The following is a 288,358-nucleotide window of genomic DNA, read 5'->3' on the forward strand; positions in this document are numbered from 1 at the left end:
ATATGAACTTCAGGCATAGACCAGATGGCAACAACATATACAATATGGGGTAAAGATCTCTTCTAAAACATGAGAGAACGACGACAAAGGAATTCCCCGTTTGTTTGAACTGATCTCTCTGGAAGGCCAAAGCAATGGTGTCATCCTTTACATAAACCAGATCTCCGACACTTTAAGGATGCTCTCTTGCTCAAACATTGTACGTCTTCTTTTGACGTTCTTGTGCCATGCGGAGGTGCTCTCTCATTGTGCATTGTGCCTCCTCGAATCCCTCTGTCAGGTTACAGAGAAAATCTGCTACCTCCAGCAGATGTTCATCCCAGTTCTTTTGGTTCTGGTCCACATAGCACCGGATCATCTGCAGCAAGGTTCTCTTAAACCTCTCCACCTGTCCGTTGGAGGCAGTATGGTAAGGGGTGGTCTTTGTAATCTGCAGGAGTTTGCATACACTCTGAAATACAGAGATCTCAAAATTTCAACCCTGGTCAGTGCTTAACTCTAGGGGGGCTCCAAACCAGGAAATAAAGTCAGACACAGGTCCAACATAGGCACTTGAGGGTCTTTGCCTCTCCCAGGTGACCAGAGTGAGGGGGGTCATGGAAAGCTTCTTGTTGCATGGATGCTGGGACTAGTAGCAGCAGAGCTGGGCATTGGGCTCCTACTCTCTCCTAGGAGTAGTAGGGAGCACATGACCTGGGGCCAGCAGAGCCAGAATTTCCTCACTGCAGAACTCTCCAGCGCCACCTGATCTTTGGTAGGAAGTATCCCAGACTTTTTTGGCATGTGGAGAATGGAGAGGACAGGGTCAGCTTTCTGGAGTTTGGCGAGCTGTTCTGAGCTGACTGACTACTGGTGTCTACGGTGAAGGTGCAGGTGACTGACCTGTTTGACCTGACCTTGTCTGGATACACCTCACTGCTAGTGGTACACTGTCATCCTTGCACCTTGGTGAAGTCTTTGACAAGACTGGCACCCTTGACATGGCAGGTCGGACATTTTTTTCCCAGCTTGGTAGCAGTTACATTCATTTGAATGATCTGTGGTTCAGTAGACATGGCATCAGCATTCGAGTGTTGACGGTCTGCTTGATGCTCGATGTTGAAGTCATATCAGCTCAACTCTTCGAGCAAGTGAGTCAATTGGCCTTGGCCATTTGAACTGAAAAAGCTAGGTGTGGATGCCATCATCAGTTCTCAGCAAGAATTTCCTGCCTAGTAGGAACTGTTGGGTGAAACATACAACAGACATGGTTGCTACTTTTCTGGCCCTCAGTGATGGTGGGTTCGGGTTAGGGTTAGTCTTTCTCTATGCTGAGCCCTGCACTCTGCTCAGATGACCATGATGGCTCCTCAGGATAAGCTTCCACTAAGAGCCCAAGACATGCTCCTTTTGGCAGTGCTGCTTTGCTGTTAGAGAAGTTGCATAGCCTGACTGGCACCCACTTCTCCATGGCTACAGCTCCTGTGATGGTTAAAAGCTCTAGTACAGCTGGAACACCTGGCTGTGGGCTTTTCACCTCACCCTACACCAAGCACTCGGATGTAGGCGGTATGGTGATGGTCTTTCCTAGGGTCACCCTGGTGACACAATAGTCAGTTCCATCTGTTACCACCCTGAATGTCAGAAGTTCGTCACCAATAAAAACTTTGCCCTGGGTGTAGACAATAACATCGTGGGCCACATGCACATCCCAGTCAATTAATTTGGATGCAATTCTAAAGGTGACCTTCAGCCAGCATTTTGCCCTCATGCCATCTCCTACTCCTGCATTGAGAAGGTAAGTCCCATGTAGGGTGTCAAGCTCAGGTTGTCTCAGGTTGTCCTCCAAGAGATTCTGACACAGCTCCATAGAGATAACAATGGTCTGAGCCCCACTGTCCACAACAGCCTGTGTGGGGATGCCGTTTACAGTAACAGGAATCTGCAGTAGTCCCTGTAGTTGGTTATCTGGTTTTAATGACACTCTTGACTGCAACCACTGACCTATGTCTTTGTCACTGTGGTTGCATACGTTTGTCAGACTTGGTGACCTCACGCAGTCCCTCCTTAAGATCCTCCACAGACTGCAGCGTCTCTACTGTATGAACAACAGTCTATCAGTGCAGTGAACTGATCTATAGTCACATACTGTGGGGTCTTTGTCTCAGTGTCATGACACATAGTGGCTCTGAAGTTATGTTCCTGGGCCTCAACATGCTGTTGAGCCTGTACAAGGGAGCATGGATCTCTGGTCATGACTTCATAGGCCACCTTTTTTTTTGTTAAACTCTTTAGGAAAGCATCTGTTGCCAGTTGGTCTTGCAGTTGGAGATCCAGGCCTGTGTATGCAAACATAATAAGGCGCTGCACCTCTTCTGCAAATTCAGCAGATGTCTCTTTCCCTTGTTTGAGTTCCCCCAGCTTTCTCTTTACTGTGGTAGTGGGGTCATTTCTTCCAAAATGCTGAGTGAGCTGCTCCACCAAGAGAACATAATCCTCCCTGGTATGTTCTGGCAGTGAGCAGACATATCTTTTTGCAGCTCCTCTCAAACACTCATGCAGCCTGTCCACTCTTTCTGCAGCAGTCCATCCATACTTCCTGGCTTGGCACTCAAATGGCAGCAAGAAAGAGTCCCAGTCATCATTTCCATCAAATATGTTTAGGTTTAGGTCTAGGTCTTCTTCTTCAGTCATTTTAGAGTTTTCTTGGATGTTATTTTACTGTCTCTCCTGTCTTCTTTTTATTTCATTTATTTTCTTATTCACCTTTTTGTCTTCTTTTTAGCTCATCTCTTTTACGTGTCAGTCTTTGCTCTGGCTATATTATTGTTTTTACAGTACCTGGAGTTATGTGCTACCTCCGACAGGTGGTGGTGCTGTTCGCAGTTTGACTTGGTGATTTGGGCACATGAATTCCTCTATGATGGAATGCCACAGTGTCATGACAGTGGCTCCTGTTATCACTGGCTTTAGCATCCTTAACCCCTTAACATCCGTTAGCTCCCGCTAGCATCCGTCAGCTCCGTTTAGCTTCCCTTAGCTCCCGCTAGCCTTCGGTCAGCTTTAAGTGGCGTTTATTAGCTCCCTTCTCCGTCAGAGGGAGGTACTCGAGGTTGGAAAAGTTTGCAGAGATCGCACTTCTGACACCAGTTGTTGTGCTCAGATCTATCGATGAGTGGGTGGGAGTTCTTCACACAAGGAAGCTTTGTTTGCAGACTTTATTGAACTTCAGTCGGTAAGTGCAGAATAACAGTCTCGGGGAACACTTTTCTTTTCTGTCTGTTTAGCTTGCTGTTCTGTGCCCGAGCCAGAGGCAGACTGTCCATGTAGTGAGCCATGAGCGCCATTCAACAGCCAACCTTGTATGTTCTCATGCACGCTCACGTGGTTCTCACTAACCAATCAACGTGCTGTATTTAGCAACACATTGAATAACAGGATAACAGACGCTCAAACTATTGTGATCTGCCTTACACTGCTTCCAGTAAGTGAGATGACTCGGGAGTAACAAGTCATCTCAGTGAGTGATTAGTTCTTTTTTCCCCGGTCCGCGCATGCACGCCACAGGCTCAGATTCGTTTACGAATGGGTCTTTCTGCTACACCCTATGATGCTAAACTATGAGGACAAATGCAGACAATAAATAAATGTAATTCTAGTTAGTATTTTTTTCAATGCAATAGATATGATTCTGGAGAGCTATATATTTTTTTTTTTATATTTTGTTGATCAAAATATGCATCCCAAGTTGTATGCTTCACCTGTTGCTGATAGGCTTGTGATTTATTTTGAGCTCTCAATCCCTGGTAACCTGACCATGGATACATACAGGTGACTTTTTCAGAGGAAAATAGAATGTAGTTTTTTTCATTTCATAAATGCAACACTTCTTTTTATAGACAGCATAACTGTAATGAAACTTTCTTCAGTATAGCAGTCAAATAGGTTTTATTTGGTAAGAATCGCACCAAAATTGTTCTTTTAATGCTGAAGGTTGCCGACCCCTGTTCATGTGGAATGTGCACACTCACCACACACTCTCCAGGTGTGCTTTCAACATTCCCAGCCTGCCTTGTACATTACCAATTCTAACAGCTATCCACCTGTCAAGTATTAGTCCTGGATCCTCCTAGGCGAGTTATAAAACTTCACAGTATGTTCTTTTACTACTAAACTAAAAAGAAACTTAGATGAACCACTGCAATGTTGAGAAAGGCCAAACATGCTGAAAGAAGGGATTACAGAGTGGAGGGATAAGATTGAGCTGTGAAGCTGTTGATAATTGAGACATGAGGCATTTATTTAAGAAAATGCACTGTAGAGTTTTTGCACATTTAACACACTTAATAGAATATGAGGCTATGATCATTTATCTTGTGTCTTAGTGGTTCATTTTCCTAGATGTATTTATAATCAAATAAATGACCACGATGAAGAGAGACAATGGAGAGATTTCGTATTTCCTATTGAAAAGTTCCGTTATCAGTCATGCGGTCACAAGCCAACCTATTTTGTATAGTTGACTTTATATCTGCAAGAAGGACTGTAAAAAATTTCAAGCCAAAGAAACCTTAGCACAGTATAATTTAATATGTTATCAAATGTGGGTTATTTTATTCTAATGCCTACAGGTAATGAAGAGGAGCTGATAAAATGAGATTTTTAACAGCAACCAGCCGATCATTTCAGATGTTATCAAAGCTTTCATTGTTAATATGTATTTTGTAACCATACGATTTGCTTAGTGTAGCAAATAAATATTTGTCTGACGCTGTGACAAGAGGCAACCAGTTGTTTCTGTTCATGCATATGTGCGTGAGGCTGTTTTCCAGCCTGTTTATTTATATATATATATATATATATATATATACATATATATTTATTTATTAATATATTTTTTTTAAGCAGCTCAACTGCAATAAAGCTTCATTTAATCAAATCGATTTTTTTAAGTCAAAAGGCAACTGCATCAGCAAACCTGTTTTCCAGAAGCGTAGACTGCAGCTTTCTTTCCTATCTCTGCACCTGGTAGAAGTAGACTTTTTTTTTTTTTTTTTCAAACCTAGGTCCACAATATGAAGTCAGTTCCGTTTTGGTTGATTTACATTAGAGAATCATTTTAAAAACATTTTGAAGTTTCAGAGAGAGCATGGTATATTTTCAATTCAGCCAGCAGTAACTCTAGCTGGTTCAACTTTTCGGTTCAGGCTTAAGCCACATTATCACTCCACCTTGGTGGCTCAAATGTGTCGGGACATTATATCCAATCCTGTAGACATCCAGTTGCCATTGAGCCCACCTGCAGTGGAACTGTAATTCCACTCTCAGTAGTCTGTAGTGTAAAATGATGAGATGAAAGTGCTCAAGCAGCTATGAATAGCCCAGCAACAGATTTTCTCATTATACTTTCAATAAGCTGTCCTTTGGACATCTTTGCACTGTGCTTTATTCTATTAGAACCAAACAGACATTCAGTGTCTGTCTACTTCTCGACTGTGGATGTCCCTGGTCCATTTGATCATAGTCTCTGGAGATCTATAGAGGAAGATCAGTTTGGAGTAAAGTTCCTCTTCAAGTTCAAGTTCTCCTGTCTCACGCACCTTTAACACACAGAAATTTTTCTTTAAGTGGAGGGATTACAAACAAATTATTCTTTAGGACTGCATTGCATTGAGTTAAATGTGCTTCACGTATGAGGGAATGTTAATGTTTAAACCAATTGCAAATTTCTTGGCTCAAGGTGATGAGAAAGTGGTAGAGAGGCCAGCAGGAAACAGGAAGTGAGTGAGAGAATCATTCAAGCCAAGGTTGGAATCAAACCTGTGAGGCTGCGATAACATGGCATATGCATTTTACATGTATGCAAATGAATCAATGCTGCAAAGTATGTATAAACTAACCAGAAAAATATCAGTGCAGAGCTTCAAAATGCGGTCCACACAAGGGAGCTCCTCAAACATGATAGAGTGAGAGATCTCACTGAAGAAGCCACGCACAAACTTCCCAATGACCAAGACCACAGACACATACAGTCCCATGATCCTAGAAGGAGACATTTACATTCAAGAATGGTGGGGGGAAAAGCACAAACACAAGTATATCAAGAGATATGAATGTGTATGAAGCACATGTTGATTGTGAGTGAGAATTCCTTACCCATATCCAGCCAGAAAGCCCAGGCTTGGTGGACTGACTTTGTCATTGAAAATAATCATGGGTAAAACCCGACAAGGGGAGGGGGAACAGCCTGCAATGGCAATGTCCCACCACTCTTGGTTTCGACTGTCATTCAGTGACCTGTCACTCATCAGGGACAGGGTTATATTCAGGTACCCATCTTCATCATCTACAAGACAACCAAACAGGTGTGTTTAAACAAGTTGTGAATGGAAGCTACAACTGCTAATATCCATTCTGAGACTGACAGTTGAATGCAGCAAGTGTTCAGTCATTCATGCATTCATCTTCAACCGCTTATCCGTTTCCGGGTCACGGGGGTGCTAGAGCCAATCCCGGCTCACACTGGGGTACATCCTGGACAGGTCACCAGTCCATCGCAGGGCCAACACAGAGACAGGCAGAGACAAACAACCACTCAATCTCACACTCAGACCTATGGACAATTTAGAGTCACCAATTAACCCAAACATGCATGGCTTTGAACGGTGGGAGGAAAACGGAGTACCCAGACGAAACCCACTCAAGCAAGGGAAGAACATGCAAACTCATCACAGAAAGGCCCCTGTCTTGGGGACCGAACCCGCAACCTTCTTATTGTGGGGCAACAGCGCTAACCACTATGCCACTGCCCTGTAGCAAGTGTGATCTGTCCCAGGAGTATAAAGTAACAGAGAGGAGAAACTCAACATTATACATCAACATTTCGAAGAATGAGCATAACTGATACACCTAAAATTTCCTTCTGACTCAATCCTTGTTGTTCTACTGCTACACTGTCCTGTAGTATGGAGACCAAAGTGACATGACTTTATTTAACGAGACTAAAGTCACAAATTTGTGTGTTCACTTGGTGCGAGTGTGCAAGGATAATGCAAATATTCCACATGTACTTGTATAATAATTGCATTTAAAACATTTTTAATGAAACAAGCAATGACTTGACAGGTCTTTCACAACTTCTGGAAGATTGTGTTGTTTACATTTTAAGTAAGAAAAGTCATTCTGACCTTTATAAAGCTGACTGACTGGTTTGGCCTCAGCTCCATTGGGGGCACGGATGTAGTTTGGGAACATATTAGGAACATGTCTAAGGAGGGACAAAATACAATATTTAAGGTGCAAACTGCTAAATTAGTATTAAATAAAATGAAACACAAACATCTTTGGTGAGAGTAAACTTACACAGGTTCCGTACGATTGCCAACTAGTAGTGAGGCCAAGTCTGCTCTGACTGGGTTCCCAGGTTCTAAGTCTATAGAGTGTTTATCAAAGGTGTGTTCCACTGTCCCTCCTTTACCCAGGTCCCTGTAAAGCAAATGGTTTGAAATGAGACAGACACAATTTAAAATTCAATGTTCATTTATTTGGCCATTGTAATGTTGCGCTGTGCCAAAAGCAATTTATATCCTTTTCCCAGATTAGCTGCTCTTAAATATGCAGTTATGGAGCAGATCATAACATAACAGCTCACTTTTGCAGGTTTTTAAAGTAACTAGTATAGCAGGAGTAACTTTGTGGCTCGTCAGTTCTCCAGGTGAGCAGCAATCAAATGGCATGGCTAAATCTGCTAGGCCAAAAACACTGAAATCTGATTGTTCAGTGAAAGCAAGTCCACCTAAACCGATTATGGGAGAAAGACACCTATCATTGTATAATAACACATTTGGTTTTCTATTGCTGCTCTCAATATCATGTATGTGTAAGCTCAAAATACCTGAAAAAAGAATTGTGTTTCTCCCCTATGTCAACAAAAATCTCAAGATCTGTATTCATCACAGTTTCTTTGACTTTGTCAGTTTGTAGATAATAACGCATAATACATGATCGCATGATGTTATTTTGTAATAAGGAGAGAAAAGGTTTTACCTCTGAAAAGTCCAGGCCAGACGCAGTGTTAAGTCAACAGGACTTCCAAGTAATTCTTTAATGACTTCCTGTCTGCTGGGGGGGCTGATCCTCCATATTGATCCTGAACTACCTTCAATCATGGCGGTGACAATGTCCTCATAACTGTAGAGTGTGATGAACTGCATTGCTACCTAGATGCATGTAGACACAAAATTATGTTAAAATTATGAATTAAAGCACAGAGGCACTACTTCTACAGCTAGAATTGTTATTTAGTGCCACAGGCACTACTTAATCTTCTTCATACTTCATAACTAGGCCATCAAATTTTTGGGGTGCTACTCGTCCCGAAGCTTTGAGAAAAGCCCAACAATGTATACGTCAAAAAGTGCAGATCGATTGGGAATGGTGTGCTATTCGTATTAGTGCCGTGATTCCATATTAACCAAAGTTATTCCCAAAAAAACTGTAATTCAGACATGTCATTCAAACTTAAAAATGGAGGAAAACTTGTGCTTTTCCCAAAACACCAAACCGTTTTTACATAAAGAGCAAACTTTTCAAACTATGAGCGCTCAAAGTAGTAGTCCAAATCACTTTTTCGTCAAAGCTCGAGTTGAGCAGCTTGTTAACTTGAATGAAAGAAAAAATAAAAAATGAAATGAAAAAATAAGTATCTTTTTCAGAATGTAGACATAGGTGTTGGAATTCATAAAATGTAATTTTGAGAGGTGAGCTCTGAACAGATTTTTTACGGGGGGGCCCAGACTGCCAGCAATACCTGAGTTGGTCCCAATGTAATCCAACATTTTATTCAAAAGAATCTCACTCTGTTTCGTACTGAGCTTACTCAATTTAAGGAGTTTCTGATTCGAATAAAGACTGTCAGAATCTGCCACCTCTTCTGTCTCTCACAATGTTTTCGCTTATTGGACAGAAGCTATGGTTTGCAGTAGAGCGGGACCTTGTCAGAAGCCACTTTCAGTTTGGCCACTGAACAGAGCAAATTCTCAAATCACCGTGGCAACCACAGGTCCCTTAGCTCAGCTCTGTGTGAATCTGTTGGAAATGGATCAAACCCACACCTCTTTGGAGCCACACTGCTTTGTCATTCTTTGTCACAGAAATGCAGTTCAAAGTTTAAACGGGTCACAAGACTTTCAACTTTGTTGGTGACAACAGGCTTTATGATACCTACTAAGTTGATTACACAATCACATTTCATGCTTCTAAAAATGTTAGCCCTTCTCAGATTTAAGAATATTACAGGCTGTATGTGTGCGTGTGTGCTCCCTCTTCCCCCACCCCTCCTCAAAATTTCCCTGGAATTTTCTAGTTGAAGATTGCTTTTGAGTGTATGGATACCACAGTGATGAATATTTGGTGAAATTCCCTGGGGAGGTGTAAGGGTTGAAGAGAGATGTAAGGCAGCTAAATGTACCCATGGTTCATATGGCTCTAGCATGTCAGAGATGTACTTTGGTGCTGGACCATGAAGAGACTTGTACACAAGCAGAGCTGTTTTAAAGTCTATCCTCTGAGCAACAGGAAGCCAGTGCAGAGACCTGAGCACTGGGCTAATATGGTCGTATTTCCTGGTTCTTTTCAGGACTCGAGCAGCAGCATTCTGGATGTACTGCAGCTGTCTTACAGCTCGTTTAGAGAGTCCAGTGAGCAGGCTGTTACAGTAGTCTAACCTGCTGGAGACAAACGCATGGATTAGTCTCTCCAAGTCTGGTTTAGACACTATTCCTTTGATTCTGGCAATGTTTTTTAGATGATAAAAAGCTGCTGATGTTATTGATTTAATGTGGCTGTTAAGTTCAGGTCTGAGTGTAAAATTATCCCTTGATTTCTAACCTGATTATTAGGTTTTAGAGAGAGTCTCTAGGTGACTGATAACTCTTTTCTTTGTTTCTGTGGGCCACAGACAATGACTTCAGTTTTGTCTTGTTTAACTGGAGAAAATTGTTTTGCATCCACACACTGATCTGTTCAATGCCGTGACAGAGTGTATCTATAGGCCCATGTTCACCTGCCATCAGTGATGAGTAGATCTGAGTGTCATCTGCATAGTTGTGGTAGAACACATTATAACTGCGTATTAGCTGGCCTAATGGAAGCATGTACAGATTAAACAATAGGGGTCCTAGAATTGACCCTTGGGGAACCCCACAGATCATAGCCATTTGGTCTGAGACACAGTTGCCAATTTTGACAAAGTACGTCTTGTCCTCGAGATAAGAATTAAACCAGTTTGGAGCAGTACCACAGATTCCCACCCAATTTTCTAACCTCTGTAATAAGACCACATGGTCACTCAGGTCCAGCAGAACTAAGACTGAGACTTTGCCTGCGTCTGTGTTCAGGCGGATATTATTAGTCACCTTGATCAGAGCTGTCTCAGTGGTGTGGTGGGACCTAAAGCCTGATTGGAAGTAACATTATTAGACAGGAGAAAGTCAGCAAGTCGTTGGTATACAGCTTTTTCCAGAACTTTGCCTAAGAATGGTAGTTTGATATGGGCCGAGCCCATGCTTCTCTTCAGCACTGTAGCCAGGCTAACAGAGAGCCATGGATCAGTTGAACCAGTGATCCCCTTAGCTCTAAGTAGCGATGATTTTATGGACTTTTTTACAGATAAAATTCTCACAATCTGAGAAAGAATTCATCAGTTCTTACCTACATTAGACAATAATCTCCTACTGAATGCAGCAACTCCCGAATCAACTGCAACGCCTATTTTATATCTGGAATCATTCTCACCTCTGAATCTCTCAGAGCTAGATTCTATAGTTTCATCGTTCAGATCATCAACCTGTCTATTATACCCAGAACCAACCAGCCTCTTTAAAGAAATGTTTTACTTAATTGAGCCATTGATTCTGGATCTGATTAATTTGACCTTATCTTTGGGTTATGTACCCTTAAGAAAAAAAACCCCCAGCTTATAAAGCCTAATCTTGATCCAGATGTTTTGGCAAACTATAGACCCATATCGAACCTTCTGTTCATTTCTAAAGTCATTGAGAAAGCAACAGCAAACCAATTACACAACCATCTGCATAGGAACGGTTTGCTGAAGAGTTTCAGTCAGGCTTTAGAGTGCTGGAGAAAGTCTCAAATTATATTCTAATGGCTTCAGACAATGGATCAGCCTCCATACCTCTCCTCTTAGATCTCAGTGCTGCATTTGACACCATAGATCATAATATTTTATTACAGAGACTGGAACATGAAATTGGGATCAAAGGAACTGCACTAAGGTGGTTTAAATCCTATTTATCAGATAGACATCAGTTTGTTGCTAACAACAGCTCATCCTCATGTACTTCAGTTAGTTATGGAGTCCCGCAGGGTTCAGTACTTGGTCCAATCCTCTTTACGCTTTATCTTCTTCCTCTAGGCAACATTATCAGGAAACACAGCATCAACTTTCACTGCTATGCAGACGACACTCAGCTGTACTTATCAGTGAAGCCGAATGAAGTCAGCCAGATAGTCAAACTGCAGACATGGCTTGAAGACATAAAAGTCTGGATGAACCAATTTTTTTTTACTTCTCAATTCTGACAAAACTAAAGTTATTGTACTCAGCGCTAAGCACCTCAGAGAAATGCTAAATCTAATCATCTAATCAGTCTGGACGGCATTACTTTGGCTTCCAGCACCAGAAACCTTGGAGTAACCTTTGACCAGGACATGTCCTTTATCCCCCACATAGAGCAAGTCAATAGGGCAGCTTTTTTCCACCTGAGAAACATTAGGAAAATCAGAAACAATCTCTCTCAGGATCATGCAGAAAAACTAGTCCATGCATTTATAACTTCTAGGCTGGACTATTGTAACTCATTACTATCTGGATGTCCAAACAAATCTCTGAAAGACCTTCAGTTGATTCAGAATGCTGCTGCACGAATATTAACAGCAACTAGGAAATGAGATCACTTCTCTCCTGTGTTAGCTGCTCTTCATTGGCTGCCGGTAAAATACAGAGTAGAAGTTAAAATCCTTATGTTAACATATAAAGCTCTTAATGGCCAAGCTCCATCATATCTCAGAGAGCTCATAGTTTCCCTACTCTCCTAGCAGGCCACTCCGCTCTCTAGATGGAGGTTTACTTGTGGTTCCTAGAGTCTCCAAGGATAAATCTGGAGGGAGATCTTTCAGGCCCTTTCTTCTATGGAACCAACTTCCAGTATCAGTCCAGGGGGTGGACTCTTCAGCAATTTTCAAGCCCAGACTTAAAACTTTTCTGTATGACAGAGTTTATAGTTAAGAAGTTAAAGTCCATCTACTCTTTAGCTATGCTGCTATAGCCCTAGGCTGCTGGGGGAAGGACTGAGGATTTCTCTCCCTCCCCCCCTTTGCATGCGCTGATAATAACCACGCTTCTTAAAAATCACTTTCTCCCAGTTCTAAGCATTTATACTGCATTTACTAACCGTGTTTTCCCAAAGTCTCTGTCTCTCCCATCTCCTCTCCTCTCTCTCCCTGTCCTCAGCCTGCAGGTGGTGACTCATAGCCATCCCATATTCCTGCAACGCCTGCTGCTGCCATATCTTCATGAATTCCATACTACAGCTCATCTCCATGAACGTTATGGAGCATCATGTTCCTGCCTACACCTGTTTTGAATATCCCCCTCTCTTGCTCTCATTCTCACCCTATATTACACGCCTCCCTTTCTCCCTTTCTCTCTCTACCACTCTCAACCCAATCGGTCGAGGCAGATGGCCGCCCCCCCAAGCCTGGTTGTACCCAAGTTTTCTGCTTCCTAAAGTAAGTTTTTCCTTGCCACTGTTGCCAAGTGCTTCCTCATTGGGGGATTTTTTGGGTCTCTTTAAATAATTTCATAAAGAGCTTGCTCTAGACCTGCTCTATATGTCAAGTGCCTTGATGTAACTTTGTTATGATTTGGTGCTATACAAATGAATCTGATTTGATTTAATTTGACAGAGTTGTTACTGTAGTTTGTGATGAATTTTGAAAAATAACTATCCCTCGTTCTACAGAAGGTCTGGTTGAACACGTAGCGTTTCTTTATAAATCTCGTAATGAATCTGAAGCTTTGACTTGTACCATTTCCATTCGGCTGTCCAGCATTCTTTTTTCTGTGCCCTGACCGAGTCTTCTTTACTCCATGGCGCCTTGGGTGCAACAGACAAGTTGAAGAAAACACAAAAATGATCGGATAAAACAACATTAACGATGTTCACATTTGAGATAGAAACACCCTTGGTAATGAGCACATCCAGAGTGTGCGCTCTGCTGTGGGTGGGCTCAGTCACATGCTGAGTTAGACCAAACATTTCAAGGACCGCAGTGAGTTCTTTAGCGTGACCGTCATTGGCAACATCCACGTGCACACTCAAGTCAACTGTAATGACCAAACAGTCAAAATTAGTATACACAACTGAGAGTAGTTCAGTAATTCAATTCTGTGGTGGTTTGTAGAGGGTGATATATAAGTATGATTGTTGAAGATTGTTTTTGCTTAATTTTGAATGATACATAATCAAATTATGAAAAAAACCCAAATGACAATTTGTGGCGAAGTATGTTGTCTGAATATGGCACAATCACCTCCACCCCTCTGGTTTTGTTGTGTTTCAGACACAAAATTGAAGTGAGGACTGCATTAGCTGTGTTTTCATCGAGCCATGTCTCGGTTAAAAACATAAAATCATGCTTGTAAGAAAAAAAAAAAACTTGATTAAGAAAGATTAGTTTGATTTGTTATTTAAAGATCTGACATTGAGTACTGTGTGTTTAAAATTATCTGGAGTAGAACTGGATGGTGGGTTCTTGCAGAGGATATGGATTAGATTTCTCTGATCAGACAGTCTAACTGTCCCTCTCTTATCTAATCTTATCTGTGGTTTTACAGTAGTTGCTTTAGAGGAGAACTCTCCCTCCCTGGACCTCTGGTTGATGTGGGGCTTAGCAATGTAGGGGCCCTGGCCCTTGTTGCTGTTGGCGATAACAGCTGTGGGCACCAGTGGTGTGGGCTGAGCTTTGAGGGCCATGACGGATGGAGAAAGCTGATGAGGGAAAGGGTCGCAATTCTTTTTTGGGGATCAAATCCTTGATCTGGGTCTCTATGTCTGGCGTGAGGGGGATCATTTTCATCCCAGATTTCACCAGGCTTTCAAGGTGATCAGGAAATCTCATGGGTGACGGTGGAGACGAGTAAGTAAAGCTTCTCTGGAGGGTGTAGAGGCTGCAGGTGTGTGCCAGGCCTGTGCTGGAGGTGATGGAGGAGCTGCTGCATCTGAATCATGGGTTAGGGATGCTACAGGTGTCATTGTAGTTGCTGTGGAAGTTGGAGGAAGCATGGAGGTCACCCGTCAGTCGTCTCACTCCATGTCTGTTCAGGTGTGGGCTTTTTCCATTAAACAGATCCTCTATTTGGCAGACAGAATTTAAGTTCTCGATGAAATGCAGTCCTCTGGCCTCAAAGACTTTGGACAGCTATGTGTTCAGTTGAAGCAGCCGGCTGAATTTGATGATCCTCCCATCAGCATTTAGGAGAGGCCAACTAATGAACATGGGCATTACTACTTTCTCAAAGTCTTTTAAGATTTCAGACTGGTTCTTTCTTTTGTCCACCGTTGCCACGAGGATAACCAGCTGTTTCACTCCTTGGTGTTTTGCCAGGTCCACAGGCAGTCGTTCTGCGACATTAGCACTGGAATAGCTCCAAGTAACCATCCTGTTCATGTTTATGTTAGATATGGCTCCGTCTCCAAGCACATGAGTATCTTTGACCTTGAGTCTTGGCACAATTTTTCTGTTCATCTGCTGCTTTGTTCTGCCTTCATGATTCTCAGTGATTTTATAGTTTTCTCTCTGCTTGTTATTTTCAGTCAGATTTGTCTCTGACACTGGTAAAATTCAGTTTGTTAACTTTATTCCAAGTGATGTTACAAAACCTCCATTGGTCCCAGCATTTTGAGCACCAAGTCCATTAAAAGTGTCTTTACAGAGTCGTGGAAAATACACAGTATCATTTAGCTTTGAGTTGAAAGTAGCAATTTTTCACCCTTTCCTTTGAAAGTAAATGGACTTCTTACCACTGGATTCCACTGGAAGTGTTTCATGAAGTTCTTTTTCAGTTTCCAAGGCAAAAATCCTTCCTTGTGGAGCAAGAATTTCTTGTCGATATATCCAACAGTTTTCGCAAGGAGACTTTGTTTGGATTACTTCTTCGGGCATCTTGAGAAGATTATGGGCGTGGTCTCATCAGATCAGTTGTAAAAGGCAGAAAAATTATTTAGAAAGTCCTGGTTTACTTAAAAGAAAAAGAATAAAATCATATCCAGGACTTGTAGAAGAAGTAGATTAATTTAAAAGTGAATAAAGCAGCAAGCAGCAGGAGCAGGACGAAACACATCCCCACTTAATTTCATTGACCATTGTCTGACTTATTATGAAAATGTGTTGTGGTGATGGTTCATGGTTCAAGGTGTGACTTGAGAAGTTGGTTGCTTGTGGGAAAGGGGCCTTGAGAGAATTTTCCTGAAAGGTTTTTTGCTTCCATTCATCTCTTAAGTTGTGAATAGTCTCATGTACTCCAATTGCATCCAGATAAAAGTCATCATTATCACAGTAATGTACTTATGTGAATACCCAGAATATAATATCATTTTACTGTTTCAGTTTTGTAATGTCATGTATGTACGTTAATTTATCCAATCACTTATACTCAACACATTTAGCCAGGTCACCATGACCTGGACTGGCGCCGAAAGTAGAAAATATCTCAGGTGTATCAGGAAAGAGAAAAGTGCACCATACACACATTATGTTGCATAACCAACATGGTTGAAGGTCAAGATAAGGATGAAGGCTATCCACACAATACACACACAGCCTGTCAAAAAAAGCCACACTGTAAACTTGGATTTTGATTCTATGTAAATTTTTTTGTGCTCATTATTTATTCTATTATGTTTTTTAAAAAGCAGTGTCATCACTAAACTAAATTGGTTGATTGAATTAGAAAACTGAAAACATATTGTGCAGTGATCACGTTAAGCAGAGATTACTTAAAGTTTTGTTTCTGTGAGGGAGGGGAGGGGCCTATTTGAAGTTCAACGTGAGACGTGTGAGTGCAAGCCCTGTGTCTGAGAGTCTGACCTTCTCATCTTTTTGAGAGAGTGGAAGTTTGTCCGAAGCAAGTCACATCACGTCAGATTGTAAATATTAGTGGAAAGCTTTTGGAGGAAATTTTAGTACACAGTCCATTGTTAACAAGTCAGCTAAATAGAGAACTTTGTGCTAATATATGAATGTTTTTCTAGCAGTTCACTTTATAGCTGTTGCACTCAGCAGTGTAATGGTAAAATTACATTGAGAAAACTGAATTGTGTATGTAAAAATAAACTGGATTTTTTATAATAGTGTTAACTACATGGATAAATGAGTGTGTAAAGCAGTTATTGGTCTGGTTGCAACAAGTTAGCTTAACATGCACACGTACTTGTGGTTTCAAATTTCTGTGAGAATTCAAAATGGTCTTAGCTTTGCTAACTTCTACAATGACTATATCATTGTAGTTATTAGAACAGCAGCAGCTGAGACATTGAACCAACAGGTTTTACATTTTTTTTCCAGGTTCTTTAGAAGATGCTGTGAAAGTGTAAGTACTGTGAGTTCATATCTGATAAAAGTGGATACCTCTTAAAACATTACAAACCAAAACATGGTTTGGTTGGTTCACCTTTGTGTTTTTGATTTACTCCTCAAAAGACGACAGAGCCAAATGCCTTTGGACACCGGTGCCCAGTGGGCTTCCTCTTATACTTGGAGACGACTGTAATGAATTTTACAAATCAGTGTAAAAAAATGGATGGATGGAAGGAAGGAGGGAAAAGAAGACAAGTAGTAAGGCAAGAAATGGAGGGAGGGAGGGAGGAAGGAAAGAAGAAAGGACAGATGGATAGATGAAAAGAGGGGAGGAAAAGACACAAAGGAAGGACAAAAGCAAGAAAGAGGAAGGATGGACGGAAGGAAGAAAAGAATGAGGGAAGGAAAAAAGGGAAGGAAGGAAAGTGGGCTGGATTGGAGCCCTTGGCAGGCCGGTTTTGGAACACGGGCCACATGTTTGACACCCTTGATCACAATCTTTAATTTTCACCAGTATCAATCATTCTGCAACATTGACTTGGGGATTCTTCTCATTGAAAAGTTGATGCAACGTTATCCTCTATATCATTTAAAATCATCAATGAAGGAGAAGTTGTCAATTGTGACATAGAAGACTTGCTGCAAGCGATGTGTGTTCTATATGGGCTTAATTATGCTCTGCACCTCAACTAACAAAAGTCAATGAAGCTAACTTTCCAATTAATGCAGCAGTTTGTTTTTTTTTTAGTTGGGCCACTCTGAATTTAAAACCAAATTACAAACACTAAAAAAATCAGCTTTCAATGTAAAGGATACAGGTTTTATTTCAGGTTTTCTGAAATAAAATATCTTGAGCAATTTAACCGTAGTTTAATTTCTTCTTTCCATATAATATTCTTGAAACAATGTATTTAATACAATCTCTCAATCAAAACAGTATAATTAATTCATTTAGAAGAAAAGGCATTACTAACAAATGATTTTAAGCAGTGGTAAATAATGTTACATGGGTTATTGTACATATTTGTTTATGTGCATTTGACTTAAAATGGTTGGTTGGTTAGACCTCAGAAAAGAGATCATTTATGTGAACTAAGGATTTTGAGTAAAGACTACTAATGCAAACTTGAATCTATGTCGTTATCTATGTCAATACAACTTAAACAGTGATGTTTAATGTTTTGTAAAACCTAAAACGGTATAAGGCAATGGGTTTCCATGCGGTTTTCAAGTAAATTCAACTAGTTTTGGTTAAGAGTGCATTCCATGTGCTGTAAGGTTGGGTTTTCCTGTCTCTGACTACGTTGTTAGTAGGGCCACTGTGAATAAAGAGATTCCCCATCAAATACCTGTGTCTCGACCACCTGATTCCTCTTTTTCCATCTCTTTCTGCCATAACAAGAGTAACAGTAAAGTTAGACAGAAAAAATAAGTCAAATTAAAATCAGTACTTACAGCATTGTCTCCAAATTTTTGGGTGAGTCGGTCATATTGGGCCACTGTGAAGGGCTGGATGGACTGCTGCTGCACACTCATGGTGAACAAAGGCTTGGAAATACACAGAAACACAGTTGATCATCCTTTGACCACTATGCCAATACAATTTTACATTTAGACTAATTTTAATGCTTTTACAAGGCAACAACACAATGTTGTAAAATGTATTTATTTGAATAAAATAATTCTGTGCATACTGACGTACAACAACAGTTGTTCCCCAAATCTGAGCTCTAAGGTGCCACTAACATGGATAACGACACCTCTGAGGCTATATATCTGAGTTCATCACCAGCCAGTCAGACTAACTTAACCTTTTCAGAAGGCATGAGCTGATGAAGCCTCTTGGTTGAGAGGTGGAATGTCTGTGTAAAAACTATGTGTAACATTTGAACCTGCAACTTTTAAATCATCAAAACATCACAGATGTTGATCTGCTGCTGCTGGGCTCCAACTCCAACTCAAAACAGTTTTTTGTTCTCCTAGTCTTAAAATGAACAGTGGCTCTCTGAAACCTGAATGAGATATGTCAGCATCTTTGCAAAGGCAGCCTACAAAGTCTTTTTCCCTTGTGGTGAGATATGGTGGTCTCAGTGAAGACAAGCTTCATGCAGGTCCATGCTGAAAGCTGGGTTTGGATGCCCTTGTCATCAAGCTGGTAAAGCTATTATCACCACAGTGTCACTGTGGTCTTTCATTAGCCTAGTCTCATGCTCATTAAAATCAGATAGCAGGGTGATAAGTGAGTCCTATAGAAATTGTGCTTCCCTCTGTATCCGTCCCTGACTTCTGTGGTGTGGAATGGCAACCCCAATAATTGTCTGCCTTTGACAAACTAGCTTACTTGACAAAGATGCACATTGTTCATATTTAACTGCGGATGCTAATACTAACAATACTAAGTAAGTGGAGGAACTGAGGTATGACTGACAAAGCATATTTTAGTTTGAGAAGCCTGTGGTTAAGTGAAACATCTAGATGTGATTATCAGCAGTTAAAGAACCTTTAAATGGAACAGACCAAGCAAAGTAAAAAAATGTTTTACCAAAAAGCTGTTTTGCTTCTTGTATACATTCTATAATACATGTATACTGAAGGTATGTATAATAATTCAATAAACTATATAATCATTAAATTATTTATCAGTCCATTTCTACCAGTACCTAGAAACCTGTGCTTGACATTTGTTGTCAGATCATATGGAATTAATGTATTCTGACATACTTGTATTCGTAGCGTTTATGCATTAATTTGTCCGTCTTAACAGAACAGAAAAGTAAAAACATTATTTTGTATGAAATGTTAATTACCTCATATCCTCCCAGCTTGACAGTTACTGTGACATCAATGGGGTGGTTGACCACACCAACCACTGATCTGACCAGTGAAATGAAGAGCAGGGGAAACCAGATGATACATATTAAGAAGAAGATGATGAGTCCACCCATGCCATATTTTACTATCTTCTTCTTCTTCTGTCCTTTAGGCTGTGGGTAATTCTGAAGGAAGAAAATATTATTTTCTTGAGAAAGATTCATTCACTCATTCATCTTCTATTGCTTATATGTTTCTAGGTATCGGGGGGTCCTGGAGCCAGTCCTAGCTCACATTTGGTAAGGGCGTGGTATGCCCTGGAGAGGTCACCACATTGCAGTCTTGAAATAGATGTATTTTTAATTTTGGGGGGCATCCCAAGCACCTGAAAACAGGTGAGGGGCTGTGATTCACAGACCACTGATAAACTATTAATTTTGGTCTACATGTGTGCTGGTCAGGGCTTGACCCATTAGACCCAGAAGGGAAAACACATGAGGCAACCAAAGTATAGGCCACTGATGTGGAAAGCTAAGCCTTTGGGTGAAGTGTATTTTCATTTACGTAGTGGGCAGGAACAGAGGTGTAAGTCTAGCTCATTGTCAATGTAAGAGGTTTAGCAGTGCAAAGTAAACATAACTTAAATAAACATATTGAAACAGAAGGTCTTCATGTGCTTACAATAATGATGGCGTGTGGGGCCAAAGGATGGGATGGGGATGAAGTGCGATAGGACTGACTGGCCTTTTAGATAACAAAAAATTTTGTAGCAAAAGTAAGAGAGAGCAGTCATTGCTCCATAGACAATATGCTTCGCTAAATGATGTGGGAGTGTTCCAAAAGAGGGACAAGTTCCTTTGAGGCATGCTTTGTCAAAAAAAGTGTGATTCTTTTCACCAAAGTAAAACTTATGGCCCAAACAATCTATCAATTAGTATGTGGCATATATCCTTTTGGAAGGTAGGTTTAACATCTAGCCGGTAAAATTCTATAGGTTACCCGCACACCTACATAATTACATCAAATAATAGTAGTATAATAGTAATAGTGGATAAAAGTCTCTACTTTTGATACAGCTCCTGTCTGGTGCACAACTACATACCATGTAGTTGGGCGCCCAATGGGTGCACCAATCAGACAAGAGCTGATGTCCATGTGACATCTGACACTGAAGGTCACAAGGGCCAATCAGATATAGAATCAGATTCTGGTGCGGAAGCTGTAAAGATTTTTTAATTTTATTTAATTTGCTTATTTTTACTCTGTAACAGCAGTTATTTCAAATGTAGCAAAGTACAAATTACACAGAAATGCAACTCAATTACAGTAACGAGAGTAAATGTAATTTGTTACTTTCCACCCCTGCAGTTGACCAACCCAGACCTCCAGTTTTGTACTGGAGATGCAAAGGAAACAATCCCCCTGACTCTTGCCCACATTACAGTTCACCTGGGCCCTCCTCTAAACCCCCAGACAACAGGTACCCAAGTATCCTGCTACATCACAAAAATCAAAATGGCCCCCTGGCAATGCTTCTCTGTCACTGGTGAAAACTAAAACATTGGGCCACTCCAGACCACAACCAGCACAGGATACCACAGGGGAGCCAAACTCATCAACTACTTCTGACCCCCTTGATACCTCCTCCAGCCTCCAACAATTGATTGTGCCAGTTTCTATCGGTACATGATGTGGAAAAGCCATACTTGATACAGGTTCCAGTTACACACTCAATCATGAGTATCTTTGGAGGGAGGTGAAGTCATCAAATAATAACCTCAAATAATCAAATAATGGACACCTTACTTTGTCTCTTCAAGGACGCATGTTCTCCTCCCGTGGCAGTGTTGAGACCAAAATCTTTTTTTCTTGGTTGACTTCATTTCCAGTCTGGGAATGATCATCATTGTGGCTGAGAGAGAATATAGCTTCAAATCTAACTCCTCTTTACTATCCATTCCAGCCGTGAAATGCCTACTTCCCACAGCCATCCACCTCTGAATCTTTCCCTGATAACCTCTGCTCCACCTTCCATTCTCGTTAGAGCCTGTAGGAATGGAAGCAAAAGATTACATCTACACAGCTATGTGTGATGCTCATCTACCAGGTGAAGACAAAAATAAATTACATAACCTCCTTGAATCGAACCCACTTGTTTGTACCAGTCAGCCAGGTTAAACAGATGTTTTGCAACACAACATCTACACTACTAAATGTGTGCCAATCAATAAAAGGCTGTATAGATATCGCCTGTTAAGGAAGCAATTGTGGAAGAACTACAAGTGATGCTTGCTGCAGGAGTTGTTTAAGTTTCCCATTCAGGATGGGCTTCTCCTGTAGTTCTACCACCTAAGAAAGACGGCGGACATAGATTCTGTGTTGATTTCCATAATGCCTTTTGGGCTCAAGAATGTATCTGCCACTTTCCAAAGCCGGATGGAAAAATTCCTGATTGGCCTGCGAGGAGAAATCTGTCTAGTCTATCTTGATGACATAATTGTGTACTCTTCCACAGTATCTCAGCATTTTGAACATCATTTTGGATGGACTTCAAAAAGCTAGTCTGACGATCGACCTCAAGAAGTCAAGAAGAAGATTCTGCCTGCAAGAACTCTGATTTCCTGGGCGCATTGTCTCAGTAAAGGGAGTCAGTGCAGACCCTGAGAAAGTGATCTTAACCCATGCCAACAAACCTGAAAGAGGTCCAGCGGTTTATTGGGCTTGCTGGCTGGAACTGTAAATTTGTGCCTGATTTCGCCAAGATTTCTCAGCCCTTGAATGACCCCCCCCCAAAAAAAGGAAGACCTTTCATATAGAGCCAAGCATGCCAGCATGCCTTTGACCAACTCAAATCTTGTTTGAGCTCTCCACCTATCCTGGGTCACCCAAATCCAGAACTTCCTTTCTCAGTCTCTACGGATGCAAGCAATATAGGTCTGGGAGCTGTGTTTACCCAAAAATATTAATATCATGTCCTTGACCTTGTTCTATCATATGGCATTGAAATTGACAAGTGTTGTGCACTAGTAGGGGTATTTTGGACATTGGCAATTAATATCAATGTTTACGAAACTGATTGATATCTAGAATTATGTACTATAAGTATAACTATAAGTATATAAGTACTATAACTATGTCCAAATTAGCAAAATCAATATCAAGTCTTAAAAGGGTTTACAGAAGTAAATCCGAGCACTGACTGTTATAAATCCAGCAATTGTCACAATTATAGCCACAATAATCACAAACAACGGCGGTTTAACATAAGAGAATTTATTCACAGCAATAATTATTAAAATAATATCACTCTGGCTAAATGGCTGTTATAGTTTGATTATTCAATGACACAGCAGCTACTAATCTACAACAGATAGCACACATGTAATAAGAATGGGTTAATGATATATAATATATATATATAGATAGTCTTAGCAATGGTGATAGCTATAGAGGTAGCAATAGTAACATATGCAGCAACACTAATTAATAGCGATAGCAATGACAATCACAATAGTACAGCAACCGCAATAGCCCCAGTCTATCTATGGATCTTGAAGGTGTGTGTGTCTGTGCATGTAGGAAAGAGAAGGAATGTGTGAGTGTGTGAGTGCATGGGAGTGTGTGTGAGAAGTAAATATGGCTGAAGAGTCACGTGAGTGACATCTGCAATGGCCAAGATGGCGACGGGGTGACGTTGATTACGCACCTGTCGGAGCCAAGATGGTGCTTGGTCGCCCGTGTGAATTTGTGTGCGGGGAAGAAGAGGAAGGAGAAAGATCGCGGATGACGTCACCACAGTTGATTGTCACAATATCACTGCACAATAGCCGAGCCGGCTATTGTGCACAGTCGGGTTCACAGGTCGGGTATTGGTCCTTCAACTAGTGATACTACCGATCACGTGACGGCCGGCACGAGGTCTGTAGCACCAATCACTTTTGCAATTTATGGAATTTAGGGGAACAAAGCAATCAGATAAACTCAGTCCCCAAATAAACTAAAGACACGGTACAACAAAATGCAATGCACACTGTTCTAATTGTCTCTGCCCAGAGGAGCCTCTTACTTTGGTTGCTCTGGTCCTCCGGAGTGAGGGAGTTAAAGAGAGAGAGATCCGCTCCGGGTGTCCACAATGCATTCTTCAGCTCAGTCAAGCGGTCCATGCGAGCTGATGTATCCCTCGACAGTGGGGAAGATCAAGGAAGACTTTGTTAGCTTCAGGTAACAAGTTTGGTTTGCTGGTCTTCTCAGCACGTGGATCAGCTAATCGCGCGGCGGTCCACGATGAGTTTGAGGAGGAAAAAAAGGGAAAACTAACAGCAGTCTACGCTCGTCCCGCGAGTTGAAGACTGTGACCCAGGATTTTGTTTTGGCAGGATGCAAATGTTTGGTGTTGCTACCTTTGATCTGGTTGAGATAAAAGCTGGGACAGCTCTCTACTGCAACTGGGGCACGGGAAAAAGCGAACATGAAGAGCGCCGAAGTGTCTTTATCACCTGTATGACGTCACCGGGGACCCCTGTGGAGGGCGCTGGCGTCCAGCCAATGCCCTCCTGTTCTAACTCAGAACCACACCTTAGAGGTGGATCCTGGGGGTCGTGGCGCCATTTTCAAACAGGCACACAACTCTGGCCCAGGCTTCAGGAGGGACATGTAAGACTCTCTATTGGTTTTTTTTTTTTTTTTTCAGAGCACATGTGAGGCGATCCCAACCCAAGTGAACAATTTTTCCTCAAAATTCTCTTGACTGACCATTAGCTCATTACATTTGAGTTTACTTTAATTGACTGCACAGCATTGATGAATAAATTCAGCTATAGAAGATGTTTATCTGAAAATGCTGTGGCTAAATTTGAACAGAACATTCGGTCATTTCCAACAATGCCATATCTAAATTCAAATTAGGATTTGTCCCATACACAGGTTGATGACCTTGTGATTAGCACTATGGCCACACTGTGTTCAAATCTTGACGATGCTGCCCCTCTAAAAAGAAATAAAAGAAATAAAATAGAGGAGGATGGCTCCATGGTATGATTCTCAAATTCATGCCTTAGAGCAGACGTCACAGAAATAAGAAATTGGTGTTCCAGCAACTCAAGAGTCTCACCGAGCCTTTCAGATAGCTTAAAATTTTACAAAAAAGCTCTCTGCAGTGCTAGAAGCTCATATTACTCAGCACTAACAGAAGAAAACAAGAACAACCCCAGGTTTCTCTTCAACACTGTAGCCAGGCTGACAGAGAGTCAGAGAGTTTGACCTTATCTTTGGGTTATGTACCTCAGACTCTTCAGACCACAGTCATCAAACCCCAGCTTTAAAAGCCAAATCTTGATCCAGATGTTTTGGCCAATTATAAACCCATGGCAAACCTTCCGTTCATTTCTAAAATAAGTGAAAAAGTAGTAGCAAACAAATACATGACCATCTACATAGGAACGGTTTGCTTGAAGAGTTTCAGTCAGGATTTAGAGCCCATCACAGCACAGAAACAGTGCTGCTTTAAGTCTCCAATGATATTCTAATGGCTTCAGACAGTGGCTCAGCCTCCATACTTCTCTTAGATCTCAGTGCTGCATTCGACATCATTGATATTTTATTACGGAGACTGGAACATGAAATTGGGATTAAAGGAACTGCACTAAGGTGATTCAAATCCTATTTATCCTATATATCAGTTTGTTCATGCTAACAATAGCTCCTCCTCATGCACAGTAGTCAGTTATGGAGTCCCACAGGATTCAATACTTGGATCAGTCCTCTTCACTCTTTATCTGCTTCCTCTAGGCAACATTATCAGGAAACACAGCATCAATTTCCACTGTTATGCAGACGGAACTCAAATGTATTTATCAATGAAGCCAAATGAAGTTAGTCAGATAGTCAGACTGCAGACATATCTTGAAAACAAAAGTCTGGATGACCCAAATTTTTTTGTTCTAAATTCTGACAAAACTGAAGTTATTGTGCTCGGCCCTAAGCACCTCAGAGAAACCCTATCTAATCATCTAATCAGCCTGGACAGCATTACTTTGACTTCCAACTCCACTGTAAGAAACCTTGACCTTTCTCCCTCACATACAACAAGTCAGTAGGACTGTTTTCTTCCACCTGAGAAACATTAGGAAAATCAGAAACATCCTCTCTCAAGAGGATGCAGAAAAACTATCCACAATGCTGCTGCATGAATATTAACAGGAACTAGAAAGAGATCACATCTCTCCTGTGTTAGCTTCTCTTCATTGCTGGTAAATTTCAGAATCGAATTTAAAATCCTTTTTTTAACATATAAATCTCTTAATGGCCAAGCTCCATCATATCTCAGAGAGCTCATAGTTCCTTACTGTCCTAGCAGGCCACTTCGCTCTCTAGATGGAGGTTTACTTGTGGTTCCTAGAGTTTCCAAGAGTAAATCAAGAGGCAGATCTTTCAGTTATCAGGCTCCTCTTCCATGGAACCAACTTCCAGTATCAGTTCGAGGGGCGGACTCTTTATCAATTTACAAGACCAGACTTTTCTGTATGACAGAGCTAAAAGATAAGAAGTTGAAGTCCATCTACTCTTTAGCTATGCAGCCATAGGCCTAGACTGCTGGGGGTAAACATACCAATAACCATGCATTCTCCGAAATCCCTGTTCCTCCCAGTTCTATAAAAGTTCAATAAAGCATCATTTCTATGAACTTCATGCAGCATCATGTTCCTGCCTGCACCTGTTTTGAATATTTCCTCCTCCTGCTCTCATTCTCTCCCTACTCTAGCAAACTTTGCCTCACCCCCGTGCCTCTCTCTCTCGCTCCCTCTCTCAACCCAAGTGGTCGAGGCAGATAGCCCCCCCTCCCAGAGCCTGGTTCTGCCAGAGATTTTTGCCTTGTAAAAGACATTCTTCCTTGCCATTGTCGCCAAGTGTTTGCTCATTGGGGGGATTTGCTTGGTCTCTTGAAATCATTTTATAAAGAGTTTGATGTGGACCTGCTCCATATGTAGTGCCTTGGTATAAATTTGTAATGATTTGGTGCTAAACAAATAAATCTGATTTGATTTAATTTGAAGATGGTACTGAGGTTTCTGGTTATGCAAGTAGAACATTAAACCAAGCTAAAAGGAATTACTCCGTAACAGAAAGAGAATACCTTGCAATCATATGGGCACTAGAAAGACTGCAGCACTGCCTCACACCAAAGCTATTTACAGTCATCACTGATCATTCTGCCTTAAAGTGGATCCTGTCATCAACCGAAACCATGATGAGCAACAAAGACCAAAACACTGAGCAAATCATAAAACATCAAAAGATGACAAAACGAGTGAAACAGGATTTTGTTATCCTGGAGGATAAACTATACCACATAACCAATAAGGCAGAAAACCCCTCCCACTACAGTCTCTAGATACCCGGTAGTCTGGTGGAACAACTACTCAGGCGCTATCATGAAAATCCTCTCAGTGGCCACGCTGGGATCTTCAAAACTTGATGTAACACTGATGTAAAAGAGTTTATCAAGCAATGTACAGTTTGTCAAAGTCTAAAAGTGGATACTAAAAACCTGCTGGGAAGATGCAGCAAACCATTGTTAAAGGACCTAGTGAGATGCTTGGCACTGACATTATGGGACCCCTCCAGAAAGGAGTCCAGAGTCCAGAAAGGAGCAAATATCTGTTGGTGGCGGTGGACTATTTAACACACTGGGTTGAATTTACTCCCCTGAGAACTGCTACAGCACACATAGTGACCCGATTTCTGAGAAAGGACATCTTCACAAGATGAGGGATTACCTGACTACATCTTGATGAATCGAGGACCTCAGTTTGTGTCTTCTGTATTTCGTGAACTCTGGCAAATGGACTGTTACACCTAAACTGACCACTGTGTATCGTCCACAAACTAATATGACTGAAAGAGTAAATCCAAATGTGGGTGACAACCACGGTAAGTGGGATCAGTATCTTCCAGAGCTGATTTTCCATTAACTCAGCTGTTCAGGAAACCACAGGAGCAACCCCCCCAAAGTTACAAATTGGCAGGAAGCCACAAAGCCCAATGGACAAAGTGCTAAAAGGAAGGATCTGTCCTCCTCCTGACATACCTGCTTACGACCACCTAACCCAACGCAAAGCTAGATGTTGAAGAAAGCATAAAAAAGTCTCAGAAGAGGTAACTGAGAAACTATGACAAAAAACGCTGTACTGCGGGTTTTAAACCCACACAAAGAGCATGGGTGAGAAGTTTCCCACTCTCAAGAGCTTCTGAGAAATTCACAGCCAAGGAGGCCCAAAAAGTGGAAAGGCCCCTATCACAAAGTCAAATCACTTGGACTGCTAAACTAACCCCCGAATAGAGCTAAGTACTGACCATCCCTCTCCAGGCTTCACCTGTGTCCCCTCCCCTCAACCATTTTCCACACTGATCCACAACACACCCTAGTTCCCACCCCCTTACACGCACACATGCTTAACCACAGTGGACTGAAACTGAACTGGACCACAACACACCACATACATCCTAATACTTCCGTCACCAATACACTCACACACACTTTATCCAGGAGGAACTGAAACTGAACTGGTCTAACACACACATCGCTCTACCCCTTCATTCCTTTGGGGCTTTGAAGTGTTGTGTTGCCATGGTTTGTGTTCAAGGGGTGAACTGTGAACTGTGATATTCTTCATCTATTTTTTCTGGATTAACCTTACAAACAAATATTATCTTGAGAGATTTTGATTTGTAGTTTGTGTTGGGGTTACACATTACATATTGATTTTTTTGAAGTAGCATCAATCTGATTTATGTATTGAAAACCCCTTTGGTTTGTTCTTACGCTTGATACCTTCTCCATATATCCTTTTGTAGGTAGGATTAACAGCGAGCTGGTGAACTCCCACAGCTAAATAATTAAATCAAATTTGACAGAATAATAATTTCTACTTTTGATAGAGCTGCTGTCTCCTGTCTGGTGCCCAACTACATAGTTTGTAACTGTTTCTAGCCCCTATGCTACAAGTAGATAATAGGTAAAAATTAGCATATGCCCATCTATGTTCCATACTTTGATGGTAAGTAGTTCAGAAGAGTTATGATGTTCAAGCTGCACTCACGGCCATTGTGCGAATTCCCCACATGCTATGAAGAGGGGTTCAGTGAGGATGGAACAAGACTGAACAAACTTGATGAGAGATGAATTTATCACCAAAGCACATACACAATATTTGTATGACAAGCTCTTCTTGTCATACAAATATTTCTGACTGTCCAACCAAGTGGAGACTTCTCCTCTCTGGGTAACAAAATTATCCCCTTGAAAATTGTTGGATTTAATTAAAATCCAACAGCCTGCCTTCGGCATCCTAAATAGATTTTTCAGGAGCATTATTCCAGGTATTCCAGTTCGGCAGAGAAGTAACTAATTGCAACTAATGAATAATTTGCACCAACCTTTTCAAGCTTGTCTACTCCAGTCATGTCAATTGTTTCCTTTTTGGTTATTATAACTATATGTAGAGCTGTCGATCTGATATGTTCACTGTCTGTTGCTAACCACTGCTGCTTCTGGTTTTCATGTCACATAGACTGACATACCTTCTCTGTCTCCCGGCTGCATTTAATAATGAAGATGTTGGCATAAATGTCCTCCACACACATCCAGTTTGATAGAGACAGAGTTGTGTCTGTCCAAACCCAGTCCATTACTGCTCGCAGCTCCACTAGGAATGGTACAAGACGAAACCTACATGTACAACATATAGATAATTTTAATTTTATATATATACACACATATATATATACATATACACACATATACACATACACATATACATACACACACACACACACACACACACACACAATTCAAATTCATTCAACTTAACAGCACAAAGGACTGAGTTTGATAGTTTTGCTTACCCTTGGAAGAGAAACAAGTTAAGGTGGTTGTATTTTTTGGTGAGGAAGTTGCCGAGGATACGGGTGGGATAGCCACAGCGAATCTGATAGGCTGATAGCCCGAAGTAAATACACTTTACAAAGTACCAAAGCTGGGCCACAAAATTCTGATTGAACATCCTAAACAGAAAGAAGTAAATATGAATACAGTATATGAATGTAAAATCTTTTTCTCCACACTTTACAAAGAAAGTCCAAATTACATGAATTTAACTTCACCTTTCAGTGACAGCAGGGAGAATGAAGAACATCCATAGGTGGATCCCGAACACAAGGATCACCTAAAAACACAAGGAGTATAATATTGTAAGGAAAGAAAAACCCTTGATAATATCCTTAGAAATATTGCAGACTACATTGGGCCTTTTCAAAAGTTTATTTGTGTGCCATATTAAATTAAATGTGTTCATAAAAAAATTAAATTATTGGTTGTGTTGTGTTGGTAACTCAGTCATTTACGCCTTCCTAGTCAGTACTCTGAGCTCATTTGTAAAACTGAGAAACAGTTTTGGAAACCACACCACTTTTCCAAGTGTGTTACTATGTCTACTATAAGTGTATAATTATTATCACTATACATTTGGACAGTTCAACAAAAAGGCAAGCTTAATGTAGTGTGCATTAATGCTGACAGATACTGTCCTCCTTCTGACTTCATAAATACTTTAAGAACATGCAACCACACCGATTGATATATGAATGCTAACAATATTAACAGGTGGAATGAACCTGAAAGATGAGTTTTCCCAGGACAGCTTTGCGCAGGTACAAAGCTCTATCAATGATCATGGTGCTGAACTGGATGAGCAGCATCACCAGGAAGGCCTCAGGAACCTGGTCCTCTGACAGGGTGGAGGCGATATCAGCTGCTGCGCTATGTTTCTGAAGAGGATTGCAGATCATTGGGTTTATAAGGTTAACAAGACTCATTAAAATATTTAGTTATTAACGTGAAATGTTTTCTTATATTGTACTTTATGGGTGACCAAAGAGAATTACTTTGAAAAGATCGTCTTCCATTTTATAATATAAAGTAATGCATGTGAATTTCTCCATGACGGTGACAGTAAAAATGTCCCAGAAACCTAATATTTTTGTTGGAATTGTGCACCTGTGCAAAACGGTGAGAAATTATCTTACTTAAGTCATATCATTATTCTGAAACATTTGACGTGCAGTGAACAAAACAAAAGAGCGTACTATTTCCTTGATGGAAAAATTAATTCATTTAGCTTCTACAACTCTCCGTTTCTGGGTCGTGAGGGTGCTGGAGCCAATCCCAGCTCACATTGGGCAAGGGCAAGGTACACCCTTGACAGGTCACCAGTCCATCCCAGGGCCAACACAGGGCCATTTAGAGTTACCCATCAACCTAAACATGCATGTCTTTGGATGACGGGAGGAAACCTACCCAGAAGTAAGCACAGGCCCATGAACCAAACCCCTGACATTTCTCATACTGTAGTGGGGCAACAGTGCTAACCACTATGCTAAACGAAACAAGAGAATCCACAATACCAGACAAACAGTGTAGCTTTAAAAGTTGTATTTATGTTTCAGGATACCGAAACAGTGATCTGCATAGGCAATTTCAATAAGGTCAAGTTTTTTAAAGTGCCCTCATGCCAGTTTTGTTTTACTTCCATTTGAAATAATGGTTGAATAATTATAAAATCACAACCTCAATCCATTGCTCACCCCAAAAGCCCAAAAGCCAAAGATAACGATGATGAAGTCGATGACATCAGTCAGGAACATAAGCGCATAGACATCGGTGGCAGCTTGATACTCTGCATGGAGTATATCCCTGACGAAACCCTGAGCTGGTCTGTAAACACTCTGAACACTGTAGATCAAAACAACATGTATTAAACATCACAAGTGGATAAAAATATGGAATTTATGAGATGAAACACAATGGAAATGCGTATCCAAATTTTTATTCATAATCCTTTTTTCATCTTAGTTGTACAAATATATATATATTTTTTTTTTTTCATAAATGCTTGGTTGTCATTTGTAACCTTAGAAATATTTTGATAATTGTCTTTAGAAGGTGTCTGTGGTTACTTCTGCATGTCGTCATATCATAGCATCTACACCATGCTCACCCAGAGATGAAGATATGTTTTATTTTGTGTCCCACAACCAGCAGTCTCTGACTGGCTGCCTCTCTCCTCCTGTCTTTCTGCTTCTGCCTCACTGACTCTTTATTGAGATCTGTAATCTCAGCTGTGGGCGCCAATGGTGCAGCATGAACTAAAAATAAAAGGGGCGTGCAAACAGAAAAACAAATCGCTAATTCAAAACTGACATGATCAATAGTGTGGAAACTTTCATTTTGACCTCAATGACAAGGAAAACTTGCTTAATGTGGCACCTTGGAAAACAAGGTGCCACATTAATATTTGGAACAGAAGATTGTTCCCTCTAGCTACTGTAATGACAGCATGTATGTTGGGATAGTTAGTTCCAGGCATCCTGCAACATGAAACACAAATTCAGCTACCTGATTTCTGTCTCATTTCTTTTACTGGTCATTCAACACTCAGAAGATACTGAGATACTGACCGTGAAAAAATTTGTGAACAACTCCAATCAGTGACACATGAAGACTAAATAACGTAAAGGACAACAGAAACTGCAAAAAGCACCTACTTACTAAAGTTAATTTACAAAATAATAAAGAGGTGACATTCCAGTTGTACACACAGAGGACATAATATGGTGTATGTTTACAATTTAAAAATGGGCTATCCTTCTTGTATTGTATGAAAGAAACATCTCAGCTAGCCTCAAGACATGTACTAAAGTGTTGCTCAGAAATTTAAGTTGGAAAAGAAAACCATCAGCAAGCTGCCTTTGTTATTTGTTGTTTTTATGATTAACATTAGGCTTTTCCATCTAAAGGCTTGCAAACAGAGATGCAGATGAAGACATAATGTTTGAATAAAATTCATGAATTGGGTGTGATTGTCCAGTTGTTTAATAAATATTATAAAATGTGTCCTCACATCCCCTTGAACTTCGTTTGAAGACTACCAAGCCCTGAGAGGACCCAGTTGAAATGTTATTCTCATTTTTTTTATATATATATATCAAACAGGAATCTAATTCATTATTACCACTTTCATTGACATTTGAATGACTGGCCATCAATATCTCACTGTATTTCACTTTATACATGTTATTTTGGTTTGGTGTAATTCCATCAATCAGATGGTCTCTGAATTTAATTTGGCAATGAGAAAAACTGCATGATACCAAGTGATGGATGCAGTACACAAATAAATATTATCATTGGTAATTTTTTGACCATGACACAACACAAACCTTTGCTGCGCTGTTCTCTGGGTTGTTTTGGGTTCCTGCGGAAGCGGATGCTGCTTCTTTTCTGTGGGACTTCTTCTATTAGCTGCTCCTCCATTCTTTCCTCCAATGACAATGTGTCGCATCCATCTTGTGACCCAGTGAGTGCTGGTTCAGCTGTAGGGAATTGTGGTGTAGCACAGCTGGCACTTGGTTGAGCATAGTCCAAACTATCCTGTATTGATAAAATTGAATTTAAAAATAACGGGAAATACATTCTATGTGGTTCGGCAGAGAAGTAACTAATTGCAACTAATGAATAATTTGCACCAACCTTTTCAAGCTTGTCTACTCCAGTCATTTCAAGGTTATTGAGGGTGGCTGTTGAGCTGAGTCTTCTGCTCTCATCTACCCCTCCCTCTCCTTCCTTTTGCTTCTTTCCATCTTCATCTCCTCTGGTTCTTCCCTCTGTCTTACAGCCATCGGTTGAGGGACTCGGCTCCTTCAGGGGGCCCTCATGGTCCCACAGACCATAACGCTGAGCATAGATACAAATGCATAGATAAAAAAAAAATGTAAGCATTACTGTGAGCATTACTTAAGGCTAATTCCTTCATTTACTTCTAGACTTACTTTTTAGCTTTCATCTTCTTTTCCCATGGTAACTTACAAATTATTGTAATGGCAATTGGCAAAACAAATTTACTCTGAACTTTTACCACTAAGTAACTTGAGTGGAGTTCAGTTTCTAAGCCTTAACTTTTTCTTCTCCTCCTCCTGCCTCATCTTCTTTTCTTCTCTTGTTTTACCTTCTGTAATCCTTTCAATTCTTCATATTTCCTGCTACACTCTATTTGCTACTTTACTTTTTCTCTCTCTCTCTCATTCTCCTCTCACTATTACAATCTACAACCAAAATATATTTTTAAATAAAACAAATCCCTCTTCCTATCCAGTCATAGTACTGCTTGTAGACTGTTGTGAAAATAGAGTCAGCATTACTTTTTACCAGTATGGGACTGGGTTTCTTGGCATGATATCAACTTTAGAGCCACCAGATGAATAATCCAAATCATTGTATATCAATTTAATTCAGACGTTATTGAGAAAAACAAAAACAGTAGTTACAGGAAACCTTAAAAATGACATTTTTTTTCTTAATACATTTTTTTTCAGCTGAAATTGCAAAAGAGGATACATCTGCTAAATTTATAATTGAGTGAGTTTACTCAATTCAGATACTTCAAAAACCCAATCAAAACCAGGGCACTAAAAAAACCATGTAGACTCAATTATTGTCTGCATGGTGGAATTCAAAGAAGATGAGGCTAAACTATGAAGGTTCATTTAACAGTGCCAGTTAAATAAAAGTTGGCCAACTCTGCTTTCCTCCTTTAAGTTATACATATTCTTGCTTTCTGGTTGTAGACTGTGATAATTACAGTAATTAACTGACCATGAGCAAGGATCTGTGGAAGAACAGAGCCAGCAGCTGAAGGAGATCATATCGTATGTAGCTGTCAGTCTTCTCTAGGCCCAGGATGCGAGGTGGAAAGAAAGGTTTATCTTCATTTAGTGTCATCTCATAAGAACTGTTCCAGGGAAAGAATCCAAACTGAAAAAGATATTTCATCACCACCATCACCTGAAGAGAGACAAAGCAGCACAGCAGTACAATCAGTAAGAAAAGTGCCATTCAAAGAGTAGAATGGTAGTATGGCAGAGGTATGAAACCAACTAAGGGAAATGCAGAATGCAATAGTATGAAGCTATGAAGATAAAGAGTGGGAGGGGGAAAAAAAAAAAAAGAGTTAAAAAAAGAAGTACAATTCCTGGCTCGCTCTGGCAATGTCAGACTGATGTCAGATTGTCTTCATAGGTGCAAAAATAACACATCTACATCTGATTTTGTTTCCTATGAGGTTGCTCTGTTTCCGGCAATACCCAACCATACCCAAACTTTTGACTGGTACTGTATATACAGTATATTGTGTTTCTCAAATTATTTAAAGAGACCCAACAAATCCCTCAATTAACAACTACTTCCTACTAACAATTTCCTTAAAGAGGCAGAAACTTCACATGGAATGAAACTCATGGAGGGTAGACCAGATGCAAAATAAAGCAAATATTCATGAGGTTGTCTTTTTTTTTTGGTGCTAAATAAGTTTAAGATGCTGTCCTAATTCCTTACCTTTTAGCATTAATGCAGAAGAACTTGAAATAAGTTGAAAAAGGCTTAAAATTTAAATAGAACTGAATTTGGAATTTTGGTACGAGTACCATACGAGTGATACGAGTCAATATTCGTGCTTGGAAAATCCTCAGGGCGTCCTGTGATAGAGACAGAGTGCAACACATCACACTCTGAAAGCCACGCCCACCAGAGGGGAAAACTATCGCCGGCGCAATTTAAAAAACACTGTCCAGTTAGCTTAAAACATTTTTTCAATGTGTCAAATTAGCATTTTAACACGCTAGCTGTACTGGAGAAAGAAAAAAAAAACTCATGTGGGTCTGCCTTCATTTTCATGGAGAAATGATCCCACTGAATGCCTGGAGATGACATACATCGATATTTACAACTACCTGATCGAGTCAGCCGGTAAGATTTAACCTTATAGCAATAAGTTAGGCTCTATCCACACTACTACATCATTTTCAAATAGCTTTGTATGACTCAAATGTTTAAAATCTGCCCCACTTTATAGGGTCAAAAGTTGATTCGTAACAGAAGTGGTGTTTGTGTGACGAGCAGCCTGCATTGCATTTCTCATTCTCACTGTTTCTTCACCGGGTCCATTTCTTTTCCGGTGAGCTCGCTCTTTTTATCTATTTAGGCTTAAAAATACTACTTTTGTATCAACCACGCCCACTTTCAGTTTAAGCCCCACCCTTTCTGAATACTAACACGGATACAGATAATGTATATGATTGAACAGATACGGATAGTGGTGTACTCTCATCACTGTTAAGTGGTCCCTCACTATTGCAAGGTTTCAGTGTGCAGAACTCCCCACTTGAAAAGATAGCAAATTTCAGGAAGACTTAAGAGGATTCTACCCATTGACTACATGTTTTGCTCTCTTTTACTTCCTTTTATTTTAGAAGTTTGATGCAATGTAGAAGTCAATCAACCAGGTGAAAAACCTTTAAACACAAATACAAACACAATATTTTAAGTAAAATCACATACAATAAATTTTTTTTTGTGAAATTTGATCTGCTTTCATGATTTTAACTATGCAATGAATTAACAGTTGTTTAAGATAAAGCTTTTAAGTACATCACATTTGATTATTTTTTAATTATTTAAAGGCCATTGCATCATCTTAATACTATTTATCTAGCATGATTTTAACCTTAAGTATTCACAGACCTCAATTAACTAAACTGCTCTACAAACAATGGGCTATAAGGATGTGCAATCAATCCCAGTTACAACACAAAAAAAACCCCAAAAAAAAACAAAAAAAACACACACAACCCAGAAAAGAAAATGCATGGAAGCTCACTGGCTGCTTCGCCCTTGTTTGAAATAAGCTTTATTCTGCACAAAATAGTCTGGATGTTCCAGTCACTCCTCATGCTGGCTCCCACTGCTGCTCTGCAGTGATTCTGTGAGTGTGTGACTCCAAGGCCAGTTCATTAGCTGATCACCATCACCTGGTGCACTCAGCTGGAGAGCCAGTGTGGCCCATAGTTCAACTCAACAATCCCTACTGAATATCTTAGTTGTGAACACCAGGTGTGTGCAAAAGTAGCAAGCCCCCCCCCCCCCCAAAAGAACGTCTCTAGATGTTCTAGGACTGTCTGGATTCAGTCTGATATAGGACCTCTCCTCTGGACCATACCCCTCCCTATTGGTGAGGTACTGGCAGCGCCTGCCGCTACGGTTTTCCCACACATGTTCCTCAGCATGCACTCAGTACTTATTCCAGTCACCTGCCCCTACCTCACTCTGCCTGCTAAGTCACACCCCCCACTCCTGATTACCCAGTGTTTTTCCAGCAGCAGACAGTCAACAGTTTTTTTGCCTGAGTAAATGGGGCCACCTTCGATGTGACTGGGGACAGGAGGAGGATTGGTAGGAGGGACCAAATGGCCGGTCTTGACGGGCTTGATCTAAGAAACATGGAATGGGGGATGGACCCTCATGGCCTAAGGAAGACAAAGGCAAACAGCAACAGGACCAACCTTGGAGACCAGGAAAGGCCCAACAAACCTGGGAGCCAGCTTACGGCACGGAGTGAGCCTGGGACAAAGAGTTGACCAGGAGTGCAACCATTTGGAACCTGGGCCTCTGGGAGAGCACGCTGGACCTCCTCCTCAATGTCTAAAGTCACTGCCCCAACCATGCAGTCTAGGGGCAAGAAGGTAGCTGTATCCAAGGATAGTCTCCTGCCTCAAACTGCCGGGAGAGGGCATTTGGTTTGACCCGGGGGGCGATAAGGCAGGGTAAAATTTAATCTGGTGAAGAACAAGGCCCACCTAGCTTGAATGGAGTTGAGGATCTTGGCTCCACAGATGTACTCCAGGTTCATGTGCTCAGTCCAGACAAGAAATGGCTGCTCTGCCACCTCCAACCAGTGCCTCCATCTCCTCCAACACCAACTTCACTGCCAGAAGCTCTCGGTTTCCCACATTGTAGTTATATTCAGTAGGTAAAAGCTTGTGGGAGACAAAGGAGCAAGGGTCAACCTTGTTGTCATCTGCAAAGCCCTGGGAGAAGACAGCCCCAGCACCCATATTTGAGGCATCCACCTCAATAATGAACTGGAGCTTGTGGTTGGGCATCTGCAGGACAACTGATAAGGAGAACTTGGACAGTAGGGCATGGAAAGGCCAGGAGAACTTGGAGTTCAAGGAGGTGAGGGCATACAGAGGAGCAGTGATCTGGCTGTAGTTTCCAATTAAACAGCTTTAAAAGTTGGCAAAGGCTAAGAAGTGTTGGCGGTGATTCCAATTGGTGGGGACCACCATTACCACAGTGTTGACCTTTTCAGGATCCATCTTGCCCTAGTGAAATGATGAACCCCAGGAATGACACTGTCAGACAATGACTGGACTTCAGACCCAGGCTGGAAAGTGCCTGCTCCAGCCAGCGCATGGCAAAATAATACCTCCCTTTGCTGGGTCTGTCATGGCCAGATTGGACTGTGAATGCCAGGTGTGAGTGGACCCAAGTGCACAAGAGAAGCAAGGCTGAAGTACAATATCTGTAAAATGGGTTTTGTAATCCAGAAGGTAACCAATGGTCAGAATCCAAAAAGGCTGGCAGAATCAGGCCAGCAAATCGAACAAGGAACAAGTAAGATGCCAAAACCAGTCATGCACAGGAGACAAACAGATTAGAACGCACAAACACTAGTACATGGAGTTAACTAAGACAATCTGGCACAGGAAGGAATGGGAGGACAGTTTAAATACTCGAGGAGAGTTGAGACAATGAGACAGGTGTAACACATTGGGGCCAGGATGTAATCAAACAGGAGAGGGCAAAAACAGGAAGTAAAACTAACAGAACAACAGAACGCTACAAATATAACATGAAATATTTACAAATTAATATATGGATCCTGACATTAGCAGAGTTTCCAGAGAGGTGTGGCTGTCTGCTGCTCAATCTTCTTACCTCTGTGTAGACTATAGCAGTCATCCAAAATCTCTTTGTTGGTCTTGGAACAGCTAACATGGCCCATAGGAACACCAGTATGGGCAGGACCAGCGATATCACAGAGGCACTGACCACATTGTTTAACACTATGATGAAGTAGCAGACCAGCTCTGAGTTTGCTGCCAGCAGGTTGTACATGGCAAACAGCAGCTTCAGCAGACGGTTCTGGTTCATAAAGAACTCTCTGCTCTGTTCGAGCTCCTCAATGAAGAACTGCCTGCAGAGACAGACAGGTTAGTTAACTTTCCTTTAACACATTTATGACTCCTTTGATAGTGTCAATGCCGCATGTACAAAGCACACTCATGCAAGAAAAAGTAACAAGTAACAAGAAAAATACATTTCTGCTGCATATGCACACTTTCACAGAGATCAATATACTTTCTCATTTTTTTGTGCACTATAAGGTACAGGAAATGTTTTTCAGTTCAAAGTTGGAATTCAATATGAATCAGCTGATTTACTATGTAATGGGCATATGTATGTCCAGGATGGATGTTGTAGTTGTAGTAGTTTCATAATTGCACAGCATCTGGTACCATTTCACAGTGATGTACACTACACAGTAACCACATGCTAATGCATACCTGCTTTTAAGTTGATAGTTTTCTCTTAATAGGAGCACCATGGTGCATTGAAAATTTGAATGTAGAGATGGAGGCCAGAAATTAAATAGGAAAACATTTGCTGATCTAATAAATCAAAAGAGAAGTAGTGACAGTTCCACATAAAACAATCTGGCTTCTTTTTACAACCAGTGGAGTTGCCCCTGATGTTCATTAAACACATTTAGGGAACTTGGGAATTTACTTAACTTTACAGCTCCAGATTGTACATCCAATTTTATGATGTAGCATTTTATGCGTGAAGGTGAGTGTATTATCAATCAAATGGGACCGATGTTGACCGATGTTGGAGATGATTCCCCTTGGTCACTCATTGTTTCCATTGTGCCACTAACTATTTGAAATAAAGGCACAGGAGGATAAAAGATAACAATAAAACTAATTCAATCAATCCTTTACACAATTACTGGGCGTATCTGTTAGCTCTGTAGCCCTACATTAAGAAGGTTACAGGTTTGGTTCCTGGGCCTGGGTCCTTTCTGTGCAGAGTTTGCATGTTCTCCCCATGTCTGCGTGGGTTTCCTCCAGGTACTCTGGTTTCCTCCCACCATCCAAAGACATACATATTTGGGTTAATTGGTGATGGCATGCAATTATTACAAGGAAACTCTTTGTGGCATTTTCATCTTTTTCTAAAGTGGCATATCCTGTGCCTCTTTTCATTTAAAGTGGCGCTAATATTGAGTAAAATTTTTATTTTGTCTAATATCACTTTATTTTTCCTTGCCATACCACCTTGATATCTTGTTAGCAAAGTTTTTAGCTGTACTCATGTTAAGAGATTTTATTCTATCTATTTATGAAGTAAATATTAAATAACTTATATTATGTATCATAGAATAGTGAGAATATCTGAAGCTTCTTTATTTGTGAATACGTTCTGCTAAATTTTCTGGGCTAATGAGCTTATAATCTTTTTACATATATGCTGCATATGGGCCAGAGCACAAAAAAGGAATTGAAAAATGGAAAATGAAAAGGGGATTTTGAGCTGATATGATACAGTATGATATTGATTTTTGCAATATGGATAAAATTGAAAATGTTTAAGGTCATAAATAACCCATTGTTGGCTTGTTGGATGTATTTAGTCATTTTGCATTCAAAAAGTAATTAGACTTTAATATCTTAATATATGTAAGAGAATGCTGTTCTTTGTGCCATATATTTAGTTTTCCTTCAATTGTGTACAAATGTGTACAAAGCAACAGTTTTGCTCCAAACACATATAATCGTGCATAGAGTGCACATAAACATAACTGCTTTTTATTGGAGGTACTCTGTAAATAGCTTCAAAGGTGTATTTTTGGGGTTAACAGTGGTAATGCATTTTGGGTCCCAGGAAATATTTTACTACAATACCAGGGGTATACTGAGAAAACCTGAAGTGCAATGAACTGTCATGGTTTGGTAATGAGATGAAATGATACTGGATGCATACTAATCCATGGCAGTGTAAGTAGCACCATTGCAGCATTATAGCCATGGCCTATTATTGTGGTTAACTGGTCTGATCTTGGTCTAAATTAAACTCAATTTAGGTTCCTTACAGTGTCCCATTGTTCACATTTGGACACCCATCGTTCAAAACATGGCAAGAGGCACTGACAGAGGCCCTGAAAGCCTTTTGTCCTCTAAAATGGGGGCACCAAAAAGGGGGGGGGGGGGGGGGGAGGATTCTAGGGGCCCATGATTGAGAGGGGCCCAGAGAGCGCCACTAATAAAATTATATAAACTATAATTATAAATTATAAATTGAAAAGATTCTTTTCATGGAACCCAAAATCCCTGGCAGTGCCCCTGCCTCTAAGCACATTTTTTTACACCTAATTTAGTGTGTATAAAAACAGTATCTACCTGTCTCCCAGCAGTTCACTGGCTGTTCTGGAGTGTCTGTGTTTGAGTGGCTCTGGAAGCAGCTGCATGCTGCTAGATGATGGTGCAGGACTCAAAAGATTTCCAGAGCTATTAATCCTGGGGGTGCAGTGGCCTCTGCTATCAACCTCTAGGCAGCTGATAAAGTGATTCAAACACATGGAATGAGAAAGTGAAGGTGATTTGTGACTGAAGACTATTCCAAGACTTTCCAAATTCATTACATCCAATGCCAGTCTCTCAGGCAGGCCGAATGACTTTGCATGCAACATGTTAGTCCACACCAGAAGAAGTTTACCTAAGGCAAAGCATCTTAGAAAAATAGTAATTAAACTACTTCAATAAAAAAAAAAACATATTGGTTTATTATAAAAACGTAACTAAATAAAATTTTAAAAAAGAGTAGTGGCTATGGTAATTGCATCTACTATCAGCCAGTTGTGATGTTAGCACTGGCCTCACTATACAGCAACGGAAGGTCCACCGTACAAACACTATGTGGTTAATAGTCATGGGAAGGGCAGAGGGTTAGTCTTGGTTTTGTAAACAATACAGTATCTGCGTAAGTATGGCCATGGTGATTCTTCTGTTATATGTATCTATAACCACTACTGCTGACTCTTACAGCATAATTTGTTCTGGTTTTGGTCTCTCTCACTAACAAAGAGAAAACACAACTGGCAGATGCTTTTTCACCAAACTAACCTGTATCTTGTGTTTTCTGCCTGTGTCTCATCCAAACAAGTCTCCAGTGTGGGACTCTCACTGTCCTGAGATATCTGGTCTTCTGTAGATTCTGTAGTTTTGGGATACTGCAAATCGGACAGGAACAACACCGGTTAGTGTTTGTGTGTATGTTGTCAAGGAAAGTTCCTTCATCATTGGTGTTGGATGTCTTAAGCTGATGATGTTTCTTGACACCTGACTTCAAGGATAAAGGAAGATTCATCAGTACAGTGTTCAGGGACTGATGTAGTCTCATTTCTGAAGCATAAGCCCCTGAGGATAGTTTAATATACTGAGAGAGATAACTATGGCTTACACTTTTTAAATATCCTGAGAGGGAGAAGGGGTGTCATTGTTAATGTGTTGGCTTGTTGTTTTTATTGCCCGCCCTGTATTTGTGTTCTTGTTTCCCCTGCCCCTCCTCCCTTTGTTCTGTCCCAGTGGGCTTCTGCCACTGACAAGGCACATCTGTGTCAGGCAATCCCTTGGCTGACAAGGCACATCTGCTCTGCATCTACTTGTCTACCTGCCGTGTGTGTGTAAATTTTTGTCTGTGCTGAATGGCACAATTACGATATCGTTTTTACCTGCTGTATCTGGTGTATGATGAAGTAGCGTTCATTGCACAGAACAGTAGATGTCTCTCTGTACTGCTTAGTCAGCAAGTTGAGCCACTGAGTCAGTCCATCCACCATTGCCAAAACTATAGCCCACAGGAAATGCAGAATATCCAAGATCCTCTGAACCATCTCACCATGACCTGTAGCACACAGGTGGATGGGGGAGAGAGAGCAAATAATAGGAGGTACAATAAACAGGACAACTGGTTACAAAGTTAATTATCGCTTGTTACTAAATATTATTAAAAAAAAAAAAAAAAAAATATATATATATATATATATATATACATATATATATATGTAAATTAATTAATTAATTGTGTTTCTGAAAGTCTAATGTCAGCTGTCAGTTAAATAAAGTTCAATAAACAGCAGATAGGTGTACAAATGCAAATCAATACTAATACTAGGGCAATATATTTTCTTTGCATTTGTCAGTAACTCTAATGACCTGCAATCACAAGAGGAAGTGCTGCGCTGTATACTGGGCACATTCACAACACCTGACAGATTAGACACAGCAGAATGAACCTACCAGACTCTTCCTCCTCCTCCTGAATGACAGGGTCGTCAAACACATCATCGTCCCTACAACCTACAAACACATACACGACACAAAAGAACAGTATTACTTACACCTCAGGCAACATTTCATTGAACTTTGAAAAACTTTTGACAAACAATCATTACTTTAATTACCAAGGAAATAAGTTTGAAATAAAACTAATGCAGCCTGTGACAGAACAGAGAAAATAGTACTGTCCACCTGAACAAAATAGCCACATCTACTCCACTCTAGTTTGTCCCCTTAGCATCTGCACTGAGGAAAGAAAAAGATGAAGGAACAGCTAACCTATTTCAGAGGAAGCCCCCTGTTGTGAATCCACTCTTCCATCCCTCTCTTTCTCTCTTCTCTCAAGGCCCCTTAACTGCCTCTGGTGTCTCTGACGTTCTCTAAGAACTTTTTTAACGTTGGTTACCCACGCCTCATATGCAAACTGAGAAAAACAAAAACAACAATACAATAAAGATTTTCAACACTGCTTTCTTACTGTTACTGTTACTGAAAATATTTTGATACAGCAACGAAGTCTATGAATGATATGAGATTAGGTGTTAGTGTCCCCCGAATGTAGCCTTACAGGTGTTTACTACAGCATGACCATGTCATTGGTATTTTTCTCCATCATTTACTCATCATCTGCAATAAAATTTGCTGTAACATGACATGCTTAATGTTTTTCAAACTAATAAAAATATACTATGTAAAAGTAAGTATATTTGGTGAATGACTTGCGTGTGTGTGACCTGAAAGGCAGTCCGTTTTTGAGGCTTCTGTTCTTCAAACTGCATGTCCTCTTCATCTTCACTATCTGATTCAAATAGGTAGTATTCCCCTGAGTGGAGCACTGTGAACAGAAATATACATACATCAACTCACTATATCGTGATTATCATGTCTCATTCATGCAGTTTGTCACACCTGTAGCATGGTCCAGCCATGGTTGTGACCACTGTTTCTTTTTGGACTTCTTCTTGTCTGTCTGAGATTCTGTGGGAAACAAGAAAAGGTTTGAAATTGTATACATCATTTGGCCATGAAATTTCATCTTCATGGAACCATGACTGTATGAATAGTAACGTATTTTGGGACTACTTTTATCCCCCAGGGGTTAAAAATATATTGAAACTGTTAAGCATACAATTATTAATGATTTAATTAACAGTATTAAGAGTAAAGCATACCCACGCCCATTGTGAAAACAATGAATGGGTATATTGTTTTCACAGCTAACTAAAACCAATTAAATCTTCTCATATTTGCTATTCGTAGGTATTTATGGATGGTGAATCCCACCAGTAGTCTGACTCTCACTGGAGTCTTGGTCACTGGCTTTGTGTCCATCTCTGTACTTCTGCTGCTTGGAGCGAATTCTTAGCATCCTGCATGAAAAGGAGAGGAAGGATTGAGGAACACACATACACACACACACTTTACCAACTTTCACATTGGAGTAATGTTCAGCTTAAATTCAGGTGCATTTTTGTTCCTAATTTCATGAATGTTGAGATCTTCCACAATTACAATTTGATTTAATTTAACTCATGGTGGCTTTAGAGGGAGGAGAATTACCACAATCAGCCCCATCTACGGATCATGAATGTATAAAATTGTTAACAATTAAATTCGTATTGAATTATGAATGGGTGGAACTTTTAAATCTGGACCAAAAATGCTGGCTGACTAACAGAACATTACTGTTATACTGCAGGTACATCTAAAAAGATTCACCTACTATGAGTCAGTAATGAAACCATTTCTCAAGGTATTTCCTCCTGCTGTTTAGTTGCCCTGTCATGCACTACTATAATGTTACTCACAAAAGCAGATGCGCCTACTGTTCTGTGAATACTTACGATCTCTTGAGCTGTGACAGAGATTTCTGTTCAGCTTGCTGGTAGAATTTAATGTTCTTCACAATACTGGCTCTGAAGAGCTCAAACCCCCTGGAAGGAAGAAATAATGATTTTTTTGTACACAAGACAGTTTCCACAGAAGTTTCAACTTGATACTGATTTGTGAATGGATATTATCAAGAAGTATTAATTTGTCAATGTGGCACTGATCTAATAATTTGAAATATTACTTACATCAGTTTTTTTGAGGACGTGTGTTTGCAGACCAAAACCTTTCACAAATACAATAACATAACATGGCTCGCACCAAATCTGAGGAAACAGCACAAGACCAAGGAGGAGGCCTAAAGGAGTGGGGACTGGGCCCTGTACATGCAGGTCAAAAAGGCGATCACAGAAGCTAAGAAGAACTACAGTGAGAAATTAAAAAACAGCTTCTCAGCCAACAACCCTTCATCAGTTTAGAGAGGCTTGCAGCACATCACGAACTACATGAGTCCATCTCTCCACCCTGAGAAGAATCCCTCACTGTCTGACGACCTCAACATTTTCTACTGCAGATATAAAAGACAACCATTTACACCTCCCATCTACTCACCGTCCTCACAACTACATAGAGGGATTTCCTGCAGCCACCACCCACCTTCTCTCCGACAGAGAGAAAAAACCAAGAAGGCTCCAGGATTTGACAGGATTTCCCCATCCTACCTGAGAGTTTGTGCTGACCAACTGCCCCCCATCTTCACTTAGATCATTAACAGCACTCTGGAGATGTGTGAAGTTACCTCCAGGTTCAAACACTCATCCCAGAAGCCAAAACAGGCCTACAGGCCTGTTGTCCTGATATCTGTGGTCATGAATCTTTTGAGAAACTGGTGTTGAGCCATCTGAAGGACATCACAAACCCCCCACTGGAGCCTCTGCCATTTGCCTACTAGGCAAATAGTTTATCTGATGATGCAGTCAAAATGGGAGCGCGCTACATCCTGCAACACCTCAATTACAAAGTGACATTTGCCGGGATCCTGTTTGAGGACAACAACAGCATCAGCTCAGCACATCTAGCTCAGTTTGCCCGCCTCCACCTGTCAGTGAACACCACCTTCCTGGCACCATTCTCAACAACACAGTCCTGACTGTGGATCAGTTCAGATTCCTCGGATCCACCTTTTCGCAGGATTTGAAAAGAAATCAGAAAGTTCAACCTGCCAAAGGAGCTGCTGGTCATCTTCTACACTGCTATCATTCAGTCTGTCCTGCACAAATCACTGTCTGGTTTGGCTCAGCCACAAAACAGGACAGGGCTGTTTGCAAAAACCTGTCACTGCAGAGACAGTTTCTTCACTCAGGCTGTCACTCTGATGAGCACTTTTCACATTAACACTTTACAGTCAGAGCAGTACATAACTGTGAAATAACCCACAGTTTTATTTAATTCAGGTCACATGCACATACTTACATTTTGCACTACTCGGTCAGCACTGCTGAAATCAATATTTGAGTTAATGTTTTTATATTTTTATATTTTATTTCAACCTCATTATCTCTCCTTTCTCCCTTTTTTATCATATTAATTTTTATATATTTTATGTATTTATTTATTTATTTATTTAGATTTTTACTTTTCATCTTCTTTGTGTATATATTTCCAATTTAAAAAACATGCATGGTGACTGAAGTGGACCTGAGTCAAAGTCCTCGTTTGTGTGCGCAAATTTTGTTATTAAAGATGATTCCAATGCTGATTCTGATTCTGATCAACACTTTCTAATTTGTAGCTCATTTGTAGCTCATTCGAATAATTTTGTTGAGATCTTAGTGAAGCCACCTTAAAACTACATTGATTTAACCACTTCCACGGTAGTAGAGTCAGTGACTCATCAGTACGGAAAACCGCAAAGAATGCAAAAGCATGGCTGGCATTACCTTGAGGCTTGTTTGGCAGAAGCCTGCAGCTCTGTTGTCACATGCAGGAAGTAAAAACTGAGAAAGATTCTCCTCTGAAGTAACAGGCACAGAAAACAGATACTGTCCCAGATGATTCCCGCCTCTTCTACAGGAAGGCTGCAGGTCTTGTCACTCACTGCTTTCGCTGTCAAGAAGCAAAAACATGTGACATGAGTGAGATAAAAAAGGGATTCTGCAGAAGATCGTTCTGTGTGATGTTCTGATTAAAAAACCTGAATGCAATAGATTATAATCACCAGATTAAACATGCCATTTAAAATTTAAGGTGATTAAATTATTTGAAAAAATGTAGCAGACGCAACATTTCTTAATACAAATTTACTTGTTCATCATATTCAGGGGACTGAATATAAAACACAATGCAATCTATGTATTCATATACATTATTGTATCATGGTTATAGTGTAATGTTGTCATTAGCAATGCACTTACGGTCATAATATCCTTTTACTGTACAAACCAGACTGAAGAGCTGAATGACCCAACAAAAGCTCTTCTGCATTTCATGAACAAAAACACATGCCAGTATCTGAAACATAAACACAAATAGAAATATAAATAGACAGTTTGCAAATTAATTTTCCATTTCTTTAGGCCCTTTTGCTATCTTTAGCAGATTTGGTGCTATCTTGTAGCTCCACCAGAAAGTAGGTCTGAAAGTATTAGATTGAGGATCCATAATCATTTAGACCTGCTCACCATTTATTGTATGCATTTTAGGTTTAATTGTATTGAAATTCATTCCATTTTAGGTAATCTAGCAGGGGGTGAATTCACTGTTTCATTGTTTTCATTGTAGAAAAGGAAAATAAGACTTTGAGGCCCTGTATTGCTTTGGAAGGATTAAACAATGTTACTCTCAAAAGTAAGTACCCTTCACTCGTGACTTTGAGCTTTTGAGTCTCTTCAAGGAGCTACCATGTTAAAGTTAAAGTTATAGTATACCTAACGTTAGTGATTATTGGTGCCGGTGACTTGAAAACCCGCTACCCTTGGACATTTTGAGTATTTGGTGATGGTCAGTGCTATTCTAAGAGACTTTCTGGAATCTTTTGTTTTTTGTCTACGTCAACAATATTTAGATTTTTCCTAAGAACCACAACCAGAAAGGAATTACAAGGATTCCTTTATACATTTTCAGATGTGCTTTATTAGGGACTATAGTAAAGTATCTTCAACCCTAAATAAACCAGATTTAGTTTAGTCCTCTTTGTTCACGTTGGCTCTTGTTCTCATTCAATCTGACAAATCTAAATGTCTCATGGTAGAGGTGGAAGTTTCAGATTCAGGAGTGTGGGCAGACGTGTTTTACAACTCTCGGTGAAAAGGCCAATGCAGGAATAGAGACACTGACTTGAGGGATCAGAAGAGTCATTATAGTTTAGACAGATCACTAGAATCTGGCCCTTAAACACTCAGCAGGCTTGTTGGGCTCTATTTTTCAGTAGTTATAAATATAAGTTAATTATCTATTTCTTCAGAACACGGTAGGTGTTGCTATAGTTTCCTTTAGCTCCCACCATATGTTAAATAGATAAAAGGATGCTTCAATTAAAATACTGAAGGCAAAAAAATAAAAAAACGGCTGCTCTTAAAACCAATGTACAAGCACCAAAGCAAACTTGATCTTCTACTTACTGATAACATGTTTTTAGATATAATAACTGCCACATTATAGATGATGAGACAGTCCCACAGGGCGAGTCGGGTTCTGGAGGGTTTGACCAATAGTTTGGTCCCAAACAGCAAGAAAAAAAAGCAGGCCATCAGGTAGCCCAGTCCAAACACAGATATTCTAGTGGCCCCGGTGATGAAGACCACTGACAGCATAAACCAGAAGAGGTGACGAAAAACCAAAACTTTAGCCATATCCAGGTAACTCCTGGAAAAAAAAAAAGACATTTCACGTTAAACATTCCATATATATCAGACTAAGAAATTTATACTGTGAGAAGAACGCATTGGAGACAGAGTGAATTTAAGTGAATTTTTTTAATTTTCTCTTCTTACACAGCCAAACAGCCATTTAGCCGCTCTGTACTGGAAGTTTCTATTAAAAGTATACATCTAAATCCATACCAATCCCCAATTTTTTGTGGCTGTGTGTCTATGTGTGTGCTAGATACATAAAAAAAAAATGCAATGCAAACTATAGCCTGTATACAAGTGCATTTGTTCCCCAGTGTAAATCTAATGTGCCCCGGTATAATTTAAATTGAAACCCTCATCCATTGGCTGTCATTGGCCATAAAAGTACACAAACGGAATTGAAACAGATGTAAGCTTAACTACCCCGAACACAGAAGTTCAGGTGTTCAAAAGGTTACTCTCACATCATATAGTTTGCGCTATCCAGATTTTTTTATCCACCTCTGTCCGCAGAACTCGTACTGAGTTTGGGGCATTCATGCATTCTGATCCCTCTGGTTGGAACCGTCTTGAAAAACAAGGAATTATAATCTTGTAATCTGTGATGTCCTCCCCCAGGATCCTTAGGATACCCAGGTACAGCCTTCTCCTCCCAAACCAGCCCTCTCCTCCTTCTCTCCCCTTCATACCCTCCTCAGACTGTAGGACATAACTCCCCCTCAGGGATGTGGACGTTTTCTCTCTCTCGCACTCATTTGTCTGTCTCTTTCTTTTTCCTGTGTAATATTTCATTTTGTTTCTTGTTGCTGCCTTCTTGGTCAGACCTTGCTTGGAAAAGAGATATTTTTTATCTCAAGCAATCTGTAAAATCTGTAAAATAAAAGATTAATAATAATAATAACAATAATAACAATGAAAACATGGTAAAATTAAAGTAAAAAGTAAAGCTTCACTTTATTTTAATTTTCTAAACACTAACTGTGGCCTCATTTTGACTTAAACATTATTGGCTCCTGTAGCTGGGCATCAGAAAATGTTCTGGTTGAAGTGGGAGCATGGAAGAAGCAAATGAGTTTCAGGAAGGGAAGACTAGGAAAGAAACTAATGTAGCTGATGATTCATATTAGTTATTATCAACTGTCAGTGTCAGATCTTGCTTTAGTTCCAAGCCATTCTACGTTGGGCTAGATAACTGACTACAAATGAACTAGCTAGCTAATATAGGCTTATGGCACGTCTGGTAGACAGACATGAGGGTGGAAAAACAGGAAAAAACTGGGTGAAGACAGGAAAGCCATGGGAAGGAGATTGAAGGAGAGATAGACACAAAAGTAGGAGAAAACAGACAAACAGGAGCTAAAGGCACTGTGTAAGGAAATATTAGTGTCTTGTATTGCACACTTTAGTGATGTATTGTTTATCAGATCATTACTTGAATTAATATATTTGATTTATTGTTCATTTATTCATTCATTTTCTATCACTTTTCTGTTTTCGGGGCCAGCTGGAGTCAATCCCAGCTCACATTGGGCAAGGGCAGGGTACACCCTGGACAGGTCACCAGTCCATCGCAGGGCCAACATACAGAGACCAACAATAACTCACACCTACACTCAGACCTATGGGCAATTTAGAGTCAACAATCAACCTAAACGTGCATGGATCCTTGAACATTGGAATTGATTTATTGCATTATTGTATTATCTAACCTATAATCATTATAAGACTTTCCTCTCTCCAAGTATGTGGTCTGATGGTTGTGTCAAGGAAAGTCATGGCAAACAACAACATAAGCAAAGATTAAAAAGAAAAGCTTCAACTCTGTGCCTGTCTAGTTTACCAGTCTGACAGTAAGACACACAGGCTCATGATATGTCTACCTGCAGTTAATGAAGTTGGGAGCAGGGTTGAACAGTCGACCCTTCATTGGTTCAGGGTCATCTGTGTTCTCTCCTGCCATAACCATCCACTCCTCTGTGTGTTCACACTCAAACACCTTCCATTGCTGAGATGCACACATCAGCAGCACAAAGTCCGCTGTGGACACATATAACAACACAAACGTTATTATGATTACTGTCATCATTATTTCCATCACCATCATCTCCACAAGTCTGGCACACCAACTGTTGCTTAACCATGGTACCCTGGGCTTAGCTCACGTGAGCCAATTTTATAAAGAAATACTAATATAGCTTCTGGTTTACGCAGACATTACACACAGTCTTGTTTTGCTCACCAGCTGTATTAAGAACAGACGTCATTTAAATCAAGGCATAGCAATCACAAACAAATAAACATGGAAAACAAATAAAGAGTGAGTGATCTACATAAATAACAAATAATCTCTTGCTCAAAAGGAAATTCAGCCACTTTTGCTCTCACTCTAATCATTTTAAATGCTGTTCTCATCAAACGATTAACTCCAATCACAGCTGGATGAATTACTAAATGATTGAACTCTAACAAACAAAGATACACCCACAGACACTCTCACCTATGAGGTTTCTTGAGTTAGGCACAGTGAAGAAGTCAGGCAGATATAGCCACTTAATAAGAGCTGAGTTCATCAACACTGGCGTATTCCACCGCCATGGGTAGTCTACAGGACAAGTGACACACAAGAAATGCAGGTACATAAAGGTGGGTAGACAAAACTAATACATTGCACAATGTACCACTGTTTTATTGTTTATCACGTTTACATTTAGCAGGATGTTCAAGAAATGAACCAAACAACAAAATACAGTAACTTTAGGCTGAATTAACAGGCTGGTACACCCATCCTACAAGGAGCTTCTCAGATGAAGCAAACGCCCAAGTGTGGAAAGAGTGGATTGAAACAGACTGACATTGAGTAATTTTGTGCTTATAAATGTAATGGACAAATCTTTTCAATAGCACACAGTCTAGGCTGGAGGTAAAATATTTTTATTTACTAATGGGGGCCCTGTACAAGAGGGTTTGGGCTTTTCTGTGTGGAGTTGTGTGTGCATGTTCTCCTCGTACTTGCATAGGTTTGATCTGGGTACACCAGGTTCTTCTAACAGTCAAAATATGCATTTTAGGTTTTCTGGAGACTAAAAAATTTTGTATAAACAGGATAGTGTTTCTTTATGTCTCTATGTATGTCAGCCCTGTGATAGATAGGCAACCTGTCCAAGATGTACCCCTTCCTAACCTAATGTCAGCGGGGATTGGCTTGAGCCCTCCAGCAACTCTGCACAGAGGAGTACTACATAATGGATTGGTGGACTGGTTTACGAACAGCAAACCTCAGTATTGGGGTTAAACTTCTCAAGATGAGAATAAAAAACATCTTCTATGAGAAAACACAAGAAAATAAAAAGCTAGTTGAACAGACATTTAACTACAAACGTGACAGGACTTCATACCTTTTCAACTTCTCATCAAAAAGACAAAACTCTACCATTCAGGATGCAATTAAACTGCACAGGTATAGCTCAAAAACTGAGAACTCTGTGCATATTGTATATAGCATATTTGGGAAATCATAATACATTTTAATATAATAATATAAAATCATTCCATTCCCTCATGGAGAATATACACAACTACAACAAACTGTGGCTGTCGTTAGTTGCACATATAGTAAATTCATATCAGGACTCACCTATGCAGAGAGCAGGAGGTATGCCCACACACAATAAATACTGGTAGATCATAAAAATGGAAAGGAAGAGGCAATATCTAGGCCAGATCTGAGCGATAGCGGCCCGCCGGCGCTTCACTAAGATGGCAACCAACCAAGAGCCATGGATTATCACCAAGAAGTTCATTCGCTGCCCAATTACATTCACCGTCATCAGGAAACAGATCTTGGGATAAGTAAAAAGGGTGTTTTTTTAAGGAGATTAAAATGAAAATAATATACAAACAGGAAACATTTTATTCATATAATATAAACAAGAGAGGACAACTTGTTCAAAAATAAAGAGATTTTTTAAGGTACCTCTAATCCAAACTTGTAGAAGGTGTAGTTGAGCAGGTACTTAAAGCAGGCTATGAGGCCTTTGTCAAGCGTGTCCCTTGTTGCAGCAGGGAACAGAGCAGGAATAGTGGGCGGAGATTGTTGGAGCTGGCGGTAGTGATGGGCCTGGTGTCGATACACTGTTGCCTCAAACACTAACAACATTAGGACTATTAAATGGTTCTGCAAAAAATAATGGGGAGCGAAAGAACATTAGTGTATTAAAAACATCAGCGCAGAAGGACTGCATATAAAGAGTACTGACTGAGCTGTTGCTGTAGCACTGGGTACTGTAGCGCGATAGTCTCGAATACCTCTAGCGTTAGCTGGTCATGCTATAGATAGTTTTGGTTTTATGTAAGCGGAGGTGCTATCAATGAAGCTATCTGAAATTAGACATGCTGACGCAGAAGCTCTGAAACACCAGTTGGCTTGATAATTTTTCTACATAGAAAAAAAGTGTATATTGAAAATACCTTGCTGTATCCAAGTACAGTGGCATCCTTCCTGATTCCAAACCAGTTAGCTGGATCCACTGGCGCCTTATACAGAGAAGAGTTCCTCATCTCCTCCAGTAACAGGTTAGTTTCATTTGTTAATGGCTGTGAGGGAGAAGAAAAAAAATGTATTTGAGCCCTAATCAACATCTTGTCAATCCATCTAGGAGTAGGTTGTCAAGTTATTTCACTAGAACAAACCAAAGAACCAAAATGGAATGGGAGAAGAGGAATGGTTTGGCGATCATATGGAGTGATTTGTAGTTCTGAGCCAATCTCATATCTAAACTTAGACAGCTCCCCATCCCGATAAATGTACACAAACACATACACATACACATAGACACACAAACATACACTTCCCCATCTCCATCGACATAAATATATACAAACACATCCCCGTAAGCATACACACACATATACATCCCCATAAACATACATATTCACACACACTTCACCATTAACATACAGTACAAGCCAAAGGTTTGGACAAACCTTCTCATTCAAATGAATAGGAAAGTGTGTCCAAACTTTTGGCCTGTACACACACACACACACACACACACACACACACACACACACACACACACACACACACACACACACACCCTTACCAGTCTTTCAGATGAAATTTTTCCCATCATATTTTACAATTTTGCAAGCTTTGCTTTGTTTTGAAACATGATCCCGTACGTATGTGTTAATGTACTGTTTATAATGAAATAAAAATTTTAAAAAGTTAATCAATAATTACATCGCATAATATAAATGTACAGTCAGGTCCATAAATATTTGGCATCTGTCCATCCAATGATCTTCTTGAACTGCACAGGCTCTTTTGTTAACTCCTATCTGGCCATCAATGGCCACCACCTCATACCTTGAGGTGAATCCTCTGTATTCACTCTGGTGAAGTCTCTTAATTATTGACATTGACACAGATATGCCTACCTCCTGGAGAGTCAGACACCTGTGTTTCTTGACCAGAGAGAGGATTCCACTTGTTTTCCATGGCTCTCTCTGTCTTTTGGTGTCATTGAGCTCACGGGTGTCTTCCTTTTTCTTAAGACTGTAACAATTAGTTGATTTGGCAGCACCTAATTTTTTTGCTATCCTTCTGATTTGTTCAGATTTTTAAATGTAATGATGGTTTGTTTCTTTGATTGTGACAGCTCATTGGACTTCAGATGAAGAGTTGACCTAAACAGATTCAACAAACAAATATGCAAGCTGATGTGCTAACGGTGTACTAAGGACTGCGTCTTTGAAGTGAGCAAAATGACACGCTGTCCATTGAGCACCTTGGCCTTAATGAATATGGAATATGGGCCGTTTCTGCCCAGGTGTGCAAAATACTGGGAGGGGAAAATGCAGATAAATTTTAGCACAGGCATTACGGTTTATGAAACCTAAAAGTGATTGCGGGGGTGATGATTGCATCTAAATATAATAGGGCAAGTGCCAATCATCCCATCTTTACGCGCAATGGCTGCTGTCATTGTCGCCAGGAGGAGAAACAGGAACAGCGAATGCAGACAGAGAACGTATTTTTCTCATTCACGTCAGTATATTTGGGATGACAGAAGAAAAAAATTTAGACATATCACTGAGCCTGTGTACAGGAATTGCAAACACAGCCACTCATTAAACGTGCCGGTGATTCCTGAGGAGTCATAACTAATGATGTGGCAAAAGATCCTGGGTCAGTGCACAACTTATTTATCATGAGAAATTTCAGTATATTTACAAAGTTAGGAGATGGCGAGTATTGTGATGGGTGGCTTTTGTGAGAATAGTTTCTATATAAACTATATAAATCATTTCTCTCATTGAACAAAATTAAACCATGTATTTTCACATGTTTCAAAGGTGACAGTGCATATCCATCCATTCCTCCTGACTCTGATACTCAACCCTACCACTCCGGGAGAGAATCGCTCAACTCCTCATTTAAATACTGCTGTTTGCACTTGTAGTCACTTTGGCAAGTTCTCTTAGTAGATCACCCGCAAAAAACATGCAAATCAAGCTCACAAAATCTTACCACAAGCCTGCAATTTAGTGTCTCTTACATGGGATCTTACTAGATTAGGCCCTTAGAAATAACTGTAGTAATTTATTTCTCCTTGTAAATTAAATAATGAGGAAATAACACACACCTCGCCACGAAACAGTTGAGAAACCAATTGTCCAATTGCTTTTGCTCCTTTAAAAGGTGGAAGGCACATATATTAAATTATTGCTACCTCGTGGCATGAGCATGTATGTCTGCCCATGGAACAGTTTTTTTTATATTTATTGATGATGTTACTGCTGACAAAAGCACCAGGTTGAATTCTGAAGTATTTTGGTCAATATAATCTGCTCATATTCAGCCAAATGTGCCATAAACTCAATGGACTGCACTTCAAGATGCAGAGTTTTTTAAGGCAAAGAAGTGAAATGTTCTGCAAAGGCCAAGTTAATCAACTGAGCTGAATGCAACTGAGCTTGCATTTCACTTTCACTGATGACAAAATTGAAGGGAAAAAACCCCAAGAACAAGCAGGAACTGACGACAGCTGCAGTAGAGGCCTGAAAGAGCATCAATAGGGATGAAACTCAATGCCTGGTGATGTCGAAGGGCTTGAAACCTCAGTATGTTATTGACTGAAAACTTGATTATGATTATATTGGACTGTCCAATTACGTTTGGTCTTTTAAAATGCGCTTTAATTCCAACACCATTAACCTGATTTGGATGTAAATTATGTCCTGAAAGTCTGGACATCTTGACTGTTTCATTTCAAATCGATTTTGATGGTGTACAGAGCCAAAATGCTGAAAATGCATAAATGTCCAAATATTTATGGACATGACTATAAAGTCCTGCCTTCCATAACAGATATTATTGATGCAGCTTGTGTTGATATGATGTCTTACCAGGGTACAGTTACTGGAGTAGTCAGTGGGGTTGACAACAGTGAGTTGGTATAGCATCTTACATACAATGATGACACAAACCCACACTGTAGACAAGCAAGAAGCCATGGGCCTGAAGCGACTGTAGGGCATCGCCAGAGACCACAGAATCACCAGAACCAGGTTCATTACAGACGGCTATGGAAAAACAAGATAGAGAATATCATTTTGATCATAATGCGCCCAAATATGACCATGATTAAAATCTTTATGTCAAGTATTATGTACATATGCAGATAATACATCTCTCAGACTAATAACAAAGCATTTTCCCCTGATTATGGATTTTTTTTTCACTGTGGTGACACAATCTTTCCATCGTTCCACAGTCTTTACCTCTTCAAGTGCAACCCACACAGAGAATAGGGCTACCATCTTGAGAATGTGGAGCTCCAAAACAGCCCATAGAAACACTTGAACCTTGGTGAGAATGTCAGAGAATCTTCTGGACAGAACCAGTAGCCTGTCCATCACCAGACCCCACTTACTGGGCACCAATTCGACTTATATGGGGAAGAAAGAGACCAGGTGAAGTGGATTTAAGTTTAAGGCATTTATGGCACAAGGACAATAAACAGTCAGAGAAATTGAAAATTCCACCACATCCATTCATTTTTAATAAAGCACAGAATCAATTAACACGAACTAAATTTTAGCCTTAACTGCTCTCAGAACAAGCTGTTATCATTATTTATAACTTAGCTGTATATTATCATGGAATAACTGGTAATGGGAAGTGATTACTAGTTAATATGTCATTAAGCCACAATATGTGAAATGCATTTTTCATAGATACTGCCACTGATGTTTTTTTTTTTTTTACCTTCATCTTCAGATTCCTCATCGATGTTAGCCACCAGATCCTGTTCTTCAAAGCTTCCCCTCACGTTAGCAGAGCCAGTCCCATCAGTTCTCTCGCTAACCTTCCTAAAGGCAGGTTGTGTGGTTATAATAATGTTGGAAAACGCCACAAAACAGCAGAAGCTTTAAATCAAATAATAATTGAGAGAAAAAATTGTGCCCACATTCCAACCTAACATACAATTCATGAAAGAGAAAATTGTTTATTAAAATATTTTTTCCTCGATTTGGGGTTGCCAGAGCAAGTCAGCTCTGTGACCTTCCCAATCATCCCCATTCATCCAGGTTTGGGATTGGTACAAGCCTGCCACTGGTTTGCACTGTGGCTGGGGTTTGAACCTGGGGCCTCTGCTCACTGAGTGACATCCATGGTGCTGTTATTCAAAACAAAATCTAACATTTTACGTGACTCAAGGATTCAATTCAATTAGATGATTTTTGATTAATTATCCTGATTTATAGATTACTAATATGTTATTAAAGTGCAATAAATGACAATTAAAAACAAGGGCTGTTGGGTTTGTTTTCTGGCTTTATGTTTTGCACGATTTTTTATATTTTGGTATTTCAGTCTACATCGTTTCTGATAATAAATATTCTATTCTCTTTCTGTAAAATATTTCATTCAAGGAATGTTTTTGATGCCTCATCTTAAAAACTGGGCTTCAACAGTAGCTGGTGCATTGTAGTGTGTAACAGAGCAATATTAGAAGATTGGTGGTACAGTTTGCTTGAAGAGTTTCAGTCAGGATTTAGAGCCCATCACAGCACCGAAAGTCTCCAATGATATTCTCATGGCCTCAGAAAATGGATAAGCCTCCATACTTCTCCTCTTAGATCTCAGTGCTGCATTCAACACCATAGATCATGTTTTATGACAGAGACTGGAACATGAAATTGGGATTAAAGGAACTGCACTAAGGTGGTTCAAATCCTATTTATCAGCTACACAGGGTTCGATACTTGGTACCACAGGGTTCAATACTTGGTACCAATCCTCTTCACTCTTAATCTGCTTCCTCTAGGCAACATTATCAGCATCAAACACAGCATCAATTTCCAATGTTATGCAGACGAAACTCAGCTGTATTTATCGATGAAGCCAAATGAAGTTGTCAGATAGTCAGACTACAGAGATGTCTTCAGGACATAAAAGTCTGGATGACCCAAAATTTTTTACTCCTTAGTTCTGACAAAATTGAAGTTATTGTACTTGGCCCCAAGCATCTCAGTAAAAACTCTATCTAATAATCTAATCAGTCTGGACAGCATTAGTTTGGCTTCCAGCTCCAATGTAAGAAACCTTGGAGTGACTTCTGAGCAGGATATGTCCTTTGTCCCTCACATAAAATAAGTCAGTAGGGCAGTTTTCTTCCACCTGAGAAACATTAGGAAAATCAGAAACATCCTTCCTCAGGATGATGCAGAAAAACTGCTCCATGCATTTGTAACTTCTAGACTACTGTAACTCACTCCTATCTGGATGTCCAAACAAATCTCTGAAAGGCCTTCAGTTGCTTCAGAACGCTGCTGCACAAACATTAACAGGAACTAGTAAAAGAGATCACATCTCTCCTGTGTTAGCTTCTGTTCATTGGCTGCTGGTAAAATACTTGTGGTTCCCAGAGTCTCCAAGAGTAAATCGGGAGGCAGATCTTTCAGTCTTCTATGGAACCAACTTCTAGCATCAGTCCGGGGGGTCTATAGCAGCTATAGGGGTCTATAGCAGCTATGCTGCTATGCTGCTATAGACCTAGGCTGCTGGGGGAAGGACTCCTTTTTCTCCCTTTCCCCCTCCAATCCTCATATCCTCATGAATTCCTTACAGCATCATTTCTATGAAGCATCATGTTCCTGCCTGCACCTGTTTTGAATATCCCCTTCTCTTTAAATGATTTTATAAAGAGTTTGGTCTAGACCTGCTCTATATGTAAAGTGCCTTGATGTAACTTTCTTATGATTTGGTGCTATACAAATAAATCTGATTTGATTTGATTTGATTTGGTAGTTAATTTTTTTTTTTTTTTTGTTTGTTTGTTGAAATGTCATTGAAATGTACTTCAGGTTACATTTATTGTTTTGCTCCTCCTGATCACAGTGTAAATGCCCAGCAGTTGTCTGTACTCAGCATGTCTTTGCAGACAATGTTCATTATAATTAATAATTAATTATAAATTATATGAAAAAATATTCAATAAAAACTACTATGCCTAAAAAAACAGTTCTATGGCGATATAACAAAAACAAACTTTTTTATGTTGTAGGGGAAAGACAGGGTCCAGAGGCCTTGTCTCTGTTCATGTGTCAATATGAGAGTCAGGTCATCAGGACCTGCTCTGGCGCCAAACAAGTCAAAACAATAAGTAGAAGACATCTGGGGTGCCAGGAAAGAGAACTACACCACACACACACACATACTGCTGAAATATCACCATGGTTGAGTTTCAAAATAAGGCGGAAGGCTATCCACACAACAGACACATGTAGCTTGTCTTAGGTATAAGAAGCATGTCACGTGTTGTTTTGCTGGTTCTGTCTCTGACTGCGTTGTTAGTAGGGCCAATGTGAAATGAAGAGATCGCCCATCTGACACCTGTGTCCGGATTACCTCATTCCTCTTTTCCACCTCTTTCCGCCACAACAATGTTACATGAATGATAGGAATGTGAAGCTTTATTTACTTGTGTATGGGAGTAACATGCTCCAGATTAGTGATTCTCATGAAGGGCTTGTGGAAGTAGTGCAGCTGCAGAATACAGGCCAGCAGGAAGAAGCCAGGGATCAGAATACTGGTGAAAAGTTCTGACAGAGCAAATGTCTCCAGACCGATGGCTGCCAACCTGAGGACAACAGGGGTGCACCTTCATTATTCTGGTTACTTGTATGTTTACCATTGTAAAAAATGCTCTGTTGATTACAACCTTCAAATATTTCACCCACTTGGAGAACAAGTTAAACCGAACTTTTTTCATGTAAATGTGTTGGGTTGTGTAGTCTATGAGCAGTTAAAATATTCCTTTAAGTAGGAGTAATGTTTCGATGTAACATAATTCAGTTTCACTTGTTCAATTTCAATAGTGAAATAAATTACAGCAAACTACTTAAAAGGATAACAGAACCATTAACATCTGAAAGAGAGAGAAAGAGAGGGGGAGGACTGAGAATGAGTGAGTAAAAGAACTATACAAGCAAGAACGTATTAGCTGGACGAAAGAGGACAGTCTAAAGTTATGGTTAAAAAGAAACATACTGTTCTTCTGTGAACCCAGTGAAATTCCTCCAGTATTGAGGGAAGTCCTCAAACTGGTAAGTGTATACGGAGATAAGCACCAGCATGGTGTAGGCAACGACGAGCCACCAGAAAAGCTTCAACAGACGCCTCCATAAAGAGTAGTATACCTGGAAGATATGAGTCAGTTAGTCATAAGCAGAGATTTTTTTACATTAATTTCAATCTGAAATTTACCTGTAAAAAGCAAACAGCTGAGGAGGGGGCTGAGAATTTTAAACTAAATTGGCATCACAGAACTTTTGTTCACAAAGCAAGTAACAAAACAAGAAAAAAAAACTTTAGTTCCACTAAAACATTGCTTTAAACAAATGAATATACCTCATTACATTTCTAAATGATCAATTGAGCTTCATTGGAGTGATGCATTAGAACCTGAATACTGTGATCTGTTCCTACCTGATAGAGACAGAGGCAGAGCAGGAACAGCAGCATATAGATGATCTTATATCCAACAAGTTTTCCAGCAAAGGACACCATTATGAACATTCCTCCACACACATAGATCCAGTATTTTGCATAACAGCTCATCACCATTCCTCCTAGAACCTTCAGCACGGATTCATTACCTGCTGTCAATGATAGTAGGTTAGAAAGTGAGTACAGGGAAGTAGTCAACAGTTTTCATGATATTGCTTGATATAAAGTTAATTCATTCATTTTCAACCTCTTGTCCGTGTCTGGGCCAAGACAGGCAGAGACAAACAACCACTTGCGCTCACACTCAGACCTACAGGCAATTTAGAGTCACCAGTTAACCTAAACCTGATGTCTTTGGACGGTGGGAGGAAACTGGAGTACCCAGAGGAAATTCACACTAAACAGAGAAAGGCTCCAGGCAACAGCGCTAACCACTATGCTGCCCTGATATAAAGTTGTTCCAAGAAAATTGTGTGCTCTGAGAATTAACCAAATAAAATGCAGACTTTGACTCTGACTTTGAAGAAGTTATATTACACCCTTTGACAGGCCTGTCATCAGGGCAGACTGGCTGGAAGTGGGTCAGTATCGGAAAGCGAAGCTAGCTAGTAGCAGGATATCTTCTGTATAAGAAAATATATCATAGAGTACAAATATAGTTAGATAGGGATAGAAAAATTAACACTGACAGCACTAACACCTTTAGGAGAGAGCTCTTGGTGAGTCAAGGAACCTGACATACTTGTAACTCGCTCCTTTAACTCAATCAGAAATTCAAATCTTGATATGACAACTGATACAATTTGATGATATGATGATTTTTGATGATATGTATTGAGTCAGCATCAAAATGTGTGCGTGCATGCACGTGCATGCGAAAAATGTCTAACCTCCTGTTGTGACTTCTTGGAGTGGTGTGGACATTTCTCTCTTCTTGCTGAAGTTCTCTTTAACTGACTGATGTACCAACAGCCAGAAAGTTAAAGTGAACAGAAGCTAAAGAAAGAAAGAGAGAGAAAGATAATGAAAAGACAGAGGTGGAGAAACCCACACAAAAAAAACACTGTGTATAGAAATGTGAAGTATTAGGATTTATTTATTTATTTATTTATTTAAGAAAAAGGGAAAGTCTCTCAGGAGCTAACAGATCTGTCACTTTACTTTGCTCAAATCATCCTAATTTTTAGGGCGAATGTTTGTTAAACTTAGCCCTAACTTTAAAAAACAAACAAACATTAAGCTATATAGTTTAATAAAGTTTTTTTAAGGGAAATGTTCTGCTCATACCCCTATTGGAAGTCCTATGTACAAGAAGGAGATTAAAAGTTTTGATTGGTACTTTAGCTAGTTTTCAGGCTATTTAATTGTGATGTGGAGGAACCCAGTCAGAGCACTTCATTTAAATAAACTGCCAAAATATAAGACCCAATAATTTCTGTGATTATGTGTGAAAGATGAGAGCCCAAAGGTGCTTTCTGGCGCTGAATTCATAAACTTGATATTAAAATCATTATTAGATGACTTAATTTTAAAGATTACCTTTATGTTTTTTTCTTCTCCAAATGTGAGAGCATCACATGAATTACACAGTAGCCATGCTTTAATACTTACCCTCCTTTATGGTCTATTTTATTAATACATTTAATTTCTATGAAAAAATAAAAGTCATGCTGTATTGAAGAAGACTTGAAACTAGAGACGGAGACTATAAACTTGTTAGTAAAAGCTGGAAACAAATTAGGTAATAAAACAAGTGAGAAATAGAGCCAATTTCACATAGACAACTTATTTTTTATAACTAGTGGTTTTCTTCATGATGGTGAATAGATAGAAAGCTAGTTTAAGTGTCTAGCATTGGCTTGCTTCACTTTTCAAAGAGAGGGGAGAGATGACCCCTGTGAGAGTTGGTTTCTATCACCTAACTGTATAGGCAGTTAGCCTATACTGCCCATACAGTAGGCTTCCAACAATCACTTTATATCATTAAATACCTGCTGTTTATATTTTCACCTTACCATAGCGCCCAGTCTTAGACAGGGATACTGAGCTCTGTCCAGTCCCAGTTGTCTGAGGCTCATGGTGCCTACAGTGTTGGGCAGTTCAGGCTGAAGTTCCATGGCCCAGACATACTGCAGGCAACACAAAGCTAGGCCATACAGTAGGATAAATGGAGAGCACAGTGTGGCTGCATGCCGTCTGCAAAAAAAGTGAGTACACTGAATACACTAAATATTAATAATATGAATACACAAACATTTCAATGTGGGTTCAGTTATAATATAACTTGTTAAAGCTACTCCACCGTGCTGAAATCTCTTCAAAATGTATCTTAGAACTATATAAAGAAAATCTGAATAGCCCGGGAATGTAGCTAAGTGGTAGAGTGGATGCTTTGCATGTAGAGGCCCTGCATCCAACCCAAGCTAAAAGGCAAACGAGTGGTAGCTTTGTGCAGGTCCCAAGCCCAGATAAATGGGGAGGATTGTGACAGGATGCCAAATGAACAAATGCAAGTCACAGAGCTGACTTGCTATGGCAACCCCAAACTGGGAAAAGCTAAAAAAACAAAATAAAAAAATAAATAATAGAAGTTTATTAGAATTTTATTTTGTCCCAGCTGCTGGGGTTAACTGTACCTGGAACGTAGGATCCAGATTAGACAGGCCCAGAGCAGTAACACAAAGGTGAGCCAGCTGTGATATGTGATGCTCCAAACCTAAACATAGAAACAACACATAAGAACAGTGATTCCTATTGTTATAGTCATTTAATGTAAAGTTTCACAGTAATTATCAACTTAAAGAAAAAAAGCTGTCAAACCCCAATTTGTGATCAATTACAGCTATCTTAAATAAGTAGATATGCAAAATATATTGCAAAGTATAATGTATTGCTCCTATAGGATTCTAATTTATGATCAATGATTATTTATTTTCATATTTACCATCATGGCTATGAGAGCACAGACATAGCTCTGCTGCATGACCACCTTTCCCAACAGGAAAAATGGGCTTTCCGTCTGCTGGCAGCTGGAGGCACCACAAACACCTGGGAAGAATAATTATCACTTCAGTATACAGACATAATTTAATAACCTACCAACCAGGAAACCATACAAGACATATAATGCTGTTAATTATACTGTACAAAAGCAGTCATATTTATTTATTTTGCCAGGATAAAGTTTATTTTCTTCTGTATAAATGGAGAGTTTTAAAATTTTGGTGAATTTACAGTGTCTGCAGTGCAATCTGGCCCACGAGGTTATCAGGGTTCTTTACATGAATTAAATTTGGTTTTTATTAGCCTCCCTTAACAGCTTACAGGCTACTGACTATACTATCAAAATAGTTAGCAAATTTAATCTTAATTTTGTAGTTTGGGCACTTATTTATCAGGATTAGGAATCTACTGAAATACATCCTTTATGGCAGTGTGGAGGACTTTAAGCAGACTTGGACAACAATTATGTCTTGCAAAGGGATTTGTCAATAGGATTAGCAGAGATGGCAAGCACAGTTTTCTGCAACTGTGTGTCCTGCGTTTGGTGATATCCCCAGCCCTTCAAGACACCAGCACCAGGTCTGAATCTGCTTATTACAATAATAGAAGATAATTTGATCTGCGATAATGACCAATAGAATGACCAATTCTAATTAACCTCAGAAATTCATTAATTTTCAGTGAAAACTAAAATTAAAATGGTTTAAAAATAATCAACTGGTTTTGAAGGAAGACAGTGTATCTTTAGACTGGCTAATCTTATATGATAATGGGGTTCTCAGATTTTAAGCTTACAGATAAAAAAGAGCTAAAAATATCAGGTGCAAACTTGTACTGCATTTCGTATTATCTGTTGTGACATGAACAATATGATTGTTTAGGCCTTTTTTTTATCTTGTTCGTTCCATGTGTTGTTTATTTGCTGTTATATAACCATTTGAGAACTTATTATTCAAAGCATGTTATTTTTCACAATAAAAATATTTGAAATAAGCACTTGGGAGGGAGATTGCTGTAATTATATAGTTTAATTTCCGTGAAGGTTCTCATTCATCCAGGTCATAGTTATCCAAAGTGAATTGAGTCAAGAGTGACTGGATTTGGCTCTATGTCCTTGAAGACAATTTGCCTCTCGTGTATTCTGACTAGGTGAAGCTAGTCTGACTGGCTTTATTGTTTCATTGTGAATGAAGGAATATTTTTTTTCTATGATGACAACTGTTTTGTCATTAGTTATCCTGAGCTAAGGAAATGTGTTCTTTCCTTTTAGTTAGCATTTTCTACTGTTGTGCTGGGCGTCCCTTTCCACTACCCGTAGTCAGGAAGTAAATAGTTCAAATGTTTGCAGCTCATGCCTAAAACAGCATGAGTATTAATCCACAAAACTTGGAAGAATGTAAATGTAAAATAATTTATTGTATGCTTGAGTTGCCACAGTGTACAATATTGATTTTCATATATACTTAATGTTTCAGTTGCACTCCTTGCCCTCCTTACATCAATATAACTTTGGATATGAGACTACTTCAGTTTTGGTGTTTATCTGGCTGTCAAGGTATTAGGAAAAACATACAGAGGATGGCACAATAACCATGGTGTAATCTCCAAAATGAAATACCAAATAATGTAGTTATGACAGCTTATGCCACAACTGACTTCTAAATTATTTACAACCCTGATTTTGTAAATGGTGTAAATTTTACATCCACATACTCTCACAGTCATATGAATGGAATGAAAGAATGTGATACCCAGATCTGGCTGACTCTCTCCAGCCAGTGTTCCTCTTCTATGTCTTTCCACTCCTTCAGACAGGAGCATGAGCTGAAAAAGAGGGGCAAAAATACCAACACTATCACTGAACTGTAGATGCAGTGCATTTGTAAATTAACACCTTTATTTATTTCACATTGATTATGAGAGCCATTCGATGTAAAATATTAATATAAAGGCTGGGATGAAAAAAACAATACATTTTATTTATATATCATGGTGTTTCAAAAATATTTACACCCTATAATAAATATACTATTATTATTAATATTAATTAATAATCATCTGATATTTTGTATAGACAATGATATTGGAGAATCACTTTGACCCCGTTCTTCCTCAGAAATCAACCAGTGGCCTTAGATGTATATTCTGGAATTTTACTGTGTTGACTTTCCAGTGACCTTTAGTTCATAGTGATTGCAGCATATGATCTTTTTGGTATTTCAGAGTACATTGCTGAATTCATGACATTATCTATGAAATGCATCTCCTTGACACCTGTAGCACTCATGTAACCCCATAGATCAGAGGTGTTCAAATCCAGTCCTGGAGGGCCACCGTCCTGCATGTATTGGATATTTCCTGCTCCAACACACTTAATTCAAATGAGTGGCTCCTTATCAGACCTCAGCAGAGCTTGATGATGAGCAGCTCATTTGAGTGAGGTGTGTTGGAGCAGGAAACATCTAAAACATGCAGTGTCACCTTTGTAACACCTTACAATTTGTAAGGTCTCTTCCTATCCCTGTACTACAGCTGCTGAATCATCTCTACTCCATATTCCTGCTCAGTACCCGTTGCTGCTGTTATCTTTAGTTATCATGACACACAACTACTCAATTCCCATTGTAATCTCTTCTTCTCTGCTACTCCTAATATCTACTACATCTACCCCCCCTGCTCACTCCCACTCTGTCTCTCTCAGTGCCTCTGCTTCTCTCTCTGCCCCCTGGCCCCATCTCTCCCTTTCTCGACCCAACCAATCGAGGCAGATGGCCACCATCCCTGAGTCTTGGGTTCGGCCTGAGGTTTCTGCCGCTTAAAGAAAGTTTTTCCTTGCCACTTCAGCTTGTTTCGGAAGAATATGTTGGGTCTCCTTAACAAGTCCATAAAGAGTTTGCTCTAGATCTGTTCCATGTGTAAAGGGGCGAACATGCAGAGAGAGAGATATTTTCAGAACTTTTGGATCACCTTTGCTATTCTATTGCAACTTATTAGTAGCACTTTACTAACTTTCTTGTAACCTTGACCATTCATATTAACAAACAATTTTCTTTCTCAAGTCTGATCAAGTCTGATCAAGTTCTGATATTTCTATTCAATGTCGTGCCATTTTTTTCCCCATTTAATAGGAGTGGATTTTCTCTCTTAAAAACCACCCATTAAAGTCAGTTATCTTGGGACCACCTATGTGATGGTCAATTACACTGATCTATTGGTAAAAATACTCTTCATTAGATTTTTATTGGGGTGTAATTATTTTTGCACCATGATCATTAATCATGTAGAAAAGCTCCAGGTATGTTTTGGTTAATGACTCAAGTAATTTAAAACCAACAAGCCAGATTCATCAATGCTGTATAAAATCTGATTCTAAAGAGAGTAGGGCTGTGTGATGAGCTTGACTGTTGACTGTTCAAGGTAGTTATGTCTCAGCAAGACAGATTGTTCAAACAAGTATGAAAATGATGACATTAACACCTTTTCTCGAGAAATACTATATAAACTGTTCTGACTGTTCATACGGTTGTATGCGCCAGTCCATTCACTGAATGCTGAATTTTTGCCACCACAATTTTGGCAACCACAAAGGGATCTCATCTGTGAGCGGGTGCTGGGACTCGGGATGGAAAGTGTTAAACTGGCCACAACAACCTCAAACTCTGCCAAGGTGTTAAAAAATACTACTAATAATAATTATTAGTATTAATAATAATAATAATAATAATCAAATTAATTAATATTTTGTGACTGCTTAAAGACCTGATAGTGATAATCATGGGGTCTGGAGAAAGCAAGAACTCCACTGAAGACATTAAGCCTGATTACAGTGCTCCCAATGAGAGATTCATGTTAGTTAATTATGGAAAATAGAGCGTAGCCAAGATAGAACTGTGGGTCAAGGAGTGTATGTTCCCAAGAGCAGGGAGTTTGAGCATCAAGCAGCTAGAGGCTCCGGAAATAATACTTATATTTAGAGAAGAAGGGAGTGACAGGTAGGTTTTGTAGACAAGTTGATTTTCTGGCAAATTGGCCAGCTTTTAACAGCTGGATGTGAGAGGTGAAGCATAGACCGGGCCCTAAAATTACCCCAGTGCAGTGTCTCAAAACTGGATCCAAGCCCCAACTTGGCTCCACCTCAGTCAACCAAGATCCGTGATATGCCACCCCAACTGATCGACGGGACCAGGCCGAAGGTGTCATGTCTGAGGTAGACGTGATGACAAACACACACCCAGACTGCGCTTGCTTTTCCTATATGGATTAAAACCTGAGATCTTTGAGATGGTTTGCAAAGGTTTCCTCACATGTAAAAATGCTGGCCTGAAAGACATTGAGCTTCATGCCGTGGGCATGGAGCTTGAACTTCAGTGGGAAAAACAAAGGGAAGCTGTGAAACAAGCAGAGAAGAAGCACATCACTAATAAGCTGCACCTGCCCCATCTTAAAGAACTTGGGAAGGGGCAAAAGGAGGAGGAAAGAAAGGCAGACCAAGAGACCGCCACAGTGAACACAAAAATGATGACTGCTGTTTCAGATGCAGCAAAAAAGGTCATTGGGCAAGAAACTGCCACAGCTGTGGATACAATCAAAAAGGACGTGGCGCAGAGGAATCAGATTGACTACACGGTGGTTGCACGCAGACAGACAGATCTGGTGACGACAGTGGCCTGGCTAAACAAACTACACTTTGGACATGTAAGAGCACAAACACTGACACAAACCTGAAAACACGACACGCACATCATAACTGAAACACAGAATAGATGAAATTTCTGAATTATTCCAACATGCTGAAAAACAAATCATTTGCGAGTGAGAAGTAAATCTCCCTCCCTCTGTTATGCTGCCACTTCCTGACACACACACACGCACGCTGTCATCACATGCATACATGCACAACTCACATAGTCTCCACTAGTGATTATGAAAACATCTTGAACACACTGCAGCTGGATTAGTTGTATTGGGATAATGATCGATGCGCTGCGGTGAAACTGCCTGATGGATTGCAAGAGTTTGTTGTGAATGATCCACACATTTCCCTGGTCATTCCCACATGCACAGACCTGGGTCTGTACGTGAGGGAGCTGAATGTCTCTCCACACTGGAAGGCCACAGCTGACCCTCATGTTGACTTTAATGAAGGACTGGGGATGCACAGAAAGAACTAAATTGTGCTGATGAGACTTCCTATGTGACTGTGTACATTGATGTTAAGGCGTTTGATACTGACAATAGAATGGTCAATTCAGTTGAAGACATTCCAGTGTCAAGACAAGTTCCCGTTCATCTCTGGGCAAAAGATAAAAATGATGTTGGTCTGATTTAAAAACTGTGAGCCAGTGATGATCACACCCAAATCAGACTATAGACCCTGTTGTAATCAATATCCTCTCATACATGAAGCAGTTGAAGGCATCAAGCCTGTGTGATTGTCACGTGTGCAAGTGCCCCAGTGAGAACATTGTTACACCTATATTTCCAAGGCTTAAGATCCGCCCTGCAGGTCAACCGGTTCAGTGGAGATTTGTGCAAGATCTGCAAGCTGTAAATGCTGCTGTGCAATTCAGGGCACCTACTGTTCCAAATCCACACACAATTCTGTGTCCGGTTCCAGCTAAAAGCAAATGGTTCTCACTTGTTGACCTTTCAAATGCTTTTTTTAATGTTCCAGTACACCCAGACAGCCAGTTTTGGTTTGCATTTTGCTTTGAAGGGAAAATGTTCACTTTCACATGTCACGTGTCAAGGCTATTGTGAATCACCAATTTATAACACGGCTTTGAGAGACAGTTTTGTATTGCCTGAAAAACTGCTTTGTTGCAGCACGTTGATAGTTTGATTGCGAGTGAAACCAGGGAAGAATGCGATAAAACTACACTTGCTCTTTTGAAACATTTGGCTGAGCAGGGCCACAAAGCAGGTTTGTCTGTGTTTGTTGTGGAAAAAGTCACTTTCCTAGGTCACATGGTCTCTGCTGAGGGAAAATCCCTCTTACCGAAATGCAATGAAGTATCACAATCTGCCCTTGTCTCTCACCCTGGACTCAGTACTTTTCCATTCTGCTCCAGCCCCTTTGGCTTCTGTCTGCTCTCCCGGCTACGACTCATCCACCTGTCATCTGCCCATCCTCAGCCCATCCTGCTCCCCATCAGTACTTTTGTCTCTTCAGACTGCTCTTCTGGCTTCGACCCCCTGCCTATCTCTGACCGCTCTTTACTTCTCTCCTCGTCAGCATTTCAGCATGGGTGACTGGCACACAGACTTTTTCTGCAACGCTCCCTGACAATAAAGGTCATTACCAACTGCCTCCAGTTCTCCTGTGCACTGCTTTTGGGTCTATTGCAGACAGTGGGTTCCACATTCTGCTGAAATCGGGGCACCATTAGCAGCAACTGCTCGTGGGAAAGGCCTGAAAAAATCTGACCCTGTCATTTGGACTCCTGAAGCTGAGAAATCTTTTGTTGATTTGAAAATTGCACTGCAAACACCTCCAACCCTTGGACTGCTTGATTGCACACAACCATTCCACTCACACTGTTGACGAAAAGGGAGGGGGGGGTATATGACTTGTTGTTGCAAGAACATGGGGGAAAACAATGACCTGTTGTGTATTTTTCAGCAAAACTCAGTGTTGCTGCAGGTCTGCCCCATTGTCTCAGAGCTGTGGCTGCTGCAGAAACGGGCTGCAGTCTGCAGTCACGGCGTCTTGTGATATTGTGGGATACACTGATTTGACCTTGTTGGTCCCACACGCAGTCTCCCTCATTATCCTTGAGCAGAAAACTTCACATCGCTCTGCTGCGAGGTGCTTACGTTACAATGCTGTTCTGTTGGAATTGCCAAATTTTAAGGTGAAAATATGTACCGTTTTTAACCCTGCTACTCTTCTGCCAACAGCTGAAGACAAAGAGCCACATGACTGTGTGGCCACCATAACTTCTGTTTGTTCCCTCAGACCAGATCTGCAAGAAACTCAGATTTCTAATACAGACTTTGATTTCTTTGTAGATGGCTCAGCATCCAGAGACTGTGAGACTGGAAAAAAACAGGCTGTCACAGCCTTGTAGACTAGCAGAGGGAAAATCTGTTAACATTTACACAGACAGCAGATATGCCTGGGGGGTGGTTCGTGATTTTGGACAAATTTGGAAGAATATGGATTTCCTAACTTCAACAGGGAAACCTGCACATCATGCGGTCGTGTCTGCACTTTTGGATGCTATGTTGTTGCCAAAACAAATGGCTGTGTGTAAATGTGAAGATTTTGTCAGAACAGATGCAGCTGCAAAGGCTACTTCAAGGCTATCGCTATCCCCTGAAATGCACGCCAGCTCACTCCCCCCTGACTCTGTGTGGAATAAAGTGTGGAAGGGGCCTGATGTCCTGTCCTGTCTCCCTCGCTAACTGTTTCCCATTTTGCCAAGTTAACACGTGGTTTGGATCACGTATGAAAAGGTTGTCAAAATACGGAGACACTGGTACACATGAGGATTTTCCAGTTATGCCACTCATTTTTGTAAAAGGTGTGTAATTTGTGCCACTAACAATGTGGGAAGACCACTCATCCACCTCCAGAGAGACCTTTTGACCACCTACAAATAGACTTCGTTGAGCTGACACCAAGTGTATGTATTGTATGCATGTTTTCAAAATGGGTTGAAGATTTCCCCACAGCCAAACAGGATGCAGCAGCAGTGGCGACGGCTTTGCTGCCACTAATAATTCCCATGAAAGCTCTTCCTATCGTGCTAATGCACATGAGAGCTAGGAGGAGAAGCAGAAATGGATTGAGCCCATTTGAGAGTTGGTTCGGCAGACCTCTTAACACCGGGATTGGGCCCATTAGAAGACAGTTGCCACACAAGACAATGTGAGGATGAAATGTTACAATATTGTGCAACCCTGTCGTCTGTCTGTTTTGTTCAATATCCACCAACAGGTGAAGGCTGCTCTGCTCAGACCTGCACAAACGAAACTGCACAACCTTTGTTTAGCTTATCTGCTTAAGGTTTTTCATCTCCATTTTGGAGACCATAGCTTCTAGCGTCTTGCTGGAACCGGCAGGACTCATGGGTTATAAGGTAGTAAGATCTTGTGGAATTTTCCATCAAGTATGATTAAGCATTCATACTTGGGGGGGGGGGGGGGGGGGGGGGTGATAGGAAAATTCTGACATTGACTGTTCAAGGTAGTTATGTCTCAGCAAGACAGATTTTTCAAACAAGTATGAAAATGATGACACCCTTTGTCAAGAAACACTATATAACCTGTTTTGGAGAGCCATCACCTACAATATGGTAAGAGAACGGTTTGGAACAGTGCTAAGGGAAGCGAATAAAGCAAGACCAGAAAAGCAGGACAACAGATGAGAAAGAAAGATCAAGCAGCTGAGGGAGGAGATCAAATCCCTGAGGAAGCAAATCAAACAGGCAAGCACAGAGTAAAAGAAAGGAATAAAAGAGCTGACAGCCAGCCTCTGTGAGTAGCTTGTCAAAAGGCTCAGGCAAGAGGCTCAAACAGAGGAGGAAGAAGCCAGATGCTGCACGAGCCTGGTTTATAAAAGGCCCATACCGCTTCACCAAGTCACTTTTGGGGGAGGCTAACTAGTTCTAACTAGTTCTCTAACTAGTTCCAAAGAGGAGGTAGAGCAGTTTGTTGAGGAGGCATTCAGTGATCCTTCAAGAGACAATGCCCTGGAGGGGAATCAAGGGCTGAGCAACACTGACCCACATCCCACCATATCCTTCATCGCAACGTGTCCATCGTGGAGAGAGGTTCAAGAGGTAGTCAGGCACACAAGATCATTTTCTGCTCGAGGTCCCAGCTGTATATCCTACTAAGTATACAAAAAAATGCCCCAAGCATCCCTGAAGGTTGTGGAAACTTATGCGGGTAATCTATTCCAAGGGAATCATTCCAAGAAGCTGGAGAAGGGTGGAAGGTGCTTTGTGCCCAAAGAACAGGGATCCAGTCAGATCAGCCAGTTACTTAGCGTGGAGGGAAAGATTCTCTTTGCTGTGCTTGCAAAGAGAATAAGCAACTACATTACCCAGAATGGATATATTAACACACCTATACAGAAGGGCGGCGTAGAAGGGTTTTACGTGTGCTTGGAGCATACAGGGGTCCTCAGCCAACTCATCCAAGAAGCTAAGGGGACAAAAGGCAGCCCAACAGTTGTATGGCTTGACTTTGCAAATGCATATGGGTCAGTTCCCCATAACTTGGTCCAAATTCCTTTGGATTACTACCACATCCCACAGAACATGATCAACAGTTACCTGAGAGACATCAAGCTGCGATTCCAGTCTGCCAAGTTTACAACAAAGTGGCAGCCAGTGGAGAAGGGGACAGTAACAGGATGCGCAATCTCTCCTATCTCATTTATCATGGGAATGAACCTGATTATCTGTGCAGCGAGTCAAGAGGGCCGAAGACCACTGCAGGACTCCAACAGCCAGCAGCCAGGGCATTCATGGATGGATGACATGGATAACACCAATTCACATGCAGGCAAGATGGATGCTGGCAGAACTGGATCGAATGGCCACTTGGGCAAACATGGTCTTCAGTTCAAGCTACTTGTTCTCGGGGAAGAGATCCCAAACATACAGGCAAACCCGATTAAAAGCCTTGGCAAGTGGTATGACGATTCCCTGGCAGACAAGAACAGCATCTCAACCACCAGAAAACAGGAATGGTAGAAGAAGATTGACAAGTCTGGCCTGCCTGGGAAATAAAAGTGCTGGATATACCAACATGGCCTGCTTCTGAGACTCATGTGGCTTCTCACCCTATACGATGTGCTCCTATCAACTGTTGAAGAAATGGAGAGGAAGTTCAACAAACACATCCGAAGATGGTTGGGAATACCCCCCAGTTTTACATCCTTGGGGCTCTACATAAGGTACGGCCAGCTCCAGTTTCCCTGTCATCAGTGGTGGAGGAGTTTAAAGTCGCCAAGTGCAGACTGTCCCTGACATTTAGGGACTCTCAAGTCCAACTCACCAGGGAAGCAGGAGTGCCAGCATGGCAATTAACCAGGCAGAATTTTCTCTCAGAACCAAAGAGACCATTGGAAACCCTTGCACTGGAAGACAGGGTCTAGGGACAGCAATAGTCAAAGTCCACCCCCAGGGAGAAGAGGTCCATGATCCAGGATAAAGTCCAAAACCTTGAGGAAGAAGGAAGAAGGCAAAAGGCCTGCCATCCATAGCCAAGCCATGCATAATCTCCTGCAGTCAGCCAAGGGATGGGAGATGGAGCCTGACCACTTCCCAGAGAGTGCATTGTCCACAACCCTACGGCCCGACATCATCATGTGGTCTCCAAAAGGAAAGAAAATCATCCTGGTGGAGTTGACAGCTCCACGGGAGGAGGGATGTGAAGAAGAGCAGAGAGAAAAAAAGCCAAATACCAGAATCTTGTCCTAGATTGCCGGGACAAGGGGTGGACACCATGACTAATGACAGCGGAAATCGGATGTCAAGGATTCCCAGCTAAATCTGTGTGGAATCTAACAACAAAGATTGGGCTGAGAGGCCACTTGAGGAAAGCAGCCATTCATTGGCTGGGAGAAGTGTTGGAGAGAGTCTGCTGTTGGCTCTGGCATATGAGAGAGGACACAAGCTGGAAGCCTGGAGGAGAGGGGCAATGACCTGGCCAGTCACTGCTGACCCGCCAATTGGAGGGTATTGTGGTTAAGGGTCAAAACACCCAAAGAAGGTTGGAGACTACCTGATGACTCCTCGTTCAGGCCAAGGCTTCACCCATTAGAAATGGGTGCATCATAGAGCTATATGTGTAAACATAGATTAATAATACACATACACCACGGCTAAATCCATGAGGGTAATGTCAATGCTTCCATTCATCCATCTTCTACCGCATTTCCGTTTACTGCTGGAGCCAATCCCAGCCAATGTTTCAGGGGAGGCTCGTGGTACACTCTAGACAGGTTGCCAGTCCATCACAGGGTCAACACACAAAGACAAACAGAGACGAACAACCACTCACAAGCAGACTTAAGGACAATTTAGAGTCACCAGTTAACCTAGATGTGCATTTCTTTGGACAGTGGGAGGGAACCCAGACAGGCATGGGGAGAACATGCAAATTCCGCACAAAAAGGACCCAGACCAGGAAGCACAACCCTTCTCATTGTGGGGCAACAGCGCTAACCACTATGCTGCCCTCATGTCAATTCTCCATCCATCCATCTTCTACCACGTTTCCATTTCTGGGTTGCGGGGCTGCTGGAGCCAATCCTAATCAACGTTCCTGGACAGGTCACCAGTACAACTGTTGTGAGGTCCGGAAAGGAGATTCTCATCTCCCACACCCCTCAGATTTCAAAGAGACAGTTATCGCCAAAAGATTTCCCAGATCTCTGCTAAGTGCCATCCTGGACTCTTACCTGACTCTGGCATCGAAAGGCCCTACTTTTCCAAACAATAAATTGCAATTCATGCCACAAATCTCCAATTTCTCTCTCACCATTGACAGCTCCTCAGTTTCCCACTCCCCTCAGGTAAAGAGTCTGGGTGTCATCCTTTCCTTTCACTCACACATCAACATCATCACCCACACTGCATATTTCCATCTCCACAACATAAACAGACTCCACCCCTCCCTCACCCCTCACACTGCCACCATGCTTCTTCACAGCCTCGTGACCTCCCGCCTGCACCACTGTAATTCTCTCCTCCTCGGCCTTCCTCATAAGTCTCTCCATAAAATCCTACTGGTCCAAAACGTAGCTGCCCGCATCATCACAAAGTCCCCACATACCGTCACATCACCCCCGTCCTCCAGCACCTCCACTGACTCCCTGTGAAACACTGGATTAACTACAAACTCCTCCTGTACACATACATGGCCATCGACAACCTCGCCCCATCCATGACCATTCATGCCTTATTTCATTGTGTGATTTTAATTTATTCTGTTTGTAAAGTTTCCTTGGGTGACTTGAAATGTGCTCTTCAATAAAATGTATTATTATTATTATGAGTATTATTCTTATTATTTGTGCAGTGTTGTATGTTGTGTTTTGCTGTGTTAGTTGTTTTGATTACTTTTTAGGTTTCATTCTAGATGGATTTTTTTGTTGGACTGCATGTGGAGTTTCTTTTTACTGAGCGGACCCCTAAACTACACCTTGACCTGTCTGGCCCTAGGGATAGGACATTGAAACGGGCGGCTGGATAGCCAGGAGACCATCCGCACCTGGAGTGCAGCACCCGGTATCGACCGGTGCAACAAACCCAGCCGTGGTGATTGATGGGGTGCTGTTCCCTGGGAGGAGTGTTGATCCAGTGCTGGACTGGGGACCCGTGGAAGTGCAGTGAGGGGAAGCATTGCCAGGGCTTGTAGAGGGGTGTGATTGCGACACACCACTCTCGCAGCTAAGTACCCTTTCTAGTTCTTTCAAGCAGTCTGGAAGTCGACCTTCTTTAACAAGGATTTTGGCCCGTTTGTCTATCTAGGGCTTTTCCATCCTGTGGTTGTGTTCTGTAGTAACTGAGGGGCCTCCTGCTTCTGCTTTTTTTTTTTTTTTTTATGATGCAGCATGGATTAAGTCGAAGACTAATTTTCTCACATGTGGAAACAATAAAGTAGATCTTGAATCTTGATCTTGAATCTTGAAACTTCTGCTTCTAAGACTGGGAATCTGTTGCTCCAGCCCGGTCGAAGAATGAGCTGCACCAGAGACAGCTGGATCGTCAGGAGGGACTTTATGTGGACTTTTTATCTGTTATAATAAATCTGATATGAATGTCATTTCCTGTCCTGCTCATGGTTCCTGCTCTGGTCAACCCTGATTTTAACTAAGAATCTGCATCCTAAAAGAGACCTAGGCTCTCAAACCTAGATGGCATTGTCGGCTTTGGTATATTTATTTTAAATTATTTTTAATCACAGAGTTGCTCCCACTTCGCCACAAGTGGGGAGCAAATGAGGCACCAAACCCAGACAGCCACCGGAGCTATGCAGCACGTCGCACTCCCGAGTGTTCCAGGTGGGTAACGGCAAGCACCACTGAACCACCTAAGCAAGTGGGAGTGGGACAAAGAGCCCAACACCCCCCAGCCACCACCCACCACCAACATCTCACACCCCTAACGATGAGCTGAAGGCACCCCACCGCCCAACAAAAGTTTCATGGACTGGAACCAGGCATTTTCACCAAGCCTGACCTTTGCACCGCCTATCTCCTTGTTTGGATCAGAGAGGGAGATGAGTGGAAAACAGCATTCAACACTCCAAGCAGCCACTATGAGAATCTTGCAATGCCACTTGGACAAACCAACGCCCCTACCATCTTCCAATCCCTGGTCATTGATGTCCTCTGAGAAATGTTGAATATCTTTGTCTACCTTGATGACACTCTTTTCCCAGTCCAAAGAGGAACATATATGTCTGGTCTGCCAGATGTTTGTGAAGGCAGAGAAGTGTGAGTTTCACCAGTCCATGGTATCATTCCTGGGGTTCATCATTTCAGTGGCATAGATCAAGATGGATCTGAAAAGGTCCATGCTGTGATAACTGGCCTATCCCCGCCAATAGGAAGCAGCTTCAACCCTTCTTAGGCTTCACCAACTTTTACAGGCATTTCCCTCACCTCTTCGAACTCCAAGTTGTCCTAGTCCCCTGAGGGGGGACTGGGATAAATAAAGTATATCTATCTATCCACCTTCCTTATAGCTTTCCTCGTGGTCTTCCTCAGGATATTGTCTCAGGGTCCTCAGTTCGCCACACGCTTCTGTGCTCCTGTTCAGGAGTTCTGCAAGCTGCTCTGTGCATCGGTTAGCTTCTCCTCTGGGTTCCATCCTCAAACCAAGGGCCAGACTGAGAGGTACAATCAGAATATGAGACGGCCTCCAGTGCATCACCTGCCAGAACCCCTCCAGTTGGCTTCAGCAGCTCCTCTGGGTGAAGTATGCCCACAACTCTCTCCCTTTGGCTTTCACCAGCCTGTCTCCATTCCAGTGTGTCTACTTTTCCTGGTGTTCTGCCTATGAACTGGTATTATTTACCTACTTATTTGGATTTCTTTGCGTGATCTGTTGGACTATTGAAGATCCTGCCCATTACTCTGATGAGAGTGTTTTGCACTTTTGGGGAGTTTCTTAACATGCCTATTCAGTGGTAAACTATCTTGTAGTTTAAAGATAAGATGTTGAGTGTTGACTGTTACCTGTGTGTCATTTTCATTTTTCTGTTGATCCCATGACCTTAACTCCAGCATCTCCTCCTTTAACTCTGTCCTTTTCTCCAGTAGTTGCTCTTCAACCTGCTGAACCCAAATACAACATCTGAGAAGAAACACATCATAGCTTTTTTCTATATGAGCTATCTTTAAGCAATTGCTCTCTATGTTTTCAAAGTAGCTTCCCCAAAATTGTTGGGCCCATCCTCCCTTTCATATCAATAGTTCACACTCTGCTATAGACACAACACATTTAATAATAAAGGAGAAAGCACCAGATACCTCATAAGGTGGTCCATGACATCCTGTCTTGAGAACAGTTATTATGGTAATGTAGAGGAGGAACAGTATTCCAGGGTTGACATAAACAGGCCAGTCATGATTAACATTGAGGGTGAAGTCGTATGGCGAGGAGCAGTTTCCTGGGATAATAATATCCTTCAAACCAAAAAGTCTAACAAGAAAATAGGTAAAGCCAAAAAAAAAAGAGAGAGATAAGTTAAAAAGAATAAGAGGTTGCTCATTTGTGTAAAATACTTATTAACTATCTGCACAATAGATTACTATGCAGGGTCAATTTATTGAAAAAAATATTAGTACATTTATATAAATAAAATACCTTAATAATTTTCACAGAGAATGTAGTTAATATTGTAGGAGCTTTACAGAGTACAAGTGGAGTTAAGTTATACATACTTTATCAGATGACTAGCAAAATTGAAGAACAGGGTTTATTAATCTTTGATGCAAAAGTCAAAATAAAAATTAGAACGAAGCCATTGGAACACTGTTGATTTGGTTAAATACAGAAAAACGTAGTTAGTTGAAATACAATCTTCTCTAACCATGGCATAAACCGAGAAGGAACAACTGGCATTAGCAGGGATATGTCTCCACCATTCATACTAAAATCTATGCAAGAGTTTGGCACGTTTAACCATTGAAAACAACTACTCTGATAGGAGCAGCCATTTGCTACTCAGTTGGAAATGACTGACTTAGAGATTTGCAAATCTAAATTGATGCAATAACACAAGAGAATTTTACTCTTTTGATTTTAGATTGAGACTTTGCCCAACACCCAGTGACAGAGTTTATGTATATTTAAAAAGCAGCTGAAATGGGCAATAGTCTTAAACCTTGACCATGTAGATCAATTTAGGGGACATGTTAGTTGTCTTATTTGATCACTATTCACTCCTTGCTTGATCTGGAAATTGAGCCTGTCTGTTATTATCACATTCGCCAACATTCTAATTCCTTTATTTCTGGTCTTGGAGACAGGTGGGCAGCAAGGACACAAGGACATTGAGGACACATGACTAAGGATAAAAAACGCCAGTTTTTGTGTAAGTCTTAGCGTGGCTGTGTACAGTGACATGCCACTCAAAGCTTCAAACTCAAAGCATGAGCACCGGTGTTTCTGATGTACTGTACTGTCTTCCAATCCATTGATCATTTAACCATTTTTCTGTCGACTACAACTGTCCAATGTGAGCAAGTTTTCCAAAATACACTCAAGTCACAAAAATGAGTTATAGTGATGAGTTGTGTTGATGCAAGCACAAGACATAGGGTGAGAGGTCAGCTGGAGGAGGAGTTTTATTCAGCCAGTCATTCCACACATTCTAGGAAAGAAATCACGTTAACCTCAGAATCCTCTTTTATAACACACATTTCGTTTTTGACTTTTGCAGTTTTTGCGGGTTTCTTGTGAGAGAACATGAGCTCTGATTCCAGTGCCCAAGAAGTATGATTATGCTGTAAGGACTAGCTTCATGCTAGTTCACTTTTTTTCTGTGTGGTAGCCTATTAGTGTCAGGGGCCATTGATTGTCTGTTTGCCCCTTGTCTCTTCTGGATGTGTGTTTCCTGTTATACTTTGAAGTCTGTTCCCCATGTCCAGTTAAGTCTCCTGGCTGTGTGATTTATGATTGTTTCCACCAGTGTCTGGTTGCCTCGCTCACCCAGTGTATTTAAGCTGTTTTCCCCTACCCTCCTCTGCCAGAGCATCTTGTCTGTTCCCAGTAAGAGATCCCACGTTTTCTCCCCAGTGTTTCCCAGTGAGTTTTTGTGTATCGACCTGTTCTGGCTTTGCCCCTTGCTTCCAGGACCTGCACCTTTGCCTGTGCTGACTGATAACCTTATGCCAACCTTGGACTGATTAAATAACCTCTCTTATCGCGAGCCACTAAAGCCTGAGCTTTTTGACCTACATGAACCTTTTTTTTTTTTTTTAATCCCTTTTTTTTAACTCTGCATAAATTAAAACCAGCAACTATGCGGGTGTCCTCAGGGTGAAGATGTCTTACCTGGCCCACAGACTGTGTGGAGGGAACATGGCTTGGGCCTGAAGACTCTGGTACAAGTACAAACAAATCATGTGACCAGCTGTGAAGAAGCCCACCATCACACACAGTGCATTGAAACCCAGATGACTGATGGGAAGGTGATATGCCCACCATGTGCACACGCTGATGAAAAGCAGGAAGTAGATGGCAGAGAAGGCAGAGGGTAGTGTGATGCCTGAGAGGAAAATGGAGAAGTCAGACACTCATAATAAGACAATGAGAGAGACATATTCTTTAAACATGTAAATTCGATGCGTCCTATAAAACAAGTGTAATCCTTTAAGTTTGATTGAAATGGATTCCCCTTAACTCTTGTCATCATTATATAATTCTTTATATAATTAGATGTACTTTCAGATGCCTGAATCTGAACACAAAAGTAATATGGCGTTTGCAAACAGAAATTTCAGGTCGAGTATAGAGTGAACCAGGTGCTACTGACTGAACTATGTTCACATTTTCAGCATGAGAGCATGAGAAAGTAATGTTGTGACACAGATCATACCAGCCAAAGCCAGCAGAGTAATGGCTAAGATTCTCCCCAAGTCCCGCAGAACTTTCCGAGCTGTGGCCTTCAGATGCTCAGCCAGCTGCTTGGCTCTGGTTGCTGTGGAAACCTCATCATCAGGGTCACAAGGTAATGACCTCTCTTTGTCATCGTCATCTTCTGACATCTCTTCATCCTCAATAACATTCTCCCCATCATTTCTGTTTGCATCTGTTGAATCATCTTCGAGCTAGGGTGGGAAATGGACAAAAGGACGTTTACCTTACTAAATGTAACAAAAGGTTTTGTAGTGATCCCTCATGTGGAGGGTAATAAAAACACTGCCACATTGTCACACATTAAGAGGCTTTCTTCTCTTACAGTAGAGTTGCTACTACAACAGTAAATATTTCCATGTAGCCCAGACAGTCAATGGGTTCAGATTGTTCACTGACACCAGAGATAAAAATTACTACAAAAGTAGATACCCAGATATAATAGAAAAAATATGATGTGTTTTTTTAACAGCAGCACAAGGGCAGCATAGTGCCATAGTGGTTTGGTCATTTCCCAGGCCTGGGGCCTTTCTGTGCAGAGTTTATATGTTCTCCCTGTGCCTGCATGGGTTTCCGCCAAGCACATGCATGTTTAGGCTAATTTGTGATTTTGAATTGCCCGTAGGTCTGAGTGTCGGTGCGAGTGGTAGTTCGTCATTGTCTCTTTATGTTGGCCCTGCGATGGACTGGCAACCTGTCCAGGGTGTAGCCCACCCTTGCTTAATGTAAGTTGGGATGTGAGCTCCAGCCCCCCAGGATTTATAGAGTGATAAGGATAATGAGAAAGCCTATATGGACTTAGTTACTGTAGAGTATAAAGAACTAAAATGAAACACAATACACTGGACATAAAAAAACTACTCCAATGTACAAGAAACTACTGAAACCATCTATACACAGCTCAGAAAATTGAAGAGTAAAATGGTGAGAAATACTTAAATACTTGTAAAACAAGTTTAAAATAAATATGAGTTACAAGAACAAAGAATAATTTTACTTCGGAATACATAAACCCATACGATCATGGATTAACATGGGGTCTGCACCAGACTGAAACTGAAGTTGTAAAAAACCAAAAAAACTAGGCATCTTTATTAAAGGTAAATGGAAGTTCACAAAAAATTAAAGCAAAATAAAGACATCATTATCTACTTATACTTTTTAGATACAAAAGAGTGTGTCAGCAAGTGTATCCCAGTTCTTTGAAACTAAACACCCATTTCTTCACAGAAAGTCTGCATGCATGAAAATAAAATAAATAAATATATAGATGCATGACTCGTTCACCATCTAAAACCAACCTCAGTTCATTTAGATTTCTACTTGGAGTTCCAACTTAATAGCAAAGGTGTTGACACTTGCACATGTGAAGTGTCAGAACTTTTGTGTTGTGTGGGATCCTACATAAGACGCACATTAATGTGGATGTTACTATGTATCATCCATCCATCTTCTACCGCTTTTCCGTTGCTGGGTTGCGGGGGGTGCTGGAGCCAATCCCAGCCAACGTTCCGGGCGAGGGCAGGGTACACCCTGGACACGTTGCCAGTCCATCACAGGGCCAACATACAGAGACAAACAGACAAACAACCGCTCGCATTTAGACCTATGGACAATTTAGAGGCAACAGTTAACCTAGACATGCATGTCTTTCGACAGTGGTGGAAACCTGAGTACCCGGAGGAAACCCACGCAGGCACGGGGAGTGCATGCAAACTCCACACAGAAAGGCCCCAGGCCCGTAACCAAACCCGCAACCCTCTTATTGTGGGGCAACAGTGCTAACCACTAACTACACCGCCATGCTGCCCGTTACTATGTACCAACTGCCTAAGTATTGTTGCAGAGAAAGTAGTCCAGGGTTGCTTTGACAGACCAAGGCAATATTAAGCATGTGTTTTGTTTTGTTTTTGTTTGTTTTTTGTGTCTGTATTTGTCCTCATATTTTAAGACATCAAGGTGTGTCAACTTTTTTATGAGACTGATGGACTTTTAGTGGGGAGGGCAGTGCTACACCACAGTGAATATAGGGGGGAGCAAAGGACAGACAAGTTGCAGAAAGAAGGGAAGCAGGTGGTGCTGGTAGGAACTAATGGAGAGAAGGATGCTGTGCTTTTAATGCCCCATCACTCAAGGCTAGCAAGTGAAACCACGCATGCATCGAATCAAAATCAATCAGAATTATTTGTATAGTGCCAAATCATAACAAAGTTACATCAAGGCGCTTTACATATAGAGCAGGTCTAGACCAAACTCTTTATAAAATTATTTAAACAGACCCAAAACACTTGACAACAGTGGCAAGGAAAAACTTATTTTAAGCGGCAGAAACCTTGGGCAGGACCAGGCTCAGTGGGGGCAGCCATCTGGTTGGGTCGAGAGAGACAGAAAGAGAGAGAGCTGCTCAGTCCAAAGCCCTACCCCTTGTGGCTTAATTTTGAGAGTGAAGGGGTAGTGGGTGAGGGCTAGGGGTAGTGAGTAGGGTGAACATTGGGATTGGGCATAAATTAACTTTGACTTATTAACTATAAGCTCTGTCATACAGAAAAGTTTTAAGCCTGAGTTTTAAGACTCCAGGAACCACAAGTAAACCTCCATCTAGTGGAGTGGCCTTGTAGGTAAGTAAGAAAGTATGGAACTATGAGCTCTCTGAGATATGATGGAGCTTGGCCATTAAGAGCTTTATATGTTAACAGAAGGATTTTAAATTCTATTCTGAATTTTACCGGCAGTCAATGAAGAGAAGCTGACTCAGGAGAGATATGATCTCTTTTCCTAGTTCCTGTTAATATTCGTGCAGCAGCGTTCTGAATCAACTGAAGGCCTTTTAGAGATTAGTTTGGACATCCAGATAGTAATGAGTTACAGTAGTCCCCCAAAATGAAAAACAACAAGGGAGAGGTATCAATATAACTGTGTAGACTGAGAGCCCAACGACTGTAGAAACTGGCAGTGATTTCTTTGCTGGGTGAGGTAGAGACTGGGAAGCCATGCCCAGCAGAAACAGAGATATTTACTGGGGAAAGACAAAAACAGGGAGGCAGAGACAAACAGACAACAGAAGGGTATATAGAAGAGACCACAAGGAATAAGGGTCAAAGTCAAATCCTAAGAGGTCAAGCTTGAGGAACAGTAGTCACCATTTTCAAGATGTTTTTGTAAATAATAGAAAACGTCAGGAATCCTAGAAAGTCAACTCTATTAGCAAGTGGAATTGACTTTCTAGGATTCCACTGTGACTTCTCTGCTTGTGTTTGTGGGTTTATGCCAGTGGCTAAAATTTGCCTGGATGACTCCTGGTCATCCAATTTCAGCTTTGTGGAGTCAACCTCATTCATCATTGCTAGCTCAGCGTAGCTTTTCAAAATTAGTTTGCACTGTGTTTTACACCGCAGCATAGCAATGGAGCACCCTGGGCATACCAAGATATGCAAAGTGGAGTTCAAAAGTTCAATATCATTCAAAGTAATGAGAATGTTATCCCCACTGCAGCAATAATGTCAGGCAGAAAGTGAGTTCGCCTTACATTCTTGTGTCCGTTATTAGCAACATTAGATGTGACCCACCTGTTACTGAGCATCATGATTGAATGTTTGCTCTTAACACTCTCAACTGTGTGTTCACAGGGATAGTAAACTACATGTGTACAGCTACAGTTGGGCAATAGCACAGTTAGGGTTAGAGTTAGAGTTTTATATTCGGTCTGGAATCATGGAAACATGCAATAAAATGGTTAAATGTATGTCTGCGTTCAGTGTACCATGAAAGTCCTACAAAGCAACCCTGTCCAATAGTGGACATGCTCAGATGAGCCATTCCATTATGACCACCTGCTTAAAAATAGCCCTGACCTCTTGAGACCTGGAAAGCATTAGACATGCTGATCCACAAACAGACTGGCGTTGTCATCCTCATTTAGACCCTGCTGCTAGCATGGCACAGAAGTCATTTTGCCAGTCTGTCTCACACAAACATCAAGACAAACTGAAACAAATGATATGCACTCACATTCATTCATATGGGCAATCTGGAATCCCTAAATAAGATTAAAATGCATGACTTTGGACTGTGGGAGGAATCTGGAGTACCCTGAGGGAATGTATACGTCGGCACAGGGAGAAGATGAAAACTCCACACAGAAAGAAGTGAGCTTTTAAGTTAAGATCACCTGCCTAATAGTGCTAGTCCAATTTTTGTCATCAAAACAGCCCTGACCCATCGAGGTCTGGAATGAACTAGACTTCTAAATGCATCCTGTGTTATCTGGCACTAAGAAATTAGTACCAGATAACTTCAAGTCCCTCCCACATCACACAGATGCTGGATTGGATTAACATGTGGGGAATTAGAAGGCATAGTCAACATGTTGAAATGGTTCTTTTCTTGAACCGTTGTTGAAGTATGACAGGGAGCATTAACCTGATTAAAGAGGAATCATTAGGAGTACTGTTTCCATTGGTTGTTTCCACAACAGCCAATCAATTGATCAATCAATTAATCTATCCATCTATCTGGATTTTAATCAGATATGACACTCCGACACACACACATAATGACTCACCGATGTAATATTGGCAGCAGCCACCATTTGTCTGTTCCTGACCAGTCTGCTACAAAGGACAATTGTTACCAAGGCAACCACACACACGCCCAGGTCAGGACACATAAGGCGCACCACACTCCATGGATCATCCAAAGGAAGTCTATGATGCACAAATTGACATGTAGAAAGGTCAAGTGAGGTCAAACATTTCAATGCAAAACAATGCAAAACAATGCAAGTGTTGTTAAGTCTTGTTTTTCAAGCAAAATTTTATCATGAGCAACTGGACTTGATGTTAAATTATTTTACTTAAACTTTAGCGAGGTCAATAATAATCCTAACTCCTATTTTTCCCAATGTTTGTGTTCAAATGTGCTGCATGTGATGAGATTGTTGATTGTTTACAACCTACATTTGTTTTTCATTTTATACTTGCATTTCTTATGTTTAGCAAATATTCTTCAATCTACAGTCCACCCTTCAATGTTTTAGTGTGCATCTTGTGCCAAATAAAGTTCTTATCTTATATCACAAGAAATTTTGAAGACATTTCTCCCTATCAATCTATTATAGAAACTTTTATGAATGTTTATGAATGTTCAGTGGCTGTTCCCCAGTCTCTGATCCAATAGTCAATTACACAGATTTTATGCTTGACCAATAATTCCATACCTGGATACTCCTATGTGTTTAGTTATGGTGTTCCATTGTGAGCAGTTGTCTCCAATGGTGATGCTCAGGGGAGGATACGTATATAATACTGTCTGGAAGCAGATATGAGCCAACAGAAACAGTAGACTTGTACAGAATACTGCTCTGATAAAGCGACCTGTGTGACCTGGAAAACAACAAGACAAGATCAGAGTTTACCTTCAGGAGAGGTAAGCCATGCAAATGTGTGGAGCATCCTTGAGTCTGGGTCACATGGGCCCATTGAACAAGATGGCGACTGAACAAGACTGACTTTATATTAAACCAATGGTCTCCCAGGTTTAGTCTAAGACAGCTTCACAAAAAAGTTAGTTTCCCTTAAAAACAGAGTAATTACACAAGGTGCAAGTTGACAAATCCTCTTTTCAATAATCTATACGAATCCAATCATCTGTTTAAGCTAAAAGAATGGAGGTAGTGGGAAACTGTTTTTTAACCTCCTCAAGGAATACACAATTCAACAACGAATGCTGGTGAGTTTCTATATTCTTATTTTACTTACAAATCCCACATGAAAATAAAAAACATAAATAAGTACTTAATCAATTTGAGGGGGAAATTTGGTATCCATGTGCGTGTATCCAAAGTCTGACATATCTTATGGTCTAATTGTCTGTACTCTGGAAAACTAATCTCTAGTTTCAGTTAATAAAAGGTCAAATCGGAATAGAATTTAAAATCCTTCTTTTAACACATAAAGCTCTTAATGGCCATGCTCCATCATATCTCAGAAAGCTCATAGTTGATTACTGTCCCAGTAGGCCCCTCTGCTCTCTAGATGGAGGTTTACTTGTGGTTCCTTGAGTTTCCAAGAGTAAATCGGGAGGCAGATCTTTCAGTTATCAGGCTCCTTCTCTATTGCCTTTTTAGCAATTTTCAAGACTAGACTTAAAACTTTCTTGTATGACAGAACTTATCTTTAAAAAGGCAAAGTCCATCTACTCTTTAGCTATGCTGCTATAGGCCAGGACTGCTGGGGGAAGGCCTGAGCACCTCTCTCTCACTCTCACTCTCCCCTCTCCCTCTCTCTCTCTCTCTCCCTTGCATGCGCCACGTACCAACAACCATGCTTCTCCCAAATCCCTGTTTCTCCCAGTTCTAAACGTGTACTTCATTCACTAACCATGTTTTCCCAAAGTCTCTGTCTCTCCCAGTTCCTCTCCTCTCTCTCCCTGTCCTCATCCTGCAGGTGATGAATCATCACCATCCCATGTTCCTGCAACACCTGCTGGTCCCATATCTTCATGAATTCCATACAGCATAATTTCTATGAACTTCATGCAGCATCATGTTCCTATCTGCACCTGTCTTGAATATCCCCTCCCCTCATTCTCTCCCTACTCTACCCAATTTTGCTTCTCCCCATGCTTCTCTTTCTCCTTCTCTCAACCCAACCGGTCAAGGCAGATGGCCACCCCCTGAGCCTGGTTCAGCCTCTTAAAGTAAGTTTTTCTTTGTCACTGTCGCCAAGTGCTTGCTTATCGGGGGATCTGTTGGGTCTCTTTGAATAAATTTATAGAGTTTTGTATAGACCTGCTCTATATGTAAATAGCCCTGATGTAACTATTTGGAAAATGATTTTCATAATTACCTGACAATCACTTTAATTTTCTGCAGATTGGCTTCTTTAAATGGCAGAATAGAACACATGGAGAGACATGTACAGAGAGATTATGCTGCTGAGGACACAGTGGTGCCCACAGTGGTGCAGTCAACACCAGCTTCACTTGCCACTGTTTGTATTTCAATTCCCAACCAATTTTCGATAGAAATCACTAATCTTTTGTCTACAGCCAATCTGTGTGAATATATATATTAGTGTCCACTAAAACAAGAGATGAACTCACAATAGTGAATGGACAGTCACTATAATATTGTTGGTTACATGAATACCGTGATACTTGAACAATTTATAAGATCATGGCTTGCCACAGCTCTTCTTATTTCCTAAAATAGAAGGTGGCAGACCACAGCTTACTCATTGTTTCTATAGCAGTAATGCATGTATTTCATAATTAATGTTGTTTCAGCACTGGTTGTAGAGCCTGTCCATTCAGGCTGCGACCGTGCATGTCTGCATTCTTATTTCCCAAGGTCTCCAGACATAAATGATATCAATTTACAGGAGCTTGTTCTCGTTGCATATTGAATTGAATTGCTCAGTATTTAGCTATGTGTCATTCTCTGCTCATTTTTAACATCCAGGTGGTGCAAACCTTGCCTGTTATTATAATAGCAACAGTTTTTAATGATGACAATGCCATCTCATCATCCTCTTGTATTAGAAATAAAGTTCATAGGTGTTTTTTGTTTGTTTGTTTTTACCTTAAAATAGGGACCAGACTCCAGTTGATGTACGGAGCAACAAAACATAATTTCCATGAACCATGTCCAATAGTAGTTGGGCTTAGAGATAAATATTATCTTTGCAGTCATTTTAAATATATGCCTTGGCACAGCTGCTTCTTTCTCTGATGAAACTGATTAAATAAACATAAGCAGATAACTTCAAGATTAATTGCATCACCTCCTGATGATCATTTAAAAATGTATGTCACACATAATGACTTAACATTCAGTAACCAAATTTGGTAAATGTTTTGGCTTCTAGTTGTGTGCAGGTCAGATGCAACCATGCTTGAATAAACCATCAGGGACTACAGGTGGAAAATAGCAGTTTGCTACAACTTGGCACATGGCATATCTTCCTGTTGTACAGGATTAATGTTTCTTATTGTGCACTGTCCCTGTTTTTGAAAATGAATAAATTACATCACTGTAAAACGTAATAGAAAGGAAATGTATGTGAAATGCCAGCACAATATTGCTTAAGATTATTTTCAGCAAAGGATTAGAAAGGATTAGAGGGTCTACAAAAGTATTCAGCTATTATCATTAAAAATATCACTTCAGCTTCACTACACCAGCCACAATGTTTCAAACTGTCATTGCATTTAAACCCTCTCAGAAACCTGACCCTAACCATGAGTAATGTGGGAGTTGAGTTTTTTACATGATGTATAAGAGAAAATTTTAATCTTTGAAAACATGCCAGTAGCTGACCCATTTCCAGCTGTGTGTGTGCATATTTCACTGTTTGACAGGACAATGGTGTTTCCATTCACGGAAGTCTCCATAGCTCACTTAGCTCATTTGCACTATCTCACCAAAATAAAAACCTTTCTAGATTTTCAGTCAAGATTAGTATCAGTGTTCTCCTGCAGGTGGTGACTCATCGCCATCCCATGTTCCTGCAACACCTGCTGGTCCCATATTTCATGAATTCTGTATTACAGCTCAACTCCATGAACTTCATGCAGCAACATGTTCCTGTCTACACCCCCCCCCTCCCCCCGTCTCTCTCTCTCTCTCTCTCTCTCTCCCAACCGGTCGAGGCACATGGCTGCCCCCCCTGAGCCTGGTTCTGCTCGAGGTTTCTGCTTCTTAAAGGAAGTTTTTCCTTGCCACTGTTGCCAAGTGCTTGCTCATCGGGGGATCTGTTGGGTCTCTTTAAATAAATTTATAAAGAGTTTGGTCTAGACCTGCTCTATATGTAAAGTGTCTTGATGTAACTTTGTTATGATTTGGCGCTATATAAATAAATATGATTTGATTTGATTTGATTTGTTCTACCAGCAGCTGGAATTGTATCTTGTAGGCCATGGGATGTGGCAAAAATTTTCATTTCAACATTATCAAAAATATTAATTTAATACATATGTGTCCTCAATGGAAATATGAAACACATGATTTAAAAAAAAATCTTCAGAGTATGTATGTAATATATACAGTATAATGTATAACCAACCCAAACAATGTACCAGCTACAACAGTAAAAAAAATCTCTCCCTATATATATGCAATATCTTTGGATGATTGATTTTTATTTTCAAGTTAAAATATTAATTTAATTAGCAAAGATTGAAACTATTTATGATCATACTACAGATTTACAATAAACACAACACACAGAAGCGTAAGAAGAAAGCAAAGACCTGTTTCACCTCAGCCAAGAGGGTTCATCAGTTCTGAATGACTGGTGGGGAAACCCAGGTGTCTAGTCTTGGTGGGATTTTGGTGGGATTGATGTTATTTGGTTCGTAGTGATCCTGATTGTTACACTGGTGTGGTCAGAGATCTTTAAGTGAACGGCCATCTTTGGAGTTACATGATACCAAGTGTGGACAGTTTAGTCTCCTGGAATGGAAAGACAGCAATGCAGGTGGCGGATAAGTGCAGTCTGAGGATTCTTCCTCTGTTGACAGATAGTTTTTCTACTTTGACATATGGCTCCTTCACTCCTGGTTTGATCTGCCTTTTTTTCCCCAATCCAAAATATGGATGGTGTTGCCATCAAAAGACTGTTTGTGTCCTTTAGGTGACAGAAACCTGCCAGGTCTAGTGCTGATGAGATCTGTGAGAACCTGCACATACATCTACAAATTATTTCCATACAAACTTATTGTGTTAACAGAGAATGTTTCAACTCCAGTGAAAAAGGGCACCAGCATGAGGCAAGCATTAGGGGCCACAGGCATAACATATTTGCATGGATGCAGCAATTGAACAGCACTCCTAAGAGCTGCTTTACTAAACATAATGTGGGATGGAGCAAGAGTGAACAAAGAAAATTCTTAGTTCCTGCATACAGCTAACAAAGCCTGTTCATGCTCAACTTGTTCCTCATAAAAACACGTCAGTATCTAAAAATATCAATGCTTGGTCTCTGAGTTTGAAAAACTTCATCTCCACTACATTGTGGAAGAAATAGAACACCCATTGTTTCCAGACTGTAGAAACATAAGGCCCTGTGTTTTTAATTTTGTTATGGGTCCAACAGATGACCTTCCTGCCCATCAGTAAAGGCGTGTGTGCACTCTCTCTCTACTTTGTCCACTGAGTGCGCCGGCTGAGTGGGAGCACGGTCCCATGTTTGTTTGTTGTTTGGTCTGTCAACAATCATGGAGAGGGTACAGTACACAAGGAAAGACCTTCTTGCTTTGCGGTGGATAAAACACAGAGATTATCACCCCATTCCGGTGGATCTGAGAGCGCCGTACCGGGGCTGCAGAGCTGGTTCTAGGCTAAATGCTAGGAGAAAGAGATACAAGCCTTGTGTACCGGCTATCCTAATGGGCAAAGTCAATTCACTCTCCAACAAGTGTGATGAACTGGAGGCATTTGTAAAGAACCAACGGACTTACTGTGAGTGTAGGCTAATGTGCTTCACTGAGTCATGGCTGGATAACAACATCACAGACTCCTGTGTGGACCTAACTGGCTTCTCCACTGCACATGCTGACAGGGACATGAAAGCGAGTGGTAAGAAGAAAGGAGGGGGGCTGATCATGTATGTAAATAACAGATGGTGTAAACCCGGTCATATTACTATCAAGGACAGGATCTGCTGTATAGTATAAGATATAGTATATGAGGGGAGTGGAGCGCAAGCTACAACACAACAATACCAGAGAGGTGTGGAAGGGAATGAGGACTATTAAGGGCTATAGTAAATAGAGCAGCCAGGTAATGGCTGGTGGGGTAGACAGGGCCAACAAGCTCAGTCTGTTTTTCAATAGGTTTGACATGGTGAATGACACCTCCCCTGCTCCTGGTCCAGCTGCCTTAGCCTCCCCCTCTGCTCCTACCCTCTCCATATGTTGTGCCACCAGCATCACTTTCATCTGTTGCAGCAGCGTCAATGGCGGCTACAGCACCGGTGACAATACCTCCACCTCCACATGTGGCAGCAGCACCTCCAACCCCGCCTGTGTCATCAACACCTCCACCGGCGGCAGCGGCACCTCCACCTGCGTCAGTGGCACTCCCGCCTGTGACATCGACACCTTCACCAGTGGCAGCAGTGACACCTCCACTGGCGGCAGTGGCTCCTACACCTCCACCTGTGTCAGTGGCACCCCTGCCTGTGACATCGACACCTCCACCAGCAGCAGCAACAGCAGCACCTTCATCTGCAGCGGCGGCACCTCCACTTTCACCTGTGGCACTTCCACCTCTGTCTGCAGCAGTAGCAACCTCCCCACCTCCATCGGCGGCAGTGGCAGGGGCACCTTTACCTTGGTCTGTGGCGTTGGCACCTCCACCTGCGACAGTGGCTCCTCAACCAGTGACAGAAGCACCTCCACCTCCACCCACAGCAGTGGCACCTCCCCCTCCACTGGGGGACACCTCAACCTCCACCTGGGGCAGGGGCAAACCATCCTGTGTTCCTCAAAACAAAGGAGGTGAGGACGGAGCTCAGGAGGCTGTGCCCTGGTAAGGCGGTGGGGCCAGATGGCATTTGTCCAAGGCTGCTCAGGGACTATGCAGCACAACTAGCCAAACCTCTTCAGTGTTTGTTCAACCTGAGCCTTCAGCAGGGGAAGGTACCGCTCCTGTGGAAGACTTCCTATCTTGTGCTGGTACCCAAAGTAGGGCGTCCGGTCAAGATTAATGACTTCAGACAGGTGGCTTTTAACATCATATGTCATGAAGACGCTGGAGAGGCTGCTACTCCGTCACCTGAGGCCTCAGGTGGAACAGGCACAAGACAAGCTTCAATTTGTCTACCACGAGAATATTGGAGTCGAAGACGTTCTGTACATGCTTCAGCAGGCTCAGTCACATCTAGATGTACTGGGAGGTTATGTCAGAATAATGTTCTTTGATTTCTCAAGTGCATTCAACACCATCCAACCGCACATACTTCAGGGCAAATTTGAAAAGATGGGGGTGGACAACTACCGCACCACCTGTGTCTCAGACTACCTGACGAGATGACCACAATATACAATAGGCTTGGTTGAGGACTGTGTGTCAGAGACAGTCCTGAGCAACACAGGGGCCCCACAAGGGACAGTACTGACACCATTGCTCTTCACACTGTACACATCAGACTTTCAGTGCCACTCTACATCCTGTCATGTTCAGAAATATTCTGACGACACTGCGGTCATGGCGTGTATCAGGAAGGATGGCGAGGGGGAATACAGGGAACTGGTGAGGGCTTTCAATCAGTGTAGTTTAAAGAACCACCTCCTCCTCAAAACCACCAAAACGAAGGAGATGGTCATAGACCCCCATAGGTCCAAGTCTCCCCCACTGCTCATCAGCATAGATGGCGCTGACATTGAGGTGGTGTCCAGTTACAAGTGCCTGGGTTTCCACCTGGATGACAAACTGGACTGGTCCATCAACAACCACTGCCATCCTCAAGAAGGGACAGAGTTGGCTGCCCTTCCTCCGCACACTGCGCTCTTTTAACATGTGCAGTGACATGCTGTACATGTTTAATAAATCGGTGGTGGTGGTGGTGGTGATAGCCCTGCTATGCTGCAGTCTTCTGGGGCGGTAATCAGACAGACAGGGACAGGAGGCAATTGGACAAACTGATCAAAAAAGCCAGCTCTGTGGTCAGGAGAGTACAATGGGGGGATCGTCGTGGAGATACTCATAAAGAGCAAGGTGCAGGGCATCTTGGAGCATCCTGACCATCCCCTGTACAGCACTGTCTCCGGACAAAAGAGCAACCACAGCGCCCACCTTCTGTCAATGCACTATCTATCTATCACAGCTCCCAGACACAGACAAAAACTAATTTCTCCCCCAGCTAATTTGTAGATGCATTCTCAGGCATGTGAAAAATACAAAGGTACACTTCACTGCATTCTTTTAAATAGAAATATGGACATTTTACAAATTATTTTTTGCATTTCGTAATATGGTTTGACACACAGACAACTGAGAGCAACAAAGGAAAACTATAACTCACTGTGGATAGTGTGACCATGTTTGTCAATTTAAGTTTATCTTATGATTTTAAAGCCATACAGGATACAGGATATTATTTAATTTGATCAAAAAAAAAAACTAATCAACAATTTGAAACAACAATTTGAACGGGCCCTCGCACACTGGGGTGTTTAATTTTTTGAAATGTATTGTTGGGAGTGACATGCGTGCAACATTTTGTGAGTGCCCAGAATATGGTGGCATTCTACAATTAGGAGAACATGTCCTGTAAATATAATACAAATCAGATGATGCTTGCATAATAAGGCTGATCTCTTGTGGCCAGGAGGTGGCACTCTGTGTATTACTCAGTAATGATACACAGAGGTGTTTCGGGCAGGAGTATTATAACGTGTGCAAAATTATGGGTAGATTGTGCAACGTATGCTGCAGTTTTAAAACTTCTTGTTATGCATGTCCATTATGTCGAGCTAGAGAACATCCATTAATCGGATGTCATGCCATAATGTTGGATATGGAAAACACACCCTGTAAATATTGTGAACATTGAATTTTGTTTGTGTACTTGGCTGATAGCCTGTGTCCAGTGGTTGGTGCTCTGGGTATCATTCAACATTGACATTAAGACATGTTCAGGGTGGTAGTCTGAACAGGTGTGCAAAAGTTGGTGCAGATTGGATACTATATGTAAGAGTTATATTGGTGTCCTGTTACAGGTGTTCATTATGTGACGCAAGAGAACATCCACTGATCTTATGTCATGTCATGTCCTTGTGTAGTGTGTGCAGAACACGCCCTGTATCATATATATCATATATCATGTACATCTGATGATGTTTGTGTTATTAGGCTGTCCTTCTGTGTCCAGTAGGTGGAGTTCTGTGTATGATTTAGTATTGACACATAAATGCGTAAAGGACAGAAGTCTAATCCTGTGTGGAACATTTATGGCAGAATGGACAATGTATGCTGGAGTTACAGGGGCTTCCTCTTTTATGGCGACATTGAAATTGCCGCCATTGCCATGGCCAACAACAATAGTGCTGGCCTATAGAGCACATGCTGTAAATATCCTATACCTATACCTACCTATACCCATATACCTAATAAACTACAACGCACAACGCAAACCAGTGGTAGGCTTGTGCCAGATATATGAGGAGGGTTGTGACACTGAAGGGCATCCAGCATAAAAACTGTTGTCAAATCATGCATGCAAGTCACTGAGCTGACTTGCTGTGATGACCTCAAATAGGAAAAAGCTTAAAGAGGGAAAAAAATGCAATGGCTCGGGGGAATGGAGGTGTAAAGTGTAGCTGATGAAGAATTTAATGGTCTAGTGAAACATCATCTAGTGGCTTTGATGATGATTTTACAGAACCTGTCAGGATCCTAGAGTTTCCACGTTTTCCCTATCCTTTTTTGGGTTGTCTTGTTTGTGTCTGTCTGGAGCTGGGTGGAGCTAGAGTCACTAATCACCTGCACACCTGCTAGTTATCTGCTATCAAGCCACCTCCTCTCTTCTCGGGATAAAAGCCTGGTTCAGCACACCATTCATCCCCAGATTGTCTGGTCACCCATGCGGTACCAAACCTTGGCTCCAGAAGAGTATTTTGTTCATGTGACGTTCCTGTCCTGTGTTTCTAACCCAGCTCTCTTTTTGCTTCCTAGTCTCCAATTGTGACTCTGGATCCTGGACTCCTCCCTGCTCTGTCCAGCTCAGCTGCCTGCCCTCCTGCTTCTACCTCCCCTCCAGCCTTTGGAGAACTCACCCCCCGGACCTGGATCTCCCCAGTCGGCGACCCTACCCTGTCCAGCTACAACCACACCCACACAGACAGCTAAGCCACTTACTAGAAAGACTTTGCTTCCCAAGCTATCCATCCATCCACCCATCTTCTACCGTGTTTCTGTTTCTGGGTCACAGCATCCCAAACCCTTTTTCCAAATAAATCTACCACCTTGTCGACTAACAAGAACCAGCTTCTGAATCCTTTTGTCTGCATTTAGGGATCCTAGAGTCCACCCATTATGACAGAACCTTTAAGTTTAGCTTGTTATACTGAAAAATGAGAATGAAAGTTTTAAAATAATCAGAAATTAAAATCCTGGGTTTTATCTGTCTTTATCAACCTGGCCAAAGAAAATAATCTAAACAAAGCTGAGTCCCATTGCAATCCTCAAAGCATTAAACACATATTAAGTAATTTTAATAATTTGGACAAATTTGCAGCCAGAGGAAAAACAAATTGATGTAAAATTAGCAAGCTATATGTGCTGCTGGGCTTACCTCTGATTGTGTGCTTGTTGGGACACAGGAACCATGGGAGGAGTAGCAGGTAGAGGAAATACACAAGTGACAGGATGTTGTAGCGTAAAACACAAGCTGAAAAGACAGAAAAAATTCCATCAAAGAAATCCAGTCATTCAGAGATATAAATTCCTTCCATTTTCATTTTAAACTATGAGCATGCACTTTCTCTAACTTTAACCAGTGTAGTTGCTACAACCAAACCAGATTTTAACTGTAAAAACTGCAAATAGGAAAACAATTTCCAATTATGCGATGACACCCCCCTAAGACTCTCTCCCATTTCACTAAAATACATTATTATAGATTTGTGAATAATACCTGAATTCCATTAATGTTGCAATATGAAGACACATATTCATCATTTAACTATCTCAATTTTCCATATGAAACAATAAATAAATCTATCCTGAACTGAACAATTTACTTCAGAAAAAAGAAATATATTTTTTACAACTTTACTTGAATCACTAAAAACAAGATGGCCAAACCAAATAAGTTATGTCACAGTGGGTTGATACTTGCTTTGACTCCTGACAGTGCAAATCAAATAAATTATTCCTTGATTTTCTACCGATTATCCATTTCCAAGTCGCGGGGGATGCTGGAGCCAATCCCAGCTCACAATCGGCGAGAGCAAGGTACACCCTGGACACGCTGAGAGTCCATCTCAGGGCCAATATACAAAGAGAGACAAAGGTAAACAACGGGCAATTAACCTAAACATGTATGTCTTTGGAAGGTGGAAGGAAACTTGAGTACTCAGAGGAAACCCACACAAGCACAGGGAGAACATGCAAACTGAAAGGCCCCAGGCCAAACCCGTGACCTTCTTGTTGCAGGGCAACAGAGCTAACCATTATAATGCTAAATAATTAAAAAGTTACATAAAAGCACATTACACATAAAAAGGGTCTAGGCAGGTCTAGATCTTGCGATCTTCTTTCGCACTCTATTTTTTCCGGAAATCAGCCTGTGCCCACTAAAGACCTTTGCTTTCATTAGTTCATTTTATATAAAACAGATTAAATTTATGTAAAATGGGGCAAAAAAGCAAACCCTGAGATATTACATGCTCAACACGCCACAACCACAGCTACAAGGATTAATAAGAAACTTAATACAGTCCCAGTTATGTTTTCTACAAAACAGGTTTCATGTTGCAGTCTAGTAGTCTAAACAGCTTCTGAAGCACATGAAGTGAAGAAGGGATTTTTTAGGTACTGCTGGCTTGAAGGAATTAAGATGATCTGCCAGCATTAAAAGCTGGAAATGTGAAACTTGAATTCCAGCTGATAAACATACACGGTAATAATAACTAACTCAACAAGATTAATTTGAGTTTATTCATATTGAACATATAGTTGAAAGGTCTACTGTTCAGGCTGTTGCCTGGTCCTTTTGCACAGCACGGGTAAATAAGAAGAAAAGCTGTCTCCTTGCAGGGAAAATATGCTGAACCTAAATTCAGACTAGCTAGAGAACCTTAGAAGAACTACAGACCTTCAATTTTGTTTTATGGAATAATCCAGTTCAAAATTAAAAGAAAGCTCTACTCTTCTATCAGCTCATATCAATTCTTTTCAATCTGCCTTTGTTTCTCATTTTGGTTTCTGATATGACCATTATATGACTCATGATAAGACAATGTCTGCAATGTCTTTGTTATTTCCTCCAGTTGCTAACACATGAAACCTAATGTTGTCTTCCTGCCTTTCTGCAGGAATCAAACCAAAGACAGGCTGTGAAGATTTTTTATTGTATTCATCTTTTTATCTTGAGTGTGAATGGTTGTCCGTCTCTGTTTGTCTTTGTGTGTTGGCCCTGTGATGGACTGGTGACCTCTCCAGGGTGTACTCCATCCCTCGCCCAGAACATTGACTGGGATTGGCTCCAGCATCCCCCGCGATGTGGAAACAGAAAAGCGGTAAAAGATGGATGGATGGATCTCTTTATCTTTCTGTTATATTTTTTCAAGTTTTGTTCTGCCAAGACATCGAACTGAACATTAAACAAACATTTCAAAAGAAAAAATGCAAAGAAGATATTGTTGAGTAATGTTGAGTTCCCATTGGATTTTAAGTCTTTCAGTGAAGTCTATTGTTGAGGCCAAGGGTTGTTTAGGTGTGATATAAGATAATAAAGAACAGCTATGTCCAGCCCATATGCCATATCCACAGTTCCCGTTCCTGGTCTAGAACAGATATTATTGTCACATCCATTTTTCTTTATTTTGCTTGCATTGCCTCCTCCTTAAAGCCACAAGGTTTAATAAAACTGCAACAAATTCCTACAATTCAACCATTCAATCATATTTCTTTTTTCTTTTATTGAATTTTGTTGATAACCACAAACCAAATAGCATTTATTCAGCGAGACTGGGGGGAAGACATAGTGTCCACAATAGATATTTCTAAACCATGGACACATGGTGGGAAACCACCAGCAAGAAAAAATGAAAACATAGATTTATGTGATATTGAATTGAATTGAGTCTAATGGGGCTTGGTTTGGTATATTGGGGTATACTGTTGATTATTATCTCATTGCACCATCTTGTCATCATTAGGTAATTCAGGAGAACCCTGTGAATCATGCTCAGCTATATCACTGCTGGCTTTAAGAGGAAGAAAGAAGTTCCTCTTTTCCAATAGCAATGTGACTCACACAATTGTTAATATTGTTAATGGTGAAAGGACAGGTCAGCTGGGACATTTATCCTGGACGCTTATATGTTGCAGTTCAACATATCATTATACAATACACTACACTAAACTCTTGGAACTCCAAATGTTGTGACTTATGTTATGACTCAAGAAAAGCTTATTCTGAGGACATATTCTGTTCTGCCAAAATTAAATAACAAAAAGAATATGGGGACAGTAATAGTTCTAGTAAAACTTTTTTTTTTTCATACAGTCTGAATATTATACTGCTGATAGCAAGGTCACCTGATTAAAGACGCCCAGTGGCACATAGAGCCAAACCTCTACTGCAATTATTTCCACTTCCCAGCTTCTTCACACATCATGGATTTTGCGTAAACATGAGCAAAAAAATGTCTGTGTTAACAAATTAATATTATACAATGATGAAAACTAAGTTCAAGTTCAGCTTTTTTTGTCATCATATTAACTGTTACATTACACAGTTCATTTCTGTCTCAAACAACTTCAGTTCCGACATAGAGAGCAAGCTGGGTAGTAAGGAACCCTACTACACCCTAAGTGCCCAGTTAATCATCGAACACACCCATAATGATGGCTATGGTCAGACATGATAACACTGTTCAACAACACCCCCTCTGCCTATCCTCTTCCTCTGTGCGTTTACAATTCAGGTGCTAATTTTTTTTTTTTTTTTTTCTAGTGTCAGTGTGATGCCATGGTCATTATATTACTATAGCAACACATTCATGCTGTCTAAATGCTATTAAATACTCTTAAATTCACTGTTGTTATTCTCTCAACAGACCTGGCAGTGAAGTTATCCCACCAATTTTGTCACTTAATTAAATTCTTCAGTTATTGTTTTTCAACTTCAGCATGTGACAGATGGATTTAAGTGAATATAGACATCGGACTATCAGTCTGAGAAAGGAAGGAGCAGACTTAAAATTGGACACAATTGGACACATTGTGAGTACTTATTGTTATCTATTACACACACGCAAAAACACACACATACACATACGCTAGTAGAAAAACAAAGCCAGGATCTGACCAGTGCAGAGAAAACAGTAGCTAAGGAACTTAGGAGGAAGTTAGACATGGCAAGTGTGCTCATAAACCTTGGAATTGTAACACTGCAGGTATCTGTATGGCATATTTATTCAGTAGCTAATGATGAAGCCTTTGTCTCAGCCATGAATGTGATTCAGTGTTTTGCCCTTTCTTTTGCTCCTCTCCATTCTCCCTCTTCCTTTTGTGTCTCTTATTCCCATGTTTGTCAGTTCCTCAACTCCCACTAACCATTCGTCATATTCTGACTGTTCCTGGGTCAGTTTTATTGTCCATAGTGTTTTATTTTATATGAAAGGTATTCTTTCAGCAAACAAAGTGTTTTACTATATATTCCACATTTACAGGTGTGTATGTTGATTACATTTTTCAGATCACTCTCCCTGCTATTTACATGCTTTGCTATTTGTGATGCTTCCAGTAGAAGATTAATACAGAGGGGTTTGGTTGTTTCTGTCTATCAGGATGTAACAATAAACACATTTCTCCCTTCTACTGCCACACACCCCTCATTGTTTTCTCCTCTTCTGGCCATCAAGCCAATCTTACTGTAGTCACTGGGCATCAGAGGGAGTGTTGCACATTAATACAGACACTGATTTTGTCTTCCTGTTGGCTGCTTGCTGTGTTGTGTACGTTCACATTTCTTAAGACCTGGCTCAGACTTCTGTTTGCTCTGAGAAACTCTGTAAGAAGCTATGAGTCAGTGCCACATTACTGTACAATATTAAAAAAACCCCACAGACAGAGGTTATTTTTAAAGGCATATGCTTTCCCACCTCAAGACGGTGTCATAAAATAGTGCATATGACAACAGGGAGATTTTAACAACTTTGCTCCCACAGGAGTTAATTGGTGAGATCAAATTTTACTGATTTGAAACATACACTGGAATTAAAAGTGATTGTACCGTAAAGCCATTGCCAAAGTACCATCAACCAGTATTCTGTTTAATGACATGTTGTAGCAGAGTGAGGGATCAACAAAGATCAAATGTGGAGACAGACGCAGAGACACGGGTGTCAATGAGGAGTCTTCTTTAAGACACCACTCACTCTGGGTTCTTAGAGGTGGCTCTTATACACGGATGATGGTGTATGCGTGTAAGTGTGAGTCCATGTGCTCATGCATGTGGACTGCACAGGCTTTATCCTTTTTACCAGATTCTCCATTCTCCAATCACTTATTTCCTCAGCACACAGCTTGAGCATCTCCGGCTCCATTCTGTACTTGAACAGCTTCGCATTTCTAACACACAAATAGATATACACAATCAGCCAAACTTGTACACACACACTCCTGTGTTGTTCAGTCTCCACCTGATCACCTTCTGAGCTTCAGCACCTTCCGTACTTCTCATTAATACATAAACACAATAAATGAGTAACTACAACCTCTTTTTTCAGAGTTTGCTGGCAGCACCTCAACATGTGAATGTTCTACTCAGGACATGTATATCCCTTTTGTCCACAACCTCTATCTCTCCCCATCAATATTCAATACTTTTCCCTGCAAATGGACGTAATAAATCAACTCTTAAACAACTGTTCATTCGAATGCATCCCCAAATGGCCAAGGACTCAGTCATCACCCCCAACAGCAAGTGCACTGATTGTAGGTTTAACACCAACCTACCCTATTCTGCAGATTTCTCAGCACCCTTGATGCAGGAAGCACCGGCCTCCCTCTCAGCCCAGGGACCCAAGTTTGATCAAGTCAGTGCCACCAATTATGTTGTGGCAGCAATCGAGGGATCAATGAAGATCATATGTTGAGACAGATGCCGAGACACAGGTGTCAAACAGGGAGTCTCCTTTATTCACAGCAGCCCTACTACCAACACAGTCAGAGATATCTATATCTATAGTATTCCAGAATCCAGAGGTACTACCTATACATGGATGATGATGTGTGCGTGTGTTCATGTGTGAGTCCATGTTCTCTTGCATGTGGACTGCCTAGGCTGCATCCTGTTTACCAGATTCTCCATTCTGCAATCCCAAGGGCACGTAACCCATCCTCCAGTGTTGTACCTTGGCCCTATCAGGCAAGAGTTCCAATGTTTCCTAGAATCTCACTAGACTGTTACCATCAGTGTCCAGTTCATGCTGTCCTATCTGACTACTGTCCTCCTGTTACTCAGTAGTGTGCTATCATAATTCTTCCACAGACCATCAGGGGGCGACACTACTGGTTGTTAAAATTAATCAGGCTGTAGTTAAGTCCGTATGAAAATTACCCTAATTCTCGCTTGATATTTTCCATCATTAATATTTTCTTTTAGTTTCAAGTCTTCAAAAGAACACAATGTTATTTTTTTAAATGGTGGTCCCATTTAGCAGAACATGGGTTATAAAGCTGGTTCATGCATTAGCATGTGGCGACCCCGTAACTGGCAGACTACCTGCCTGCCTCACAATTAGTACAAGTACAGAGCAGATCAGATCAATTATACCCAACTTCTCCTTTAAATTTAATTTCTTCTGCTTTAAAATATATCAGGCTTCAAAACAGCATTACCCTCAAAGACATCAAGAGGTTCCATGATGAAGCCTCTTGGCTCCGACGCAAAACATCTTCAAGGATATCCAACAACGTTAGACTTCAAGAGTTTGGATACAGAGGCCAAATACCCAAGTTTCATCACCAGCCAGTCAGACTAGCTTAGTCTAACCAGAAAGGCATGGACTAAAGCTTCTTGGATGAGGCGAAACATCAGTCCATCCATCTTCTACTTTTCCGTTTCCAGGTCACGAGTGATCCTGGAGAGGTTGCCAGTTCATCACAGGGCCAACACACAAAGACAAGCACAGACAATCAACCACTCACACTCACACTCAGGTCTACGGGCAATTTAGAGTCACCAGTTAACCTAGACATGCATGTCTTTGGACAGTGGGAGGAAACCGGAGTACCTGGAGGAAACCCACAGTTAGTTTAACTGAAACTAACTTTATTATCCTGGAGATAAACTCCAGGATAATAAAACAAATAAAGTTTAACTGTATTGCTATTGATCTAGAACAGCTTTTTTTTTTCAACTAACTTCACTTCTGACAAGCAAAGCTCTAACATCATAAACGTGAGAATTGAGAGGAGCAGTTCATACAGTTCATATTTGCAGTTCATGCAGCTGCAAGTCAAAACTAAAAGCTCTGATTCAACCCCACAACCAACATCTACTGTGCACTTAGACGTTATGGAAAATGGAAGCGTGTGTGCGTGTGTGTGTCTGTGTGTTTGTGTGTGGGCGTGTAGCAGTTACTCCCCTGTTTCTAACTCTGTAAGCAGCAGAGGAGAGGACTATTCTCTCTCATTGCTTAGTTATGTCAGCCTCGCTACTGTTTCACCCAACATAGCCAGCTGACTGAGTAACTGAGAGTCCACTCTTAAAGTCTCACAGATTTGACCTCCTCTGGATCCTGCTGAGAAGATTAAGCTTTATAATGATGAGCTGGCTGGAGAATGTAGATTTTACATTCCTCTTAGTCTTGCTTTTTGATGCACACCGTCAGGAAAGTGCCCAGGCATGCTGAAGTCTGTTTAGAGTCATGACTGGCAGAGTAACAACAATCAGATAGAATGCCTACTGAATACAGTAACCTTCACTTATAATGTTCACAACCCATGTCAATTGTAAAAACCAACAAATCTGCTATAGAACTCATCTGGCAGATGGAACATTCTCTCACTTTGTCTGTGTGTGTATGTCAGCACACATTCTGTGATCCACCAGTTTCCTGTTTTTTTTCTGGAAACAATATATGGAAAAACAGATAATACTTTACCCGCACACCCCCCCCCCTCACTCTGTCACTCTCTGTTTCCCTTGTACACATACAAATGTGAACTTGTAATTACAATAAATGTTTGGGATGATTGGTGACTCTTGCCGGTAAATGGTGAGTGTGAGTATGAGTGGCTGTTCGTATCTTTCTGTCTCTATGTGTTGGCTTGCAATGGACTAGAAACCTGTCCAGGGTGACAACGCCCTTGCCCAGTGTGAGCTGGGATTGGCTCCAGGACCCCCCATGATGCGGAAACAGACGGCAGAAGATGAACAAATGAATGAATTAATAAAATGTCCTGTTAGGTAACTGACAAGGCCTAATGGACTCTACTGTCATAATGTCCATATGATTACAAGATGCATTTTCACAGGTGAAGCATATGTGAAGCAGAGTGTGACAAATTATGAGACTGGTAGATTGCTACATTTCTTAAATCAACATTTTTATGATTATTTGAATCAATATTTTTTTATTGATAAATTAAATATGGCTTTGACTCTGATACAGTGGCCTCTCCCTGTGTGTACAGTATTAAGCACTCTTCTACCGCTTATCTGTCTCATGGCAGGGTACACCTTTGACAGGTCCCCAGTCCATCACAGGGCGAACACATAGAGACAAACAACAATCCCACAGTGGTGGAAGGAACCACTCACACACAGTCATCCCTACCGGCAATTTAGAGTCAGCAATCATATGGCATGCCTTTAGACTGTGGGAAGAAACCAGAAACTGGTACCCATGCAGGCACGGGGAGAAAATACCAGGGAATTGAACACACAAACTTCTTGCTGTGAGGCAAGAGCACTAACCACTAGGCTGCCATGCTGTCCATACAGAACCACTGTTGAGAGAGTTATTTCCTGTCTGATAACTGAAACTGTGCTCTCATTCTCGATGATGTTCTGTTTGAGCTGTCAGTTGACAGATTGGCCAAAGCAACCAATGTCCACATGACGCTTTGCAACTTATCAGGATATGGATAACAGACCATAAATCTTTACCAGAGGATATTTGTGTTCACTAGAGGTTTAAATTGATTTTACAATACACTACATACAACACATATAACACTAGTTATTCCATTAAGTTAAGCATTATTAGGAAGTGCATCCAGAAGAGCTGTTGACCTGATGTTGTTGTCCTGCTTGTGACCAGATCCCTGGACAGCTGTCTGTCTGAACAGAGAGAGAACATATCAACCATCTGCACTAAGCCCCCCTCCTCTGGCTCAATCCCACAGACCTGCAGCTCACATACAGTCTTAGCATTTCTCACTGAGCCCCGAAGTCTTGTTAAGCCACTCTGGTCTACAACGGTTCTGGCTCACTGGCATAGCAACAGTTAAACGCAATACACAGCCTAAAACATTCAGGAAAGTTTTAGAGTTTGATATGAGGGATCCATATTCAACTCTCTCTCTCCTAACACACAATCTAGATTAGCATCTTTGTGTCTCTGATGCTCTCTAAATATCTCTAAACATCCCTGACATCAACTCATTAGGACCATTTTATGTGTATCTGTGTTCAACAGAGACTGTAACTACATAGTTACAGTGTATTTATACTGAAGACTAGATGTATGGATTATAGTAGTTCAGCTCATATTGAGCTGAACCCTCTGTCCTGACCCCTGGACCCCCTAACCAGCCTCTCCTGATGTCTACATATGGTTGCTATAATATAGTCAAGTAACTTTGTGAATTAATCTGAGAACCTTTTTCTTTCTCCACCTCTCACAATGCCTCCAGTGTTTACAATTCCTCTACCTCTCACTCACACTATGTATCTTTTTATAGTTCTTACTATATAACTAAAACAAAGATTTCCTTCTCTTACACAGAGAAGTTTGCACTGTGTTCTATGTGAAAATTTTTCCAGAGTGTCATCTTCAATTATTTTGGCAACTAGGAAAAAAACTAAATGCTCTCAAACAAAAACCCAAATTAACTCAAATAATTGTGTGACATTGTATTGACAACATGATTGGCATGTTTCACTTCCTTGCGAAACTTATGTCGACTCAACAAGTTCTAGCCAGTGACATCCTGTTGGAGACACACTTTCTTCCTCAGTTTCTCTTTTTCTTCCACCTCCACACACAAAAACTTTTATAACATTTGGCTCAACGTTAAGATTGTTTATGGTGATATATTTCCATTTATACATTATATAATAGGTAATGGTTTTTACTGGAACTATGTTTTTCTCCAGGTCCAGCTTCTTCCCACAGTCCAAAGATGTGCAGCTTAGGTTGACTGGCAACTATACAAAATTGCATACCGGTGTCAGTGGTAACAGTTATTTGTCTCTATATGTAAACCCTGCAAATCAAATCAAATAAAATCAAATCTGATTTATTTCTAAAGCGCCAAATCATAACAAAGTTACGTCAAGGCACTTGACATATAGAGCAGGTCTAGACCAAACTCTTTATAAAATTATTTAAACAGACCCAACAGATCCCCCGATGAGCAAGCACTTGGCGACAGTGGCAAGGAAAAACTTCCTTTAAGAGGCAGAAACCTTGAGCAGAACCAGGCTCAGGGGGGGCAGCCATCTGCCTCGACCGGTTGGGTTGAGAGCGGGAGAGAGAGAGCAGGATTGACGTTCTGTCCTGTACACCATCCTCACCCAATGTCAGCTAAGATTAGCTCAGGCTCCCAAGTGACCATGAACTGACTTTTAATATAATAAATACTTTTCTGTGCAGCTTGGATTACTGATATTACTATTACATGCCACTGCCCACTTCAAGATCATGTGTCATTTACTGACTTTAGCCAACAGCTACAAATGACAATCCAGCTACTTAATGCTGAAAATATGATATTTTTATACATATATTTGTGTGTGGATAAAACTGTTGTGGATAGGAAACCATTTTGAGAAGCTGTGGCAGATGTCAGTGTCAACCCATCATGATACTATCCTTTGGTTTGTGATGTGCCATTTTTAAGGCTACAGTTTGCAATTTGCCTGTCTGTCAGCTTGATTTTTTTTTTTTTAACCAGAAGAAACCATATTTGAAGGAGAGGGTGGAGCAGATGAGTGTAGGGTGGGTCTAACCCGCTCTGTAGTCTGTCACAGTCACTGTCCCTAACACTCCTTAAAGCATACTCCATGGTCTATTTTACTGAATGGTCCCATCATTCAAAAAATAAGTTGTCTGAAAGAAGACTTGAAACTAGAGATATAGACATCAACTCATTATGAACATATTTACTGAGGTAATACTTCATCTTAGAAGACTTGTTTCACATAGACTTCAATCAAATTAGACTCTCTTCACAGCTAGTGGAGTTACTCCCAGGAGATAAATGCAACTTATATTCGGCAGAACAAAAACACTTAAGAGCTCTGTTATTCATGTTAAATTTGAAACTTCTCAGGAAGAGGTGACCAGGAGACCCTGACACGGTGGCAGGTGAAGTGCTCTGAGTCAATGTGCCGCTTCCGTCATCTTCACACATTCGAAAATAATGTTCAGTCTCAAAACATATGATTGTCAAACAAACAAACCCAAATGTTGGTAGTCAGGAAGGATGACTGTGCTCTGACGACATTGGAGACGTAGACCATAGCCTGTCCGGTGACTTGGGTTCAAATTTCCTTCTGCTAATATTGCAGCCCGGGACCAATGATCACTCTCACATCATTACTTTCCACATTCCCTCTCTCTCTTTCTCGTGTCGCATTCCTCACATTGCACAACTGCTCTTTTAAACAAGACTGAGATTTGAGTCTAAAACGCAAAGTCGCACCACTGTCCGCCATCCTTTAAAGAGTCCCAATGCTTCTACAGCAGGCACCGCAAAAGTTTGATAAATGCTTATACCTGATGTTAAAGTTTGAAAGTTTTCCCTCGAGCAGCTTTATCAATTTAACACCCAGCGTGAGTCAAGTTTCACAGATCATGCCAACGGAAATGGAGATAAAAGAGTAACTTGTTGATCTTTCGTTATTGTTCCTTAAGAAAGTGTAAGTTTATTACCTGCTAACAACGTCGTGGGCAGCAGAAAGCAGTGAAAGAGCCAGACGATCACCTGAAGATCCATGACACTGTTGATCTCGTTCCACGTTGATCAATAACCATTTATGAATAGCTACCGTAGATCAGAGCAAAAACACGACTGAATTAAAGCAAACGTTTCCATCGGGGTTGACTGATTAAAAGCGACTCATGAATAGGTCGTTATTTCAATGTGTGCTCACGATGACCCATCAAAAAGACTAAAAGTGTGGAAAGTTTTCGAGTTCAAATAAAAGTTTCAGTTTTAAATAGTTCGCCTGTGTTTTTGGCTCTAAGCTGACCGCCTCGTCCTGCCGACTCGCTTCGGCGAAGAAAAGTTTAGCAGCATATGTTCCTGTGGAGGGGCAGTGTTGTAGGTGGAAAATGTGATTCACAGGCAAGTCAGTCTAAAGGGCGTTCATAGAGGAGCAATTCTCCAGTGAACTGCAGCTGCTCTTCTGCTGGTCACCTCCCTACTGCAAAGAGCAAATATGAGCCTAACGTCCAGCTCAGGCAGCTGCTGTTTACAACCCTGATTAATTAGAAAGGGTCTCCTCAGTAGGGAAGTTCACATGAAATGATCAAACATGTTAAAACCTATTTTTGTTTGAGTTTCTTGTTTATAGGCTGGAACATTTCCACACCAGTCGCGCATTTACTGTGTACCTCTTGAAGAGAGATTTGTCACCGAGACAAAATATATTGTGTGCGTCAGTAGCGCCGCCCAACGTACAATGCAAACCACACTACCCAGGAGTCTGCTGAATGTGTGAAACGTAATCCAAGTCAAAGGGCACCTCTCTGGGCTGTGATCCATGTGTTTTCCTCACTGGTTGTTCTTTAGTCCTGAATTATGAAAGATTTTAGGGACCCAAAGACATTAAAGCATACATTCACATAGAAAATTAGGCAAAATTACATAAATGGTTTGAAAGCATACCCAAGAAAGGCCCATGTATAACTCAATGCAATTCAAACAAATTGAACTTCTTTAAATTATTCTGAAGCCTGAATTAGTTGGTTAATCTCAGTACTATAACCCCTCATAACAAGACACACTGCTCAGTTGGATTTTATCACATTACATATAAAATCTGTTATATTTCACATATATTCTTTCATTCCATCTGCCGTTGTTTTGTTGTATGCACTGTTTCTATATGTAAACAATGCAAATTATTCAAGCATTGAGTTATCACTTAGTTCCTTTTAATCTTTGTGGACACTTCTAAAACTCGATGTACAGTTAGCAGAGGTAGACCTGAGTGAATTAGATCCAGCTTTGTCCAGCTTCATGTTTAATTTTTACATAAAAATAAATAAAATCAAGTAATTCAGAGATAATTAGAATCATCTTTATTGGCCAAGTATTCATGAACAAACAAAGAATTTGACTGTGGTTGACTTTACTCTAGAAAATTTAAACATATATGTACATATGCACTGAACAAATACATACAAGTCTGCGTATGATGAAAAAAAGTCAATTTAATCAACGAATGAATTATATAAATAAGTAATGATCCTATTAACAGAGTAACTGTTCACTTTGATCACCTGAAATAGAGCACTCCAAAACAGCTCAATTCATCAACAAGTCCCACCCTTCTTTTATTAACCTAGCGCGTGGCCCGGAAGAGGCGTGGTTTTGTTGATTTTTCGCGCGAAAATTCCTTTCTTCTTCCCGTCAAGTATGATCATTTCCGGAGTCATGGTGTGGCTGGGCAGTATTTATAATTTGCTGGAGCTTGGTTTGTAAGGCATCGGTGCTAATTTCTTTGCAGCACGCCACGGAGTACCGACATGTCTCAGGCGCGAGTTACTGATTTCTTTTCCCAGAGAAAGAAAAGCTTTGCCGGTCCGAGGAAACCAGGAAAACAGTACAGCCGCGATTCAGCTGGGACCAGTACACGGCCAGGATCCGCTCAGAATAAAGACGACGTACATGCTTCGTCCCATGTTCACGAAGAGTTTCTCCGTGTGATTGACGAAGCATCTGGGCTAAACGATGTAGCGAGTTCGCTCACCAAAACCGCGAAATGTCCCCCCTCCAGCCCCAGGACACCGAAGAGGGACTTGGCCGAAACACAGTTTGACCTCGGAGCAGCCGTGTTTTCTGCAGACACCGCTCACAGCACTGCAAAGAAAAGACGGCAAACAAACGCCTTTGGAGACGCTGAAGTGAAGGTCCTCGAGAAAGCGCCGAGGGGGAAGGCGAGGAAGAAATTGGTCCTGTCTGCAGTGACACGACAGGTATTGTCCAACTGGGGCTTGCTTTGTTTCTTATGGGACAAGTAGTTCCTCTTCATATTTAGATTCAAAGATGACCAGTCATTAACTTTACTTACTGTTGTGGTTGCCTGATATTAGCCTTGGTTAGTGTCATTAGGCTTGGACTTCACTTTTCCTGGACGTATATCCATTGTGTTTTCAATGTGCATAAGATCAATATAGTGTCTAATACATGTGTGGGCAAACTTTTTGACTTGCGTGCCACAATGAGTTCTAAAATTTGACAGAGGGGCCGATGAGTCAACCGATTTGGTTCCCCGTTGGAATTCCTGTTTCCCCTCGAAAAGCCATGTAAACTAATGCCGCCCACAGGACCAACCCAGAACAACCACTTTTACGGAAGGCGAAGTGGTACAAAATGATTGACAATTTGTGTGAGATTGCAGCGAAAACGAGATTTCCATGTTGGTTTGATCATCTGTTATTTCATTCAGTACTGCCAGTCTTTGTTTTAATGGAAAAGAGATCATTTTCGATTTCTTAGCTCTGAGTTCACGCCTATTGGATTATAATTAAATTAAAAAAAGAGTAAATAAATACCATTATTTGTTGCTGAATTGTTAGTGTCTATGCAACAGCTTAACTTGTTGCTCATCACAATGACAATTATGGAGACCTATAGCCTATTTTATGGGAATGTCGTGCAAGAGATAACAGATCATGTGTAGGCTTCCAGGAAAAAATATTCTAAGTGTTCAGTGAATGGATTATTGACTTTCGTATAAATCATGCACCTAATTGCAACTAACCTAGGGCGTAACGTAATTCCCAACCCAGTTTCCAACAAGTACGTGAATTCTGAAAAATAATGGACGCTCTCCGGTGGGTGTTTCCAAGGAGCAGAAATATGCCATTCGCAGGCGCTCCGCCCGTTTCCAAATCAATGGTAAGCAATAGTAACATTATGCGTCAATAATAATGTTATCAATTCGTCAGTCGAGAATGCTAACCAGTTAGCCCATTTTGAATTGACTAAGTAGTGAAGGTTATCCGGCACTGAGGTTTACTTAAGGAAGGCTAGTCTCGCACAGCTACAAAGATTGACAATGAATTGTCTAACAAATGCATTCTCGATGTATTGTTTTAATATAATAAATAACCTATCAGGAACCTACACATTGGTTTGTCCCATTTAGCTGTCCGTACACCCAGCGGTGTTTCTCTTTGCGTTTCTTTAAGTACGTACGGTAACTTAGCAACTATGCACGACTCAGCAGTAAACACACCGGGCCAAGAGCATTTGGACACGCAATGTAATTTATCAAACTTGGATATTAATAAATAAATGCATTGAAGGTGCAAAGTTAAAGAACTCAACATTTACTGGAAAAAGATCAATGAAATCACTTTCAACATTCAAAACATATTATTAACCAACGAAATTCTCAAGCTCAATAATTTCTAATTTTTTTTAAGCCCCGCAAAATCATGGAGTGATTGTCCTGAGAGATAGACTGTATTAAATATCCTGCCTGCAGCCGAAACTAGAAAGGGCGTCTTTAAATTGAGAGCGATGTGCGGCGTGTTAATTAAGCTACTGTACCGCTGCTGTGCAGACATACAGCTGTTGATCGGACTTCAGTGAAAAAATATTTTGTTGTCCACCCCTTTTTAGACACTCGGCACTCAGTGTCCACTATTCTTTTCTTTGGTCCGCTCATTTTTACCGAAGGGCGACACTCCAACAAAGGTCAATGTGTCTAGACTAGTGCGCCATCTATCGGGGAAACGAGGGTATTGTAGGGGAAAGGGTGAAAGGTTTTTACGCATCCATGGGTTTTTACTATAATTTGGACAAGTTCGGCGGGCCGGATTAAAAAGCTTAACGGGCCGTAGTTTGCCCATGGCTGGTCTAATCACAGGTTTAGATGACTTGGACACACTTTCAACACTTTTTGCTCTTTGTCCAGGATGCATCCCAGTCTCCTCCCAGTGAAGTTTCTCAGCAACCAGCAGCTCCATCAGCCCCTGAGTGTAGACAGAACGCTGACAAACATGAAAAGGATGTCACTGAGAACAACAGAAAGCAGTCCACCAAGGTAGTGCAGTGCGTTAAGAGTGTTAAACATTTTTGACTGATGTGAATGTGTAATGCCTCCTGTGTGTGGTCTCATTAGGAGCAACAAATGGGCCCTGGCCACACTGAAAGTCTACTTAGCCCCAACACAGTTTCAAAAGTAACTAAATATTTAAATTGTTAATCATTAATCCCTTCACGGCCATCTCTTTCCAACACGTGCACACATTAGGACAACAGGCTTTTTAGTCAGTTTGGCTAAAAATAAGACACATCAGTGTGTTATCTTGCTAAGCAGTGACATGAGATCTTATCACAAGTGGTCACTGGAGATACCTTTTACAGGGGAGGTGGTATTAGAGCTGACAGATAACTGACGATGCATGATCATTCCGATCTGAACAGTGTCTGTGGTAGCAATCTGCAGTGTGTTAGTCTATATTTTTAATGTAGCAAACCCCACGAGAAATCACTTTTTTAATATGCTCAACCAGTACATAGGAATAGGTTACATCCATTTCAGAAATGGTACGTGGAATTGATTTGATTGAATTAGATTAATAACTCTGACATCCTTAAAGTAGAATTCATCACCATGTCATGTCACCCCTTTCTGCCAGGCTCTGTGTAAAGAGGACATTACAGCCCTTAAGTCTCACCTTCAGAGGATCAAGACACTTTCACAGGAAAAAAACAGCACTGCATCCTCTTTGCTCTCTCCAGCTACTCCAACATCAAACAAAACCACCTGCTGCTTTCCCAAACTGTCTGTGCCCTCCACTGCTGAAAGAACCCTCAAGTTTACCATACAACAAGCCAAAGAGCTTGCAGCCAAAGCTCAAAGGAGAAATGAAGAGAAATTGTATGAGGAAAGCAAGCAGAGTCAGACACAGACCCCAGACAGGTGAGTATGTGCACACGTTCATGGAGAAACTATCAAATAGGAGGCACATTTCAATTTCCCTAACAGAAGCCCTGCAGATTGGGTCCAAACCAAAGTGTTTTTCCCCTTTGTTGTTCCTCAGCTATGAGCAGCCTGCATACCAGCGCTTCCATACCCTCTCCCAGGCAGTCCCCCCAGGTCTCTCCCTGCCTTATCAATACAAGTTGCTGGCTGAGATGTTCAGGAGTATGGATACTGTGGTTGCCATGATGTACAACCGCTGTGAGTCAGCCACCTTTGCCAAGGTCAAACAGGGAGTTCAGGACATGATGCACAAGTAGGTGGAAAGTCGCATGACAAAAATAGAAATAGTTAAAGCTAGAATGCAAATGTGATTGTACATAACTGTTTTGGAGGCACTTTAAGGCTTTTCAGTTTTTCTTTTTTTTTTTTTTTTAATTCCTTGTATAAAGTTGTAATTTTTTTAAGATTTCACCAAATGCTCAACATATTCGGAATCAGCAAAACCAAAGTTAATTGCACATGTCACTCAAAGACTTTTGTTCACTGTAACAGAGCTGACAAAAACTGAAAACGTCATTGAATATTTCATTAATTTAAAGCCAAAATCGTATTGCAAATCAAAGTAAACTTCGACACAAATAAATATGGTTAAGCTATAATTATTTGGGTTGACTTGAAGTTTCTGTCTTTATCTGGTCAGTAATCTGGTCATTCTTTTGAGAAGTAATTAAGAAAAATCAGCTCCAAAGCATCTGATGCTCTAAATATCTTACTGCCCATGTCTTTATTCTTTCACTACAACAATGTAACCAACTTCTCACTCTGAGATCATACAGGGTTGATGTAATGACTGATGTCACCAGCAATAAGGATGATAACCCATAGATAAAGACAAGCAAGTGTCACAAGTCACACTGATCCAAATCTTACTTCATTCACAACCCCACATTTTACAGAAACGTTCGTACACACACAGGAGATTGGCAGAATGAGTTGTTCTCTAAATTGGGGAGGAGAAACCCCAGCATATCTCACCTCAAATTGTCATGCAGCAATGATGCTCTAAAGACCACATGATTTGAAAACATTTTTCTGTGGGCCTTTTTTTTTTTTTTTTTTGGTATTTCTAAATATTGCATCAAGTCAGCTCTGTTACGTGCATGGCCGATTTGGCTACGGTTTTACACCAGATACCCTTCCTATCGCAACCCTCCCCAATCACCAGGCTTGGGACCAGCACAACAGTTGTGGTTGGGGCTTGAATCCAGGGCCTCTGCATGCAAAGCCTGCACTCTACCACTAATCTATGCCCCCAAAGTGGTAAATGTATAATATATACACAACATTAGGCTGATTTGTTGGTATGTGAATGCACCACCATTGAATTATGTACTTTCTCAAAGAAATCACTTTTCTCCCTTTGCAGGCGCTTTGAGGAGAGCCATGTAGGTCAGATAAAGACAGTGTTTCCTGAGGCCTATACATTCAGACAGGAGAAGAACATCCTAAACATAGGCAGCTGCATTAAGAAGGGAAGCTACCAGCTGACCATTGAACCCTTCATTCTCTCAGGTTAGTACTCTCTAGTCTTTAAAAATGCAGGTTCTTAGCTTATTACACTTTTGTCAGTTTCCTTTTATCAACAATGGATAGCAAATGAGTAAAGTGTCTAACTGGAGGCTGTTCATATGTCCAATACTTTGTAATTAATTTTTTTTCATATATATATTGGGTGTCCTCAGACCAGAATGAAGCATGCCCTATCTTGTCAGCTTCTCGTCTATTAGAGAGACGACACATTTTCCACCTGAACCTGATCTCCATAGTCAAACATCATCACAAGGTGAGCACCCTCTTCCATTAGCTTCCATATGGTGAGATTCTGAACCAGACCTCATCAGTGAATGGGGAGTAATTTGAACTGTGAGGGGCACGTGGGTCCACTTTAAATGAACGTTTGTCATCAGATTGAAAGATCCTAACTGGTTTTCTGTCTGTAGGTCTTTCTGTCTTCACTGGTTCCTCCGGTGTCTGTTCCAGATGATAAACTAACCCGTTGGCACCCTTGCTTCAATGTGGACACAGTGCCAAGTGTCCAAACCAGCTTGCTGCCTCAGCCTCCTCTCTCTGAGAAGCTAGCCACAGCTCAGGAAGTGCTGGCCAAAGCTGGCTCCTTCCTCACACCAAAGGTTCACCCCGAATTGTTAAATTTTTCCTCATTGTCATTTATCACTCAAGCTGAAGTTCAGTGGGTAGTGGGGTGGAGCATTCACGATAGGCCTCCTTGAGCTTTCAGAGTTTTTGGAAAACTAGCTGTCTGAGTAACAAACTGTTTTCTTGTCCAACATTCAGATGGAGAAGGCTCTGGTTTCTCTGGTATTGAAGGGAGAGGATAAAACTTCAGAGAGCAAAGAGCCAACACATTACCTGGCAGTCTCCCAGATATCACCCCCAGCAGCTCCTCCTGCCACCCAGGTCCCAACTGTCTTGAAAGGAGTGTCTCAGTCCCTGTTGGAGAGGGTATGTATGCGTGGGTCGGTGGGTGTGTGTGTGTAAAGCCGATTACACTAATCTCATGATATGTTAAATCTCATTTATTATTTTTTGGTTGGATGGGGCTGTGATTCAGATTCGCACAAAGGAGGCTCAGAAGCTTCAGGCGGCCATGACCCGAAATCCTTCTCAGGAGGAACGCCTGCTGATGATGTCGAGGCTTGGTGAGCTGGCAAGGATTCTTCGCAGTGTTTTTGTTGCAGAAAAGAAACCCTCTTTAATAATGGAGGTAGCCTGTAACAGGATGGTGGCCAGCTACAGATCTGCTCTCAGCACAGGTCGGTTCAAACAACAGATCAGCAGAGGTTACTCACATTTTCTTTCTTTGAATTTGAAAACTTGTTCACAAAACAACTATTATCTGATTGGCTGTTCTCATTTATCACAGGTGAAATGGAGAAACACATCCGTCTGCTGGCAGAGGTGGCTGCTGATTGGCTGACTATCCATCCAATTAGGAAGGATTTCTACTTAAAGCTGAATAAAAACATGGAACTCAACATTGTGCTGGAAAAACTAACCAGAAGACTGAAAGAGGAGGAGAGGAGAGAGTGAAGTGTTTTACTGACCATGACTGCTGATGTGCGTCGCTGTCTGAGCAGCACACTTGAAGCCAATTAAGTGTCTTTTTTTTTTCTTTGTTTTTTTCCTTTGTTTTTTTTCCCCTCCTTTCCTTTCTCCCCCCCCACACAATGGTTTGCAGGCAACATGCACAGCACTGTTTTGGGATGAGCCTTGAACTAGACTCTACTCCATCATTCTGTGTTGTAAACAGGTTGATTAATACTTCTTATAGTGACTGCTTTTTGTGTGCTTTTTTTGATTTTTGGTACAGAACTGCTTCCAGCCTGAGTAGGGATCTGTTTTCTACAATGTAGAACGGTGTTTCCATTAAAATCCAATCCACTGTTTACGAAATACAAAACTTTATCAGAGTTGCATTTCCTCAGATGTTTTTTTTCCCCCCACTCGCCGTGTTTAGTCTGTACAACTGCAGGGGAGCTTTAGGAACACATTGTGGACAATATTTTTGAGGCTTAGAGGGGATAGTCATAGTGAGGTTTAATCATTAAGAAAACTTTAAAGTTGCAATATCAGCAAAATAAAGTTGTCATATTACAAAAAAAGGCAAGATTACGATAGTTCCAGCACAAATTTATTTTTTGTAAAACTTACCTTTGACAGAAATAAGACAGCAGCCTTCTTAACCGTCTTAATTCTGTCAAATGTATCAATTCAGCATATTGTTTTTAAGGTCCTGATGCTGACAATAATTTGGCTCTGCGTCAAGAGATTAAATATTTCTTTATTTGTCAAACCTTTTACCTCAATTCAGTTTAATAGTTCCATGATGCTCATTTTAATGGAGGGAACCGCTTATCTGATAGCTCTGATGTAAATTATCATGGCTTTCGTTTTCTTACCGCCTCCGAACAGACTGGTGGTTTATTGACATGACGACATTGCTTCTCCATACATCATCCCATTGGTCTTGTGTACATAATCTCCCAGGGCCTTCAGGCTGCGCTCAGACATCAGCAGATACAGTAGCACAGAACTCTTTAGTTCCTAAAAGAGACAAATCTGGAACTACAACTTCTGGGTACTTCAGGAAAACAGTTGTATGTTTCTTGTGTCCTCAGGTTTTGTAGTATAAAGATGGGGAACTTGGGGTTGTCGCCACAGTAATTTATGAACAAGTCAGATCCAACACCTTGACCAGGTTTTTTGCTTTACAGCCAACTGATACACCATTGATGCTCTGTGTGTTCTGTGTGCTTTCTTGAAGAGGTAATGCATGGAAGGCACAAACCCGATGGTCAGTACTCAAGGAGAGAGTAAACACTGAGGGGCTTAAGTTTCTCAATGCCATTCAGCTCCTTCAGCTCAATGATCACCATGCAGCCAAGAACCTCAGCTTGCTGCTTCCTCATCAGCTCACAGGCTGCTAAGAGCGTTCCTGCAATAAACACACAAACCTATAAATGACACTTTACATTTCAAGCTGGTTCCTTTGATGGAACCTGGAGTATCAATGCCAAGGAGGACTGAAGCTGCTCTAATATTCAGTGACATCTAAGATTATATTCATAATTAAATACAGCATTTATAGTAATCCAACGTCTCAAAGCATTGACGTATCATGTAAAACAACCACTCTCATTTCAAACATCAGTCACTGAAGTGATGCACTCGCCAAAAAAAAGTTTCCATAAATTAAATCAAGAGGCTGTGTCAAATTCAAGTGACTTTGAAATGAATGCTACTTGGTATGATTGCACCCAGCTTACTCACAAATAGATTTTTTTTTTTTTGGGGGGGGGGGGCCCTAGTCAAACCAAATCTAGTTGTGAACATAATGCTTTCAAAGCAAATATAAGGAAACAGTACCTCCAGTAGCCAGAAGGTCATCAATGAGCAGAACCTTCTGTCCGGGAGCCACTCCATCTTCCTGAATCTCCATCTCTGCCTGGAGGGACAGGAGGAGACTATTTTTATTCAAGAGATCTCTCTGGCTAAGCAAATGGTTGCTTTTACACAGCAGAAACTGTAGCAGTTCAGGACTAATGGTATAATGATGTGTAGAAACATCCTTTATGCTTACAACTACAGTCTAAAACCAGAATGTTAGTCTGTTATGATTTGGTGCTATTTAAATACATTTAATTTGGTAACAGCTAAAGTGCAGAAAATATTAATCAAATCAAATGTATTTACTTATTGCCAAGTCATAGCAAAGTTACATCAAGGCAGTTACACATTGAGATGAAAGTGTAGTTGTGATGGTGTAGCAGTAATTAACGTGTCCTCAAATCCAATCACAAGTGTTCAGCTCTCTGTATTTCAGTCCACGCCTGTTCCACTAGCCGCCAATTAGATTTCGCTTTGTACCTTATATGGAAATTAACAGGAATGATGCCGCTTTTAGACAATCAGAGTGACAGGTCCATTGTCAATGTGCTATTGCTATGTGCATATATCAATGTATAACAATAACAACTTTGCATTCACAGTGCTAAAAAAATGTCTACCTCTGAATGTGCTCAGTGAGAGACCACAAATGCATCCTCAGTGTGTTGAAACCTGTGCTTGGAGCTGTTCAGTTGTGGTTGGACTACCTGAGACAGACTTTACACTAGGTTTGAACAGGTCCTGTGACCCAAACAAAATCTTCTTACTTAGCCAATGTAAACTCTGCAGTTCCAACAACTGAACAGGCCAGTACACTGATCTGTCAGTGTTGGGTAACAGTATTAAGGGACTTTAGACTTTAAATATTTGTAAAAGTGGAAATACAACTCATTGCTGGATCACTCTGTGTATTGCTGTATTTTTCAAAGAAAACTTAACACTAAACATGATTGCAAGTCCAGTAATGTCATTAGTATGGGTATTAGTTTTTTTTACCGTGCCATACTCCAGATCATATACAACAGACACAGTGGCTCCAGGTAGCTTGCCTTTCTTTCTGATCAGGACAAAGCCAATACCGAGTCTTTGGGCAAGCAAAGGACCAAACAGGAAACCACGAGCATCTAAGCCTGCACCCATAAACAGCAAAACAGTGTGAAAAGATGCAGAAGGATGAAACAAGCATACTGTTTCAAAATTGTAATCCTGCAGACATAAAACAGGACAACAGAAAACAGTGACATCTAAGATTTTAGATGTGTTTGTGGTTGAAGCGATAGATAATTATTTACTGTGACAATGAAAATCTTTCTCTTTCATATATATATATATATATATATATATATATATATATATATATATATATATATATATATTTTTTTTTTTTTTTCCCCCCTTTCTCTTCTTACCTACTATCAATTCCACTTTCTCGTAATTCTTCCTTGCATGTTCTTCAAACAAGTCAATCACTGCAGCAAGAGCAGCTGGCTCCTTAAGGATGGGACAGATATCTCTGCAGGACATATGTTGTCTCAGCATGTTGTCTTTTTAAAACATGTCAATACAAAACACATTCACAGGGAAAATTTCAGGCGAGGTTCGTTTTTTTCGTAATACTACCTACAGTGTAGATCTCATATTCTTCCAGTGGAAGACGTATGTTTCACATTTCATATTGTAAAATCAAAAACTGAGCTGAAGCTGCCACAGTTATTTATTATGGATGCTGCAGCAATTCTTCTTTTGAATTAAATATAGTGATTTGTGAGCAACAACACAGTTTGTTCAATCTATTCAATCAATCCATGCAAATATAGTTGGGATGTCTGACCTTATCCTACTTACACACTTTTGTACGGTTGATAATCAGGCTGTTTTAACCTAATGAATCATATTGTTTTACTATCTGAGTTTATACCTCTTAAATGTTTTTATGCTTTTATTATGCTGTTTGGATTGAACTAATTACTTATGATATAGTAAAGAGTGACACCCACACAAATGAAGTAGCTACTGCACAATATAATAAGGGTAACACAGACATGATTGAAAAACACTTTTTATGAAATAGGGTAAGTAGTGTGCAAGTGTTACACTTAACAGAATGCTTAATTAAAAATTATGAAGGTATGGAGAGGAATGATCGTCCTGAACGATCATATCTGGAGCAGTCAATCATTTCATCGTGATGCTTAAAATGACACCGTGTCACTTGCCATATTATTGAAAATGTCTAAATGCCATAGTTGCCGCAGCGCAACGATGATTGGTCAATTGAGGCTGGAGTAATTGCTACACTAACACGTGTGAGGTGAAGGACACAGACGTGATTTGAACGACAGTGATCAGTGTCTCACCTGAACATGATCCCTTTCTTCGGGAAATCTGGAAAAGGTCGGATGTGTCTATGAACCAGCTGGCGTTTCAATTCTGTATCACCTGTCATCCCGAACAAACGGTCGTCTGAACTCTTCGTACTGACACCGGGATTTTTATTCCCACTCGTTTCGTCTTCCTCCTCCACTTCCTCTTTCTTCTTCGCCTACCCCTTCACACTGAGAGCATCACCGCCCCCCCCTGGACGCTACAGACAGCCAACTGCCATTTAAGATTATTCCCAGTTACAGAATATTTGCTATTTTCCATCTTATACAACCATGATTTTGACTTTAGATAGGTTGTGCATTGATGGCTAAATCAAATCAAATCAAATCAGATTTATTTGTATAGCGCCAAATCATAACAAAGTTACATCAAGGCACTTTACATATAGAGCAGGTCTAGACCAAACTCTTTATAAATTTATTTAAAGAGACCCAATAGATCCCCCGATGAGCAAGCACTTGGCAACAGTGGCAAGGAAAAACTTCCTTTAAGAGGCAGAAACCTCGAGCAGAACCAGGCTCAGGGGGGGCGGCCATCTGCCTCGACCGGTTGGGTTGAGAGTGGGAGAGAGAGAGAGAGAGAGAGAGAGAGAGAGAGACAGGCAGGCAGGCATTGGAGGGAGGGGGTGTAGGCAGGAACATGTTGCTGCATGAAGTTCATGGAGTTGAGCTGTAGTACAGAATTCATGCTATATGGGACCAGCAGGTGTTGCAGGAACATGAGATGGAGATGAGTCACCACCTGCAGCATGAGGACAGAGAGAGAGAGGAGAGGAACTGGGAGAGACAGAGACTTTGGCAGAACATGGTTAGTAAATGCAGTATGAATGTGTGGAACTGGGTGAAACTGTTTTTTTTTTTTTTTTGTTGTTGTTGTTTTTTTTTAAGAAGGATGGTTTTTATCAATGCATGCAAGGAGGGAGTTAGAGAGAAAGAGGGAGAGAGGGTGACAGGGAGAGACAGAGAGCGAGAGAGAGAGAGAGAGAGAGAGAGAGAAGCTCAGTCCTTCCCCCAGCAGCCTAGGCCTATAGCAGCATACCTAAAGAGTAGAGGACTTTTTAACTGTACGCTCTGTCATACAGGAAAGTTTTAAGCCTGGTCTTGAAAGTTACTAAAGAGTCCGCCCCCCGGACCGATGCTGGGAGTTGGTTCCATAGAAGAGGAGCCTGATAACTGAACGATCTGCCTCCAGATTTACTCTTGGAGACTCTAGGAACCACAAGTATACCTCCATCTAGAGAGCGGAGTGGCCTGCTAGGACAGTAAGGAACTATGAGCTCTCTGAGATACGATGGAGCTTGGCCATTAAGAGCTTTATACGTTAAAAGAAAGATTTTGAATTCTACTCTATATTTTACTGGCAGCCAATGAAGAGCAGCTAACACGGGAGAGATGTGATCTGTTTTCCTAGTTCCTGTTAATATTCATGCAGCAGCGTTCTGAATTAACTGAAGGCCTTTTAGAGATTTGTTTGGACATCCAGATAGTAATGAGTTACAGTAGTCCAGCCTAGAAGTTACAAATGCATGGACTAGTTTTTCTGCATCATCCTGAGAAAGGATGTTTCTGATTTTCCTAATGTTTCTCAGGTGGAAGAAAGCTGCCCGACTAACTTGTTTTATGTGAGGGACAAAGGACATGTCCTGGTCAAAAATTACCCCAAGGTTTCTTACAGTGGAGCTGGAGGCCAAAGTAATGCCGTCCAAACTGATGAGATGATTAGACCTCAGTATTTTTCTGAGGTGCTTAGGACCGAGTACAATAACTTCTGTTTTGTCAGAGTTGAGAAGTAAAACATTTCCAGTCATCCAGACTTTTATGTCTTCAAGACATGCCTGCAGTCTGACTATCTGACTGACTTCATTTGGCTTCATTGATAGCTACAGCTGAGTATCGTCTGCGTAGCAGTGGAAATTGATGCTGTGTTTCCTGATAATGTTGCCTAGAAGAAGCAGATAAAGCGTAAAGAGGATTGGTCCAAGTACCGAACCCTGCGGGACTCCATGACTGACTACAGTACATGAGGAGGAGCTGTTGCTTACATGAATAAACTGATGTCTATCTGATAAGTAGGATTTGAACCACTTTAGTGCAGTTCCTTTAATTCCAATTTCATGTTCCAGTCTCTGTAGTAAAATATTATGATCTATGGTGTTGAATGCAGCACTAAGATCTAGAAGGAGAAGTATGGAGGCTGATCCATTGTCTGAGGCCAGAATGTCATTGGAGACTTTAACCAGCGCTGTTTCTGTGCTATGATGGGCTCTAAATCCTGACTGAAACTCTTCAAACAAACTGTTCCCATCCAGATGCTCGTGTAATTGTTTTGCTACAGCTTTCTCAATGATTTTAGAAATAAATGGAAGGTTCGATATGGGTCTATAGTTTGCCAAAACATCTGGATCAAGATTAGGCTTTTTAAGCTGGGGTTTGATGACCGCAGTCTTAAGTGCCTGAGGTACATAACCCAGAAATAAAGTCAGATTAACCAAATCTAGAATGAACGGCTCAATTAAATAAAAGATCTCTTTAAAGAGGCTAGTTGCTACTGGGTCTAATAGACAGGTTGATGATCTGGATGATGAAACTATAGAAGCTAGCTCTGAGAGATTCAGAGGTGAGAATGATTCCAGATGTAAAAGAGGCGCCGCAGCTGATTCAGCAGTTGCCGTCTTCAGAAGGGGATTTTTATCTAACATAGGCAAGAGCTGATAAATTCTTTCTCTGATCATGAGAATTTTATCTGTAAAAAAGTTAATAAAATCATCACTGCTTAGAGCTAAGGGGATCACTGGTTCAACTGAGCTATGGCTCTCTGTCAGCCTGGCTACAGTGCTGAAGAGAAACCTGGGGTTGTTCTTGTTTTCTTCTATGAGTGCTGAGTAATATGAACTTCTAGCACTGCGGAGAGCTTTTTTATATGTTTTTAGGCTATCTTTCCAGGCTCTGTGAGACTCTTCTGACTTACTGGAACGCCAGTTTCTTTCTAATTTCCTTGATGTCTGCTTCAAGGTACGGATTTGGTAACTATACCAGGGAGCCATCCTCCTCAGATTGAATACTTTCTTTTTGAGAGGGGCGGCATTATCAAGATTCGAACGCAGTGTGGCCATAGTTCTAGTCACAAGGTCATCAACCTGCGTATGGGAGAAATCCTCATTTAAATTTAGATATGGCATTGTTGGGAATGATGACCAAATGTTCTCTTTAAATTTAGCCACAGCAGCTTCAGATAAACATCTTCTATAGCTGAATTTATTCCTCAATGCTGTGGAGCCCATTAAAGTAAACTCAAATGTAATAAGGTAATGGTCAGACAGGAGAGAATTTTGGGGAAGAATACTGTTGTGTTAAACAGATTGTAACACACACAACGACCTGCCAAGGTAGAGCACAGTGCAGGTCAGATCCAGCAGTCACCCCTTCTCAGCTCCACTAGAGTGACCATATTTTATTTTCAAAAAAGGTGACACTCGGCCCGGCCACGAGATAGCCTACTTACAAGATAATCGCAGTTTACTCAAAGATTCCTTGTCATTTTAATATACTTTCAGTTTATATGTATGGATAGGATATTTTGTTATTTTACAAAATAATATCTCTCAAAGACAGAAATTCAGATAGGTTTCTCAGAAGTTACTCAACATTCTTTATTATGCCTCAATTGTAAAACAACAAACAAACAAACATAATAATGATCAAAATAATGTTCTAAATAAATAATAATAAATAAATTAAATAATACCTCTTCTGTATTAGAAAATTCATCTTCAACAAAATGTCTCACTAAATTTTCAGTGTAATAATAATAATAATAATAATAATAATAATAATAATAATAATAATAATAATAATAATAAGTACCCTCCCAAGATATTACTTCAACAAACAAAAAACAAAATCTTTAGTTATCTTCTTCATCCTCCTTGTCTACCCATCTATATTGTGCTGTAGAGCTGATTTTCTCCAGCAGTTTCAGTTGCTCACAAAGGGTTTCACAAAGAACTCAGGCAGCTTGCTGAACTACTCTCACCTCGCACTGCCTTTTTATGTTTCTCTGTGTCCATATGAGCTGTAAGGTGCCCGGCACCTTTATTGGACAAAGACATACTGTATATTTACCAGCTTTGCAGACAGTGCACTCAGACACCCACACCTCGTGTGGAGTGGGGAGCCAATAGGCCTGCCTTTAAATCAATTTACACAGGATCAATGAGATCAATATTTGACTGGGGTGTATTGTGTATAGCTCTGCTGCTAAAACTGGAATGAAAAACATTTGACAGTATACAGTATCAAGCTCTAAGGATATGTAGTGGAGCTATAAAAATTACACCTGTGGCAGCTCTACAAGTGGAGCTGGGAAAGATGCCTATGCATCTCAGGTGGGCCCTATTATCTCTTCTGTATGGGACTAATCTTAAAGGTCATCAGGATGGTCACATAGGTCTAAATTCATTGACAAACATTCAAGAGAGAAAACATACGCAAGTTGAAAGCTTTGGATGGATTATTCAAGAAAAGGCAAGATAAATTGAGTTAGGTAATTTAACTGTGTGTTCTACAGTATCCTACCCTGCTGTTCCTTGTGGACCCTTGAGCTGCCCTCAGTTGATTCTGGGATCCTGGAAGCAAAGAATGAAATTCAAGAAATGGACAGATTTTATTTAGAATGGTATATTTATCACAAGTATGGAGATTCGGCTATTCTGTCTACAGATGCTCCAAAAAGAGAAGATAAGCAAGTGGGGGCTGCATTTGTCATCCCTAATTTAAGAATAGGTATAATGAAAAGATTAAATAATAACTTGTGTTAACATGACGTAAACACAGCAGAACCAGTGGTTATTCTTTTGGCTCTATCATGGAGCGATAGGCTTAGGCCGGATCATACAGTTATAGCCTCAGACTCCTCATCAGCACTGCATAGCATCAAGAATGTACAATATCAGTCTAGACAAGATATTATACTAGAAATCGTTCAATTAGCACACAGTCTGCAGAAATCAGGAATCAGTGTTACACTCCTGTGGGTTCCAGCTCTCATTAGTGTTACAGGGAATGTGTTGGCAGACTAGTATGCTAAGAATGCTACAGAACAACCTAATGTTAATATGACGATTACCTATAGCAAGGCTGAAATGGCATAGAAATACAAGTACAAACGGAAGAAAAAGAGGACATAATTTCTAAAATGAGGTTAGGTCATACTTGGTTGAAAAGTACTTTGTTTCTAATGAAAAAACATATTGATGGAAACTGCAGTGCACACACACGCACATCTCAGGAAAATGTGACTATTGTGATCAACAGGAAACAATAGACCATGTCATACTGTACTATACAAAATATAATTACATATAGAGCAAGTCTCGACCAAAATCTTTAGAAAATGAAAATAAAAGACATTCTACAGAGAAAGTGAGTGAAAAATGTTATGAGGCTCTGTTACAGAAATCATTACTTAGAAGAACTGGTGTGATAAAAAAGAATATAATTTTTTTTGTTTTATTTAATTGCCTAAGTTTCCCTTAGACGTTAAATTGACCGCAGGTGTGAAAGCGAGGGTGAGTGTTTGTTTGTCTCTGTTTGTCCTTGAGTGTGGGCCCTGAGATGTGAGCTGGGATTTGCGACCTGCATACGGATAAAGCGGATGAGGATGAGTGAGTGAGTTTCCCGAAGTAAATTCGATTTACAAACGCTCGATCCGCACTCCATACCAGTCGGTGGCAGTAATAGACCATAACGTTTTTTTGCCAACCGCCATTAAATCAAAGAAGAAGAGGAGAAAAAAAACAACAACAACAAAAAAAAGAAGCAGCAGCAGAAGAAGAAGATGTCGTTGGCTGCCGCTGGTGTGACGCAGTTGTGGCGGTGTGCTAGTAGCCTGTCTGCTTTTTCCCGGGCCTTGTCCTCGGTTAGACCAGCTGGGTATCACCGGGATTTAATGGCCGAGGTTTACAGCGTCAGCCGCATCCAGATCAGAGCGCGCAGTGGCGGCATACAGCAGCGCGATGCTCCAGGTCAGTGGTGCCATATTGACAGGACCGTGTATTGCGTCTTGAACTTCTCCACAGTGGAAACCCGCTTGTTTTTGCTTTTGTTTTAGAAAGTTGTCCTCTACAATCAGTAGTGTAGTCTACTGTTTTGTCGTGGGTATAACTTATTTCAACATGCGAAGGTGAGGAAATGCAATTAAACGACAAATGGATTGAAGAAGAGGCATTTAGGATGTGGTTGGCGTGGGCTTAAACTACAATGAGCACGTTTACATGCACAATTAAGCCGAACTATGGTAATAGCTTGATAAAGGACTTATGTCGTTTTCCCAGTATGAGCTATTTGTTGAAATCATGTCGCCTTCACTGCGATAGGTGGCGATATACACTCTTTCGGCTTGTGGGTAATGGGGCCACGACCGATTGACCTATGACGTCACAGACCACAACAGAGGTGGAAATAAAAAAAGGCCGGTGAGCTAGCAAGTTAGTGGATCAGAGGTACGATGTTCTATGCGTTAGCAGTTAGCTGGCTTCTTTTGTCTGACCTCCTACGCTTACGTTTCAAATGTCGCTCAACTTCCGGGTCATAGCTTGGCACAAAACTTTAGCAAATGCGCAGAGCAGCTCCTCCTCCTCCAGTCGGATTGTTTGTGTACATGCAACAGTAGCTTGGAATCATTCATTTTTTAGGTGTGTTAGCTCGTTTAAGGTAACTTTGATTTCAGGCGAACCTATATGCACTTTCAAAGTCCAGTTTCAGCCGATTTTTAAAGTGTAATGTAAGCTCACTTAAGTCTTAAAAAGACTTTTCTGTTGGGGACCTCAAAGGGGTCTCAAAGCCGTTGAGTCGCATATGAAAGGAGGAAAGGGCCAGGCTTAAATTCTCTTAAAGTAATTTTAAAAAAATTAAAAAAAACAAAACAAAACAAAAAGGTTGCATAACTACCTTGACCAGTCTGTGGCTATATGGCCCAATATCCATAAACAGTGATGCTCTGTGTCTTGTGACTACCCTATTGGAACCAGCATCAATTTTCTCAGCACTGTAAGCTACAGTTGCTGCACAATGTGGATCAGGCCTTTAGTCCTGACCACCGTCAGTGAGCTTTGGCCACCCACGACCCTGTCACTTGTCTCCACCCACTGACAGGCAGTTTATTTATTGTTCCCGTTGGGGTTATAGTTCCTCTGCAGTTTACCCATCCCATTTGCAGTAAAACCAAGGCAACTAAATGTTACTCACATCCCCTGCTCATAGTGCTATGGCTGATCAGTAGATGTGCAATGTCAACTGTGAGTAGTTTTTCATCCATGGGGTGAGATTGGTAAAGTTGCCAAAATTAAAGCACTTGGACATGATTCTGACCAGGAATGTGGAGCAATAACAAACCTGTACACCTTCTCCCCCACCACACTCTACCTTCCTGTTTGCATTTGAACTCACTCAGTTGTCTTGTCTTCCTTTCAAGGAAAACTTTGGCAGAATGATAAGGAAACGAAACGAGTGGTGAGTCTTTGCCATATAACCAGCAATCACCATTAATGTTTTATAAAATGTATATATATTATATAATTTCAACTGCTGTGGGGTTTATTTTCCCCTAGTTACTGGTTAATGGTGGCTGAGTCACTGATCACACTTCTGAAGCTAAGCTCACATTCATCATCAATAAAGGCTTGTTGACATAAGTCTTTCTGTCTCTTAGATCTGTGTTGAGGGGAACATTGGCAGTGGGAAGACAACGTGTCTGCAATATTTCAGCAAAACTAGCAACATAGAGGTAAAACAAAGCAGAGTCCTTCTAACATCAAATTTGTGCTCACTGAAGATTTGCATGAATGTACACTCTCTAGGAAGTAACTATGACACACATTGCCTTTTATTGTAACAACAGTCATTTGACATTTCAAACTTCCCCTGTGTGAATTTGTCCCTGAGGCTAATTGTACTACAAATTCAGAAAACAAATACAAATTGAGAAAATGCAAGCCCATTCAGAAAACATTTCATGCATGTGCTTACACAAGACAATAGAACAGAAATATCTCCATGGGATACAAATAAAGTAATGAACATTGACTTGGACAGACATTATTTTAAGCTTCAAAAGTTAAGCATCACTTGTTTGTGTCCTCTGGAAGCTCCTCTGTGTGTATTTGTACTTGCAAAGTGTTTGTGTGATTATATCTGATTGTGTTGTGTATGTTTGTGGATAAAGTTAAATTTGATTACCTTTTCTTAAGCAGTTGGGCATTGACTTGTTAGGTTGACTGTATGTTTTTGATAAGGAAAGCTGAACTTTGGGGGGAAATGGCTTTTAAAATGAATTATTCATTCTTCTCTCTGAGTCCCATACCTTAATTTTACATTACTGCTGAAAAGTAATCTGGGCTGTCAGAGGGGATAATTGACCCATTTTTTTTTCCCCCTTTTCCTCTATTGTTTGTTCCAGATCCTAAAGGAACCAGTCTCTAAATGGCAGAATATCCGTGGACACAATCCTCTGGTACTTTGCAGGATAGTTTTGCTGTCATAGTAATCCATTTCAATTCTTTTGTTGTCATAGCATGTCAAGCAAGCAATGAAATTGCACTAGCATCTTCTTAAAATCTCACAACATAGTGACCTGAAATGTAATTTTTGCAGGTCACATCATAAAATATTTGTAGGATACTTTGTGAATTCTTCAGTACTTTTAGTTTTAACAAAATTAATACTGTAAAGACAAATTTATGCATACATATGTATGACCTTTCCTCTCTTGGAGAAATTCAAATTGTCCAGCAATTCGTGTGTGCGCACGTGTACATATATATATATATATATATATATATATATATATATATACACACACACACACACACACACACACACACACACACACACACACTGCATTCCCAGTCCAGTGCTGACAATAAGAGAAAGGTCACAAAAACTGTCTCCAGGCTCAGGTGCCTCTGGTGATCCAGATCAAACCTTGTGGTTTGTCTAACAGTTGCACTTCTGTATAATTTATACCTCGTATGTCTCCAATGCTGATCAGGACAGCTGGTCTGTGGCTTTATAGGCTCTGATGTACCAGGATTCTGAACGCTGGGGCCTCACCCTACAGACATATGTTCAACTCACCATGCTAGACAGACACTTGTCATCTGCAGTAAGTGAGCTGTAAGATAGAAACATTTGTCTCCTCACTCTAATGGCTGTGTCAACCAGTTCTTGGTATTTTATCAATTAAGCTTGTTTTTTGTGAAAATTGTATAATCAATTGCAGAATGCGCCAGTCAGGATCATGGAGAGGTCCATCTTCAGTGCCAAATATATTTTTGTGGAGAATCTTTTCAGAAGGTACTGTTGTCACTCTTCTGGCAAGGTAATGTAACATGATTGTTGATGTTTCTGTGGGATAACAGACAATTGGAAATAATACAGTGAGGATGGGTGGCACAAATCGCATTCATAACTGGAATGGTTGTAGATGCCATCCAAAATGTCTCTTGAGGTTTTTGAACTGAAGATTTAATGTTCTAAGGGAATTATGCCATGGATTTTTGAGAGCTTCAGTTAACATATAAAAAAAAAAAAACAGGGTGAGTGGCTGTTACAGGTAAATTAAGGTAACTGTTAGACAATAGTGTGTTTAATCTGAGTATTACCATTAAACAGTCCTGAAACACCTCCAGCCAGAATGATTCAACATGGCAAACCATATTAAAAAAAATCTAGAGTGGTTATTATTATTATCTGGTAGTTTATATTGTAATATTGCTGACCCCAACGAAGTATTGACAACTCAATTCTGATATTCTACTGCTGGACTCAATTTTAGTGGGAAAATGCCAGAGGTGGACTATGCTGTTCTGAGCGAGTGGTTTGACTGGATCACAGCCAGAATTCCCATCCACATTGATCTCATTGGTAAGAATAACGCAAAGAAGAAACACAAAAACACATGCTGGTGGGTGTTTGTTGAAATACTTCTAACCCCCAACAAAGACCAACTGGAATATCAACAGAAACTGCCAGAGGAAGGTGTCGGCCCTCCAGTCCAACCCACTCATCTCTGTGACAACTATGTAGTGCCTTTTATTCAGAAACAGAAAATTATTATTTCATTAAAATACACTCATAGCAATATCCATTATCAGTTATATTAAATAGACTGTAGCTTTTTTCTTTGAATACATACCAGTGACAGCAAGCCAGCATGTGCAGAAATAGCACGGTCATTGCTACCAGGAAAGCATATATTCTACTATTCTGACATTGAAGTGTGCTCAGCTGTCTTGACTTTGTTAATGCTGACATTAGAAGCTGCAGTAGTTTGTTTATATGCCTTTCCTCTGGCTCCAGTCTACCTACAGACATCTCCTCAGACTTGTCATGAGAGGTTAAAGCAGAGATGCAGAGAGGAGGAAAAAGTCATTCCACTGGTGAGGAGGCAAACACAAAGGGTTTTCTTTCAGTTCCTACAAACTGTAAAAATAATGGGTTTGATTTATAGCAGTCACCAGTTTGCTTTTTGTGTGTGCGCGCATGCATGCATGTATCCCCACATCCATTAGGAGTATCTGGAGTCAATCCACCAGCTTTATGAGGACTGGCTCATCAGGCAAACCTCTGCCCCTCTGCCTGCTCCTGTAATGGTAAGTATCTCTCCAGTTTGGGTCATAGTCAACATGAAGCATACGAGTGCAGTAGTTCCAGGCAGCCTCCTGTGTGATTTGCTGACTTGGCAGACAATTGTCTTTAGTGCATTTAGGTGCCTTGCCCCGCTGTTATTTTCATGAGTTGTGGGTTTGCATTTGTCAATGGTAGAAAAACGTATTGTTATAGTCAGAAGTCAGACTTGACTATCCACTTTTAAGAATGTAAATTATTGTTTGTAATGGAAACAGTTTGTACTTTGTACTCTGTGCTTTTTAACTTCTAATTTATTTCTCATAGAATTTACCATCTAATCCACCCTGGTACATTTACTGCATTACTGTAATGAATTGTAGGCAAAATACCCACTGGCCCACAGTGGAGAAGATATTTGTTGTGCATGTGTGTACAGCAAACACGCACACTAAACTTATTTGTATGAGCAGACAGGAATGATACTCAGACCAACTGATAAGATCCTGATTAAATGCCCCTTTTTCTATTTCTCATGTATAATTAAAACCCCAAAATACCTCTGTTAGCAAACTGTTTAATTACAATAAATGAACTTATTGAAGCAGCTAATCATCCAGCCCCACTGACTGAATCAGATTTAATCTCCTGATGTTTTTGTTATAAAAGACAGGAGGGTTAGGGTACCTGTTATCCTTTTGTTTAAGAGGCCAATAGCAGCAGAAAATGGCACATTGCATGTCTCAGCTATACTAAGGTTTGTGGTGTCTGTGAATGTTCTCATTCATCCAGGCCATAGTTATCCAATGAGATGTAAATCAAGTGCAGCTGGACTTTGTTGTGTATCTGTGAAGACGATGTGTAAACGACAGTTGTTGTCAACTGTCAACAATTATTATTCCACAAAAAAAAAAAAAAACTTTTGTGTGTCACTGTGTATGAATGCATGTATAGGTGATATCAGCTGATCACGACCTACAGAAGATTCTGTGCCAGTATGAAAAGAACCATGACAAGATCCTAGGAACTAGCACCATCTGATAACAAAAACATACAGTTGCACGCATGAGAAGGTCCTGGATAGACGCTAACAGACATGCAACTGATGGGTTATACCCTTTAAGATTCTCATTTAAAAATTTTAGCAATTTGACCAGTCCTGTTACACCTTGTCCGTGGGCCTGTTCGTAAAGGCTCATCTTCATGTTTTAATTACCTTTACATTTCAATTGTTGTTGGACTCTGAAAAACTACTAACTTTCTTACAACTTATCTGTTACAACTTATCCCCAACTGCAGGTTTCTTTATTCATAGAGGCTCATATTCATTAGCAATGTAATATGTCAAAAGTATTCCATAGGTAAAGATTCCAAAACATAACTAACTTTAATACAACCAAAACATTCCATGGTGTCTTCGGTTGTCATTGAAACTGGTATCATGGCCCCTCAGGCTGTGTTACTTTAAATTAATTCTTTGTTGAAATGCTATTTATTTGTTTGCTTTTATGGCTCTACTGTATGCAATGTCTATATAATACATCTGAAGTTTTTGTTTGCTTTCATTCAAATGTGTTTGGAGTTTAAAACTGAGTGGCAGGTTGGAAGGAATAAGAATGCAACCACCACCACTGCATCTGTTACAGACACAGAACACATACTGGGGGTGATATTGGGATGTAATTCACTCGTTGTATTGTTTTTCCCTAGTTTTACATATTTTGGTATATAAAAAGTACATTGTGGGAACCTGAATTTGTTTTTGTTTTTTTTTTCTCTTATTTTGGTTGATTGTTTCACATATTGTACATATTGTGGAGCATTGGAACCTGTTACACTAATAAAGCTAAAGACTAATAAAACTAAATAATAAATGTTGCTATGGTTTTTTTTTTTTGTTGTTGTTGTTGTTGTTGTTAATAATAATACATATCTCTAAACTGGCTGTAATGGCATGTACAGCACCAGACCAGCTTTTGAGTGGTACTGTGGTAGGTTTTTTTTAAATCTTCCAATCAAATTTATTTCTATAACACCTAATCATGTCAGAGTTGCATCAAGGCACTTTACATATAGAGCAGATCTAGACCAAACTTTTTTTTATAAAAATGTTTAAAGAGACCCAGCTGATTTCTCCCAATGAGCAAGCGCTTGACAAGGAAAAACTTCCTTCAAGAGGCAGAAACATCTGGTAGAACCAGGCTTGGCGCTGACAACTGGGTTGAGAGGGAGACAGGCATGGGTGGGGTAGTTTAGGGTGAGAATGAGAGCAGGAGAGGGCGATATTCAAAACCAGTGTAGGCAAGAACATGATGCTGCATGAAGTTCATGGAGATGATGCTCTAGTATGTAGTATGGGAGCAGCAGGCATTGCAGGAACATGGGATGGCGATGAGTCACCACCTGCAAGATGAGGAGAGGAACTGGGAGAGAGACAGAGACTTTGGGAAAACATGGCTAATAAATGCAGTACACATGCTTAGAGCTGGGAGAAATTAGGATTTCTAAGAAGCATGGTTATTGTCAGCGCATGCCAGGGGGGAAAGGTCTAGACCAGACTTCTGAAGAAGTATTGAAAGAGACCCGACAAATCCTTCCACGAGTAAGCACTCAGCAACAGTGGTGGCAAAAAAACTTCCTTTAAGAGGCAGAAAGTTAAAGAACCATAATCGGGATGGGCGGATCCATCTGCCTCAACTGGTTGGGTTGATAGCAGGGGGGGGGGGGGGGGGGGGGGGGGAGAGGAGAGTAAATGCAATACAATTGCATGCAAAACCATACAGGTGTGAGGAAAGATGCTCTGCCTCCCCAAATACAAAAAACATTAGTAGATAAAAGCAGGCAGTGAAAATAGGGTTTTTAGCAGAGTGACAATGGAGAATGATTAATAGTACCTAATAACTAATGGGCAGCATCATAATAGTTAGCACTGTTGCACACCGTAAGAAGATTGTGGGTTCAATTCCAGGTCCTGGGGCCTTCCTGTGTGGAGTTTGTGTTCTCTCTATGTGCCTGTGTGGGTTTCCTACAGGTACTCCAGGCTCCTGCAACAGTCTAGGTTGACTGGTGACTCACTTGTGTGTGAGTGTGAGTGGTTGTTGTCTGTCTCCATGTTGTTAGTCCTGCGATAGACTGGCGACCTGTCAAGGTTGTACCCCGCCCTTGCCCAGAATGTTTGCTGGGATTGACTCAAGAACCCCCGTGACCCACAAACGAATAAGAAAATAAGCGAGTGAGGGTGATAACCAATAACTACTGCAGCATCAGAACTTGGGCAGGAACATGGAGCAGAGGTAATTCACCACTTCCAAGAGTAGGAAACACTTTCTCTGGAACTCTGTTGTGATTTGCACCCTATAGCCAGCCATTCATCCATCTTCTACCGCTTTTTCGTTTCTGGGTCACAGGGGCCAGCTGGAGCCAATCTCAGCTCACTCTGGGCAGAGCGGGGTACACCCTGGACAGGTCGCCAGACCTACGGACAGACAAGTGGTAGAAGATGGTCAAATTTTGGTACGACTACCAAAGAGGAAGACCATTTATTTATGTGTGTACGTACTTTATCCAAAATGTTTTGCTTCTAAAAGTTGGATTGGTTGCATCGACTAGGCACCGGCACAAGCATACCAAGTGGCTGGGTTTTGAACGGTTTAGATTGTTGGCAGCTGTACTTCTTTCATTCGGCTGTGCCCGCACATTGACGGGAGCGTGGTGACGTCACGTCCATTTAGGCGAGTGAGTCTAGTTGATCCAACCACTGATCTCAGATCACGATCGTTGGTCGTGCGCAAGAGACAATGAGCTAGATTTTTAATTTTCAAGAAAACGAGGCAAAGCGTATAAAAAGCAATGCAGTAATCACTTGCATTGGTTGTAGGACATCCGCTATGATGAAGTATTTCCTAAAACACGACGTTAATCTCAGGGAGTGTCCCTTGTTCGACAACCCAAAAGAACGTGCACCAGCACCGGAGCCCCCACCACCTCCACCGCCTGTTAGAGCATTGTTAAATCAGCTTACTACCTCACGATTGTACCGCGCGACAGTTAAAATAAAGCATTTATACTTGCAAGATTTCATCTGTGTTTATTGTGTACATATACATATATGTAAATGAAGGAATCGTTAAAATCCTCACGAGTCCCAACCCTATTCACCATTGTGACCACCGACAGATGAAGTGAGTAGCTGATTCTGTGGTTACAATGGCATCTGTCAGTAGGATACACATTATTGCATACATAATTTTAGAAAGTATACTTCCAATTAGGCTGTTCACTCAAAGGTTTTACCAGACTTTGGTATTAACACAAGAACATATAAATAAATCAAAACACCGTCAAAATAAACGTAATAAATTGGAATGGTACAGGCGAAAGCATTGAACATATAAAAAAAAAGGGGGGTGGGTACAGCTGAAATCTATGAACTGGCAACCTGTCCAGGGTGTACCCTGCCCAATGTGAGTTGGGATTGGTTCCGGCACCCCTGTGACCCGGAAAGAGAGTGGCAGTAGAGTGAGTGACTACATTATTACCACTGATAGGCTATAAAAGATGTTCCCAAGGTGTCACACAGGAAGCATCTCATGTTGGGCAAATGAAAAGAGCTTTCCCAAGACCTTCCCAACCTAATTGATGCAAAACATACCAATGGAAATGGTTACAGGAGCAATTCAAAACTTCTCAATCTTCCAGTAACCACCATCAAGGCCATTATCCAGAAGTGGAAAGAACCCTGACCAGGGAGTCAGAAGATAGTCAGAAGAGTAGCCCAAGAGTCAAGGACCACAAAGAATGAGCTCAAGAAAAAGCTTGGAGCCAACAGGCCCAACTAACTCAGAAAAAAAAAAGAAAAAAAGATTGAAACATTGCACTCCACCACCATGGCCTCTGTGCACGCTCACCTTGCAAGTTCAGCTGCTTTTCATTCCTAAATGAAAGACATGTTTGAACTCGTTTAGAGTTTGCAACAGAACATTTGGGTAAGCCTATGATTACTTGACGAATGTAGTCTGGTCAGACGAGACTAAAATGTTACTTTTTTGCTGTTGTTCTATACACCATGTATGGGTAGCACTGTATGATACACAAAAAACACTTATACGACAGTCAAGTTTGGAAGTGGAAACATCATGGCATGGGGCTGTTCCTCATGTGCAGTAATGGTATTGAGAGACTTTTTATAATACAAAAGACACTGTACCAGGGGTTTCTCACCGCTTTTGTTTAAGGGTCATGGGGGATGCTAGAGCCAATCCCAGCCAATGTTCTGGCTGAGCTGGATTGGCTTCAGCAACAGCCCCCCTCAACCCGGAAATGGATAAGTGGTAGAAGATGAATGAATGAATGAATGCACATGCTTTTACTCCACTATATTTTAAAGTTAAATATTGTACTTTTGATCCTACTACATTTCTATGAAGTACTTGTTACATTTGCATTACTGAATTTCATAAAGTTCGTTCATGTGCATCTCTTGTGTTCAAGTGGTGTTCCCAGTCATGTCCAACATGTCACTTAAACTAAACACAGCCCTGCCTGCCTCTGCTACCTGTGAAAGACTTTTTTGTGCACCTGGGTTAAAATTCACTCCCAAGACAGGGAAGAGTTACTTCACTGAACTTTGACAACCAGTTTCTGTTTCGGCTGAACAAGCCAACCTTTTCCAGTTTGAGCTGTAGACAAAAAGAAGGGGAAGAGAGGGAAGAGTGGCGAGGAGGGGAGAACGAGAAGAGAAATGCAGAATAAAAAAATAAAAAAAATCACAGTTTGGATTGTTACCCCTAATTAAACTTTATATCTTTGGCCTCAAATTCAGTTTATAGGGGTTTTGTCACTGTGCCAAGAAGTTTATTAGAATTTATTTTACTTCACATTTTGATTTTGAACATGGGCTGGTTTCTTTTAATAAAAAGAGCAAGACAATTACCATGACCCCATAACAATTACAGAATTGGTCTTTTTATCAGTTAAATTTGTTTCTATACGATTTGCTTCTTATGAAATAATTTTAATTTTTTTTTTTCAGTTCAAAACAGTTCATTCATGGCATTATTTTAGAATTAGATTCTTTTAATGTACCGTTTTAGGACACATTGCATTGCAATGAAATGTAATTTGAATACTGAAGTATTTTTAAAAGCCAGAACTCCTGTACTTTTACTCAAGTCATAGTTGAACTTAGCTACAACATAACATTTGACCACGAGGATCTGTACTTTGACTCAAGCACTGGAGCTGTGTACGTTTTCCCACCACTGACTGCTTCTGCTGTTTCATCACTGGAGGAACAGGTTGAGGGCATCTTGGTTCAGTGCTGGGGCTGTCTCCATCACTGGCTTCCTGAGGTTCTGATCTTCTGCATTTCCCCCCTTGCTTCTCTCTCTTTCTTTCTTCCACCTCTTTTTAATCAATGTTCTCTTCTCTTCCTTTGTTTTCCCTTCAGCTCCTGTTTGTGCTCCTACCCACAGTGCATCTTTTCTGCCATCTTTCATAAATCCTTCCTTTCATCTTCCATGCTCAGAGAAAAAGACTCTGGTTGGGCTGAGCTCGTGGTTTGTGTACCTGTGAAAGTCAGTAGCACATGTGAGCTGCAGTGTGTTTCATTTTCATAAAAGCAAGTGCCAATGCATTTGTGACATTGTAATGGTCCATGTAGATGTATATTTCACCCTTAGGAGAAAAAAAATTAATCCATAAATATACATTCTGATGAATGTCAGACATTATATGCTGCTTTGAACTTGCAGTGGATTTTAGTTTGTATGTAGAATCCAACAGGTATGAAAGAAAATTTTCAATCATATGCGAATGACAAAAATCTATCAACAAATTTGTAGAAATACTGTGTGTGCGTTACCTGCTGTGGTCTGAAACTTGCCAGGCTTCAGATCCTGCTCTGCCTTGGATCCTGCTCTCAGAGTGATCAGTAGGAAGGGATTACTGCTTTTTGTATCAACCCTATTTTCATCAGCATTACTGAAGTTGCAGCTAGTGGTGTTTGATGGCACCGCAGTTCCACAACTGTACCTGTCTTTACAACCAATACCTAGGCTATTGTCATCCAAGACTTCATCAGCTTTGCTTCCATCATTTTTCTGGGTATTAGTTGTTGGTACAGCTTTAAAGCTTTTAATTGAGTCTCTTTTTGAGAACTCAGCAACTTTAATACTGTCTTTATAAGTATGACTGTGAGTATGAACGGTTTTACTGCTGCTTCTGATGTTGTTTTCGTGGGGATCTTGTACTAGGGGGCGGCCCCTGAATGCCAGGTCAGGATAGTTTTTCTGCATCTCCATAATGGACTGGTCTTCACTGCAGTGATGAGGCCTTGGCTGAGGGTTGATGGCAAGCCTGGTGTCAGAATATAGAGCTACCTGGAGAAATAAAGCAAAGGCAAGATCAGACTGCAGGTGGTTTGTTAAGGCTGAATATTTAAGTTACTTCCTTGGACCTTGGACTGATGATGTAAAAATAAGTACGCTATATTTTTTAATAGGGTGATAAGTTCCTGCCAGAGGGCCTGATTGGGTCTCTGAATCAATTAGGAATTAGATTAATTAGGGTTAACTACAGTTGTTCTCAGTCACTATGATGCAATTCACTCAACAACAACTTTAACTTGTGTAGCTGGAAGTCAGTAGAACATTGAGGATTTAGATTGAGAACATTGCTTACTAAAGTGTTTGGTACTTGGTGGAGATTTTGATGCAAATTTGGAGATGTGTTCATGATCTTGTCAATGCAGTGTTTCATTTTGCACATGATACAAAATATGTACCACTTTGCAATAAAAGTTACTCATAGTGACAGGTGTAGCAAATGCATGAAAGCAATATAAGATCAGTGGACTGGAAAGAATCTTTTAAACAGCAATTATGATGATACTGACAGCAACTGTACCCTTATTTTATATCTATGCTGCTTTTATAGATTTAAAAAGTACTGAATGTGCTTGCTCCGTCATATGTTCCATGCTCTGCATTTTCAGAATTTATGGCTCCTGTCTGTCTCTTAAGTTAGACAGATCTGTGCAGGCTTCTGAGTCTATATTCATCCTGGCATTAAGTGGTCTGACTGCACTGAGACTAGATATCCAAAGTTATATCTCATCTTTCCATCTTAACTTTATGTTTGCTCCATTGAAGACTAAGAATAAAATTGATGCCTCCTTCTCCGTACAGACCATCTGCAATGTTTACTCTCACTACCTCTTTTTGATCTGCTTCTTCTTTCTTCCTCTTCTCTTCCTTCTGCTCAGTTGTAGTCTTCTTGTCTGTGGGTTCCTCAGGTTTTAGAGGTCCCACAGTCGTCTGTAGAAGCTCCAGCCCCTCCTGCAGTGTAGGATCAAAACTATCACATGCGAAGTCATGGTATAGAAGCTCATTCAATTATTCATTCAATACTGTGAACATGATATCCTTCCTTTTCTAAAGGTTTTCAGTTGGATTCTTCTGATTGTGACCTGGAACTATATTCCCGCTTTATCCAGTCATTATCTTAACCAGTCACAGGGGGCTGGAGACAATCCCAAATTACACTGGGCAAGTTGTACCCTGGATAGGTTGACAGTCTATCTGACATATCTGTGTTTGAGCTGTGAGACAATTTGGATCTTGCCTGTGGACCCAGCTGATCCCTGTCGAGTCTCTCCAGGAGGCGGTAACACTGGGCTCTAGCAAGCAGTAGCTCAAAGCCCACCATTATGGCTCTGTCTGGGTCAGCATCCTCACAGAGTCTGAACTCACTGTAAAACATACAATAGCAACACAGAAAAATAAAAGGCGATTGGAAAAGTGAACCAAGAGTCTTGAAACGATTATGTTGTCACCTTTACCTATTTGCTTCATGAGTCCCTGATTTTCTTAGGCCAACCTCAAGACCCCTTACTCATCTCATCAAAGCAGTCAAAAGCAGCAGTAAGTAGTTTGCACAGAGTTAAACATTTTCACAAACAAATAAAAATAATTTGCTAGAGACTTTTCATCTGAGTAACTGCCATTCTGATAGCCACTCTGGTCTGTTTTTTCCCCTCATACCTTTGTGGGGTGTTAGTATGGGGCTGGTAGCCAATAGAAGCCAGGATTGACTGAATGGTGGAACTTCTGAGAACTGGCAGAAGACGGTAAACAAATGGACCTGTAAAAGTCTAAAAGACACAGAAATACAACTCATCTATTACTTGGTAAAGACTTTCTATCAGATCTCTTTCAGCTGGCCATTAAATAATAACAGTTATGTGCCAAGTGTACTACTACTGTCCAGTAGATAAATGGAGAGACTGGTTGCTCTAAGCCAAGTCATCTTCCTTCTTATCAGCTGACATAAAAATACACACACACATCTTCTACTGCATATCTGTTTCTGGGTTGAGGTTTCAGGGGGGAGTCAGCTGGAACCAATCCCAGCCAATGCACCAGGCGAGGTTGGGGTACAAACCTTGACCATTCGCCAGTCCATTGCAGGGCCAACACATAGAGATAAACAGAGGAAAACAGACAGTCTGAATTATTTGACGTGTAGTTGTGCGAAGTACTTATCCATTAAATCACCTAACTTGGTGTACCTCCGCTTTGGAAATGCAGGCAGATGTACTGGCACAAAAGCACAGCAAAACTCTGCTAATGTGAACTATTCCTTCAAGATGTTATGACTGAATTAAACTTTGTTACTGTATCTGCTTTGCTTGCTCTTTATTTCTCAATTCTCACTGCTTCCTTATTCTTGAACCATTCTATACTTTCGGTGTTTCCTCTGCCACATCCTGTACGCAAACTGGAATGTGCATAACTTAGAAAACCATCTGGAACCACTCCTAAACAAACAAAACAAAACACACACAAAAGGATAATCTGGTTTATCAATCTCGAAGTTATGTTATAATTTGAGATACTTCTCAAATGCAAAGGGTTTGGAGACTTCATGTGAGACTGAATTTCCTATCTGACTTTAGGTAGACAAATTCACCAAGTGTCAAATCTCTGTGACATCACCAATTGGTTTGTAATTTGCAATTTTGTAATATGGCCATTGCTATAGTGGGTTCTTACTAAACCAGAAGAAATCATAAATAGAAAACAATGTGGAGTTGAGAAGGAGTGAGGGGTCATCTGCTCCGTTTTCTGTTTAGGTTGTCATCATGCATGCCCTGCTTTATGGTATATTTTCCTGTAATTTGAAAAATGAATATCATGTTGTATTGAATACGAGCTGAAACCAGCAACTGAGATCATAAATCTTTCCTGAGTTACTTACTGAGTTACTTACTTACTTACTGAGTTAATAAAATACAAGAAAATTAGGGAAATTTCCTTATGGACTTGTGCACAAACGGAGTTGTTTTTGTAACCAGTGGATTCGCCGCCTGATGGTCACTGACACATTGGCTATACTTTTCTTCACCTTTTCACTTGTGGGTCAACAGTGCTAACCACTTCTTTTTATATCCCTCTGGCGGCTATTGGGTGCAATTTAGGGCACTTTAGCACAGGATCACTTTTTAGCCACTAGACGTACGCCTCCTTTTGTAGACATTTTATAGAGTCTAGAGCCGTTAAAAACATGACACAAGAAGCCTAATAATAATAATATAGTCAAAAAATGAACCTCGGTCAGTATGTTGGATAGTAGGTACTAAATAAGTAAGAAATGAAGGAAGGAAGGAAGAAAAACCTTCAATGTCTTGAATTCTTTTTTCCAGGGATGAAGGAAGAGATTGGCGCAGAGAGTTTCCAGGAACTCGGTGGCCTTGATAAAGGCACACAGGTGTTTCCTGCCGTCTGTGTTTAGGGCTTCGGAGCGCTCGCCCACAGCCTGGTAGAACGGGAAAACGGTGAAAGTTTCTCCGGGCTCCGGTTCCTTCAGCAAATACTGAGCCGCTCTCTCCAGTAGCCGAGCATCGCAGCACAGCCGAGCTTTCGTACAACCATCACGGTAACTGTTCACATACTCCTCATAGAGATCCTGACGGGAAATCTCCGCCTGTTCTTCTGCTCCGTAACCGTCCTTCATGACCGTCACACTGACAGATAAACTGTGACAAACTATAATGAGGAAGTATATCTATTAAACATGATGAGGAAGTGAAAGTGAGAATAGCTTAGACAAACAACTCGACAAACAACGGGCGTTTATGCGTGGAAACCTGCCATTAGTTACACAAATTAGCCTACAGAAATATAGGGAAATAATAAATACCAAACGTTTGTTTTACAATAACCGTAAACAACGTTCAGATACATGGCAACAAAACAGTACAATTGTTCTGTAAAACTAAATTGTCTTGGCACAGCACGGCTGTGTACATAAACTGGCACTTATTTCATATCTTTTGGGGAGTTGCGGAATCTCGGAAAAGCAGTAAGTTTAAAGACCTTACTATTGCGTGAATGTTTTCCAGCATCTGAAAATGCGTGCAAGTAATGGGAGAATCCCCAAATTTCTCTTTTTATTTTGAAAAGTTTCATCCGGATTCATTCATGTATGTTCGTTTCCGGGTAATGAATGACTCTTTGCAGTCACGTTGCCGGAGCTTCCTTACAATCTCCGCCAGGAGTAAATGGCGCCGATGGGAATGGTGTAGGGGTAAGTTCCCATGCAGCGATCGGTGCTAGTGTGACATTAAAGGTGTCTGTGTTTTTCTGTGGTAAAGTTGGAAAGACATTTGTGCATTCTAACTTCCTGGTTTAGTGACTCAGAATCAAAACGTTGCTGCGACACAAAGGATGCCTCCAGTTCGATCCACTTCGTTCATGCTAATTAGCCGTCATGGCCGCATTTGTTCTAATCTGCCTTTTCACCTCAGTAGCTAAACAAACTCTGGTCAAAAGTGGCCCGTAGCCTCAATGTCCTGTGAATTGAAGTTGATACCACTGTGTTTGAGCTGTGAAAAGCCACTTCAAATATATCCAAATAAATAAATATATCACACATTCGCTCAGAGTGAAGAGGGGACTTGTTTATATAGAAATACAATCCATCAACCTTGGAATAAGAAATACAACTACTGGCTTGTTCTTGGATGATGTTCTTGTTGAACAACTTGTTTTGAAGTACCCTTTTTTTCTTCTTATGGCTTTTCCCTATTTTTGGGTTGCCACATGATGTTACGTCTCTTGCCTGATTGATTTGGCCACCGTTTTTACACTGGATACCCTTTCTACTGCAACACTCCCAATTTATTTGGGCTTGGGACCAGCACAAGCCTACCACATGTTTGCATTGTAGCTGGGGTTTGAACCTGGGCTCTCTGCATACGAAGCATGCGCTGTACATCCCTGGGTGATGTATTGAATGAGAATGATTCTGGTTAATAGTTTTCTCCGTTAGTTTTAATCCTATAAAAATGAGTACTAACATTAGAGACTGATCATCATCTGTGTATCTCTTTTGGTCCCAGATTGAGTTGCTCCAATCCGAATTCCTAATCTGAACATCATAAAGTAAATCATAAAACAAGCAAGTCAAGTTTGAATTTAGAACATTTCTTAAGAATTTGACTTTTTTTATAGCTTTGATCTCAGCATTTTGATGTACAGATCATCTACTTGTCTGACTGTCCAACTGTTTGTAGTTGAACCCATAATTTTTGAGTAACAGTAATTTCTTTAGATCCCTCACTCCACCACTTCCTACCAGCACCACCTGCTTCCCTTCCCCTGTCCATCAATCCACATCTTTATTTCCCCTATATTTACTAAGGTGTAGCACTGCCCTCCCTGCCACACAAAGGTCATTTCACTCAATAAAGATCAACAAACTAGTTTGCAGGGAGGGCTGGTGATGGTCACATACACGCACTGAAATAATAAAATATTTAGCTGAAAGACTTTAACTGCATCAATCTCATATAATGTTGAAAGCCTATGGTGTTAAACTGTAAGGACAAATGCAGACCAAAAAAAAAAAATGCTGTAGATTATTGAAATGCTCCAGCTGGTTCTGATTCTTTTTCTTGATATAGGCTCAGAAAACAAAGACATGAAAAGCAGATGTGGCGGCTGGCTTGATGGCCGGCTCCAACAAAGAGTTGAGCAGGTACATTTCTTCTCATTCATTCAGGGCTGTGTCACAGTCATGCATGACAATGTCTATCTCAAAATTCAGTTGAAGCAGATAACCCAGTTCTATTACACTTCTGGGACAAAACGGTTTGTCTGCAATGAAACAAACAAAAAAACAAAACTAACTGTGAACAAGGTTATTTGTGGGGAATTGCAATTGTTGGAATAATATGTTTACAAGTAACTTGGCAAGCTTGCCAATCTAAGGTTAGGCTAATGTCATTCTCTCTGCAGGAGGCTGTTTGATGTCAAGAAAGAAATAATAGCAAAGTAAGAGTAACAGATGAGCTTTATTTATCACCAATCAGTCCTGCATTGAACAGGATTGTATAATTTACCAGAGTAGTAACTGCCCTGCAACACCTCAATGCTATAACACCTCTATCATTCGGTTCATGTTCCACTGGAAGGCTTCAGAGTTAACATCCATTTAACAGTAAAACTTAAAATGAAACCACCATGGACATGGTTTTTTTTATGATATATCAGTCTGCCTGGAATGACAGTGCTCACCTCATTTAAAAATAACCATGTCACTTGCATTGGCTGTGGGTAATGTAAGTTGAGAGCACAGGTTAACTTGAATAGCGCTTTAGGTTGATCAGAGCAATCAGAGACTCAGGCTTAAATATCTGATATCAGTGGCAGTCTTCTTGACCGTGTTTCATGGCTTGAATCTTGTGTTTCAGTATCTTACTTCCAGCAGCAGTGAATATGTGGACCTTTCGGCCATGGCCCTGGAACTTCAAAAAATCTATAGGTAAGTTTCATCAGAGCAGTAGCTCTGCTTAATTGTTCCTCAGTCTGTCCTGCACTGTCTGTCATAGTCAGGAAATAAATCAGTTTCTCCAGCATCATTAGAACATTGTAGAAACTGCAGTCCCAAATTATGAATGAAATCACTTTCTTACTTGTCTTTTTGGGAGTTAATTTGGTGTAATTTAATGTATGTGTAATTTTGACCATAAAGGTTCTTGTCTCTTTAGAATTGAGTATGGCAGAAGAAACCGGACAGCTTTCAGAATTCAAGTGGAAAAAGGCAAGAGGCAACAATATTGATACCTGACTAAACTGTGGCTGACAAACTTGCTCTGCATATTAGTTAATACATGCACATTTTCATAATAAAACACTGATTTGTTTATTCCATCTTCTAGTGTATGAAGCAATCATGAAGGAGTCTGGGCAGAATCATCTGGAGAGTGAACACATGGCGAAAAGAGCCAAGCATAGCTACAATAACAATGGGTGAAGGACGCACCCTGCATATCAGCAGGGATATATTCCCACCGCATCACCACTCTCTGTTGTTCTTACTGTCTTAATAAATGTAATGTGTATGTTCACAGTGATGGCAGCAGCAGCAGCTCAGAGGAGTCCTCTCACACTGACGATCAAGTTCTGGAGAACACTGTAAGAAATGATTCATTCATTCATCTTCAACTGCTTATCTTTTTCCAAGTCGCAGAGGTGCTGGACCCAATCCCAGCTCACACTGGGCGAGGGCGGGCTATAATCTGGACAGGTCACCAATCCATGGCAGGGCAGGGCCAATACACAGAAACAAACAACCATTCACACTCTCACTCAGACCTACGGACAGTTTAGATTCACAGATTAGCCTAAACATGATGTCAAGGAGGAGGAGAACATGCCCGGCAACTGAACCTTCTTATTGTGGGGCTGCCCTGTAAGAAATTATATGAAGTTTAAATTAGGGCTGCACAGTTAATTTACATGTGATAGAAAACTCAATATAACAAAGTAATTACATAAGCAATTTTTGCTTTCAGTTTTATTTATGTATTTTTTTAATAAAGGTGAAATGTCTCACAACAGTTTTGTGCATTATTAGCACTATAAGCGTTGTGGTGCAATAGAGGTGCTCTACACATCATATTCTCAACACCAAAAGAAACATGAGAAAGACCCAACAAATATCATGTCATAATTTTTATTATTTCTTTTGGTGACGACAAAATGAGAAACTGACAGTATGACAGAAATGGAAATCAAAATAGCAAATTTCAATTCCTGCCATTTTGATGATTTTGTTATGTCTTTATTTTTCATATTGTGCAACTGTGACAGTAAAATGCACTCAATGACTTGTTCATCTTCTATAAATTATCAGTTTCTGGGTCCCGGGGGGCTTAAGCCAATGCTCTGGGGTGCACCCAGGGGTTAGAGTTGGGCGATTTTATTATCATTATTGAGTTTTTCTACTGCCTCAAAAAGAAAACAGTGCATATGCAGTAAAGAATAGGTGCTTGAATGTCTACATTTGTGTAATGCGTGCTTCAGAAGCCAAACAGTGGGCAGTATTCTGTCTTGTGACTCTAGTATGCGCTGATTGAGCCAATCAGCAGACATGCAGTTTCGTGGCCTGCAGAAGCTTAACACAGCAATCTTACGTTGAGGAAACATGCAAAAATATTCTCTCAGTGGATGATTTGATACCAAGACATGAGTCCACGTCACTAGCTTGGAAGTGGTTTGGATTGGAAAAGACTGACATCGGTCAAATTAATGTTTTATGCAAAACATAAATAAAAATGTATTTCTTTTTTTTGGTCCATATCGCCTACCCTTACCATGGGTACACCCAGGAGAGATCGCATGGCCATCGCAGGGCCAACACAGAGATAAACCGAGACGAACAGAAACTCACACTCATACAGGTAATTTAGAGTCACCAATCAACCTAGAAATGCGTGTCTTTGAACTGTGAGAGGAAATGTCAGTCATACATGCAAACATGAGGAGTAGATGGAAACTCTAGAAAGGCATCAGGCCCGATAATCGTACCCACGTCCTTATTGGCAACAGAGGTAACAGCTATGTTGCCATGCTGCTGAGTGAAATGCAAATATTTGTGCAATTTACCAGGGAAAACTTTTATCATGGTTACCTACAAACCTGGCGGCATAGTGATTAGCGCTGTTGCCCCACAATAAGAAATATAATCAAATCAGATTTATTTGTATAGCACCAAATCATAACAGCGTTACATCAAGGCACTTGACATATATAGAGCAGGTCTAGACAGAACTGTTTATAGAATTATTTAAAGAGACACAACAGATCTCCCAATGAGCCAGCACTTGGCAACAATGGCAAGGAAGAACTTCCTTTGAGACAGAAACCTTGGACAGAACCAGGCTCAGGGTGGTGGTCATCTGCCTTGATGGGTTGGGTTGAGAGAGTGAGAGAGGCACGGGGGTAGCTTAGAATGAGAGCAGGAGAGGGGGATATTCAAAATTGGTGTAGGAAGGAACATGATGCTGCATGAAGTTCATAGAAATTATGCTGTATGAGATATGGGAGGAGCAGGCGTTGCAGGAACATAGGATGGTGATGATTCCTCACCTGCATGATGAAGAAAGGAAGGGAGAGTCAGAGACTTCGGTAAAACATGGTTAGTGAATGCAGTATACATGCTTAGAACAGGGAGAAACTGGGATTTGGGAGAAGCATGGCTATAGTCAGCACATGTGGGGGAGACAGAGGGAGATGCTCAGTCCTTCCCCCAGCAGCCTAGGCCTATAGCAGCATAGCTAAAGAGTAGATGGACTTTAACTTTTTAACTATAAGCTCTGTCATACAGGAAAGTTTTAAGCCTGGTCTTGAAAATTGCTAAGGAGCCAATAGAAAAGGAGCCTGATAACTGAACGATCTGCCTCCAGATTTACTCTTGAAGACTCTAGGAACCACAAGTAAACCTCCATCTAGAGAGTAGAGGGGCCTACTGGGACAGTAAGGAACTATGAGCTCTCTGAGATATGATGGAGCTTGGCCATTAAGAGCGTTATACGTTAACAGAAGGATTTCAAATTCTACTCTGGATTTTACCAGCAGCCAATGAAGAGCAGCTAACACAGGAGAGATGTGATCTCTTTTCCTAGTTCCTGTTAATATTCGTGCAGCAGCATTCTGAATCACCTGAAGGCCTTTCAGAGATTTGTTTGGACATCCAGATAGTAGTGCGTTACAGTAGTCCAGGCTAGAAGTTATGAATGCATGGACTAGGTTTCTGCGTTGTCTTGAGAGAGGATGTTTCTGATTTTTAAAAATTTTCTCACGTGGAAGAAAGCTGCCCTACTGAGTAACTGCCGTCTTCCTCAGAGTGTCACCAGATGTTATCGTTGACGCATCTAATCAGCTGATGTTTCCGAAGGGACAGAAGAAGGCGTGACCGACCTGTCAACCCAGACAGGAGGGTCACACCTTCGGAAACATCAGCTGATAAGATACGTCACCAATGTTGCCTCGAGCAAGCAGATAAAGAGTGAAGAGGACTGTCCGACCGTACCGAACCCTGTGGGACTCCATAACTGGCTACAATACACAAGGAGGAGCTATTGTTAACATGAACAAACTGATATCTATCTGATAAATAGGACTAGAACCACCTTAGTGCAGTTCCTTTAATCCCAATTTCATGTTCCAGTCTCTGTAATAAAATATTATCAGCTGTGTCGAATGCAGCACTGAGATCTAAGAGAAGTATGGCGGCTGAGCCATTGTCTAAAGCTATTAATATATTATTGGAGACATTAACCAGCGCTGTTTCTGTGCTATGATGGGCTCTAAATCCTGACTGAAACTCTTCAAGCAAACCGTTCCTATGCAGATGGTTGTGTAATTGGTTTGCTACTGCTTTCTCCATGATTTTAGAGATAAGAACTTGGCAGGTTCAATTCCCAGCATTTGCATGTTCTCCCTGTACTTGTCTGGCTTTCCTTCCTTTTTTTTTTTGCGCACAAGTTTTTGTGTTTACTCTAAAAAAAAAAAGTTACTCCGGTTTCCTCCCACCATCCAAAGACATGTTTAGGTGAATCTGTGACTCTAAATTGTCCACAGGTCTGAGTGTGAGCGCAAATGGTTGTTTCTGTCTTTTTCTGTGTGTTGACCCTGTGATGGGCTGGTGCCCTGTCCAGGGGGTACCCCGCCCTAACCCAGTGTGAGCAGGGATTTGCTCCAGCACCCCCGTGACCCGGAAATGGATAAGTGGTTGAACATGAATGAATGAATGAACCTACAAACCCACTGTCACATAATTTTGTATAATTGCATATTTATTTTATATATTTTATGTATAAACATAAAATTCAGTGTCCAGACAGTTTCTTTTTTAGTGTATTGTTAAGTCTCAACACATCTGACATACAAACAAGCATCTTTCCTGATTCTTGTTCTTTAAAACAATCTCTACACAGAGCTGACCATTCACTGCTGTTTTCTGCCATACACAGTCCACCAACCACTTGAACAGCTCTCTCACATCACTGTACCGGAAGGGAAACCCAGACTTGAGCATGTGCTCACCCTGGAAAGATCAGCCTGCTGCCATCAGTTCTGTCAACACAACCACCCCACCTCCTTCAGAGAGACAGGTATTTACCGGAGGCTGGTTCATTGATAGAGAAAGACGGCCCAAGAAAAGCAATAGCCTCATCGGCTTGTCTGACAAGGAGCCAGGTCGTATAGCAAAAAATGTATAATCATGGGGGAGTCAGTCTGTGGACTGAGATACAGGAAAGGCAGGATTGTGATATCTCTTACAAAGTAGTTCTCTTCAACACTAGATATCCAAATGTCAGTTGGATGTTTTTGTAAAATTTTGTTCTCTTGATTTCCTTTTTTGAATAGCTTAATCTAAACGATTACAATATTTATTACCAAAATTATAATACAATTGTTACATTGTTGCATAATATCCTGTCATAAGTTAAAATAAGACCATTGCTGCACTGATGGGTTTTTCCCAAGTGTTTACATTTTTGGCAGATAATTAATTAACCATTTAGGGAGACGGTAACTTACCAACCCCTATGGTTGACACTGCAGCCACATAGAGCATGTGCAAATTAATAGCACAATAAAGAAATGAGGAAGGAATACAGTAAGATGAGTTTGAGCATTCGTCTAGCTTACATTGACTTACATGTGTTTGTTTCTCAAGCTGACAGATGCATTGATGCTGGAGCCGGAGAAGTCTCTCAGAAAGAATAAAAAACGGTCTACAGAAACAACAGTGTCTCACACACTCAAGAAAGGTACTTTGGTATCCAGTTTTCTAGTCATACTAAAGCACTTTAAATGGTTATTGAGTTTATGGCACTGTTATGACAATAGGCTGTATGTTGGCTGTAAGGGAAGACAACGGTGAGGTATCTTGACTTTAACTTTATTTATTTAATTAAACTTTATTTAATTACCACCACAGGGTGATTCCAGTTGTTATAAAAAGAGCTCAGATTGTGTTTAAATCTTTGTGTAAAAAAAAAAAAAAGAAGAAATTCCCCAACTTTTTACTTGATTTATTACCACAGTAAATGTTTTCCCAATGAGTTCATGTCTCACCCATCTATTACTCCTCAGCTTCACCTTCTCTTCAAATATGGTTTCTTCTGCTTTCAAAATATTAGGATGGCAATGATTAAATTACAAATTGCAGGCTTCAAAGTGGCAATTCACAAACTAATGGGTGATATCATAGAGGTTGGCCACTTCGGTCAACAAATAAACAAAAGAAATTGAAAAGTAATTTCAACTGTTCATTTTTAATTTGGTCATTATATTTTGTGTTTACCCAGATTATTGCATTGATTGTTTACGCCACTGTGTTGCATTGCAGTCAGTCAGATCTGCTGAATTGTTTTCCAGCAAAATCAAAGTCCCCAGAGCTGCAGTATCCCACTCTGAGTTTTGAAGATGTAGGAGGAAATGAAGACACATTAACGGTTGGTGTCATTTAACCTGTTGCTTTGTCAATGTAGCAAATTTTCTTTGGTAAAATGGCTACTGCAGTATTTCTCTCAGTCACTATGTCAACAAGTAAAGTAACCAAAAGGAGATTACAGTTTTTCATTGGCCTCTAATTTAGCAGTTTTGAGCATACTATTATCAAACACTAGTGTAATTTTCATACTCTATTACTTAACATCCTGCAGGAAGTGTGCAAGCTGCTGGTGCATATGCGTCATCCAGAGGTGTATAAGCATCTTGGAATGGTTCCTCCGAGGGGTTTCCTCCTCCATGGACCCCCTGGTTGTGGAAAGACCCTTTTGGCACAGGCTGTGGCTGGTGTGAGTACAATACAATGGCTTGAAAAGTGCGTTTTGTGTTCATCACAGGGCAGCATGGACATAATATTTTGGGTATTGTTTGGAGTGGGTTTTTTTTTTTCCCCCCTCATCAATTAAAAGTAATATTATATTGCTCATGATAATGTATCATTGACCTCTTGTATAAATATATATAACAAACATATTCTAAGCAGTGTAGATTGTTCATGTGGGTGATTGCTGATGGAACAAAGATCTTTCGTTAAGTTTATAATTTTGGCTTGTACTTTGGTAGCATGAACCCTCTTCATAAAGAAGCTGAAATTTGCTGTACTAATGGTGTTAGTCACGATTTAAGATTGAGCCAGTGATCTTCTACAACTGTCTGTTGAACAAAGATGTTAAACTAAGCTGGAATATACCAATCAGCTACAGGAACATTTACCTGTTTGGTTGAAGGAATTCCTGGACAGATTTCTACAACCTGACACCAAAGAAAAACATCAAATTGATTCAACGAAAACATATGATCATGATTATGATCATGACAGTGTATGTATATACTGTGTGCTTGTTACATAAAGAAGTGTAATTGTTGTTGTTTAGGAGCTGAAGTTGCCCATGTTGAAGGTGTCTGCTCCAGAGCTTGTTTCTGGAGTGTCAGGGGAGTCAGAACAGAAGCTCCGTGAGCTGTTTGACTCTGCTGTGGTCAGTAGCACATTTACTTTTGTGATATTAGAGGTGTCAGCCGTACACTCGACATTTGATCACTCTAAATAGAGTATGAGTGGTATCACTGAGATAAGGTAAGATTTGTTCCCTTGCAGAGTTCCGCCCCATGTATCCTGTTCATAGATGAGATAGACGCCATCACCCCTAGGAGGGAGGTTGCCTCTAAAGATATGGAGCGGAGGATTGTGGCCCAGCTGCTGACCTGCATGGATGGTATGGTTATCTTCAAGTTTTTATGCTATTTCACTGAGTAAATCTCATGTTTTGCAGCCTCAAGCAAACTTACATTAAAGTCTTAATGCCTGTGAACAGGCATTGACCAGTTAGCAGAGGTCATACTGATAGGCCATACAGACAAACACACACACACATGCTTTCTGTTGTGTTATCTTTTCTGAACAGATGAGGAGAAAAACACTTGTGATTCTCATTTGAACAAATTTAATCATTTTAAGACTTGGTCATAAATTTCTTCCACCATACGTAGTGTTTAATATATATTGGGCCATAGCTCACAGTTTGTTGGTTGTTGTTGTTTTGTTTTTTTTGTTTGTTTTTTTGTTTTTTGTTTTTTTAGTTCATCTGACTCCCATTCATTGACTTTTATTGTGTGCGTGCCTGCATTTGTCCTCATAGATTAACACTACTTTTTATGAGATTGATGCATTTTTAGTCTACCAACTAAGCTATTAGCAGATCTGACAAGTATATGTGGGTCTGCGACCATCACAGCCTTTCTGGAAGCTAGTTTGTTGATCTTTATTGAGTGAGGGCAAGGGATCACCTGGTGCCCGCCTGCCCACCCACCCAAATATAAGCCAGACGCACCCCATGACCTGGGGGACTAGCCCAGGCGCAAGCAACATCCTGGTAGGCAGACAAAGGTGGAGTGCCGAAATGCCCACAAGGGAAAGGGCTGCAAGGCACCAGCCCAGCATCCTCAATGCACCAAGACCATAGAGAATGCAGCAAGGGCTCAGCCCACATCTGCTACTTTTAAGTAAACTAATTGAGCTGGAGTATGTCAAAGTCAGGTCACAGAGCTACCAGCAGCCAATGTCTCTTCTAACATGTTCTTCTATTGATTACCTCTTGGCAGACTTGAACAGTGTGACAGTGACAGCACAGGTCCTGGTCATCGGTGCCACTAACAGACCGGACTCCCTGGACCCCGCACTCCGCAGAGCTGGGCGCTTTGACAGAGAGATCTGCCTTGGTATCCCAGATGAAGCTGCTCGTCTCAGGTCAGCCTTATATGATTAAGGAGAAATAATAATTCATTGCCAAGGTAATATTATTGTCCTTGGGAATTAATAGTTGGCTTGGAAGTAAAGGTTTTTAGCAGGAGAAGTAACAATGGGATATAAGTAGTGATGTGGAATGACAACTAATGGTAGCTATCACAGCATCAGGTATTGAGCAGGAACATGGAGCAGAGATGATTCAGCAACTGTAGGATGAGGACAGAAAGAGAGAAGACAGGAGGGACAAAACACAGACTATGGGAAGAAACAAAGTTAGTGGCATGCGATGTTGTGATGTACGATGTATATGCATTCACAACAAGTGGACTGAAGCTGAGGTCAGATCATCAAGAAAACAGATCAACATTCTCAGGAAATGGCCTATAGAGGGGGGCTATCAAGAAGAAGATGGGAAATACCCAACCCAGCAATACAGACAAGATGAAGGCTGCCAGCCTCCTGAGCTTTAATAAACCCTCAGCAGAGCCACAGGCTGATTACTGCCATGGCAAGCTGCATTGATGCAATAATTGGCGCTAAAAGAGGTTGACCAAGTATTAAGTGTACGAATGAGCAGTGTGTAAATTTTTGCAGTCCAAAAAATTAACTTTCTTGGATTGCTATTACAAATCTAATTTGGGTGATTTTAGGAAATGTTCTAATAGTTTGAGAAAATGGAACGATTGATTTTCAAGCGGTATAAACCATAATCATTTAAATTAAAACAAAAATAAGGCTTCAATATTTCATGTAATATGTAATAAATCTAGAATATATAAATGTTTTATTAGAATAAATAAAGTAAAAACATATCATAGATACATTATATTCTATTTTCTTTCATCTAATTGATGATCTAAGATCCACAAGTTGTCCACATTGTATTTAAGAAATGCATCAACTGCCTATCGTAATTGGAGCGGTCTGTGAAATTTCAGCAGTTGCCCTGGACACCCCTGAGAATTGCAACAGGTGCAAATTATTTAAATTGAGACAAAATGAGGAAAAAATTATCAATGTGTGTACAGTTGTTAAACAGAGCAAATTATGTTTCGTTTTGTTTTTCAGGATATTGAAGACTTTGTGTCGAAAGCTGAAACTGCCGAATGACTTTGACTACCAGCATCTGGCCCACCTCACCCCAGGCTATGTGGGTGCTGACCTCATGGCATTGTGCCGAGAGGCCGTCATGAATGCTGTAAACAGAATTCTTGTAAAAATAAAAGGAATGCCACAGAGCCAAAGCAAAAAATCAACTGAAGAGCTGTCGATAAGCAGCATCCAGGCTGTTGAGAATGTTTTGACAGACAGAGATGTGAGGGAGCAACATACAAAATATAACAAAACAGTGCTTCAGGAGTCTGGATACGATCTCTTGCAGGTATGCGGCAATACATCACAAGCTTATTATCCCACTGTACCACAGCAACAAATGGATTCTTGTTGAGCTGATCAGCAAGACTGGAAACCTAAGGGTCATTCCTGGAAAAAGAAATTATGTATTAAATATACATAAATGCACACAAACACGAAAGGGAAGGCAACATTTTTTAATTGGCCACTCTGATTGTTGTACATGTTGGGTGTTGCAGGTGGCAAAAAAAAAATGACTTAAATGTGTCTTACTTTATTTTTCTGTTTTTACCCTCCTAGTTTTACCCAAGTCTTGCCAAATCACCTCCTACTACTACCTATTGTTTCAAATTAAAAGTTCAGTTGTTTAACTGTGGCAGGTTAAAGCTACAAAATGTTTAGAGAGGACACAAAACTGAGAGTGAGTGTCTCCAGTACTTTCTGAATTTTGTCTTTCAGTTGCATAGCTGAATAATCTGTGCTCTCCTTTAGTGCCCTCATTCATTGTGTTTTATGTCTAGCACGGGGAGCTGTGTCAGTTACTGCACGACCTGAGGAACCCTCAAACGGTGTCAGAGGAAGAGTTGTCTACACTCTCCATCCTTATGTTAGATTTCCAGGCCTCTCTGGCCAGTATACAACCTTCAGCCAAAAGGGAGGGCTTTGCCACCGTGCCAGATGTAACCTGGGAGAATGTGGGAGCCTTGCAGGACATCAGGGAGGAGCTCACAATGGCCATACTGGTAAACACAATGTTTCTTCATGTGTAAAATCTTTGACCCAGATAGAAAATTATCATGTATGGTATGTGAAAACAGGTGACAATCTCACCTATGTCCAACCTGGTATAGAATAACATAGAATAACAAAGCTTTGTGTGTCGGTCTCTGTGTGTTTGTGTCATGCAGGCTCCAGTGCGTTCTCCAGAGCAGTTCAGGGCTCTGGGGCTCAGTGCGCCATCTGGAGTGCTGCTAGCTGGACCCCCAGGATGTGGGAAAACATTGCTTGCCAAGGTTCCTTATCATACCAACGCAATCTTACCTGACACTTCTGTTTGAACATTCTTACGTTATGTACACCACATATCCAGGCAGTGGGGCTTGAGTCTGTCTCAGAGGATATTTGGCAGGGTACACCATGCTAATAGTGCTAACCACTGCATCAAATGTAGCCCTATTTGTACAGTTCAGATAAAAAAAAAATGTGTTCAATAGTGTTATATAATTGTCAGCTTTTTGAAATGGTGAGGATCTTTATTATTGTCTGAATTCTTACGGCTAATTTTACCAAATAGTTTTTTGAGTCCTTTCTTTGTATTTTAGCAAAAACTCCTCTGTCTCTGCAAACAGTGAGTGAAACTCCTTACGGTCTCTTGACAGGCAGTAGCCAATGAGTCAGGCCTCAACTTCATTTCTATCAAGGGACCAGAGCTGCTCAACATGGTGAGTTACATGATGTGAGGGGGCTGCCCGTGAATTGTGTTGCTGTAAAAAATAATGTATTCAATCAGATGGGTCCAGTGACTGAATCTGTGTTTTGTCTGCAGTATGTGGGAGAGAGTGAGCGAGCTGTCAGACAGGTGTTCCAGAGAGGACGCAACTCGGCTCCATGTGTCATCTTCTTTGATGAGATTGATGCTCTGTGTCCTCGTCGCTCAGGCTTTGAGGTGAGCGGTGGGCTTCAGATTCTTCAGTGTAACTGCGATGCATACTTGCATAAAGTGGGGCATCCTGTCAGTTGATGCTTGTATAATGCACACAGTAAATATTTGATAATAGTAGTCAGGGTGTAGTAATGTTTGGCTCTGGAAAATGGATGCATGTCCACATTTGGAAATAGAAAAGGGACGTTTTCAAATTGGAAAAAGCTGATGTGCAGTTCAGGTGAGGTCTGGTCTGCGATAATTTGTCCGTTCTGTTGCCCCTTGTAAATCAAAAGGGGTCTCAAAATTTTGGATCCTGAAATATTGTTGGATCTGTGCAGTAACATTTTCATTTAAATGTCCATCTGACATTACAGGTGAGTTTTACCAAGCTACAAAGGTAGGCCAACACATGGCGAGACCAAACAAGAGGGTGGTGAATTAACTTGGCAAAGTAAAAGTACTCAAAGAGATTGGCCCCGCACTGTCAGTGTTTTATTTCTAATTTAGATGACAGTCCGCACCGTTTTCTTGTTCAGTGTATGAGTCTTCCATTGCCCAAACAGCTTAATGTGTGGTAAAATGGTAATATACATTGTGTGTTTCTGTCTGTTTAGTCAGGAGCCAGTGTGCGGGTGGTCAACCAGCTGCTCACAGAAATGGATGGCTTAGAGACTCGCCGACAGGTTTTCATCATGGCTGCTACCAACAGACCAGGTACACACGTGTTATTAAACTTGTCAGTGAAACTAAACATCTGCTGAAGCTTCCCAGGTTCTTCTGAAGTGATGCTTCCCGCCTATAGTCACATGTGCAGTATAGTCATGTCCAGTAAAGGTATTACTTCTTGGGAATGATGCACATGCCTGATGTTTTTCACACCTGGATTTGGGGATCCCCTGCCATTCCAATTCTGTCAGGTTGGATGGTGAACGGTGGTGGACAGCCATTTTCAGGTCTCTCTAGAGATGCTCAATTGGGTTTAAATCAGGGCTCTAGCTGAGCCATTCAAAAACAGTCACAGAGTTGTTCTGAAGCCACTCATTTGTTATTTTAGCTGTGGGCTTAGGGTCATTGTCTTGTTGGAAGGTGAACCTTCAGCTCAGTCTGAGGTCCTGAGCATTCTGGAAAAGGCTTTCTTCCAGGATATCTCTGTACTTGGCCACATTCATCTTTCCTTCAATTGCAAACCAGCCGTCCTGTCCCTGCAGCTGAAAAACACCCCCACAGCATGATGCTGCCACCACCATGCTACATTGTTGGGATCGTATTGGGCAGGTGATGAGCAGTGCACTGTAGCCGAGAGGTGCAAACCAACATTACAAAATCTGAAACACTTTTACAAATGGTGAGACAAATTTGTAAACTTGTAGACTTGTAAACTTGCCCACCACAGCCTATACTACCTAATGTGGACAAAGATTCCTTCCTGATGTCAATCCAGCTCTTCACTACTTTTAGACAGAACCCCTTCCAACGGTTATTTGATCATTGCACCAACTCAAAGGGAGGTAGTTGGGTATGACGCATTCCATGTCCTGACAACCCGACACCCCTCCAAGACAATGTGGCTGCAGAATAGATTAGGTTCTGCCCTGCACTTGTATTGGACATTTATATAAAGAATTCCTACACTATCTTAATCAACAGATGATCTTTAACACTTAAATAAACATTCTAAAAATTCTAATTATAATTTGATGTCCCCTGATGTCAGACAGAACTAGAGTCATAAGGTTTTTGGATTGTTGTTTTTATTTTTACTTCAGCACTGTGTCACAGTGCTTTAAACTTGGATAGGATCCACATTTTCAATCTGCATCAAAGATTTGTTGCTATCTTTCCCTTTAACACTGAATGACTCATCTTACGTCTCCTCTCTTTGTAGATATAATTGACCCGGCAATACTGAGGCCAGGTCGTCTAGATAAAACCCTGTATGTGGGTCTGCCACCTCCAGCTGATCGTCATGCCATCCTACTCACTATTACTAAGGTACATATTAACCAGAGAAACCAGAGACGCTATGCAGCCTGAGAAAAGCAGTAAAAGGGTAAAAGTAAAATAATCTTATCATTTATTTAGGAAGACTTTTTTTTTTTTTTTTTCTATAAATTTTTTATTTGAAGTTGGCTATTTAAAAAAAAAAGCAGCCTGTTTGAACCACTTTTCCTTAAAATTAGTTTTTAGTAGTAGTATCTCTGACCATGGATCATTCCAGTGGTGGAAAAAGTGGAGAGCTCCAGTACCTGAGTCAAATTACAGATCCCCCTGGTCAAATGTTACTCCAATAATAGTGAAAAGAAGCCAAGTTCAACTATCACTTGAGTAAAAGTACAAGAGTACTTCCTTTTAAGTATTAAGTATTGAAAGTACTTTTTCATTGCAACGCAGTGTGTCCTAAAACTGTACATTCAAAGAATGTGACTCTAAAATAAGACATGAAGTGAATGAATTGATTAAAAAAAATACTATAAAAGAACCAAATCATAAAGAAACAAACTTAAACTGACAAAAGGACTGTCACTGTAGTTGATTGTTTTTCATTAAAAGACAACCACCCGTGTTCAAAATCAAAATGCTTAGTAAAATAAGTTACAGTAAATTTACTTTGTTACTGTCCACCACTGGACCTGTTTCCTGATCATATCACTCAGAAGATTGTAAATGGTCTGCTTCCTGGAAGCAGTTTCAGTATATTTCCAATGTCTCTCTGTGGGAGCCACTTAGGACATTTAGATTTAATCCTTTAATAGCATTCCTAGTTCTTTGATTGGCATTCAGAATATCTGAATATTCTGCTGGTACCGCCAGGACAAGTATAAGATTTTGGGCTTGTGTAGTTTTTTTATTTTTAAAGGGCTTGACTGGTAAGTTTCCCTTTGCCTCCGATTTCTGTGATTTCAGTTGATCATAAGATTCACGAGACTTAAGATTGATGTTTCTTGTTAATTGTTGCAGGGGGGAACCAAACCTTCGTTGGAGCAAAATGTCAGTCTTGAAGAGATTGCGTTTGACGAGCGCTGTGATTGCTTCACGTATGTCTAGCTGGAAACAGCAGCTGTCCTTAGACACTTAATTCCATATTATATATTTGATCCTTTTTGTCCTGCTTTTTTCATAAACACAAAAAACTCTGATCTTACAGACCATGATGATGAACAGCTTTTAAACAACACCAAAACTTATTGTAAGTGTGTGTTTATGTGTGTCTCCAGTGGAGCTGACCTGTCGGCATTGGTGAGGGAAGCATCTATCAATGCCCTGAGGGCCTATTTGAAGTCCGAGAATTCCCCAGGGGCTTCCTCTGGTAAGTTGACTCTTTTCTGTGCTAACTTTTTCAGTATGTAGCAGTGGCGGGTGTAACGGTACACAGAAGTCACAGTTCAGTGTGAGCTTGGTGCAATGGGGGAAAAAAGAAGGTAGAAAATAATATTTTGGTCCTTTTTTATTTAGAAGAATGTGAGTATCCAACAATGGTTCATTGGTCATAACTTTTAGTGAAGCAGTTCAGTGATGCTGCAGTGAAAAAAGACAACTACATAAAGTTGGGGTGTAACATTTTAGCAAAACCACTTTTCTTTTGTATTGTTTTTTTCTTCCTGGTTTGGGTTTAGTTAATTTTACACATTAAAAGGAAGAAAAACAAGAACATTTACTTTTTTCCGTCTCGAACAGATATTTGCAAAGATAACATTATATTATAATATACTAGATATTTGATAATACACAAAATCAGGGAATTAAATTGTCGAATCACATTAGATAAAAAAAACAAAAACAAACACACAACACGATACCCATCACTGATCCGCTGCTGATGTTTCTTGGACGCATATGGGATGCACACAGATGTGTCCTGTGAAGAATCTAATTCAAACCAATTAAAAGAGAGCCTCAGGTCACAAGTTATCAGATGTTCAAGGGCTTACACCGCATCCTGTTTTACTGGTGTCCTTCACTTCACAGGAAGCAAATAAAATAAAAACAATTTTAGAACCAAAATAAATATTTAAGCAACACAAATAAATAACACAATCTTTTAATAATTATTTGCATCTTACACTGTTTGTTTCTTCTTTTGATTTTCATCTCTTGATTTGATGGGGGCGGTGCCCTAGTGCCGTCCGCTAACCAGTCGGGACTGGTATGTAGGATAAACAACGCAGCTACATATAGCATACAGTCACAAAATGGGAGTGTAGGTGTTGGTTGAAAAGGAATGGTTTTTGCATTCATGACCTAAACAGCATTCATATATTATAAATGTAATAGGCCCAATGTTTATCCGTATTTACAGCCAGGTTGGTTTAGAGTCTTATACTTCATAGTCACAGTTGGCTTGAACTATTAAAGCCAGAAATTACCTTCAACTTAGATTTTGGTTTTTATGTCAATAAGATGGTACCATCCAGTTTTTAGCAAATTCCTATTCACGTTTGAAGGCCTAAAGTCAAAGCCAACCTCAAAGCTCCATTCCATACTTGTTTCATTATTTTTACTGTCCACATTTATACTAAAAAAACAATCAGAAAGCATAAATTTGACAACACATGCTGCAAATACTTCAGCCAACTTAAATATGCACTGCAAATTGTTTTCAGAAGACACTAAAAAGTAATGGGACTGGCCACACATGTGGCTCAAGGTCTTGTGGCTTTTGAAGTGAAAGGCATCCATAGCGATGAGTACCAGTGGATGTTTTGTAATGTGTTCAAGCTTGATTCAGCCCTTAAAGGTATTACAGTTATTTTACATGACAGAGTGGTTGAATCACAGATTGGACCCAAACCTGCAAATCAGAATAGAACAGGATTCACACTGTTTAACATGACATAAATCAACGTCAATGTCAGTCCATTCTTTGAATAGAGAGCTGTGTTTGTTATTCCACACAGATTTCCCATGCTCCTCTATTGCTGAGATCAGAGTCAGTAAACAAAACTTTGAGGATGCCTTCAAAAAAGTTCGTCCATCTGTGTCCAAAAAGGTAAGACAGTGGCACATCAATTTAAATAAATGTACTTGTTTGTTTTTTTGTTTTTTTTTCATCTCATCTGTTTACACTTGATACTCATTATTCTTTCATTCTCTCTTTACATTGCGTTGCTTTGAAAATATTTATATAAAACCACATAGAGAACTTTCTGTGGAGTAGGAACAGGGACCAGAACTAGCCATCAGCAGTGCAAACCAAGTTCACGCAGTTCATGGAGACTGCACTGTAAAATGAGGGATTCTGTGATTTCGGCTGTTTTTGTAGTAGAAAAATATTGTCACAATGTAGTGCATGTATGTGTTCAGCACTCTGTAGACAGCTGCCACTCTGTTTTTTCTAAGATCACTTTCCTGTTATCTTCTTGCCATCAAGTAGCCAGTAGAACCAGTCCAACTTGTCCCACACTCATTGCTCCCAACACTGTGACGTTAATCTTGGCTGGAAAGCACTGTTTACTTCATAGGAATCACACTAGCAACAAATGAGTATGATCTGCTCACACATCCACTGTGTCAGTCAGCTGTTGTGTGTTCTGAGGTATGATGGAAGCAGGACTAATCAACCCCCTTCACATCCTTCTGAAGGATCTGAGCTCTGAAAATCCCCACCATGCAGTGATTGTTGGTTTTTTTCCCTGTTTAGGAACAGAAGACGTATGAGCAGCTCAAAGAATCCCTCGGCAGGTAACTGAGATCAGGACCCCTATCCACAAGCAACAGCTCCACATTCATCAGATAAAATGTTTTTTGTTTTTATTATTTTATTATTATGAATGAATCATGGTACTATATCACATTTTGTAATAAAAGTTTGATTGGCACCAAACTGAGGAGACCCAGACAAGATCCTTGGCATGGGATTTCTTTCTTTATTTAATTTTTCAGCAGCACATGGCATGCAACCTCTACCCCTCCAACCTCCACCAAATGAGCTCTATTTATACTGTGGCAGTCCCTAATACCTGGTCCATACCATTTATCTAATAAATACATACATAAATATACACATAAAAACCCCTAAAAATATTATAACTGTCACATCCCATATAAATACAATAAATATACACCTATGCAAAACATCCGCATAAAAAAAACATAAATAATTTACAAATATATACACTATTAAAATAAGCAATTAACCCCCCTCCGTCCACTTCTCACTTAGTGCCTCCCTCTAATCAGTCGGAACTAATAAATAGGTACACGGACGCCCAGGGCCTCTTTTGTCCGGACACCCAGAGAGGAAGAGAAGGGACAGAGGTAAGTTTTATGCTCGCAACTATATCCCAATCTATTATACGCTGTGACAGCAATTTGTCGATCACTGACTTTCTGTGTTCACAGGTGAACATCGCGGGAAATATCAATTTACATAAATACTCAAATAAATCAATAAACGATTTAAAAATAGCTGCGTGTGTTTACTTTACCATACATCCCGGTATGCTTTAATAAGTTACAATTAGCGTCATATGTTATGTCTTTCCTCATACTGGATCATAACGGCGGCAAGTCTTTACATGCATAATGAAATTGCTGACACAAACTGACACATTTTACGTCCCCATTGTGCTAACAAACATCTGGATATTTGTTTAGCGTTTCATCTATAAACATATGAAACCTTGGTCATCGTACGCAGGGCATTGTGTGAGAAGATATCAAATTTCTGTGCACTGTTTAGTAACAAAGACTTTGTGCATTGTGTCATTCATAGGACCATCTTGAGAAACAAGTAATAATTTCTTGCAATGTAGGAGCATAAATTGAAGCAGATGTTGGCCACACCAGGGCTCTCCTCTGAAAACCACACTGACAAAATAAAAGGGACAGGGAACTTTTTAAGACTTATTAATACTTACATTTATTCACATACCATAGAAAAACGCACTGATACTGATTGTCAAACCAAACGAGATGATTAATATGCAGAACTCAGATTGTGCACCAATGCATCAGTGTCTTTTTACGTAAAAAAAAAATGGTCATGGTCATTTTTTTCCCACACAAATATCCACAGATCTGCACAGAGATCCACGAAGAAGACGCTCGTTCATGAAAGTTATCATTATACTTTTCTAACAGTTGAACATATCATGGCTGTGAAGAAAGACAGAAGATAGCGAGTTGTCCCCCACAATCAGAATCAGAATGTTGATAGTTTGATCCTCATTGTCTTTGGGCAACTGACCTGCAGCTTCCCCGAGAGCTGTTCAATTGTGATGTCTAGATAATTAGGTCTCAAAAACTGCAGCTCCATGAGTTTTTCCCAGTCTGCAGTGGTTCATGGGGAGTAAAGGCTGACTCGTGTGTTCTAACAAGAGAACTATTGTAGCTCAAACTTGTTTAAAAAAAACATGCTGTCGTCTGTCTACCGCCAAGGATCTGCTGTTAACATCTTACCAGCATACAACTTTCAGGTTCCCGGTGTAGTTTAAACTTTGAATGGTTAGAGCTGTTGTTGCCTGAGGCAGGTGATTGTAATGTCATGGTTCTTCGGTGTGTATAAATAGCACATTAAAAAGAGCACAATCATCTATTGCAACGCAATCAATGTTAGTTAGAAAAAAGCTAATCTGTACATTATAGTGTAATTCCAGCACCCCCTATAGAAATTCAGGTCACATTACCCAACTTTTGAAAAGGTGGAAGAAATTACAATCGCTGCCAATTTACAGGGCAATATCATGAGGGTTTGAAAAAAAGACACTGGAGGTATCACTACTTCCAACTGATTTTACATAAACTACTCAGTAACGCAGGTTAGGTGTCCCCAGATTTCAGATTGATGTTTGATAGTTTTTGGAATTTCTTTGGATTCAAAATTAGTTTGAGAAAACCCAGCATCAATGTATGTTCTTTGATTTTATTAAAGGAAGAAACACCATCACAAAATAACAGCTTTCCACACTACAGAGTTGCAAAAGCAGTTTATATATATATGTGGTTAAAAAATTAGTACACAGGGCAACTACCATCACTTGTGAAACTCTGAATTTGATACTTCTCCATTGCCAGGAATAACATTCTTCATCTACATCTTCTTTATTAATTTATTTTATTTATTTTAGAGCGATAAAGTTGATACTAATTATATAAGTAGTGGTATAGGCCAAATAGAGCAACATAAAACACAGAAGACATTACTTCTGGGGTATCTGAAGTGCTGTCCCTACAACCTGAAACAAAGTGAATGTTTATCATTTAAGTGAATAAATTCATATGATTAAAAGTAAGAAATTAAAAACAAGTTGAGGCACAAATGAAATACATTTTTGATCACATACCTCCAACAGACAGTTCACTGGTGTCAGTTTAGAGGGGCTGTATCATGTCACAGTACATCTAATGTAGCATATTCCATGTTTAAAAGAGGTCATGGGCCAAAAAACGCCAATCTCTACATTTAACACAACAAATAATGCTAACCTTACCCCTATGACAGTGATATCTCTCAACAATCAGTTAGGGGATTACATTAGGGGATTAGAAGTTAAATTTGTGGTCCACATCAACAAATGTGCAAAGTCCAAGTCCAGAAATTATCTGGAGTCCCACAGGTCATCTGTGTGAAATGGTGAATTAGTTTGCTTAATGATCTTTTCTGAGGCTGGATGCACAAAGACTTGACAAGTAGTGAGTGAAGATAAATACTTTAAGGATCCAGTAAAACATTTTTTTTTTTATCTATGGTGTAAATAAAACTAATTCGGAATACCCCAACTATCTGCTCAGGACCAGTTAAATGTACTCATCCCGAATTCTTACAGTGAATCCACTGATAATTATGTTCATCTTTAACAAAATCACAGTAAAATGCTGTATGGTATAAATATGACAGCGCTCAAGCTTTTGAGACAATGCAATAGAATTCTAAATGCTGATGCTTTAACAACTGTGGTTAGCAGGTGGAATGTTTACCATAGCAACCATTCGATTCAAATGATGCTATGTCCCCTTGACAAGTGCTCTTAAGACTTATCAATATTTATGATGGTAACAAAGACTTCAGGGGGTAAAAAAAAAAAAATACACTCAGTCTGTAAAGAGCACTTGTTTTTTTAGTGTACATGAATACAGCATCCAAAATAGAAGCAGAACCTCTCTAAGCAAAAAGCCAATGCCATCACTAGACATAAACCTTAGACACGGAGAGGTGCGGTGTCTTAGGTTTACATTACAATTCATCCTATGGGTAATATAAATGTACCAAATCTCCCCCCTAATGGTAGATTATACTTAAAATTTATACTGAGCTATTAATTTGATCCAAGCATTTTTGCAGCTACATCCAGATACAAACTACTTTGGGTTTTTTTTTCCTGACCTGGATAATATGTGGGGAGAAAAAAAAAAAAAAAACTTTCTCTTGTTGTCTCCTGTAGACAAAATTCCCACCCATGTTTTCCACAGTCTTAGACAATGTGACAGTTTTAATCTGCAGAAGCTGTTAGGTTTATACATTGGTAAGCAGCTGCTGAAATGCTGACACTACAGTATTGTTCCAGATATGTCTTCAGTTAAGTTACTCCTGTTTGACATCTTCCTTCAGCTTCCTCTTCACTCGAGAGTATGGGCTCAGTGTGTCATCCATTATGAAGTCATACAGGACCTTCACCCATGATGTGTACTGTGGGAGGTCCTCGTAATACTCCGCTGCTATTTTCTTCACCTAAAAGTAAAAATCGAAGGAAAAAAAGAAAGGGGGTTACAGTCTGATGATGTTGCTTTGACTGTGCTAATGTGGCTGCACAGAACAGATGACGTCTTAAGAATTATAAAGCAAATCAAATTATCTTTATATGCTGGATGTAAATACAGTCCCAGTCAAACATTTGGACACACTTTTCAATTCAAATTAAAAGAAAAATGTGTCCAAACTTTGGTCAATGGTCATTGTATAGTAATTTCATTATGTGTATGTTAAAGCTTCCTTGATAAATTAATTCACACAAAAATGGGACTGATTGGTAAAACAGAGGCTGTCTTTGAGGTAATTGAATCGCATTGATTGATTGCATAACTATACACACTTGAGGGCTACCAATAATAAATGAATGACAGATGGGTTTAAAAGAAGCCAACTTTACCAATAATTTCAACTATGCACTGTTTTAACTTGGGTCTATGGTGATTCATCCACTGATATTAACCCTATCACATGCTTCTGAAGGAACAAGGTCCACATCCAGGCACACACATTGTTAACATTTTTAAAAATTTTAAATATTTAACAAATTTTGCTTTTATACTTTTTTATGTTTAAAATCAGGTCAAAAAGGTCTAAATTTATTAGGAGCAACAGGTTGTTCACGACCCAATTTACTTATTTGAAGAGTATAAGACCGACCAAACTCAATCTATGGAAATAACGAGTTGAAAGCCATTCTACAAGACACTGATGCAACCAGCATTGTCTTAATATTCTAAATATTGTGCGCATGCACCCATTTCTCTTTTCATGGCAAGCTAGATTTTTAGACATTGTAAATTCAGGCCGAGTACACTACTTTTGATTTGAAATAAATCAAACAAGCAATTTCAATAAGTCATTTTTCCAACATCCTTTTGATTCCATATCAAGATATATTATTGAGTACTTTATTTTAGATTGTCAATATCCACTGTCGTTAAACACAAAATAAAAGAATTTTAAACATGCAATTGATTGCCATTAGCTGCAAGACAGTGAGCTCACACAATTTACACAGAATACACTAACTGTTTTGCATGGCGGTCTGCCTCAACAGTCATGTCTCAACCCAAATCTCTTCTTTGCAGTTGAAATGCAGCTGACTGTGCAGTCTGAGGAGACCAGTGGCTAACAGTGATCTTTGACAGTTAAGTAATAATTCAGATTTACTAACCATGGGCAGTCGGCATCCTGGAATGCTTGGAAAGTCATGGTGCTCGTTGTGGTAGCCCACATTGAAGGTGAGAAGGTTGAGGGAGCCATAGTAAGAGTAGGTTTCATGGCCCTTGAGGAACATATAGTGCTCTGCTATGAAGTGACCAGAGATGGGGTGCAAGCCCATTCCCAGCATGGAGCCAGCCATCATATATACAACCGGCTTAGCCCCCCACAGCCAGTACAGCAGGATATCAAATGTGAGCTGGAGGGCCACATTGGTCAGCTCCAGCTGAGTGACTGGTTTGGGGTTGATGCATAGAGGTCGGATGGCATAAAACAGCGGCTGCAGAACTATCCAGATGAATTTACGAACGCGCGTGCAGAAGAACCAACCTTCAAACTCAGTGGGGATGTCTACATCAACGCCATCTCCACCCAGGTAGCGATGATGGTCCAGGTGATAGCGTTTAAAAGAAGCAGAGTAGGGCAGACCAATGGGCAGGTTGGCAAACATGGCAAAGTAGCGGTTCCAGATAGCCTTGCTGTTCCCAAAGGCTGTGTTGTGGCTGATCTCATGAATAGCAAGCGTCATTGAGTGGTTTATACAACTCCCAAAGGCATAAGTCCAAAACAAAACCCATTTCCAGTCCAAGTCTTTGACCAGGTAGAACGCTAAAAACTGTATGGCCACCATCAAGCACACAATCCATTTCAGTCTCGGGTCAGGTCCCATCAACAACTTGATTTCTGGATATTTGGCTGTAGAGGCAAAACAAATAACACACATTTAGATGAAAAACTTTGTTGAAAAAATGTTCCAATTCAAAGGTGTCCAATGATTGAACTGACTGAGAAAATTATTATATATATATATATATATATATATATATATATATATATATTTTTTTTTATTATTTCACGTTATTTCAGATTCAGATTCAAGAAAAATTTTTTAATTCATTTCACTACTTATGGGCCAGAATTGGAAGGCTTAAAAGAGTTGAATGCATTGACTTTTTTATTCAGTTATTTCCACTAAGATGACAGTGGATGTATTAAAAAGAGACAGGGGCCCAGTGTTCCACCAAAGGGTAAAAGCATCATTACTTGGTCACAGCACTGCATAGGGTTGTTTCCTCATAGTTCTAACAACTCCCTCAATACCTGCTTTGAAACAAACATGTAAAAAAAAGAAAGAAAGAAAGAAAAGGAAAAAAAAGGACATTTTCTATCTAATCTGCATTGGAATGTTTTCAATTACTTTGGACAGATTGTGTGTTGAAATTGTTTTATCAACAACTTTTTCCACTCATCAATAAAAAAAAAAAAAAAATAAAATCACAACAGGTAAGGCATTTCTGTATTTAAAAAATACTATGTATATAATAAAGCCTGTAGACAAAAAAAAAAAAAAACATGAATGTAATTCTCATGTGCATTTCTTTGCACAGTTCCTTGCAGGTAGATGTATGCTCTGGCAAACAGCCAACTGTTGATAAGTTGACTTGTGGGTTTAACATGTTGCTGAATGAGGCTGCATTACTGGCATTTACTGTCCACTGGGCTAAAAGTAATTCATCATTGCCATCAAGATGATCAGAATGGGGGCAAGGTATTTTTATATGAGAATTCTTTCATTCTAAATACTGAACAACCATCAGACTAACTGCAGATCCATGAATCCCAGTATCCCAAAGACATTGAAAATGAATGAAACCTATGCAGCTTGAAGCTAGTGTGGAACAAAAATATTTGTATTTTTTGTTTTGTTTCAGTTGCATCCCTTGTATTCAGTTCATCAATTCAATGTCCCACTGCTCTAACTGCACTCACTCAGTGACTCAATGGTAACAATTAAAAAGTATGAAACAATCCAACACTCTGCTGAATAATGTAGGTAATATCTGTCCATCAGCCTGTCCAAATCCTAAATCACCTAAAGGTTTAGCTCAGTCACTGAAAATTCTATTGTTTCAAAGAGATTCAAAGAAAAACAAAGACCGCCAGGCTACACAAACAGGTTCTATCTGACTGAAAACCAGGACGCGAAGGCTCAAAGAGAACTCTCAAACATCCTCCTTTCCTTGATTACAGCACTGTGCTAGTCCTCAGAGGGAGAGGCCCGAGGCATGTGACTGCATACAAGTAAGCCCTTTACAAGCAATGACAAAGCCCCCAATACAATCAAAATCTCTAGAGCAGTGGCTCCACACCCTCACAGTAGCTCATAATTCTAACAGGAGCAAGAGTCACAAACTAGGCAAAGGTCATAGTCTGTATGAGGCAAAATCCATGTATGTGGATTGTGTAAAAACAGCCATTTTCACATCCTCAAAATGGCATCTGGAGTGGAAATTATGGACAATCTCAATCTCCTCTTGCTCACCGGGGAATCTATAGGCACAGCATTTAAGAAAGAGTCTTTTTATTCTTAAAGTGTTTTGTGCATCTATTGCAAAACATCCACAGAAACATATTATGGCCTCCTGCAAAACATTACCCAACAATATTGTATGGCCATATTTGACAATAACCAACTTCAAATTGTGTCCAGTCTGTACATAAATCACAGGAGAATATACCAAATAAGGTTTGCTTGATAGCATCTTAGGCTTTTGTACAAAATAAATACAATATCGTAAATAAATATCCATAAACTAAGATGACAGCAAAATACTACTACTAATACTACTAGATTTCTCATATGCCACATATTTGCTGAAAGACTCAGCGAGCGTTTGTATTGTTGGGTAAGGGTTAGGGTTAGGGTTAGGGTTAGTTACTTGTCTTTTCTATGGCCATAGCTGTGCTTGTGGCGTTGCGAAGTTTTTCATAGTCCTTGTACTCTTTTGTATGGTTCGTCTGCAAGTGGTGGAACAGATTAGTAGTTGAACTGCTTTTAACAGCCACCGCTTTTCGGCATATTTTGCATAAAACATTAATTTGACCAACCTCAGTCTTTTCATATCCGAACCACTTCCGAGCTAGTGACATGGACCCACGTGTTGTTATCAAATCATTCGCTGAGACAGAATATGCTTGCATGTTTCCTCAACGCGAGATTGCTGTGCTTAGCTTCCACAGGCCACGAAACTGCATGACGGCTGATTGGCTTACTTGTTGCATACGAGAGTCACAAGACAGAGTCCTGCCCACTGATTTGCTTCTGAGGCACGCATTTCACAAATGAAGACATTCAAGCACCTCTCCTTTACTGTATATGCATTGTCTGTTTTCTTTTTGAGGCAGTAGAAAAACTTGATAGTGTAATATTTGCACATCATCAAAACAATTGACAATTGACAATAATATCTTATGTGATATATAACGCCCACCTCTAATGGCACCTAAGTGTGCTCACATTGCTGGGTTAGTGTTGTATGCCCTCTGAAACAATTTAAAATAGAACGTGTTACTCTTAACCATCAGTCACTTCGGAAATAATGCTGAAATCAAGCTTTCATAATCAAGTTTAAGTATTGACATTTTTTGGATCCAAGGCAAACTGGGATTCCTGGTTTGGAACAGGGGTGCAACAAATAATCAAATAAAATAGACAATTAAATTAGTTGCCAGCTATTTTAATAATAGATGTAGTTGGGTCTGTGTTATTATAGACTGAAGTACAGTGACAACGTTTCTTAATGTGGGGAAAGAAAGCCAATGTCACGGTAAAGCACCATTAAATTGGTAGCCAATTTTATGCTGCCAACGAAATTCTGGGTTACCCTCAAAGATTCAGAAATGGCACATGGCCTTTTATTTTGGATTTATTCATTGGTATCAATACTTCCTCGTCCTAGACGAGGAACCCCAGCCATGAGACACCCGCTAGTGCTACTCTTGTGGCAGTCTCAAGCTCAGATAAATGAATCATGGATGTCTTGCTGTGGCGACCCCAAATGGGTAAAATCCCAAAAGAAGGGGAGATATTACTGTCAAATAAACAACAACAGTTTTATTTATTAAATATAATGTTACAATTTTTATGATTAATAATCAATTAATTGAAAAGCATTTTAGACAGATTAATCAATTAGCAAAATAATCATTAGCTGTGGTCATAGTTTTCATTAAGTGTGACTACTAAACATTACAAAACTCATTTCTAGGCCATGCACTTATATTTAATTTTTTGTTAAGTAAAAATATAAAACATTGAAGTAGTTTGAGCAACTAAACACATGGGGTGTCCACGTCCCCTCCCTGTGCCCGGAGCAGTAAGAGACCACTTAAGGACTGATGACAATTTGAGTGTAATTTCCGTCAGCAACACTCTGCGTTCCATTATGCTGACTTCAACATTTTTTAATTTTTTATTTCACAAAATTTACTTAGCTAAGCTTGTTTCCCGAAACATGTACATGCAAATACAGTATTTACCTGGCTTGGTTTACATAAGAAATTTGCACTCGTTCCTTCCTATGAGATTATTTGACGCCAATCACTTAAAACATTCCCATCTGGTTCGATTGTTAGACTTGCTGACGTCAGTCTGTCGACAGCAGTCTTTCGCAGTTAGAATAACTTGGACATGAACAGCAGAAGTCTGTTCGTGATTCAGGGAGTGGCTAGACACTGCTAGCATAAACATGTTACATTAAGCTAATTAGCAGCTGTATGCATGCTGTTTACATGCCCCTATATTAATAACATTCAGGGGACTGCATTTCAGTTACTAAAATGGGCGTAAATTAGATTTCAACGCTAAGCTAAGCTAGGTTAGCAAACTTGTGCTTGTACCACAGACACGGTTAGATATGGAACCGTTAGCTTAGTTATTAGCAAACCGGCTCATCTAACCGCAATGGAGGAAGTATATCTACCCTATTACATATCAACTAAAGATAACATCGTCATATCAGTCCGGAAGGTATGTTAGTATTGTCACATCTAAGTTGAAATAGGAATAGGATTTTACAAATTTTGCAGAAGGATAAAGTAGCTCACCCAGGATCTCTTTCCTCCTGTCGGCATGAGGCTGGTCAGTGTAAACCCACTCGTAGTCCTCACGAGCGACCCGATTCCCCATCGTTTGGATTTCTGCTGTGAACAACTCAGGAAAAAAGACCAAAATCTAAAACCACTTCTGTGAGCCTCTATTCTCTATTTTAGCGGCCTTGCTGACCTGCCTTGACATCAGTGAGCTCAATTTAGCTTAGCTCGGCCCACAACGGGCAGCTCCTCCCTCCAGCGGTCCCATCTACCCAACGAAGCAGCACACATCATCGCCTTCGTTTTCGATTTAGTATTGCTCTAACCCTTTATATATATATATATATATATATATATATATATATATATATATATATATATTATCAATTTCAACAGGCACTGTGATGTATGCAATCTGCATAATTGTATGTTTCTCATTTTTGCTTATACCATGGCAATTTTTTCTAGATTTCTTTTTAGCAGTAAGTTGAGCAGGTTTGATTGCTGCTTTGTCTACCTATGCTCCATTTCAACTCTGACTGTGCATCTTCTAACAAGGAAAGGTCCAAATTAAAATGTGTAATGATAGTTTATCCTCTTATCCGTTTCCGGGTCGCTCAGGAAGTTCGAGCCAATCCCGGCTCACATTGGGCGAGGGCGGGGTACACCCGGGTTAGGTAGCCACCGGTCGGATTTCCACCCAACTGGGCCTCTATTGATCAGGTTTGGCCCAGGGAAAAGCATTCAGCAGGGGAGATGAAATTTTGGCTGCTTTTGAAAATATTGTGGGAGCAATTTCAATAAACAAGCTGTCGTGAAATGGTCACAAACACATGGTCAAAATAAAGAAAAATTCAATAGGCATGATTGATGTCTGGTAAGAGAGGGCTTGACATGGCGGGTTTCACCATTTTAACCAATAAGGAAGAGTGTCCCTTTCCCTCTTAAATTTACCAACTATAACTGTGACCTATTTTTGCATGTTTGCACATTTTATCAATTATTATCTACATTAATTGTTTATATTTTTTGATGCATTTATTGGAACTTGAATTGATGAATAGTTTAATAATTAATAAGTTTAGTTGTGGCACTTATTGTTTATGAATAGGCTTGATTGGTGTTTTTTCTGTGGCTGTTGTGGTTTCCCATATTTGGTTGTCTGACTGTACTTTTTGTTACTGATGCAGTTAAAAACCTTTTTAGGCTACTGACATGTTTTCTGTTACGTATGTTATGGTTTTACCCATTTTCTGGCTAGGTTAGGAATTCGGATGGTTTTTACTGAATTGGGTGGATTTTCAGTTGTAACTGGGCCAGAAAGGCTTATGTGGCAACACTGCAGGCGCCCAGTTCATCACAGGGCCAACACATAGAGATGGACCAAGACGAACGACCACTTACACTCATACCTACCAGCAAATTAGAGTCACCAATGAACCTAGACATTGATGTCTTCGGACCATGGGAGGAAACCAAAGTACTGAGAAAACCCAGGAAAGTGCGGGGAGAACATGCAAACTCCATACAGCAAGCCCCATGAAGCAAACCCACAACCTTCTTGCTATGAGGCAACAGCATTAACCACTATTCCCCCAAGCTGCCTAGATGTGTATGTGTTCTTTTTATTTAGCTTTTTCATTATTGTGTTTAATTAATTATTTTTATTGTAAATAATACTAAATTATTGCTTCCACACTGTCACCCATTGGTGCAGCACAAACTAAATTGCTTATTATAACCTTAAATGTAATATATGTCACTTAAGCTACAGACCTGAGTGTAAGCCTACACAGCACACAACACATCCAATTCCTGGGCAATTTCTAGATGCATTTCCAAATGAACAGTGACACTAATATACTTCCTTATATACAGAGACTGCAAATATCTTTCCCAAGTAACCACTGACTGGTAATAATTACCAGCAACAACATAAGCTCTCTGTTCAACAAAGAAGTATACTGCTCACCAAATAAGGCTCACTTGGACTGGAAGAAATGGTCTGAAGGACAGACTGTCTTGCAGCTTTCAAAATTGAGGGGGTGCGCATTATTTCTGTAGCATAACTTGACAAAGGATTACAATCACATTTGTATTTATATTTTATAACACAAAAAGCTGTGTATATATATATATATATTATATTTACATTTTATTTAGCATTTATTACCATAATAAAACTTTGAAGGCAGACAATAGCAACATCCCATTTTTATTCCAAGAGGGAAAGTTGTGCAAATTACATATGTTTTGTTGTTTTGAAATAAAAAAAAATGTAATCTCACCACTTGTGTAGAATTTGGATTTTTATTTGTACTTTGACAACATTTCTTGGGACTAATGAAGTATTTCTGATTCTGATAGCAAACTGAGAAACTACAGGTGCATGTCAGTAAATTAGATTATCATCAAAAAGTTGATTTATTTCAGTAATTCAATTCAAAAAGTGAAACGTATTAAATTCTTTATATACAAACAAAATAGTTTGTGTGTATTTTAATTTGGATGATTATAAGTGACAACTAATGAAGCATAAAATTTTCATGAAGATATTTTTTCAATTTGCTGTACACATTTTGCATGTCTGTTTTGTTTGGGTCCATTTACCCTAAGCTGTTTTATCTGTATGAAACATGCGTTTCGCTCACCTGCAAAGTAAGAAGGGAGCAGGGAAAGCATAATTCCCATGAGAACTTTGATAGCTCTTGTGGTGACTTTTGATGAATGCTTGGTTGTATTTCGTGGGTGGTGTCCATGGCGACAATATATGCTGAGCAAACCTGCCAAATACAGCATAAGAATTTGGGCAACATGTAATGCACAGTCCAGCTATGCCTGGAATATGCAGGTTTACACAGGAAACTCCCCAGAAGAAGTATCTGTGGACATAATGTTACATGTGATCATTTTTTCACAACTTCTCCAACAGTGCAAACCACATAAAATGTGGCAGGTGCCAGTTTATGCCAACCTAAAATTATTATTATTAGCATGACCTGTACTCAAGGGATATGTCTCTTCAACAACTCTATAGAGAGTTTGGTTTAGACCTGCTCCAAGCATAAAATGCCTTCATGTAACTTTGCACAATATAAATACATTGGATTTGAGAAATGTAAGCGTGCCAAAATTGTTGCTCAATGCAGCTGGACAGTGACTGGACTTGTTCCTGAACTAAGAAGCTACAGGAAGAGGCAGGAAACTGCTTTGACGCCCACTGTCAAATGCTACACGAACATACTAACGCATGCACTCCTCTATCTACAATGCCATTCGGTAATCTTTTTGTTCCCCTTCAGCTTCAGTGTGTAGTAGTATAGAACTGCTGCAGCAAGCGAACAGGAGAACCTTTTCCTGTTTTAGTCCTAAGAGGTTGTGGAACATTTTGCTGTATGAACTCTTCTTGCATGAAGTTAACACTGAAAAGTTGGAGGTGGAAAAGGTGCAACTGGTGGATTAGGCCTTTAATTTTCTTTGTTACAGCTGTTCAAAATCCAGTAAGGCCTAAACTCTTTATTGTGCTCATCAAGACAGTTAACACAAAATCACCATATCGTAATTCTGCTACTTTCAAAACTGACAGTACCAGTAGCTGTGTTTACAGCACAATGTACAAAGTATCAAAAATAATAATAAATGAATAAATAAAAAATAAATAGGTACAGTAAAATTACATAAAAAATAAATCTAGTTGTTAGTCCAAGTTTAAAACTAAAGAGACATATACTGTTAATGAAGAGTAATTATTTCATGAGTTTAACTCAGTAAATACTGTTACAATTCTTCTTGGGCTCTGACAGAGCTTTGGACAGATCTGACAAAATAACCCTATTGATGTCATCAATTCAGGTAGGGGACAAAACAGTTTCTCTTATTTTCCTTGACAGAAAGCCTGCGTTATAATCTGAGTGCAGAGTTGTAAAATTATGCTGGTTACCATTCAGGTAGTCTGCTGAGGCATTGACAACATACAGTATAGGGAAAATATATTTACCTTACTGATGTCTTTTTCAGGCTTTATATGACAGAACCAAGATGTTTCACAACTGCAGAATTGTTAACAATCAAGTTAATATACTGCACAAAAAACATTAATTATTTAATATGATACAACAAAACAAAAATATACCAGTGTTTTTGTCTTAAAGCCATAGTCAAGACAACTTACTCCAGACTGAAATGTCTGGGAAAGATCGATGAATAAATTATTAGTACTCACACTAAGGTTGAACTGTAAAAAGTGACTGACAACTCAGTTGGTGCCATCTACAGGGGGGAGATAATGGCACCTTTTTTTTTTTTTTTTTAACCACATCATCGTTTAGCACACCACCAGGAGTCATGTTGCCCTGACTAATGACTTATAGTATTGTTTTAATGTCTATAAGCTTTCCAAAAGTGCAAAACGTAATTGTTGGAGTGGACTAAGAAAACTCAAAAATGCATCTTGTCCCCCAAAGTGAAAATTAAGTAATTTGGTAAAAATGAGCCCATGGAGTAACTGAGATGCAGAGATATATTTTGTAATGGGTGTAAACACATCAGATATGTGGATAAGTTGAGTTTTAATAGGTTTGATTTGTACATTTGTAACAGTTATGTGTGCAACAAAGCCAAACAGTTAGCCCCAAGTTGGCAAATTCAGAAGATATCTCATAGATTTTCTTGGTATACATACATACATGAAATAATTTACAACCCACACTGGATAGTACATGAAGAATACCGTACAGAGCTCTAAACTGAGATGCAATCTAAATGACTAGATTACATCTTCATGTGTGTATCTTCCCAGTGTCTTTATAATACAACCCAGTGTTCACCAAGATGTGAACTGTATTTCCAATGTTTCTTTCCCCAAAGTCAATACTATGATGGTTCAGGTCATCATCAACAGAAATGCTTCAAACTAAGAAAACTAAAGTGGAGCTGCAATATGGATTCACAGACAACCTAGGAAAGACAGATTTGTCAAGAAAAGGGTACAACTGCATGGGGGAGCTGAGTTGATTCTAAGGAAATTCACCCGAACAGAAACTTAAAAGAAAATTTTCTGTTTAGTTCCCTTCCACTGATCATAATGGACTGATTCAAAATTTCAATTTCAATGTTGGCGTTATTATAATTTTTTAATATATAAATTAAACATCTTTCTTCCCTCTGGGGCCATCTATCCATGCATGTAAATCAAATGCTTTTGAGACCCTTTTCATATTCCTTCTAAGATGTCTGACACAGGACTAACTTAAAGATGGATGAGATGAACCAGCCAACCAACTATCAGAGAGGAGAAGAACATTGGAAATTGAACCAACAGCCTCCTTCAATCTCAACACAACATACGTAATGGTTACAAGACTTTATTCCACTTTGACCTAAGGACCATAAAAATGTTTTTCTAGTGTCACTGTTTTACTACAAATAATATTTGAGAGATAAAGCTGATAACTATTAAATCCAGGAAGTTGAACAGGAAAATGGAAATATCTCAAGCCTTCAATATCTTAAGATCTTTATTGTTTGTTGCCATCATGTGCTATAATTTAGTCCAACTTAAATTATAGAAAGATCTTAACTTACGGTAGACAACTACGCCCAATAATGAAGAATATGGGACATGAGTGAAAATGGTAGAACAATCTAGTGAGCTTTTTGTTTCTTTGTTTCTTTCTTTAATTCACAGCTATTTATTATGAAATTAAACATGATTGTTAAACAACATGGTCCATTTCTTTGATTGAGACAACAGGAGAAATTCCCAAAATTTTTCCTCATTAACAGCTGCCATATTTTTTGACCGTTTGAAAATCAAGCCAAGTGCAATGAACTGAAAAGAAATCCTTGGCAAACTGTGAAATGGGGAAAAAACCGTGAAAAAAAGTGTTCATTATTTGTAGCACATAGGATGAAAAGCGCAAAAACACTGGAATGGTATGTAAAAAAAAAAAAACTGATGGCAACAATGAATCGCCACTGGAGAGCAGTTGTATTGTTTTGCTGACTTTAGCACATCTAATTTTACTTTTAAGATAATTTCATATTGCACATAGCCAAGTTGGGAAGAAGCAAGTGAATCAAATGAAGGTTTAAGGATTTAGACTTTACACTTGGATGAAGACTGAGCAGAGGTTGACAGCATGCAACTTCAATTAGGTTAGGTGATTAAAACCTTTTATAATTATAAAATTGTCAAACATCTATGTATTTTTTTTACTATGATGGCCTTTACTTGTGCACATTTCCAAACTGTCACCAGGTAGTTTGTCTTATGTTTGTTAACCAAATTAGACAACTATTTAATTGATGTCTGGTGATACTATGAGAAAAGCATCTCCATTAAAAAGTTGCATATTTTAATGTAACCTTCAACAGTTCTCTTAACTGCCCAAGGTCAATGACCTGTAACCTGTTACTGTTCAGTGACAATTCAGAGACCAGGAAGTGCAGAAAATGTCAACATTTTTCTTGCTGTCTCAATTCCCATGTGAGGTCCCAAACCATGAACAATAGTTAAACAACCATGTCTATCCAAAGACTCACATATCATCTCATTCTGAAGACCTAGAGCTGTTTGTCAATTAAAACTACACATGAGATACACTGTTAATCACTATGAACACACACTGTAGTTTATTTTGATTTGTCCTCTGTCGCCCACTCTCTCTCTCTCTCACACACACACACACACACACAATATTACTGTCCTTAACACTTATGAGAGCTCCAAAAGTGGATAAATCCACTGCTTAGAATAGTCCCTAGCACATGCAGAGTTCTGTATCTTTTTCTCAATTGTCCGATAAAAACTATAATTGTTTTACTGAGCATTTAAAATGGAAGCTATACATTTGCAAGGTCAACCATAGATGTATAACGAATGGAGCCGAGGATGTAATTCAGAAAGTGTTGAGAAATGGACTAACGCATTGATGGTTTGGTTCTTTTCATGTTTTTGCTTTCTTTTTTGATAACAGGAAATATATAGAATAACCAAATATTTGAACACTATATTAGATCAAATGTCAAGCTGTCACTATTGGGTAATATTATGAATTACAGTATATTAAATGTGGGCAGTAGTGAGCCACTTCACACTGTTGTCAAACACCACAACAAGTTTGTATATTTGTGGGTAGAGCCTGCATGGACACTCCTGACTTACAGCACAAGTTATAAGTGTTGGTAAAGAGTGATGTTGGAGATAGAGAATAAGGTGTGATCACTCAGACCCAAAAAGCAAAAAGGGCACATTAAATGACACTCAGTCTCTTATTTCTTGCTTCGCAGCCGTTTGGACTGTCGTGGAAGGTCTACGCTCTTTCTGTTACGCTTGAGTGATGATCCTCCCTCAGCCTCTGGCTCTATGATTATAGAAGCTGTGGTCACACTTCCACTTGCCAAAACACTACCAGATGTGCTAGCAACAGTGGAAGACACAGTGGTGCTGCTGGATGTGGAGGGAACAGCTGTGCTGGGTCTGGGACCTCCTATAGCAGCAGTGCTACTGTCCATCAGTTCACGGAGCTTGTGCTCCAGCTCTGCGAGGCGGGCATTCTGCTCACCAATTACCTGGGTCTGTTCCAGGAGCTTCTGTTCCTGGTCCTGCAGCTGCTTCTGTTGCTCCAGCTGCTTGACGCGAATTTCCTGCATCTCCCTCCGCAGTACTGTCATTGATGCACCATTTACCTTCACCTGCTGTTGCACCTTGGTCATCTCAGAACGAGATGGTGTGTTCTTGGCCAGCAGAGACATGGTGGTGAGGGAAGTAGATGGGCCTGCCACTGAGGGAAAAAAGACACAGTGTGAGGGGAAAAAAGATGCCTTCAGAATTTTACAGTTGCATAAAATATCTGGACCCAGAACAGTGTCTTTTGAGGGATGGGAATAAAAACCAGGCTACATTGAAGAGTAAGCTCTGCATGATCTGAACCACCAGGCTAGTATATCCATGTATATCAGAGCCAAGGACACTGTATAAGCTTAGAAAATATTCTAAAAATAAATAAAGTAGGGGTCTGCAAATAACAAGTGAAATGAAAATTGTGCTAAAACATCTCACAAATCCATAGATGGAGGGCTCAGCATCCGTTCAGACACAAAATGGGCCACCCAATTCCAAGTGAATGCTTCATAGAATATTTTTTCTACAATGCAAACCTATGCAATTTGTTAACAGCAAAGTCAAAAATCCCAAGATGGATAAAAATTTGATTAAATGTTCAGTGCAAGTGCTGCTTACATCTTAAATTTGTATTGGAACCAATGTTATTTTTATCCAGGATGCTGCACCACAGCAACAACTGAGGAAAACTGAAATTCTGAAAACTGAATTCCTTTTTTAGTTACATGGTATCATCATCGTAATAAAAATAAAAATAAATATAGAGCTGCATTTGATTTTTAACTCATTGAACAAGAATTAACACGGCTGTTACCTGGTGCAGAACCAATAAGGCGACCAGACAGGTCGGCCCCTGGAAGCTTCTTCTTCAAAATAGGGACAATTTTCTCATCAAAGTATTCCATGGCCATAGAGGAGATGTCCCTCAACTCCTGTAGAACTTCATGAGCTCGTTGGGGGGCTCGAGTGGAGTTCACATAGCGTAGCACACGATAAATCTCATCAATTACCTGACAACACAGATAATAAGGAAAACAGACACAAAACCGAAAAACAACGGCCATAAATAAAACACAGCTGACTGTTTAACATCTCAGTAGCCCTTCCCCTGACCATGTTTAAGTACTGCAGCCAGAAATTATGTATTGGCAAATGAAAAGCTCCAGATTGTAAGGCTGAAATGCCTTATCAATCCAAACCATGCAGAATTTAAAACATGTGCACCAAACAATAGAAAATGTAAGAGGTGTTACTATGAAAGAGAAGTTATTCTTTCCTCATCACAAAACAACTTCAGTTGAAGTGATCGGTTCTTTCTAAGGTACACTGGTCTGTCAGGTTACTTTGATAAACAAACCCTGATACAGCACTGCAAAACCAAAAAACATAGAACACCACAAGTAATTATAAACAGTATTAGTTTCTCTCAGTCACATATATCAGATCTAAATTCCACAAAGTAGGCACAATGCCCTCAGTTGTTGAAAGAGTTTCCCTATGGAGACAAAGTACATCTTATTTGATTTTACTTAATCTGTCTTCTGGAATATTGTGTTGGTAATAAACTTTTACAGTTACCCGTCTTTGAAATAAATGACTGCTCTCTTTAAATACTGAAAAAGTAAGGGAAAAGGAAAAAACCTGAAGCTCTTTAACAAGAGTGAAACTAAATTCCTGATATTTCAATGCAGGGCATTCTTTGGGAAACTTCATATGGACCTGTGATCCCTGGGACCATATGTAAAACTCTGTGTAAAACCAGTGATGAAATCCAGCTTTCTCCAGCTGAGAGTAAAGGATGCGTTTATCTCATACCAACTTAACTATAGGATAATGATACCCCCGCTGCTGTGTTTTTTTTTTATAACATCTTAAAAACAAATCTTTATTTTTTTTTTCTCCAATTCATTACAATGGTTGCTATGGAGAGCTAGGTGGAAATCTCTCTGACATTTGTGATTATTCAAATGACTAAATTCACATACGGAACTGTATGCGGCTCACAGGGGTTTAATGAGTCTTTATAAATCACTGTTCAATATTTGTTTTAACAACTTTTAATGAAAACACATAAGGATATGACACCTATTATCTCTTTCCTTAGCAAAGATTCCTATCAAATCTTTTTCCATTTTAGGTAACCATATTACATTTCAATTGGTTTGCTGACTGTATTGAGTGATGCTACAGGCTAGAATCAGTCAAGCTTACCTTTCCTGGGATGAAACAACAAAGGTTGGAGTCAACATATTTCATGAAGGTCATGTTGAGCAGAGAGAGGCGTGTCTCCACAGCAGCCAGAATGTCAGCATGACGAGCCAGTGAATGGTTTCTCCTCTCTGACTCTCGCCTGAAAATAATCCATTGCAATATAGCTTAAAAGTGATTTTTCATTTGATTTCTAACTGTACATTTTAGCTTAATTAATAGCTTTAGTTTAGAGAATGTGAATCTTTTAAGAGTTAATTTGTAGAACACAGACATAGTCCTTACTACTGCTTGAAAGCTCAAAGAAAGAGAAGGGTAAAAATGGAACTGAATAATAGTGGTGAGTGATTAATTCAATTTTAATGACAATCATAATTTCAGATATTGCTATTAGAAAATCACAAAAAACTGGAATATAGAAAATACTTTGTGCAACAACTGAGATCCAAAGCAAGAGCATGGCTTTCCCCTTTGTAAGACAGTCATTCCAAGCAATGAAGTGAGCGCACCTCTGCCATTCTCTTTGTGTATGTAAAGTCATGTTGTTTGAGCCGTCTTGTAATATACATACATATACCACACATACAATATAGTAATTTACACTGAATAATTTCACATTTCGCTGCTAAAGGTGAAACAAATTCATGGCAAGTCAAAATGAGTTCACAGTTATAAGCCAGACAGTCTCAGTCACATCGTAAAATCTGATGACAATATATGCAATTTTATTCGACTTCATATTGATTTTAAGAAAATATTCCCTTGACCCCTGCAATGACAAATGTCCAATGTCCCTTCAGAAACGTGTGTGATATATTAACATTATTATGTCAGTGTACATCCCTAAGCTTAAGAGCAGTGAACATGTTTTCCTACACTTTGTGTTGCTGCGACACTGACCTGGGCAGCTGGGCTTTGACTTGCCTCTGGCACAGACTGTGGTAACGCTCCACTTTCAGGAAACCCTGATTGAGGACACGCTGACAGATCATGTCCATGCGTTTACAAACCTGAAGAGGAAAAGCAGAAGAAAACAGGCCAAGAAAAATTATTTATTTGCAAAGGCAGAGACTGTGTTGTGCCTTAACAAAAGGTTTTTGCCTTGATGGGACACTTATTCCAGTAGTTTGGATAGAGGACAGGGCCAATAATAAGGCATCCATTTCGTTATTGATGACGTACTTGTGTCACACATGCTTTCCCTAAGCAAAAGTTTCTGTTACAAATGGCATACAGTTACACAGCTCTCTGTCAGAGTTACTGATCACTTTTTTAATCTTGGGTGTTTATTGACCATCCTGATACACAAACATAACACAATTCACAGTTGGGTATGAATCAGAATAGAATAGACTTTATTGTCATTGTACAATGAAGAGAGTACAACAAAATTAATGGTGCACTTCCAAAACTCCAGTGCACAGGTAAAACCAATCGGAGAAAACAAACAAATAAACTTGTAACCGTGGGAGATGAAAAGGAGTATGTCACAAGCTTTATGAAGAAAATAAATCTATAGATGGATAAGTCAACAAAATATAAAATATATATAAAAAATATAATACAAACGGACTAAAATACAGATGCCTACAAGTGAGGTAGTTTTTGATAAATTTTTGCAATTATGATATCAATTGTGACAGACTTTGACTGCATCTGCAGCCGGGATTATTATGCAAATGTATTTTACTGTGGGCATTGCTCTTATCTTAATTATTATCATGGTTGATGCCAAGAAACCTCAATGGTGGTGGGAACTGATTTTGTGGGCCGAGTGTTGTGTGCAGTACAGTACCAGGTTTAAACCTCAGTGTCTGGCCTTACTTCACTGGCAAACTACATGTGCAAGCAGCAGGGATGTCATTGGAGCCAATACTTTGGTACCAAGTTGATGCCAAAGGTCTGAAAGTGTATCTGAAGTTCCATTGGCACCAGAGTAAATGTCACTAGAGATGTGATTCTCTTCGAACTGCCAACGGCAATGTAACAGTCCTATACTTTGCACAAGACATCAAACTCAACATGAAGAAGACAATCACAGGAAATAAAATGTGGTTTAATATCAGCAACGTGTCTGCTCCAATTTGAGGAAAAAAGGAAAACATGTCTTGAATAGTATATGGAGATTTTTGCAATTTGCAGATTATTCAGGAAAATTAGATGCCAGTAACAGTGCCAAAGCATTTCATATTAGTTGGCGAAAAACCTCAAACACTTTTAGCAGTTGAAGGACAGAAATTCAGGTTGAGGCATTATGTTTAAAGTTGTTGATATTTTACAAAAAAAATATATAAATTCTTGGTTTCTACAGTCAACATTGTTTTTAAAATGCCCGTCAGAAATACGTAAACAGCAGGGAACATGCTGAAGAATGTGCTGGTAGTAAAAAATGGTTCCAATTACACGTCTTTGCTAGGGGCCCATTAGCTCTTAATTTACCCACGAGAAACAATCATTGAATGAAAGGCACAGAGTGAAGCTAAGACCGACGGGTTGGATACATTTGTATTAAAAACAATTACTGCTCTTATAGTCTGGTATAAAGAAACCTCTGAGCATGACTGGTGGAGAATCGGCAGCGAAAAACAGTCAACGGAGCAGTCAATTACTTCCAGCTAACCACACCAGACTACATATCCCAAAGGGCCTGGCAGTGTTTGTCTATAATACAGGAGAGTTTAAAGCACCCTGACTTCGCAGAGTTCTGTTCACCTCCCTCCTCTTGACATAGAGCTGCTGTTGTGTTTATGATGTGTCGTGTGTTGCTCTCTGTCCTTACCTACGCTGTGCTGCTAATTAGCCCAATGACCATTGAGGGCTGCAGTTTCTTTTAGACCACTGCATAGACTTGAGAGACAGATTTTCAGTTCAACACTGCCCCTAAATAGATTTCACATAGGTCGTATCTCAAAGGTAAGCAGCGCATGTGGTTAGCAGTAGCTTTGTCCCCCTGCTTTTTGGCTTGTTTTTGTTGTCCTTACCGAGCGAAGCAGGCTGATTTCATCGTAAGACAAAAAATTGAGAATTGTCTCAATGGCCACGATGGGAAGTCCTAAAAGTGGGTTGTTCTGGTGTGGCTGGTCCGGAGGAGGGGTGGACTGTCTTGGTGCCACCGGATCTGAGTCCAACGACCCAATACATCCATCAACTCTCTCTACGACGGCCGCCATCTTGCTTCGCTTAGGAGGAGGCGGAAATGACGCACGGAAAGGTAGTTAGCGTGCCATTTACCACAATTATAAAACATTATTCACAACAAGCGAAGAGGTTCCTATTCACATGCTGAGTCCGGAGATAGGACCTAGTATTTATGAATGAAAAGTTTTAGGAATAAAGCCGAAATGTTTAGAGGAATACGTAGCTTTTTTTTTTTTTTTTTGTTTATTGACTCTCTATTCAAAATATTTACCATTTCATATTATCTAGACAAACATTGAAAATGAAGGAAATGATCAGCCATGATTATAGAATTAACACATAATAGAGTGATATGGGCGATAAAATCAATAACAAATGAATAAAATAAAATCATATACAAGAATATAGAAGAATTAAATAAAAATGTATTGTAATTTTTTTGTTCATTCACATTAAACTATGCACACAGGAATACCAAGAAAAAACATTGAATAATAAAAAGTATCTTAGGCTTAATGAGTTTTATAGTGTTTGAATTGCAGTATTTGTGGTTTATTTTGGGGCCATTTGCATATATAATACTACTAATAATAGTAATAATTATATCCATCCAGCCATCTTCATCTGTCTATCTGGCGTCAGTTCATGGAGGTAGCAGCTTCAACAGGGAGCTCTGAACTCCTCAATTTATCTCTAAGGGAGGAGCTAGCCACCCTTCTGAGGAAGCTCATTTTGGCCGCTTGTACTGGTGATCTTGTTCTTTTGGCCATGATCCAGTTCTCGTGGCCATAGGTGAGGGTAGAAACGAAGACTGACCTTAAGATCGAAATTTGCATTCCGGCTCGGCTCTCTTGTCATCACAGCAGCGCGATACAGCGACAGCAGTATCACTCCCACTGCCATTATTCTCTGGCCAATCTCACACTCCAAGGTTCCCCCACTCGTGAACAAGACCCAAAGGTACTTGAACTCCTTTACTTGGGGTAAGGACTTATTACCAACTTGGAGTAGACAATCCACTGGTTTCCTGATGAGAACCATGGCGATCCTCATCCCAGCCACTTTACACTTGGCTGCAAACCTGTCCAGTGAAAGCTGAAAGTCAACAGCACCACATTGTCATGCCCCGGAAGGCCTCCTTCTTCAGTTGGACGGCTTTCCTGACTAACGGTGTCCACAACAACCTCCCGGACAGGGCCTGCTCCAAACGTTCTCAATTCACCCGCACGTTACACATTTGGGCTTACCAGGTCTGTCCCCCTTCACTTGAACGAACTCATCAGTTGACAACTCAAGCCCTCTCTTCATCGAAGTCTCCAAAACATGCGGCCTAAGATCAGATGATACAATAATAAAGTCAATCATTGACCTTTGGCCTAGGATGCTCGGGTACCAGGCAGACTTATGAGCCTCCTAATGCTTGAACATGATGTTTGTTATGGGCAATGCATGACTAGCACAGAAGCACCACTCGGGTTCAGATCAGGGAGGCCGTTCCTCCCAATCACGCCTCTCCAAGTTACTCCATCATTGCCAGTGTGCATTGAAGTCTCCCAGGAGGACTATGGAGACCCCAACCAGAGGTCCCGACTTCTGAGTAAAAAAAAAAAAGGGAAACAAAAACATTTGTGTTTGTTTTAGGTCTCCTCTCTCCAACTTCTTCCCAACTTCTGCCACTGATAAAATATCGTATTGTCTTCATTGGAGGGCTGACCCATGGGCGTGGTGTGATTGTCAATGCGAATTTCGTCCAATCATACTTCTCCCTCTAGCTCCTCGGCATCACAGTTTAAAAATAAATCTGAACACAGAGAAATGTGTCACTTTGATGAGTACACTTTTCTCTATACGCTGTGGTCCATTCGGTGAGGATACATCATCCTCTGCAAAGCACATTCAAATGTTTACCTCTTGCTTGCATCATCACAGAACACACAATACAACTGAACAAAGAAAAGAACATTTTTGTGTATGTCTTGTTTGGCTGTGGAGAATCTGAATTGCATGATTATGGACAGTGTATGAAGTGTCTTTCTTTTCTCTTTCTCAGACATTTATGAGTGGAATCCAAGTACGTCTGTTACGGTGTGGTGGCAACACGCCATTGGTTTCCGATGGCTCGCCACCAAGTGGTGCTGTAGCTGCATGATTGGAATAGTTCATTGGATTGGAATCTCCAACCCCCCTTTCTTCGGACCTCACAACACAAACAGTAAGGGAAAGAAGGGAGGAGGCAAGTGAAAGAAGGAAAGATGCAAGTGACAGAAGGGAGGAGGCAAGTGAAAGAAGGAAACAGGCAAATGAAAGAAGGGAAGAGACAAGTGATGGAAGGAAACTGTCACAACCAGACAGGAGACAGGTCAGGGACTGAAGGTGAGGTCGTTTGCCGGGGATCAGATGTGCAGGCAGGGTCAGGATCTGGAAATCAGTCCGAGGGAAAGACAAGCAGGCAAGACCTGGGATGAAACAGGTTGGCAAGGTAAGGCCCAAGGTAAGTTGCTGGAAAGGCTTGCATGGAAGCAAAGACGTTCTGGCTAGTGATCGATGATACCACACTTTAAAGATTCGATATGATACTGATTACTTTTTTCCTAAAATATTCAATACCCGATTACCGATACCGACTACTGGTAATTCCTTATTGGTGAATTTTTCCTCAATCATAATATTAGTACCTTAAAAACAAAAACTGGCCATGTAACAACATTAATGCGTACAGTTCAAAATCTGAAAGTTAAACAAATAAATAACATAAATATGAATTAATAAAACAAAACACATTTGAGCTTTCTTTGAAGTTTTGCTGAGCAGCATTATTTTTAAAACAATGAAATTAAATTAAGAAAGTAAATCATCACATTTCATTTCATTTTCACTGCTCAGTCACACTCTCAGAAGCGCACACACTCCTCGCCATGTTGTTGCTAACACACAATTCGCGGCTCTTTTGATCATGTGAATTGGATGGACCAGTTCAGTATGCTGTGGGCTGTGTTGAGTTCCTCCAAATCAGAACTTGCGTGTTGGTTTGATGAAGGACGCAGGACACGTTCAGATTAGCTTTACCAAGTTTTATTCTAACAGCAAAATAAGACAGAAAAGAGATCGTTCACAGACCTTTGGATCAGACTATGCCTCCCTGACCAGCATACAATCCTTGTGTCAGTTCATGAAGTCTGACAATCTGACTTCCCCTGATCCAGTGTAATTATACATTCATAAACAAGGAAATGTGCATGGGTGTTGCTCTTCTTCTGATTGGCTCTCTTCCTTCCTTCCTTCATCTGACGGTGACAGATTTAGTGCCTTGTGGATGTAACCTGAAAGACACTTAACAGAGGAAACGGTTGTTTTGCACACAGAGAACTTATCACACATTGGCCTCTGTGTGGTGACATTTACTACGGCTCACTTCTCCTTAGGATGTTGTTTGTCTACTCTTTGTACAAAACCAGTGTGTAAATGAGTAAGCTTGTTAGGTGAGTCTTCCTATTTTTGGCCTTTCAGTACCCTTTCCACTGCACGTTACTGACCTTTGTCTGATCTGCACATGATGTCACTGACTTCTGTCTGCCCTGTGATCTGCAGCAAAGCATGCACTTATTACATTCGATAGCTATTTTCTTATTTACACTGTAGACTTAACCTGAGTATATGATATCCCAACAATCCCCCTTTTGATCTCAGACATTTCTTTCAGACTTTTCTATTTCATCTAGATGGTGGATGCCTTGTTTCTGTGGGGTCGAGTGTAACACTAGCATATGTCAGCACCTGTCTATCTCCCCTTTTTTTTTCTGGAAAAGCACAGCATCTGCTGTCTGTGCTTTTACATAAACATCCATAAAAGGGTTCTTTGTAATTTGGAATGACCAAATCAGTGGCATGTGTTAGTGTTTGTTTGAGATGTATGAACAAAGCTTTAATTTCAGTGGTCCAATTTAGCGATGCATTTAAATTACTCATGCCTTGTTCATTTACCAATGTGCGCAGGGAGGAGATGAGTTCACAAAACTGAGGCACAAAACATATTCTGCAAGAGGACCAGGTGGCAAGGACAAGCCTAGCAACTGTTGTTTCAAAACTTAATTAAAAATGACTGGAGACAAAATGAAACCTTTTGGGAGTCTTGTGTATATGAGTTTCCGACCCTGATAAGTAAAGAAAAAACATCCCTCAATTCCTCAGCTAATGGGAGGCAAAAGAAAGCATTAGCAAGGTCAATGCACTCAATTTGCCCGTGTTCGAGCAGAGCAACATCAAGATTAGCATGCACTATTTTTATATGACTTTTCAGATGGAGGGTAAAGCAGACCGGGAGTTTGGGTAGGAGACCAATCAGACACTGACATGAGGCGTTTACACATGGGGCCCAACTCTTTAGCTTGATGATTGGCATGCACTAGAAGAGTGACATGAGGAACTGCCTCAGTATTCATCCCGTACCATACATTTTGATCAGGTGTCAATTGTACAGCAGAAGTCACGCCCCAGGCCCAACCAGAATCGCATCAGCTTGAATATGCCAACTCGTGCCTTCCACCTCACTATGGAAGGCGTGTTGGTAAACATCATTGTTGTCTCTATCATAAAACAATGTGACAAAGTAGAGATCAACGGGAGGAGAGTAGGGATGCAGAGCTTGTAACCAGAGACGCCACTGAGTAAATCATCATGCCATTCTGTGTGGGGCTATTAGCGGTGATCAAACCCCAATAAATGTCAGCCTAGGAAGTTGCTGGAGGAGTGTTGTCAGCTGCCACCATCATGTGTGAGGGATGGAAAAGAACAGTTAGTTGTGAGACCATTGGGAAATGTCACCATCAGTCCATCTGGACTACAGAGCACGGAAGTACAACTTTTCACCAACACGTCACTGCCCATTAAATCAACAGACAGTTCTCAGAGTTCAGAAACTGGTGATAGAAAAAAGGCATGTCTTCATCAGCAACGGTCATAGTCATGTAAGGATCTGCCAACCTGCATCATCAGGTGTTCTTGGGCCCCGTCAATACTGATGTGGAGGGTGCATGGTGGGAAACTGCCCTCCAGGGTTAGGGTTAACCCACACAGAAATCAAACATCCTGAGCAGTAGCAGTGCGGCGTGGCCATTGATCACCCCTTGGTCCCCTGTAACATCCCAGGAAACTGCCTAGACCCCAACACCTGCCCACAAACCCTCCTGTCATTCCTACAATTTGAGGATGATGATGATGGTGAGGTTGGGGTGCCCAATCAGGAATAGGATAGGAATCTGGTGAGACATCATCCGTTTGGTCTGCTTTTTTTTTTTCTTTCCAATCATTGTGTTGGTTATGCGCTGAGTCTAATTGCAATTTTAACACCTGAGAGTTTCTGTATTTTCTGCTTCAACTTTAAGACAATGGTTTTACAAGTGGTGAGCGAAATGCTTCTCCCACTTCTAACAAGCACAGCCAGGTATGTCAGACTTGCTTTCCATGGCTGTCTTGACTGATACATTCCATGATAGCTTTTCTGAATATGGACTGCTGCAGTTGGTGTGAACCAGGATGAGAGCCTGTAGTATCACACCACTAAGCTTTGCATTTAATCAGAAAGGAGGGGACATCTTCTTTCTCATCTATGTTAAACACCATAGAGTGTACTGCACTCTGTGGAACAGGATATTTCTGACGCACGGCATTTCGTTGCCCCATCGTTAACTGGCAGAATTTATTCATCCATGGTTCTCCACCTTCAGCGGGAGGTGGCATTTTATCTAGCAAGCAGTTCATATCTGTGAACATGAATAACTGATACACCATGTGACCTCTGCCTCCTTCCATCAATGGCATTTGCATGTGGGTCATACGACCCTGGCGAGGGTCTTTCCTGGGTCTAAAGTAATAGCCCTAGACACCTTCTTGCTCTGGATTGTACCTTTCAGGCTCACTGTTTTGATTTCCTCTGAGTCTGATGAGTCGCTGTCATCCCCCTGTGAGTCTGAGTCAGTCTAAGGTCAGACACGTCCGTGTGTGTGCATGAACCATGTGTGCCAGTGTCTGACTGTAAGAGAGTTCATCTGTTCTGATAACATCTCCTCTTGGTCCTATTTGTCTCTCTGTGTCTGAGCTCTGGACACTCCCTCTCTCCCTGCTCAAGTAGAAAATGGTTCGCATAGGGCAGTTTTAGGGCCTGTGTATGGAGCGCTGGTCGACGGCTCTGTCATTCCTGTCATACACTGATCATGTTGTGTTTGAGCAACTCTGGACCTTTATAACAGTTCTTGTGTGCGTTGTTGTGATTTAATAGTCTTTTCTTTAATTAGCAACAGTTCCTTAAGCTGTCCCTCTGTTAACTTGTGAAGATATTTTCTTTTAAATCTTCATTTATTTCCTCCATAGGTGTTTAAACAGGTGTCTTGTGGTTTCTTACCCTTCAGGTTGGTGTACTGTCTTTTGGGACGAACCTGTGCCTGGTTTCTGTGTATACATGTAAAACCCAAAAAATACTTCAATTTTCTCTCATTCTACTGCAAAAATCATTTCTGTTTTCTAAGTCTTATCACTCAATTTGTATCTGTAAGAAAATTTCTAACAGAGAGCCCTTGAAACCTTCACCTCTGGAACTTAGGAAAACACTATCCTGCTTGCCAATGTGACAAGCCGCTATTGCAATATACTGCTGCAAGTTTTCCTTTTTTTTTTTTCAAAACTACTCCGCATGTTCACCCTGAGTCTTTTCAACTTGTGTCTCTTCCAGCTTGACCAGAGCTTCTTTCGTGTCTTTCAAGGAGCGAGTGGGGAGTTCCGCCGGAGCACACCTGCTCCAATGGAACGCATCTCCTTTACCTTTCAACCTAACAGCACCAGTAGTGTGTTCGGTCACCTCAAACGGACCAAGCCACCTTGGCTCAGACCACTTCCTTTTGAAGACTTTCAGGTACACCTAGCCTGCTGTGTGTGGTGTGCTGTCTTCAGGAGTCACACCTTGCACCTGCAACTGTGTAGAGAACACTGAAGTAAGAGCTGTTAGTTGTTCAAAATAAGGTCAGGTCACCCCCTGATTAGTTCAAATGGTGTGGACCCTGTCATTCTATTCACATCATTTTTGATGCCCATTAATACAATAGGTAGAGCAGCAAAAATTAGTTTGCGCACACACTTTTGCCAATATCTCCTTTAGATTTCTCTTCATTCTTTCTACGTTACCTTGTTATTGGGAGTGATATACTGTGCCAAATGCATGTTTCAGGCCCAAGGATTTCTCTACTTCTCATAGATCTTTGTTTTTGAAGTGTGTGGCATTATCTGATCTGATTTTAGCTGGAAATCCATGACAAGGTATAAAATGATTAATCAAAGAGTTTATCACAGACTTTGCATCTTCATTCTTTGGTGGTACAGCTTCAGGCCAACCTGTGGATGCATCCATGGCGACCAACAAGTATCTGTAGCCTCTCACTCTGTCTACCATGTCAGTGTAATCAATCACTATTTCCTAACCTGGCACCTTAGGTAAAGGGAATTTCCCCTTCATGTGGTTTCACAGTACTTTTACTTTTTACATTATATTCATTACACACTGAACACTCTCTCACCACCAATGTGAAAGGCTTCTCTCCATTTGTATTTTTCCACAATGTGTGAGACCATGTACCTCCCCTAGAACTGTCCGGCTCATCCCTGAAGGTGAGACAGGTCTTTCGTCTGGGGCTCTCCAGGTTTTGTCTTGTTTCACAGCCCCTCTCTCTGCCCATACTGATGTATCATATGATGAAGCTTTATTTTGTTCTGCTATTAACATATTTACATCACATCTTGGAAGAATGTCTTGCACTGTTTTCTCTGCCTGTATCATCACTTGCTTTTTCACTTGTTTCCATTGCTCAACTATTGTCTGTGCCTTCACGGCCATCATGAGTTTAGATCCACAGTCACCAAACTCTTCACACTCTATCACATTCACTGTCCATTCCTAGGTGTATGTGTGTGCGGTGTACTTACCTCCTATTCAGATTTGTTTACTTACTCTCCGTGGTCACGGATCCTTCTGTACTTCCTCCCTTCTGTAAGATTTTATCTAATTTGGGCCCCCCTTTTTTTTCTTTTTCTTTTATTGGACTCTATTCCCCAACAGCCAGTCAGTTTGTAAGCAACTGACCATTCAGTTGTGTATTGTTTCAAGCCAGTCAGTGTGTATGGAGGTACACACTGGATGAGTGAAAGAAAGAAAGAAAAAAATCAATATTTGCTGACGTCGTCATTAAGTCTACATTCTTCTGGCAGCAGAAGATGGAAGGACTGAGCAGAGGGAGGGAAAAGAGCAGCAGACAGAGGTGGAACATGGCACATGTTGGGATCTCTTTCCATGTGCCTAAGCCAGAGCAGGCTGACTGTTTGGAAATGGTGCCGACCCCCCACAATTTGAATGAGTTTGAACAAAAACTCAATGGGGACATTGGCTGAAACCATGCACTCACAGCAAGGGGTCCTGAGGGATATGGTCCGAAACATGCGGACAACTGCTTTCGCTGGGACTCCGGGAGGATTACCCTCGTAACCAACAACACGCCGGCAGCACCTTCATCCTTGTCCCCATGCCCACTGTTCACAGTTGTCGGGGGACAACTGTGGTAATCTTGGACTCGGTTGTCAGGAAGGTCTGCTTTTTTAATGCCGTCACCCTCTGCTTCTCAGGTTCCACTCCTCCAACTCTCCACCAAAAACTCCCGGAGCTGCTGGGCTCACGCCCACCCTCTGTGAAAAGGGTGGTAATTCAAGTGGATTTTAACGACACGAGTCCAAGCTGACGAAGGAGCATTTTAAGGAACTTTTTAAGCTGCTGAGTGGCTGCAGCAAGTCTATTTTTATCTCTGAGCCCCTCCCCTCCTTTGGCCACGGCTTGCAGCATTTCAGCCAGCTGCTCAGCCTCAGCACCTGGCTGAAATCCACCTGCACCTCATGCAGTTTCACCTTTATTGATAATTTTAACTTATTCTGGAACCACCCTTCTTTTCACAAGCCTGTCCAGGTTCACCCATCCGAACTGGGCAGCAGAGTTCTGTCGAACAACATCCACTACGTCGTTCGCACCACAATCTCCACATCTGTTTGACTAAGTTCCCTTTCCTCCTCTACAGTGTTGTCACAGGTCACTACCGTTACCACTAGTTCCCCCTGCTGTCCTGCTCCTCCAGTACCACTGCGTACCATCATTGATTCTTTTTTGACTTCTCTTCAGCACTGTAGCCAGGCTGACAGAGAGCCATAGCTCAACTGAACCAGTGATGATTTTATAGACTTTTTTACAGATAAAATTCTCACTATCAGAGAAAGAATTCATCAGCTCTTACCTACATTAGACAATAATCTTCTACTGAATACAGCAACTCCTATTGTACAACTGGAATCATTCTCACATCTGAATCTCTCAGAGCTAGCTTCTATAGTCTCATCATCCACACCATCTAGCCTCTTTAAAGAAAATTTTACTTAATTGAGCTGTTCATTTTATATCTGATTAATTTGACCTTATCTTTGGGTTATTAACCTCAGACTCTTAAGACCGTAGCCATCAAACCCCAGCTTAAAAAGCCAAATCTTGATCCAGATGTTTTGGTCAATTATAAACCCATATTGAACTTTCAATTCATTTCTAAAATCATTGAGAAAGCTGTAGCAAACCAATTACATGACCATCTACATAGGAACGGTTTGCTTGAAGAGTTTCAGTCAGGATTTAGACCCCATCATAGCAGAGAAACAGCGCTGGTTAAAGTCTCCAATGACATTCTAATGGCCTCAGACAATGGATCAGCCTCCATACTTCTCCTTCTAGATCTTAGTGCTGCATTCAACACCATAGATCATAATATTTTACTACAGAGACTGGAACATGAAATTGGAATTAAAGGAACTGCACTAAGGTGGTTCAAATCCTACTTATCAGATAGACATCAGTTTGTTCATGTAAACAACATCTCCTCCTCATGTACTGTAGTCAGTCATGGAGTCCCGCAGGGTTCGGTACTTGGACCAATCCTCTTTACGCTTTATCTGCTTCCTCTAGGCAACATTATCAGGAAACACAACATCAACTTCCACTGCTACGCAGACGATACTCAGCTGTACCTATAAATGAAGCCAAATGAAGTCACTCAGATAGTCAGACTGCAGGCATATCTTGAAGACATAAAAGTCTGGATGACTGGAAATTTTTTACATCTCAACTCTGACAAAATAGAAGTTATTGTACTCGGCCCTAAGCACCTCAGAAAAATACTATCTAATCATCTCATCAGTCTGGACGACATCACTTTGGATTCCAGCTCCACTGTAAGAAACCTTGGAGTAATTTTTGACCAGGACATGTCCTTTGTCCCTCACATAAAACAAGTTAGTCAGACAGCTTTCTTCCACCTGAGAAACATTAGGAAAATCAGAAACATCCTTTCTCAGGATGATGCAGAAAAACTAGTCCATGCATTTGTAACTTCTAGGCTGGACTACTGTAACTCATTACTATCTGGATGTCCAAACAAATCTCTAAAAGGCCTTCTGTTTATTCAGAACGCTGCTGCATGAATATTAACAGGAACTAGGAAAAGAGATCACATCTCTCCTGTTAGCTGCTCTTCATTGGCTGCCAGTAAAATATAGAGTAGAATTCAAAATCCTTCTTTTAACATATAAAGCTCTTAATGGCCAAGCTCCATCATATCTCAGAGAGCTCATAGTTCCTTACTGTCCTAGCAGGCCACTCCTCTCTCTAGATGGAGGTTTACTTGTGGTTCCTAGAGTCTGCAAGAGTAAATCTGGAGGCAGATCTTTCAGTTATCAGGCTCCTCTTCTATGGAACCAACTTCCAGCATCGGTCCGGGGGACGGACTCTTTAGTAACTTTCAAGACCAGGCTTAAAACGTTCCTGTATGACAGAGCTTATAGTTAAAAAGTTAAAGTCCTCTACTCTTTAGCTATGCTGCTATAGGCCGAGGCTGCTGGGGGAAGGACTGAGCTTCTCTCTCTCTGTCTGTCTCTCCCTGTCACCCTCTCTCCCCCTCTCCCTCTTTCTCTCTCCCTCCGTCTCGCTCACTCTCCTTTCCTCCCCCCTTGCATGCGTTGATAAGAACCATCCCTCTTAAAAAAGCACAGTTTCACCCAGTTCTATGCATTCATACTGCATTTACTACCCATGTTCTGCCAAAGTCCTCTCTCTCTGTCCTTATCCTGCAGGTGGTGACTCATCTCCATCCCATGTTCCTGCAACACCTGCTGGTCCCATATTTCATGAATTCTGTACTACAGCTTAACTCCATGAACTTCATGCAACTTCACCCCCCCCCCCCTCCCCCATCCAATGCCTATGTCACTCTCTCTCTCTCCCTTGGTGGGGAAATAAATATAAAAAGAAGAAGAAACCTCTGTGGATCAAATTTTCTGCGTCTTTTTGTGTGTCTTTATTTTTATTTCTTATCCAACTTGTAACATTCTTTAAAAATTGTAAAGAACAGATGGTGTGGTGAAAGTCTTTACGACTCTGATATTTTTTCACAAAACTAATCACTATGCGTCTTCAGTGGCGTTGAGGTTAAAGACAAATAGAATAGCCCTGCTCAAATTCTACCTTGTTGATGCTCAGAAGTAAATAAGTGTCTCCCCGTGGCGGTAAACATGTCGTAAAACTCTCTGACAGACACCCCTTGGTTAAATTGAGGTTGAAAAGCTTTGGCTGGAATTTGTGTCCCGTCGCGACACAGGGCTAGGTATTCCACATTGTTGTGGAAAAAATTGAAAGGAGACAAGTCTCTTCTACCCGTGAAAGCTTTGTGGTGCACCATAGCCAAAACAACACATTTGGGCATGGTCCCCAGGAATATATATATATATATATATATATATATATAATATATATATAGAAATATTTGAGAATTCTCTGGGATGCAATAAGTTTTTACGTTCACCTGGGCCAAAGGGTAGAGAGTGTTACCGTTTGTGAAGGCCACCGCGTGTCCTAAATGCACTGTGGGGGCCACGGTGGCTTTTTTCACAAACAGAGAAGCTCCCAGCACTTTTAAACAGTAGGTGGCGTCGCCAGCACGCAAGGCTGAAGGCGTCGTTGTGTCTGGTCAGTTTGACTCTCAAATCCAACATGTTCAAAAGAAGCCTCTCGCTGAAAAAAATGTTGGTATGAAGAGGTCCCAGCAGGTGAAGCTTTTTGGACTCGGAGGTGAAAGCGGCTCTCTCGCACAGGCCTTTGTTGGGCCCATTGGTGACGACCAAAGAGTCCATAGCTCACACCGTGTCTTTGTAGAATAGCCCAACTGAACTGACTTTTTAAGGCATCTTCTGAAAAGTTGAGTAACGCTTCTATAATGGCCTTGTACGGGTGAGTGGCGCTGGATTGCGATATCAATCTGTCTCCCAGAATAACATTGCATTGACTGAAAATTGTATTCAAGGGGTAATTGATCAGGCTCACGCGGGCGTCATTGGCCAGGTTGGTTGATTGGTGATTTTTACCCTCAGGTGCAGCAAGATCCAGATATTTGTCAAAAACTCTATGGGGCCGTCGTCTGGAATCGCAGAAAAAGGCAAGACCTACATATAGAGTTTTTCGTCAATAGACAAGCTGGGTCATGGGCGCTGAAAATGAATCCAGCTCTGCCATGCTGCATTTGGTGTTTGCAAAGTGTTTGCCCTTCCCCCCTGGTTTCATGACTAGACACCAATTTGTTTTCAACCCACTACGCTGTCTTGGGAACCCTCCCCAGGCAGTTTAACGCTCACAAACACCTGGGGCCATGTGACCACGTGTCACATAAAACCAGGGGGGAGGGGCAAACACGCGCAAAACATTTCCAAAGAATTCCCTCTAAACACTCCAAGATAGCATTAAAAGTAAATAAAATCTAATATTTGCACCACTAGACATTATTTTTAAATAATGGCTTTATCGGGATTTAATTTTGCAATCCATGTTTTCTTTTTAGTCTTGGGTCCATTCTTTTTTTAGCTATTGTGACAAAAACAATCTCGCATTAATCATGTATCAAATTTAATTAAGTGAAATTCCATCTTGTAAACCACACAGTTGATGCTTCAGAGTAAATCGTCTCATTTTTAATAGTTTAATAGACAACAAAAATCCTGTGCATGTTTCATGTCCTGCAGGTCCATACAGAAAATAGTACACCATGTCTAGCCAAGTAAATAATCTTATGTTTTATTTAGTCAAAAAATAAAAAATAAAAAATACATTTTAAAGGAAAACTAAGCTCTTCAATAAATCACGATTGGTATAACACTAGAGACAGCAGTATATACATACATTGAAGTCTTCTGACCATCAGTTGTGCCTTCTTTAAGTACAACATACCCTTATGAACACAACCTAGATAAAAAAAAGAGCCTTTCCACTGAGGGCATGAAAAACCCAAGCTCAAGCCAGCTAAATCCCACTTCAACATGATGTATTGCTCTTCACTTATTATGTCACTCCATCTCAGAAGAGTCCTGTTCATTGAGAAACCTCCGACACTTGGCCATAAGGACTTTGATGGCCTCTGCAAACAGGACATCAGGAGGGAGGACACCCGTTGAATCCACAGTAACTGTAAGAAACAAGATCCAGAGTATATTTAGAGGATTCAAAAGACATTGCAGCACAGAGATTTTGAAAGGGGTATTGCAAAGATTGATAAATTACATGAAAAGATCATTTCTTCTTATCTTGCTAACTGAGCATCACAGCTGCTGTGAGTATTACAGTGCACAAACTTGAAAGTGGTCTGATGCGGCCTTCTTGTTTCACCCTTGGCAAGAAAAAATTATGCTTGCCTCAGACAGCAATCTGTCTGAGACATTGAAGTGCACTGTACAAATGAATCCTAGTAAATTAAAACAACCACTGCACACAATGTATTTGAACGTACAAATGAAATGGTCTCGCACTCTTCCTAGTTTCACCACATTCTTCAGGTCATCGTGTCGGAGGACTTCCCTGCTGCATGTATCCAGGCGACTATTCACCACCTTGGCAACCGTTTTTCCTAAGTGAGAAAACACAATGTACAGGTGATCACATTTGCATAATTTAATCTCTTAAAACACACAGAAAAATGAGCGAATTCTTGAATGGACCAATGTGAAGGATTTGGTGGCAACTATAAGACAAGCTGCAGATTACAACCAAGTTAATACCCTTCTCCCCACCCCTAATACTGTAGCATTCAGGTAAAACAAAAAAAAAAGTTACTCCTAACCAAATTTCCTCACCGGCGCTTGTGTTTAATTTATTTCTATTTGGGCTAGAGGTGCTGGCAAATTGCTCCTTCTCACCTTTAAACTGCTCCACAACCTCAGTCCTGCCTACATCGGTGTAGCAATCCCACAATGTGTTGTGCACTGAAATATTATACAGTATTATACCGCACTAAAATCCTTCAAGTTTCTCAAAAAAAAAAAAAAAAATCAGCAGTGCACCTTATGTATGAATTGTTATTGCTGACAAGCAATTCATAATTAGAGTTTGATCTCCCTTCTTCTGGCCTCTGTTTCAGAACGCCTAAAACCAGAACAGGACGTGCCAGTGTTTCTTTGATTCCCACAGCCATTGAGAATTTAAATTCTCTCGGCTATCTGTTGTCTCTTTTTTAGTTTTAGATTTTGCACTTCTATTTATGAATTTTAAATTTTTTTCACTATATAGTGATTCTTATGGAAATGTATTTCTCTGTGTATATATTCATTGGGTTGATCTTAATTGTTCAGTTTTTGTCCATGATAGTAGGCCTATGTGTACTCTGTTTACATGTACTGTGGAAGCATTTGCATTGATTTGTTTGATTTGGATGTCTCTATGTTTTTGTCATGTCTTGACACCTGCTGTGGATCAAATTTCCTTTGGGATAATAAAGTGAAGTTTAGTTGATCAGTCACCTCCCTCCCATAATCTCCAATCATCAGATGCCAACCTCCTTTCCACCAAGGACCAATCATTGGGACACTGTGGGACAGAGCCTTCTCAGTTGCTGCCCCCCAACTCACTCCCAAAAATCAGTCACTCTGTAACTGCAGTGACCTCAAATAATTTTTCAAGACCCACAATTGCAAATCCAGTTTTGAAATTTTATCATTTTGATGTTTTATTGAGTATTTTCTTGTTCTTTGCAGTACTTTTATGGATGTGATTTAATTTACTCTGCAAGGTTTTTTGGCTTTGTTCCTGTTAAGCATGTTTGAGCATTGTTAAATGGCTCAATAAAAATGTTTTTATCATTACTTAATACCGAATTTTGACAATATTACATTCTCTTTCGACCAAAAGAGCCTCCCGAATCATATACATTAAACCTATTAAGGTTCCTGTAAGCGGGCATGGGAGAGGCTTGGAGAGGACATGGAAAAGAACTTTCAGTCGGCACCAAAGCTGTTCTGGAAGACTGTCTGGCAACTCAGACGGGGGAAGCAGGGAACCATCCGAGCGATTGACAAGACGATTCACAAGATCTGTCCTGAAATGTTGAAGGCTCTGAAATGTTGATAGGCAGACCGGGGTGATGGTCCCACTTTTTAAAAAAAAAAGGGGGACCAGACAGTGTGTGCCAGTTATAGAGGCATACCACTACTCAGCCTCCCTTAGAAAGTTTACTCCAAGGTGCTGAAAAGGAGGGTCAGGCTGATTGTTGAACCTCTGATTGAAGAGGAACAATGCGGGTTCTGTCCTGGTCGTGGAGCCTGGGAGTATGCCCATCCAGTCTACATGTGCTTTGTTCCCGGGTCCCCCCGGAGTTTCTGTGGGGGGTACTGCAGGAGTATGGAATGAGGGGGTTGCTTTTAAGGGCCATCTTCTGTATGTCCAAAGTGAGAGCGTCATTCGTCCGTTTGTCCGTCCGTCCTCTCCCTCTCTCCCTCTCTCTCTCTCACTCACTAGATAGAATAGATGTGATAGATGTGAAGCGGGATGAGGATCAGCACCTCCAAATCAGAGGCTATGGTTCTCAGCAGGAAACTGAAGGACTGTGTACTTTGAGTTGGGAATGATTTTTTGCCCCAAGTGAAGGAGTTCATGTACCTCAGGTTATTGTTCACGAATGGGGAGACCTTGAGATTAGATTGGCCAGAGAATCGGAGCAGCAGGAGGAGTACTGCTGTCACTGTATTGCACCGCTGTAACGAAAAGAGAGCTGAGCCGGAAAGCAAAGCTCTCGATCTTCAGGTCAATCTTCTTTCATACCCTCACATATGGTCATGAGAACTGGATCATGACCGAAAGAACGAGATCACAGGTACAAGCGACTGAAATGAGCTTCCTCAGAAGGGTAGGATGAGGAGCTTTGTCATGTGAGAGGAGCTCAGAGTAAAGCTACTGCTAGTTTGCATTGAGATAAGCCAGTTGAGGTGTTCCAGGCACGTCCAGCTGGGAGGAGGCCCCGGGGCAGACCGAGGACCAGGTGGAGAGATTATATTTCCACTCTGGCCTGGGAATGCCTTGGGATACCCCAGTCAGAACTGGTCAATGTGGCCGGGGCAAGGAAAGTCTGGAGCTCCCTGCTGAAGCTGCTACCCCCGTGACCCAACCTCAGATAAGCAGACGAAGATGGATGGAGGGTTCCTGTAATCAAGATCTAGAGCTAAGAACTAATAGTAGAGGTATCAACCTATTTTATGCAATAAAAGATTGGAGCAATTTTTTACTGGAATTCTGCACATTTAAATGCATACCATCCATAAGCAAACAGACACAGCAGAAGAATATGCCCACAGGTTCATGTTTGGATGAAAGTGACCTTCCTGAATATCATTTATGCCAAAATGCCTTGGTTATGGTATAAGATGCATGTTATTGATGAATAATCATAAAAGGTGACCTAACTCATTTTTACTTCATATTCCAACACATGAAACCCTTCTCAATTGATTCCATGGCTACACGTCCGTAATATTAAAGTTACCATGTGAAGGTTTCTCACCAATTTAAGGACTTATAATTGGACTGCCATAGCATCTAATCTCCTCAGACCATCAACTAAATTCAGCCAGCTGCACTGTTTCTACTTTATTGCAGATTATTTGAGTTAGTTCTTTCTTACCATTAACATCCTCCAGGTCAATAACTCCACGTGAAAAACAGCGTTTTAAACGGTGTGCCTTCTCCCCTTCTACTGTCTCCAGGAGTGATATCTCTGGCAGGAGGCGGTAACTTGCTGTGGCCACTGGAGAGAATTTAGCATGGTCCTTCCCTAAATACAGAACAGAGCTCAGAATTGGGTTGGTAATCTCTAGATACCTCATGATTTGATTACAATTCAGGAACTCAGTTTCAATGGTGAAACAAATATTGCATGAATTTCATTTTAATCTGGTACATCATCCTGGCAAAGGACTACAGATGCAAACTATCTGTGACTATTACCCTGTATGTTTACATGTCACTGTTGTGATGTCTGGAAGGGGGGGGGGGTTCCAATCACTGTCAAACTTTCATAAAGACGACGCACAAGTTTCACGTCCAAACGTTTTACCATACAACTGGTACAGTTGCAGGCCCATGCTAAAAAGTTGTTATAGGAGAGAACTGACTTTAAATTTCCAATTATTTTACTGCATATGGGCCATCAAATGTTAAAATGCATTTATTAAATCCCTTACGTGGCCTTTTAAACTCTAACACTTACCAATTCCTTTGACACAGTGCATAATAATATCCAACTCCTGTCCAGGTCGCAGCTGAGCTATCAAGATGTCATCATGTACAGGCCCGATGCTGGAGTCTGCAAACACATCGGCTTGGTTCCCAATAGGAATCCACTTTATATCCCTGGAATAGACTATGATAGGAAAACATAGGACAAAGGAGAAAAGAATTATCAATATTTGATCTTAAAGAAGGAGCTTATATATGTCTGTATCTGAAAATAGTATGAGTGACCTCCATGAAACATACCAATATGGTTCAGATACAGCTCACGTGGGTCAGACGAGTCTTTACTGGCTGTGGGATTCCTGCTGCATTTAATTTTCAACTGCATTTGAATCGTATCAATTTCTGAGCCTCCTTCTGCTGCTGCTGAATCCTCCCCTGGAATACACAAAGCATATCATACAGTCTAGAAGAGTGGTTCTCATATGGGGGTACCTGAGGGCACTCCAGGAAGTACGTGACATAAAAAAAAAAAAATAAAAAAAGCAATCAATTCAAAAGCACTTAAAAATTGTTTAGTTTTTTTTTTTTTTTTTTTTTTTGCCGAGTCCCCCCTAACCATTAAGGGTTCCTGCTCAGCTAAAAAAAAAAAAAAAAAAAATATTTACAGGGGGTACTTCACTGAAACAAGGTTGAAAACCACTGGTCTACAAGACACGACATGCTCTGTTTCATTGTTTTTAGAAACGTTCATTTAGGGCAGTCCTAAAAAACAGCTGGTCTCCCTGTTTATATTCATGCCTGGAATTGGCTGTGATAGAACTGTCTACTGATTTTATTTTATTATAATTTTTTTTTTTTTTACAAGATGTTGGGACAACGATATGCTCACTAAACTCGCATACAGTAAAAAGACCATGACTTTGCTGTATCCCACCATTTGAGGGATTATTTACCTGGTTTTAGGAAAAGGCAGTTATACCACTGTACACATGTATTCAATTCAGTTCACTTTATTTTATTCGTATTTATTAGTAGAAACAATGAAATCACTAATATCACCTTGGTTTGTGTGTGGGGGAGGGAGGTTCTGTGTATGTCACGGCCATCTGTCTTTTTAATTTGAGATTTCAAAATAGCGAGAGAGGGGCGTGTCATGAGGGTTTGTGCCGCTGGGTTCAGGTTTTCTTTCCCTCCTTTTTTTTTTTTTTTAACTTTTAAGAATTGATATGATGATGCTATTTTTGCACTCAAACCCAGTGGTGCAAACTTTCAAATTGTTTTCTGACGCCCTATGATGACGCGCCCCTCTCTCGCTGTCTTGCTTATGGTACAACTTCCAGGTCACGGAGTAGAAATGATCATAAAACAGATAAGAGATTTCCACGGTCATATTTTAATTCCCAATTTCCATTTACAAACAAATTTTATCAGATAATGGATAATAACCTGCTTCCTCTTTTTAGTTCTGCATTATCAAAGAAAAACTGGAAACGGTTTATCGTTTTTTTTTGTTTTTTTTTAAATCTCAAAATAAAAAGACCGATGGGCATGACGTACACGGACCGAACCCAGGTCTTTCCATTTTATGAGGGCAATTTTCAGCAAGCAACCTTGGACATACTATGAACAGAAAAGCACATAAAACAATCCGCTGCTTTGTATACACAGACATACTGTAAAAATAATATCATACACCCGTGGTTCATATGCCATTCTCTCTCAACAAGTTACCTTACATAGAGACCAACCAAGTTAACAATTCAACAGAAATTATCACAGAATCTCCTCAGTGTCAGCTGTCAGTGTCCTGAACAGAACTTTGACTCAAGCAGCTGATGTAAGGAAAGGATAAATTTTCCCTATACAGAAACCATACTCAAGAGGGCAGTAATAGTTGAAAAGGGATCATCATTGATTAATCAAATTTCTGTCAGAGCACACAGACAATATCCATGCAACATCATCTATACCACTTACCCATCAGTGCTAAGAATTGCTGCCCATTTTGACAATATATTTTTGGCAAATCCAGCTACAAAATTTAACAGTTAAAATTGTCATAATTAATTCTGGAACATTAATTGTAAAATCAAAAGGAATGTCTGCTGTAAGGTGCATGGTGTCTTTGAGCTGGTGTCTGTGCTGTCTGAACATTGTCCAAATTCTACACCCCATCATAACTGTATATAAGGTATTGGATTCCTCTGGATTAAGACAGATTGAATTTGATAAAATTGTTCTGTATGGATGATTGAAACAAAATGGCATTGAGCGCCAAACCTACTCTAACTTTTTTGACATTGCAGAAAATAAGAGTAAAATAAAAGCTCTGTAGTCAATTGTCATTTGTGTTGAGTGCTTCAAGGTGTTTTCTTACCAGTGTTCTTGTACTCAAACAGGCGGGGATCAGCCTTAATGGGAATAAGACCTAATCTGTGGGCCAGTACTTCATCCTGGACAATGGATGTGTTGTTATAGATAAACACCTTCTCAATGGCCATGGTAGGCACCTAGAAACAAAAACCATACAGTGCTTTGATAGTTACATTTTGTTTACGAAATGCAGAGGGATCAACTTTTACTTTCTTTACAACATTAGGCTTTATTCTTAATTCAACATGCACTAAACACTAAAGACACTGAAACGCAAGAGAGTGAAAAAGCACACAAGGAAATATTGCAACCCATATAAATGGGGAAAATAACTTGACTTTTAGTTGATCAACTGGAATCAGAAATGGCTTATATGAAAAGGAAAAAAAAAACTCTATACCATGTGCTTATGCTTATGCATATGCATATGCTTACTATACCAAAATAAAGTTGTGTATCATTCATTGAGTTTTATCATTTAATTAGGACAGAAGGGTTGGATTTTGCTTGGACCAAAGTGGTGGTGTGTCTTTAAACGATTCAACCAATCACAGATTAGAGCTCTACCTGTGACAAATACTCTAATAGACACATTCCCAGGTGTGTATAAAAAGAACCCCAGCACACCAGACCCTCATGACAGGTGCAACCTAACCTGTGAAAACATGCCAGAGATTCAAAGTGCTGATCATCAAGAGCCTGAAAATCAAGTCCGCTGCTGAGGTGGCAGACATCTTCAATGCATTCAACTGTCAAGTGGAGAAGATAAAAAAAAAAAAAAAAGAAGAAACTGGTGACGTTCATGACAAGTCCAGGTCAGGCAGACCTCATAAGACAACTGTTTGGGAGGACCGTTTGTTGCTTCGGCAGTCCAGGGCCAGCCTTTTTTCAACTGCAGCAGAGCTACATGAGAACTGGTCACCAGAAACCCCTGTATCTACAGGAACATTAAGTTAAATTCTCTCACGCAGTGGTCTCCATGGTCAAATTTGTGTTCACAAACCAGCATTAAATAGAAGACAACAAAAATATTGTGTTGCACTTGCCAAGGCCCACAGTTTGCAGAAAGGATTGGCAGTGGAAAAGTATAAAAAGATTTTTGTAAATGAATTTTGATTTCAGGCTGCATGACTATTTCAAAGGGGTATGATGATTTACTATAGGCACTGTACGGTATAATTTCTTCCATATATTATTTTTTGTACGCAACAAGACTTTTGTCCTTGCAAAATCTGACCTTTCTGTCCTAATTAAATCATAAAGCTCAATGAATGATACACAACTTTATTTTGGTACCATGAGTATAATCCAGAGGCCTTTGCCTTTCATATAAGCATTTCTGATTCCAATTGAACAACCACATGTCATCTTATTTGTTGTTCCCACAACTTGGATAAGCGAGAAGACTTGTCAGGAATTCTAAGGGGCCACCAAATGACAAATAACAAAACATGACTGAAAAGGGGTCTCACCTCTGCTAGTAGGATCCTTCTAAAGGCATTGGCAAGTGCTGCATCTATACCCACCATGTCAAACTCCATACTTCTCTCATCCAGATGCACCATGTCTATTCTGAAGTTCTGCAAAAAGGCAGATTTTCACTTAGGTGTTATCTTCAGCTCCTATCAATTTGATTCAGTGTTCAAAACACAAAAGTCTTGACAGCATTTGATTGATCAAAAATAAAAGCTGTAAATTCTTTCTCTCTTAAATATGATATCTAGTTCACGTATATATCAACCTAAATATCATGGCATGTTGCTCAATATTATGTAGGCACCTCTTGAAATTAGAAGAGCCCTGACTGATTGAGGCTTGGATTCCACTACACTGCTGAAAATGTGCTATGGTAGCAGATGCTGGAAGTCATGGAAGTCAAGAAGTGGGGATTTCACTGAATTCGCTTAATTGTCCAGCACATTTCACAAAGGCTGGGTTAGATTGAACTAGTAGTTCTGGGGGAGGCCTGATATAGGAGAGACAGCATTCTTTCCACTTTAGAGGATGGTGCTCTCTTATCTAAGAATCTGATTGAATTCACTAGAAAATTAAAACCCTGATATTCCCAAGTTGAGACCAGGAGACAAAACAGCAGTTTAACATGCTTTCTTGTGCCTCAGTCAGAGCTGTTGTCTGCCCAGAATACAAGAGAAACTATGGCTAGAGAGACCATGTCTGCCCCCCAACCACCTAAATTAAGTAAATGTTTAAACCAAAACTAACCAGAACAGGAACTGAAAACAAAAATTCACAAAATAAATGCTAAAAAACCGATCGCAACTGTAGACTCCATGTTGCTTGCGTGCCCAAACGTAAACTACGCAGTGGTGTCCCAATTCCTAGCCCTTGTGGGTTCCTTTCAAGGGTGAAGGGGTTGTGGACTGTCTTACGAGTACTATCCTGCTGAAGCAGGCCATGTATTACACTGTCTCCTCTAGCTCTTCATGGTGCATTCTGCTTCTATGTCTTTCCAGGTTATAGATGTATACATACCACCTGCCTGCTGCTCCCATATTTCTATGAACTTCATATAGCATCATATGTTCCTGCTGCACCTCTAGCCCAATCCCCCTAGACCTGCTCTATATGTAAAGTGACTTGATTTAAATTTGTTATGATTTCACACTATATAAATAAATCTGATTTGATATAAAAGAAAACCTGATCCATTAAACCAGACCACCTTCTTTAACATGTGCTTTGATGCTCACATGCAATTTAGTGCTGAACAGGAGACAGCGAGGACACAATGAGAAGCCTGCAGCTATGCAGTCCCATATGTTGCTGTGATACACTATGTGTTCTGATAACCATCTACCAAATCCTACTTTTTCTGCTATTTGAATTAGTCCATTTATCTATTCCAAATATATGCATTATAATGCTTAGAAAACAAATATAGATTTATAAAACCACTGATTTGCAGATAGGTCGAACACATTCCAGCCACTGCAAATTTCTAGTTAAAAATCTGAAAAATTTACCTTCTGAAATTTTTCCATATTCCAAGTGTCATCATAGCCAGGGTAATTTCCAGGGAAATCTGTTGGATGAACCTACAAATGAACAAATAATGACAACAATTAAGAAAAGATAGTACCTGGTAGTAAATATTCTGATCCTATGATTCCTTCAATATGTATCACAATCAATATTTAGTATATGAGGATTCACCTGAGGACTTCTATTTAGAAATAGCATGATGGCAATCTACATCTTGCTAAGTGACCACCACTTCGCCCGAACACCTTTAATTGCTGACGACTTAATAAATCCAAAACAAAAGCCGACTCCTACACTTCAGGATGTGTGCTGTGCTGACATTAACTTGAGTTAATGCTGACAACAGTCAGAGATGCTAAGACGTATCTGCAGACACACAGTTACTTTATACTCGTTGTTCCGCATTGCCCCCGACGTTTAAACGAAATATGCAACTAATAATGCACCACAGTTGCTGTCCCTGTTGACGTCATGTTTTTATCGTGCTCGCAAGATAGGCTAGCCACCCGGAGAGCGTGTACCGGCGATGTAATGTTCGAGGCTCTGCGCGGTTACGGTTGACATCGCTAAAGGTTGAACCCGAATTAAAAGCGAACCCACTGCCACATGTAAGGAAGCCACCCAACTTACATTCTTCACACCAAATTCCTCAAGTGTAACTCGATGTCGGATATCACCCACGTTCTGCATGGTCGCAGCCATTTTCTCGCGTAGTCTCATTAGTTCCGCCCACGCTTCCGCTCCAGGCTTTGCATTGGTCCCTTCCAGGAAACGGGTTGAAAGTGTGCTGTCAGTGGTGCACACTGAGTCCAATCCGGAACTCCGTGTTGATGAATCCTGAGACTGTAACAAACTGACGCCCACTTTCTGGAATAGACATTGCATCACAGAATTTACTTTGCTCTTCTTGCACGATCACAGAGCTTAAATCCTCTTGGCTGCTGTCATCCCGCATCATCACAATTTATGTTTTGTTTATCCTGCATCCTAAACATGCGCGTAGCGGACGCGGTGGACATGTCCACCGCACTTTTTACAGCCATTACAACTACTTACCGTATTTTTTGCACTATAAGGCGCACTTAAAATCTGAAATTTTTTTAAATCAAAAATCGTCAGTGCGCCTAATAATCTGATGCACTTTATGTATGAATTCTTGTTGTGCTTCCTGACCTCGAACCAATTTTATGGGGTACACTGCGCTCAAAAATCTGTCAAAATGTTTTAGTGCGACTTTGGTAAGCGACGAAGCTGCTCCGCTTGATGTATTGTCGGAGCATTCCCAGCTGACATAGGGACGTTGTATTAACATTAATCCTTAGTTGGATATGGGTTGCAACGTCAGACAACGTTAGATAACTAATTATGTAGTGCTGGCAAGCAACCATCATCCAACATTTCGTCAGTGTTAGCTTACTATAATTAGACTTCAAGCCTACGTTAGGTTTTTTAACGTAAACCCAATTTTCAAATCCATATCATAATCCAACTACAATCGAATTTTGGGATACGACGTTGTTCCAACGTCACGCTAACTTCAGGTGTTTGCTATCGCTGGCAACGATAAACCAATCAGAGAACAGTACGCAGTACGCCTACCTCCGCCAGTTTTTGTAATACCGGTACGTACTGTGCTTCGTTTTTTTATGTTTTATCATGCGCCTTGTGTTTCATTTTAACATGTGGAAAAGCGTTTTTCCGAGCCGCCTGTAAGCGCATGATGAGCAAGTGCAGCTGAGGTGGCAAACGAACACCGCTGTAGTGTGTGATTATAAAATTGTGTGGTTGTGTGGTTATAAAATTGATATGTCGATCCAGGCTTCCCTCATCATTCTCTGTGCGCGTTCACAGAAAAGGGCCGTTTAGGCATCAGTTGACGTTATTTCCGCAGAAAAATGGACCGATTACGTGCCTCATTTTTCAGAGAAGAGGATCGGATTATGATAATGCAGAGCTAAGAGGAGTTCAAACCAACAAGAACAGCTAAAAACCACACTGTTGGGGTAGGGCTGGAGGGAGAGGAAGCCTGGCAAAACAATGCAGATCGTGTAAATGTGTAAATTAATATAGCCAATATAATATGTATTATATAACTTTAATTACCTCCGCAAATCGGACCAAGCACAAAAATATAATCCAAAGTGGTCTGTATTTGCCGTGCATTTATCACTCTTAATGTAATGTAGATAGATAGATAGTTTAAGATAAACGAATAAAGTGAATTCAACACAGCAAACAAAGATATGACAACTTGCTTTCCTTCTCTCTCCCTCAACTGTAAATTAGATTACGACTTTTCTCAGCTGAGAAACAATACGCATTTAGTGTTTTACCACCAAAGCACTTATACATACCCTGGACAAAAACTGCCAGCACCAGGGTCTGATTGAATACCCCCTTGTATCCCCTCCATGATGACCCTTCATTGTTTGCAAGGGCCAGCTCCTCTGAGGCTGTGTAATCTGCTGGAGCAGGCCCCCTCCAGTCTTTCTCCTCCCATTTTTTTTACTTCTTTGGTTCAGATCCTGTGTCTCAGTGTGACAGTGTGGTATGGCAGCTGCACAGCACAGGACAGGAAAGACCCAGGTGGTAAGAACAGCACAGGGGATTGTGGGCTGCCGTCTACCAGATCTGGACTTAGTTTACACTGCCCGAGTCCAGAAGAGGGCCAGACGCATTGCCACAGACCCCACACACCCAGGCAATGCATTGTTTCTACCGCTTCCATCAGGAAAGCCATACAGGAACATTACAATAAAAACAAAAAGACTCAGGGACAGCTTCTTCCCCAGAGCAACGAAACACTCACATCCCATCCCCTGACAGAAACCACACACCCTCCTGACATGAAAAGATCACCAGTCCTCAGTAGCAAGAATATTGCACACAGAACTTGCTCTCAGCTGCACTTTATTGCCACACTACCTCTCATTAAGTGTTCTATGCTATATTAAGTTATTTAAAAATTTTGTGTGTTGAGTGTTCAAATTTTTTGTTATGCTTGTTCATAATGACTTTTTAAGACTCTTGAATAATTTTAACACTTAATATGTTACGCAGTGTATCATCCACATTACACTGAAAGAATGATGAATACATACCACTTTGGATGATCTTCTTGTGCTTGGTCCAGATTTGCTGCCAAGACCGTTTGGCCCGTTTTGCACTACAACTAATAGAAGACCAATTAGAAAATTGCTTAGAATTGCTAGACAAATGAATTTCACTTTGATTTTGCCCTAATCTAAGTGATTTCCATTTATCCTTCATTGTGAGATAATGTCAGAGAATATATCGGCTTTATTAACGTACGCATTTACACGATCTGCAATATTTTGCCAGGCTTCCTCTCTTGCCAGCCCTACCCCAACAGGGTGGTTTTTAGCTGTTGGTGGTTTGAACTCTTCTTAGCTCTCCATTATCATAATCTGCTCCTCTTTGCTGAAATATGCGGCACGTAATCGTACCATTTTTCTGCAGAAATAGCATCAAATGATGCCTAAACGGCACTTTTTATGTGATGACGCAGAGACTGATGAGGCAAGCCTGGATTGACAAATCAAATTGATAACCGTCGTCGTGATACTCGTTATCTCTGGTTGGAACTTTTGGCTTTGTTGAGCCAGCTCAACAAAAGAAAGCCCGGCTCTGTTGAGCTTCCTTCGTAGTATACCCCTCTGGTTTTTCTCAAACCTCAAGTATCTCTCTGACTGCCCTCTTTCAGCCGCACATGGTATTTTATTTCCTCATTCATTCTGTCAGCAGGTGAGTTTTGGTGTAGTGTAGTTCTGCCATCTGTTATTTAAAAAAAAAAAAAAAAAAAAACATACAAAAATATTTAAAAAATCCATAGGCCTATAACAGAAGTCCACTAGGAAACGGTTTTCACTAACATGGCATGTCCTTTCGATAATGATCCCATGGATGAAGGTGCAGCATTACTGCGTAGAGAATTAAATATTCGTTTGGAGATGGTTATCAGACCGCGGATGGATGTTCTAGCATTTCCAGACAATTATCTTTTTGAGCAGTACTGTTTCATGGCACAGTCCATCATCTACGTACACAACCTAATCCGTCCTTACATTCACAACTTTTGTGGCAAGGAGTCAACAACGCCACCCTAAGAATTACTTCAAAGGGCACAGGTTTGTTTACTCAAATGGCATGAGAAGTGTTTCCAAGTGATAAAAATACACTTTATTTAATAACAAAAAATACACTTTATTTAATAACAATTTTGCAAAATATAAAAACAGTGATTAAACTTCACACAGGGAGGGGAAAACCTTATCAGGGCTGAGGCCTAGTTGGTGGGCAAGCTAGTGCAGGGGGAGGATCCACCAAGATCCACTGGATCAACTGGGCACATGTGGCAGACACACTCTGAAGTAACCCACTCCCAGGAACACAGCAGACAAGACAGAAGGGTGATGCCGCCGCCACCACCACCACCACCACCACCGGCCTGCAGCAACTGAAAGGGGGAGCATAAAAGAAATTAGTAGGGTTGCAATAAAATGAAAATCTAACAAAAATTATAGTTATAGGCGGGTCACAAGCTTAAACTTAAAATAAAGCAACCAATAACTGCTCAATTAGAATAACTCAAATGTGAACAAAAAAAATGAAATAAGGCTAAAGAAAAGAAGGTAAACTCAAACATTTACCTAATTGCATATAACAAGTCTGTCAACTTAGCTGATTAATTGGAAACTAAATTCCACAAGCAGACCAAAACAAAAACATGCAAATAATCCTGTACATATAACCCAAAGCTAATAGTGTAAACCCACACTTTAACACATTAATTCAGCTAAAATAAAATATACAACCGTGCCTCGGCCCGCGCCGTGAACTCGCGCATTCGTTTGATGAAGGCTGCAGGAAACGTCCAAATCTATTTCATATATTTTATTTGAACACTAACAGTAAAATATACTTTAAAAAGAGATCGCTTACAGAGCTCTGGACCAGACTATGTTTCCCTGACCAGCAGACAACTCCAGCATCACTTCATGAAGTCTGATGCTCTATCTTTCACTGATCCAGCCGATGTTATGGTTACACAAAGGAAATGAGGTTTGTGAGTGTAGTCTTCTCCGGGTTGCACACTTCCTCTTCATGTTATCTGACTCCATTCCCGCGATCAGCCTGTAGCGGCTGTTGTAATCAAATCAGATTTATTTGTATAGCGCCAAATCACAACAAAGTTACATCAAGGCACTTATGATATATAGAGCAGGTCTAGACCTAACTCTTTATAAATTTATTTAAAGAGACCCTATCTAATCATCTCATCAGTCTGGACGGCATCACTTTGGCTTCCAGCTCCACTGTAAGAAACCTTGGAGTAATTTTTGACCAGGACATGTCCTTTGTCCCTCACATAAAACAAGTTAGTCAGACAGCTTTCTTCCACCTGAGAAACATTTGGAAAATCAGAAACATCCTTTCTCAGGATGATGCAGAAAAACTAGTCCATGCATTTGTAACTTCTAGGCTGGACTACTGTAACTCATTACTATCTGGATGTCCAAACAAATCTCTGAAAGGCCTTCAGTTGATTCAGAATGCTGCTGCACGAATATTAACAGGAACTAGGAAAAGAGATCATATCTCTCCTGTTAGCTGCTCTTCATTGGCTGCCAGTAAAATATAGAGTAGAATTCAAAATCCTTCTTTTAACATATAAAGCTCTTCATGGCCAAGCTCCATCATATCTCAGAGAGCTCATAGTTCCTTACTGTCCTAGCAGGCCACTCCGCTCTCTAGATGGAGGTTTACTTGTGGTTCCTAGAGTCTGCAAGAGTAAATCTGGAGGCAGATCGTTCAGTTATCAGGCTCCTCTTCTATGGAACCAACTTCCAGTATCGGTCTGGGGGGGGGACTCTAGTAATTTTCAAGACCAGGCTTAAAACTTTCCTGTATGACAGAGCTTATAGTTAAAAAAGTTAAAGTCCTCTACTCTTTAGCTATGCTGCTATAGGCCTAGGCTGCTGGGGGAAGGACTGAGCTTCTCTCTCTCTCCCCCTCTCCCTCTTTCTCTCTCCCTCCCTCTCGCTCGCTCTCCTTTCCTCCCCCCTTGCATACGTTGATAAGAACCATCCTTCTTAAAAAGCACAGTTTCACCCAGTTCTATGCATTCATACTGCATTTACTAACCATGTTCTGCCAAAGTCTCTGTCTCTCCCAGTTCCTCTCCTCTCTCTCTCTGTCCTCATCCTGCAGGTGGTGACTCATCTCCATCCCATGTTCCTGCAACACCTGCTGGTCCCATATTTCATGAATTCTCAACTACAGCTCAACTCCATGAACTTCATGCAGCAACATGTTCCTGCCTACACCCCCCCCCCCTCCAATGCCTCTCTCTCTCTCTCTCTCCCACTCTCAACCCAACCGGTCGAGGCAGATGGCCGCCCCCCCTGAGCCTGGTTCTGCTCGAGGTTTCTACCTCTTAAAGGAAGTTTTTCCTTGCCACTGTTGCCAAGTGCTTGCTCATCGGGGGATCTGTTGGGTCTCTTTAAATAAATTTATAAAGAGTTTGGTCTAGACCTGCTCTATATGTAAAGTGCCTTGATGTAACTTTGTTATGATTTGGCGCTATACAAATAAATCTGATTTGATTTGATTTGATTTGAATTGGATTGGTCTAATGATACGAGGCAAAATGCTTTTGGTGGCATTACAAAAAAAAAAAAAACACAACATATATAAGGTCAAAGTTCAGGTAAGGTAAGGTTTCCACTTTTAGGTTTCTGTGACCATGATAGTGGTATTCCTCAATGTCAGATTGTCAGGTAATAATGTATGTTAATGGGGTGCTGTTGGTGACTGCAAGGAATGTGTTCCCATACAGGTAATCCTGGAATTTCTCCGTTGCTGCCCACTTAATGGCAAGGAATTCTAATTTGTGCGCAGGATTCACATTAAGACAGGCCTCAACTTGCATAAGCAACAACTCGCTTCTGTCCCTGTTGCTCCTGGTAGAGGGCAGCACCGAGGCCTAAGGTGCTCGCATCTGTATGTAAAATGTAGGAGAGCTTGGGGTTGTCAGGTTTTGGGTTAAAGCTGGGGTTAGTGTTCTGTCCATGTCACTTTCTGTTTTATTTTGTAGTCCTGGTCCCTTCGTGTTCCCGGTTATGTTACTTCCTGGTTGTGTCCCATGTTGATTGTCTTCCCTCCCCTGATGTGGATCACCTGTGTCTTGTTTACCACTGTGTATTTAAGTCCTGTTTTCAGTCTTGTCCTTGTTGGATCATTGTCGCTGTCGCTGTCATTGCCATTGTCGCTGTCATTGCCATTGTCGCTGTCATTGCCGTTGTCATTGTCCGGTCTCCGTGTTGTGGCCTTGTCCATGCCTTGTCCACGCCCTGCCTAGTTGTCTTGCCCATGCCCTGTAGATTTTTTTGCTCCTTGAGTAAAGTCCTTTTTTCCACCTACCTGGTTTCCGGCTCCTGCATCTGGGTCCTACCCGCAACACGCTCACCGCGTTCTGCCCCCCCAGTCCTGACAGGGGTCAGCAAACCCAAGGATGGGGCCAGTTGTTAGCTTCTCGATTATGGTGTCAAATGCTTTCTGGCAAGCAGCCGTCCATCTGTCGCCGAAAATGTCTTTCGGTTTGTGGTATTTTTCAGGGTTCACTGTGACTTCACTGCACTTTCTCAGCAGTGGATAGCCAGCAGAGAGCTCGTTGAGTGGCTTCACAATCTTTGAATAGTCTTTTCAGAAACAATGTGGCCGAGGTACTTCACAGAGGTTTGGAAGAACCTGCACTTAGATGGCAACAGCTTCAAGCCAAACTCTTTCAATTGGTTGAGCATGGGCATCAACCTTTCCTCATCCTCCTCCAATGTCGAGGAGATGACAATGAAGTCGTTGAGGAAGAACAGGGGAGATTTGGTTTATGGCAAGATTTTGTGGGGGGATGTGAGTTGGGGATCTTGACACATTGAATGCTTTTTACAGTATCTCTGCTATCACAGCTTTTGGAGACTCTTTTACTTTTGAGTATGACTGGAATGCAGCACGGCAGCTTAGGTGGTAGACTTACCAGGCTATCAGTCACCAGGATGTTACCTGGCAGAGAAGCTGATTTTGGAGACTCTACCATCACCCACTTTCCCATATTAGGCGTTTTGCAGCTCACTGATCCTTCAGGGACATGTCTCCAATTTCTCCCTTTCTTTAATCTTAAGAATGGGTAGCGGTATGTCCTTTAAGAAATTATTCATGTCCTCATTAGCATGACATTCAGATTTATGCGAATTAGAATAAAACTCTTGAAAGGATGATTCAAATTGTTTCAGATCACAAACCATAGACCCATCACAGTTATATATTGCTGGAATAGTCTGTTTATTTTCCATTTGTTTCAGTTGAAGTGCAAGCATTTTACCAGACTTGTCTCCAGCTTCAAAATATTTCTTGCGCAGCTGAAACAAAGCAAATGATGTTTCTTCATGTAAAATTACTTGCAGATCAGATCTCATCAGCAATAGTGACTTCCTCAATCTATAAATTTTTTTCATTTTTTTTGGCATATGTTGGGTTTCTAAAATCTTAAAATCAGTCATTAGAGTCCTTTTTAAAATTTAAATACATTTTTCTTTTTTGTGGTGGAGTAATTTATAATCCACCCTCTGCACGTGGCTTTGAAGGCTTCCCGCACTATTTGGGGTGAGGGTCCAGATCCATCTTTCAAAAGTGAATTATTAAATCTCCATTGTTTTGTTTTTTGTCGGTTTACCAAAGGGATAAAAGTGACTGATGTTGATGCATGGACATATATAATAATACTTTGGATCTGTGAGTCTAACACATTTTCCACTAAATCTTTGGATATGAGCAAATAATCTATTTGTAAGTATTAATTATGCACGTTGGAATAAAAAGGGTTAGATAGCTGCTAGATATCAGTCAATGAAAATGTGTCTTTTAATTCATGTAGGTATGTTATTACATTATAATATATGTTGCTCAGGATGTCTTTTAGATTATGTTGTTGTTATTGTCTATTGTCTGTTTTGTTTTCTGGAAAATAAAAAATTGTAAATATATGTTAAAAAAGTAACAAGAAATACAGATAATCATGAAGAAGGAATAATAGAAATCAGCAATGGTCTCCTGTATCTACTCACATATGTGCTTACTTACAAACCAACTGACAATAGAGAATAGATTTTAAGTAAGAAAGAAACAATTATTGTTATCATTAATACATACATCTCAGGGCCTGCGAATGACTGGCAACCCATCCAGGGTGTACAACGACCTTGCCCAGTGTGAGTTGGGATTGACTCCAGCACCACCTGGAAATGGATAATTGGTAGAAGACGAATGAATGAATGAACATACATATTATGAGAATTATTAACAATTACCTTGTGTGGTTATCTTACTCATTTTGAATTTTAAATACATTATTTCTTCATTCCATATACGTGTTGATGCAGTTTTCAGAAATAATGACATTGTGAATGGATGCCAAAGATAAGTACAGTGTCAACTAATTTTAAAATTTTGTGTAAATCTCACAACATGGCTTTTATACAAGACCACATTTAAAATTTCACTTTTCTTTTGGCTTTATAAATGGTGGAGTGGGACTTTTGTCTAACATCCACTGATCACACTTTCTCCAGTAAAAACTATATATAGAAAACGAAAGGACGGGAAAAAATCTTGCTTTTTGTCATCTAGCTGACATTAATCAAAACTGGTGGATAAGTAATAGTTTCTCATAACAGAAAATATTAAAGCACTTTCTTCGAGCTTTCAAGTTCTCCCTCACTTTGGATAAAAGTGCCAAATGACAAAATTTGAGTGTAAATGCTAATTGGTAAAGTTCAATTTTCACCCAGCTGCAGCACAGTCCACTGTCAGCATGCTATTATGATTAACAGTTGGCCAATGAGACCAGAGGGCTTTTTTAAAATCAGAATCAGAATCAACAATACTTTTTCTACTATTAACCCCTGCAGGGAAATTGTGCTGTGTAGTAATTTATCTTCTAATATTTAGTGGATGGTAGAGTATTAGAGCATTTTAACATGGTTTCTGCCTTCCTCTGTGTGCATCACTTTATCACAGCCCCCAGTGAGACTAATCTGGTTCCAGTCACAGAGCAAGCTCTTTCCACCAGTTTGTCCTGCTGCCTTGCATCCTTTTGCTTTGTGTTGTCTACCCAGTAGACTGTAGCATAAAACAGTATACTTGCCACCATGGAGTGATTAAACAGCAGCACCTTTATATCGACTTCAAAGGATCTGATCCTCCTTAAGAATTAGAGGTCGCTCTGCCTCTTCCTGTAGTGTGTATGTGTGTATGGGGACCAGACGAACTTGTTGAAGTGTACTTCCAGATATTTGTAGGTTGACGTCACCTCGCTGTCCACTCCACAATTGTTCACCAGCTGAAGAGCGATCTTGGACTTTTGGAAATTCATTATAATTTTTTTTGTCATTAGGGAGGCAGTTTTTATGACTCCAGTCACTTAGGGCTTTTATCAGATCTGTATTCAGATTCCTATCCACACCACCCACAGTAGCAGTATCATCCGAGTATTTCTAGATGTGGCAAGACTTAGAGTTTATTCATTCAAAGATCACACAAATTAATATACCATTGTTTATTAGGATTTGTGTTGTTTTTCCTGAATGAAATCTCTATAACCACCTGATGTAAAGGAGGCCAAAAACTGTAAAATAATGTACTCAAGGATAGCAAAACTAAATTGTATTATAGTATAGCACAGGCTCCAATGTTCTTTTGACCTCTCAATACACGCCGACAAGTTAAATCAACACCGTAGCTGCTACAGAGGTGTCCAAATCCGGTCCTGGAGGGCCACTGTCCTGCAAGTTTTAGATGTTTCCTGCTCCAACACACCTCACTCAAATGATCAGCTCATCATCACGCTCTGCTGAGGTCTGATGAGGAGCCACTCATTTGAATCAGGTGTGTTGGAGCAGGAAACATCCAAAACATGCAGGACAGTGGCCCTCCAGGACCGGATTTGGACACCTCTGCTGTAGCATGATATGGTTTAAGTTTTTCATGAAGATGATGCAACAGGACGGTCTAATTTTAATACAGTTGCATTCACATTTAAAATAATGACATGCTTCTCCGCTAGCATATGCTCAAAAAACCTTTTGATAAAACGTCTGTTGGAATATGATAATTGTCAAGCTTTGTCTGTTTCCCACTTGGTATGCCAGCCGACCAGAGCTGAGGCCTAAGCTCATGTTTGGCTTCAAGAATCATATTATTTGTCATAAGAAGCAGCTTTTGTATGAAATGAATGAATAGTTTTCAACATTAGTTTCGAGTGAAAAGTGGCACTTGTCAGTAGACCAGAAATAGTATCCTCTTCTTACATGGAACACAGCAAATTTAGTTTCAGAGTCAGCAGTGATATACCATTGTCAATCAACATACCGAAACAAGAATAATACCATAAGCACAATATTATAATATCCATAGCAGAATAAATAATTAATCTTCCTAATGCATGCTGAAACAATTGTAAATAGACTGAGTGAAAAGCAATAATAATAGAATCAGGCCTGTTGCTTTCAATTTTTATTTACCATAGGGAACCCCCATCCTCTCTTAGTAACAAGACAGGTTATATTTAAGTGTTATTTGGCCAACATGAAACTGCATGTTTTTGATTTAGACTGTTTTCAACATTATAGAATAGAAACTTTAGCTGTATCTAAAATATCCACTGCTGACATTGTACAATTGCATTTACATATTTCCAGGAAAAATGGATTATGTTAACCTACAAATAGTACTGTGTTGTTTAGGTGCGAAATATATGCACATCTACATTTCTTACAAGTATGAAACTACTTTGCTACAGCCATGCAGTTCAGCATTTTAAAAAACAACCTATTAATTATTTTGAAGAACCTTTGTTTCAAACCCTAGTTATTCATATAGATTTCTATCTCACATTATCACCTATGGAACACATCTAACTGTCTTAGAAATGACAAATTTCACTATTACTTACTATTAAATAACTATTTGATAAGATGAAGATAAAATGATGTAAAACGAATCATTATGTAATGAGTAAATATATAAATGACATTAACTTCAAAAACAAGTAAAGTTGGCAATGCATGATGAGAATTGTGCAATTAAAAAAAACAGATGTGAAAAAAAAATGAAATGTTAGTGTGTTGATTTCATGTATTATGAGCAAGATTAACAAAAATATATCTAAAAATGTATCCCATGTATTATTTATTTTCACCCTTCAGGTGACTTTATGCACTTTGCATCAAGTCTAAGTCACTGATTGTATCCACACATGTAACTGTTAAACTACATTTTGTAGTTATTTAACCAAATCAGGTGCTCTCATATCATCTGCATATATTTTGTGATAACATAAATATGAATATTTTTAATTTATAGTTTAGACATTTCCTGAAGTTTGATTGAGCATATTAACATATTAAATAATCAGCATAGCCAATATTACTCCACCCTCAACTTAATGCTATAGTTTACTTAAGGTAAAAAAAAAAAAAAAAATAGTAATAATAATTAAAGAAGAGAAGAAGTAGGTTTCATCATATTGGGTAAGGTTTATTTTTTATTTTTGTTTATTTTTAATGTATCATATGAAGTGTAATCACTTTGCTTAGAACTCATGAGGATATGTTTAAGGATTAATTCTACTTTGGTGTTACCATGTTACATAGTTGGTGCACTTTCTCCAACCATCTTTGTACGTTCTCTTCACACAAAAATTCAGGCAGTACATGTCCAAAAGAAGATCTGGGAAAAGTCTTTGAAAAGTTTTGAAAGTTAAAACTTTACAAAAAAATGTGTTGTTCCTATCTGTGTATATTTATAGAGTGAAGAATAATATTATATTACCACATATCATTTTAATCACTATCTTCAAAATGAAGGAAAATCTCACTATAAGATCTATGCGATATATAAAGTAAAGGGAGATATATCTTTGCCTTCAGGGCATTAAATAATATTTCTGAAATATAATCACATGTAAGGACCAAAATATGTCTATCTCTCAATCAATAACAGATGTCTAAAGAAAGGAACTCCTACTAAATGGCATTAGATAATGTAAACAAATCATTGCTTTTACTTGTCTTATAATGTTCAGTTATTGTGACTTTGAGAGAGGGGCTGGCTGTTGGCTGGGGTAAGAGCGATGAGAGTTAACTAGCAAATTGCCGGTGATTCCTCTGTTGGGAGTCCACTGACATGTACCACTTTTGAGTACACATATGCAAGACTCATATTTCCAATGCTTAAATTATTGAAACACAGGCAGCAATTGATGGACTGTCAATCAGTTGTTATTTTAGCTCAGTTTTCTTTTCTTTTCTGACTATGTACGTGAGTAAGCACATCTTCTCTGGCCATCCTGATCTGATGGGCGATATTTGAGGCCATGAGTGGCCATACTGTCTACTGAACACAGTGTTCAGGTACTGTCCTCTCTGTTAATCAACAGCTGTGGTGGTGTGAGTGCAGCAGGTTCGGATGGAGTCCATCATCCTGCTTGTCTTCCTCTGACAGCTGGTATTCACGCTCTGTTTAGAGGTATTAGTATTCTGACGTGACAATTTGCCTGCATGGCATGCTGTCTCCTTGATCTGCAGCTCTAGGTGTCTCTGGATAGCGAGACCCAGCTCCTCAGGGTCGACAGAGGCCCCATATATTTCCCATGTCATCCCTTCGGCATCCCACTTCACTTCTTTCACTGGAGACTTGGGAGCACCACCTGGTTTCTTGCTTTTCTTGCCTCCATCACTGTCAGTGCTTATCATTAAAGGTGTCTGGTTAGCAGAGGTATCAGGCCTGTTCTGCTCTGCTAGACAGATCTGGGGGAATACATGAGGTGTAAAAGTCTCTGCTGTCTGCACCCCAACATCCTTCACAACTCCATGTTCTGTCATTGTCCCAATGTCCTGGGTAGGCGATCTAGCACAGCCCATAGGACTACTGCAGCATCCCTCCCCACTGAAGTGTTTTTGGAATTGTGGCTGACTCCCAAGAGGCAGTGAGCTGGCCCAAGAACAGCCGAGGTTGCAGCACCGCAACAGGTGCTTGGCATCTAGGCCTGTCTCACTGACAGAGGAGATGAGGCGAGGCAGGGTAAAATGGTTCCTCACTGAAGGAAGTGCCATTTGCGCTACATCTGCCTGGCGTGGCAGCAGTGGTGAGGGGGCAGGGATGGGCTGAGGATGGCAGTAGGCTGAAAATGTGTCTTCAAAATTGGAATGACAGATGTAAGAGTTGTAATAGAGTGTGTTGTTACATTCAGAGAGATAATTACCCCTTTCTTCACCACCCTCCGATTTCATTGTTGCCCTCTGGGATGAGACACAAACATGAGTGTTCTGAGGCTGTCGTACAACACTTTCTCCACTGCTGAGTCCTCTGCAAACAGTAGTGACAATGTTGGACTGCTTCAGCTGCATTCGTTGCTTGTAGGCTGCTGTGGATTGACTTTCAAGTTTGTGAATATTCTTTTTTTCTCCACTGAGAGCAAGTTCACAAGTTTCACTCGTTAGAGCCTTAGTGGGCAATACTTCTATAATAAGAGGTAATGTGTCTGAGTGACTGCTGTGAACAGTCAGAGAGGCTGGCATAATACTCTGTACTGTCCTGGCAACATACAGACTATCATTGGTTGCATTCAAAACTACTTCGTGGTGACATGAATGTGTATATGTCTCAGCCAGACTGTAAGGGCATCTTGATGACCCTGGGTGTGCATAATGTTTACATGGGCTTATTTTCTGTTCACCACGCTCACTTCTGGCCCTCAGACCACTGCAGCTAGTCTCTTTCGTAGGAAGAGGTTTGGTACAGATCTTAATTAAGTCTTTTTTCCAGTCCTGGCAGGTGTGACCTGGTCTTCCAGGCAGTTTGGAGGGTTCCACTGTCAATGTAAAGCTCTTGGATGTGTCAAAGCAGGACTGACCAGAGAGAGCCGATTCCAAGGAAACAGTTCCCCTCTGTTCGTTCACCTTCAGCACTGGATGCCTGGCTTCTGCCATGGAAAACCTTTCGCCCAAGAAGTAGAAATTAGTGATTGCTTAACATTTGATCACCTCAAAGACGCCACGCAAAGAATAACATGAACTGAGAAGTTTCACATCAGCTGGACTTCTGTCTCTCACATTATTTTCACACTAATCCTTACCTCCCTGCTCATCCAGGTCAAATCAGATTTAAAATAATAATCTCAACGCTTTGTACCGTTATCAAACATCATATGTACCGAAGCACAGAAGGCAGCTACTTTTGAAAGTCCTGTGCTCCTGCACAACACTACTTGATAGTCCAAATAGGTGGACCCTGGATAAAGATAAGTGACTATTTCCTTGTCTTAACCTAACTCAAACCCTACCATCGTTTTTCTGGAATATTTAACAGTGTGGTAGTTTGAGTTACGCCTTTGTCACTACCAACTGAAATTGAACTGTACCACAGGGCCTTCTCAGATCATTACCCCACAAAACGTGGACAAGAATTTAATTAAAGCACTTTTAAACTTCAAATCATGAAACTAACCAAACGCAGTCAGTGAAGATGCCTGACATCTACTGGTGAGAGCATGCACTGGAGCCATCTTTGAGATCCGAGATTGACACTACTTCTGTCCTGACAGCCACCGAGTAAGCTTGATTTTCACCAAAGTTAGATAACAGTATGGTTACTGCCTATTTAAGCATTTAATCTTACAGTTTAATTATATATGTTTAAATATGTATTATAATCTGTTTTCTACATTGTTCTTCAACTTTCTGTCTGTCCACAGTGACACATAGTCACGAGGATGGAGGGTATTTGACAACACACATAGATTTTCAGTTTCTGGCTTATTCAATGAATTGTTGCATAATTCAACACAACCATTCAAATTAACAAAATAAATTCAACCAAATATCCTGAAATTGTCATAGGAGGTGGGCTGACCTTCCTTGAGCCACAACCAAAGACTTTTAAATCACAACCCTCTCATGATCACATCAGAAAGATAGATATATGCATGATATGCTTCAACAACTATGCAAAAATTACTACATACTGGCAAACAAATACAAGACCCATATATTCTTTAAGAGAAAAGAGGATTTAAAGACTTTCATCCATCAGCTTACCTCTCACAGTGCTCTACTTGCCATTGAGCCTCTATTCTCCCTTCTTTCCTCTCCCTTCCATAGCAGTTAGATGATGGATACAACTCCTAAGAAAACCTTCATCCTCCTTATATCCACAAGTGACGTCTTTCCCTCTCTCGCTATTAACTCCACGCCATTCACTGCGCTGTCAAGGATTACCTCAGCTCTCCTTCTTTTGTCTTTGACTATGTACAAGATGGAGCCCTTCAGTTAATCCTCTTCTATGTTCAAATACAAATGTGAGGATGCAATCTTCAAATCCCTGTCCTGTAACAGAGAGTCAGGCTATTACTGGCTGATTTATCCAGCTGTAGTGTGGTGGAAGGAGGGGGAGGGGGAAAGATAATGAGTGGAGAGATTCAGACAGCCAGCATCATTGTCCTTCAACCTGGGAAGAGGGGGCAGGGATCATTAATGAATGAATGAATGAATGAATGTATGCATTAGAGGGAAGATGAAGACCCTTTTTTTTTCTTTTGCTCTGCTGTCCACTTTTATTATGTCTTTACTTGCACAGTTCAGTTACTCTTTGCCTGTTGCTCAGACACTGTGTAATCATCCCACCAAAACCAACTCACTCTCCATCACGATTACTGTTGCTATGGAAACTGCAATACTCAGTGGGCCTGCATGTGTTTTTTTAAGGTGGCAATGACACAACAGACAGCCAAATTGGCTGGGAACTGCTAATGTTTGTGGTTGACTCATCTTCAGATAATTTCATAAATCAGCTTACTCCTTCACAATTCCATCCATATATCCATCCATGAAAAACAAAGGATTATAGGACTATTTGATTTATTTTCTGTTTCAGACAAGATTCATATTCTATGATCATGTTTTCTTTTTAGTTTAAAATTGTTTAACAAAAGCTGTGACTTGTGTTATGTTGTGTGTATAAATAGTGTTGAATTGTTCAAATCAATTTGTTGTTTATTTAATTAAATAAACATAATCATGAAAAGTGAAGCTGTTGTTACCTGCAAAGTAGTCTTCATTTGCAAGATTGCTTTTGTCTTGTTTCTTGAATTCAAAATATGTTTCCCACTCACTCCATGATGCGCTGGTCAATTATATGATCAACTTCAAGCATAGACCTATCACACCAAGATCCACCACAGTGTCACAAATAATTATTCCTGCCCATGGCCAGCAGATTCAAAACTCCACCCTCTCTTCAACATTGTAAATTACAGTCATTCCAGTGTTACAACCCTCCCAGTGCACAGGGAGGGTTGTATATAATGTCTAAAATATGAATACATAATTAATCAATCAAATGCACAAAGTGAAAAAGATTATTTATCATTCTTTATTTTGTTACTATTCCCATATAATGTGACCACTTCCTTGACTGATTTGCCCTGTTTGATTTCCTCTGAATGCAAAGGATGTGAGATTCCTGTTTGTCTTCCTCTTTGTGATATTCGGGATACTGTAAATAAACACGTTTTCAGCTGACTTTTAGCATGCAGCTGATTATCATTTACTGAACATGTAATATATGTAGGTCTAATTTTAAACTTATTGTATAGTTTTTAATTTTTACGATAATGAACAAGAGCTGACAGTAAAAAGCACAGAGGGAACCATGCTTTGACATTTTAACATTTATCTGATGTTGTTTGATGTGACAAACTTCTTGTGCAGCACAGTCAGAAGAAAAGAAGCCCTGTAAAGACATTGTTAACCAGCTCGTATGGTAAATTACAGGGATGAGCGAATACACCACTATCTGTAGCCCTGTCTGTATCTGTTCAACCATGTACATTATCTTTAGTCGTATCCATCAGAAGGGGTGGAGCCCAAAGATATACCAAAAGATGTATTTTAAGCCTGTAATTGATATGGGTTTATCAGAAGTTGCTATATTTATTGTAAGCCTAAATATATTTTATGTGCAGATTAATTTGTATTATACCAGGGCAAAACCGAGGCCGATCAGAAAAAAAATGACCAGGTCATCGAGTAACTGCTGATAATCCGTTTCGTGGTAGGAGCGTGCTGAAGAAAGCCTACAAGACTTCGAAAAATACTCGATAGAAACGAGAAACCGACATAAGCTGTTGCTAAGAACATAGGTCTCAGAGAAAATGCAAACAGGCTGTCTCTCAAATCAAAATCAAAATCAAATCAGATTTATTTATATAGTGCCAAATCATAACAAAGTTACATCGAGGCACTTTACATATAGAGCAGGTCTAGACCAAACTCTTTATATTATGATTTAAAAAGACAGATCACCTGATGAGCAAGCACTTGGCGACAGTGGCAAGGTAAAACTTCCTTTAAGAGGCAGAAACCTCGAGCAGAACCAGGCTCGGGGGGCATTTGCCTCGACATGCCTCGTGAATAGTGAAGAGGATTTTCCTTCAGCCCAAGCACAGATATTGACTATTACTCGTACGATACTCATACCCATCGAAATTGCTATATCTGTACTGGATACTCGTTTCAGCCAAGTATCTGGGAGCCTGTCTTTCTTAAACAGTCCAATATATACAGAGTATTAAGTTATATGTACACACGCATGCACAAACACACAACTGCAGCTCCATTGCTTTGTGATGTGCCGAGATTCAAAACATTTGGGAGAGGAAGCAGATTGATGTCAGACATCAATTTAATAACAACACAAACTGTGACAGAGGGTGAAATGAATGTTGGCTGTAAACTGGAAAACACACTGAAATGACAGGTGACAACAAGAGAAGAGAGCAGATTTAAAAGTTTGATCGGAAAAACATGTTTTGGCAGTCAAAATTGTGTCATTGATGGATTTGTTGCTGAACAGCTGACAAGGAGAACTAACTGAGAACTGAGAGTGGAATTAGAAGATTATTGGTATAGTATTTCCAGATTGTACTAGTGTCCCCTTTCCCACATTCACATAATGACACCACTGGTACTAAACCCACCAGCTCCGCTGACAATTAATTATTACCTTGAAGTTTTTACTGCCTTCAACAGTTTATGGAGAGATTAATACTTGTCACTTTGAAATATACTTGACATATTGTCCATGAACCACAGTGACACCAGCAGGGATTAGAGTAGTATGCTACAGCGAGCGTGTGGGGAGATAGAAAATCATGTTATTGTCTCTAATTCAGGGGTGGATGACAGCTGTGCAAAGATTGAGGCCAAGATTTTCTTGGAACATCTCTGCCTGTGTTTGATGGAGGATTTTTCCATTATGTCTCAGTCTCCACAGTCCTGTCTGAATTTCAGGTTGTTGCCAGTCAGCTCACAGCATGACCATCACTCAAATTAAAGATTTAAGGTTTTATTTTTGAATGTAAAACTGACAGGACTTTTCTGCATTGATGACACGATTGTCTTTTTGGATTTTGTAAAGCCATGTGGTTGATTATTTCTAAATTGACTTCATAAACACGAGGGTGAGTTATGTGAAAAAAAATGTAGCTATCATGTCCAACCTCTGTTTATTAGAGATAATGCAGTTTTGGCCTTTTTGAGTTTTAAACAAAAACAGAAAACAAGACTCCATACCAGCTCTGATTACTGGCTTAGTGTTATGTCATATTTGGTCACTGCACTGACACAAGTGTGTGCATACTGGTGTGGAGAAAGGTGTGCTTAGGTTTTTCCAAAGGAGTTTGACATTTGATGGGGGTTTTCTTTGCTCAGGGTGGAGCTGTGGTCACTTACAGTCCAACACAATCCAGCTCATATTTGTGCCTCATGACCATATGTCAGAATCAGCTGAACAGCTGCGTAACTACATTCCAATATTAAAATGGTGAAACGACTTGATAATTTAGTTTGAAGACAAAATACAAGTGGTAAACCTTTTCCATTTCCAATCTCATCACCAAAAGCACGCAGGTTTCCTGAAAATCTGACCAAATATCTAATAGTTAACTGCACAATGACTGTGGCTTTTTCAAGTTTCCAGCCCTCAAAACAGAGGGAAAAATTTAGTCACTGATACTGAAGATGGAGAAAAAGCAAAACTCACCTCACTATGGAAAGCTGAAGTGACTTGTCCATGTTTTCATGCTCTGATCCAGGTACAGAAACAATTTTTATCCAACTGAAGCTCTGTTTTACAGCATCAGTTATTGAACTGGTATGTGCTTTGCTGCATTAACCTAAACAGCTTAAATTCTGTAGGTGAAAAGTCACAATGAAAGCAATCTGAAAGTAACGATGGAGAATGGAGGGGGAGGTAGCCATAGTGAGAACGACTCAGTGAAGGAAGGAGGTATCAAATTGCTCACTGACAACTGTTTCCTTGACAAGCTGTTAGTGTGAGCAAAGCCTGAACCAAATCTAAATATCACATTCACTTTAACTTGATTGATTGATTGATGTTTGGCCAATGAACAAAAGGTAACTTAGCAGCCCGACTGCTGCCACAGACTGGGACCTGTGTGTGTCCTTACCCGATTACATTGTTTTAGCAGTGTGAATGCATGTGTGCATTAGGGAACACTGAAGGACCTAATACACTTCTCAAATTAGGTTTTCTGAAGGACTGCTTTCTTTGTCCTAATCCTCAACAACAGTCTAATTACTCTCCACACAGTTTAATAATGAAGGAGAAATGTTGATCTATTTAAAATTGTATAAAACGTAAATTTAGCGAACAGCTCTGAGCAATACAGATTGTCAGCCACACACAAAATCAGTGCCTTAGCTTCACAGATATCCAACACATTGACAGTGAACACATCAGTATCATTACTGAAAATAACACTGAATAGCTGTTTATTTGCATATAAAGCAGGAAGTGAGATCTGATCACGGGTTCACTGGAGATGACTTTCATTTTAAAGCAGGTGTGAAGTGATGAACTAAGAATTGACCACTTTCACTGAAGACATGTTAATGCAGGTCTGAACATGGCCAGAGAACTCTGGACCAGCATATGCACTGTCTGTTTCAGGTTGCTGGCCTTCTGTTTCCCATCTGCCCTTAAAAACTCACAATAACTTTTGAAAAAAGATTGCTTTAATATAATTTTTGTAGAGTGATGAGCCATGGTGTCTTGTGTCTACTTATACACTCCACATCTTCATGGTCATCATCCTGTGACTTTCCCTCCTCACATTAAGGCGGTCGGATCTGCTCTGTCTCTCAAACCTGCTGATCACTAATTCCTCGGGATCCAGTTAACTGATATGCGCAGTGTCAATCTCCAACTTTCCTAATCCCATACACTCCAGTTGAGGAGGCTGACTGTTGCCCAGTGCTTGCAGGAGGATGGCAAGAAGTCATGAGCTGTCTTCATTTTGCCATGGAACATGAGCAACAGTAAAATCAGCTCAAATTATGTAGCTCTTTTATTGTGTGCTACTGTTGAGCTGTTGGTTCCAGGTTAGAAAGTCCAGTCTCCACAGCCAATCCACTGCCAACAAGTGTTGGCTCAGTCACAGACTCCATTCCCAAATCCACTGTGGTGTGTTTATCTGTCTGTCACCCTGTGGCCTCAACTCCAGCTGGTGCTCTGGAGTTCTTGGCGGAGCCAGGATGGCAGTGGTTGGCCCAACCGATTCAGCAGATGTAGCAGCTCCATGTTGTGTTCACGGTAATAATCAGCCAGAAAGGCACGTGACTGTATGTAAAAGCAGATCATACACGATAGGTCAGCAATCAAGTAAATGAAGAAAGGTAATTTAATACAACAAGGTTTTCAAAGTGCATTGAAAAAAAAAAATAAATAAATCATAGTTTCTCTAATCAGAGGTTGTAGAGAACTCTACAATGCCATGCATTGAAGTAAGCCCGGCTCTATTTAGCCAGTACCTTTCAATCGCTCAAACAAGGCCAGGTTCACTCTCCACCAGAGAGGTGAAATTCAATGAAATTTAAAACCCATTTTTGTCAGCTGGGCATCAGACAGCTAAGCCCCCTGCCTTTGGCTGCCACCCAATTCACAATACACCAGACAACTGCAGTATTCTCCCATGGAGGTTGGGCCCATGCCGTCCTTTTGGGTTATATATGGCTGGGTTCAAATTCAGATTCAGAGATTCAGCCTGAATGATCAGAACCTGAACAGTATTCAGTTGCTGGTCTTCTGTACTAGTCAGTCTTTCCATAGCTTACACTATGTTCAAATATAAGGGTGTCCATCACTGCACCTGACACCAGGACATCCTGGGTCACAGATCAATGATAGTGAGGTTCTGCTGAGAATGTCTGGTAGAGGACAGTCAACTTTGTCTTCCCATGCAACCTCCAGCAGAGCTCAGGTGTGGCGAGAGTAATAGAATCTGAGTGGTTCGTTTTGTGCACTGCCTGGGCGAGTTGTAATAGTAATTGACAAACCTGCTGATGGACAGTGGAGGTGAGGGATGTAGAAAATAGGGCGGGACCATTTTGGCAAAAATAATAATCACAATTATTATTGTTTGGAAGACATGTGCATTTGTTAAACAAGCATAACTCAACTCTAAATATAACTTCACAGAACTAACAGAAATAAATAAAAATTATCATAGATAAAAATTATAAAATTAACATATTAAAATAAATACAAAAATACTGCAAAAACTAATAGTTTGAGATAGTGGTGCCAGAATGAACATAGACCACTTTATGACTTAACTTTAAATGGTTAAAGAAATTGGTTGTGTTGCCTTGGGGTGCAAACCCAACAGTGCCACAGAGTTTCTTTCTTTCTACTGATTTACATCTGGCAATTAAAAACATTTCCAGACAACAGAAGATGTCTTACCTTTCTTTTCTACCAAAGGCTACTTTTCTGAGATTTTAACTGATTTCAACCTTGCACACACCATTCCTCATTTCTGTAATGTAAGCGGCAAGCGGGGCTTTGCATTTATGGCCCAGGTATGCTGTGCCGTGTGGCACATTAATCGTCTCACTTTGGTTATCGCAACATTGAAGAAAAGCCAAAACTATAATAGAAATTTAATTAATTGTCCAGCCCTGCTATAAAGCATCTAGCTTGTGGCAGTCCTGAGGCAGCTGAAAGCCGCCACTACCAAGCTAACAAGCTGTAGGGAGTGACCAAAAGAACATGAACCAGTTGACTTGGTTTGGGGATCGGGCCAGGATGCCTCCCTGTGGAGGTGTTCTGACCATATTCATCTGGGAGGAGACCCCGAGGCAGCCCCAGGACTCACTGGAGAGATTACATCTCATGGCTGGCATAGGAATACCTTGGGCTCTTCCCAGAGGATCTGATAGAAGTGGCTTGGGAGAGCAGTGTCTAGATTTTCCCTGAGACTGCTGCTCTCATGACCCACAAACAGATAGATGAAAATGGATTGAAAACCTTTTCCGAAACACCTGGACATGTTGTTTTAAGAAACTGGTGCTTAAACAGAAGGAAAATGTGCATCTCTGGGGAGGTAGCTTTGTACGGGACTAGCTTTTCACTGGGTATAAACCTTGCATCTAGAGGTTCTAGCTCTAAGTGTACATATTCACTACAATTCACTCAAAGAGTACAAGCAGTCACATGGGATAGTTTGTGATCTCAGTGTATTCCTGGATCTTAGTTATTAACTTGATGATTATGAGGTAATTATCATTTCTAACAGAAGTTATAACAATCTGGTGAAACAAAAATTATAAGCAAGAGCTCATGCACACATGTGAAGTGTACCTCAGGACTCATCTCCGGGTACTTCCTGCCTTTACTCTTGCCCAGACATTTGGCCCGACCTCCTTCGACTCGTTGACACCAGAAACCTTTGCTGTCATCATACCTGCAGACACATGATATGCTCCATTATAAGGTTTTTGTAAGCAGTTCATAGAAAGATTTTGGAAGTACATGTTAAAAAAAAAAGGCACAGGTTGTTGTTGAGTATAAACCAATCAGCCATAACATTATGATGGCATAACTAATATTGTGTAGGTTCTCCTTTGCCATCATAACAGCTCTGACCTATCAAGCCATGGAATACCCCGAGATTTCTGAGAGTGTGCTGTGGTATTTGACACCAAGCAGTCCTGGAAGTTAAGAGGTTGGTCCTTGATAGATTGGACTCCAAGGGCCAATTCCAATACACCCCCTACCCCTAAATTTTGCATTCTGCAATTTTTTCATATAGGGGTGGTGGGCATAACGAGGGTTAGGGGCTATGAATTTAGACCTTCAGAGCGAGGGATTTCAGATGCTGACTTGCCCAGAATGCTTTATGTCATCATTTAAATGCTGAACCAAACAACAATGGCAACCCCCTGAGAGTGAGAGGATGTGGAGAAGTTGGAGGGAAAAAAAACAGAAATATATACGTATAATTTGGCATGGAAAATTTGTAAAAACATTTTGTAATAACAATGTTTTGTATAGAGAATGGTTTAACATTAGATAATGCAATATGTGACCACAACAATTGCTGTTCACGATGAGAGTCGGCTAGGTAACATTGCCATGTCCTGTTAATGTTACTTGTTAGCTCTCATCTTTCCTGCAAATTTATCAGATATTTCAGATTATTATAAGGCAGAAAGTAATGTTATCTATGTTACTTTGTAATGAGCATATGTGCGAAAGTAACTATGCAGTCGCTTGTGTGCCCAAACGTAAACTACATAGTGACGTAGCAAGTGGTGTCCCAATTCCTAGGGAAGACTACAAAGCCGTACCCCTTGTGGCTTCCTTTCGAAGGGTGAAGGTGTAGTGAGTAGGGTGAACATTGGGACTGGCCCAAAGTCAACACCTTGAGCTGGTTGTCGTAGTGGTCGTAGTCGTAGTGTCATAGTGGTAGGGAGTAATAGCGGGAGGAGTCTGGGCGATCTCCCCCAGAAACTTTTGAGTAAATGTAATTTCCTGTATTGTTTTGCTTATATTAAACTATGACGGGCACATTTTGTAATAACATTCAGAGGATATATTTTGCCTCAGATTATATATTTGAAGTTATAAAAAAGCTACAAATAAAGAAATTGATTTGATTACTAATTCAGTACCTTTAATAATATTAGTATTTCTTAAAACTAGAAGTGCTGGAACGCCATCATTATTAGCAGCTCTGTGTATTTGTGTCTGTACGAGAAGCTGCTGGTAGCAGCGACAATGTGGCTTTTCACAAAAGCACATGCTTTGTTTCGTTGTCGTATTTCAGACTTCAAAAAAGTAATTTTGAGGCGTAGTTGTAATATAAATTCAAGGAGCGTACAATTTACTGAATGTGCATTTACAAAAGCGAGCCTGATCTGACGTCGCAGGTCAACCAATGCCACCATTTGCTGATAAAGCTGTGAATCAAATGAAAGTTTCCGATTGACATATTCATCAGCCAATCATTTGGAGAGACTCAATCAAACATAATGTAACATTTATCTGACTATCCCCTTGTTGTAAATCATGCAATGTCATTGATCACCAGATTGTTATAACTTCTGTTGAAGCGGTTTAAGTGTGGAGAAATGTAAGGGTCTGTATCGTTGGCTGAAAGCAAACATACCCTGGCTGATGAATACGACAATCAAAAACAAACATTTGATTGATAGCTTTATCAGCCAATGGTGACGTTGGTTGACCTGCGATGTCAAGTTAGTCTCAAAATTCAACACAGAGTTATGAGACTGTTCTGACTCCATAGTTATGTCACTCACTCACCTAATGGTAGCTGTGCATATAGCTTCACTGTCATCCTCCATTTCATTTTAATTGTGGCTCCTTGAAATATTCTCCTCCTGAATAGCTGTCCTTTTTATAATAGTTACAGTTTGGAGTCATGATTTCAGTGTTCTTGAACTGTTCAGAAGGTTCTATCTATGACCTCTGCTTATCTTTCCATCCAGAGTTAACCTTGTAACTAATCATTGCTTACATGTGTGCATTGTCCAGCCATCACAGTTTGGCCCTTATCAAAGTCTGTCACATTCTTACACATTTTATCCTGGTTCAAAATATCAACTTTAGGAGAAAAAGCATCAAATCATCTGTTAATGGTCATAATGTTCTTGATGTATGCGTATGTGAGAGTGTGTTACAAACATTAGGGCCTGGGTATAGTTGAAGATGGGAGTAACACCAAGGAATCTCTGTATTCCCTCCATCACCAAAGCTGGGTTAGTCCGCAGAAGGGCCCCATCTACAATGTGAAACTGGTACAGACAGATGGACACATACACATAAGCATTCAGTGTCACCCATGACTCATATGTTAACACCTCAATATGGCTCTTCTTTGTGGTGACAAACTACTCTTTGAGTGTCCTCCTGATCGAAAAGTGAAGTGTTCATTAAACCCAGCCAAAAGAACACAAAGATAATCTTGAGTCAATACTTCTGTTTAGCACAGAAGATAACACACGCGCACGTGCACACACACACACACACACAGACTGGAAGGCTATGTGGCATGAATTTGTGCATTCATGGTATTAAACCACTTCCTTTTTTAATATATACATTTCATTACATGTTTAAACACCTGGGTGGACACCAATTGAAGTACTTTTTCTATAGCTGTGGTGTAAATTACCTGGCTGGGCTGGTAGTGTTGAAGCCAGCGCTCTAGGTGAGTAGCATAAGCCCCAGGATTAAGGCAGCGTCTCTGAAGTGCCAGCAAGTCCTTGGGTGCAGAGGGACTTGCTGTCACCACTAAATGGAAAGTGTTGTTGAGGGCTGCAGAGTCCTGGTGAGCCCTCTGGTGCTGTGATCATTAACACAATCATATCTTGCATGGAGTGTTTCAACTCTAATTAAGAGCACAACTTCACAGTCCTTAATTGTGTGATGTGTTCTCACCTGGTACCAGGAGTAAGCTCTATCAGATGGATTGATGAGCACAGCCAGGATCTTGGCTCTAGGTAGCAGGGCAGCAGCTCTCTTGGGTGCTATATCTGTATCAAAGTAGTTGGCACTTTTTTCAAACATGAAGTCTGTGCTGACATTAGAAGGGAATGGGAAGAAGTCCATGTACCTGAGGTTAGCATAAATGAAAGCACTAGTTAGCTAATGCCTTAAAAAAAAAAAAAAACAAAAACCCTTCTTCATCTTCTCAAACATTGTATTGTAATGAGAACAAGCAAATGCAGTAGGATGTTTCCATTTAAAGTTAAAGTTATGACGTGCAGATGTGTGGAAACTAACCCTGGGTATTAAACTATAAGAGTTAGCAGTGGCAGGTAAATGAGAAAATTACACAAATTTCTCATCACTGAGCCTGAGAATATCATGACAGGGGGAGAGCAATTCCATGCAGGAAAGCAAATAAGGTTGTGTGGGTTGTGGGTTATGGAGAAAGGCCAGTGATGCTGGTGTAAAGGCCAGAGCGTTAGCTAGCAGTTAATGTGCGTGCACTTCAGGCTGTCAGTGCTTCAATTACAACAGTTAAAATTTATTGATATAGTGCCCAATCATAACAGAGTTACATCAGTACGCTTTACATAGAACAGGTCTAGACCATACTCTTTATAGAATTATTTAAAGAGACCTAACAAATTCCGCCATGAGAATTTCCTTAGGACATAAGTTCTTGTGCCTTCCCTGAGCTCACCTACAGTCCAGACAATGACAGTGGAGTCTTTCACTGTCAGTTAAGGTTAAATAATTTGGATAGAGTTTTTGGATTTAGAATTTCACATGCACATTGTATATACATATCTAGAAATTGATGAAAAACAAGTACACTTATTATTATTATAATTAATTGGCATATCAGTATCAGTATGTAGTAGAGACATGATTGACAGCAGTTACACTCCTTTTTTAGGGTCTGTGAATGTCACATAGATTTTGGTTAATTTTTAGTTCCTGACTCCTCACTCAAATAACTAGGCTCTGTGTTTCCAGATGTTGTTTTTTCAGTTTAACTTTGTTAAAGAGCACTATGTTCAGGGGTGCAAATGTTTCAAGGGTGAAAAGGGTGACAACATACATCCCCTCTAAATCAGATTGATTATGTGGAGATAGCATTTAATTTTGAGTTTTTAATACTGTCAAAAGACTGTGGTTATAAGGTCTTTTACCAGTCAATCCCATTGTCATAGTTTACTCCACTGAAGAACTGAATCTCCTCAAAGGTGGTGGGACTGGGGAAGGAACTGGTGATTGCTGGGTGGAGGCTCAGGAATGAGTGAAGCGCTGTTGTGCCTTTGAGTAAAGACGAAACAATTATCCTAATTAAGAGAGATGTATAGACACAGATGGAGAACTGCAGTAGGACAGACTGGTACCTGTTTTTTGTGGTCCAATGACAAGGAACTTTGGGAGTCGATCGCAGGTCTTCTCTTTGGACCAGATATCTTTGTGTCTCTTGTCATGACAAGGGTTCTGAAAAATAAGTTGGCTCATGTATTCATTTATTTATTTTTTTACATCAACAAGTTTAAGTTTAAAAAAGTCTATCAAACAAGTCAGTGGAAGATAAAAAGGAATTTAAAGAAATTTTGTTATTTTATTTCATCAGGACAAACAACAGTTTGAAGATGGATAATAATTGTATTATTTCTGAGCTATAAATAAAGAGGGGATAGATACAAGGACAACTTTATTATTATTCCTGTAATGGCAAGTTAAGAGTTAAATGTCCATCTCTAAGCCCAGTCTTCTTTCAAAGTTCAAACAGTTGTGTGATAATCTGTAGATCTTCTAAGATGAAATCAGTATACTAACCTGCCAGAGTGGGTCTCTCTCCTCAGGAAAGATCTGGAAGTATTTTTCAGAAAGCTGGATGGGGGGCAAAGTCTGCAACCTGAGGTTTGTCCAACATTGAACAAACTTCACCAAAGACTCGAAGGTGTAGAGACCTAGCCGGTCATTGCCATAATTAGAAAGGTGGGTCATGAAGATGCTGATCTGGATTGAGAAGCACAATTGGCTTTAAAAATCAGTTCAACCTTTACTGGAGCAGTTTTTCTAAAGCTGAACCCACCAGGTATACTTAAAGAGCACCAATGAGTTTTTTAGGAGTTGGGAATTAGGAGTAAGACAGAAAAACTACAGTAGCTGCCTGTTGCATTCTTACCATTCACCATACCAAGGAAAATGGTAAAGGTCCTGTCTGGTAGAGAGTTTACTATCAGTGATGACATCTGCTTTCTTCAGGACCCTTTGGAGAGTAATGCATGCTTGGGTGAAGCGGCTGCCATACCAAACTGTGATGCAACCTGTCAACATACTTTCTATGGCCTAACTATGGTCTTTGAATGGGGCTCCAGATGAAATACTCAGTGATGTGGACACAGAAGTATGGCACATCCTTTCAATTTCAGCATTACTGATTTGACTGGGGGCGACACAGCAGCATGGTGGTTAGCTGTTGCGTCGCAGCAAGAAGATAGTGAGTCCGACTCTGGGCTTGTTATTTGTCTCTGTCTGTCTGTATGTGTTGGCCCTGCAATGGACTGGTGACTTGTCCAGGGTGTACCCCGCCCCGTGCCCAATATGAGCTGGGATTGGTTCCAGGACCTGGAAATGGATTATCGGAAGAAGATGAATAACATTTATTCATTCATTCTGTCCGATCATTCACTTTGTTCTGGTGAAGTTGAGATAGAAGATGGAACCACATGGCCAAAGCTGAGTCTCCTTAGGATGTTCTTTGTGTGGCAAGATAACAGCGAGTACAGTATAGGGAGGACTATACAGTCCGGAGGTGTGCCTGTGTCAAACAATGAGAGGAAAGTGAGGAAATCATAGTTCTAGTTAAAGATAGAGTCCATGAGTTTAATGAAGGCTTAAAGGGCACACCATGGTTGAACGCTGGGCTGTAATCAATTAACAGCCTCTTCATACAGATGTTGCTCTTGTCCAGGTTTGATAGGGCAATGTTCAGGATACATTTTGCAAGGTATAGCATTGATTATTATGATTATAGATGGAAGTGGGTGAAAATAATTTTGGCAACAGACCTCAGGTTTCTTTAGGAAAGGGACAAGAAGGAGAGCGACTGGCTAAGGGATACCTCAATGTCTTAAGGACACAGACAATAATTGTCGTCAATTGCAAGATTGCAGCTCATGTTGCATGATTAAGAATGAGAGTTCAGAATAAAAGAATAAAACCTGGAGCTACAAGGAGCCCTTATCAGCACAGTTACCAAGTAGCAGATATGATTATCTGCTCACACCTGCATTACAGTGCATTGTAAAGCATTTATCTTGTGTTTATAAGCCTTCTAAAAGTCAAGTGATACCTCACAAAGTAAAAAACTTCATGTCCATTTCTGTATGTACTTGGAGTGGGGTTGGGGTTCTTACAGGATTCAGAAGAACAGTGAGGAAGAGTTCCCCTCCTCTGATGCTCTTGTCCAGCTCCTTTGAACCTCCTGGGTATTCATTATAGAAGATTGTATGGGTGAACAGACCACATGTCTGCCTAGGCAATACCTAAAAGAGAAAAAGGCATCATCAGCTTTTTGTGTGTATTTACTAGGGATGCAACAATATTCAATATTTTATTGAACCGTTCAATATGTCCTGTTCGGTTCAATACACAAAGGCAAACAACTAGATTTCAGTAAGTTTTGGCCATAAAACTTTATCAAAACTTGGTAAAGCACTGTATGGTTAGATGCACTAGGAGCAAACTAGCAAAGAGAGCACTGCACTGTTTCGGTCCAGTGCCATGCTCTGTTCATACCGCCTTTAGAACCAATCAGAAGTCCCTGAAGGAGCCAATCAGTACTCGGCATGCAAAAGAGAGTGGAGAGTAAACCTTGAACAAACATGGCGAGTGAACGGGAAAGAAAATTTGAAGAGGCACCATCCTCTTACAAGTCTGCGGTGTGGGATCATTTGGATTTTGTGTCGACTATGACAATGGAAAAATGATGGTCAACAAACAAAGCACAGTGTGCAAGCATTGCTTTGTAGGTTTGAAATAAGATTTGTTGTGTAACTATTTTGCATTGATGCTACACTTTGTGTCATGTTCACATTTGTTGATTGTCTTCATAGCACTTCAGTAGTTTCTATGAGTAGGTTAAAATTTTGTTTATTTATTTTTGATAATGCACTTTCTATCTGACATTTCCTATTTTTGATTAAGAGCAAGTCAGATAAGTGTTCCTCAGTACAGCATGTTAATTTTTTTTTAAATGATTGTTTCATTTGGAGAGAAAGGCCTGCCAGAGAAATCAGAGCAGGCCAGATCCACTTCAGCGACCTACTTGGCTGCCCCTTGGTATGGTTTAATATGGTTTCTTCTGGTTTAAAAAAATCTCCAAATTACAAACTAAAGGCTTTATTGCTTTGCTCTGTCTACCGAATTAAAAAGGCCCATCAGAGTTAATTAAAAGGTCAAACCTACTGGACAATCAAATAAACACAAACGAACATTTTCAATTAATCTCCCCCTCAAAAAAAAACTAACACAAACCCAAAAACAAAACAAAACAAATATAAACCAGGATTTTTAATTCTAGGCACAGTCAAGGAGGAGAAGGGTTGCAGGTCAAGGTGCTCAGGATCGCTTTGCTGCTTTTTGCGGACGATGTGGTGCTTTTAGCACCATCGGTCTGTGACCTTCAGCTGAGTGTGAAGTGGCTCGGATGAGGATCAGCACCTCCAAATCAGAGGCTATGGTTCTCAGCAGGAAACCAGTGGACTGTCTACTCTGGGTTGGGAATGAGACTTTGTCCCAAGTGAAGGAGTTCAAGTACCTCGTGTTCTTGATCACAAGTGGGGGGACCTTGAAGCGTGAGATTGGCCAGAGAATCGGAGCAGCGGGAGTGGTACTGCAGTTGCTGTCGCACCGCTGTAACGAATAGATTGTTCAGGTCAATCTTCGCTCCTACCCTCATCTACGGTTATGAAAACTGGATCATGACCCGAAAGAACAAGATCACGGGTACAAGCAACCACAATGAGCTTCGTCTGAAGGGTAGCTGGCTTCTCCCTTAGAAATAGGTTGAGGAGCTTGGTAATCCAAGAGGAGCTTAGAGTAGAGCCGCAGCTCCTTTGCATTGACAGGAGCCAGTTGAGGTGGTATGAGGTTAAGATGCCTCCCTTGGAGGTGTTCCAGGCACATTCAGCTGGGCCCTGGGGCAGACCGAGGACCAGGTGGAAGGATTATACAGTGGTATGAAAAAGTTTAGGCACCCTAAATTTTCATTTATAAATCATTGGGTGTTTGTATCAGCAATTTCATTTTGATCAATCAAATAACTGATGGACACAGCATTATTTCAGTCGTGAACAAAAAACTACAATAAAACAAATAAATAAAACAAAACTAAAACAAATCTACTCTGGGGCTGAAACAAAGAAAACGCTGCACACTGCAGGCTGCTAGGTTTCCAAACTGAAGCACATAGAGAATGGAAAACAAAACAAATTTCACCAGTAGGTGGCAAAAAAGGCAGGGCATCAGCACACTCCCTGAATGGTATATTTACATATATACCACTATCAATCAGTTCTTCTGTTCATTATCAGGTAAGAGTGCAATCACCTCTGTTACAGGCCTGAGATATGTTTTAGCAACTCCTTGCTTTACGATCTTGACTTCAACTTTCTGTACTCGGTTGTCAGCACTTGGTAAAGTTTTCACTATAAGCCCAATGGGCCACTCATTGCGTTTGACTTGACCATCTTTATGGAAGACAACATCACCTTCCTGTATGTTCCGCTTCTTGCCCCGCCATTGTCTTCTGGTTTGCAACGTCGCCAAATACTCTTGCTTCCATTTCTTCCAAGCTAAGTTCCCGGTATAATGATTTCTGTTGAATCACCACAGGGGCGACAAACCCAAGGGGGTCGTACAGACTGTTGACAACACAAAGAATTCCTCTTCGTGTAAAGGGCTTGCCATCCAGTGGCACTTGAAACATGAAGCTGTCAGTCTGTAAGTCCCAGCTTACCTCAAGGCTTCAAAGAAGTGGCAGAAGATCAGCACTCAGATCTAAGTTCTTGAGGTCATTGGCTCTCTCCTTGGGTGGAAATGCATTCATTACCTTTGGGCGGTAGGAGGCTATTTTATGGAGCCTGATATTTGACTCTGCCATCATGCTTCTTGCGTGTTTCAACAGGTCGATGGCCTCCTCTTTGCTGGGCAGAGAAGAGAGTTCTTTGTCCACATAAAAATTTCGAGAGATGAACTGTTTCACGTCTAAGCCTTGTTTTTCTTTGCCTAGTTCAGCTGCTTGTCTCAGCCCATAAATGGCTACGGCTGGTGAAGGGCTATTACCAAAAACACGCACCTTCATGTGAAACTCAAATCAAATCAAATCAAATCAGATTTATTTGTATAGCGCCAAATCATAACAAAGTTACATCAAGGCACTTTACATATAGAGCAGGTCTAGACCAAACTCTTTATAAATTTATTTAAAGAGACCCAACAGATCCCCCGATGAGCAAGCACTTGGCAACAGTGGCAAGGAAAAACTTCCTTTAAGAGGCAGAAACCTCGAGCAGAACCAGGCTCAGGGGGGGCGGCCATCTGCCTCGACCGGTTGGGTTGAGAGAGAGAGAGAGAGAGAGAGGCAGGCAGGCATTGGAGGGGGGGGGGGTGTAGGCAGGAACATGTTGTTGCATGTTGTTGCACTCAGCCACATCTTAAGTGATTATCATTATCTTGGAACCAAAGGAACCTGAGATAATTTCGGTGGTTCTTCCTGACCCGGAAAGAGTAAAACATTTGCTCAACATCAACGGTGACAGCTACTAGCTCCCTGCGAAAGCGGGGCAAAACACCAATGAGCATGTTATTGAGATCTAGTCCACTCAGGAGTGCATCGTTCAGTGAAATCCCCTCACACTGAGCACTAGAGTCGAAAACAACCCAAATCTTACCCGGTTTCTGGGGTTGACAAACTCCAAAAATGGGGAGATACCAAACCTCTTCTCCAGGTTTCAGAGGTGGGGCTACTTCTGCTTCAAACATTTTCTTCATGAAGTCGATGAATTGTTCTTTCATATCTGTCTTACTCTGAAGCAGGTGAGATGCTTCAGTGCTTGGTCTCTGTTGTTTGGAAGTAACCGCCATGGTGTTCGGAAAGGCAGTGGCGCCATTCTTCATCCATATTGACCTCTTTGTCCATAATTTGAAGGAAGAGACAACCTTCAACCAATGGTGCAGGTTTGTCATCATATGGACTTTTGTGAAACACAGTGTCTCCCAGATTACCTGTGTTGGTGACCATTCTGCAGCACGTTTGTCCTGTGGACGTTCACATTGGTTTGCTTGTGAACAATCGCCAACAATCACCCATCCCAGATCCAGGCGCTGTGCATATGGAGAATCACTTGGACCATTGTGCTGCTCACACACTTTATGCACAATCAGAACGTCCTGTCCAACCCTCAACTTTAACAAGACTCCAAGTACCGGCACTGGCCACACAGCCCCACAGCATGATGGAACCTCCACCAAATTTTACTGTTGGTAGAAAGTGTTTTCTTGGAATGCTGTGTTCTTTCGCCACCATACATAACGCCCCTTGCTATGACCAAATAACTCAATCTTTGTTTCATCAGTCCACAGGACCTTATTCCAAAATGAAGCTGGCTTGTCCAAATGTGTTGTTGCATACCTCAAGCAATTCTGTTTGTGGCATGTGTTTAGAAAAGGTTTCTCCCATACAGCTTCTCCCTGTGCAAAGTGCGCTGAATTGTTCAACGATGCAGAGTGACACCATCTGCAGCAAGATGATGTTGTAGGTCTTTGGAGATGGTCTGTGGGTTGTCTTTGACCATTTTCACCATCCTTCACCTTTGCCTCTCCGATACTTTTCTTGGTCTGCCACATCTGCCCTTAACAAGAACCATGGCTGTGGTCTTCCATTTCCTCACTATGTTCCTCACAGTGGAAACTGACAGCTGAAATCTCTGAGATAGCTTTTTTTAGCCTTCCCCTAAACTATAATGTTGAACAATCTTTGTTTTCATTTAAGAGTTGTTTTGAGGCCCCCATTTTGCCACTCTTCAGAGGAGATTCGAAGAGAAGAACAACTTGCAATTGACCAACCTAAATATCTTCTCATGATTTGATGCACCTGGCTATGAAATTCAAGGTTTAATGATCTCACCAAACCAATTTTTTGTTCCAATTAATCAGTTCCAAGTAGTTACAGGTGTTCAAATCAACAAATTGACAAGGGTGCCAAATTTTTTGCAGAGCCTATTTTTTTTTTCCATTTCATACAACTTAATACTGCCACTAAAAATCTTGGTCTGGAAAATAGCCCAGTACTCAGCTTTTATTTGAAAATGAATGGCATGCCAATGCGATCTTTTCCTGTAAAGACAATAAATTATTATGCAGGATAAAAAAAGCAGTGTGCCAAACTTCTCCATTCATTGAGTCCTGCTGAAGGGGTGCTGTGAGGTGCTTGTGACATCTTATTTTGAAGGTGAAGTTTATGTACTTTTATTTAAAAACCATGGTTAAAATCTATTTTTTTGCTTCTTTGCTAGTTTACTTGGCTTTATTCTTATACTGTTAATTTTGTGCTTTTTAGTGTTGAATAATTTTGATTTGTTATTGATTACAGGATTACAGGCAATACGTGATTTGGCCAATGTTTTGCTGCTTTTGATGTTGGGAAAATAAATCACTCTGCACTGTGCCTGGTTGTGTCCTTGTCATCCTTTGTAAACCTATGCAAAGAATCCGGTTCCAGTGGTTCCATTAACCTCACCTAAGTCATAGGTATGACAATTAAATACAAAACACTAACATTTATGAGCCATGCTTCTAACAAACTTCAGAAACTATGTGTGAGTCAAGTGACGTTTCCTCGCTGAAAGACCAACATAGTGGAGATAATTGGCGTTATTGGAAAGAACCAAACATTTGCGGTGCTCAAGCATCCAAAGTTTATTTTTAATAACACAAATGCTATAAGATTATTGTTAGAAATGATAGAAATGAAATCTGATGTGGTAAGGTTTCACGGAAAACCTAAGCAAAGTTGCACAGAAAAGATGTGTATAGCTGGGCAGAGCTGTGAATGATAACTGGGGAGAGAAGTTCACCAAGGGAGAACAATAACATTAATTAAGGATGGTGGTCTGACCTGGATTCCATTATGGATAAAACCTCTGCGGTATCGAGCTGGCCTCAAATGGGGGTATTCCTCTGTGCTGGTCACCTTGATACCCCACACAGACTTCCAGGCCTCATAGAGCTGGGTGTGAACTGGATAAACACCAGAGTGATGTGGAGCAACTGCATAACCCATATCTGTTGGGATGCCATGTTCCTGCAGAAATGGTTGTGGAGTAGGAAGATGGGATGCGATTGAAGGAGGAGATTGAAAAACAAATTAGTGACAGGAGATACAAGTATAACAAGTATAACAAGGAAGCAAGAACAATAAGATCTAAATACTCTAAAAGCTAACACCAGGCAAGATTAAGTAAAAATTTCTATGTTCCTCGCATGAACACTATTGGTAATAACGGTAAAACCACATCATGTTACCATTAACACTAAGCAAGTTTATTTATAGAACTACTTTCAGACACAAAGCAATTCAAAGTGCATTAAAGAGGCGTGCAAATGAATTAACAGAACATTAAAGTTACTTAAAAATATTTAAAATATACTAAAAAACATTAACATTAAGATATAATTAGTGGTAGTGGTAGTTTGTGTGTTGGCCCTGTGATGGACTGGTGACCTGACCAGGGTGTACCTTGCCCCTTGCCCAGAACGTTGGCTGGGATTGGCTCCAGCACCCAGGGGAACCAAGCCCTGATTTAGTTTATGGTGTATCAGGTGAGAAATTACTACTTCATCTTGTCTGGTTCTGGAAACACTCCAGACTCCAGAGTTAACTTATACTGAACCTTTCACAGAAAATTTGGCTGGTCTAGATGCTTCATTATTGTACAAGCAGATCAGAGATGCATTTCATCTTAAGACCAATGCTTTGTGCTGAATTGAGCTTTGTGGACAGGAAGTCAGATATATCCTTTTACACACAGGAAGTTGGGATAGCAATTTATGGGCCAATATGACATGTGCTACTGGGTTAGTGAAGACTCTTAGGATCTAGCATCGCAGTACCATGCATTAATTCAGTAACAATTTTCATGTCCTTTTTGCTACAGTAAACAGATTAACAAACCCTCCAGTTTCACTGCCTTTAGACCTATATCTACAATGTAATAAGTTTGTAAAATTCTTCAATGACAAAGCTCAAGCAATTAAAAATGCGATAACGACAACACAAATAACTACTCTGCATCCAGCTAGACACCTAGAGCTGACACATTTCACACCTGTCACTGACAAAACAGTCGTAGAGATTAAGTCTGTGCTGAGCAGTTTGTTACCACAACTTGCTCAACTAGTCAAAACCTCACTTGATACTGGAAGATTTCAAAAGGCCTTAAAAACTGCTGCCATCAAGCCTCTTCTAAAGAAGAGCAGTCTTGATGCCACAGTACAACTATCAGCCCATATCAAACCTACCATTCTTAGGCAAAGTCCTGGAAAAAGCTGTATACCAACAACTTACTGACTTTCTCCTGTCTAATAACGTTTTTGATACTTTCCAATCAGTCTTTAGGCCCCACCACAGCACTGAGACAGCTCTAATCAAGGTGACTTATGATATCCACCTGAACATGGACGCAGGCAAAGTCTCATTCTTAGTTCTGCTGGACCTGAGTGCTGCCTTTGACATGGTTGACCATGTGATCTTATTACAGAGGTTTGAAAACTGGGTGGGAATCTCTGGTACTGCTCTGAACTGGTTTAATTCCTATCTTGAGGACAGGACGTACTTTGTTGAAATTGGCAACTGTGTGTCAGACCAAATGGCTATGACCTGTGGGGTTTCCCAGGGGTCAATTCTGGGACCCCTATTGTTTAATCTGTACATGTTTCCATTAGGCCAGCTAACACGCAGCTATAATGTGTTCTACCATGACTATGCAGATGACACTCAGATCTACGTCTCACTGATGGCAGGTGAACATGGGCCTGTAGATAAACTGCATCACTGCATCGGACAGATCAGTGTTTGTTTATTGTTGTTTAGGATCTCCATTAGCAACAGCATAGCTGCAGCTATTCTTCGTTCGTTTCGTTTCACATTTAAAATAGTACAGTTCTTAAGATAACATAATAAAAATTGAAAAATAAGAAAACACATACAAAAAATACTCAGCATACAACAATCTGCCCTAAACAAAGCCATACAAAGAAACTAAAACAACAAAAATCTTAAAAAAATAAAATAAAAATAAAAATAAATAAATAAATCTGAAAATAAAAAATCCTCAGTCAATTTCATACGTTGTCACAAGCTTCAGCAGCAATCTACTTTACTAAAGATAGAAATGCATTTAACCATCAGGACTATGTTTCAGTTCCCAGCACATCACACAATCAATATCAGCTACCTGCTTATTTAAATAATTATATTTTATATCCTATAATTATCATTCATACTTATTCAAAATATATTGCTTAACGAATAGTTTGAATATTCTGTTATTGTTTGTGTGATGTGCTTAGGGAATGAGTTCCACTCATACATGGCTCTGTACACAACAGTTCTTTTACCAGCATTAGACTTTACTGTTGGCAATGCAAAATATCCTCCAGCTGCATGTCGGGTGATGTATTTATGATAATAATAGCTGTAACATAGTTCTTGATATAATGCACAAGGAGTCTTTGTTGTACACACATTTTTAACGAATAACAGGAATGAACAGAGTAATCTGTCAATAATCTTGAGCCAACCCAAATTCTTATGCATTTTAACAACACTTAAATGCACACACATGCAATTACACCCATAAACAATGCGTGCAGCTATATTTTGTATTTTTTGTAGTTTTGCAATCATATCTGTAGTTGCATTTGACCATACTGTAGGGCAATAGTCAAGGTTTGATATAATTAAAGACTGAATTAATTTTGTTGCTTTTGGTGTTAAACATGTCCTGTGTACACAAGAAGTTATCTGTTGTGCATAGGATTATGTAATTCATTACCTCATATCAAATCTCAGTCTGGAAGGGATGTTCTTTACTGTGGATTAATTAAAAAAAAAATTACAGAAGGAAGGAGTAACAATGGCTTAATTTTTTTGGTTTTTATTAATTGATTAGTGTTAAATCAAATCATGGGCTCATTATATAAGGGGGGCAAACTGAAACATAACTCGGTGAAACAAGTGAAATTAACTGTAAATGGCATAACACAACATGATACTGATGATTAAACAGCTGATAAGTAACTTGGGAACTTGGGCGAATGAGCGGAAGGTTGTTTATCAATTGCAGGGCGGGTTTATCTGAAGAAGAAGAGCTTTTAAAACTAAAATTTGGGTCAATATTGTCTAATAGCCATGCCTCGCACCACTCAGAACAGCTAGCTGGGAGAGCAGATAAAGGCAAACCTTACTGGGGTAGGTGATACAACTGGCCACAAAAAAGGCAGGAGATGTCCCTCTTCACCGGCACTGGTGTCCTTTGGGCGATTGGTTTGGTTATTAAGTTAACTGTCCAACTAATTCTTCTCTTCTCTGATGAAAACACATGGAAGCAGCGCGTAGCACAAGCAGCCCTGCTTACCATGGCAACTTGAGACACTGGAGGCTGAGTGTAGTGCAGTCAAACTTGTTTCAGTCGCAATAAGCCTTGGCTTGAAGTCAGAGCTTAGCCATTGTAGTTTAGCAGCTAAATTCTGACTTCTGAGTTTCTGAGTCGTCCAGAACTCCACCAATTCACGACTCTTAAAATTTCATATTGACTGGCTTTATTTGGGGGCTGACCCACAGGCGTAATCTGGTTATCGATGTGAATTAGGCCCCATCAAATTTCTCCCTCTAACTCAGGGAATAACAAAATCACATATACACCAAAGAGAAATATATCATTTTGACACACAACATGACAGAAATACCATTTCCCATTTTATTAACTATTTTATTAATATGTGATTTCCATGACAATTTTTCATTGACTATTCCCAGCAGCTTGGTCTCCTGCACCTGCTTTATACTACCCTATTTTTGCTGAGGTTTAACTATGGGTAATTCCTGATGCTAAAGTATGAACCAAATATAATGCAATTAGATTTTTATACATTCAAAACTATTTTGTTACAAATTACCCAATCTTACACTGCTCTTAATTCCTCCATTAAAATGGTATTTAACTCAAACTGTAGATGCGGAAGCATCTATGGTTGAGTCAGCCGCATACATACTATACTGTATAGTATACTGGATCTGTTCAAGATAAGTTGCTAATTATTTGTAAAAATTGTGAACAATAATGGCCCTAAGCAACTCCCTTGCAGCATCCCACATGTTACGGCTCCCACATAAGAGAAGTAACCATTAAAATACTCTATTTGCATCCTGTCAGTAAGATAACTCTTAATCCATGACAACGTGGACAAACCAAACCCATATCATTCAAATCTTTCCTGTAATATATTATTGTCAATTATATCAAAACTTGCAGCAAAATGAAGCATAACAGCACCAACCATTTTCTTCATTGCCGAGCATATAACTCATAATTTGTTCATATATTATGCTTTTCATACATTTACATAATACCAATGTTTGCTCCTGAAAAAAAGGAAAAAGATATTTTTAGGCAATGGCAATATTTGGGCTATTTTCCATGTTAGTGGACACAGACAATTGTCAAAGCTGGTGTTAATGATGTGGCAGATGAGAGGTGCAACAAACTTTGCAAATGGTTTCAAAACTTTACTGTCTAAATCATCAACACCAGGGAGTTTTTCTTTGCTAGTGAGTGAATATTTTTAACTGTGAGCTTCTTGAGAGGCACGTTTGTCAATAACACTCATAATGATTTCCTCAAACCTGGCCAGAGCTTCATCTGGATTATTTTCCCTTAGAACATTCTCACAGTTCAATTTCTTTACTTCTTTAATAAAACTTTCCTCATTTAACATTTTATATGATCTCCTCATTATCACTTTGGGTCCAGTTTTGTTAATTTTTGCTTTCCTGGCACTTGCAATTAGGCTATGATCACTGCACTCAGGTGGGACCGATCATGATTTGAGACAAAGCTTTGGAGCATTTAGTAAATGTATGATCAATGCAGGTAGAGGCTGTTATTCCATCAAACTTATAACATATCCGAGTAAGGTTATTTATCAATTGATGAAAACCACAAAGTTAGTTGCTGTTAGCAATTTGTTTCTTTGTGAACAACTGTCAGAAAACCAGTCTATGTTGAAGTCTCCTGTTAAATATATTTCAAAACTCATTACACTGATATTTTCAATCATCAACAGATTTCATCAATCTATATGTTATCAGCACTTGGAGGTCTTGGTAACAACAACCTATCAGCATAGGTTTGAGGCAAATGAGGCAAATGAATTTGTATCCATATTATTTTTAACTCATAACACATCGGATCCTTTCTTATTTTTACAGGAATGTGATCTTGACTGAAAAATGGTACTACTCCATGTGAATTTCTATCCCTTCTAAAGATGTTGTACACTTGAATGCTTAGGGCACTGTCATTGAATGTAGAATCCAATAGAGTGTGTCGATACAAAACAATTTTCTCCAGTTAAACTCTCAAAAAACTGAAATCATTTTCTGTGGCCCACAGAAAGAAAGGAAGAATTATCAGTCACATCGAGACTCTTTCTCTAAAACCTAATAATCAGGTTAGAAATCTAGGGATAATTTTAGACTCAGACCTGAAGTAACATCTGCAGCTTTTTATCATCTAAAAAACATTGCCAGAATCAAAGGAACAGTGTCTAAACCAGACATGGAGAGACTAACCCATGTGTTTGTCTCTAGCAGGTTAGACTACTGTAACGGCCAGCTCACTGTACTGTACTGGAGCTGTAAGACAGCTGCAGTACATCCAGAATGCTTCTGCTCAAGTCCTGACTTGAACCAGAAAATACAACCATATTATCCCAATGCTCAGGTCTCTGCACTGGCTTCCTGTTGCTCAGAGAATAGACTTTAAAATAGCTCTGCTTGTGTACAAGTCTTTTCATGGTCCAGCACCAAAGTACATCTCTGACATGCTAGAGCCATATGAACCATCTCGGGTTCTGAGAACCTCAGGGAGTGGTCTGCTGGTGGTGCCCAGAGTCAGGACTAAACATAGTGAGGCTGTGTTCCAGTTTTATGCTGCTAAAGTCTATAAAAGTCTTTTAGAAAGTGGGAAACACACCTCAACTCTGACAGCGTTTAAATCCAGGTTGAAAACAGTTCTAATTAGGTGTGCATATTGCAACTGAAACTATTTTATCTGCAATTTTATATTTTATGCAATGATTTTATCTGCCTTCTTGTAATTTCTTGTATGTGTAAAGCACTTTGAATTACCCTGTGTAGGAATTCTGTTCTATAAATAAACTTGCCTTCCCATGAATCCTTTTCAAACCTTTTCTGTTTTTGTTAAGCCAGTGAAACTACGCTGTTCTGACTGTCACCATGTCTGTAGTACATTAGCGCTGCTAACCTGAGCAAAGATCTTGTTGAGCCGCATCTGCTCTGCCAACACGCTGACATTGTGAAAAAGGTGGGGCTGCATATGGCTCCACATGTGAGGAAACCACCAGAAGTCCATCCTGTGTTGCAGCAACATGTCATCTCCCCGATCCTCCTCATCTGTACCTGAAAATAAAGAGACAGATACATAGACAGACAGCTGTATACACACAATTTACATATGATAAAAGTGGGCTGATCCACAATTTATACAACAGTTTCATCTTATGCTTCATTTGTGGCGTTATGTTATCAAACATATAATAATTCAGATTCTAATTTCTAAAAAATATATTAGCAGCATTGTACTCTCTCTCAAAATTGATTTGTATGCAGCTGGACCTGTATTTGTCTATTAAGACGTTTCAGTTCTTATCCAAGGGGCTTGTTGTACCTGTGAAACTACAGTCGTTTGGGGTCGTTCACATGAGACCACAACAATGGTCAAGTGAAACCAGTACTTTCACAGGTACTTTCGGTGAACACACCCACAGAGGTTAAAAACCTGGGTCTTTCTCAACTGTCTTGATTAGACTAGTGTGGAATAGGAAACCAACAAGCATGAACTGATGAAGTCCCTTGGATAAGAGACAAATACAAGTCCAGTTGCCTACGAATCAATTTTGAGAGAGAACAATGACCTGGATAAATGAGAAAATTCATAGACATAGCAGCGTTGTAGAATCACTTAATACTGGAAGAGAAAATTTGTGTCAGTTCCACCAAGGGTAAAACTGTTTTTTAAACTGTTTAATTAAAGAATGGTTCAATAAGTGAGTAAATATGAGTTACTGATAAAGACTGTTGTAATACCCAAGAATCTCTACAGTCATACACTCTGGATGAAGCCTGAAAGTAAAGAACTTCACTCCCTACCCAGATCTGTCCAACTAGCATAATAGGATAGAAAAAGTAAAAGAGTGCTGCTTTCCTTTCCCAAATTATGACTGAGGTGCCCTTGAGCTAGACTTATAACCTCCAATTGAAAAGATCTTCTTATGGTATGAAGTTGAAGCTACAGTATCTAACTTTTGCAGTTGAAATAAGACAAAAAACAGGTTTTGTAAAAGGTTTTGTAATCCGAATCCTGTAACAGCCCACAGCAGTGCAGAGATATCAGGTTTGTTTGCGCCTCAAAATCATTATGCTTGTAATGTTTTCTTCCATATGAGATATTAAAATGCTATACATTAAGGCTTGGTGATTAGGGGAAAATGCCAAATTGCAATTTTTCTGACAGCTATTGTTATTTGTTTTTTGATCATGTTGTGCTTTTTCAAGTGCTGGTGGAAGTTTGTCATGTTCTCCCAGTTACTCCTAAATGTCAGCTAGTAGAATAATTGTAGAGATTGCAGCTCATCTCAGACATGTGGAGCATTATTGAAAGAAAAACCTGATCTACCTGACTGAGACATGGCTCTGTGAGGACAGCACAGCCATCTGGTTTGATGGTGATACAGCCATAAGGGCAGCATATGACAAAATTACATCTTACAAATTCTTAGGAGGAGTGCTGTTCGTCCTATAAGACATGGGCCACTCAATTAAAAGTGAAGAAAAAGGTGTGGATCAGAATGCTGTATCTCCCAAGGGAGTTTGCACAAATTATCTTAATACTTATCTACGTTCCCAGGCAACTTCAATGCTGAGCCTTCTCGAATCCCAGATCAACCCGTCTTCGTGTTGGGTGACATGAATACATGTGAGCTGTCAGTTCAGCTCCAGACTGAGTTCATACATAGTGGCTGGGACTACTTCTGACTGGGGGACATAGCTGTGTACACTATGAAAGCCAAGGAGGAAAGCTATGCTTTTGATATGGGTCAGCTGCATAAAGTATTTTCTACATCACAGTCTTTTGCAATTTTTTAATTGCAATGTCTGCAATCATGACTTTGCTGAAAATTTGAATAGTTGCTCAACCCTACTAGATATGCAATCATGTCTGGTCCAGTATCAGCAGGGGACTAGCATGAATCACAGCTTACTGATTGCCAAAATAGAGAAGGGAAAATGTATTTTCTGCTTCACATCAATCAGATGAACAGACATGCGTCTGTTGAACTAATTTAAAGTTCATTCCATCCGATCCATCCATTGTTAAAATGCTTTGTTGATAAAATAGGTTTTTTTTTTTTTACGACAATACTGAAACATATACATCAGTGTTAATTTTAAGAATCATTTACCAGAATTGAATGCTCCATCACAAGATGAAGCCTATTTGTAAACAGGAAAAAAAAATTACGATCACACAATTGACATACTGCTTTCTTTACAGTTGCAGTTTTGAAGTGGGTCTATACATGATTGCTGGATTTTAATGGAGAGTTGTATCTATCTTATTCTCCATTTCACAACTGAGCCCCCAAGCATCCTCCAACCCCCAGCCCCTTCCAAACACATCAAAAGAAAAATAATAATAATAAAAGGTTTTATTTGGGGACCACTTCAGAGTCTGTATTGTCGGATGTTACATACCTGTGTGATAAAACTTTCCCGAAAAGCCTAAGTTGAAGGTGAAATTAGGGACCAGTGCCCTCAGTTTGTTTTGAGTGTTGAGCAATGCCTGTGAAAGGAGGAGAAATATACCTGAAATTCAAATGTAGGAACAACTGATATTAACATATTCTAGCACATGCTTGTGCTAATTTTTCATTTTATATAGTCACTGCAGAGATCAATCTCCTAAATGTGCATTTTCAAAATCCCTGTGTGTTCAGTTGCATCGATCCTTTCCTCAGCCCATTTCCTGGCATCTACTGCTCTGAGAGCTATCTCCAAGCCACTGACGGTGCAACTACCATGCCTCAGTATGAGAGTGAGATTAGCCAAGCAACGAGAAGTACCTGGTTTTATCTAGACATAGCGTTTAGAATTCTGCTCAGGGGTCAATTTCTGTCTCATCAGATTAAACCATGCTTAATGTCCCAAGTTAAACGCCTTTTGTCCAGCCATTCAACCACACAGTTGTGATCTGGGAAGGTCTGTTACAGGGGCCACTGACTGCATGGTGACCAACGCTCATCTTGGTTAATTGCTCACTTGGATATTTGGATGGTCAACTCTTCATAGATTTCAGGTAGTACTAGTTTTCTATTTCATAATTTTTTAAAGTGCAAAAATGTAATCATCAGAATACTAAAGCCAATTAAATATAAAACCCATGTGCAGTTATGGGAATGTCCCACATATACTATAATAACAAATATAATGCTCCAAACAAAAAAAAACAAAAAACAAAAAAACTAAAAAAACCAACCAACCAAAAACTTAACTTCTCAAGTAGAAATATATGCACTGTGTTCTCTTTCAATACACTTTCAAATAGGGCTGGACAATAATTCAATATTAATATATGTCACAATAAAAATGCTACATTAACAATTATATGGTTTTTATACACATTTCCAATATTTTAAAATACATTTGCAGTGTTTGTCACTCACTGATGTTCATTGGTGCACTGCCATCACTTGATTGTATTCAAGCCAGGCAAAAAATGCAGAACAGGCAATGTCGGCGCGTCACCACAGCCAGTGCTCTATGTAAGTAGTAAGTTAAACTCTGATTCAGTTTTAGCTTTGTTTGCCTATGACCACAATGCAAATGTGACTTAACGGGCTGATAAGAAAGTAGACGAAATTGTTGATAAGAGACAAGGAACTAATTCAGTGGTGTGGAAGTGGTACTTCAGTTACCATCTGCTCATTTTACCTAAAGATCACTTGTTAACGAAGCTCACCCACCTCCACGTCCGAAACCTTCATACGGGTTCCCTCCTTGCCAACGAATATATCATCCACATCAACCAGGATGTGGCGGTCCAAGGATAAACACAGTCTCTTCCCTGTCAGGTAAGCGATGGCATCTACAAATACCAGCTTGTGTAGCCAAAAGTTTAAATTGTTTCCAAAGAGAACTCTTTGAATGCCATCATGGAGACCTAAGTCTTGGACTACTGTGGCATGGAGTGCCCGTAGTGGACTAGGTCCAGAATGTGCTAGTGTTTCAGAAGACTTTATACTGGCTAGAAGCACTGGTTCATATGTAGAGTGGTTGGACTGGAAAATAGTCCAGTCATCCCCTGGTAACGGGCCCTGCTCCACCTGGTTGGGCTTGGTGATGTAGAGGAGAGGAGCATTAGGATTGAGGCGATAGTCACTGAGTCCCAGGTGTGAATGTAGAAAGAGGGGGAACCCTTTAAGTTGTGCGCTGAGAAGAGAGTTTTCATTAGCTTTGTAGAAGCCGATGACACCTACTCCATACTCTGTGCAGTACTTGTCGAGCAAGTCACGGTTCCATGCATCCAGATTGACATATTTCAACACATTTTCATAGATGATGAGTGTGTAACGCCCACGATTATCCTCAGTCAATGTGGGCATGTCGCCTTTACCTGGAGCAATCTCTGTCTGATAGTGGAACCGGCTGGACTCTAAAACAGCTACAATTTCCTGGCCAAGCTGGGAGTAGATGCTCTCTACAAACACCAGAACCACAGGTTCAGTCCTAGAATTATCTACAGCCTTCACCTGTCGAAGTCGGATCTGGCGTGGGGGAAGGAAGAGTGGTGCCCTCTGAACACCTAGCCCTCCTCCTGTAGCCCCAGTACTGGCTCCTGGAGACACAAGCCCTCCTCCCCCACCACAGTCACTGAAAGGTAAAGGGGGGGCTTCCTTAATTTTGGGGTTATTGGACACATAGTAAGCTAAGAAGGCCATGGACAGCAAACAGAAGATGATCAGTGCCAGGATGAGACGGTGAAGCTCCAGCTGGCGTACTCCTCGCATTAGCTTCCACACACCCAGCCCTGCACCTACCATGATGTTGGAGGGAAACAGCAGTACTGGGCAGCAAGCAGAAGTGGTGAACAGGCAAAGAAAGAAAAACTGTGGTGTAGGGGTAAGGGCAGCAGGGAGTGGAAGAGGAAGCTCTAGCAGCAGATATTGACACTATGCTTTGCTGAAGAATAGCCATTTACACTAGGTCACCATGGCCAGCATTATTCATTACCTGCCCTACACTTCTTTCTCTGAGGCACCAAAAACAATCAATGACTCAACGGTTGGAAAGAAGGGCCGATGGTTTTTTGATGGACGAAATGTAAATTAAAATAGAGAATTGAGGGAGAAATGAAGGTTAGTCGACTAAAAGTTAACACCATGAAAAGTAAGTACTTGTCCTAGGACATGTTGCTTAATGAATTTCTGCTCCAAAGTCCAGCTTCAGCTGTTTCCTGCTTGGCTCATTCTATCTTTCAAGCGGCTCTGCGGGTTTTTCTATACAGTGACATGTCCCAATGTACTGTAACTTGTCGAGTGTGTTGTCTCTCAAAAGTAGGGGTGCCTGTGCCGGTGGTGGTCTCTGCTTTGGGGCTGAAGCCCCTCGGGCTGCCTAACTTGGACATCCCACAAAAAGACACCTACAGAATGAGAAGAGGGGGAGGAGGGGGACAATATCAAATTGCATTAATTACTCATAGCTGGTCTGCACGAGTGAAAGAAGAATTTAGTTAAAAGAATAACATTTTTGACTACATTTTGTTACAGATGATACACTTATAAACAAACATTTTTCACACAGTTTGAATAAAACTTTCAACATGAAATGACAACTCTGGTCTAGTCTCTATATAGTTTAAAGTAGGAGTTTTTTGGGTTTTTTTTTTACATCTTGGGGGGGAATTGCACAGTTACTGAAAATTTCATATAGGATGACCACAGCATGGAACAAAAAACTTGTACAAGACACGTAAAATAAATATAAACAAAAGGCAAATATACAGATAGAGTGACTTCACTCTTCTATAATCTGCAATCCATAGAGCTAATCAATACAAAAGCTTCTAATGACTCAGATCTCGACAGAACCATTTACTAGTGAAGTTAACTAATGTCTCACTAATTCATAATTAAAAGTTTGAATTAGGCTTCCTATTCTAATTAATTAAATCTTTTAATACATTAACTTTCACAGAATCATAGCTGCTTTGGGATGAGTCTGTGTCATTCTTTTCTGAGCAAGACAAAGAATTGGCTGTGAAGGGGGGCTTGCTTGACTATAGTGACTATATTCACCTTTCAGCTCTGAGTTAGATTTAGGGCCAGTCTCAATACACCCCCTAACCCGACTTTTTAGCCCTACAACTAAATTTTGCGTGTTCCCTTGAGGGTAGTGGTGTGTGCAGTGGTAGTGGTAGTGGGTAGGGGCTATGAATCTAGCCCTTCAGATCACGGGTGTTCAGATGCTGACTTTCCGTGGAAGGGCCAGTGAAAATTTCCCAGAATGCTTTACATCATCATTTGCATACGGAATCAAACAACAGTGGTGACCCCCAGAGAGCGAGAGGATGTGGAGAAATCTGATAAGAAAAACCACAAAAGTATAACAAGAAAGCACAGAAGTCGATGATGTATTATTCTCCATGTACCTCTTGGTTGATTTATCAGTAGCCAGTTAGCAGGTGGAAATATGAGGAACTGCGGATAATTCAACCACTGAATTTCTTTCCCAGTGGGATTGAAGAAATAGATAGATAAAAAAAAAAAAAAAAAAAAAAAAAAAAAAAAAAACAAATTACACTTTTGCCTTTGTAAAAAAAATATAAATAAATAAAAAGCATAGTTCTGCTAAGGGACTTATCAAGCATATCTCCAGCCTCCAATTTTCTGTTCTCTGCAGTGTATTTAGGACCATACCATTTTTGTGAAAAGTAAATGTCTGAGATGACAGATTATTTTACAGAGCACCTAATGGTTTTGTTGCAGATGCTTTAGTGTCCAGCTGTGATTTCAAAATATATGTGAATATATAAAGTTATATTCCCCACTTTGGCATTTTGCTAAAATCTATTTATTCAGGCATCTGTTTATATGCACACACTGGGTTCTCAGACCATTGCCAGACAATAATTAAAGATTGAAGCCTAACCAGGAGTTGATTAAGTGCATGGGTAGTTAATTACCCATCTGTGTGCTTCATAGTCCTGGCTGATCCATCTTTCTGGCTCCAGTTATTGAGGACATCCTGACTCTTGAGAAGCAATGACTGTAATGGATAAAAACTTGGTAAAAAGATGAAAGTGCAGGGCATAGACTGTATACAAAAGTAGATGTGGGCTCTGTAGTTGTAAAGTGAAGCCAGTACAGAAGTGCCTTAAACTGAATGACCACTGGGGGATGAGACAACTAGTTGGAAAATTAAGAAAGATAACTACTGGAGGAGACAAGCTGCCTTTAGCTCCCCCCGTAATTCACACCTTAGTTTTATCACTGTGTAAATGTAACCTGATGTCCTTGCTGTCCTCATGGAGCCATGTCTCAGTTAAACAGATTACATGATTAACATAAAGAATCTTTTTTATGTCAAAGTTAGCAAAGTGATTCACTAGTGGTTCACAACAAATTTGTGTTACTGTTCAGAAACCTAATAATTTGTGAATGGCGATCAAGTGTTTTTGTTAAAATGAGCAGACCAAACAATCAACTTGATATAAGATAAGATATAACATAGGAGCTCACATACATATCATGAACTGCAGTTGCATTCTGACTGTCTCTGGTGCAAAAATAGAAAGGCCATGAGGTGCAAGTTGGGATAACAGTGACATTTTACCTTTCATCCTGTTACTGATTTTATAGTTTTCAAAGGTAATTTAGACCCCAACTTATAGTTGTTATTGTTATCCTATTATTATTCAGTTATTCTCACTGTTAATTAAATGGAAATACGTGCAGCGAATGTGTCTCAAGTGATTGTAGTTTAAAAGTTCATGGAAGGTTCAGTCACTGGTTAATGGTTGTTACTGATTACAAGTGTATTATGAAGAGATGAACATTTCAGATGACGCAAAGGCTATTGAAAAGTGCAAGCCAGGGGTGTTGGATACAAATGGTTTTTTCTGAACTTCCTCTCCAATCCAACTAAAAATGTGCATCTCACTCACTGATCTTCTATTGCTTATCTATTTCCAGGACATGGGGGGTGCTGGAACCATCCCAAGTCACATTGTGCAAGGGTAGGGTGCCTGGGAATCGAACACACAAGCTTCTTGCTGTGAGGCAACAGCACTAACCACTATGCAAGACAAAACAGTCAGGTAAGTCGAACTTTATTCAACTCATTCACAATAACTCAGAATATTGTTCAGTTTTGACAAATACAGAAAAATACATTCACATTTAAATGTACAGTAATATTTTTTTGAAGCACAATACGTGTTGGTATTACAAAAAGTGGCGGAGGTAAGCGTACTGCGTACTGTTCTCTGAATGGTTTATCGTCGACAGCAATAGCAAACACCTGAATTGAACCACCTGATTAGTGTGACATTGGAACAACATCGTATAACAACATTTGATTATAATTGGATTAAGATATGAATTTGAAAATTTAGTTTACGTTAAAAACCTAACGTTGGCTTGACGTCAAATTATAGTAAGGCAACGCTAACTAAATGTTGGATGGTGGTTGGTTCCCAACACTACATAATTAGTTATCTAATGCTGTCTGACGTTGCAATCCATATCCTACCAAGGACCAACTTTAATACAAAGTCCCTGTGTCAGCTGGGAATGCTCAGACAATCCATCAAGCAGAGTGGCTTCGTCACTCAACAAAGTTGCACAAAAACATTTTGACAGATTTTGGAGCAGTGTACCACATAAAATTGGCTTGAGGTCAGTAAACACAACAGGATTTCCTACCTAAGGTGCACTGCCGATTTTTGAGAAAATTTAAGGATTTTAAGTGCGCCTTATAGTGTGGCTGGGCTTGAAAAAGAATTTTCACTCAAGCTAACAGCACTAATACAGTTTTGAAAAAAAAAAAAACAAAAATGGAGTAATATTGCACTGTCCGCAAAAGTGCATCTGCCAAGTACTGACATAAAAGGGACAAATATGGTTCAGGTTATATTATACAGTTTAATTCATTGGTACTACTTTGAAGAAATCTGTGTCCACCTTAATATTAAAGTTTTGTTTTGTTTTTTTTTTTAAAGTACATTGTTTTCAAAGAGCAATGATAGGAAAAACATCCCTGTGTGTGTGTGTAAATGTCCTCAATACCCATAATTAAAGTAAAATTGATAACGGGGTAAGGACTGAGCATCTCTCTCGCCCTCCCTCCTTCCCTCCCCCCTGCATGCGGTGGTAAGAACCATGGTTCTAAAAAAAAAAAAAAAAAAAAAAAAAAAAAATATATATATATATATATATATATATATATATATCACTGTTTCTCCCAGTTCTAAGCATTTGTACTATATTTACTAACCATTTTCTCCCGAAGTCTCTGTCTCTCCCAGTTCCTCTCCTCTCTCTCCCTGTCGTCATGAATTCTGTACTACAGCTCATCTCCATGAACTTCATGTAGTAACATGTTCCTGCCTACACCTCCACCTCCCCCAAGCCTCTGTCTGTGCCTGTGTCTCCCCCCCACCCCCCACTCTCCAACTCTCAACCCAACCGGTCGAAGCAGATGGAGCCTGGTTCTGTGCGAGATTTCTGCCTCTTAAAGGAAGTTTTTCCTTGCCACTGTTGCCAAGCGCTTGCTCATGGGGGGATCTGTTGGATCTCTTTAAATAATTTTATAAAGAGTTTGCTCTATATGTAAAGCGCCTTGATGTAACTTTGTTATTATTTGGCGCTATGCAAATAAATCTGATTTGATTTGATAACTAAATATTGCTGCCATACTGGAAGCTAATATTTAAATTTCATATGTAAAATATAAAAATATAAAATATGTAACAGATGGTCTTAATGATGTGATGTAAAAAAGGAAGAAAGAGCACAGTCTCAGTTGGATTGACTTTTCAACCTTCAACTTATCATTGCTGGGAACATCTGGAAAAAAAGCCATGATTCAGAGAAACAAGCCATCAAATCAAATTTCTTATTTCTTATGCAACACCAAATAATAACAATTACATCAAGGCACTTTACATGGTGTGGAGAAAAAACAAGAGAAGGAGGAGAGTTGGTGCTATGAAAAAATGCAAGCAAAACATACAGATCAGAGTTTCCTCTACATCCATTTAGCAGTGGTGAGCAGAATAACACCACTTATTTTAAGTCATTGGCTGTTGTTTAGGATGTCTTCACCTGGCTTCACAAACTTACTCACCAGCATCTCCAACAATATATTTGAAGAAAAAAACAAAACTAAACAGTGGCTTGGATGCTATGTTCACAAAAACTCAGAACCGAGAATTCTATATTCCAAGTCATTTGTGCATATTCTCATTCATCCAGGTCATCCAAAAGATTATCTTTAAACACTGAAGACCCTTCCACAAATGCTCCATTGGAATTAAGATAGGTAATTGACTGGGCCATTCCGACACTTTGACTGTTTTAAAACCATGTACATCCCATGTAAAGGACAACTTGCCAAATGCCTATGCATTTAGTTGGATCTTAGGAATATAGATTGACACATCAACGACTCCTTACACATCACTGACAATGATCACACATTAAAGGGGAAAAAAAAAAAAAAAAAAAAAAAAAACGTGTTACTCCTTAGTAACACTTACAGCTTCTTCTTTTTTTTTTTTTAATACAGATTCTATTATAAATGGTCTGGCATAATGAACACAGCTTGATTTGATACATACATCTTTTGTCAACACAGCATGACATTTCAAAATAAGGATGCTTCTACACACAAATGCAAACTTTCTCTGCACACACTGTATTAGCAGAACCGCATAAAAAATTGTTGTTGGCATAGATACTACAATTCTAATGTGGTGCAGTGTTTAACCCATTTTGTTGACTAATCAGATTTAAATAAATCATTGGCACTGCCACAAAGCCACTGCTACAGTGTGTGATTGTGTTTCATTAATTACAAGGTCTGTGTCCATTTGTGCCTGTGTGATTTTAAGAGGAAAGTTTGTGTATGCATGAGTGCAATTAAGTCAAAGAGTTGTGTTATGCTGGATGATCAATCTTTCACACAAGACTTTCCAAGAATAAGCTGTCCCTTTGTTTGGCTTTTGCCTACAGGATTGGAGGGCATTGGTAAGGACTGAATCCTCTTCACAGCTGTCTAGAATTTCCCAACAGTGTTCCTTTTTATTCCAAAGGCAGCATACAGGTACACAATTTCTAGATAACAAAGTGAGACTGAGGAGCAAACATATATTATAATTGCCTGTCATACTCCCTTTATTACAAAAAATATTTAGTGCAGATCTTTACTAGCTCTGGTTCTCTGGTGTGTGGGTGTGTATGTGTGTGTTTGAACATACTTTAGATGAACAGTTATGGTAAATACTCATTGCAGACCTACAGTATGTACATTATGCTTTGCTTGTGCATCCACAAGGTAGTATATTGCACAAGTCTAACATGCATTAATAATGGTTCTCCCTTGTATAACAATAACTGCACATACCCTCACAAAACACTGACTGCACATACCATAGCTCAACTATGTAATAACATGGCTTGTTCTTTTTTTAGTTGAAGAATTTCTTAAAAAAAATAAATAAAAATAAATCTAAAAAGGATCCTTTTGACAGTATGTTTTCAAAGCTAATCCTAACAAGTCTGAGAAACACAGGAAGTCATACTGATGAAGCAGAATGCTGAGCAAGGCTAAACAAAGCTTCCTGCTCAAGTATTAATTACAGCCTGCTTATCGTGCCCCAACACGTAATAAGACAAGTAATTCTCCATGTAGACATTTTCCTCTGAGACGCACTATAATGCCCTCCAACCACTATCTGTTGATTCCATACTAAAAGCCAACATGTTCACTCCACTTGGTTCAGATTTTTAGCTCATTTTCTAACATATTAACCATCTAATTATTACTTTCATGTAGCACTAACGTCAGACATGACACATCCAAGAGCATTACATTCTGCTGCTAAGTACACAAGGCAAGACAGCGGACTCACCGGAAACACTGTGGACTCTGATTGTTTGAAGCAGTTCACTCAGTCCGTTTACATGCACAGTTAAGTCAAGCTATGGTATTATGTCGATAAAACCATCTCATTGGACTTCTGTCCTTGTCCCAGTATACATGCACGGGAGTGGAATCGATTTATTTGTTGAAATCATGTCGCCTCCATTACATAAGGTGGCGATATGCACTCTGTTGGCTTGTGGGTAATGGGCCACTTCCGATTGACCTATGACATTACAGACCACAACAGAGGTTAAAAAAAAAAAAAAAAAGGGCTGGTGAGCTAGCAAGTTAGTCTCTGTATCCGTCCAAAAATGAGCTTTTGCTGCAGAATTTACCATGTTCGACGCAAAGCAGTTAGCTGGCTTCTTTTGTCTGTCCTCTTACATTTGTGTTTACGTTTTAAATGCTGTTCGACTTCCTGGTCGTAGCTTAGCATGACTCTTAAGCACATGCGAAGATCACCTCCACCAGCTCAGTTTTGGTTGGACTAACACAATAATTTGTTTGGGTTATTTATTTATTTTTTTTATTTTTTAGGTGTTATGCAAGCTTGCTTATAGACCTGAGTCGCAGACTCACTAGAAACAATACTGAACCAGATGATTCAGGTGATTAGGTTCAATGGAAACACTACTGAATAAGATGATTAGGCGGGACCAGTTCACTGACTCAGGTGGGCAGACTGACACAAACACAGCTGGCCTAGATGAGTCAGTTCACTGACTCTAGTCAGTGAATCAAGTAATAAGTTAAAACATTGTGATAAGTGGGTAAACACACTAGTGTTCGCTATGTGGCAGATATATACTATAATGATTCAGCCTATTTTATGCAAAACAATAACAATACATTCTTTTTTTGGTGTATTCAATTTTAAAATAAATGTCTGTAAACTAGTAACGTGCCAAAATTCTAAAAAGGGGGTAGGAGGCAAGTTTTCCAGTAGCCAAGGGTTTAGATGGAGCGGATGCATTATCATCTTTATAGGGCGTTATAACACAGAATTTAACATAAACCAGCATACTCCATATAGCTTGAATTCATTATTATAATTGTGAGCTTTGCCTTCCAAACAGCAAACACTATGTACCAACTCCTAATGAATGTTTTCGAAAGGACTGGAAGATATATCCTCATTTAAAAAGACATTGTAAACTGCTTAGATACTATTTTAATCATACTATTTCTAACACTTGTTAGAGTTAAATGTAATTTAGTTCAACAGGACTTCACCATTGATTTCCTAGATATGATCCCAACAATTGGCGATTTTTTTTATCCTTTACTGAACCTAAAAACACGTGACACAGGCATATTTCTGTATGCAAAATAATGCAAAAAGGAATCTTTTATTTATTGCTAATTATGAAAATGAAGTGTGAACATGTGCGGCCATTTACTCAATAATTTCATAATTATAGTGAGGATGCACATCTCCATAACTCATGAAAAAAAATTTATATGCATTCTAATTCAAGATTGGAACATTTGCCTGCAGATCAGACAGCAGGTTTTCATGCTTACTTACCAGCTGTTCCTCAACAAGTTGCCATTTTCCCCAGTTTCCACATGAGGATAAATGTCACTTTGATGAAACATAACAAATTCATTTTTACTTGAAAGATCTGACAGTTTCAGGGACATTGGAGTAGGACTGTAAAGTTCCCAGAATCAAGAAAATATTATTGACATGGATGTCAATTAATTAAACAGGCACTTTATAACATTTGCAAGCAATTAAATTGTTAAATATTTGTATAAACAGAAAATCTGCATCAATCTCTGATTACCAGAGCTTGAATTGCATGTTTTATTTGTCTCCAACAAACTAAGAACCCATAAAGTGGGCCTTTTCCACACGTAATTTTCTGTGACGTTGTACTATAATCAGTATTAATGTGAAAATGACTGGCTGGATCGCATTTTGAGTCTGGACTCCCAGATCGCGTCCCTACAAGACAACGCTGGAGACAATAGTAAATAAAAATTGCAGAAAATACTTCAGCAACTCGACCTGTTAATTTTTATTTATTTATTTATTTTGGTATAGAAATTACGATTCGAAACTAATCAGCTAATTAGACTTCAGGCATATCTTACAGACATAGACAAGGATGCCCTGGAACTTTTACTTCTGAACTTAGATAAAGCTGAAGTTACTAAGTTATCTGAGCACCTTAGAGAACCATTATCTAATCATCTAATCTTGGCCTCCAGGATATGTCCTTTGTCCCTCATACAAAACAAGTCTGTAGGACAGCCTTCTTTCACATATGCAATATTGTGAAGATCAAAAACATCCTGTCTCAAGAGGATGCACAAAAACCAGTGCATTCATCTTCCCACGAATGCCCAGTCTTTGGAGAACAAGATGGATGAGATCAGGGCACGGATCGCTTTCCAGCAGGGCATCAGAGACTATAACATCTTATGTTTCACTGAATCCTGGCTGTACGCTTCTATCCTGGACCACTCGGTCACACCAGCCAAGCACTTTCACATCGCTCGCATGGATTAAACAGATTCTAGGAAATCCAAAGGGGGCAGAGTTTGTCTCATGAGAAACATGAAGTGGTGTGACCCAAGGAATACCACCATCCTCTCCCCTGGCTGTTCTCCCCATCAGGAACACCTTACCATCATGTACCGTCCACATTACCTGCCCTATGAGTTCACAGCAAATATCACCATGGTGGTCTACATTCCACCTCATGCTGACACAGATACAGTGGTGAAAAAAAGTTTTCGGACACCCCATGCATTTGTGAAATAATGCATTAAGAATCACTCTCAGGTATCCAAGAGCAATTTCTTTTAGAACAGACATAGCCAACATACAAAACAAATGAGCAGTAATGAGTAAGACGCACTTTTTTATGCTCTGAGTTGTTTCCTCCTTTTAAGCCTAATATTTACTGCGCGCAAACTTTTTTTTTCCTGCTTCTGCCTGGTAATTAATCTCTGTTTAAGGCTATCAAACTCATTTTTATGCCAAGATGCCTGCCAAGGATAATGAAAGTGGAAAAAACTCCTCTTCCACTGCTGCTAGCAATGAAGCGATATTAGCTGCTATCACTAAACAAGGTGAGGAGCTAGCCAAAGTCTCTAAACAAGTGGACGAACTTAAGAAATCAATGAAAGATCAATCTATCAATCTATCAATGCATGCTTGTCCAGCCTTCAGAACAAACACCGCAAAGTCGAGCGTCGTATGGGGGACGCAGACGAGGCTCTCTCATCTGCTGACCAACGTCTCACAACTCTGGAGGCCACATGTAAGGAGCTGCAAGTCACTAACAGCCCCCTCTGTTCTAAGCTCAATGATTTGGAAGGGCGATTAAACGATTAAACCAATCAAGATAGATAGAGCACACCGCAGCCTGAAGCCCAAGCAAAAGGATAAGACCAAAGTCCACAATGACAGAGATGTGCAAGACATCTTACAGCTAAGTCATCAACATGCACCCCTAATCTACAACAGTGGGAAGGTGTTGATATTCCTCGACTATACAACGGGGTGGCATCCCAGCGGCAGTCCTTCAACAATGTGAGCAACACACTCACCGAAGCTGGAGCCAAATGCTCTCTTCATTTTCCAGCTGCAGAACGACTTGCTGAATCTCTATCAAATAAAGTTTAGGCCTAAGTTAAACTGTTTTTAGTGCAGGTTATACTGTTAACATACTGTAGATTAATTTCAGCCAAATTGGTAATTTGGGTGCTTTGGCTTTATTATGGGAGGGGTATATTTGTTCTTTGTCAATATGCCAATTATTAAGTTAAATGTCAACCTGCTTTTTCTACTATGCTGTCATTTAGATGCAAGATAACTGTTCAACTAGGCTAGGAGGTTGTCCAATCACTTTTATATCTTAGAATTGCAGAGGACTTGGTGGAGCATTTAAGCGAGGGAAAGTATTCAATCTTTTAGATACCCACAGCTCTCAAAATGTTATCATTGGTGGAGACTTCAATTGTTACCTTGATTCTCTACTGGACAGGTCTTCTTCTAAATCAGCCCTAGCTTTAAAATCTGTATCCCAACTCAATAATTTGATGAAGTCAACTGAGCTGGTCGACATTTGGAGGCTTCAACATCCTTCTGATAGACAATATTCTTTTTTCTCCCCTGTCCATGGTAGCTTTTAGACAACTGATTACTTTTTGGTTGACGCTAGATTAATATCAAAAGTAGTCAGCTCGACATATCACAGTATCTTAGTCTCAGATCATGCTCCCCTCGCAATGTGTATTCATTTTAACTTGCATGCATGCCACTACAATTGGAAATTCAACTCCACTCTACTCTCAGATAAAGGCTTCTGTGAATATCTATCCATTAAGATCACAGACTTACTCTCTCTGATTCAACATTATGGGAGGTCTTTAAGGTTGTTGTAAGGGGACAGGTCATTTCTTATCAGTTTTCCTGTAAAAGAGCTAAGCTGAAGCGTATTTCTGAGATTGAGTTAGAGTGGTCTGCGCTTGAGAAATCTTATAGACAAACAATGAGGATACCCTCAATGCTATTTTGAAAATAAAATATGAAAACAATCAGATTCTTGGTGGGCAGGTGAGGCTTTATATCTTGAGGCTAAGGCAAACACACTTTGAGATGGACGAGAAAGCACACAAACTGCTCTCTAGGCGATTACAAGGAGTGCAAGCAGATAGGGCAATACATAAAATTTACTCTGCACAAGGTCGGTTAATGGATCCCAAAAGCATCAATGATAGATTTTTGGATTTTTACAGCTACTTATACACTTCTAGGTCCTCAGCCACCGACACAGAGATAAACTTTCTCATTGCACTGGACGTTCCAGTTGATGATAATGCTAGACAGGTCTTAGATGCAGATTTCATGCTAGATTAAATTAAAACTGATGTGGCTTCTTATCGTACTCTGAGCTTGCTCAATTCCGACCAAAAGATTATAGCCACTTTTTTCTAACAAATCGACTGAACAAATACATTGGTAGACTAATCCACCCTGACCAAACAGGTTTCATTCCAGATAGGTTCTCTTTCTCTAACACCCGCCTCCTACTGAATATCATGTACTCTACGAAACTGCCCGATGCTGCTGTTAATTACTGGATGCACAGCAGGCTTTCAATCAAGCTGAGTAGAGTTGTTTGCTGTCCTTGAGAAAGATTTGGCTTTGGTTATAAATTTATGACATTGCTAAAAATGCTATATGCTTGTCCCAAGTCTTCTGTTCTGACTAACTTTGATAAGTCTCCTCAGTTCATGTTAGGGCGGGGTACGAGACAGGGGTGCTGCCTTTCACCTATGCCTTTTGCCCTGGCTCTTGAGCCTTTGGCAATAGCTATTAGAGCCAGCCCTCGAATCAGTTGGATTAAATGTGGTACATCTGATTGTATCATTGGCCTGTATGTGGATGATGTGATCCTGACTCTGTCAGATGCACAATCATCTCTATCCACCCTTCTTGGTTTGATAAGGCACTTTGGGCAGTTCTCTGGGTTCACTATTAACTGGGATAAAAGTCTCTTCATGCCTTTGTCTGGATACTGTTTTTCTCAGTGCTCTACCATTTAAGGTTGCTGCTGATCAGTTTAAATACTTAAGGATTAACATCACCAATATTCATAAACTACTCTTTAAACATAACTACATGGAATTCACTTGTCAAGCTTAGAGGCATGATAGAAAAATGGAAACTTCTCCCTTTGTCATTGATAGGGCGTATCAATATTATTAAAATGATTGTACTGCCCAAATTAATTTCGCTTTTTCAGAATGCACCCATCTTTCTTACATCCTCCTTTTTAAAGACAGTAGACTATCATCATTCCCTTCATTTGACACAACAAGCCACCCCGCATAGCCAGGGCTCACGTACAAAAACCTCAGCCGAAGGTGGTCTTGGACTTCCTGTTTTGCGCCATTATTACTGGGCCTATGATGGCAAAACATGGATTTTCTGGTACCATGCTGTAACTGCTGGTCAGGAGCATAACCTCCATTCTAGTTGGCCTGTGAGGGAATCCCATAATGCAACGTCAATAATTGGAGCATCCTTAATTCATTTAGAATTCTTAAGCAAATTAAGACTGTGACTGTCCTGTTATGCTCCTATATGTCAGAATCCTACTTTCAAACCAAGTCTGATGGACTCTGCATTTATGCACTGGGCTGGGAAGGGCCTGTTTGTACTGAGAGATCTCTATATACAGTCCGCTCCAAAAGTATTGGAACAGCAAGTTAAATTCTTTTGTTTTTGTTGTATACTGAAGACATTTGGGTTTCAGATAAAATTAGGAATATGACACAAAAGTTCAGAATTCCAGATTTTATTTCGTGGTTTTTACATCTCCATGTGTTAAACAACCCAAGCTACTGCACAAACACTGGGCATAGTCACTACAACAATTTCGAATGTTCTGAAAAAAGAAAGAAACTACTGTTACCAAGGTAACAACAGCAATTGATGACAGAAAAATTGTAAGAGCTGTGAAGAAAAACCCAAAAACAACAGTCACTGACATCACTGCCAACCTCCACAGGCCAGGGGTGAAAGTGTCACAATCCACTGCTCGAAGACTTCGAGAGAAGGAATATAGAGGTCATACCACAAGATGCAAACCACTCATCAGCAAAAAGAAGGGTTGTTTAACAAAACTATATGTAAAAACCATGAAATAAAAGCTGGAATTCTGACCTTTTGTGCCATATTCATCATTTTATCTGAAGCCCAAACGTCTTCAGTTTACAACAAAAACAAAGTAATTGAACTTACTGTTCCAATACCTTTGGAGGGGACTGTAAACGATTGTTTTCCATCTTTTACCCAACTTCAGGAAAAATACCAAATTCCCCCTGGGCATTTCTTTCACTATCTACAAATTAGAGATGTTAGGCAGTCTCTCCCCCTTGACCAGATGCCCAACCGACATCACTTTTACATTCTTCTTCCTAGAAGCCCTATAGCTAAAGGCCTGATCTCACTGTTTGTTTCACTTTTCTCACTGAGCGCACCTTCTCTTGACATCAGAGATGCCTGGGTTAAGGACACTGGAGAGGAGATTTCAGATGGGCTGTGGGCAATAGAGAGGGTTGGAACATGTTCTATCAATGCTAGACTACAGCTCATTCAATACAAAGTCATTCATTGCTTACTCGAAAAGTAAACTTAACAAGAGAAATAAGTGAAAATCTAGCGTTGGGACCCTGGCACACCTTTTCTGGGCCTGTACCTAGCTCAGGGTTATCTGGGACGACATTTTTCATTTATACAGTGTCATATATAACAAGCCACTGCAGCCAGATGGTATTTTTGCAATACTACACTGCTCCACCTACTCTATAACCCTCCCAATAACACTGCAACAAGCTCGTGTTTGGTATAGTAATAGCAAAAAGATTGATCTGAGAGAATGGAAATCTGAAATTGAAATAACACTTTAATCTTCTCTTGGACTTTGTTGTCTTGTTTTGGTCTGTGTCTGTTGTGTTTTGACTGTTACTGTACTTTATGTTGCCTGAAAACTTTCAAAAATAATATACATAAAAAAAAAGCCATTCAAAACTTTAAATTGATTGGGTAAATGAAATTACATGAGAAATGTTGAGTATTGGGTCATTTTGGTACCAGTGATCCACAAATTATGTAGAAAACACAATTTTTCTTGTTTTACTCATGCTTCATGTCTATATAAAGCCAGCACATTTGAAAGTTCTTCAGAGACAAAAATGGCTAAAACAAGGAACCTAACACAGGAAACACGCCTGAAGATACATATTCTCAGCCAGGAAGTGCAGATACAGTCCTTCAGCAGTTGGATACACTCTGCAGAAACACAGACAAACTGTTATAATAGTCCCCAGGTCTCATTTTGTTATTGGGTATTACGGTGAGATCACTTATTCCTGTGGCTCTTTTAATTAAGGCTGCCCAGCCTGTCATCCACCACCTCTGGGGGGGGCAAGCTGATAAAAGCCTCCCCATGAAAGTGACGGGGTGGCTATGATACAAGCTGAACAGTCCGCATCAGCAGTGTGTGTCTCTCGCTGCTTAATCAAATTGTGATAGTTAACTCCAAGTTAACTTAGTTTTAGGTGTTAGACTCATTTACGTTAACTTGAAAGAGGCACTAGTTCTAAGGTTTCAGGGGATGTCAGCTTTAGTTATTTTTCAATCTTCCACCCTTGCACCGCACACAGATAACCTACCTGTCAAGATCACTTGGATTTATGGGTGGCTGCTAGAATGTGCTTTTTTAAGAAAGCAGGGTCTTGTTTTGTTTATTATTTGCCCCCACCTGCAGCCCTTCTCCCTTGTTCTTTGCTTCACTTAATATTCTGTGCATTGTTTTGATTATCTGTTCTCTAGCTCGGACCAGCATTCAGCTGGTGAGGGACAACCTTGGTGATACTTGTTTTTCTGTGTTCTTTTAACCTGCTGAACAATAAATGGCTGTGCTGTTGCTTCCCTTTTCCCTAAACAGCTATGGGGTGTAACAAACCAACAGCTTGTTAGACAAACCAAGGGTTTCTTCAGCAATAAATGGGGTGACCAAGGGTTTCTTCAGCAATAAATGACTGATCCACATGTGCAGGGAAAAAAAAACAAAAAACAAAAAACAAAAAAAAACACCAAATGATATCACATGAGCTTCAGCAGCAGTGGTCAAACCAAACTGGTGTCCAGTATTTCACCTGCACTGTCTGTGGCCAACTTTTAAATCATGGCTTAAGGTCCTACAAGGCTGTCAAGAAGCCCCTGATTAATGAGAGACAGAGGTTAGCCTGGCGTCGTCGGGTCTACACACACAAGACTTGGACAGCTGGGAATTGGAAAAAGATTCTGTGGTCAGATGAGTCCAGTTTCGAGCTTTATCTTCCTCCTGCTACTATGAGGGTACGCAGAAGGTGAGGTGAAGCATTACCTCCAGCATGTACAGTACCTCCTGTCAAGCATGGTGGAGGCAGTATCATGGTTTGGGGATGCATGAGTGCTGCTGGTGTTGGTCATCTCACTGTCTGTGATCGAACATTGAACTCTGCCATGTATTATGCCATTCTCAAAACTCACATGCTCCCTTCTGCACGTGCACTGTTCCGTCAAGGTCAGAGCCAGTAGAACTTGGCTGCAGAAGCACAGCAACCAGGCCTTTGAGTGGCCAGCTCAATCCCCAGACATGAGCCCCATTGAAAATCTGTGGTGGATTATCAAAAGGTCTGTTTCAAAGCGTAACCTGAAGAATTAAAAGCAGTAATTCAAGAAGAATGGGACAAGATTACCCCTCAACAGAGTGAATGCCAGCCAGGATTAGAGCTCTACTGCGTCCTAATAGATAGATGGATATACTTAATTGATCCCAAACTGTGAAATTCTCATGTCACAGCAGCAAGACACACTGTACATGAGGATAAATATACAATATAAACAATATAATAAAAAGTATAAACAGACAATAACTATACAAACTATAAAAATTCAATGACAATGACATAAGGTGTGATAATTACCATTGTTTTGTTTTTACAGTCCAAATTGTCGGACTACTAAATATTAATTTGATGTTTGACGATGATGTTTGTTGACTTTGATATTGACAATGTTGAGAACTGACATATTGAAACTGTCAAGAATTCAGTTTTGCTAGTTTTCTTGTCAACAACAAACAAAAAAGGATATAATTTGTATTTGTGTCTGTCTAATGCAGCCACACCTGTTGAAACACGAAAAAAATAAAACATTTCATGATAGTATTTGAGATTGTGTAAAATTTTAAGGGTGTCCGAAAACTTTTTTCCAACACTGTATAAGTCCGCGGAGACTTTAACAAAGCCAAACTTTCACAGGGCCTACCAGTATTCAAACAACATATTCACTTCCCCACGCACAGCGAAAACACACTAGATCACTTTTATACTCCATTTACAGGCACTTATAAAGCTGTCTCTTTACCTGCTATTGGGAAAATGGATCATGTGTCCATTTCCTACAACCAAATTATAAACAGAAAAGACTGCATGAGGCTCCAGTGCTGAAAGACGTCAGACGCTGGACGGACCAATCACAAGCATTGCTTCAAGATGCGTTAGACAATGTGTATTGGGAGATGTTTCGGTTTCGTTTCGAGTCCTGGGATGGTGAGAGTTTGCAGAAGTGGTTGGGAGCTACAGCACTCTTCTATACTGCGAGACCACACAGGCTGTTAAAATAAAAGTCTTCCCAAACAAGAAACCATGGGTAAATGGAACTGTCATTAACAGGGAGGACTGCTGCCTATAATACTAGACTCATTTCAGGTGACATGACTGAATAAAAAAGTGGCAGCCTATGGCCTAAGAAAGACAGTGAAGGATGCAAAGCGGTGATATAAGGACAATGTGGAAGCTGATTTTAACATAGGTGACAACGCAGGAGTTCGCAAGGGCCTGAGAACTAGCTCTGCCCGCTCTCTTGCTGATGAACTAAATTCTTTATATGCGTGGCTTGAGACAGACTGGGGGAAAAAAGGACAGAGAAACCACTTTCTTAATCAGTGAGAGTGACACTAGTAGGGTGTTCAAGGGCATGAATGGGAAAAAGGCTGAGTGACCTGATTAGATTCCTGGGAGGATCCTAAAATCCTGTGCAGACCAACTAGCACCAGTGTGCACTACTGTCTTTAACACATCCCTGGCGCAAGCTGTCGTTCCATCCTGCTTCAAACAGTCATTATGTCATTATGTAATTATCCCTGTGGCAAAGAAAAGTAGTCCATCATGCATGAATGATGATTGTCCAGTAGCCCTGACATCAGCAATGATGAAGTGCTTTGAGAAGCTCATTAAGAAGTACATCAGTACCCAGGCCCGGGAACCGAACCTGAGACCTTCTTCTTCTGTGGGGCAACAGCTCTAACCACAATGCCGCTGCCCCATATAAACATTTTATTTTCAATTTTATTAACTTCATTGCAATACATTTGTTTTCTGGTCATGCCGAATAATTGTGTGTGTTGTGGGCACAAACTCCTGCATGTCAGCAACCTCACTGCTGCCTCAGGAAATAAAACTGTGCAGTCATATGCAGTGCTCATTTTATCTAAAATGCCAAAGCAAAAAGTTGAACTACACACGATACATACAGTGTAATACAAAATCAGTAATGAGGGTAATAAGTGAAACTGCTGTCATAGGCAACAGCACTGGGAGCTGCTGCTGAAAGAGCCGGAGAAGCAGCTGTGTGTTTAGAATGAACCAGCTAACCAGTTTTACATGGTGTTGGGTCCGTCTCTGCCGAACTCCAGAAAATCTCTGGGATTACAATCCTCCACTCTATAATGAATGTTGCATAGGGCTGCGGTTTTATTTCTAAATGTAGCGCCAAAGTCCCGGCTCCTCACCTGAACAAAACAAAACAACAACAAGAACAAAACAAAAAAAAGCTCATTGATGCATGTAGGAAACACAAGTTGGGCCAAGTGGTCCAATCCAACAGATGAACCAATGCTGCTCAAATTACAGTGTCAGAATACACGGTGTATCTCATTTTGTTTCATATGGGGCTGCATAGCCGCTGACCAGTCAGGTAACTCATGCTGACCCCTGTTCATGGCTAAAAGCTCTCAATGGGCACGTGAGCATTAGAAGTGGACCACACAGCGATGGAAGAGGGTGGCCTAGTCTGATGAATCACATCTTTTATTCATGTGGATGGCCAGGGTACATGTGCGTCATTAAGTGTTAGTGTGATGCTTGAGCATTGTTCTGCTGGGGAACCTTGAGTCCTGCCATTGATACGGTTGTTTACATGTACCACCTACCTAAGCATTGCTGCAAACCATGTACATCCTCTCCTTGACGCCTGTGGCCTCTTTCAGCAGGATAATAGACTGCAAAAACTATTAGCATTTTTCAAAAGAATCGGCATCGGCTGCTGTTGGAGCATATTAAGCCGATTAATAGACAGGAGCATCTGCAGGCAGCCCCCTGCTGTTGTTGCTGTGGGACATGTGGCCAGCAGAGCAGGACCCTGGCCAAGTGGCTATCTGACGAAGCACAACAACGCTGGTCTGTGGGAAACAGTAGGGCCTAAATGTTTATCTGTCAAATTAAATCCTACATATTTAATTGCTTTGCTATGAAATGTGACTTTTAACTTTAGAAGAGAAAACGCAAACAAATAGCCTAATCATAGTCTTGTTTGTTACTGTATTAGTTGTGAGCCTTTGACTATTAAAATCGCACTGTACTATGTTTTAATTACCTAAATCACCAGGATTTTAAAAAACTAGTATCTGTAATGTATTGAATAATGAAATTATTATCTCAAAAAAATGCTAAACTTGTATTTTGTTGTTCTTTTTTAATTGCAGTCTGTTGGCAGAAAAAAAAAGAAACCACTTACGGCAGCACTTCACTGAGCAAGCACGAGGGAAAGCCAAATGTAGTATCTGCAACCAGTTGGTCAGCATGGGAGCAGAAAACGGGAAAAAGAAGAACACCACAAACATGTGGAATCACCACATCCAGGCTTACAATGAGGCACAGAATCAGCAGCCACTGCTAAAGCCAATTTACTTAAACCCACTTTAGCTGAGATGTTTGATGCTCAAAGAAAACGTTCGAATCCCTGGCTTTCAGCGGTTGATGGCTAATGTAGAGCCAAGGTATAACCTCAAAAGTGAGAAACACTACTGCACAGAAATGCTGGACAGCGTGTACTCAATGGCTGAGAAGCAAATCAAAGCACTGGTTGCACCAGAGAATGCAGGTGAACACTTGGCTTTCACTACAGACTGTTGGTCTGGGGACACTGAGTCACGGTTTGCTTGAAGAGTTTCAGTCAGGATTTAGAGCCCACCACAGCACAGAAACAGCACTAGTTAAAGTTTCCAACGATATTCTAATGGCTTCAGACAATGGATCAGCCTCCATACTTCTCCTCTTCAATCTCAGTGCTGCATTTACCATAGATCATATTTTATGACAGACTGGAACATGAAATTGGCATTAAAGGAACTGCACTAAGGTGGTTCAAATCCTATTTATCAGAGAGACATCAGTTTGTTCATGTTAACAATAGCTCCTCCTAATACACTGTAGCCAGTTTTGGAGTCCCACAGGGTTCGGTACTTGGACCAATCCTCCTCACTCTTCATCTGCTTCCTTTAGGCAGCATTATCAGGAAACAGCATCAGTTTCCACTGTTAAGCAGACAACACTCAACTGTATTTATCAATGAAGCCAAATGAAGTTAGTCAGATAGTCAGACTGCAGACATATCTTGAAGACATAAAAGTCTGGATGACTCATCATTTCTTACTCCTAAATTCTGACAAAACTGAAGTTATGGCCCTAAACAACTCAGAGAAACGCTATCTGATCATCTAATTAGTCTGGATGGCATCACTTTGGCTTCTAGCTCCACTGTAAGAAACCTTGGAGTATCTTTTGACCAGGACATGTCCTTTGTCCCTTACATAAAACAAATCAGTAGGGCAGCTTACTAACATTAGGAAAATTAGAAACATCCTCTTTCAAGATGATGCAGAAAAACTAGTCCATGCATTCTTCACTTCTAGGCTGCACTACTGTAACTCATCACTATCTGTATGTCCAAACAAATCTCTGAAAGGCCTTCAGTTGATTCAGAATGCTGCTGCATGAATATTAACAGGAACTAGGAAGAGAGATCACATCTCTCCTCTGTTAGCTGCTCTTCATTGGCTGCCAGTAAAATTCTGAATAGAATTTAAAAACCTTTTTCGAACATATAACGCTCTTAATGGCCATACTCCATCCTCTTTCAGAGAGATCATAGTTCCTTACTGTCCTAGTAGGCCGCTCCGCTCTCTAGATGGAAGTTCACTTGTGGTTCCTAAAGTTTCCAAGAGTAAATCGGGAGGCAGATCTTCAGTTATCTGGCTCCTCTTCTATGGAAACAACTTCCAGTAACGGTCCAGCGGGCGGACTGTTTAGCTATTTTCAAGACTAGACTTAAAACTTTTCTATATGACATAGCTTATAGTTAAAAAGTTAAAGTCCAACTACTCGATGCAACTAGCTATGCTGCTATAGGCCTAGACTGCTGGGGGAAGCACTGAGCGCCTCTCTCTTTCTCCTTCCCTCTCCCTCCCTACCCAAAAGGTCAAGGCAGATGCCCAAAGTTTCTGCCTGTTAAAGGAGGTTTTTCATTGCCACTATTGCCAAGTGTTTGCCCAAGTGGAGATCTGTTCTTTTTAAATAATTTGATAAAGAGTTTGGTCTAGACCTGCTCTATATGTATATGTATATAAGTGCCATGATGTAACTTTGTTATGGTTTGGTGCTGAATAAATCTGATTTGATTTGATTCCTCTCCTCCTCACCCTATGGTTGATCTCTACCTCTAAGAGATCTGCCTGGGTGGGCTACCCTCCCCCACCTGGCCTGTGTTCTGGGGCCTGTTCGTTGTCCCTGGATCACCCTGGCTGGCCCTAGGGGTGTGGGACGGCAGGCTTTTCTGCTTCTCCTTCAATCCTTCAGTCACAAAATGGATGAATTCCAACTTATGACATCAAGTGGACTACAGTGATGGTTCTGCCATCTGCCTGACTGACAACTGGCTGGATCAATCGGTACCGGACCAAGCAGTAACACTTTCAGGCTTCACATTACACTGTGCCGATAGATCAGCCAAACTAGAACGCAAAGCAAAAGGTGGTGTTGTTTGCATAATGATAAATGAGTATTCCACAGAATACACCCATATATGTTCCCTGCACACGGAATACCTTACTGTCAAATGCAGACCAATAGTCCTCCCCCAAGAGTTCACATCAGTAATCTTGATCTGTGTGTAAATTCCACCTGAGGCTAATACTAACACCACCAAGGCTGACTTAGCCAACTATGTCTCCTTAGTGGGAATTCACAATTGGACACATCAGTCATTGTGCTTTGAGACTTAAACCAGACTAACCTCTCATCTGAGCTCCCCAGCTACCAAGTAGGTAACTTGTCCCAGCAGAGGGACCAACACGTTGGACCACTGCTACACTACGATCAAAAGATGCTTACTGCGCTAGGTAGGTCTGACTATGCCAATTCTGCAAAAAATGCAAAAACTTCAATCCTCCCAGACACTAACAAAAGTTATTAATTGCTGGTCCCCTGAAGCCAGTGAAAGACTTTGAGGCTGTAACACGTGCACCGACTGGGAGGTTTTCCAAGTTGCAGGTGACCTCCATGATGTCACCAATGCAGTTACGTCACACATCAGCTACTGCACAGACCCACGCGTTCCACTCAAAAAAGTGAAAAACAACAACAACAACAACAACAAAATGTGGTATTCCAAAGGACAATGATAAATTAAGGAGGGAGAGACACTGAAACTGAGATTTGTAATAAAGAGCCAAATCCAGCTATGCCACCAAACTAGAAGAACAAATTTCAACTAATGATACACATTAAAAAAAAAAAAAAAACATGACAAACTACAAAAAGAAACCCACCCTCACTCCTGATAACGATAATCAGCTTCTTGACACACAACACTTTCAATGGAAGTTCTGAGCAAGCAACAGCCCCACCCTCGTCTCTCCCCGACCCCCACTGGGTTTATGTTTTATCAGGTCCAAGGTCAGGGTAGAAGCCTGAGGGAAGCTGTAGAGCACTCCATGCTTTCCTTTGCTGACCAGCTTTATGGAGATGCTGACTTCATTTTCCAGCAGGACTTGGCACCTGCCCACACTGCCAAATGTACCAGTACATAGTTTAAGGACCATCATATCCCTGTGCTTGACTGACCAACAAACACATCTGATGTTAACCTCATGGCAAATCTATGGGGTATTGTGAAATGGAAAATTTGAGATATCTCCCAACACAGAAGAGCTGAAGGCTGCTATCAGAGCAACCGGGCCATTCCACAATCCCTCAACAGTGTTGTAGACTGATTGGTCACACTGAAGCGGTTCATACAAATGGGGCCCAACCAAGTATTGAGTTCTGTGCACATTTCTGTGTTAAAAATCTATTTTTTAATTGGTCTTAAGTATTATTCAAATTTTCTAATATTTCATTAGCTCCAAGTTATAATTATACTTTTTTATATAATTATATAATTATAATTATAAAAATTATACACAAACCACTTCAGTTTCACTTTAATTCAATTTCTGAAATAATGGGTTAGGGTTAGCGTTAGGGTTATTTGGCAGTTAGGCAGTTAGTCTTATTTGAAGAACATTCCTCAGTTAGATTTTCATGGGTCAATTTAACAAAATTGTCTATATATATACTGGCATTCAACATTAGTGTTTTTATAAGCATGGCACTGCCACACATACTGTAAGATTTCAGGAAAACTTTTTCATATACTGAGCACTGACATTCAACAAAAGTGCTTTAAACATGGCACTGCCACACATACTGTCTGACCTCCTCTCAAGAGTTTTGCTAGACATAATTTGCATTATGCGTTGTTTTTGTCACTCATTCACCTGAAAATAGTTTCACACTGCTGGCATGACTCCTTGCTTCCCGCCTTGTCAAGTCAAGTGCTGTAAACCGTGCCCTGCCGTAAAGTGATATTGATTGTAATTTTATGAGTAAGAGTATTCATGCCCGGTATTGGTACATCCCTAGAATAAGTTAAAACAAATTTCCAGCATTTCTAGTTTTGTTTTGGTCAGTAATTATTGGAGGTGTCACACACACAATGTATTCAGCCTTCATATCGAAGGTATTGTCAAGAGGGGAAAAACACACGTGCTGAATTGCAGCATTAACATTACCTCCCCTACCTTGAATCTGCACCCCCCCCCCCCCAAAGAAAAAAAAAGGACAAATGACATGTTTTCTCTGATCTTTGTAAACAGTCCAACTCGATTCCTGTGATTGATAACCAATGTGGTGGCAAACAGTCAGCAATTCGTTGGACTGAACCATTTAAATTAATAAAATACAATTTTTATGTTTTATTTATTATCTGAATTTGAACTGTGTTTTATTTTGAAAATGACCGGATTCTCTCCGTTACATCCGTCTATAACTCACTCTTGATATATGTCAAGATGCTTGTCTCGGTCACGTGATACATTACAGCTAAAATGAAACCCACAAGCTAGCAAAATGACAAAAAAAGGAGAGTTTCTTTGTGAAGGGGAAAAGGTCCAGTGAGGAGACAGAAGAAGAGCCAGCAACTTCCATGAAAAAGAAAGCTGCATTTAGGTTCGGGTATAGGGGGCAGAAAGGATGGTACTCATGTTATGTTGTTGGCGCGATGTTACGAGGACGCTGCTAATAAAGTTGCATCCGAGTGCACAGTGGATTCACGTTTATTATGGAATTTAGAAAATAGCACAGTTTTTATGCCAATCGTATCATTTCATTTTGTTGCATTTATCCACCACACCTTAAAGGCTGGTCCGTGGAAATATTGTCTAACATTAAACCGGTCCGTGGAGCAAAAAAGGTTGGGGACTGCTGGTCTAAGGCATCAGCAATATGCTATGAGGTAGAGATGGGCAGTATAACCAAAATTCTCTGTCATGTTATTTTTCAGAATTACTCCGGTTTCACTGTATTTTTTTTTTATGTATGATTCAGCATTGACCACATTTTCCACCAATTGAGAGAAGATTTACTGCACATTGACTAATAGCCTATTCCAATCCATGGTCATGACTATTGTGCATTGTGCACAGGCCCGGAGTGGCTAATCAGGAGGACGGGGATGATTCCTGATGGGTCGGTCTGATGTTTTGGCCGCAAAGGCTGGTGTTCACTTATTTTTTTTTTTTTTCATGGCACTGAGTTGAAATATATCACATATGCTGTTCCTACCGACTGCTGTCCCTGACCCTGGGGTGCCTCCGCTGGCAGCTCTTTTTTTTGTTTTTTTGTGTTTGTTTTTGTTGGGGTTTTTTTGCCACGCACGTAACCATGGGAACGTAACACATCCGTGCTCGTACACACCATGGATGTTTAAAGAGCACACACAGTCAGTGCAGGGATCTAAAGTGTGTTGATCTGAGGCAGCAAACTAGAGGGCTGAAAATGAGTCCTACTCCGGCCCCGATTGTGCACAAGTATTAACAGCCTATGGGTTTGCATTGCCCCACAAAGTGCTGTCCGTTCGTCTGTCCTTTAGCTTTGTCGGTTTTACCTGATTGTGTGAAAGGTGCAGATTTTAGTTTCATAGATACATGTATGACGTTTACAGATGGGAAAAAAATTTGTGAAAATCAGTTTAGGATTCAGCGAGTTATGATTGATTCGATGTTCATTGCGCCTGCCAAACATATTACACTGAGTGGAGCCGGTGACTGGTCCAAGATGGCGGCTCCACAGCTCATCAGCGCAAATAGGCAGTAGCAGTCGATGTGGCGTCTACTCTTTATGTTCACCACGCTCAGCAACTCCACTATTAGTTCCGCTCTGTTCAATGCACGTTTAGCGGCACAGCAATGAAAACGGTCCACTGTAAAACTATTTACCAATGTGCTGCATTCCGGACATGTTTAGGCTATTTAAACCGGTGTTGCCAGTACATGAAAAATTCATATCATAACAAATATAAAAACTGTTTTTTGGTACGAACTGGTATACCGCCCAGTCCTACCATGAGTACAGAAGTCAGCCTAAGCACTAATTGGGTTTCCAGTGAGCAAGTCAGTGTCGCCAAACAATGCCACAATGAGTAATCAGCTGTTTATAGCCACATCACTATCAGTATGCCACACAGAGCTACAAATAGCATTTTTATTTTCGATTAAGCCAATTTTGAAACTGAAAAAAGCTGATTCATAACTGATTCCAAAAATGCTCACAAATATGAGTGAAAGCGTGTGACTGCTGTCATACTAATAAGAAAGAGGGAAGGCATTCACTGTTATGTTACAAAGGTCTTATGGTCCAGGACAAGGCTTTCATACCATACCAAGTGCTGCTCAGATCAAATAGAAGAGCGCTGTTCTTAACAAATGGGTCTGGTAATCTTACCCAACTAAAAATGGCTACTCAGCTGGTTGAGATTTCATCACTACCAGGATATGCATTCAGAGGTAGGCAGTTCGCAGCTAAGATACTCTACTCACTACCATCTTAATAGCTCCAGAGTCTACTGTGAGGATAGGAAGTCCTGCATAGCTGGAGGCTCAGATCCAAGGGACAGAGAGCTTATCTGTACTGCTTGAGCAGGTGTACTCTGGCTATCCTACACCATACATGGAGCCACTGCCCTCTTCTCTATGACAGAGAAAAAAAAAAACAACTACATGTACTTCAGCTGCTTGTGTAATTGCTCTGTGGATGTTGGCAGCCCTGTCTGTCAGGAGTACACAGACTTTGGTCAAAGTCAAAGTACAGCAACAACTATAAGCCATTTGCTGCAGGAGCCATCAGCGATGGAAAATTCAAATTGATTTTGGTGATTTATCTTAGTGGTGTCAACAGATAAAAATTTTCTGCACGACCAATATGTTGGTCCATGATGGGATAACTACTTCTTTTACAGCAAGATTCAGAAGCATTTGGGGCATGGGGGAGGAAAGGTGAGATGTATAAACCTCAAATACACTGGTGCTCTCACTTTCTTACATGACAATTAAATGTGAGGTAACCTGACAGTGAAGCCCAGCACAGCGAGGCATGCATCTCATAGTCACTATCTGCTGTGTAATACCATACTTCCACAGAATTAATTATATCATCATAAGCAATGCACACATGCTCTCGCTCTCTCTCTCGCTCTCTCTCTCTATAACAACTTTGTTGTCATGTCAACAAACAATGTTTCCATCCCTAATAGAGAGACATTTCATTAAATCTGGACAGCATCTTACCGGAACTTAATTCTGGCATTAAGGTTAAACAATGATTCTGAATTTATTTTTCCAATCACAATTCTGTATTCCACCAACAAAAACAAGATGATCAAGATAAAACAATTACAGTGTTGCATTGTTTTTTTGCAACAAATTTGATTCAGTCAAAACCTCTCCCTGCAGAAGTCCATCTCTTAATGTAGAATGCATACGCATGCCTTTGTTACCAGGAAAAAAGAGACTAGCATTCTGCATCAAAGCCTGTAATAGGATTCAAAACAATTTGCCTCAATTGAAATGAAAGCTCATTTAGTCGTATTCTTTGTGGTGCACCCAATTACCTAACTATAACTGGTGAAAGTCACAACACTGACAGGTACTGTCAAGTTCAATGTAACTGTCAAAACATGAAATCAATAATATCATAGCAGTATGAACACATATACATATCATAAACCCAAAATGTATTTCTAGTTGAAGCTGGCATGATTTTGAAGGATGTGTCAGATATAACCTTTGATGAGCCATTAATTGCCATCTAAGGCAGAAAACTGAGCTTTGAAATATGTTATTTTCATTTCAGTACTTTTTCTAATGGAAGTGACATTTACTATGCATGGCTAACTGAAATCAGCAAATGACGGAACATGAAATGCATTGAGTAAGGTGTGTTCGGAATACCTGCAATTTAATTGATTTTGGGACTGCCATGCATTCAATTCTCTAATTTCTTTTCTGTAGGGTTGGGGGTAGGCTTTACTGGAGTTGACTGCATCATCCCCCACCTGTTTACATGCTTTAATTGACCTACATATTGGCATATAAACAAAACAAATAGTCCCCTAGAAAACCATAGCTTTTATCCAAGTTCATTCAACGGTTGTATTTAACAATTTTAATGGATTGCTGAACTTTTTTTTTTTAGCACTTCTTAAAATGCCTACCATACCGCTCAACATTTCAAAACATATATTCTGTAATATGATTCATGAAATACCACGACAACAGGATGAATAAGTGAGCTGCACTAGAAACTCTGACATCTATTTGCAAATAAATTAGCAGCGCTAACTTATCTGAGATTTATGTTCAATTTATCACTAATGCTTGTGTTTTTTTACTGTTTTATTTTATCGATGGACACGGGAAATGTGTGTTTTCTAATTGTTCAGTTGTTCATACCCAACATATGACAACCACAATTTTATTAATACGAGACTGTGATAGTTGGCATCTGGAGTTTTTCCCAATGGTCAATATGTAAACAAAGTTTACAAGTAAACCTAATCTCCAGTTAAACCAGCAGCTCAGTGGTACGTCTCAAAATCTCGTTAGGCTTGGCTGCAAAAACACATTTACAAACACACCGGTCTCACCACAGTGCATTCAAATGAAGAAGAAGACCTAAAGGAAACAATAACAGAAACAGGCAAACTTTGTTTCTACAGGCAGCACATCGCCATCGGCTAGCTGCAAGCCTGTTAGCTGCAAAGCAACAGTCTCTCCGGGCTGTTGCTAATGTTAGCATAGTCAACGCAAGCTTTTGAGACGTTCGCATAGTCTTCTGGATTCGGGTGTGGTAACAGAAATAAGTAAGATCTGTGGCCTCAGATATGCATTCTTCATTTTCTACTCGGTACTGGCAGACTCGTGTAATAGTACGAAGTAAAGACGCCAGTCCATTTGCCACTGGAATAAAGCTACAACTAGCTGTTGGCGCTATCACAGCTACTCTCTGTTGCAGCTTCTGGTTTGAGACGTCTATGAGGCACCTGTCATTGATGTCGTGACTCACCAGTGTTGGTCTTCAGCAGAGAGCGGTCCGAGTAGATAAATGAGCCCAACAAATACAAGCGTTTGTAGTTTAAAGTCAACTTCAGCGAGTTGCTGTTCCTTCGGCCATCTTGGTTCTGCTGGAGACCTTGGACGCAACCAAGTCTGGTATACCTAGGGGGTGGGGGTTTCAAATATGAATACAATATGATCTATCAAGAGTATGTTTACACAGACAAAAGTCCAAATGTAAACAGATCATTCTGTGCTGCTCAACATACATGAAACCTGCAGTATTAATTACATTACCAACGATACAATCTCAGATTATTATCGCAGTTAGGTTTTGTGTGACATGTATATAGCAAAGACAAACATCCATTCAAGCTCAAACGTATCCATATGGGCAATTTAGAGTCAGAGGTGTAAGTCATGGAAGCATAGACACTCCGCATAGCGTTACCCTCGGTTTGTCTGCCGACATGATTGTGAATGTGTGTGTGTTCTGACAGTTTGCGCTAGGGGTCACTCTGTCAAACTAGTTTAATAAACTGGTCTTTTCCTTTGTGACTGATCCGAACAAAACAATGCATAGTGGCAATCTAGCTACAAAAAATGCAACTCGAGGGAATATGAAGACATTTCCAACATGGAAATCTTAAATACACCTCAGTACAGATACAATCATTACACTGGGAGATTTCAATATACATGATGTAGAAAGCGACAGCCTTAGTTCTGGGTTTCTTTCCCTACTAGACTCAATTGGCTTTTCCCAGCATGTGAATGAACCCACTCACTTCTACAATCATATCCTTGATCTTGTTCAAACATATGGCATTGAAATTGACAAGCTAACAATTCTTCCCCAAAATTCTCTCCTGTCTGACCATTACCTTATTACATTTGAGTTTACTTTCATGGGCTTCATGCAGAGAACATTTGGTCATCATTCCCAACAATGCCACCTCTAAATTCAAATGAGGATTTCTCCAATACGCAGGTTGATGACCTTGTGACTAGCACTATGGCCACACTGCGTTCGAATCTCGACAATGCCGCCCCTCTCAAAAAGAAAGTATTCAATCTGAGGAGACTGGCTCCCTGGTATAATTCCCAAATCCATGCTTTAAAGCAGACATCAAGGAAATTAGAAAGAAACTGGCGTTCCAGTAAGTCAGAAGAGTCTCACAGAGCCTGGAAAGATAGCCTAAAAACATATAAAAAAGCTCTCCGCAGTGCTAGAAGTTCATATTACTCAGCACTCATAGAAGAAAACAAGAACAACCCCAGGTTTCTCTTCAGCACTGTAGCCAGGCTGACAGAGAGCCATAGCTCAGTTGAACCAGTGATCCCCTTAGCTCTAAGCAGTGATGATTTTATTAACTATTTTACAGATAAAATTCTCATGATCAGAGAAAGAATTTATCAGCTCTTGCCTACGTTAGATAAAAATCTCCTACTGAATACAGCAATTCCTGAATCAGCTGCAACGCCTCTTTTACATCTGGAATCATTCTCACCTCTGAATCTCTCAGAGCTAGCTTCTATAGTTTCATCATCCAGACCGTCAACCTGTCTGTTAGACCCAGTAGCAACTAGCCTCTTTAAAGAGATCTTTTATTTAATTGAGCCGTTCATTCTCGATTTGATTAATCTGACTTTATTTCTGAGTTATGTACCTCAGGCACTTAAGACTGCAGTCATCAAACCCCAGCTTAAAAAGTTTAATCTTGATCCAGATGTTTTGGCAAACTATAGACCCATATCAAACCTTCCATTTATTTCTAAAATCATTGAGAAAGCTGTAGCAAAACAACTACACAAGCATCTGGATGGGAACAGTTTGTTTGAAGAGTTTCAGTCAGGATTTAGAGCCCATCATAGCACAGAAACAGCGCTGATTAAAGTCTCCAATGACATTCTAATGGCCTCAGACAATGGATCAGCCTCCATACTTCTCCTTCTAGATCTTAGTGCTGCATTCAACACCATAGATCATAATATTTTACTACAGAGACTGGAACATGAAATTGGAATTAAAGGAACTGCACTAAAGTGGTTCAAATCCTACTTATCAGATAGACATCAGTTTGTTCATGTAAACAACAGCTCCTCCTCATGTACTGTAGTCAGTCATGGAGTCCCGCAGGGTTCGGTACTTGGACCAATCCTCTTTATGCTTTATCAGCTTCCTCTAGGCAACATTATCAGGAAACACAGCATGAACTCCCACTGCTATGCAGACAATACTCAGCTGTACCTATAAATGAAACCAAACAAAGTCACTCGGATAGTCAGACTGCAGGCATGTCTTAAAGACATAAAAGTCTGGATGACTGGACATTTTTTACTTCTCAACTCTGACAAATGCAGAAAAACTAGTCCACGCATTTATAACTTCTAGGCTGGACTACTGTAACTCATTACTATCTGGATGTCCAAACAAATCTCTAAAAGGCCTTCAGTTAATTCAGAACGCTGCTGCACAAATATTAACAGCAACTAGGAAAAGAGATCATATCTCTCCTGTTAGCTGCTCTTCATTGGCTGCCAGTAAAATATAGAGTAGAATTCAAAATCCTTCTTTTAACGTATAAAGCTCTTAATGGCCAAGCTCCATCATATCTCAGAGAGCTCATAGTTCCTTACTGTCCTAGCAGGCCACTCCGCTCTCTAGATGGAGGTTTACTTGTGGTTCCTAGAGTTTCCAAGAGTAAATCTGGAGGCAGATCGTTCAGTTATCAGGCTCCTCTTCTATGGAACCAACTTCCAGTATTGGTCCGGGGGGGCGGACTCTTTAGCAATTTTCAAGACCAGGCTTAAAACTTTCCTGTATGACAGAGCTTATAGTTAAAAAGTCCTCTACTCTTTAGCTATGCTGCTATAGGCCTAGGCTGCTGGGGGAAGGACTGAGCTTCTCTCTCTCTCTTTCTCTCTCTCTCTCTCTCCCTCTCTGTCTGTCTGTCTCTCCCTGTCACCCTCTCTCCCCCTCTCCCCCTTTCTCTTTCCCTCCCTCCCTCTCGCTCGCTCTCCCTTCCTCCCCCCTTGCATGCACTGATAAGAACCGTCCTTCTTAAAAAAACACAGTTTCACGCACTTCTAAGCATTTATACTGCATTTACTAACCATGTTCTGCCAAAGTCTCTGTCTCTCCCAGTTCCTCTCCTCTCTCTCCCTGTCCTCATCCTGCAGGTGGTGACTCATCGCCATCCCATGTTCCTGCAACACCTGCTGGTCCCATATTTCATGAATTCTGCACTACAGCTCAACTCCATGAACTTCATGCAGCAACATGTTCCTGCCTACACCCCCCCCCTCCAATGCCTATCTCTCTCACTCTCTCTCTCTCCCACTCTCAACCCAACCGGTCGAGGCAGATGGCCGCCCCCCCTGAGCCTGGTTCTGCTCCAGGTTTCTGCCTCTTAAAGGAAGTTTTTCCTTGCCACTGTTGCCAAGTGCTTGCTCATCGGGGGATCTGTTGGGTCTCTTTAAATAAATTTATAAAGAGTTTGGTCTAGACCTGCTCTATATGTAAAGTGCCTTGATGTAACTTTGTTATGATTTGGCGCTATACAAATAAATCTGATTTGATTTGATTTGACTTTATCTGATCATTTTTGTGTTTTCTTTGACTTGTCTGTTACATCCACACAGGTAGCTGCGTCTGCAGTTGTCCAAGGAAGACTCATAAATGACAGCACAGGAAAACAGTTTATGGAAATGATGAGGTTTGAAAATACCCAGAATTCTAATGTTGATGACCTGTTGAACTCTTTTACAGCAAGTGTTTTAAATGTGTTGGATGCCATTGTTCCTGTCAAGATTAGAATGGTTAAAAGCAGGCAAAAGGCAACATAATGTAAAGAAGACTCGGTCAGGGCACAGAAAAAAGAATGTCAGAGAGCTGAACGGAAATGGCGCAAGTCAAAGCTTCGGACTCATTACAAGATTTATAAAGAAAAGCTATGTGTGTTCAACCAGACTTAAATTCAATAATCATCACAAAATGCAGTAACAACTCTCATGTCCTGTTTGCTACACTAAACAGATTAGCAAACCCTCCAGTTTCACTGCCTTTAGACCCAATATCTACATCCAAGTTTAATGAGTTTGCAATATTCGTTAATGACAAAGTTCAAGGAATTAAAATTGCAATAACCTCCCAAACACAAATAACTCCTCTACATCCAGCTAGAAAGCTAGAGCTGACACATTTCACACCTGTCACTGTCAAAACAGTTGAAGAGATCATCCGCAGTCTGAGTCCATCAACGTGCTGCCTTGATGAGTTACCCACTAGATTTCTAAAGTCTGTGCTGAGCAGTTTGTTACCACAACTTGCCCAACTAGTCAACATCTCACTTCAGACTTGAACATTTCCAAAGGCCTAAAAAACTGCTGTCATCAAGCCTCTTCTAAAGAAGATCAGCCTTGATGCCACAGTACTGAACAACTGTTGGCCCATATCAAACTACCGTTCTTAGGCAAAGTCCTGGAAAAAGCTGTACACCAACAACTTACTGACTTTCTCCTGTCTAATAGTGTTTTTGATACTTTCCAATCAGGCTTTAGGCCCCACCACAGCACTGAGACAGCTCTGATCAAGGTGACTAATGATATTCGCCTGAACACAGACGCAGGCAAAGTCTCATTCTTAGTTCTGCTGGATCTGAGTGCCTTTGACACAGTTGACCATGTGATCTTATTACAGAGGTTAGAAAATTGGGTGGGAATCTCTGGTACAGCTCTAAACTGGTTTAATTCCTATCTCGAGGACAGGACATACTTTGTTGAAATTGG

At 40.3% G+C, this 288,358-nt stretch overlaps 10 protein-coding genes across 18 annotated transcripts; 3 read left to right on the forward strand and 7 right to left on the reverse strand.

Moving 5' to 3' along the window:
- Nucleotides 1–4,545: 4,545 nt before the first annotated feature.
- On the reverse strand, nt 4,546–107,861 carry piezo1 (piezo type mechanosensitive ion channel component 1 (Er blood group)). Of its 4 annotated transcripts, none has more exons than XM_029520407.1 (54): nt 107,454–107,861; nt 95,906–96,001; nt 85,825–85,990; nt 85,171–85,312; nt 80,572–80,803; nt 80,028–80,241; nt 77,999–78,170; nt 77,705–77,800; nt 65,253–65,325; nt 63,443–63,546; nt 63,135–63,214; nt 62,514–62,694; nt 61,389–61,494; nt 60,478–60,650; nt 60,040–60,188; nt 59,471–59,629; nt 56,752–56,855; nt 56,265–56,431; nt 55,890–56,066; nt 52,947–53,072; nt 52,453–52,653; nt 52,114–52,318; nt 50,977–51,081; nt 50,360–50,516; nt 48,249–48,492; nt 47,043–47,139; nt 46,569–46,734; nt 44,643–44,732; nt 44,083–44,168; nt 43,708–43,776; nt 43,533–43,633; nt 43,078–43,222; nt 42,760–42,819; nt 42,192–42,364; nt 41,584–41,690; nt 40,861–41,016; nt 38,336–38,594; nt 34,157–34,345; nt 33,035–33,238; nt 32,725–32,935; nt 31,503–31,650; nt 31,090–31,237; nt 30,121–30,273; nt 29,611–29,672; nt 29,353–29,511; nt 29,029–29,176; nt 19,446–19,634; nt 18,094–18,186; nt 8,026–8,198; nt 7,342–7,464; nt 7,167–7,246; nt 6,136–6,325; nt 5,880–6,021; nt 4,546–5,579 (listed from the first exon to the last, which is right to left on the reverse strand). In XM_029520407.1, exons 1-54 carry the CDS (start codon nt 107,515–107,517, stop codon nt 5,451–5,453), a joined length of 7,743 nt encoding a protein of 2,580 aa, XP_029376267.1. In that variant the 5' UTR covers nt 107,518–107,861; the 3' UTR covers nt 4,546–5,450. The 4 variants fall into 4 exon arrangements, with proteins under 4 accessions (XP_029376267.1, XP_029376269.1, XP_029376268.1 ...); XM_029520409.1 differs by having other exon boundaries at nt 32,719–32,935; XM_029520408.1 differs by having other exon boundaries at nt 60,478–60,647; nt 77,705–77,803.
- A 1,314-nt stretch (nt 107,862–109,175) lies between these two features.
- cdt1 (chromatin licensing and DNA replication factor 1) lies at nt 109,176–116,173 on the forward strand. The gene is made up of 10 exons (XM_029521066.1): nt 109,176–109,724; nt 111,674–111,802; nt 112,401–112,684; nt 112,806–113,000; nt 114,114–114,259; nt 114,430–114,530; nt 114,688–114,876; nt 115,040–115,207; nt 115,317–115,518; nt 115,629–116,173. The coding sequence occupies exons 1-10, from the start codon at nt 109,275–109,277 to the stop codon at nt 115,793–115,795; spliced, it is 2,031 nt and encodes a 676-aa protein (XP_029376926.1). The 5' UTR covers nt 109,176–109,274; the 3' UTR covers nt 115,796–116,173.
- Nucleotides 116,174–116,526: 353 nt separating this feature from the next.
- On the reverse strand, nt 116,527–120,165 carry aprt (adenine phosphoribosyltransferase). The gene is made up of 5 exons (XM_029521067.1): nt 120,010–120,165; nt 119,062–119,165; nt 118,649–118,782; nt 117,632–117,710; nt 116,527–117,200 (listed from the first exon to the last, which is right to left on the reverse strand). Exons 1-5 carry the CDS (start codon nt 120,096–120,098, stop codon nt 117,061–117,063), a joined length of 546 nt encoding a protein of 181 aa, XP_029376927.1. The 5' UTR covers nt 120,099–120,165; the 3' UTR covers nt 116,527–117,060.
- Nucleotides 120,166–125,825: 5,660 nt separating this feature from the next.
- Nucleotides 125,826–132,527, forward strand: tk2 (thymidine kinase 2). Of its 2 annotated transcripts, XM_029521373.1 has the most exons (10): nt 125,827–126,059; nt 127,508–127,545; nt 127,745–127,819; nt 128,492–128,545; nt 129,107–129,196; nt 129,314–129,387; nt 129,869–129,957; nt 130,393–130,472; nt 130,605–130,685; nt 131,614–132,527. In XM_029521373.1, the coding sequence occupies exons 1-10, from the start codon at nt 125,873–125,875 to the stop codon at nt 131,698–131,700; spliced, it is 855 nt and encodes a 284-aa protein (XP_029377233.1). In that variant the 5' UTR covers nt 125,827–125,872; the 3' UTR covers nt 131,701–132,527. The 2 variants fall into 2 exon arrangements, with proteins under 2 accessions (XP_029377232.1, XP_029377233.1); XM_029521372.1 differs by lacking the exon at nt 131,614–132,527 and having other exon boundaries at nt 125,826–126,059; nt 130,605–131,612.
- Nucleotides 132,528–134,242: 1,715 nt separating this feature from the next.
- On the reverse strand, nt 134,243–142,101 carry LOC115055151 (uncharacterized). Of its 3 annotated transcripts, none has more exons than XM_029520661.1 (7): nt 142,040–142,101; nt 141,334–141,704; nt 139,701–139,810; nt 139,282–139,408; nt 138,873–138,995; nt 137,522–138,038; nt 134,243–137,226 (listed from the first exon to the last, which is right to left on the reverse strand). In XM_029520661.1, exons 2-7 carry the CDS (start codon nt 141,670–141,672, stop codon nt 137,153–137,155), a joined length of 1,290 nt encoding a protein of 429 aa, XP_029376521.1. In that variant the 5' UTR covers nt 141,673–141,704; nt 142,040–142,101; the 3' UTR covers nt 134,243–137,152. The 3 variants fall into 3 exon arrangements, with proteins under 3 accessions (XP_029376521.1, XP_029376522.1, XP_029376520.1); XM_029520662.1 differs by having other exon boundaries at nt 141,334–141,694; nt 142,040–142,093; XM_029520660.1 differs by having other exon boundaries at nt 141,334–142,101.
- Nucleotides 142,102–142,162: 61 nt separating this feature from the next.
- Nucleotides 142,163–162,054, forward strand: nvl (nuclear VCP like). Of its 2 annotated transcripts, none has more exons than XM_029520659.1 (24): nt 142,163–142,245; nt 143,624–143,697; nt 144,413–144,483; nt 144,710–144,762; nt 144,881–144,971; nt 145,073–145,136; nt 148,979–149,119; nt 149,689–149,782; nt 150,393–150,469; nt 150,680–150,814; nt 151,400–151,501; nt 151,621–151,738; nt 152,625–152,769; nt 153,838–154,084; nt 154,644–154,865; nt 155,031–155,135; nt 155,502–155,564; nt 155,669–155,788; nt 156,382–156,481; nt 157,653–157,759; nt 158,726–158,802; nt 158,983–159,074; nt 160,696–160,754; nt 161,406–162,054. In XM_029520659.1, the coding sequence occupies exons 2-24, from the start codon at nt 143,641–143,643 to the stop codon at nt 161,448–161,450; spliced, it is 2,385 nt and encodes a 794-aa protein (XP_029376519.1). In that variant the 5' UTR covers nt 142,163–142,245; nt 143,624–143,640; the 3' UTR covers nt 161,451–162,054. The 2 variants fall into 2 exon arrangements, with proteins under 2 accessions (XP_029376519.1, XP_029376518.1); XM_029520658.1 differs by having other exon boundaries at nt 153,838–154,150; nt 160,663–160,754; nt 161,406–162,026.
- A 1,560-nt stretch (nt 162,055–163,614) lies between these two features.
- On the reverse strand, nt 163,615–171,803 carry degs1 (delta(4)-desaturase, sphingolipid 1). Its single transcript, XM_029521090.1, has 3 exons — nt 171,564–171,803; nt 166,630–167,372; nt 163,615–165,434 (listed from the first exon to the last, which is right to left on the reverse strand). Exons 1-3 carry the CDS (start codon nt 171,643–171,645, stop codon nt 165,288–165,290), a joined length of 972 nt encoding a protein of 323 aa, XP_029376950.1. The 5' UTR covers nt 171,646–171,803; the 3' UTR covers nt 163,615–165,287.
- Nucleotides 171,804–175,823: 4,020 nt separating this feature from the next.
- fbxo28 (F-box protein 28) lies at nt 175,824–184,550 on the reverse strand. Its single transcript, XM_029521797.1, has 5 exons — nt 184,362–184,550; nt 182,281–182,390; nt 181,384–181,522; nt 179,987–180,182; nt 175,824–179,332 (listed from the first exon to the last, which is right to left on the reverse strand). Exons 1-5 carry the CDS (start codon nt 184,548–184,550, stop codon nt 178,821–178,823), a joined length of 1,146 nt encoding a protein of 381 aa, XP_029377657.1. The 3' UTR covers nt 175,824–178,820.
- A 13,128-nt stretch (nt 184,551–197,678) lies between these two features.
- On the reverse strand, nt 197,679–208,377 carry polr1c (RNA polymerase I and III subunit C). 2 transcript variants are annotated; one of them, XM_029521139.1, is made up of 9 exons: nt 208,133–208,377; nt 207,484–207,555; nt 205,972–206,079; nt 204,504–204,636; nt 202,427–202,546; nt 202,158–202,310; nt 201,573–201,722; nt 198,414–198,530; nt 197,679–198,092 (listed from the first exon to the last, which is right to left on the reverse strand). In XM_029521139.1, the coding sequence occupies exons 1-9, from the start codon at nt 208,220–208,222 to the stop codon at nt 197,974–197,976; spliced, it is 1,062 nt and encodes a 353-aa protein (XP_029376999.1). In that variant the 5' UTR covers nt 208,223–208,377; the 3' UTR covers nt 197,679–197,973. The 2 variants fall into 2 exon arrangements, with proteins under 2 accessions (XP_029376999.1, XP_029376998.1); XM_029521138.1 differs by having other exon boundaries at nt 202,427–202,561; nt 208,133–208,375.
- Nucleotides 208,378–225,931: 17,554 nt separating this feature from the next.
- Nucleotides 225,932–283,707, reverse strand: LOC115055082 (bifunctional heparan sulfate N-deacetylase/N-sulfotransferase 2-like). Its single transcript, XM_029520535.1, has 14 exons — nt 283,578–283,707; nt 253,823–255,498; nt 252,555–252,642; nt 250,045–250,199; nt 243,615–243,800; nt 237,853–237,981; nt 236,267–236,449; nt 235,828–235,924; nt 235,621–235,744; nt 234,398–234,572; nt 234,132–234,302; nt 233,642–233,751; nt 231,296–231,398; nt 225,932–229,273 (listed from the first exon to the last, which is right to left on the reverse strand). The coding sequence occupies exons 2-14, from the start codon at nt 254,897–254,899 to the stop codon at nt 229,148–229,150; spliced, it is 2,724 nt and encodes a 907-aa protein (XP_029376395.1). The 5' UTR covers nt 254,900–255,498; nt 283,578–283,707; the 3' UTR covers nt 225,932–229,147.
- Between the last annotated feature and the right edge of the window lie 4,651 nt (nt 283,708–288,358).

Source organism: Echeneis naucrates, chromosome 15, assembly GCF_900963305.1.
Source record: "Echeneis naucrates chromosome 15, fEcheNa1.1, whole genome shotgun sequence".
Lineage (NCBI taxonomy): Eukaryota > Metazoa > Chordata > Actinopteri > Carangiformes > Echeneidae > Echeneis > Echeneis naucrates.

Excerpts from the sequence above, each read along its gene's own strand:
- aprt (XM_029521067.1), bottom strand. The coding sequence starts at position 120,098 with ATGACAGGTGATACAGAATTGAAACGCCAGCTGGTTCATAGACACATC. Across the intron at positions 119,166-120,009 it reads AAGAAAGGGATCATGTTCAG|AGATATCTGTCCCATCCTTA; the intron begins GTGAGACACTGA and ends TATGTCCTGCAG. Across the intron at positions 117,711-118,648 it reads ATGATCTGGAGTATGGCACG|GCAGAGATGGAGATTCAGGA; the intron begins GTAAAAAAAACT and ends CTGTCCCTCCAG.
- tk2 (XM_029521372.1), top strand. The coding sequence starts at position 125,873 with ATGTCGTTGGCTGCCGCTGGTGTGACGCAGTTGTGGCGGTGTGCTAGT. Across the intron at positions 126,060-127,507 it reads ACAGCAGCGCGATGCTCCAG|GAAAACTTTGGCAGAATGAT; the intron begins GTCAGTGGTGCC and ends CTTCCTTTCAAG. Across the intron at positions 127,820-128,491 it reads GCAAAACTAGCAACATAGAG|ATCCTAAAGGAACCAGTCTC; the intron begins GTAAAACAAAGC and ends TGTTTGTTCCAG.
- degs1 (XM_029521090.1), bottom strand. The coding sequence starts at position 171,645 with ATGGGGAATCGGGTCGCTCGTGAGGACTACGAGTGGGTTTACACTGAC. Across the intron at positions 167,373-171,563 it reads CAGGAGGAAAGAGATCCTGG|CCAAATATCCAGAAATCAAG; the intron begins GTGAGCTACTTT and ends TTGCCTCTACAG. Across the intron at positions 165,435-166,629 it reads CAGGATGCCGACTGCCCATG|GTGAAGAAAATAGCAGCGGA; the intron begins GTTAGTAAATCT and ends TTTTACTTTTAG.
- fbxo28 (XM_029521797.1), bottom strand. The coding sequence starts at position 184,550 with ATGGCGGCCGTCGTAGAGAGAGTTGATGGATGTATTGGGTCGTTGGAC. Across the intron at positions 181,523-182,280 it reads GTCAAAGCCCAGCTGCCCAG|GCGAGAGTCAGAGAGGAGAA; the intron begins GTCAGTGTCGCA and ends GATTATTTTCAG. Across the intron at positions 180,183-181,383 it reads GTTGTTTCATCCCAGGAAAG|GTAATTGATGAGATTTATCG; the intron begins GTAAGCTTGACT and ends CTGTGTTGTCAG.
- cdt1 (XM_029521066.1), top strand. The coding sequence starts at position 109,275 with ATGTCTCAGGCGCGAGTTACTGATTTCTTTTCCCAGAGAAAGAAAAGC. Across the intron at positions 109,725-111,673 it reads TGTCTGCAGTGACACGACAG|GATGCATCCCAGTCTCCTCC; the intron begins GTATTGTCCAAC and ends CTCTTTGTCCAG. Across the intron at positions 112,685-112,805 it reads CAGACACAGACCCCAGACAG|CTATGAGCAGCCTGCATACC; the intron begins GTGAGTATGTGC and ends GTTGTTCCTCAG.
- LOC115055082 (XM_029520535.1), bottom strand. The coding sequence starts at position 254,899 with ATGGTAGGTGCAGGGCTGGGTGTGTGGAAGCTAATGCGAGGAGTACGC. Across the intron at positions 234,303-234,397 it reads GAGCTTACTCCTGGTACCAG|CACCAGAGGGCTCACCAGGA; the intron begins GTGAGAACACAT and ends TAATGATCACAG. Across the intron at positions 231,399-233,641 it reads AACTATACCCAGGCCCTAAT|GTATGATGACAGCAAAGGTT; the intron begins GTTTGTAACACA and ends ATGTGTCTGCAG.
- nvl (XM_029520658.1), top strand. The coding sequence starts at position 143,641 with ATGAAAAGCAGATGTGGCGGCTGGCTTGATGGCCGGCTCCAACAAAGA. Across the intron at positions 144,972-145,072 it reads CATAGCTACAATAACAATGG|TGATGGCAGCAGCAGCAGCT; the intron begins GTGAAGGACGCA and ends GTATGTTCACAG. Across the intron at positions 149,783-150,392 it reads GTCTCACACACTCAAGAAAG|CAAAATCAAAGTCCCCAGAG; the intron begins GTACTTTGGTAT and ends ATTGTTTTCCAG.
- LOC115055151 (XM_029520661.1), bottom strand. The coding sequence starts at position 141,672 with ATGAAGGACGGTTACGGAGCAGAAGAACAGGCGGAGATTTCCCGTCAG. Across the intron at positions 138,996-139,281 it reads GGGATCAGCTGGGTCCACAG|GAGGGGCTGGAGCTTCTACA; the intron begins GCAAGATCCAAA and ends CCTACACTGCAG. Across the intron at positions 137,227-137,521 it reads CAAGTTTCAGACCACAGCAG|GTACACAAACCACGAGCTCA; the intron begins GTAACGCACACA and ends TGACTTTCACAG.
- piezo1 (XM_029520409.1), bottom strand. The coding sequence starts at position 107,517 with ATGGATCTTCAGGTGATCGTCTGGCTCTTTCACTGCTTTCTGCTGCCC. Across the intron at positions 60,651-61,388 it reads CCAAGAAGTCACAACAGGAG|CAGGTAATGAATCCGTGCTG; the intron begins GTTAGACATTTT and ends TATCATTGACAG. Across the intron at positions 6,326-7,166 it reads AGTCAGTCAGCTTTATAAAG|ATGATGAAGATGGGTACCTG; the intron begins GTCAGAATGACT and ends GTTGTCTTGTAG.
- polr1c (XM_029521138.1), bottom strand. The coding sequence starts at position 208,222 with ATGAGACTACGCGAGAAAATGGCTGCGACCATGCAGAACGTGGGTGAT. Across the intron at positions 206,080-207,483 it reads ATATGGAAAAATTTCAGAAG|AACTTCAGAATAGACATGGT; the intron begins GTAAATTTTTCA and ends GCCTTTTTGCAG. Across the intron at positions 198,093-198,413 it reads AGTGCGAGACCATTTCATTT|TTACTGTGGATTCAACGGGT; the intron begins GTACGTTCAAAT and ends TGTTTCTTACAG.